This window comes from Heterocephalus glaber, unplaced genomic scaffold (genome assembly GCF_053883595.1).
Source record: "Heterocephalus glaber isolate CG9 unplaced genomic scaffold, H.glaber_assembly_v1.0 deba00001729, whole genome shotgun sequence".
NCBI lineage: Eukaryota > Metazoa > Chordata > Mammalia > Rodentia > Bathyergidae > Heterocephalus > Heterocephalus glaber.
In genome coordinates this window covers 1,556,491-1,844,848 of record NW_028258440.1, presented here as the reverse complement: position 1 = coordinate 1,844,848, position 288,358 = coordinate 1,556,491, and the positions used below count along the sequence as shown (strand labels likewise).

At 40.8% G+C, this 288,358-nt stretch overlaps 1 protein-coding gene and 2 pseudogenes across 1 annotated transcript; 2 read left to right on the top strand and 1 right to left on the bottom strand.

Annotated features, from left to right (window-relative positions):
- The first annotated feature begins 17,051 nt into the window (after positions 1–17,051).
- LOC101703902 (cullin-4B pseudogene) lies at positions 17,052–19,826 on the top strand (annotated as a pseudogene).
- Positions 19,827–52,136: 32,310 nt separating this feature from the next.
- LOC101710874 (dynein light chain Tctex-type 3 pseudogene) lies at positions 52,137–52,488 on the top strand (annotated as a pseudogene).
- A 103,203-nt stretch (positions 52,489–155,691) lies between these two features.
- Gpc4 (glypican 4) lies at positions 155,692–266,139 on the bottom strand. Its single transcript, XM_004860080.4, has 9 exons — positions 265,421–266,139; positions 191,803–191,961; positions 176,467–176,858; positions 165,571–165,736; positions 159,951–160,081; positions 159,711–159,857; positions 158,568–158,704; positions 157,854–158,029; positions 155,692–157,763 (listed from the first exon to the last, which is right to left on the bottom strand). The coding sequence occupies exons 1-9, from the start codon at positions 265,578–265,580 to the stop codon at positions 157,561–157,563; spliced, it is 1,671 nt and encodes a 556-aa protein (XP_004860137.1). The 5' UTR covers positions 265,581–266,139; the 3' UTR covers positions 155,692–157,560.
- Positions 266,140–288,358: the final 22,219 nt, after the last annotated feature.

Genomic DNA, 288,358 nt, shown 5'->3' with positions numbered 1-288,358 from the left:
GCTGCTGGCTACCAAGGCTAGTTCCATATCTGGGCTATTGTGTATTGTGCAACAATAAACTTGGGTATGCAGGTATCCCTGAGTATGCTGACTTTAATTCTCTCATGTGTATACCAAGGATTGGAATAGTTGGATCAAATGGTACTTTTAGTTGTTTTTTTTGGTACCGGGGATCGAACTCGGGTCCTTGCGCTTGCACAGCAGGCACTGAAACCACTGAGCTAAATCCCCGGCCCCGTACTTTTAGTTTTTTGAGGAGCCTCCATATTGTTTTCCATAATGGTTGTGCTAATTTACATTTCCACCAACAGCATAGAAGGGCAAACATTTATCTTTTCTTCCCTACTATACAGTAGAACACTGGAACGTTTTACTCTTATCTCCATGATCAACCTCTCCTTATTTGCTCTATCTCCTCTCCCTGTGACCCTTCCCCAGCCTCTGGTAACCACCATTCTACTCTTACCTTCAGTAAGATCAACATTTATTAGATTCCATATATGAATGGGATCATGCCATACTTGTCTTTGTGTGCCTCACTTACTTCACTTAACATGATAATCTTCAGTTCCATTCATATTGGCACAAATGACAGGACTTCATTCTTTTTTATAGCTAAACAGTATTCCATTGTGTATATGTACCACATTTTCATTATCTGTTCATCAGCTGGGAGACACCTGGGGTTACTCAATTTCTTAGCTACTCTGAGTAGTTCTGCTATCATTGGCATTTTGATTGAGGTTAATTGCATTAAATATATAGATCATTTTGGATAGTATGAGCATCATAACAGTATTAAGTGTTCCAATTCATGAACACAGGGTGTCTTTCCATTTATTTTTGTCTATAATTTCTTTCATCAATTTTTTTGTGGTTGTCAGTATATAAATCTTTCATTTTCTTACATTTATTACTAAATATTTTATTATTTTTGATGCTTTTGTAAGTAGAGTTACTTTCTTAATTTACTTTTCAGATTGTGCATTTCTAGTATATAGAAACACAACTTTTTGCCTCGCCTCCCCTCCATTATTACTTTCCTTTGTATTTGTCTAAATTTTTGTACTGCACATCCTCATTTCTATTTGTGTATATTCTGTAAGTATTTTCTCTGTGGTTACCATGGTGCTACATACAGTGTCCTAAACATATAAAAATTTATTTTGAATTAAAACCCATTTAACCTATATTGGATACAAAACTCTGCTCATATATACTTCTGTCTCCCATATCTTTATATTATTTATATTTCAAATTATATCTTTATAGATTGCGTACCCATTAGCTTATATTTATTATTATTTGTATCATTATCTTTAAAACCATATAGAAAATATGGAGTTACTAACTAAAACTACAACGACACTGCATTTATATTTGCTCGTGCGTTTACCTTTAACAGAAATCCATATATCTTCATATGGCTATGAGTCATTGTCTAGAATTCTTTTTTTTCCACTGGAAGGACTACCTTTAGCATTTCTTGTAGGGCAGGTCTAGTGTTTAAGGACTCTTTTAGCTTTTGTTAATCTGAGAATGTACCCCAACTTGATTTTTTAAAATAATTCATCAACACACCCGTTACATAGGTAAAATCCTGTAGGTTTAACTTCCTGATAGACTTTGTGGCAGATACCAAAGTAGTTCAAGATGTAGTCTTCCCTTTCTTACAAGCCAGGTGAACTGATCAGTAAAAATCCTGCCAAGGTACTTCATTTTTCTTTGTCCTTTGAGTGAGCTCTTTAGAAAAATTTCGTCAGACCTAGGTTCACAAGGTCTTACGGCCGGAAAGGACCTTAGACATTTCCACAAAGATATCATTTTTAAAAGTCAAGTATCTATTATTTTCCCTCCTTTTAAAAATATTGCCTTAAGAGAACCCTGAACATTAAACTTACACCAAAGTAGGCATCCTCATTCAAGTGTTTAAAAATATTCTAAATATATGGGGTTCTTGGTTTTTTGCCCATGATCTTGTCTTTTAGTATAGAAGTTTAGGATAAGGGACACTTCTAATTATAATTTCTCACTGAAAAGAGCCTCCCCAATTCACTTCAATAATAAGGTAGTTACCTGGGGCAGACAGCCTGGGGATTTCACAAAAGGCTGAAAATGTGCATAGCTGATAATTAAAGTCCTCGTCCATCTGACCTAAATCTTTCTTTGGCTTTTGTGAGATTTTTTTTCTTGTACAAGTAAAATCATATTTTAACAATCTTCATAAGACACAAAAATTGCTAGGTTTATCCTAATCCATAAAAAGGAAACCTTCAGTTGCAAAGTGTTAGAGAAGAGCCAACTATTGGTGAATTTTTTTTTACATGAAGCAAATGTTCATTATTGTACTTTCTTTGAAAATAATAGAAGTTGGGGGCATGCTGAGGAAGTTGTATAGTGAAGACATGTTTTGGCTATTCCATAGCAAAAGTATACACAGTTGGCTTTCTTCTATACAGCTCTATAGGAAGCCCTTGACATCTCCAAATATCACTGTAGTATGTGATTTTCCTCATAAAACCTCTGTGTCCTGCAAAAGTCATTACCTTCTTAGCCTCTTGTCACCTATGCTCATTTTCATTACCAGCACTAAGTAGTAGGTTTCTTTTGTTACACTGGGTTGGGGGACAGATATGTTTTGGCTTCATAGGCGTTCCTACTCTGAGCTGTAGCAGCCGAGTGATTGTTTACACGAGTGTAGGTAAATAAATGGGTGTCTCACTCTGCACATCAGCCTGAAAGGAACTGAAGTCCAAATTTATGCCTCTGCAAAACTGCAAATCACTACATGGCATGAACGTCCTGGATTTCTCCTAAATATAGAACATGCAACTGTTAAGTCTGTAAGCGCCAAAGGCACATTATATTTGAAAACCTTTCATTGTTTTGAGGATATATGTTTTGGGTAGTTTTAGGGGAAAAAGCTGTTTTAGTGAAGGCACTTGATTTGGAAATTAGATACATGTTGGATAAGACTATGTTCCAAAGTGTAAAGCCAATAGATTTTGGCTTTAGTCAAAAGGCAGTAAGAATGAGTAGTGACAGCTTTGAAATCAGTGTTGTCAGAAATTGTAGATGGCTTTCGTGTGTATTGGTTGAGTTCTGTGTTTCTATTTATTAATTTAGTTAGTTAGTTAGGTTTCTTGATACAGGGCCTCACTGTGTAGTCCAGGCTGGCCTTGAACTCCCAGCAATCCTCCTGCCTCAGCCTCACAAGTGCTGGGACAACAGGTGTGTGCTATCATGTCCAACAAGTTCTGTCTTTTACAAAGGGCCCAAACTACATATTTCTGATTTTGGTTTTAACTTTGGGCCCCTAATGTCTCTAAAACTCTGTCATCATTCTTACTGGTTTTAATATAATTGTGCGTAATTGGGGCCAGGGATTTAGCTCAGTGGTTTCGCCGCCTGCTGCGCAAGCCCAAGGACCTGAGTTCGATTTCCGTACCAAAATATATATATATATATATATATATATATATATATATATATATATATAAATTGTGCGTAAGATGATTCTTCCCACACCCTGACCTCTCAGTTTCTTGTTCTTTTCACCAGTGATCTTGTCCTCCATGCTTCTTTAATCCCTGATTCCAGTATCTCACTGCCAACACTCTCCAATAGAAACTCCATTTCTGGTCTCCTACTCCAGGCACCATCTCCCAACTCTCCAGCTCACTTATGCTCCATCAATCCTTCAACCTCATGAGACCTGTAAGTTTATCTTTTCACTGACTCACTCCTCAAATCTTCACACCCTCGTGGCATTAAATTCTACCATCCATCATAAAGCCATTTGCTGTTTACATACTTAAGTCCTTTCTCTCCATTTTCTTCTGTTGGAAGGAAAGAAGGAAGGAGGGAATAATGGAGGGAGGGAGGGAAGATGGATGAGTAAGGGAGGGGCAACTGGCAAAGCTGCAACCTGGTTAAACCCACCTGTTCACCAGCACTGGACCTGCATCTGTGCTGCCCAGGATAACCAGAGAGATACCAACTTCTGCCTACTGCTGTGTTTCAGTTCCAAGACCAGAAGCCTCTAGGGGACCTGGGGTGCTTCCTACATCATGCTATCTTCCTCTGGGCCAGTTACCTTCCCATACTCCTCCATGAAGATTTCACACTTTCCCTGTTTTACTACTAGTCTCCCTTACTGTTGTCACTCTGTGGTGGTAATTAATGGTCTTGCTTCCTCTTCCACTGAGGAAATAACTGCAGTCAAGTCAGAAGAAAACTTCTCCATGCTACCGCAACTAAATCTGTAACACTATCTAGACCTGTACCGTACTCTCCACTTTCTCTCCTGTTACTATAGATGAACTGTCTTCCTACCTAAAGTCATTCCTGTAAGCTAACATGCTGAGGCACGGGATTCCCTTCCATCTCTATGCCACATGACCAGGGCAGAAATTCTAGCACTTGTCTCTTGAGTCATTATTTTTCCTTCTCCACTTGATTGTTTTCATGAGTATATAATAAAATTCATGTTTCTTCTCTCTAAAATACCAAGTGATAGTGGAGTGAATGATAGCATGAAACAAGGGACAGATACAACGTCAAAACATACTTTAAAAAATTGCACAATTCAAATGGAAGAAATGTAAGTTAAATTAAGACAATGAGACTGCCCCGCGTGCAGAGAAGCAGAGCTGCCCTCAGCACAGAGGAGGTGAAACTTCCAGGCCACCGTACCACTGCGCAGGGTGCAGAGGAGCAGAGCTGCCCCCAGAACAGAGGAGGTGAACCTTCTGGGCCGCCCCAAGTGCAGAGGAGCAGAGCTGCCCCCAGCACAGAGGAGGTGAACCTTCCCGGGTGCCATACCACTGCCCCAAGTACAGAGGAGCAAAGCTGCCCCCAGCACAGAGGAGGTGAAAATTCCAGGCCGTCATGCCACCGCCCCAAGCAATAAGGAGGTGAGCCTGGCAGGCACCAGCAGCACACATCCCGCCCACTTAAAAGGAGAAGACACATAAACAAGTCTTAAAACCAGACTTCCAGATCACCTAAAGCAACCTCAAAGAGAAGTGAGATGGAACAATCTGATACTCAACCTCCTGGACTCCCTGAACTGGAAAACAAAAGAGGATTTGGAAAAAATGAATCAGAAATAATTTCTCAGATATAATCAGAGATTATGCCCATAGTGCAAGGCATGATTAATAAATCTAGAGAGAACACATAAAAAATAGAGGAGCTGAGGAACATATGGATTCCCAACATAGGAAACAAATGGAATCCATAAGAGTTGCAAACAGATATCCAGAGGATTAAAAACTCCATTGAAGGTTTACACAGCAGAATGAGCCAATGTGTGAACAGAATTTCAGACATAGAAGATAAGATTGCAATTAGTGACCAGGAAAAGAAAAATTTCTTTAAAATAGTAAGGGATCACGAGAAATCAATGTAGAATTTTCTAGACAATGTAAAGAAGAATAACATACGACTGATTGGAGTCAATGAAGAAACAGGAGAGAGTGCAGATGACATTAAAAAAACTCTTCACAGAAGTAATGGCAGAAAACTTCCCAAGCAGGGGAAAAGAACTTAACATACAGATAAGTGAGGCATATAGGACTCCAAATAGCCTTGATCAAAAAAATCTACACATAGGCATATAATTGTTAAGATTCCAGAAACCCAACAGAAGGACAAAATTCTACAAGCAGTTAGAGAAAAGAAACAAATCACATAGAAAGGAAAGCCCATCAGAATCACAGCAGACTTCTCAACACAAACCCTCAAGGCAAGAAGAACTTGGAGTGATGTATTTCAAGCCCTAAAAGAAAACAGCCTCCAACCCAGATTGATGTACCCTGCAAAACTAGCTTTCAAAGTGATGGAAAAATAAGATACTTTCATGACAAAGAACACTTTAGGAACTTCATGAATAACAAACCAGCACTCCAAAAAATTTTGGGCAATATGCTAGGAAAAGACAACAAGGATCACAACCCCAGGAAGCCCCACCACAATGAATCCGTCTGGCACAACAAGAAATTAAATGCAAAGGGGGAGAATCCAACAAAAAGAAAAAGTCATGACAAGGATAAGTCAATACATATCAGTTACAACTATCAATGTTAATGGTCTCATTTCACCAATCAAAAGAAATAGACTGGCAGAATGGGTCAAGAAGCAAGATCCAACAATATGCTGCATACAACATACACATTTAATTCAAAATGAAACTCATAGACTGAAAGTTAAAGGGTGGAAAACAATACTCCATGTGACAGGAACCTGAAAAAAAGCAGGAGTAGCTTTCCTCGTTGCAGATGAGGTGGATTTCAAACCAACACTGAATAAGAGAGACGAAGAAGGACACTACATCCTTGTAAAGGGAACAATCCAAAAGGAAGAGATGACAATCATAAATATCTATGCACCAAACACTAGTGCACCCAACTATATAAAACAAATACTAACGGACAGGAGAAGTCATATATGCACTAATACAATTGTAGTGGGGGACCTCAACACCCCACTGTCAGATCAACTAGACTAAAAATAAGTAATGAAATACTAGAACTCAATAGAACTCTTGAACAAATGAACTTAACAGATGTTTACAGAGTCTTCCACCCCACAAAATCAGAATGCACATTCTTCTCAGCTGCACATGGGTCATTCTCCAAAATACACCACCTACTCACACATAGAACATGTTTAAGTAAGTGCAAAGGAATTGAAGTTATCCCCTGTATATTATCAGACCATAGTGCAATGAAATTGGAGATCCATAGCAAAAGAAACTCAAAAAATTTGATAAACACATGGAAATTGAACAACACACTTCTGAATAATCAATGGGTCACAGAGGAAATTAAAGAAGAAATCAGACAGTTCCTTCAATTAAATGACAATGACAATACAACATATCAGAATCTATGGGACACAATGAAAGCAGTCTTACGAGGGAAATTCATAGCAGTGAATACTCGTATTAGGAAAACAGAACGAGCCCAATTAAACAACCTGATGCTGCACCTCAAGCTTCTAGAAAAAGAAGAGCAGGACAACCCCAAAGCTCATACAAGGGAGGAAATTATAAAGATCAGAGGAGAAATCAATGCAATGGAGACTAAGAGAACGATACAAAAAATCAATGAAGCCAAGAGTCGGTTCTTCGAAAGAATCAACAAAATTGACAAACCTTTAGCCAACCTTATCAGAAAAAGGAAAGAAAAGGCCCAAATCCATGCAATGAGGAATGAAAAGGGTGAAATGACAACAGACCCAGCAGAAATCCAGAGGATCATCAATACCTACTTCCAGAACCTATACACCTATAAGATGGACAACACAGAAGAAATGGACAGATTCCTAGATATATATGAATTACCAAAGTTGAACGAAGAAGACCTAAAAATTCTGAACAACCCAATATCAACCAATGAAATTGAAAAAGTAATTAAAAACTTATCAAGTAAGAAAAGCCCGGGCCCTGATGGCTTCACTGCTGAATTCTACAAGACATTTAGAGAGGAACTGCTGCCACTACTGTTTAAACTCTTCAACAAAATTGAAAGGGAAGCAATACTCCCAAATTCATTCCTGGAAGCAAGCATCACCTTGATCCCCAAAGCAGAGAAAGACCCAACTGAAAAAGAGAACTATAGGCCAATCTCACTAATGAACATAGATGCAAAAGTCCTTAATAAGATACTGGCAAATAGAATGCAGAAGATCCTCAAGAAGATCATACAGCCTGACCAAGTGGGATTCATTCCAGGGATGCAGGGATGGTTCAACATATGCAAATCAATCAATGTAATACACTATATCAAGAGCCAAGGATAAAAAACATATGACCATCTCAATAGATGCAGAGAAAGCATTTGACAAAATCCAAAATGTATTTATGATAAAAATCCTACAAAAAATTGGAATCAGTGGTCTCTATCTCAATCTGATAAAAGCTATCTATGAAAAACCAACAGCCAATATCATGCTAAATGGTCGAAAACTGAAATTCTTCACACTACAATCAGGAACAAGACAAGGATGTCCACTATCACCACTCCTGTTTCATATAGTCTTGGAAACATTAGCCACAGCAATTAGAAAAGAGAAAGAAATAAAAGGAATAAAGATAGGAAATGAAGAAGTCAAATTGTCATTATTTGCAGATGACATTTTACTCTCTGTGAAAGACGCCAAGAACTCCACCAAAAGTCTTCTAGACTTGATAACCAAATTCAGTAAAGTAGCTGGTTACAAGGTCAACACACAAAAATCAATAGCTTTCTTCTACACGAACAACAGACTCACTGAGAGAAATAGGGAAACAATTTCTTTCACAATAGCATCCAAAAAACTGAAATACCTAGGAATCAACCTAACAAAAAAAATCAAATAACTCTTCTCTGAAAACTATAGCACTCTGAAAAGAGAGATTGAAGAGGATATCAGAACATGGAAAGACATCCCTTGCTCTGGGGTAGGGAGAATCAACATAGTGAAAATAGCCATACTTCCAAAACTGCTATATAGATTCAATGCAATCCCAATTGAAATCCCAGCAGCATACTTCACGGACCTTGAGAAAACAATCCAAAACTTCATTTGGAACATGAACAGCCCCAGAATAGCAAAAGACATGGCAGAGGGTATCACAACCCTCACCTTGAAACTATAATGTAAAGCTACTGTGATAAAAGCAGCATGGTACTGGCAAAGAAACAGACCTGAAGACCAGTGGAATAGATTAGAAGATGCAGAAACAACTCCAGACACACTCAGCCACCTCATCTTCAACAAAGGAGCCAAACACCCTCACTGGAGGAAAGATAGCCTCTTTAATAAATGGTGCTGGAAAAATTGGGTTTCAAAAATTAAAACTAGACCTATATCTCTCACCATGCACTAAACTAAAATCGAAATGGATGAAAGATCTTTAGATGAAACATCTAAATATTAAAACAGAAACGCTGAACTGGCTGGAACACAGATTAGGTAGAACGCTTGAAGACATTGATGTAGGAAAAGATTTTATGAACAAAACCTCAGTTCCCCACGAACTAGCACAAACAATCAACAAGTGGGATCTCTTCTTATTAAAAAGCTTCTGCACAGCAAGAAAAACCACCGGCAGTGTGAAGAGACAACCCACAATGTGGGAAAAAATCTTCACTTGCTCTTCCTCAGACGAAGGTCTACTAACTCGAATGTATAAAGAACTTAAAAAGATCAGACCTCCCAAATTTAAAGACCCAATCCAAAAATGGGCATCTGAAATGAACAGACATTTCTCAAAGAAGTAGAAATTACAAATAAACATGTGAAAAAATGTTTAACATCACTGTTCATTCAAGAAATGCAAATGAAAACAACACTGAGATTCCACCTCACTCTAGAAAGAGTGGCTGCTCTCATGAAAACCAGTAACAAATGCTGGTGGGGCTGTGAGGAAAGAGGAACCCTGCTCCACTGCTGGTGGGAGTGTAGACTGGTGCAAGCACTGTGGAAATCAGTATGGAGATACCTCAAAGAACTAGGCTTAGAGGTCCCAGTTGATCCAGCTCTTCCCCTGCTGAGTATCTTCCCCAAAGAATTAAAAGAATCATACCACAGTGATATATGTACATCCATGTTTATAGCAGCATGTTTGTAATAGCTAAAACTTGGAAACACCCCAATTGCCCATCAACTGGAGACTGGATAAAGAAAATGTGGCTTTTAAAAATAAAATGGAGTACTACTCAGCCATCAAAAATAAGAAATTAGAGACATTTATAGCTAAATGGATACACCTTAAGATGATACTCTTACATGAAATAAATAGGATACACATGTGTAAATACCAAATATTTTTTCTAGTGTGAGAAACTGAAAGTGTAAATAAGGACTAAAAGTTATAATAGATAATGTGAAATAGGAAAAAAAGTGGCAAAGGGGAAGGGGGTGGGGGAGGGGGAGGGGAAACGAAAGAAGGGAATGGAATTAATATGCTAAAATGAAAAAATGGAAACAAAGTCTTTGTAAAGAGGGAGGGATGGAGGGGTTGAAGGGAGGGCAGTGGAATGGGGAAAATATAGGAACCAACAGATATTATGTAAGGGTGGAAATTTCCAATGATGAATGTCATTATATTGTATACCTAAAATGTACCAATAAAATTAATTTTAAAAGTTAAGACAGTGCAAATGCAGAGAAGAAAATAGAGAGTCAGAACACATTCCAGTGACTGAATTGATAGAGCTCAAGTTTCCGTTATATGGGAGTAGCATTGGAGTTGAAGGAGGAAAAGATATAAGGGCACTAAGATGACCCTGCCTGGGTAAAATGCAGATATGAATGTCCTCAACTAAGAAATAAGGTAAATGAGGTGGGTTTGGGCTTGTATGAGTTTGAAAAACTGTCATAATAAAGTACCACAACCTGCCTGTCTTAACCAAAATTTACTTTCTCACCGTTTTGGAAGATAGAAGATGAAGATGTCGGCAGGATTCATTTTTCCTGAGGTCTCTCCCCAGATGCCTTTGGTCGCTATCTTCTCTCATATTTTCACATGGTCTTCCCTCCATTCAAGTCGGTGTCTTGACATCTTCTTCTTAGGAGGACACCAGCCATATTCGATTAGGCCCCATCCCAATGTCCTCTTTTTAATTTAATTGCCTCTATAATGACCCCATAGAGTCACATTCTGAGGTACTAGGAGTTAGAATTTGGTGACTGGGGTTGGGGGGTACAATTCAACCATAACAGGCCATATACTGGGTGAGGTGTTCGTGGAGCTTCCAGCAGAAACATCTGATAGTTAGTGGGCCAGCACTGAAGTTGGGAATCTTCCCTCAAATAAAGAATGAAGGAGGGTATCCATGGAAAGACTATCAAGAAGAAAAGAAAAGGGCCAAGAATTGACCCTCCTGGAATATTTCGTTGGTTGACATTGAGAGAAAAAACACCAGGACGTAAAAAATTTAATAGGCTGGCAGAGGCCAACTAGTAGAATAAGGAGTAGCCTTAACTTCTAGAAGTGAGTAACAGCACATTTCAATAGCCTCCACTTCAGCACCTGACCTTGCCATCTCCCAACCCCTGCTATATCCGTCTCAACTAGTAAATGCTGGCAGCACTACTTTTTTCCTTCTCTTTCAGTACCACTGCACCACATTGCTAAGTAGGGCTAGACCCTGAATTGCTTTAATTCGATTTTAAAGTGAATCATGCAGTTAAATGAGAAACTTACAAGGTGCCGTTTGAGCAACACCAGTAGATAAATGTTCATGACCCGCACATATATACCTACACATATACTGGTTACAGTTCCCCCCACTTAGTTCCCTGAGGGGCTTCGAAAGGTGGACAGTCTTTGGTAACTGCAGGCACTGACAGACAACTCTTTTTCTCCAGTGAGTCCAAAGCAGGACCCAGCTGAAGAGCACAGGGGCAGAAAATGTTTTCAAACTCAAAATTATGCTAGCTCCATTTAATAAATATGTATCCAGCATGGTTGTGCCTTGTGATAATTTTACCTGGACTGCCACTCAGTGGCCATTTGGGGAAATACTTAGAAGAAAGCTGACACCTCTGTCGACTCCAGTGTTTTTAGGGAAGGCTAAATATGAATGTTGGAACTGTATTCTACATTTTTTGTTGCTGTAAACATGGTGAAATCCATGTTAGTGTAAGTACCTTTTAAGCAGGAACAGTTTTCAAGGATAAGATCTTACAATAGTCTGACTCACTGGTCTATTTATTTAAAATTCTCATCCTGGATCTTTTCCAGAGGTTGTGAGGAACTTGAAAGACTTACCTGTAAGCATTTTCTCTCTCAAGATCCTCCCACAGTCATGTTCAGTCAGTTCACTTGTGTGTGCCTCCCTGCCTCTTTCTTGGGGACAACTTTTGATGATGTGCTTTCTGTGCTCCTACTATCCCACCTGTAATCTCACATTCAGCTTTTTCTAAATGTGGGATGTAAGGGTAGGTATAGGGTACATTCAAATCAGGTGTAAGCCATAATAAAGGGAGAAACAGTTAACAGATGAAACAATTCTAAAAAGATAACTTTAATGAAAATCTCTTAATTTTTTAACTTCATAGGAAATTTTAAAGCAAGTTTGTAAACTCTATTGCAAAAAAAGAAAAAAGCTTTGCAAGTACAATTTGTTGTTGACAGTGGAAAAATATTGGTGTTTCTTTTATTGCAAGAGTTTCCTAAAAGTCTTTACAACCAGCGTCCGTGATTTTATTACTTCCAGTGGCTTCTTGTCTCAAAGTAAAAGCCAGATATCTTACTATACATTTTACAAGGTTCTTCATGGTCTGACCTACTGTTACCGCTCTGATCTCTTTTCCCTCTACCACCCTCCCCAGCCTGTTCTAGCCATACTGACTGGCCAGCCTCCTCCCTTGTCTCAAGTGTTACCTTCTCAGGAAGGCCTTTTTTGACCACTTCAATCTCAGCCCTTATGGCACCTTCCCGCTTTGTCTCCAGAGAACTCTGTATAATACCACATATTTTTCTCATTTCTTTATTATCTATCTCCTTACAAATAGAAATTAAGCTTCAAGAGGGGGAAGATTTTTTGTCTATTTTTTATAAAACTAGCCTTAGTGTCTAGAATAGCATATAGCACATAGTACATACTCAATAAATACTGAAAACATTTTATTTTTAAAAAACACATTTTCTTTTTTTTCCATTTAGTGTATTGGTACATTTGAGGCATACAATACAGTTACATTCATCATTGGGATCTTGTACCTTTACATGATGTATCTTGGTTCTTATTTTTTTCCCCATTCCCCCGTGCTCTCTTCACCCCCTCCACCCTTCCCTATTTACAAAGACTTTGTTTCCATGTTTTTCCTTTTCTCGTATTTTTTTTCCCCTTCTTTCCTTTCCCCTTCACATTTTCTTCATCTAGTCTGCAGTTGATGGGCACTTGGGCTGCATCCAAGCTTTCGCTATTACAAACTGTGCCGCTATGAACATGGGTACACATACATCGCTGTGGTATGATTCTTTTAGTTCTTTTGGGAAGATACCCAGCAGGGGAATAGCTGGGTCAAATGGGACCTCTAGTCCTAGTTCTTTGAGGTATCTCCATACTGATTTCCACAGTGGTTGAATACATGACTGAGTGAGTGAATATGGATGCAAATGAAGTTAAGAGAAATGCAAATCTGTTTTATTTGTCTAAGGGACATTTTCTTCTCTTTTTGCGTTAAAATAAATAATGGTCTGATCTCAATAACCTGATGAATCGTTACCAGTCCTTTTCTGGTGAACTCCTTGTAACCTTTGACCCCAAGTCTGAGACATTCTCCTGGACCTCCCCCTGCCCCGAGATTAATCACTTCATCCTTGATTCCACAAAATATACATCTTGGCATCATGATTTTCTGTTCTATCACTATAATAATGATAATAACAACCATTTTATAATTACTAGCAGTGGTAGTATTGATTTACATGTGAGGCCCTCTAGAATAGAAGCTGTCTTACTTACCTCTACAGCCTCCAAACCTACTGCAATGCCTGGCACACGTGAGGTGCTTAATTTTCAGTAAATGAATGAATGAACCATTAAATAAATGAATTCATGAATCAATAAACAAAAGATGAAACCTTGTTGGTGCAACATTCCTGTCCACACTAAACAGCTTCTTACATATTCCAAAGGGCTACCACTCTCGTTACTGCCTCTTTAAAGTGGCAAAGACCAATTTCCTGGACCACCCACTGTACTGGTTTATTACATCCTGTTATCAGTAGCAAATGTGCAATAATGGTTTTTCCCACCTTGGTCACACTCGCCAACATCTCAGGGCAGTTAGACCTCTCCCCATACCCTGAGAGCATTTGTCTACCTGTTCTGGATGGACTCCTACACTGGGCAGTTTGCCCGTCAGCTGAAGCCCAAGACCCTTTCTCCACTCTGGGCCCCAATGCCATCCTTTCCCCCCAGAGACTGGTGTTAAAAACCCTGAGCAAACTCAGTATCCAGGACAACAATGTGGACCTGATCCTGGCCACACCCCCCTTCAGCCGCCTGGGGAAGTTGTATAGCACCATGGTGCGCTTCCTCAGTGACCGAAAGAACCCAGTATGCCGGGAGATGGCGGTGGTACTGCTAGCCAACCTGGCACAGGGGGACAGCCTGGCAGCCCATGCCATCGCAGTGCAGAAGGGCAGCATTGGCAACCTCCTGGGCTTCCTCGAGGACAGTCTTGCTGCCACACAGTGCCAGCAGAGTCAGGGCAGCCTCCTCCACATGCAGAACCCACCCTTTGAGGCAAGTAGTGTGGACATGATGTGGCGGGCTGCCCGTGCACTGCCTGCCTTGGCCAAGGTGGACGAAAACCACTCAGAGTTCACTCTGTATGAGTCACGGCTGTTGGACATCTCCGTGTCACCGTTGATGAACTCTTTGGTTTCGCAAGTCATTTGTGATGTACTGTTTTTAATTGGGCAGTCATGACAGCTGCGGGACATCTCCCCCCGTGTGTGTGTGCGTGTGTGGAGAACTTAGAAACTGACTGTTGCCCTTTATTTATGCAAAACCACCTCAGAATCCAGTTTACCCTGTGCTGTCCAGCTTCTCCCTTGGGAAAAAAGTCTCTCCTGTTTCTCTTCCTCCTCCTTCCCCCTCCCCCTCACACCTTTCTGTTCCTGTCCTTACCTTACTTCCCTCAGGACCCCACTCTATTTGAAAAGATAAATCTCTGCCTAAATAGAAGACTTTTTTACTTTAACCAAAGTTACTGTTGTTTACAGTGCGTTTGGGGAAAAAATAAAAATAAAAATGGCTTTCCGGATCCTTGCATCAATGGGATGCCACATTTCATAACTGTTTTTAATGGTTAAAAAAAAAAAGGAAAAAAATACAAAAAAAACCCTGAAGGACAAAAAGGTGACTGCTGAACTGTGTGTGGTTTATTGTTGTACATTCACAATCTTGCAGGAGCCAAGAAGTTCGCAGTTGTGAGCAGACCCTGTTCACTGGAGAGGCCTGTGCAGTAGAGTGTAGACCCTTTCATGTACTGTACTGTACACCTGATACTGTAAACATACTGTAATAATAATGTCTCACCTGGAAATGAGAGAAGACGCTGGGTCAGCAGCAAGCTGTAGTTTTTAAAATGTTTTTAGTTAAACGTTGAGGAGAAAAAAAAAGACTTTTCCCCCAAAGTGTCATGTGTGAACCTACAACACTCTGACCTCTTTCTCTCCTCCTTGATTGTATGACTAACCCTGAGATCACCTCTTAGAACTGGTTTTAACCTTTAGCTGCAGCGGCTATGCTGCCACGTGTGTATATATATATGATGTTGTACATTGCACATACCCTTGGAGCCCCACAGTTTGGTCCCCCCCCAGCTACCCCTTTATAGTATGACGAGTTAACAAGTTGGTGACCTGCACAAAGCGAGACACAGCTATTTAATCTCTTGCCAGACATCGCCCCTCTTGGTGTGATGCTGTAAAGGTCTCTGTAAAAAGTCCTGGCTGTCTCAGCAGCCAATCAACTTATAGTTTTTTTTTTTCTGGATTTTTGTTTCATTTTTTTTTCTTTCTAATCAAGGTGTGAAAAAGTTCTGGGTTCAGTTGAAGTTCCTGATGAAGAAACACAATTAAGATTTTTTTCAGTGATAAAATCTGCACATTTGTATTTCAACAATGTAGCTAAAACTTGATGTAAATTCCTCCTTTTTTTCCTTTTTTGGCTTAATGAATATCATTTATTCAGTATGAAATCTTTATACTATATGTTCCACGTGTTAAGAATAAATGTACATTAAATCTTGGTAATGAAAAAAAAAAAAAAAGAATGGTTTTTCCAGTAGCGAGGATGGCTTAAAAGCAGCAACCGGTAATTTAGCTGCTTAGAATATAGTTTAAAAAGAGTCCAAATTCATGGACTGTTTTCATGTAGGCCAGTTCACTTACCTCTGTAGTCTGCCCATTAGAATGCATCACTAACTAATCAGGTGACTTGTCGATGTGAACTAACTGCTACAAGTGCCTGTCACATATGAACCTTGGAGAAGTGGGTGAAGCTTGTAGATAAATTGTCTGTTCAATTGACAGCCTGTCAGGAGTTTCATCATGGAATTGGGCACCAAGACCCCCATACTAGATCTCCTTACTCCCTGAAACTACTGTGTAAAAAGAAAGCTATCTAAGATAACCATGGTGCTGAGCATCCTTTGAAGCCTGCTGTGGTTGAGAGGAGTGCTCTCCAAAGATCTCTATATAAAGGCTTGGTCCTCAGTGGAGGCAGATGGGAGGACCTTTAATAAGTGAGGTCTACTGGGCGAACTGTAGGTCATTAAAAATGTGACCTTGACGGCTGGGGATTTAGCTCAGTGGTGCCACGTCTGTCTCGAAAGCGTGAGGTCCTGAGTTTGATCCCCGGTACCAGAAAAAAGCAAAAAAAGGGGGAAAAAAAGTATGACCTTGAAGGGAATAGTACACCTCTGATGATCATCCTCTGCTTCCTGGCTTGAGATGTGAGCACTCACTCTTCTATATGCCCTTGCCATGATATACCATCCTCACTAGACATCCAAGCACATGGGGATCCTTGATCTCGGACCGGAAGCTCCAGAACCATGCCTGAGCAGATAGAAATCTCTCCTTACTTTATGAGTAGCCTGTGTCAGGTATTTCACTACCGTGACACAAAGCTAACTAACTGGAGACATTCTCAGCACAGAGGACTGCTGTGCTCAACTGCCCACAGTCAGAGGGTTGCCCCCAGCTATGCAGCAGCTTCTTTTGAACAAAACCATCAATGGTCTCTCTCAGCCACTTGACCTGCCTTGCAAATGATAGTCTTTCTCCTGCTACTTTAAGATGGAAGAGATATTAAGCACACACCTGCAAGCCCGGCATTCTGGGGGACGGAGGAAGGAGAGTCACAAGTTGGAGCTCAGCCTGGTCAAGTTAGTGACTTAGTGTGACTTTGTCTCAGAATGAAAATAAAGGCCTGGAGATGTAGCTCAGTGTGAAAGCCCTGGGTTCAATCCTCAGTACCAAAAAAAAAAAAAAAAGTAAATATGCTGCTAATGTACTAGAACCTCTCACAGATATGAAGAGTAATATGCCAAAGTTGAATTTGACTGAAACATGGAGGCAAGTTAAAAGGTTTGGAGCAGCCTTCAATAATCATGTCCAAGTCCCAGTCACTTCTGGTTTTTCTTCCCCCAATCCCTCAGCTGCTGCTGCTGCCGCTGCTGCCGCTGCTGCTGCTGCTGCTCCTCAAGAGATCAGATCTGCCACTGATGCTAATACCAGCACCACTCCGCCCACCTCTGCCAAGAAGAGAAAGTTAAACAGCAGCAGCAGTAGCGGCAGTAACAGTAGTAACGAGAGAAGACTTTGATCCCACCTCTTCCACTCCTTTACAACCCAGGGATTCGGCTTCCCCTTCAACCTCGTCCTTCTGCCTGGGGGTTTCCGTGGCTGCTTCCAGCCACGTACCAATACAGAAGAAGCTGCGTTTTGAAGACACGTTTGATGTGAAGATGGCTGAGGAATCATCCTCCTCCTCCTCATCATCATCACCAACTGCTGCAACATCTCAGCAGCAGCAACTTAAAAATAAGAGTATATTAGTCTCTTCTGTGACTTCGGTGCATCATGCAAACGGCCTAGCCAAATCTTCTACCACCGCCTCTAGCTTTGCTAACAGCAAGCCTGGTTCTGCTAAGAAGTTAGTGATCAAGAACTTTAAAGATAAACCTAAGTTACCAGAAAACTACACAGATGAAACATGGCAGAAACTGAAAGAAGCAGTGGAAGCTATTCAGAGTAGTACTTCAATTAAGTACAATTTAGAAGAGCTCTACCAGGCTGTAGAAAATCTCTGTTCTTACAAGATTTCTGCGAACTTGTATAAACAACTGAGACAGATTTGTAAAGATCATATCAAAGCACAGATTCACCAATTCAGAGAGGGTTCATTGGATAGTGTTCTTTTTCTAAACAAGATTGATAGATGCTGGCAAAACCATTGTAGGCAAATGATCATGATCAAAAGCATTTTTTTGTTTTTGGATAGAACTTACGTTCTTCAGAATTCATTGCTACCCTCCATTTGGGACATGGGACTGGGGTTATTTAGGGCTCATATTATAAGTGATCAGACAGTCCAGAATAAGACAATTGATGGCATCCTTCTCTTGACTGAGAGGGAAAGGAATGGTGAAGCATTTGATAGAAGTTTACTCCGAAGTCTTTTAAGCAAGCTTTCTGATTTGCAAATTTATCAAGATTCCTTTGAACAACGATTTTTGGAAGAAACTAACTGGCTCTATGCAGCTGAAGGCCAAAAGTTAATGCAAGAAAGAGAGGTTCCTGAATATCTTCATCATGTTAACAAACGTCTAGATGAAGAAGCAGACAGACTTATTACTTACTTAGATCAGACTACCCAGAAATCATTAATTGCTCCTGTAGAAAAACAACTTCTAGATGAACATTTAACAGCAATTCTTCAAAAAGGTTTAAATAACCTCCTTGATGAGAACTGAATTCAAGATTTATCTCTCCTGTATCAGTTTTTCAGCAGAGTTCGAGGTGGAGTTCAGGTTCTCTTGCAACAGTGGATTGAATACATAAAGGCATTTGGGAGCACTGTTGTTATTAATCCCGAAAAAGATAAGACTATGGTTCAAGAATTGCTAGATTTTAAAGATAAAGTTGACCCTATAATTGATATCTGCTTTCTGAAGAATGAAAAAATTATCAACGCTATGAAAGAAGCGTTTGAAACATTCATTAACAAAAGACCAAATAAACCTGCTGAACTTATAGCTAAGTATGTAGATTCAAAACTTCGTGCAGGCAACAAAGAAGCTACAGATGAAGAACTTGAGAAAATGTTGGATAAAATTATGATCATATTTAGATTTATCTATGGCAAGGATGTTTTTGAGGCCTGTATAAGAAAGATTTAGCCAAGCACTTGTTAGTTGGGAAGAGTGCATCTGTAGATGCTGAAAAGTCAATGTTGTCCAAACTTAAACATGAATGTGGAACTTTCACCAGCAAACCTGAAGGAATGTTTAAAGACATGGAAATTTCTAAAGACATCATGATTCAGTTCAAACAGTATATGCAGAATCAGAATGTACCTGGGAATACTGAATTAACTGTGAATATCCTGACAATGGGTTATGGGCCAACATACGTGCCTATGGAAGTTCATTTGCCACCAGAGATGGTAATACTTCAGGAAATTTTCAAAACATTTTATCTAGGCAAACATAGTGGCAGGAAACTTCAGTGGCAATCAACCCTAGAACACTGTGTGCTAAAAGCAGAATTTAAAGAGGGTAAAAAAGAACTCCAGGTCTCTCTTTTTCAAACACTGGTGCTGCTTATGTTCAATGAGGGAGAGGAGTTCAGTTTAGAAGAGATTAAGCAAGCTACTGGAATAGTGGATGGAGAGTTAAGGAGAACATTGCAGTCATTAGCCTGTGGCAAAGCTAGAGTTCTGGCAAAAAATCCAAAGGGCAAAGATATTGAAGATGGTGACAAATTCATTTGTAATGATGATTTCAAACACAAACTTTTCAGGATAAAGATCAATCAAATCCAGATGAAAGAAACAGTTGAAGAACAAGCAAGCACTACAGAAAGAGTATTTCAAGATAGACAGTATCAAATTGATGCTGCAATTGTTCGAATTACAAAAATGAGAAAGGCACTTAGCCACAATCTTCTTGTTTGAGAAGTATATAACCAGTTAAAATTTCCAGTAAAGCTTGCTGATCTTAAGAAGAGAATAGAATCCTTAATTGACCGGGACTACATGGAAAGAGATAAATAAAATCCAAACCAATATAATTACATCGCATAGAATGTTGGCCTTGAAGCATTTGGTATCATATGCACTAGCCAGTGGATAAACTAACCTGTTGATTCTTTATTATTTGACTTCTTTTTTACTACTGATGACCAAATGAAGCAGTATAATGGAAATAGTTTAGTGGACTTTTTCTCAGTGGTTAACATGCCCATTTTAAAGAGTAATACTTACCCTTAAAAAGAATGTTGTCGAACTCTTTGCATGTTATTTAGTATGATGTGCAGAAACTCTTAAGAAAGTACTGGTCCTCATGATTTCACTTTGGAACTGGGAAAGAGGTTCCCACGACTATTAAAGTGGGGGAGTTCTTATACATCATTACTTATGAAGCAGAAAATTTACTTGCTTAAAATGTCATTTGAAGATACTTAAAACTGCATGCAAACTTTATTTACTGTACAGAGTTCTGGATGTATTTATCAAATAGAGAAACCACCCTGGACTTGGTTGTTCACCTGTTTTGTGATTTTCCTTTGGAAGAACAATGAGTTGTCATAGCTATTGATATTTTATTAGGCAATGTTCTCTTATACTGAAAGGGATGTTCTTAAAAAAATTATTTGGAAACAAATTTTCAGTTAGGGTAACAGTTGCTGTGTAATATTTTATATATTCACATCCTAAAATTTTGCATTTGTGAATATGGGATGTGTGTATATGGCTTAGCCCCAAGTTTACTGTGCAGATTAACAGGTACTTATAAAACTAGCTAAAATAGAAAACTTACTGATCATTTGTGCTAAGCATTGTACATGGTAAAAGAAAATCCAACTCTTCGTATTAAATACTAGTACAGTGTGATAATTGCAAGAGAGACCAAAATCAACATGTTTTAAAATTATTACAGGAGCAAAAGTACATCAACTATTTTTCAACATGCTTTAGATTTTAAGTGTTGTTTGGACAGTTCTAGCTTTAACTTGGACCAATATAGATTGTTAGCATTCCTTTTTTCTCTACCAAAGTTTTCTTTTGGAAGCATCACAAATCTTCTTTGTTGATAAATGAGCCTTTACTATCATTCTTGTTCTAATTCTCTAAAACCCTAGATATAAAGGTCTTCCCTCATTTTCTCCACATAGTTCCTTTTGAGGAGTTTTAAGTTCTGTATTTCTTTCAAAATTGCTTGAAGTTAGGAGTTCTCGTAGCCACTGGACATCTACTTTTCAGGGAACTGTTCTGTGATTGTTCATAAGTAGAAAATTTCAAAAGTATTGTTCTTCACATCAATATTGTGAGCAGAAGGCTTAATCAGGAGTGAGTTTTTCTTTGCCTTCTTGTTTCTTTTTCCTTGAAGGGATTTGATACTGTAGGAAATGCAGAAACTTTTGGTTTATTTTTTAAAAATTAGAACTTCTTTAATGCTTCTTGCAACCTCATATTTCCTTGCTTATTTAGAGCCATTTAAGAAGAATGCCTTGGTCCTGATCTTCAACTGAGGAGACTTGGGACTCTCCTGTCCCTTATTGATTGTTTTCTTGAGTTCTCAAAGGCCTGTGGCCAGCCCTATCTATCGATCTGTTTATCTATCTTAAAGTCGCCTGTTTCTCTCTAATTGCATCAACTTGCACACTGATGTCTAACTATATAGTATTTAGAACTCTTTTCGAATTCTTTTTGAACAGTCATTGCCTATAATTTCTCAGCTTTTCCTTGGTTTCCTTATTAGGAGCTCCTCTGGCAAGGAAATGCAGCTAGCTTGTCCTCTCTCCATAATGGACCATCTACGTCAGTATTCTAACTGTTCCCTGATGGTCTCTGACATCTGCAGACTATTACGCCAGACTCAGTAGTTACTTTTAAGCAATTTTTAGGTGAAGTTGGTCCTATTAGGAAGAGACTCTTGATGTCAGCTTCCTTATCCTCAAAGCGGGTTCCTTCCCTTGAAGTTTTTAAATCTTTGAAAACTTGATACTGTTTCAGCTGAAAAATTAGCAAGATTATTAAATAAGTTAAGGGGAGCTATTTAAGATGCTGAAGAGTAGTTACAAACTACATTGGATAATTGTGACTTTCAGTTCTGTATCAGTTTAATTTTTGTGCTCTTTTCCCTGTGTACATGGTGGTTCTATTTTTCTTCAATAAAACTTTTATTTAAAAAAGAAAAAAAATAATCATGTCCAAGGGACTAGTCTAGCTCCAGCAGGAGATCATATACCTACCCCTCACTGAGAGGAAAATGAACCCCGTACCAACTACAACTGGCAAGGGATATAAAACAGATTGAGTCTGAAAATGAAAATCACTCCCTCAAAGTAAAAAGCACTCTGATACCAGTAGCAAATGATTCCTAGCTATCTTTAGGCTAACCAGCAGCAATGTGAATTAATAAAATGGTGTGTTATCTCCCCAGCTTGTAACATGGCCATCTCATGGTGCCTAAGGTCAATGAAGCTCTGTCAGACCACAAGAGCTAGAAAATTAGCAAGATGTGAATTCTTAGAGGAAAGCAAAAAGCAGATCTAGTTCCTTGTGGTATCAGTTTATAGGATCCAACAAAAGAGCCCAGTAGAATGTGGGGGTGGAGAGATGGACAAGAGTTAAGCTTATGTAGAACTGTGCCAAAACATGTTGGGTTTGTTTCAAGGCACGTGAGTGAATAACAACTGGAGCCTATGACATCAGGGACTTAGTCCAAGCGAGAATAGACAACCCTGTAACAATATATACTAATTAAGTTCAACTTGGTGAGATTTCATCCCCATGTGAATTCATTCATATTGTCTTGTTATTGATTTGTGGCCAGAGTTAAGTAGAGTTCTCTTTACAGCTAGCACATTTTCAAGTGCCACCCACAAATAGGAAAACATGCAAATGTGATGTCTTCTAAAGTGCTGCAGTTCCACAGTAGAATTCTCTATGCCCGGTAAAGATGACAACATGGACTTTGTGAATCTATGGAAACGTGTATACGAAGTAATGTTAAGTGAAACAGTGTGTACACATTGATTGCAGCTGTACAAGAACCCAGTCTGTACATCAGCCAAGATCCTGAGTGAACATCAAATGACACAAATAGAATCAAATATCCACTAGGTTGAACAGTGGGGTTTTGGGGGGTTTTTTTGCAGAAGAGTTGTTTATGATCACAATAAAAATAAATGAAAAGGGTAAAAATCATTGCTGTGGTTCCAAGCCAGTGTAGTAGTGAAGCACATACTGAAATCTGAATCCATCAACTCCAAAAAGGGAATAAACAGTAGAGGGATGACATAGTGACACAGGTCCTTTTGTTAAAGGACCTGCTGCAAACCACAATACCGAAGCCCTGATTGGCCAAAGCAGAATTTTAATGCTACTGTAGATTAGCTGGGTATTTTTGAGCATGCGCGTTCTGTTTTAACGGTACTTTTTTCCTTCCAGTCAAGGAGGATTGTTTACTTTACATATGCCTGTACTTCAAATCACGTGTGGATATTCCATTTTGCAAACAGACCTCAGGTGGAATTATGATTGTTTGAGAAGTGTTAAACCCAAACTCCAAGGCCCTGTCTTTGTCTCAAGAGAGGGAAATTGAGGCCTTGCCAGACAGGTAGGATACCAGGGAGACTGCAACAATAATGCAAATGCCACCTACCTAGACGTGCACCAGTGGAGTGCCGGCAATGAAATCCAAGCCATTGCTCTGCTTCTCATGCTGCTGAGACACGCCTGTCCTATTACCACATAGCTTGGGCAAACAGATGGCTGTACATGTGCAGGAGCCATGTCACAATTGCTTATCCATTTTACTGTTGCTTTCCCTGCCTTGTGACCACTTCGTTTTTATGCACCTTTATCAGAGGAAGAAAAGTTAGAGAGGAAGTGCTGTTCTCATGCCTGGATTGCAGCTCTCTGGCCCCTACTTGCAACAGTAGCAGCAACTAGGGGAGCCCTGGACTGTTTGCCTGGGTTGGTTAGCAATAAGTAAGTTCTGTGTGGTTTTTCAAGGATGGGTGTTAATAGATTCTTCAAGCATTCTGTCTGAAGGTAGGAATTTGTTAAATGGAGAGTTTTGGATGGTGTGGGCCAGTCATGTCAAATCTGTATGCCCCTTTCCTTGTTTGTGGCTTAGATCATCTGTGCATTTTTCTGGGGTAGTGGGGATTGAACCCCAGGCTTTCATGCTGAGATACATCCCCAGCCCATTAATTAATTAATTAATTTATTTATTTATTTATTCATTCATTCATTCATTCATTCATTATTTTGAAACAGTATCTTGCTAAGTTGCCCAGGCTGGCCTTGAACTTGTGATCTTCCTGCTTCAGTCTCCTGGAGTATTGAGATTACAGATGTGCACCATGCCCAGCTGTGCCATTTATTTTCTTCCCACTTTCTGTAATACTCCATGGTTGCCGTGTGCTGCATTAATGAGAAGAAGTAACATACACACCAATAATAAACAAAGACTCTCTCAGAATCAATTCATAGCAAGTGTTAAGGACACACCTCATAGGCTACTAAGAAATTCTATGGAAGAACTGGTGTCTTCCTAGAGTAGCATTTATAGCCTTTTTAAAGTTATAGGATAAACCAGATGTACCATTCTCTGAATGGCACCTTCAGTGATGGTACCAGCAATGAAGGCCTAGAGGACAGAATTGGGATTTCTGGCATCTTTAGAAGGAAAAAGGAGACAAATGTAATATCTTTGCTGGGGCCATGGATTATGGCTTTACACAACAATGTTCACAGAAATAAAACTCCTCTCTGTTGACCAATCAACAGAAGCCCCATCTGGAGAGGCTCTTGCCATACTGCCTGCAGCTGAGCCCCTGGCAATGCTGGACTCTCATGCTCAGTCTGCTTGAATTTGACTGTGAGGGAGGAAGCAGGGGCCACCACCACACTTTACTTTATAGCCTGTGAAGTCAGTGAGTGATTGACCTGCACTAATCCAAAGACAGAAATGAAAACCAAAAACGGAACCACATAGCTTCTTGCAATGAATGTTGATACACTGGTCATTGAAATCTGTGAAACAGGTGACAAAGTGATGGATCCAGTCCAAGGGGACAATGGAAGGAGAAATTGCCTGGAATAATTACCTCTCTGTCATCATGGTTCCAGACTGTTGGGGATGCCAGATATTTACCCTGGCACAGCTGTTGACTTCAAAGTGACAATCCTTTGTTCTATTTTGATGACACGTAGGCAAACCCAGGGATTCCAGGCAGACCTTTGCAAAGGCTATCTGGTTGGAGACTTCCAGAAGGAGACATCAGCACTAAAGATTTCACATAGGCAGTGCAGTATAGGGCTATTGTTTATTGAGCAGTTTTCTATGTGCCAAGCTGGCAGAGGAGATGTTACATTCAAAATAGGTAAGTAAGAAGAGTTTAATGAAATGACTGTTTTCAAAGGTATGAACAAGTTTAGGGTAACCAACAAGGGATAATGAACCTAACATGAGTGGGAAACTGTTACCATCCCTAAGCTGAGGGGAAATAAAGAACTGGGGCTTAGGTCATCTGTTCTTAAAACAAGCTCTGGATGGCTGAAGTAGAGAGATGCAGTCCATCTGTAGCTATCAAGCAAGGAGAAAGCTAAGTGACTGAATATCTGACCTCACTCTCCTGATCCCAGATCTTCTGCTATGCCCTAATTGGCCAAGCCAAGCCAACCAGAAGCCAGAGTGCATGGGAGCCCACTGATGCAATCCATTAAGATCACAGAACTGGGGCTCGTGGAGACAATCCAGCACACCCCCATTTTGTAGGTAAACCAAATCGGGAAAAATAACTTGCCCAGCAAGGAATTGGTGGAGCGGGGAGTAGAACGTCTGACTAGAGAGCCCATCCTCCATAAGCCTATCAGAGTCTTCATTTCTGGGCCTGTGTGCTAGTCAGTTTTTCTGTTATAGCTTATCACCACAGACTGGGTAATTTATAAATAGCAAAGGTTCATTTGGCTTCCGAGTCCAAATGACTTAAACAACTGAAGTGATAAATATTATCTGGACAAAAAAGCAGAAAACACAAAATGGGAAGTTGGAGTCTTAGTAAAAAGATCTTTATATCAATTACAATCTTTCCTCACCCTACTTGACTTCAGCTCTCAGCACCAAAAAGGAAAAGAAAGGGAAAACAAAACAAAACAAGTACACATACACACAGGAACGTGGGAAAACAAGGCAATAAAAGATCCTCAAGGTCTCCCAACTCTCCCAAGAAAGATATAGGGGTCACCAATAGATAGGAAAGCAAACACCAGGTAGGAGAGCTTTACAAATTGATTAAAGAAGAGTTAAAGAAACTTGATGAATTCAAAGAGGTTATGACCCAAAAGTTTATGGAAATATACAAAGTGACCAGTGTGGATTTAGGGGAAAACAAAACCTTGGAAGAGATGACCAAACTGGTTCAAAATATAAATAACAGATTTACAAAGGTATGGAAATCTCAAAAAAAGGTATCAAACAGAAATCACAGATATAAAAAATTGTATAGAATTCACAAATTGCAGAAATGACTAATATGAAGACAGGGTTTCTGAAATCAAGAAGAAAATGGTAAATTATGATGAATTACTCAAATAAGCCATAAAACAATAAGAAAACAAAATATTAATCCAACAACTACTAGACAACGCTAATGAGACCAACCTAAGGCTAACTGGAGTTAGAGAGAAACTAGAAAAGAATTTTAAGAGCTGTCAGAGAAAAGCAAAAAACCACATAAATGTAAATCCATTAAAATTACAGTAGACTTCTCAACACAAACTTTAAAGGTCAGAAGAGCTTGGAGTGAAGTATTTCATTACTTAAAAGCAAACAACTTCCAACATAGACTAACATATCTGGCAACTTTATTTCAAAATAGATGAAGAAGTAAGGATATTTCATGAAAAAGAACAACTCGGGAGATTTATGAATACCAAACCAGCACTCCAGAAAATACTTGAGACTATCATAGACAGATATGATGAAGCTAACAAAGCCAAAAATCCAAATGGAATAAATACATCAAACAAGATGAATAGATAAACAAAAAAGGACAAGAAACACAAATGAGCCATCAACAGAGAAAGAGCACTATAATAGGAATTAATCAACATCTCTTAGTAATAATTCTCAATGTTAATGGCCTTAAATCCTCAGTTAAAAGACACAAGTTGGCAGACTGGATCAAAAACCAGAATTCAATGGTCTGTTGCACTCAATAAACTTACCTAATCCAAAAAGATATTCGTAGACTAAAAATCAGAGGATAAAAAACAATATTTCATGGACCAGGACCCTGAAAAAAAGCAAGGATAGCAATTTCATCCTAAGACAAAGTAAATTTCAAGCTAAAACATGTCAGAAGAGAAAAAGTAAGTCACTACATCCTAGTTAAGGGAACACCTAAACAAGAAGAGATAACATTTACAAATATATATGCACCAAATACTGGAGCACCTAACTTCATAAAAAAGTACTGCTGGACATAAAAGATCAAATAAACATTAACACAATCATAGTGATCTCAATACCCCACTTTCACAAAGATAGATAAACTAAACAAAAATCAATAAAGAAATATCAGAGCTGAACCACACCCTTGAACATATGGATGTAATAAACATGTACAGTGTTCTACTCTACTACAACAAAATACACATTTTTCTCAGCAGCACATGGAACTTTCTCCAAAACAGACCACATACCAATCCACAAAGCCTGATAAAATAAATACAAAATAATTGAAATCATCCCGTGTATACCAGCAGACTACTGTGCAATGAAACTAGAAATAAATCACAGAGGAGACCACAGGAAATTTACAAACACCTGGAAACTTAATAACATACTCCTGAATAATCAGTGGGTCACAGAAGAAATCAAGGAAGAAATTAAACAATTTCTGGAAGCAAATGACAATGCCAGTACAACACACAAGAACCTATGAGACACAATAAAAACAGTCCTATGAGGGAAGTTTATTGCAATCAATGCTCACATTAGAAAAACAAAGTGAGATCAAATCAATAACCTAATGAGGTAACTCAAGATACTTGAAAAACAACAACAATGCGAGGCCAAACGGTAATTAAGGAGGAAAATCATAAAGATCAGAGTGGAAATTAATGAAATTGAGACTAAAAATGCAAAGAATCAATAAATCAAAGAACTGGTTCTTTGAAAGAATAAATAGATAAACCTTTAGCCAAACTTACCAAAAGAAACAGAGAGAAGATTCACATCAATAAACTTAGATATGAAGAATAGGTGAAATCACACCAGACATATTTGAATTCCAGAAGACGTTAGTAACTACTATGAAAAACTATATTCCAATGAATTGGAAAATCTTGAAGAAACGGACAGATTCCTAAACTCATAAGAATTAGCAAAACTAAACCAAAATGATATAAAAATTTTGAACAATCTAATAGCAAGCAATGAAATTGAGGTAGTAATTTTTTAAAACCTACCAACTAGAAAAAGCCCAAGATATGATGGATTCATAGCTCAATTCTACAAAACTTTTGAGATCATTATATCACCAATACTCCTCAAACTCCTAAATTAAAAGAGAAGGAGTGCTTCCAAACTCATTTCTAAGACCCAACTGAAAAAGAAACCGCAGGCCAATCTTCTTAATAAACACAGATGCAAAAATCCTCAACAAGATATTGGCATATAGAATGCAACACATCATCTAAAGAATCATACATCATGACCAAGCAGGTTTCATCCCAGAGTTGCAAAAATAGTTCAGCCTACACAAAACAATAAATGTAATACACCACATAAACAAAAGCAAGGACAAAACCCACATGATCATGTCAATAGATGCAGAAATAGCTTTAGACAAAAATCTAGTGCCCCTTCATGAAAAAAAAACACCTGAAGAAAATAGGTATAGAAGGACCTTACCTGAATCTGATAAAAAGTCATCTATGACAAATGAATGGCCAAAATCATATTAAATAAGGAAAAACTGAAGCTTTCACTCTAAAATCAGGAACAAGACAAGGATGTCCATTATCACCACTCCTGTTCAATATAGTTCTGGAAATATTAGCCAGAGCAATCAGGCAAGAGAAATAAAAGGGATACATATAGGAAAGGAAGAAGACAAATTATCATTATTTGCAGATGACCTGTCCTCTACATAGAAGACCCAAAGAATTCCACCAAGAAGCTCTTAGAATTAATAACCAATTTTAGTAATGTAGCAGGATACAAAATCAACACACAAAAATCAATAGCATTCATGTATACCAATAATGAAATCAATGAGAGGTTATGAGAATAATACCATTCACATTAGTCTCAAGAAAAATTAAATACATGTGAATTAACCTATACCAAGGAAGTGAAAGACCTCTACAAAGAAAACTATGCTAAAACCCTCCAACTTTGAAGCTGAAGAAGGCTGCAGTGGAACAACTTTAACAGGGTTGTGGCACTTCCTTTCCTTTATAAAACATGCTCAGCAAACTGCACCAGTTAACTACAGTTTGGTAAATTGTTATGTTCACAATTATGACATCCGCAATCTTTTATAAAGTAACTAATTTAATAAAATTACTACTGTGAGGACTTAAAAAAAAAAAGAAAGAAAACTATACTATTCCCAAAAAGGGAGATTGAAGAAGGCATCACAAAATGGAAAGATGTTCCCTGTTTCTGGATAGGCACAATCAATATTATCAAAATGGCCACATTCCCAAAACTGATATATAGATGCAATGCAATCCCAATAAAAATACCAACAACATTCCTCACAGAACTAGAAAACACCTAAAATTCATATGGAAGCAGAAGAAACCCAGAATAGCAAAACCAATCTTGGGTAACAAGAGCAAAGCAGGAAGAATTACAATACCTGACTTCAAGTTACACTACAAAGCAATAGTGATAAAATGCCATGGTATTGGCACAAAAACATATGTGGATCAGTGGAATAGAATAGAGGATTCAGAAACATCCCCAAACACATTCAGCTATTTGATTGTCAACAAAGGGATCAAAAACATATGTTGGAGGGGCCCGGGGATTTAGATCAGTGGTGCCGCCACCTGCCTCGGAAGCGCAAGGCCCTGAGTTCAATACCCAGTACCAAAAAAAAACCAAAAACAAAACAAACAAAAAAAACCCCTCTAAAAACATATGTTGGAGGAAAGATAGCCAGTTTTTACCAGCACCATTTGTTAAATAGGCTGTTTATATGCAAAAGATTGAAGCTGGACCCAAGACACTCGCTATGTACTCAATTAAATCAAAATAGATCAAAGATCTAAACATTAAAACAGAAACAGTGAACCTAGAGGAAGACGAAATAGGTAAAACACTTGAAGTTACAGTTATAAGTATAGACTTTCTGAACAGAACTCCAATTGCACAAGAAATGAAAGCAAGAATCAAAAAATCAGATTATATCAAATTAAAAGGTTTCTGTACAGCAAAAGAGACAATCAGCAGAGTAAAGAGAGAAACTACAGAATGTGAAAAAAATTTTTGTCAGCTATTCCTCAGACAGAGGGTTAATATCTAGAATATATAATGAACTCAAAAAATTAGATCATGCAAAATAAAAGACACAATAAAAAGGGGGCAATGAAATGAGTAGACAGTTTTCAGAAGAAGAAGTACAAATGGCCAATAAACTTATATTAAAAAGTTCAACATCTGTGGCTACTAGAGAAATGCAAATTAAAACAATACCAAGATTTCTTTTTACACCAGAAAGAATGGCCATACATATACATACCCATGTTCAGAGCAGCATAATTCATAATAGCTAAATCCCAAAATCAGACTGTACATCCATCAACAGACTAATGGATAAAGAAAATGTGATATCTATGCATAATGGAGTACAACTCAGATATAAAGAAGGACAAATTTGAAACATTTATAGCAAAATGTATATACCTGGAAAATATGATGTTAAATAAAATAAAGTAGACACATAACCCTAAATGTCATATGATATCTCTCATTTGAGTAAGGCAAAGTGCAAATAAAGTGAAAAATAAAGGACTGATTGAAGGAAACGGAGATAGATTTTTGGCAAATGGAAAGGCATCCAAGAGACGAAGGATGGGGAAGGGAAAGGGAAGTAAAAAGATTTATGATGTATCGTGTACATGCACCAAATACCCACAATGAATGTAAACATTATGTGTGGTAAACATGAATTAAAAAGTAATATTAACAATAAGAATGAAATTGGGGAAAGAGAGTTTGGAGACAGAGGTAGGGTAGTGAGTTGGGAGGTAAAGGGCAATAAAAAAGCATTAAGATGTTTTCTGCACATGTACCTATTCCCTAAGATGAATGAAAACCTCATGTACTGCAAACATGTACCAATAAAATAAAAACTTTTAAAATATGTCCATAGGAACACATTTTTCTTTTGCCTCAGCTTCCAATATGGTTTGGAGTGGCACTGTAAGGTACCATACTTAAAAGTTTAATATTTTGTTCCTCATAGATGTTTTGTGTTAATTTTTGCACCTATTAAATAAAAATGTTAGTTTTGTACCCCCCTTAAATTTTGTCCCAGAGGCAAGTGCATCTACATGCAAACAGTGAGTGTTCCACTGGCCTTACCTTAGCCCAGCCCTGACTCCAGGCAGTAGCTTTGAGGCTGGGGAAAGAAAATGCAAAGGGCTATTAAAGTGGCAGTATCTAATGTAAATGGGATTTCTAGCCTCTTGATTTTTAATTTCTGCAAGTCAAGTCATTGAAAGAGATCTTCCAAGTCTATCATTAGCCTATCCCAATCAATAGGAGAAATAAAATATCTCCTAAACTCAGAGACCAATAAAGAGAGTAAGATTTTTTTTTCAGAGTTTCTTGCCCTCTATCAAGTAAATTATTTCCATGTGGGAAAGTTTAAAACAAAATCTATTAGTAAACTAGGGAGATAATCTCTTTCCCTTTTCTTATCTGGTAGGTGTTACCAGGGCCTGGCAGTTCAGAAACCACCTGCTACAACGCCCAAAACAAACAGCACAGCAGGGAGGGAAATTTTAGTCTCCATTCCCACCAGCTCCACCTGGAAACCCTCTAGGAACTAGGTGAGTGGGTTTTTATTATGGTATTTTCAAATGTCCTTATGATGTTTAATTGGATTAAAGAAACAATTGAAATGGAACTAAAAAATCAGAGCATAAAAGAATCTGTTGGTACCTTATCAAAATATGGTGACTTATACACACACAGATGTTCATCATAAAAGTAGAAACAATCGAAGTGCCCCCAAATACAGGAGCAGTGAAGTAGATTATATATCATCTACTGAAAGAACTAATGTGCTGTCATTATAAATGATGGCTGTGAGCACTAGTTAGCACCATAGAAACTTCGGGATCCATAAGGACCACACTTACTCCTCCATTTATAGCAGTCGTCAATATAGTAACTTGATTGCTAAGATCAAGCTTTAATGGCAGACAGATCTGGGTTTCGACCAGGGTCCAATATCTCTCCAGCTGTATGATTTTGATTAAGTCCTTTGACATCTTTGGGCCTTGTCTTCTCATCTGTAACTCAGTCTCCCCACAAACTTTTTGTAAGGATCTTAATAAAGCTTAGTAAGATAATATATGTAAAGTCTTTAGAACAAAGTCTGGCACATTGTAAATACCAGTAATAATGATCATATCCAAGAAGGTCTCCCTTGTGACCAGCACAGAAAAATGGAACTTTAAAGGTTAGACTTTTTTCCCCTTTGGAGACAAGTGGCTTCTTCAAACTTCCTCAGGTCTAGCGCCTAAACACCACCCCTGCCTCTCTTCAGCCCAGGTAAACAGAGGGAATATGCAGATGTTGGCCCCAGGAAATTAAAATCCAGTTTCATTTCCACAGGCAAGGGAGGGAGATGTTGAGGTTCAGAAAACAAGCCTAGATATCTCTATTGTCTCATTTTACTCCCTTTGCCGTAAAAGACCCTAACACACTGTACTTGATGAGAGGATGATATGCGGCAAAAAAGGCCCCATCTTATCTCCTTCAAGCTGGCTTTGGATACATCTTTTTTCTTTCACCTCCTTTGATTTGATCAGAGGCAAGCAAATAAACCTGAGAGTATGGACCTCAATGGCCAGTAACACCCTGATAGAGAATATTGCCTCATAGTACTTATATTTCAACCATGAGAAATCATCCAAGTAGGGCATGGTGGCAAACACCTGTAAAACCAGCTACTCAGGAGGCTGAAGGAGGAGGATCGCAAGTTCAAGGCCAACCTGGACAATTTAGGGAGACCCTGCCTCAAAATTTAAAAATAATAATAAAAATAAAAAGGACTAGGGATGTAGCTCATTATGAAAGCGTTGGGCTCACAGTGAGCTACAGGAAAAGTACCCAAATAAAAAAAAGGAAATTCATGCTTTGGGCTGTTTGTCCTCTCCAGGTAACCTCTTTGGTTATCATCCTCTTTCTCATCATCGTCAGGCTTCATAATCAGTTGAGGTTAGGCTGGGCATGTGGCTCAGTGGTTGAGCACTTGTGTAGCATGTTGTAGGTTTGTTCTAGGTTTGATCCCCCACACCACCAAACAAGAAATCAATGGGGTTGGTGAGCAGTGGTCATTAAATAATGTTCTAGAAATGGTAGGAGAAGATAATAACCCCATCTTTTTCATGCCCTGTGAAACAAAAAATAAAGGAAAGACTTATTTAGTGTTAGTGTGGGGTCATGGAGAGGTAAAAACATAAGACAATCAGTCACCTTTTACTTAGAGTAAGGAGGAGGTAAGAGGGTTCCAGATCTTTCTCTTCATATGTATTAATACTTCTGGGAAAATAAAGGCCGGTAATTACATCTGTGAAAGAGCCACATACTCAAAGCATGAACTCCCTCTCAGATAAGTAGGTGATAAATGGAGGAGCCTTTCTACCTTCTCTTGGCTGGGGACAGCTAACAACAGAAGGCCTATAGTTAAAATTCATGGTTAAGAATGTGGGCTTTGGAATAGGACTGCCTGGATCTCACTCTTTCTGCTGGTTAAAACTTGGAGAAACTTGGACAAGACATTTAATGTCTCTGCCTCCAGATCCTCACCTTTGAGATGAGTGTTATAGCACACAGGGCTTTTGTGAGTATTGAATGAGTTAATAACAGTGTAAGTGGGCCGGGGATTTAGCTCAGTGGTTCTGTCGCCTGCCTCGCAAGCGCAAGGTCCCAAGTTCGTTCCCCGGTACCAAAAACAACAGCAACAACAATAACATTGTAAGTGCCTAACACAGTTCCCAGTACTTAGTAAGTGCTCAATTAATGGTAGCTATTTAGTATTGTTACTAAGGCACACCATTAAATAAAAAAACAATTTGGGGACGGGGGTGTAGAACAAGGTGTGGCACAGAGCACTTGCCTACCATTCACAAGGCTCTGGGTTTGAGCCTTAGCAATACACACACACACACACACACACACACACACACATGCACACGCACAACAATCTTGTTTCATTTGAGAAACAGAAAATGTTTCACTAAGCTGCTTTGAAAATTAAGAGTCGAAATCATAAATGAAATTTGCAAGTGATTAAGTGCTTTCTTCTTTTTTCATTATGTACATATAGGGATAGGGAGAGTAGAGAATTAATATAAACAGCCCAAAGGGAGAGTCAGAAGGACAGAACAAGCCAGGCAGCAAGGAGGGAGAGGGAGGCAGGAGGGGGCCACATGATGGGCATATGCTCGACGTGCAAGTTCCTATCACTTGCTGCTTCCCTGAACTCGTGCTTTCAGAGGAAGTTGTCATCACCCTTTAAGATACATTGCCTTTGTGGCTCTTAAAAAGCAGTTTTCTGCCTTTTCTTAGACCTCACTTTTTATTTCTGGCATAAAATTAATTTTCATGAAAGAATGTAGGTTTTACAGCTGCACATAAGTGAAGGGATGACTTTAAGTTTAGACATGTGCTTTGGAAGGCGAAAAAAAGTCAGCAAGTTGACTATCTCCATCTGGAAATCCTTTGGCCATTTGGAAGCTGTCAGAATAACTCCACTCTGTTCTTTGAGGCTTCCCCTGATTACACTTCAACAGTGTTCAGAAAGTTACACTTATAGCAGTATGGTCACTTGGTTATTTTTCCCCTGGGAGCAAAGGCACAGGTAGTAGGCTACAGTTTCCTATTCTCTTCCTCAGAACCTGAAACCAGAACATTTCAAAACAACAGCCACCCCCAGATACGAAAAGAGGTAGACATTTAGTGCTTTCTTCCTGTTTGAGTAGTGTGGTTTAAATCTAAAATGTCCTATATAAAAGCTCGTGTGTACAGAAGTGGAACTTTTGAAAGGTGATTGGATCATGAAGGTGCTATACTCATCAGTGAATTAATCCATTGATAAGTTTTTAGCTGAATGTGCTGTTACTAGGTGGGCCCTTGTCAGAAAAGTTGTGTCACTGGGAGTGTGACCTGGAAGGGTGTATTACTGTCCTCTCAATCTCTCTCTCTTTGTCTCTCAATGCCATGGCTTAGCAGCTTTGCTCTGCCAGGCCCTTCCACCATGCTGTTTCTGTCTTAAAGCCAGTTGATCGTGGACTAAGCCCACTAAACCTGTGAGCCTAAATAAACTGCCCTTCCTTCAACTAGCAGGTATTAGGTATTTTGCCCCAGTGACAAGAGATGACTAATATAGAATATTGGTAATGAACAAGTGGGTTTGTTGCTGTTTGTACCTTATCATGTGGTTTAAAAGCCTTTGGAAATGGTCTGCTAGAGGAATTCAAAAAAGTTTGGAGATAACAACTGGAGAAGCCTTAGAATGCTCTAGGCTCTGCTTAGAGGATAGGATATGTAGACAGTAAAGGCCAGGCTCAGAAGGTTTCAAATGGAAATGTTGACAATATCGGAAAACAGACTAGAGGCCATGAAAGTTTCATTCTGGCAAAGAACTTCATTCTGCCATGTTCTATGATTTTTATATGAGGCTAAATTTAAAGATGGCAGACTAGTTATTCTAGAGAAAATTTCAATACAATCCAGTGTTCAAGTTGTGGCATAGGCACTGCTGGCTGCTTTTAGCCAGACTGACAGTGAGAATGAGGAGCAAAAACTAACCAACCAACCAACAAACAAAACACAGATAAACAATTTTAAATTTTTAGTTTAGTCAAAAAGGAATTACATGTAAAGTTGGGGCCAAGGAGAGAGTGTTTGGTAAAAACACTAATGCCATTAAGAAGAAGCCAAGTACTTTTCACCAGGACAATAGGTAAGATGTCTTGAAGACATTTCAGAAATTGGCCAGACCCCACCCATCACAGGCACAAGGGTGTAAAAGTGTAAATTCATTTAGAACACTTTGCTTTAAAAAGATATCCTTCTCTTGAGAAATGTAAATGTATTGTATACCTAAAATGTACCAATAAAATAATTTTTTAAAAAAAGATGTCCTTCTCGCTCGGGGCCGCCTAAAATAGTGTTTCCCCATGTTCAGCCATCCTGGCACTCAGAGACTGCTGCAGTCAAGAACCTAGGAGGTGGTGGCTGCTGCTTGAGCTTGATCATCTATGTGGTGCTAGTTGTTCAGACATACAAAATGCAAGAGTTGAGGGCTCATTGAGGTTTCCTCCCAGATTTCAGAGGAACACCTGAGAGGCTAGGTAGTGACTGAAATCAAATGTATAGTGGAGACCCCAAAATGTTAGCAATGCTAGGAATATAGAATATCACCAAATAAAGCTACAGGCAGTGAGCAGAATTAGCTCAAACAGAGGCCATGTGAGCTGCAACTGGCAGTGCCACCTAAGACCTTTGGGCCTCACATCTTGCCACAGCCTGCCTCAGGTGCTGGACTAGTAGCTACAGGATCTAATGTTTGCCCTCCTGGGTTTCAGTCTTACTTTGCATTTCTTTTTATCCCATTAATTCTCCTTTGTAAAATGAAAGCATTTACCCGTTGTATGTTAAAAGTATTTAATTTTCTTTTGATTTTTATAAGGGCTCACGGCTAAAAATTTGTCTTGAGTCTCAGAGGAAATTTTCAACTTGAAATCTTGAACAAGGCTAAAACTGTTAACACTTTTGTAACTCTTAGAGATGGAATAAATATACTCTGAATAATGAGGTGGACATGAACTTTTATGGGGCCAGGGGCAGAATGTTATGGTTTGGATCTAAATTGTCCTTCCAAAACCTCAGGAGTTCAGAGGTGGGGCTTTTGGAAGGTGATTAAAGCACAAGAGTGCTATATTCATAAGTGGATTAACCCATTGATGAGTTCATAGCTGAATGTACTGTTAGGTGGTGAGGGCTGATTGAAAGAGTAGGGTCACTGGGGCCATGAACTGAAAGGGTGTATTCTTGTCCTGGGCTTTTTAATTTTCTCGGTTTTTTGGTTGCCAAGGGTTTAGTACCTTTCCTTTACTATGTATAGCTGAGATCCCAAAATGTTGGAGATGCCAGGAATGTAAAATGTCTGCCAAAGCAAGCTACAGGCAATGAGCAGTGAGCATGATGTTTCTGTCTTGAGGCCAGCCAACCATGCATGGACTGAAACCCTGAGCCAAAATACACCTCTCCTCATTTAAGTTACAAGTGTCAGGTATTTTGTCCCAGTGACAAAAAAAAAAAATTACTAATACATTAAGCTTTGGAATCTGTGCTGGGTAGGAGTAGGGTAGAATTGGATGGGCTTGGGTGCTGCATTGCTAGTCTTTTTCCAAGCTTATTCTGCTAGAACAGGGGCAGCGAGGACTTTGGGTTTTTATGAAACTTTCAAATTCTTTAACATGATGTTTGATGGTCTAGCTTAGGGGCTGACCAACATTTTCTGGAAAGGGCCAGCTATAACTATTTAGGTTTGCAGGCCACACAGCCTCAATAATTAATCAGATCCAGTGTTATATTGCACAAGTAACAGTAGACAATATGTAAATGAATGAGAGTGATTATATTCCAATACAACTTTATTTATGGACACTGAAATTTTAATTTTACTTGTCAAGTATCACTGAGTTTTATTCTTTTGATTTTCTCAACTGTTTAAAAGTGTAAACCCTATTCTCAGCTTTACAAATTAGTTGTACAAAGAGAGATGGTGGGCCAGATTGGATCCACAGGCCATGGTTTGTTGAGCCTTGGTTTAGCTACAAGAATTAAAATCTGGGCTGTGAAAGGAATTGAGGCACAGTGGAGAGTGATATTACTAAGATCCCAGACCCCCAACTCTATGTGAAGAAACTCTTCCTCTAGGGCCATTTCACTGTATAAAAAAGAGTCCCCAACCCCTCACCAGATAACCTGAATTCCTCAGTGCCTTACTATGTCGGATAGTAATTGCTGTCAAAGCAGTATCAAACTTGCCTTGCAATTCTGATTCCCAACTCTATTTTTGGAGGTTAATGAATTTGGAGAATGAATGAGGTAAGTTCCATCATCAAATAAATTAGGCATTTATACACTAAGAACTCACTGAATGGAACTGGTAGAATTTGAACCAATTTAAAGAACTAATCAATGGGAAAATACCCTCAAAGCAGCAGCAACTAACATTTAAAGATACATATAACTTTCCAATAAGATATATTTCAGCACAGACATCAGATGTCTCAGTGATCCTCTGCTGGTAAGTGTGTCAGATCCCCTTACAACCTTCAAAGACCCCAAGTTATGAATCATGCACTAAGTCAAACCCTCTCATCTAATATAGGAGGAACCAAAGCTCATTAACCAGTACCATATTCACAAGGTCACACACCTTGCTCAAGGAAAGGGTCACAAACACTTGTGCTAAGGTTGTAAATAACAAGAAAGATCAAAGGCTACTATTCCTAGCCGCAGGGGCTGTGAAAGTGGAAAACAGTGTGCCCAGATGGACAAGGAATTCTCCCTGGTTAGCAGAGTTACCCAATTTCCACAAGGGATTGGAATTGGGGTGGTGTCAAGTAGAGGATGAGGTAGGCTAGTAAAAACTGACAGGTACAAGTCATCCTTCTAGAAGTGTATTAAGAGTGCTTACTCTGAGCCAGGAAGAGTATTAAATGTGCCCTTTTTTCCTAGTGGGCAAAAAAGCCCTTAGCTACCTCAGCAAGACTAACCTCAGCAGCAAGGCAAAGGACAGGGTCCATTCAAGGTATGACAGCCAAGGTGGCCTTGGAAATAGAAGCCTCAGCTTCCTGATGTCTACAGGTGGTCAGGGCTGCATCTTGGAGATTTGGACTGGAGTGCCCCTTTCATTCCTATTATGATCAATACCCACACCATTGTACTCCATCACCCTACCCTGCCCCTTCCTTTCCTGCTATTATGGCCTAGAGAGGCAAAAGTATGTGTCTGACAATTTCCAAGACTATGGACATGCAGTTATAAATAACAGTACTATTCGTGCTTTAAATCATCTATGGAAACATGAGAGTTTCAGGCAGTATCCTATAGTGACTAAGAGCATAATAGGTTCTGGAAACTCAGATTCTAGAACCAAACTTTCTGAGCTTGCATCCCATTTCTACTATCCCCTAGCTATACAACTTTGAGCAGGTTCCTTGACCTCTGTGTTTTATACCCTCATCCATAAAATGAGAGTATTGCTAGTAGCTATCTCATAGGATGGTAAGGATTAAACATGTTGTTATGTGTAATGCATATAGTGTGAGCGAGTAGGAGAGAATTGTTATTAACCTCACTGTCGTGTTTTGAGTTAGACTAAACCAGAAAGCAGCCAAGACAGTTACAAAGGGTTCTTGTGTGAAGATGAGTGTGCAGAGTGGGGAGGTGGTATGGGAGGGACAAAGAAGAAAGGAAGAAAACTTAAAGGTCATGGACGAGGGAGGAAGAGGAAAATGTGGGGAGAAGACAGGGACAGTGCCAGGGGAGGGGCAAGAGAGAGGCAGAGACTCCAACAGCAAACACTGGCCAGTGGGAAAGAAGTGGATTCTTCTAACTGCACACCACAAGCACACACAGAGGTGGTTGCTGTTACCCAGGTAAAATAGTGACGTCAACAAAGGCTGCACTGATTGACCGAAGTGTGTCTCAGACACTGTACTGCTGCCTTATATGTTAGCTTAATGTGGATTGAAACATTATGAGAATTTCATCACAATCATTTTCTCAGATGAGGAAAATTATCCTTAGGGAGATTAGGAGCACATCAAAGGTCACTCATCTAGTAAGAGGTACAGTGGACCCTTGATTTATGAACTCAATTCATTCGAGAGGGCTGGTTGTAACTCAAGCTGGTCAATTGAAGGCTCAGGCTCCTCTACGCAGCCTTCAAAGTCTCTCTCCTGTATACAGGCAGTGTCCTTAGAGAGACATTGGCCCAGGATTTCTCAGTTAACCCCACACAGGAAGGGATGTTGTAACGTTCCTTCCTGAAATCTCTCAGAGTTAAATTTGTATCTGAGACCATTTGGAAGTACAAGTGTCAGCATTTGGGTCACAACTCAAGGCTTTTATTGTAAGTTAAAACTAAAATTCTGGTCATAACCCAAGTTGTTCATTTATCAGTCCAGTCATAATTCAAAGTTCCACTGCACAGAGAACCCTGCATCCAAACTCAGGTTTGCCTAAGTCCAAAGCCCATGTTCCAGACGTATTTTATACCTGGCCCTCCACAAAGAATTATCTGAAGCTGAGCATGGTGACATTTGGTAGGCTGAGGCAAGAGCATTACAAGTTTGAGCCCAGCCTAGGCAACTTAGTGACTTAGCAAGACCCTGTCTGAAAAAATAATGCCTGGGGATGTAGCTCAGTGGTAAAATGTCCCTGGGTTCAATTCCCAGTAATGCCAGCAACAACAACAAAAGGAATCAGAGTATCTCAGTGGCCAAGTGCGTGCTCAGTATGTGGAAGGCTCTGGGTTTGATTGCCAGCACCAAAAGAAAAAGAGAGTTAACTGTATTTGAAATCTGTACATCATCTCATACTGGATTATATCCAGAGATGCTCTGCTAATTCCTGTAGGACAGTAGTCTAATGCACATCGTAAATGTTCAGAATATTTCTAGCTATACCTCTAGTTTTTAAGGGTTTCCCTGAGAAGACAGTTAAACTAGATCAAACCAAGACACCAGCTGGTGTAGACTGCAAATAGCTTCAAATTCTTGGCGTCTTCATGAAGAGCTCACTGCCAAGGAAAATCTCCTGGAGAAAGGACAGCAAAGGGCGAATAGAACATGGGCTGTGACCTGCTGAAAGCATTTCCTGTAGGAAGGGGAAAATGAACCTGAGTAGACACATGACAGCTCCCATCGTGAAGGCTCACAGATCTCTACAAGGGGCTCTTAAATGTGATCAACCTCTTGATTTTCCAGGTGAATATGAATGCCCCAGAAGGTGAAGTTATAACCAGGAATGAGCGGGAGGGCTGGGAGTAGCTGCTAAGTTTCCTGACCCAGGAAGCAGTCTCCTTCTCTGCCCTGACAGCCTCCATTCCTTCAGATTGTTTGGGTTGAGAGGAATTCCTTTCCTGATTTGCCCAAATAAAATACAAATGCTGAGATGGAAGGCAACGTACTCCCCCACCCCCATGTAGGTGCTTTCTAGCTGATGAGCTGAGCCCCAGCCCACAGCAAAAGGATTTGCCCCGAGTTTCTAATTAAGAAATTATGGGAAGAAAAAAATGTGCACACATTTAAAATTCAAGTTGCAGCTTTAGGGAAAAGTAGGAATTGTCTGGGGCTTTGCAAGAGGAATGTTTATCCTCTTGTTTTTCCATACCTTTCTCCTCTTTCTCCCTTTCCCTCTCCTCAGCTCCCTTCCCCACAGGATTTCTCTTGGCGGCAGAGACCTGGGTGGAGCCTCCTTCCTCAAGGCCCTGTGTGTTCCTATGTTGGCAGAGTCCAGAAGGGCCTCCTCTAACACTAGGCTGTATTTCAGACCCAGACCGGGCCAGCAATTCACATGGCTCAGGCTTCTCCTGGATCCAGTCAGGTCTAGGAGGTCTTTAGATCACCGATCTAAAGTGAATCCCTAAATCCAAGAAAGACCTTTGCCCTAACAAGATTTAAGAATGATTTGAAAGGTATCCTTCAAATTTCCTCCTTGGTTTGGCTGGAGAGTCACATGTGAGCTGTTCCAACATAAACATCCATTGGAACAAAATACTTCCTCACTTTTCTGTTCTGTTCTTGCTACATTGCATCTCGTAAGCACAATTTAATCACATTGCTGGGAGCTGCAATTATTTTGGCATCTCCCAGAAGCTCCTGAGAGATAATTGTAAATAATGGCTTACTCTCTTCCCCAAACAAGAAGGCAATTGATTCATACAACCAACTGCTGAAGGCTGGGCTGGGGAACTCCTGTTTGGTTCCACAGGGATGCACTCATGGATCTGGCGGAGAGAATGGAAAACTCCACAGTGGAGGTTGGAATGGTCACTTTGAAGCCATATGTTTCTTCAGGCCGACCCCTAATTTTAATTTGCCTTTGAATGCAGTCAGTTCTCGCTCTAAAATTCTCTTTCTCATGATTTCGCTCTCTCACTTATCAATAGCAGGATGTTTCTGGCTGCCCAGGGTCTCTGAGAGATAGTTTTCATATGTGAGATACAACAAATTAAAAATGATCCTGGGAGGCCAGCTAGCTGGCAGTTTACAAAATAGATTTAAAAAGGATGATCTTGGGTGACTTTTCTAAACACATTAATGTTAAACTTGACATTTGTTTAGGAGCCTCTCTGACTCCATTAAAAGCTATCTTCTCTGCTCAGCTTTCTTTGGTTCTGGGCCTGGGAAAGAGGGATTAGGAGATTCTCCCCTCCTTTTAGATACTCTAATTCTCTGGAACTGCATTTACAGTGTAGAGCTGTGATTGGTGGAGATTAACCACAAACAGGTGAGGCTTTGAGAGTTTTCCTGCTTGTCTGAATTCTGATCTAAGGCAGGGCAGACTGTTTGGATTTCATTCAAACACAGCCTCAGCCTAAAGTATCACTGTGTATACTGAAGGGAATAGACAGACAGAAAGGGTGGCTGTTCTTGCCAAAATGTTGGAGAGGTGCATTCTAGGTGGGCAGTAGAGAGCCCAAGACACGTGGTCAAAAGCTGGAAGTGGGGCCGGGGATTTAGCTCAGTGGTTCCACTGCCTGCCTCGCAAGCACAAGGTCCCAAGTTCGATCCCCGGTACCAAAAAAAAAAAAAGCTGGAAGTGATTCAGAAACCCCTCTTTCCAGAGAGGGAAATTCTTGGGCTGTTCTGTGAGGTTCCCAACACCAGGTCCCTCTCTTCCAGGGACAATGAGACCCATCCCTCTTCCCTGAAAGTCCCCCCGTTGGAGACTGAGCGGTAAGGCTGTCTCCTCTACCTCTTCAAAAGGTGATTCTACTGGGTAGGCTGCCACTTGAAAACGTCACCCCCTCAATTTTGAGTGAATCTTTAGGTGCTTTCTCCTAAGGCAGGAGAGAGAGCACAGAAGCACGTAACTGATATTAAAAGGTGAAGGGACAGGAAAGAGTGGAAGGGGTTCCAGGAGGGGAACAGCAAAGGTCAACTCTGTCTGCTTCCTGATTCAGCCTCAGGTGTTCCCTGGCAGAGTAATGGCCCCCAAAGCGCCCAGTCTTAGGAAACAGGATGGAACCCAGGCAGGGCAGCTACCTTTGTTACTCAGGAACTAGCCCAGGGGAGCACCGCTCCTTCCCAGAAGTATCCCTATTTCCTTTCTCCTCTCCACTAGCTGTGAGGCAGGTATATTTTTCCTTATGTACATGAGATAGCATACATAAGTCAGTGGTGTCTTTCTTTTGAACTTCACCCTTTCTTCACCTTTGGAAGTTGCACATTTGTTTTCCACCTCTGGGCACACTCCCCTCCTCCTCAGCAAGCACATTCAAGGAAGGGAAGAGAAGCCTCTCTTTCCCATGAGTGATGGGCTCCTTCTGTGGATGAGCAGCTGGTGGGTCAGAAAGGCAGCCCTGGCCATGAGCTCAAGCAAGGAGGAACAGCTTCAGCTGCTGTCCCCCAGCTAGAGGGCCACTTGTCCCCTGCTTCTGCCAGCACCATGGTAGGTGCTCCTAGACCCAGGGCCCACTGAGGGCCTCAAGCCAACCTTGCTATGAAGAACAACTCCTACAAAGGCCTAGGGAGCACCTACTAAGACCCAGGGTTCCAGGAATCTGAGCCTTAAGTGCAGCTACTGACATGCCTGTGGAGGAGCTTTCTACCAATGCCAAGGGAAGCAGGTCCAGGATGGCTGGGGGAAATGTGGATTGGGCAGGTACCAGTCCTCTGTGCATTCCCAGCCCACCCTTCCTCCCAAAGCAACCAATGCTTTGCTTCTGTGGTCAGAAAGGAAAGGGATCTGTGAAATGCATATGGAAGAACTGGCAGCTTAATTGGAACTGGTACTAGGGTGATGTGTTTTTAAAGATGGTAATGCTTAACACAAGAATGCTCAGATTAAATCATTAGCATCAGTAATGAGTAGGCAGCAATATTTGGGGAGGGGAAGACTTTTCTGGTGCCCCTCAAAGTACAGCAGGCAAGTAATTGCCATTCTGGAAGACCAGTCTTGGTACTACCCACTTCATATGTCTACTTTTTGGCTCCCACCCTCAAGCTTGAGCCACAGAAAAGAGCTGAAATTTCCCTCTGAGATGCCCCTCTTGAACCTCTTCCCTTGGGAACACACAATTATGGATCTCACTGCAAAACCACAATACTGGATACTCATTCTGTGTCCCCAGAAAACGTTCTGCCTAAACCCACAATTGGATTGCTCATTGAAAGCTATATTTTCTCTGGGAAGTGAAAGATGTTGTGCCAAAGTTGCTCTCTCAAAGTTTCTGAAAACAACAAGGCATTGTTTGGTACCACCAGCATTCAGGCTTAGGACAATTACATAACGAATCAGCACCATTATGAGGTTGTCTCTCATTATGACTTATGTTGCATCATTGTTTCCAAGTCTCTTAATCATCCAGAAAGCTTTTATATCTAGGGATTACCACGTTAATTGAAGGGGAAAAATCCAGGAATTCAGTAAAACCTCTATGGCCCTAAACTACCACACCTTTCATGATTTTTCTAGTTATGTAAATTATCATTGGTTTTGTGACTTTGTTTTAATGGTAGTGACAGTGAGAGATGAGGAAGGAAGTGATCGCTTCATCTTCTAGCAATCCTAATGCTAGAAGTGTTGAATTTGACAAAATCTGGCTTCAAATCCTGTTGCCTACATATCAAATACATTTTAAGATTAGTGACATTGAGCTGCCCAAAGGAAAAAAAAATTTAAATATATAAAGGATACTTCCAAAGCTTGTCCCTCATGCTCTAGATAGGAAAAAATCATAAGGGAAAATCAATGCAACACTAAGTGAATTGGAGCTATTACCATAAGATTTCTTTTGGAAAGCAATATATTTTAAGTTCTAGAAAAACTAAAGCAAATTGTTAACAAAATCCCATGGGGACTTTCACATTTTAACTTCATTTAATTCTCACAGCAATTCGGTGATATTTGGCTCATATTCAGCAGATTAAAAAAAAGACCCTGAGGAGTAGAGGGCAGAGAGGATTTGGGCAAGGTCACATGTCTAGTAATGGTGGAACTAGAGCTTGGATGGATCCAGACTTTAAATGCAGCATTTTTTTCATCAAGTCATGCTGGCAATGTATGTAGAAAAAGCATGTATGGGCTGGATTTTCATATAAAAAAGAAACATCACAGAATGACTTTTTTCATTTTGAGACAGGAAGATGCAAAGTTGCTGAGTTGCCCAGGCTGGACTTGAACTTGTGATCCTCCTGCCTCAGCCTTAATGCTGGGATTATAGGCATGAGCCACCAGGCCCGATTATGACATGCTTTTTCAAAAATACAACATCGTATTTCCCACAAGGGACTTACTTTTTAAAAAGACATATACTGGGCCGGGGATGTAGTTAGTGGTGCCATGCCTGCCTTGCAAGCACAAGGTCCTGAGTTCTATCCCCGTACCAGAAAAAAAAAAAAGAAAGAAAGACATACAGTCTTTCTCAAATTTAAGATCTGGCTTAAAATTTATTATAATTCATACAACTGCAAGTACAAAACTATTCCTAAAATATAAGACAAAATAGATTTTACAGCAAAATAATAGATTAAACAAAGAAACCATGGAATATATTAACAAAACCTAATAATCCAAACAAGTTATGTCCCCAATACAGAGCAACAACATACATTTAAGATTAAAAGTGACAAAAATACCAGAAGAAAGAGGCAAATTTAATTTAATTGGAGATATTAATATTTGAGATAAGATAGTTCAAATAGCATATTATTTAGAATGATGCTAGCTACTACAATAAAAATAAATCCCAATATTTCAGTGGCTTAACAGGTAGGACATTTCTCACTGACTTAATATTAGAATATGGACCGTGGATTTAGCTCAGTGGCACCATGCCCACCTTGCCTGGTAGAAAAAAAAAAATTAGAATGTGAGTGTTCCTGGTTTGTGGTTAGCTTTCTTTCCTTCAATAATGAAGAGAACCAGGTTCCTTCCATTCTGTTTTTGTATCATTCTCATATTACCCCAGAGTCCTCTGCTGTCAGCTATCAGAAGGGGAAAGAAAATTTTGAGAAGCCCCTTCACTTCTTAAAAGCTCCAACCAAGAAACGACATAGACTATGCCAGCTCTCATTCCACTAGAGAGAATGTAATCACACTTGAATGCAAAGAGGGCTGGGAAATTTAGTCCCCAGTTTTGCGGTCACCTCCAGGGAATAATTTTACATGCTGCAACAGGGAGCAAGATTGTTTTTGATAGGGCAGAGAGCCACACTGGCCATGGAGGTGCCAGAAAAATTAAGCAAAGTCAACCATTACAGAAAATAAGTTAGCATTTGTCCCTGAGTGTATTGCAAGGCTGAAGGACAGATGCAACCAGGACCTGAGATGGCCTAACGTCCAAGTAGTTAAGGGAGCAGCCAAAGTTGTCAGAAGGAAGAAATGACTCATCATTAATGTCAAAAGGTCATTCAAAGGCATAACAGAACAACAAATTCAGTGTCTAGGAGAGTAAAAACAAACACAAGGAACAACTCACTAGAGTCTAGATCCAAAAGTGTGATGTGACTATGATTGTACAGTGGTTCGTACTGTATGCTGTAAATCAGCTAAGTTTTGTAGGTCTTGATTTAAAAAAAAGAGAGAGAGAGCTGGGCGCGTTAGTGCATGCGTGTGAACCCAGCTACATGGGAGGCTGGGGCATGATGATGGCAAGTTACAGACTGGCCTGGTCAACTTCTCGACTTAGAGCTTGTTGCAAAACAGAAGCTTAGAAAACGAAGGTACTCCCTGAGGAACTCCGTTCAAGCAGTGGCACCTGGTGAAGGGAGTGGGCTGGGGTGGCTTTGTGAAGAAGCCTTGCTGGGCTGGACAGCATTGCCACATGGGGAAAGCTTCATGTTCGGTCAATGGAAGACACTTTATTTTTGATTAATACAGAAATGTCACAAAACCAGTCCTATATAGAAAATGCAAAAATGTGTTTTGTAAATATAAAAAATGTACATAGCACATTCTGACTACAGGGAAGTAATAGTAAAAGTATGTACCGGGCCGGGGATTTAGCTCAGTGGTTCCGCCGCCTGCCTTGCAAGCACAAGGTCCTGAGTTCCATCTCTAGTATCAAAAAAAAAAAAAAAGTATGTACCAAGGGCTGGGGTGTAGCTCAGCGGTGGTAGACTGTGATCACTCACAGTCTTCATGCACAGCACACCAAGCATGTGTGAGGCATCCTGCGTTCAATTCCCAGCAGAGAGAGAGAGAGAGAGAGAGAGAGAGAGAGAGAAAGAGAGAGAAAGAGAGAATGTGAGAATGAATATGGAATTACACAATAAGTAACAATGTAGAATTTTTAACACTCTCTTACGTATCTCCCAGGTCAGGAAAGAAATGCAGAAAAAAGTAATGGAATATAGAATATTTTAAAATGAAAATATAAATATAGCTTCTTATAATATATGGAATGCTCCCAACACAGTACTTTAAAGAGAACTAAGAACTAATTTCTATAAATGCCTGTATTTATAAGTAAAAAAGAAAGAGCAAGAAAACATAACAAAATGAATCTCTAAATTCCTTTAAAGGTAAATAAAGCAGCTCCTAAAATACAGCAATAGGGAAAACAAATAAAAATAAGACAAAATGGGAAAGATAAAAAGCATTTGGCAAACCAACCAATAGTTTCCTTGAAAAAATAGCAGAATTAACTACTATTGCCCAAATGATTTACAAAAGAGAAATAAACACAACACAATAGTTTATAGACAATAAAAGAGATTTAATAATGAATAGGAGAGAAATCCAAAACCCTTGGGATTATGTGCCCCTCTTTGCTGTTCCTATAGCACTCTGTGTATATCTCCATTAAAACATTTATTATGCTGTACTTTAATTACATGTTTATTTGTCTGTCTCCTTGTATTAGCCAGACTCCTGGCAGGAAACAGATGGCACACCCTGAAAGGCTTTACTGATGAGAACCTAATAAAGGGGCTATTTGCAATAATGTGCACAGAGTCAAGGGAACCAACAAGGGATGCTGCAGCATCCTAGAGCTAGCAATAGCAGCAAGTCCCTACCATCCCTCACCCAAAGGGGCAAGCAATAGCAATAGTGTCCTGGCACATGGCAAGAATTGGATCTGCAAGGGAGAGGCTGCCTGACTGGAGCTATGGCAATAGGTAGACAAATGAAGGCAGCACTGAAACACGGCCTGGAAGACAGGGAGCCACGGAAATAAATACATATGCTCACCTCTTGTATGTCCCTACCTCTCATTTCCTGCCATTCCTCTCAGAGATGGAGTTCTACCTGAGTCCAGAAGGCAGGAGAGCCTTGGTGACTGAGTACACAGAGGTCAGCTTCCCAGAGCCTAGAGCAGGACAGTGCTGGGCAGAGAATGGACTGGTGTAAGGTAAAGGAGGACACAGAGACTAACTGGTGCAGCTACATTCAGGAAACAGTCCATGGGAAAAACTGTGTCTTATTGGTTTTTGTGTCCCCAGCACCCAGGGATAAAGACTTGGTAACTATTAGCTATTTGTTGAGTGAATAAATGATTGAATGGAGTGAGTAATCATTCTTGGCTACATACTAATGAAAATGATAACCCAGTAGCTATGAATGAGGACCTACATAAACATACAATGCCAACTATGACATAGGAAAATAACACATATAGTCATAGTCTATTCCTAGAGGAAACCATACAAAAAAGAGTATTAAAATAATATAAAAAGAGGCACTTGTCTCTCCTGATTGACTAGAGAGTTTTTTCCAAGAAATAATTTTTCTATTAAACAATCTGTTCAAAATTATGGAAGGTGTCCTACCAAACTTGTCTGATGAGGCAAATTTAGGTTTTATTTAACCATGAAGAAATTAAAAAAAGAAAGAAAATTAAAGGTTTGTTTTATGAATTCAAACACAAAATGTTCTTTTTTATTAGTAAATGTTTGCAGTACCTAATGAACACATTTATCATGGTACATGTACATGAGACATCTTAGTCCTTTTTACTTCTCTTTCCCTTCTCCTCTCTCCCCTCTCCCCCAATCCCTGGTTGCCTTTTCATCTCCACAAAGTCTACATCCCTCTTTCCTATCTTCTATGTTTTCAGACACACATAATTCTAAAAAGTACCGTAACAAAAAACAGTATGAACAATTTGACCTAACGGCTGTGGCCTGGCAGAAGGTCTCCTTTGGATATAAAAATATTATAATGCTAGAAACATTTGTAACACAAGATAGCATATTACTGTACAAAATACAAAAATCATATCAATTCAGACTTCCAACAAATATGTATGGAGGGCATATACCAAGTGCTGTTCCAGACCTTGGGGACAGAACCAGGAACTGGACAGGCAAAGAGCCCAGTTGTCTTTGAACTTTCATGCTCATGGGGGAGGGAGAGAAGAAAGCCAACAATGAACTCAAATAGTTTCACATGGTGACAAGTGCTCAGAGGAAAATGAGATAGGAGAGATGACAGAATATGACCAGATGTGGAGGGTCATATTTGATAAGATTCCCAAGGAAAGCCTCTCTGGGGATGTGAACTGAGGCTTCAATTCATATTTCAAAGGCTGGTGAAAAAATATTTCTTAAATACAAAACTTCCACTTATTAAACAAAATTTAAAAATCATGGGAGGTTTTCTTTCTTAACAGGAGCATTATGCATGCCTAAAATCAAGGGCCAGAGGCTCTGGAGATGCTCTATTAAGAGCATAAATATGACAACGATGTCTTTTTTGTCAGTCTTAATTAATTTTGTAATAAAATGAGATTGAAGAAAAAGAAATGAGTTATAAATAAGTGAAAGGAAGAAATAAAAATATCACACTCTCAAATGACAGAATTATTTAAGGAAGATGTCTAAGACATCAACACAAAATTCATTAAAATAATAAATATATTCAGCAAAGCAACATAATAGAAAATAAATGACAAAAGTGTTTACACTACTAATCAGAGTGACACAAAGCTAGACAACATAATGAAAAAGGAGGTTCACAATAATGACAAAATATTAAATACTCTATTATTCACTTAATTTGAGAGGATAAAGATATATTGGAAGAAAATTATAAAATACCAATGGGAGAAGGAAGACATGAATAAATGATGCTATTTACCAAGAAGAAATAATGCTGGAGAGACCAAGTATCATAAAGATATCTAGGTTTGCATGTAAATTTAATGCTGTACAAATAAAAAGCCTTTAAGAAAAGTTTTACAGAATATGACAGGTTGCTAGGAAAATTCTTCAGAAGGTATGCAGTGATTATAGATTCACCCTTTAAGATTTTTAAACAAATTAAAAGTTTAAAAGTTCAAAACTATATTATAGTTTTTAAATCCTCAAAGACATATTAGTATTCCTGAATAGATTTGATTATTTAATAAATAAACATACAACAAATCACAAACTATAGAGTAATCAAAAAAGAAATCACTGCCTAAATAATGGACTTTGGTATGGGTAAAATTAACTAAGATCTATAGATTGAAGTATACAATACAATAAATTCCATATGATTCAAAGCCTTAAATATATTAGCAAATATCAGGAAATGCACTAACATTTTTACCCCAGCTGCAAAATAGCGGAACCATTCTGCTATCAAGTAAATAGAAGTGATGATTTATCACATCTAAATATATGCTTTTGTAATGACATAAAAAGAAAATAAATGTTTTAAAGTTGCAAGATGGAAAAGAAAACATGAAAACATAAATAGTGAGATTATACTATTGAAATGTGTTTAGAATTGAGAAAAAGATGCAAAATCAGCATCTAGATACCATTAGAAAAGTGGCCAAAAGAGATGGGCAGCTTACACTTAAGGACTACAGTTATTCTACAGAAAAATAAACTGTTATCCTAGCAGTTACAGAGCAGAAATTACAACCAATGTAAAGCATCATCACACACCTGTTACAGCCCAAATGGTGGAATCCCCCCTAAATTCATATGTTTAGACCCAACACCTAAGGTGATAACATTAAGAGATGGGGCCTTTGGGGGAATGGTTGTGTCACAGTGGTTCTGTTTTCATGAATGGGATTAGTGACTTGATGAAAAAGGCTGAAAGTTGCCACTTTGGCTCCTTCTTCCATGTAAGGACACAGGAAGAAGGTGCCATGTTTGAAGCAGAGAGCAAGCTCTCACTACCAAATCTTCTGATGCCTTAATCTTGACTCTCCAGCCTCCACAGCTGTGAGCGATAAATTTCTATTGTTTGTGAGTAACCCACACTAAGATATTTTGTTATGGCATCCTAAAAAGACAACATCTTATTAACTACAGGAGAAAAGGTTAAAATGATAAAACCAGATGTTTGTGAAACCATAGGGAATTACATACACTGGCACATTGCCAGTGGAACTATAAGTTAATTTATGTTTTCAGCAAGAGCAGTCTCCCAGTATTTGACATACTTTCTGATTAAGTTTGATTTGGAGAAGAGACATTATAGAAATAACTTTGGGCAGAAATAAGAAGTAAAGATGATTGTAGCATTATTTTTAATAATTTTGAAAAATCAGAAACATACAAAATTTCCTACTGAAATAGAGAAATAGCTAAGTAAAGTATGGTACAATACCATGATGCATTTCATTTTTGCTATTCAAAATAAGTGAATAGGTTTACTCATATGAGGAAAACTCACCAAGCTTTATTCATCTAATTTGTGTTATTTTCTGTACTATATATGTTATAGTTAAAGATTATTGTTTAAAATGACAAACATACAAGCAAGGTTCATACAGTACATAAAATGTACATGAAATATTAAATGAAAAAGTTTAACACAAGCTAGTAAGAACTCGCTTATTACAACTATAAAAATAAGCATATGTGTAAGCACTGACAAGGACTGGGATGAATTGTGACGATAAGACATTTCCGGGTGTTGGCGCCACCATGGAGGAGTACCACTACCACTGCAATGAGGTTGGCTTCAGTGCGGGTGAGGCCCGTGATATTGTCCTCAAGAGTGTGTGGATGGGGTCTTGGAGGTGAGGGCTACAATCAGAACAGTATCAACCAGTGGACTGCAAACCTAGTGGAACAGTTGCTCACACATTTGATTAAGTTGGGGAAAGCTTACAAGTGCACTGTGACCTGTGCAGGGGTCCAGCGGAGTGCATGTGGGTTTCACACAGCCAGCTCATGTTTTTGGGTTACCACATCTGATGGAACCTGTACTGTAAGATGGGAGAACCAAACCATGAACTGCACTGTCAATGTTTTTGCCATTTCAATTGTCCTGTGACAATCTAAAAATACTGGGCTAAAGCCATTAATTTAAGAATGTGTATCCTTTCCAAAAAGAGTAATACTTACTTATTACAAGGGCACAATATGCTTCACAGCTATCAACTAAACCTATTATAAGCAAGTAATTTCATAGTATGTTAGCAGATTATCTCATATTCTATACAGCATCATTAAAATAGGAAAAATTGAATATTAGCAAAAAATAAATGGAGAAATATGGCATGACATAAAAATATAATCTTATATTTACAGAAGCTTTTCACTAACCTTATTATGTACCTAAGGAGATGGGAAAAGCCATTCAGAAAATAAAATTATCTTTCAGCTAGAGAACTTACCAGGGATAAATATATGACCAAAAAAGCTAAAAGGAAAAATGTGGAGAAATGATAAGAATTAGCTAACACATCTTAGGTTTTTTGCTTTATTTCTTCTCCTTAGTATAATGTTTAGTGCAAAGGGATTTTGTTCTTTTTTATATTACTAATGTTGTAATAGGAACTATGATTAACCTGTTGATTTTTTCTGAGAACTAATAAATGCATTTTTTAAAAAATCAATTTCTCACATTTATACTTGAATTTGAATTAAATCTGATAACCTAAAATTCCTGGTTAAGCAAAATTAGTTATGCCATATGATGAACAGTACATGATTCATACAACTGCCTTACAATCCAGTCATCCATGTGGAACAAACATTGAGTCCCTGTATGAACATATTTCTCTGTTAGACATTCCAGTTATCAATGTGTCATTTAAATACAAGTTCCTTTCACAGCTGTTCAGTTGGAAAACTAGCATTTATGTTTGGGGAAGGAAAAAAAGATTGTTTATAAGAGAGGAGAAGAGTCTGGCTGTCCACAGAGAAGTCAGCAAAATGAAAAGCACTTATTGGCTGACAGAATTATAAACATGATTTTAAGAGTCGTACCTAGCAAGTTAAAAATGCATAAAATATGCAACTCTTAGTTAAAGTCCTTATTAGTAGTCTTAAATATACAAGTAGTAAATTTTATTATTGTTTTGGTTACCAACACTTGTAAATAATTTTAAAAACTTATAAGGGCTATAAATTGAATGGAGTAAACCCTAAATTATAAGTATACAATCAATAGCACGTTATCTAATATCTCAGGGCTTAAGAACTGTAGTTAAATTTATTAAGAAAAAAAGATAGAAATTAGGGTACACAGTTGGCCACCAAATGCGAAGTCAATCTGCTCTTTAACCTTGAAAACAAAATCAATCATACATATTATCATTAACAATACAGTAGAGACTGGAATCATGACATTCAAATTTGAAGAAAAGAAAAGCTTAATATTAGTATTGAAAATATCAAGGCAGTATTCTTGTAGGAATGCTGCGTGTGTCCTTGTAACAATAATTGTTCAACATTTAAGAAAACGATTAAGAAAATAAAAGGATAGCGTTTAATACAGTGCTCTGTGTTTTGAGTCCATCAAAAATTCTCAGTCATTACCTTTATGTTATCTTATGCCGCTGGCTTTTGTGCCCCCAGAGTTTATAATAGTGACCAACATTTTTTTAAAAGACATTTATGTTCATTTCTCTTTTTAAATACCAGTCTTATTGAGATATAATTTACATATCATAAAGCTCACCTTTCTAATGTGTATAATTCCAGGACTTTCAGTACATTCAAAAGTTTGTGCACCGTCTAATTTTAGATTTTCATCATCCCAAAGAGAACCCCCATTACCCATTAAGCAGTCACTCCTATTCCTCTTTCCAACCAGCCCTAGCAAACACTACCCTAATTTCTCTCTCTATGGATTTGCCTAGTCTGGACAGTTCATACAGACCGAATAATATATTACATGGTCTTTTTAAAAGACAGTATAAGATTTTTAAGGTTCATCCATGCTACAGGAAGTATCAGTAGTTCATTCTTTTCTATGATTAATAATACTGCATCACAAGGATAGAACACGTTTTGTTTATCCACTCTCCAGCTGATGAACATTGAGCTTGTTTCCATTTTTTAACTATCATAAATAATGTCTCGATAATTCATATATGAGTTTTGGGTGAATACGTGTTTTCATTTCTCTGAGGTAGACATAGGAGTGGAATTGCTGAGTTCTGTGGTAACATTGTGTTTAATCATGTGAGAAACTGCTAGGCTGCCAAGTAGTTGCACCATTTTACATTCCCAGGAGCAATGTAGAAGGGCTTCAGTATCTCCCCACCCTCAACAACTCTTATTTGCTTCTATTATTGTTGTTAAAGCAATTTTAATAGGAGTGAAGTGGTATCTTATTGTGGTTTTGACTTGCATTTCTCTAATGGCTGGTGACTCAGAGCATCTTTTCAGGTGCCTGTTGGCTATTTACATATCTTCCCTGGAGATATGTCCCCTCAGATCCTTTGCCCAAGCAGTAATTGGGTTAGTTGCTTTTTATTGTTGCATAGAAAGAGTCCTTTATATACTCCAGATGCAGGATCATTATCAGATATGTGATTTGCAAATATTTTCTCTGGTTATGTGGGGTATCGTGTTACTTTCTTGATTTCCTTTTTTTTCTTTTTTTGGTACCAGGGATCGAACTCAGGTCCTTGCGCTTGCGCAGCAGGCAGCGAAACCACTAAGCTAAATCCCCGGCCCCTCGTGTTACTTTCTTGATTGTGTCCTTTACAGCATGAAGATTTGTTGAAGCCCAATTTATTGACATTAATTTCTTTCAATGTAGTTGTCTGCATCCTAATTAAACAAACATTGGTTTATGCAAAACATTTACAAGGGGATAATTACTGGTGGGGATAGGGAAGATAAGCCTAGAAAGTGTGTCCTGTATATTGTATCAAAGGTCATGCCTGAGCCACAAGTGTGTTTCTACTCTCAAGAGGAATCTTTTATTTCATCAATTCATTCAACAAACATGCCCTGATAACTACTAATGTTAAGTATTTTGCCAAAACTTGGGCTACACAAAATGAAAGAAGACAGTTCCTGCCTTCAAAGAGCTGACAAAGTAGGAGGGGAAGTATGATGTGTAACCCCATAGTTGCAACATTGGATATCATGATGAGAACGATGTAAGAGACTTAAGGAAGCATTCAAATTATGGAGAACACATGTGGTTGGGGGTTTGTCATAAATGCTACTTTGGCTGAAGACATTTTAAACCATGGGGAAAAAAAGCAACCACCAAATCAAAAAGAAAACCATAGCCCTGAATAAACAATAATTAAAAGAATCCTGAAATTGGGGTGTGGGGGTGTTCCTAGATGCTCTGACTAAATTCTAACAATGCAGGATGGATTTTTTTTCTGAAATATACACCCTCCTTTCTGAACAGTATATCTGAATTGGTACAGATAGTTATATATTATTATACTCTTTGCTAATGAAAAATAGCCAATCCTTTTAAAAAGATTTTTTCTTTATTATAAAATTAAGTTTACCCCTGGTACCGTCTGAATTTTCATACAAAAAGGCTCCCCTTGAATAAGAACTGGTGAACTTCTGAGGCTTGATATTCACACAATAAACAACAGACTCCTGCTGTGTTTCAGGCACTGATAGAGAGACAAATAACCATGTGAATAAGACAGGTGTGCTCTCTGTCTTCTGAGATCAGTCTGCTGGAGGAGACAGAGACATAATGGACGATTGCAATCCTGTATAATAGGAGAAGTACCAGGTATATGTGCACGAACACCTAACCTGAACTAGGGGTTGATTTTAGATACTGCTGAATGTGACATCCAAATGAAGAGGAGTTATCCATTTAAAGGCAAGACCTGGCAGGAAGACACTCCGGGCAAAAAGAAAAGTCTGAATAAATAAGAAAACATGAAGACTTTGTGGAACTGAAGGAGTAGCCACCAGGTGGAGAGGGGAGGAGAGATGAAGCTGGAGCAGAACCAGATCATCAAAGATCTCGTGAGCCATGACAGCGGAGTGACATGATCAGTTTTCTATTTCAGGTTACCTAGCAGCTGTGAGAAGACTGTGAAGAAAGGGCACAAAAAGGAAGCCGAGAAACTTGTTCAACTACTAGATTCTCAGCAAGATAATGCCGTCTTAGGGGAGCAGCAAAGGAAAGAGAGAAGTTAAGAGGTAGAATAAAAAAAACAGGGTGATTAATTGAATGCAGAGAGAGGAGAGAGAGAGAGAGAGAAACTGATGTCTATTAGGGGGCCTCCAATGAGCACTTGGCACAAAGATATTTATGATCTCGTCCCTGTCCTCAATGGACTGTCCATCTAACAGGAAGAACTGCCAGCACCTAGTACTTCTTTGTGTAAATTTTAAAAGCTGTTCCCTCCAGAGGAGGCTTGGGAAGGGGGTTTTCAGTCCCTGTTTTTTCCCTCAGTCTAGCACCATTATTCAGGGCATGACCAGATCAACTCTGTTTGCCAGCCCTTCTAGCAAGGGAGAAAACCAAACCATGAAAATCCAGATTAGGAAAGATCAACACTGCGTGTGCAAGAAGAGAGGAAAGGACTATGGGGTGGAGGTAGAAACTGAACTTGGCCTGAAAGGTGGGGAAGATTTTCACAGGTGGAGATGGAGATGATGATGGGGGAGAAAGTGGAACACTCTAGGCAGAAGGAATAATGTGACGCAAAGGGGAGAGACAAGAAAAACTGAAAGCAAATGAGAAAATAATTGTATTTCAGTTGGCAGCAGCACAGACTACAGAAGTGGATATTTCCAGCTGTTCTGACACTGCAGAAGAAGCCCTCCTTGGACCATGAGAAAAGTTGGCTGGATCGCGCGCGCGCGCACACACACACACACACACACACACACTCCCGCAAGCACACTGCTATGGTTTGGATGTGATTTGTCCCCCGTGGGTTCATGTGTTGGAGACAGTCCTCAGGGTGGCAGGGTGGAGGTGGCTTTTAAGAGATAGAGCCTACTGCAAGGTCACATGGGGCATTGCCATGAATGGATGCAGGTAGTTCTCTTGAGACCACTTGGTTAGTTCTCCTAAAACAGTGATTATAAAAGGAGCAAGCCTGGCCCCCCCCCTCGCTCTGACATCCAGTCTTGCTGATATGATCTCTCCCTCTCATGCATGCTGTGAAGCCATCTCCTGCTAGACCCTCACCAAAGGTGGATTCAGTGGGTTCACCTGGACTTTCAGCCTCCAAAACTATGAGCTAAATAAACTTTATAAACTTGGGGTATTTTGTTATAGTAACAAAGAAGACTAATAAACACACATACTGAAATCACCTCAGCAATTCCCCAGTTTTTCTTTTTCTCTATCCTCCCTTCCAAAGTGCTTCCTAGGAAGGAACATATTGTATTCAGAAAATAACAAAAGGTCCAGTTTGATGGCTAGCCTTAGTATAGTCTTATACTATAGACTAGTAGAAGATAAAATTCAAAATGTCCCAGAGATGGTGTTGGCTAGAAGTTAGGAAGTTAGGAAGTTAGGAAGACACTAGACTCTAGCAGGTAGGGAAATGCTACTCTGAACTTGGTGTTTCAGGATAATTAGAGTGGATTGAAAAATAGAGGGGCAGAAGACGAGGCCAAATTGGTTTTTAAAATTATATAGAAAACTAAAAAAGGAAACTATTTGTAAAAACCTGAGTCAGTTTATAATGTGAAGAAGAAGCTACTGCCAGACAGACCCCAGTCAGACCAGTGAAAACACTTGTACTGTCATAAAGTGTAAATACATTTGTTGATGATAGCTATGAAAAATGTTGCCATGAAAGGTAGAACAAAGGCCCCAAGAGTCACCACTATGTGAGTCAGAGAGAATACCTTTCTTCCAGCCATGTTTTTCTAGTGAAGAGACAATCCAAAACATCCTTTTTCTTGCCTCAATTTCTATTTTTGGAAAATCTACTAAGTGTCCATTGATTTATGTACACTTGCATTAAATCCTCATGAAAACAGCCCCCTATTTTTCAGATAGAAAATAGGGCAGTCTCAGAGACAGGAAGGGCTTTCCTCAGCATCATTCCAACAAGCAAGAGACGGAGCTGGGATTCAAACTTCAAGCTGTCTGACCTCAAAGACCATGTTTATCTTACTACAGAATGATAATTTAAAGCCAAATTAATCAAAAGAACGAGGGAAATTAAAAGTAACTGAATTGAGCCTTTTATGTTGTTCTGCTCAAAGTCACAATTATGCTATGCTCTTTTCAGAGTATGTCAGAAAAATGATTTCTGCAATTGCCTAAGGATTCTATGGTACCAGGGACTGGGGAAGCATTAGGCCCACCCCTCTTGGCAAAATATAAGGAGCCAACTTGCTGTTTCCAACAGCAATAACAGATCACCAAAGAGTTCTTAGATCTAAATTATCTACTAATAGAAGAAAAATAAGATAAAATAAAATATATGTGTATACAGTTCCCATATGTCATGTGTTTTCCCTGTGCTCAGTAATTCAATCACTACTAGACCTATCTCTCCACGCCCATCTATCCACCCACTTCCTCACCCATTTTCCACGTAAGCCAGTTGAGGATTTCTACCACAGTGCAGCAGCTGGAACAATTTGAAAGAGTCATTTGTGAGGAGGGCACAGAGGTACCTAAAAGTGTAGATTATAAAAAAAACCTCTAAACTTTAATTTCACTACCACATTTCCAAATTGATTTTGACATCATTCATGACCTCAGCAGAACGAAACTTTGGCACCCTCAAAAGAGTTCCAAATCAACTGCTTTAGTGTTAAAAACAATTTAAGCAAAAGATTAAACAAAATGATAAAATGTAGACTAGTACACAGGCCTTATCTTCTACCTCAAAAAAGTGAAAAATAATGAAAACATTTTAATGGACAAGCCAATATAATAATAGTAATCTGACCCTCAGAATCTTTCTTTTTGGAAATCCCGTATCTGTTATAGAAAATAAGATCCACCCATCTGGAGCTTACTCTTTCCAGCAGAGCATTGATGATATTTAGAATAATGATCCCTCTTTAGTTCTGTATGCTGCTTTTCAGTTCACAGAACACATTCATATATATACATCACATAAATGCATAACAGTGAGAAGATGAGGAGGAGGAACTGAGGCTCAGAAAGAGTAATTGACATTCCAAAAGTCACATAGTTAGCAAGCAGAACAGTGCTGAAATTCTGCTATTTTGACTTTAGGTCATCTGTCCCTGCAAACCCCCGATGCCTGTGCATCCCCCCACGCCTTTACAGTTGGCCAATGTTTATGGAGCCATGGATGTGGAAGAAAAGAAATAACTCTTAATTATTTTATCATATCTTTAAGCTCATGAGGGGCAGGAACTACATCTCATGCTTCCTGGTATTTTCACAAATTATTAGGCATTTTAAAAATTCATTCCACACTAATATATTTTTCTTTCTTTCTTTCTTTCTTTCTTTCTCTTTCTTTCTTGGTACCAGGGATTGAACTCAAGACCTTGCGCTTTTGAAGCAGGCAGTGGCACTACTGAGCTCAATCCCCAGCCCTCCACAAATATTTCTTGATCAACTACTATTTCCAAGACTGTGTGCTAGGGACTAGGGCAACAGTGATGACCAAGTCACACATAGTGCTATCTTTGTGTAATTTATAATATAATAGAGGAGACAGGTAAACAACTTATTATTTAGCATGGTACCTTGCATGCATTAATAATACTGTTTCTATTTAATGAAGCTATTGGTGTATGTCGGACATTGGGCTAAGCACAAGGTAATAGCTCAGATAATACTCAAACCAACCCTTGGAGGTAGGATCTGTCATGTCACTATTCTGTTTACAGATGAGAAGATTGAAGCATAGAAAGGTTAAGTCAATCGCCTAAGGTCACATGGACAGCAAATGAAGGTAACAAGATTTGAGGATTGGTCTGTGTGACTCAGCCACTGTGGCATGCTGGGCATAATCCTTTACCTTATGTGTTGGGTGAAAAATTACCCTGAACAAAAATGGTGCCTCTGTATTGCTTACTGCAGATTTACTTACTGCAGACCTGAGACAGTCCCACAATAAAAGGGAATTGGCCTAAAGGGTTTACCCCACATCGCAGGGAGGTGACCGTCTCAGTTACTTGTTTGTCACTGGGACACAATACCAAGCACTCACAACTTAAAGGAGGAGGAGTTTGTTTTGGCTCACAGTTTCAGAGGTCTCAGTCCTTGCATGGTCAGCTGGCTCCAAGGCAGAAACATTATGGTGGAAGGGCCAGGGCAGAGGAAAGCTGATCAGTCTGTGGCCGCCAAAAAGCAGAGAGAAGGAAAGAAGTAGAGACAAGCTCTTCTTTTCAGGTATTGCCCCCATTGATCCACCCCTTCTGACCGGGTCCTACCTTCTAGCAGCACATTCAACTACTGAATTCATTAGTGGATGAATCCACTGATGAGTCCACTGCTCCCGTGATCCAATCACCTTTAAACACAGGAGGCTTTTGGAGGACATTCTAAATCTAAACCATAACAGCAACAGCATTATTGAGCTTATATCTGTACAACTGTATCATCCCAACAACTGAAGAAAAACAAATTTCTTCCTTTCTCACCCATACTTGTCTGTCAACAACAGCCTATTACCAAAATCAGGGCTTGAATTTATATTAATGTCATTATGTAAATTTTAACAAATACACTCAGATAGCCAGTATTGTCCCAGGAGATAAATCCTTCAAAAACAGAATGAGTGTCACTTCTTAGTTCTTATTCCATATCCATGGCTCCATAAACATTGGCAAATATTTAACATAAATGTGATTTCTGTTGTATATCACAGTGAAATCAAGACCACTGAAACATGTGCAAAGAAAACAATTCTCAACTTACTTTAATTAACCAGAGACTCATTCTCAGTTGGCTAAGACAAGTGAACCACACACTATTTTCCATATTCAATTCATTTTAAAAGTATCTCAAATTTTCCAATGAAAAATGACTATTTGGAAGGAAGTAAAAGTCACACTAAAACCAGGGGGGAAACATGATGTCTTTTTTTTGAAATTTCCCCTTATTCTACAGTAAAAAATACTATCTTAGTTACTTTTCTCTCATTGCTGAGACAAAATACCTGACACCCAAAGTTAAAGTGGGAAAGGTTTATTTAGCTCACAGTTTGTAGAGAGGTTTCAGTCTATAACCAGCTGACAGCAAGGCAAGGTGGCTTGGCAGAGAGGCATCGCAGAGGAGAAACAGTTCATGACATACAGAAGACAGCAAAAGCAAGCAAGAGATGACCACAGCTCTTTCTATCTCTTATATCTTATACAGGCTGCTTAGGGCAGGTAACTCACACCTTTAATCCTAATGTCCTCGATCCTAGCATGGCACCATGAATCAATTCCAGTATCATACACTCTAGATCCAGCCACCTTTGAAAAAGCCCCACTTATGACCACATGAGGCTATGGGGGGACATCTAGACACAAGCCATAACATTCCACCCCTGGCCCCCCATGCACATCTCTTTATGCAAAAGGTATTTAGTCCAACTCTTAAGAGTTGCCAATGTCCTAACAGTTTCAGCATTGCTGAAAAGTCCAAGTTCAAAGTCTCCTCTGAGATTTAAGGCAAACTCTTATCTACAAGCCCTTGTACAAATGAAAAGAAAGTTCAACACTTCCAACATTCAATGGCACAAGATAGACATTTTCATTCCAAAAGATACAAATAGGGGAATACAAAGGAATGGGTCCAAAGCAAGTCCAAAATCCAACAGGGCAAACATTAAATCCTATAGTTCCATTTCCAGCATCCAGGATAATCTGTAGCATGTTGTGAACTCCAAAGGCCTTGGGTGGCTCTGCCCCTACGCACTTCTGCTGGTTGTAACTCCCATTGGTTCTTTCTGTGGCTGGCTTTGCTCATTCCTTGCAGCTGTCCTTGGACGATCCATGTTCCTGGCTTCTCCAACCTTCTAGGGTCTCCACTGCACCTTTGGCTTCACATTCACAGCTTCACACACTGCCCTCTCAGGAGCATACTTCCTGGCTTCCCAGGCCTCCTTCTAAAATTTGGGTGAAGCCTTCCTGACTCCACAACTCTTACATTCTGCATACACCTAAAACCAGCACCATGTGGATGATGCCAAGGTCTGCTGCCAGCTGGAGCAGTAGCCAGGCTTCCTTCTCTCTTGGCTGTAGGGGTCAAGTGCCTATGAACCAAATCCCAAGGGACAACTGCCCTAGGTGGCCACCATTCTGGAACATGGTGCTCTGGGGCTCTCTTCTCAAAGCAAAGCCTTTCACCTTTGCAACTCTGAAGCTGCAGAGGCTCGAGTCCTGTTGGTTCCTGTGATGTCTTCAGGCCATCTTTTCTATTGTCTTCTTCTGAAATACTTGGTTTTTTCCTGCTGGTCTTTCAGCAACCAATTTCTCCTCTGTTCCATCTTTGCAGAACACAACTTTACTGGAGCTTCCTTTCTGGCCAAACTTACTACATTTTAAATCATTCTTCTGGGCTCTTTGCTCTTGATTCTCAACATACAGTAGCCATACCACCACCTCAACATTAGACTGCCTTGAAAATTTTTTACCAGATTGCTTAGTCTGCCGCCTGTTATCTCAGACTCAAGCAGAGTCTGTGAACATGAGCAAAATGTAGACATACTTTCTGCCAAGACACAACATACATCATCTGGAGTCCAATAGCCAATGCAGTTCGTCTTCCCAGCAGAAACCTCCTGAGCCTGGTCTTTACTGGCAGAATTTCTATTAGCATTTTGGTCTTCTGAGCTCTGACCATAATCTCCCATCAAGTATAGCCTAAGACATTCCAGCTCTACTTTTTCATCTATCATCTCAAAACCTTTCTTAACACCTCTCTTTCCCACAAGCCTGCTCCAGAATTTCCTAAACCACATGATCGGGTATAGTCACAGCAATGACCACACTTCCCTGGTACCAAATTGTGTGTTAGTTACATTTTTTGTTGCTGAGACAAAATACCTAACACCCAAAGTTAAAGGAGGAAAGGTTTATCTAGCTCACAGTTTGTAGAGTCCATTATCATCTAGCTCCAAGGTAGAGTGCCATAGCAGACAGGCACTGCAGAGGAGAAACAGTTCATAGAGGGCAGAAGGTAGCAAAGCAAGCAAGGGACCTTAGCAGCTTCTTTCTGCCCTATTTATTGTATCCAGGTTACCGAGATTAGGGCAATGGCAAACCAATCAGTGCACTGATTCAGTAATCACCTGCCCTTAATCCTTTCAGCGTCACACACTCTAGACTCAGTCACCTCTGAAAAAGTTCCACCTATGACTATATGAGGCTTTGAGGGGACATCTAAACACAAGCCAAAACAGATACAATAATACTAAAGATCATTTTTCAAAAAGAAAAATAAGCTCTTGAACCTGATCCCACAGTTTTAATGAAACTCTGTGTGAGTGCATGTGCTCGCGTGCGTGCATGTATGTGTGTGTGTGTATGTGTGTATGTGTGGTTCTTTTAGCTCTATCCATATGTAATCATGTTCTCCATAATTGTACTCATAGTGATCAGACAATGTGGTATTTTCTTTTTACCACTTGACATCATACCATAAGTATTTTTGATGTTGTTTATGTAGTCTCCTCAATTCCAATTTAATTTTTTTCATTGGTTGCTTTAATATTCCACGGAACAGGGGAACCATATTTTATTTAACCATTCCCTTGTTGGTAAACATGTTAGTTGTTCTGTATTGTAAGTGATAGACATCTCATTTATGGAAGGATTGTTTTCTCTGCTTTGGATATTTTCTTGTGATAAATTCCCTGATGTGGAGTAACTGGGTGAAAGTATATGAAATTTTTCATAGGTATAGAACTAAATTGATTGTTATGGGGCAGATCTCTCACTTATCCCTCAAGATCCAGTTCAAAGTTGCCCTCCCTCTACTTTTTCTCCTTGTATTCCAAGCATAGTCAATTTCTCCCTAGTGGAAGAATGGAAGAATTCTACCTTACTTTTTCCTGACTTAGGGCATTCACAGTGTAATATTAGTCAACACTGCTGACTAATTTAAGCCATGACTTCCTTGTTTGTAAAATAGGGACAGGATAATCATATTTAACTGGTGGGGCTGTTGTAAGAATTAAATGAGATAATGTATATAATATCCTTAGCCTGGTGCCTGTGATATAGTCAGTGCTTGAAAAAATGGAAACCATTATTATCATCACATTATATTGTAATCATGATTACCTTTCTACTTGACTGTGAATACTTGAAGAGCTGGATCCTGTTTTGGTCATCTTTGTGTCCCCAGCACATAGCACAGGGCCTGTCACACAAAAGGCATTCAGCTAAAACACTTCTTGAACGGATGGATAAATGAATGAGTGAATGAAATGAATCGAGTTGAAAAAATTTACACTATCACCAGCACTACTTGAAAATACCTTTTTTGCACAAACCCAACAGCACTGAATATTTATGCTTCACATATACAAACAAAAGTAAGTTTAGTTTTCAACATACCTAAGGCTATCTCACTCAACTAATGTGAAAGATAAATAATACTTGGGGAAAAGTATCGATTTTTACTCTACAAGAAAATATAGAGAATGCAGTGTAGCGACTAGCCACGTGTGGCTATTTAAATTTAAATTTTGCTTTTTAATAAGGGCTAGGGGTATAGTTCAGTGGTAGAATACTTATCTAGCATGCATGAGGCCCTGGGTTCAATACGCAACACCACAAGAAAAAGAAATGTAATAATAATAAAATAAAATTAAGTTTGAAGTTCAGTTTCTCAGCCTCATTAGCACAAACAAGTAAGTGTTCAGTGACTGTTCAATAAGTCCCATATGCCTAATGGCTAACACACTGAATAATGCAAAATGTTCTATTAGATAATGCTTGTCTGTCATCCAAAAGTAATTTTCTGTTTGATTTTGAAAAACATTTTATGACTAAACTACCGAAAAACTTACTTGAAAAGTTACATTTGATTTGGAATAATTTAAAATCAATTACTATCCCCTGAACATTTACCAGCTGTAAAGTGGCAAGAGTTGGTCATGGAGATTGAGAAGTAGTCAAGAAAAGTCAGAATGACATTGAAATCTGCCATACAGTTTCTCAAAAACTTAAACCTACTATTACCATATGACTCGGCAGTTCTGCTCTCAGATGTATACCCAAAAGAATTGAAAACAGCTACTTCAACAAATGTATGTATGCACATATTCATAAACAGTACTGCTTCCAATAGCCAGAAGGTAGAAATGGCCCAAATGTCCATCCTTAGATGCATGGATAAAGAGAACTGTATCCATTATTTTTGGTTTTGGGTTTTTTTGGGGGGGGTACCAGGGATTGAACTCAGGACCTTGCGCTTGTAAGGCAGGCAGCGGAACCACTGAGCTAAATCCCTGGCCCCTGAGAACTGTAGTATAACCATACAATGGAAGATTATTTCGCCATAAAAAGAAATAAGGTGCTGAGGTATGCTACAATTTGTATAACCTTCAAAGCATGCTGAGTGGAAGAAGTCAGACACCAAAGGGCACATGTTATATGACTCCATTTATATGAAATATCCAGAACAGAAAAATCTATAGAGAAGACTGGTGGTTACCAGGGATTGGAGAAGGAAGAGATCAAGAAAAAGGGAGTTATTGCTTATGGGATATAGGGTTTCCTTTGAAAGTGATGAAATTATTTTGGAACTAAATGTAGGTAGTACTTGCACAATATCGTGAATGTACTAAAAGCTATTGAATTATTCATTTTAAAATGATTAATTTTACATTATGTGAATTTCATCTCAATGAACAGAAATTGTTGCAGATGTTCCACGAAGTGAAAATGGCACAGATAAATGGTACTATTATTCCAAGTATATAATGGGCAGCAGTTTTTTTCCCCACTGGGATTTTGTAGAGCAGGAAAATTGCAGGTGGGGAAAGCAGTTCTTGGAGGAAGAAACATAGACCTCTCTGGATAGACTGTGGAGATGAACACGCCCCAGGGATATAGCCCAAGGCTCTGTATGAGGCTGGGCTGAGCTCCACCCATGGAATTGAGGAAGCCTATCTCTACTTTCTGTCCTCTCTCTCTGTCTTCCTGTATCCAGCTCCCTTCAGACACATGTTCTGTGAATTTTCTGGAATGAACTGTGTCCAGTACAAGTAGAATGGGAGCAGTGATTGGGAAAGAAATTAACAGGAACTTTCTGCTAAGGATCAGCTTTTAGCCAAGGAAGTCTGATGATGGGACTGAACCTGGGGGATTAGAGAGAACTTTTCTCACCCTGGATTCCTGGTCCTGGGACCATTAGAATTTTGGATTAGAAGGAAATATTGAGATACTCTCATTCTCAGTTTGAACCCTGTAGGATCCAGATACCTCAGTTTCATTGCTTTAATTTGGTTCCCCAGAGTATTTTGTTTTATTTTTTTACTAGCAGTGCACTGGCCAGGCACTCATAGAGCTTTGAAGTTACCTCTAGCTCTGATGGTGATTTCCTGAGGAACACTGGCAGGCCTTTTCCCCTGTTGTGGCCTCCGTTTCCTCATCTGCAAAAACATCAGTCTAAAAGACCTAGTTTTCAAGATACACTGGTTTTCAGGATAAGCACGTGGTTTTCAAGAGGTTAGTTTTCAGCGTAAATGAAACATTTAGTATAAATTTGTAGAAGCTAAACTATTTTGTTCTTTTCTCCAAGTAACTACCTAAAAAATTGAAAAGGCTGAATAGAACATATGGCCATAGAGACTTTCTCAGAAGAAAGCTTTCTATATGATTGAGGCACTTCCTTAATGCTCCTATGGTTTTCTCCCTAAAGGAGATAACTATATTCCTGCAAAGTAATTCTGTCTGTCCCTTTAGACCGAAATATGTTACTTCATCAACAGGTGGAGGGGCTCAGTTGTTCTCCAAGCAGTGGCTCAGTTTGCACTAAGCAGTCCAGACTTTCCTGTTCAGCCTCCTCTGTGACCAACATGACCCTCACTGATGAAAGACACCTCAACCTCCAATTTGTGGGATCAACAGGAAGCATCCTTCAGCTTAAAACCAGAACCACTGATGGCAGGGAGAAAACACAGAACTGTGAGAATGAGCTCTTTTACTCTGGCTAGAAAGGAAAAGATGATTACACGCTCCCACGCTGCTGGGGGGAAATAAGACGGCTGCTGCCACATGGAGACTAACAAGGAGCTAGTAGGGCCAGAAGGCAGCTGAAATTCTGGTAAACATAGACCAGTTCTCTGGGAATACAAATAAATTATGGAAGCTCAGAAAAATATCAACTCCGGAAGGCTGTTTTGAGCATTGCTTATATTCTCTGAAAAGTACAGTGTTTCCTTTTTCTTCTCCCCTGAATGTAGAAAGAGATACTTTTTAATAATCAGACTGTTTCAGCTGTATCTAAAGGAATCCCTTGGAGAAGTGCTCTGTCCATACTAGGGCGGACCATAAAAGGAGAATGTGTGGGTCCTGAACATCACAACAGTCCAGATGGAAGTAGGACACCCTCAAGGGAAAGAACCAAAGAGGGTAGAGTTAACCCACGGGAACAGCTTTCCTTCGTTTCCTAGCAAGCCTGTTTCAGTCTGTTCTGCCCACTAAAACACTGGAGGGCTCTGTGCTGTGTTCTAATAAAATCTCCCTGCTGTCTTTCAGGGCCTTCCTGCCTTCTCTAACTATAAAATCTTCTATGAAGCCAAGGAAGGCATTATCTTCCTATATGGAGTCGAGTCAGACTTCTGGGGGTAAACCGATCTATCTTTCCAATCTTCGTTCATGAACATGGGTATATTTCTTTAAAGAAATATTCTTTGCCTTTGAATAATTCTGCCCTAATTCAAGCATTTCAGACTTGCCCCCAGTTGAAGTTTTTTCTTCCTGTCCACCAACCCCCCAAGAAAACATATTCCCAGGCCTTGCCATCATGTAAACCTGTAATCTTTTATGCCACTATCCATACTGGTTTATAAAACAGAGGTATGCAACACATTGGAAAGAAAAATGGCACCTGTCAAATACCAAACCCTATGAAATGCCTGTGCAATTTCACTTTTCACCTAGTAAATATCCAATTATTTTCCAGAATAGCTCTTTCCAGAATTCAAATCTGTTTCCATTAATATTAAAAGTTTAGAGGTCTGGGAGAACAGGAAGGGGCTGATTAAAAGCAGACGGGGTTCATTATCTGGTTAATCACAGTCCAGTATTTCCCACCCCCATTTACCGCTACCCCCAACACAGTGTTCTGCCTGAGAAAATGTCACACAAAAATTCAGCAAATAAAAGCTTATCCTGTGACACCTCAAGGGTGGAGCTCTGATTTAGAGGGTTTGGGATTGGTATCATTATAAAAGAAATTTATTTTAGACCATTTCTGTTAGGAAAGAAAGCATCTTCCAAAGTTTTGCCTCTCATTCTGTTGCACAGAATACATACCCAGTATGCTTGTTAATATTCAGCCTCTGCTTGAATATTAATCATATAATATTAAGAGTCGGAAGTGCCCCCTTGGAGATCCCTTGCTTTTTTAGTAGATGGAGAAACAGACTGAGATGGCGGAAGAGGTTTGCTGAAATTGCACCTCCAGTTAGTGGCAGAGCTGGGACCAAGACACACATCATTGCAGGCATTGCTGATGTGTGGGAAAAGTGTGGAAAGGGCCTGAATTGAATGAATTGTAGTCATTTCTCAATCCACTACATCTCCATGGGCCACATGTTAATGGCTCATCTTTTATTGCTCCCCTGAGAACTGTCTCAGGCACAGCCAAAATGGGTATTTTAATGCAAAGCACATTGGGAGGCCAGGAGGCAGAAGGAGGTGGCGTCTCAGGGCACTGGCTACACTTGGTTGGGAAGGCTTTGCTTCAGACCTTGGGACACTGCTCATTCAGATGCTCAAGGCGTCTGGGCCAGGAGAAGCCAGGCAAAAGCTTGAACACCAGCTATGGCAGCATTCACCACCCCGCCCCCAAGTCCAAGCCTAACAAGCAAAGCAAGTAAAGTTATGTGACATGCACCTGGAGGGGTGAGTCATGGCCCTCTGAGGCTCCTCAGAAATCTTTTAGGAATCGAGTCTTCCAAAATGAGATGGCTATATAGCAAAGCTTAGTGAAAAAGTAAGGCACTTATTTTCAACATGATTTGAAAATGTATTCTTTTTCTTTTTGCAGTACCAGGGATCGAACTCAGGACCTTGCACTTACAAGGCAGGCACGGTGCCACTGAGCTAAATCCCCAGCCCTTGAAAACATATTTTAAAAAGGGACACAAGGGGAACTAGCTTAAGAACAATAATCAGCCAGTGCCCATCCTATACAGTACACTGATGACGTTGGTAGTATCTCTCCTCCTCCCAGAACTACTCAAAACCATCTCCTAGGCCCTTCACGCACTGCTGGTGAGAATGTAAATCAGCACAGCCACTGTGGAAAACAGCACAGGTCTCCTCAAAAGGCTTAATATAGAATTACCATGTGACCTAGCAATTATACTGTTAGATAAACCGTCTTGGTGAGTTTTCTGATTGCTGAGACAAAATAGCTAACAGTCACAACTTGAAGGGGTGGTTGGTCTTGGCTCACAGTTTCAGTGGATTCAGTCCATGGTCAGCTGGCCCTTGGGTTCTTTCCCTTGAGGGTCTCCTACTTCCACGTTCTGCTGTCCAAGGCACAAAAGGCATGGCAGAATGGCATGGTGGAGAAAAGCTGATCAACACAGGGTGGCCAGGAGGCAGAGAGAAAAGGGAAGAGCTGATGATGAGAATATATCCTTCCAAGTCACACCCCTAGTGACCTGTCCCTTCTAACCAGGCCTCACTTCTGAACATGAGACTTTTGGGGGATGTTTTAAATCTAAAACCAAAACAATTCTCAAGAGAATTGAAAGCAGAGACTTGAACAAATATTTGCACATTCATGTCCACTGCAACATTATTTAAAATGGCCAAAAAATGGAAACAACACAACTTCTTGGTCATTACATAAACAGTTGTTTATCCCTACAATGGAACATTATTCATGCTTAAAAAGGAATGAAGTAGGGCCAGGGATTTAGCTCAGTGGTTCCGCTGCCTGCCTCATAAGCGCAAGGTCCCGAGTTTGATCCCTTGTACCAGGGGAAAAAAAAGGAATGAAGTACTGATACATGCTACAATGGGTATGATACTTAGAAACATAAGGCCAAGTAAAAGAAGTCAGTCACAAAAGATGATATATTGTACGATCTCATTTACATTAAATACCCAGAATTAGCTAATCCATGGAAACAAAAAAGCAGATTAGCAGTTGTCAGGAGTTGGGGGACTGGGGAACAGGGAATAACTGACAATAGGTACAAAGTCTCCTTTTGGAGTGATAGGCAAGTTCTGGAATTACATAGTGACAATGGTGACACACACTGCAAATACACTTACCACCGCTGAATTGTGCACTTTAAAATGGTTTAAAAGGTAAATTTTGTATTATGTGTATTTTACAAAAAAAATTTCCACATATCCATCTCCTAGAAATTTGAGCTGCAGGTATCTTGTGTTAGTCATATTTTTGTTGCTCTGACCAAATACCTGAGGAAAAACAACTTAAAGGAAAACAAGTATTTTGGCTCATGGTTCTAGAAATTTCAGTCCATGCTTAGCTGGTTCTATTGCTTTCAGGCTCAGGCTAGGCCGAAACATCATAACAGAAGGGCCTAACACAGAAAAGCTGCTTATCTCAGGGGTGCAAGGAAACAGAGAGAGAGAGAGAGAGAGAGAGAGAGAGAGAGAGAGAGAGAGAGAGAGAGAGAGGAAGGCACTGGGGCCCAGATATAGTTCCTAGGGTCATGCCCCATGATCCACTCCTTTCAGCTAGTCCCCACGTCCTGTCTCCATCACTTCCCAATGATGCCATCAAATTAGGCATCCATCATGGATTAATCCATTGATGAAGTTGGAGCCCTTGTGATTTAGTCACCTCCCATCAGCAACCAGGCCTTTAACACAATGAGCCCTTGCCAGGGGCGAGGGGTATTATCATATCCAAGCCATGACAGGCCTATAGCGGTATCTAAGGCAATGGCTCTCCACCCTGTGCCTCTCACTTGGGCACCTTTTAAAAGCAAGAACCCAGGATTTCTGATTTTACAATCATTAGTACTGAAGGCTCAGATTGTAGCCATAGTCCTACTCAGATTCTCAGGTAAACACTAACATTCGGATGTCAGCCTAGGTACATAAAAGCATATGAAAGGGTGCCTTTTTCTGCCTGTCCTTGCTCACTCTTTTAATTTTTAAAAACTGTAATGAGATACATCACACCCACACATACCTATATAATTTATAATTTTAACATATATATAATTTAATGGCATTAAATTTACACATACTGCTGTACAATCATTACCACCATTCATCCACTGAACATTGTTTAGAAACTATGCACCCATTAAACCATAATTTCCCATTTCCCTGAGAGCCACCATTCATTCTACTTTCTGACTCTATGGATTTGGCAAATCTATGGACTCTAATGAGTGGAATCATACTTTGCCGTCTTTTTGTGACTGACTTATTTTACTTAACATAGCTTTCAGCTTTCTGTGCTATAGCACGTATGCAAGTCTCCCTTTCTCTCTCTACTGGGGACAGAACCCTGGGCCTTTGCACTGAGCTACATCCCTTATATCCCCAGATTTTCTTTTCTTTTCTTTCTTTTTTTTGACAGGGTCTCTCTAATTCACTAAGTTGCTTAGGTTGGGCTCACATTTAAAATCCTCCTGCCTCAGCCTCCCACAGTGCTGTGATTACAAACATGTGCCACCAGGCTTGGCTTCTCCTTTTTTTTTTTTTTGGTACTGGGGATCGAACTTGGGACCTTGCACTTGCGAGGCAGGTGCCAGAACAACTGAGCTAAATCCCCGGCCCCCTCTCATTCCTTTTTAAGGGTGAATAATATTTCATTGTATTGTATTGTATACCATATTTTCCTTATCCATTCACCACTGATGGACACTTGGGTTGCTTCTGCCGTCCGGTGATTATGAATAATGCTGCTGTGTACATGGAAAACAGTCTCTGTTTTCAATTACTTTGGGCATATACCCAGGAGTGCAATTGTAAGATCATATATTCATTCTATTGTAAACATTTTGAGGAACCATCAACTATTTCAGAATGGCTGTACCAGTTCATTCCTACTACCAATGTACAAGTTTTCCAAGTTCCTCACACCTTGCCAACATTTGTTATTTTCTGTTTATTTATTTATTTATTTATTTATTTAACAATAGTCATCCTAGTGTGTGTGGAGTAGCACCTCATTGTGAATAACTGTCTGCCCTCTCCTATGGGTCTCATGGTCTTACTTTCACACTAATAATGCTAGTATCTTTTCCTTTTGGAATTATCACCAGACAAGTCAACATATGATTGGAAAGATGATCCTCATGAGATTGTGCTTGAAGAAGGCAACTGCCCCTACTGCCCTAGCCACGTATTTGTACAACCTTCCCCTGTTAATGAGACAATCATGTTAATGACTCCCTATCTAGAATCTGACCCAGTTTTGGCCCATCACACTGCTGTGTCTTCATAAGTTCCCCTACTGCTCTCTCCTACTACTTGGAGAGTAACTATCTATCTTGCTTCTAGCCAGCAAATGGTTGCTGGGCAGACTCACCTTGACTGCCAATTGGGAGCCTCCAGCCATCCTAAGGGGGCAAATGAAATGCAGGTGTGTAGGCCTCCTTAGATCCATCTATCACTTCTTCTCAGCCATTGTCCCACAGGAATGGTTGGATCTGGGCTCCTGCAAGGATTCTTTGTTCGTCTTTTGGCCAAGAGACTTCCTGTGAAAGTCATTTTCATCCCTTCACCCAAACAGCTGTGTGAAAGCTTCTTGAGGAGATGGAGTAGAGATGGGGGAAAAGATATAACAATGTATAGTATTATTTGTTGGCCTATGGGACAATCAGTAGACTACGGCCACAACCTACACTTCGCTTGGGATGCTACACATATTGCCAATGTGAAGGAATGGGAGAGGAAACAGGAAAAAGCCCAGAAATAGCAGAAGCCCAATGTCAATCTCTCTTCTTCCCACCCATGCTCTAAATCCTGCTTCATTCATTAAAGGTGCTATTAACCTTGCTACACATGGTTTCCCTGGTCAGGACCACTTCTCTACTCCACACCAACTTCCTCTGGCCATGAGCCCATATGCACACACATACATGTGTCGCATTCTTGAGCACACAGAGGTGCTATTTTAGCTCAGAATGCCATAACAAAATACCAAAGACTTACACACAGAAATTTATTTTCTCACAGTTCTAGAGACTGGGAAGTCCAAGATCAAATTTCCAGTAGGGTTGGTTTCTGGTTAGAGCTCACTTCCTAGCTTGCAGAAGGCAATCTTCTTGCTGTGTCTTTATATAGAAGGATGGGGACAGTTTCTCTTCCTCTTTTTTAAAGCTACATCCTATTGTATTTGGGACTCATACTTATGTTGTCTTTTAACCTTAATTATCTCCTAAAAGAGACTTTCTCCCGATATAGTCACATTGTTGTTGAGTACTTCAAGATAGATATTTTGAACAGGAGAAAGTACAACTGACATAAAAAAACTGTTCACAGAAGTAATAGTAGAAAATTTCCCAGACAGAGGTAGAGAATTAGACGTACAGATAAGTGAGGCATATAGAACTCGAACCAGCCATGACCAAAAAATATCTACACCTAGACATATAATAGTCAAGATCCCAGAAACCCAACAGAAGAACAAAATTCTACAGATAATTAGAGAAAAGAAACAAATCACCTACAAAGGAAAGCCCATCAGAATCATGGCAGATTTCTCAACACAAACCCTCAAATCAAGGAGAGCCTGGAGTGAAGTATTTCAAGCCCTAAAAGAAAATAACTTCCAAACTAGACTGTTGTATCTGGCAAAATTATCTTTCAGAATAGATGGGGAAATTAGATACTTCCATGACAAAGTACACCTGAGAAATTTCGTGAACACCAAACCAGCACTCCAAACAATGTTAAGCAATATCCTAGAAAAAGACAATGAAGGTCACAACTCCATGAGGCCCAGCAGAGAGAAGGCACCATGCAAGGTAAGATACTAAAGCAAAAGGGGGGAAAATAAGAAATAAAAGAGCCAACAAGAGTAAAACATCATGACAAGGATGAGTCAATATCTGTCAATTATAACTGTCAATGTTAATGGCCTCAATTCACCAATCAAAAGAAACAGACTGGATTAAGAAGCAAAACCCAGCAATATGCTGTATACAAGAAACACACCTAACTCAAAAGGAAATCCATGGACTGAAAGTAAAAGGATGGCAAAAAGTTCTACATATGACAGGAACCCAGAAAAAAGCAGGCGTAGCAATCTTATTTGCAGACAAAGTAAAATTTGAAACCAAAACTAATTAAGAGAGACAAAGATGGTCACTACATCCTTGTGAAAGGAACAATCCAAGAGGAAGAGATGACAATCCTAAATATATATGCACCAAATACAAATGCCCCCAACTATACAAAACAAATATTAATGGACATGAAAAATCAAATAAGCACTAACACAATTGTAGTGGGGGACCTCAACACCCTTCTATCACAAATAGACAGATCAACTAGAAAAAAATTAACAATCAATTTCTAGAACTGAACCAAGCTATCGAACAACTGGACTTAATAGATGTTTACAGAGTGTTCCACCCCACAAAATCAGAATACACATTCTTTTCAGCTGCACACAGGTCATTCTCAAAAATAGATCATGTGCTAGCTCATAGGACATATCTAAGTAAATCCAAAAGAATTGAAGTTATCCCTTGTACATTATCAGACCATAGTGCAATACAATTGGAGATCAATAACACAAGAAACCGCAAAACTTCCACAAACACATGGAAATTGAACAACACCCTCCTGAACAAACAATGGGTGACAGAGGAAATAAAAGAAGAAATTAGACAGTTTCTACAAGTAAATGATAATGCCAGTACAACATACAGGAATCTGTGGGACACAATGAAAGCAGTTCTGTGCCCAAAATTCATAGCACTGAATGTCCATATTAGGACAACATAGAGAATTCAGTTAAATAACCTAATGCAGAACCTCAAGCTCCTAGAAAAAGAAGAGCATAACAAACCCAAAGCTCGTACAAGAAAGGAAATTATAAAGATCCGAGCAGAAATCAATGCAATGGAGACTAAGAGAATGATACAAAAAAATCAATGAATCAAACAGTTGGTTTTTTTAAAGAATAAATAAAATCAATAAACCTTTAGCCAACCTTGTCAAAAAAAGGAAAGGAAAGGCTCAAATCCATGCAATTAAGAATGAAAAAGGGGAAGCCACAACAAATCCAGCAGAAATCCAGAGAATCATCAATACCTACTTTGAGAACCTGTACTCTAATAAAATTGAAAACACAGAAGAAATGAACAGATTCCAAGATACGTACGAATTGCCAAAATTAAATGAAGAAGATATAGAAATTCTAAACACCCCAATTAAAATGAGTGAAATTGAAAATGTAATAAAAAATTTAACAACAAAGAACAGCCCAGGTCCTGATGGCTTCACTACTGAATTCTACAAGACATTTAAAGAAGAACTATCACCATTACTCTTTAAACTCATCAAGGAAATTGAAAGGGAAGCAAGGCTTCCAAATTCATTCCTGGAACCAAGTGTGACTTTGATTCCAAAACCAGGGAAAGACCCAATCCAAAAAGAGAACTACAGGCCAATCTCCCTAATGAACATAGATGCAAAAAATCCTCAACAAGGTACTGGCAAACATAATACAGAGTGTCATCATGAAGATCATACACCCTGACCAAGCCAAATTTATCCCAGGGATGCAAGGATGGTTCAACATTCGTAAATCAATAAATGTAATACACTATATTAACAGAGTCAAGGACAAACACCACATGATCATCTCAATAGATACAGAAACAGCATTTGACAAAATCCAACACCCATTCATGATAAAAATGCTACATAAAATTGGAATAGAAGGCCTTTATCTCAACCTGATTAAGGCTATCTATGAAAAACCAACAGCCAACATCATACTAACTGGTCAAAAACTGAAAACTTTCACACTAAAATCAAGAACAAGACAAGGATGCCCACTATCACCACTCCTGTTCAATAGAGTTCTGGAAACATTAGCCACAGCAATTAGAATAGAGAAAGAAATAAAAGGAATAAAGATAGGAAAGGAAGAAGTTAAACTGTCATTATTTGCTGATGATATGATACTTTACATAAAAGACCCAAAAAAACTCAGTCAAAAGTCTTCTAGACCTAATTGACAGATTCAATAGAGTAGCTGGATACAAGGACAACACTCAAAAAACAAGGACAACACTCAAAAAACAATAGCCTTCTTATATGCAAATAGAAGATCCATTGAGAGAGAAATTCCAGAAATAACTCCTTTTACAATAGCATCTAAAAAAATGAAATGTCTAGGAATCAACCTAACAAAGGAAGCAAAAGACCTCTACACTGAAAACTACAGCACTCTGAAAAAGGAGATTGAAGAGGATATAAGAAAATGGAAAGATATCCCTTGTACCTGGGTAGGAAGAACCAATATAGTGAAAATGGCCATACTTCCAAAACTACTATATAGATTCAATGCAATGTCAATTGAAATTCCAACAATATACTTCACAGAACTAGAGAAAACAATCCAAAAATTCATTTGGAAGCAGAAGAAACCTAGAATAGCAAAAGCATTTCTAGGCAACAGAGACATGGCTGGGGGTATCACATTCCCCAACTTGAAACTGTACTACAAAGCTACTGTGATAAAAACAGCATGGTACTGGCAAAGAAACAGACCCGAGGATCAATGGACTAGATTAGAAGATGCAGAAACAACTTCAGACATACTCAGCCACCTCATCTTTGACAAAGGAGCCAACCACCCTCAATGGAGGAAAGATAGCCTATTTAATAAATGGTGTTGGAAAAACTAGATTTCAACCTGTCAGAGATTAAAACTAGACCCATACCTATCATGGCACACTAAACTAAGATCGAAGTGGATTAAAGAGCTAAATATTAAGACAGAAACAGTAAACTTGCTGGAAGATAAGTTAGGTAGAACTCTTGATGACATTGGCAGAGGAAAGGACTTTATGAACAAATCTTCAGTAGCACGAGAGCTAGCACAAAGAATCAACAACTGGGATCTCATCTTATTAAAAAGCTTCTGCACTGCAAGAGAAACTACCAACAGAGCTAAGAGACAACCTACAATGTGGGAAGAAATATTTAGCAGCTGTAGCTCAGACAAAGGTCTACTATTGAGAATATATAAAGAACTGAAAAAAATCAGACCTCCCAAATTCAAAGACCCAATTCAAAAATGGGCATCTGAAATGAACAGACATTTCTCAGACAAAGAAGTAAAAACAGCAAGTAAATATATGAAAAAATGTTCAACATCACTGGTCATTCGAGAGATGCAGATGAAAACAACACTGAGATTCCACCTCACCCCACAAAGAATGGCTGCTATCAAGAAATCAACCAATAACAAACGCTTGCAGGGGTGTGGGGAGAAAGGAACCCTTCTCCATTGTTGGTGGGAAAGTAGATTGGTGCAACCACTGTGGAAATCAGTATGTTGATACCTCAAAGAACTAGGACTAGAGGTCCCATTTGACCCAGCTATTCCCCTACTGGGAATCTTCCCCAAAGAATTAAAAGACTCATACCACAGTGATATATGTGCACCTATGTTTATAGCGGCACAGTTTGTAATAGCTAAAGCTTGGAAACAGCCCAAGTGCCCATCAACTGGAAACTGGATAAAGAAGATGTGGTTTTTTTATTAAATGAAGTACTACTCAGCCATAAAGAATGAGAAACTAGAGACATTTTTAGCTAAATGGATGCATATTGAGGCCATACTCTTAAGTAAAATAAATAGGACACACATGTAAATACCAAATAGTTTCTGTAGTGTGAGAAATTGAAAGTGTAAATAAGGATGAAAATGGTTAAAATGAATAATTAATAATCTGAAATAAGAAAAGGTCCAAGGGTTTGAGGATTGTGGGAGGGGAAGGGGAAAGGGAAGAAGGGAAAGGAAAAATTATGAGAAAAAAAAATGGAATCAAACTCTGTGTAAATAGGGAAGGGCCGGGGGGGTGAAGGGTGCACAGGTAATGGGAGAAAAAATAACTAAGATACATCATGTTCTGGTACAAACACCCAATGATAAATGTAAATGTATTTTATACCTAAAATGTACCAATAAATATATTTTTTTAAAAAATATAGGTATTTAGCAGGAAGAGGGAAACATAATTCAGTTCACAGCATTTGTTAAAGTTAACCAGAACCTGACAGTAAAGAGGTTTAAAATGTTTTTATTTAGAAACGATTGCAATGGGGAAAAAGACATCTCAGTACAGAGTTGGGCTGACTTCTGAATACAGGAGACATGGGTATTTATAGCCAAGAAGCAGAATAGAGTAGTCAGCGGATGAAAAATTACTAAGAAAAGACAAGAAAAGTAGGGGGATTCTTGGTATACCAATTTAGCTGGATTTGAGAGGGTGGTGCTAGGGATAAAATCCAGGGTCTCAAATACTCTAGGCAAGTTCTCTACCATTGAGCTACACCCCTAGCCCTTAGCAGGATTCTTGCTAAAGGCAGGCCATGGTGATGCGATATCAATAGTAGGAGATGGTTGTTAAACAGACTTAGCATGATTCTGCTTAAACTGAGCTCAGCAAGGCTGGAAACAGACAGCAAAGATGAAGACTTATGAAAAAGAAGACTCAGAGGGCTTGTGTAAAGTTTAATAAAGAGAGAGTCTTAACTGCTTGGACCCATGCATTAAATCCATGTCTTTCTCATATGCAAAATGCATTCATCCCATCCTAACAATCCCAAAGCCTTGACTCATTACAGTATCAGCTCTAAAGCCTAAAGGGCAAAATTTCACTTAAATATTATCTAAATCAAGTATGTGTGGGGCTTGAGTCATGACTCATCTTGAGGCTAAATTCCTTTCCAGCTATGAACCTGTGAAAGTAGACAAGTTATGTGTTTTCAAAATACAATGGCATTGCAAGCATAAAGATTCCGATTCCAAATGGGAAAAATCAAAAGGAAAGAAAAGAAGTAATGGGTCCCAAGCAAGTCCAAAAACTAACAAGGCAAAATCCATTAGATCTTAAATCTCAAGCATAATGTTCTTTAGCTTAATATTGTGACCTCCAGGCTGATGTGGACGACAGCATCACCCTGTGGTTCTGTGAGAATCCTGGCCCTTCAACTGTCTGCAAAGGTCTTGCCCACACAACTCTCTTTAAGGGCTGCCCTGCCCTTGAGGCACTGAGTAGTCATCTTGTTCCTGAGACTGGATTGTTCACAGTCCTATTCTTTGGAACCAAGGAAGAAGCAGTCTTTCAACCTGGGCCTGAATGTCAGCCCCATTATCTCTGAATTGTCTTCTTGAAGAAGAGTGCATGTTGCAGCTGCACAGCTCTATGGTCTTCTCCTGAGATTCCAAGAACTCTGAAAGTCTTCTTTCATTCCACCCAGCGTTCTCTGTCCTTTTTAGTTCAAACTGGCAGTGTCTCTGTGGTATAAACTCACTTCTATTCTTGCTTTCTGCTGAGATGGCTGATTAAACCATGAATCTCACCCACAATCCTTTTACTAAATGGTTGTTTAGCTATGGTCTTAATGTCCTCTTTAGAATAAGCTTGCAATTTTTGCAGTATGGGTAGACTATGAATTTTCCAACCTTTAAGTTCCTATCTTTTTTTCTTAACAATTCCTTCTTCATTTCTGTATTCTTGCATTTTACTCTTAAATAATCTGGAGAAACCAAATCAATCCCCCATTACTTTTCCCAAGACATCTCTTCAGCTCTGTATCCAGTTTCATCACTTGTGAGTTCTATTTTCCCACAAAATACCAGAATACATTTCTGCCAAATTCTTTGCCATTTGATAAAAAAGATCACCTTTCTTCCAGGGTCTAATAACATATTTGTCATTTCTGGCTAATTTGACCATATTTCTACCATGTACCTTAAAACTCCAGTCTCTACCCATTACCCAGTTCTAAAGTCATTTCTACATTTGGGGTAACTTTTCACAGTAGTGCTTCATTTCTCAGTACCTAAATATTAGTCGGCTTGGGCTGCTATATCACAACATCATAAACTGGTGGCTTCCATGCCAGACATTGATTTTCTCACAGTTCTGGAGGCTGGACAGTCCAAGGCCAAGGTTGTAGCAAGATTTGCTTTTTGGTGAAGGCCTTTTTCCTGTTTTTCAGATGAATTCCTTCTCACTGATTGAGAGAGAGAGAGAGAGAAAGAGAGAGAGAGAGAGAGAGAGACAGAGACAGAGACAGAGACAGAGATCTTCTTATAAGAATATAATGCTGTAAGATTAGGGCTCCACCCTTACAAACTCATTTAATCTTGAATAGTTCCTAAAGACCCTACTCCAAATATGGTCACATTAGGGGTTATGGATTCAGCATGTGAATTTTGAGAGCATGCAATTCAGCCCATAGAGCATGTTGATTTGGCTTCTCCCTCAGTCCCTTGTAGTGGCTGCAGACAGGTAGACTCCACTGTACTTATTAAACACTATCAGAATATCTCAGAGACTGCTTGGCACACAAGACCCCAATGGACCCAAAATGGTTACTGACATATAAGCATCACCATGCTTATTGTGTCTCATGGAGTCGCTCTAGCAAGTGAGGGGTCCTGGGCAAGAATATAAACAGAGGTTTTTATACCATATGCCAAATGATTAAAAATTAGAAGTGAAGACAATAAACTGTCATATAAAATGTTCTATTTCCTATTTTGAGAAGTAAGTTTTAGAAAAGCAAAATCAATAAAAATGTGTAAAGTAATGGTTTAATGCTATGAAAAGTTAGCACAATAACAAAGATAACTAAATTTAATTATGATTGTGCATGTCTGTGTGTTCTTTTGATGGCACAGCAATATTGAATGTGTAATCACATAAAAACATACATAATTCAGGAGTTACCTTGTACTTATACTATAGAATTTATTTTTTGTCTTCTTTCCAGCAAAATCAGTTTGTGTTCTATGTTGCTCTAGTCAATATTTTTCATAAACTTGTGGAAATGTTGATTATGATCTAAAGCAAAGATCAGAAAATTTTCCCTGTTTACAGAGAATGAGGGTTCTGGGCCAAAGTACCACCACTCCCAGCACAGAGGAGGTGAGCCATGTGGTCGCCAGCAGCACCCCCGCATGTTGAAATGAGAAGACACTTAAACAAGCTTCAAAACCAGACTTCCAGATCACCTACAGCAACCCCAACGGGAAATGAGATGGAACACTGATACTAAACAGCCTGGACTCCCTGAATTGGCAACAAAAGAGTATCTGGAAAAAATGAAATCAGAAATAATTTCTCAAATAACAGCAGAGATGGTGCCCATAGTGCAAGACATGATTAATAAATCTAGACAGGAGCTAAGGAACATGATGAAATCCCAACGTAGGAAACAAATGGAATCCATAAAACAGATTTGCAAAAGATTAAAAACTCCATTTCTATGAAGCAGAATGAGCCAATGTGAGGATAGAATTTCAGATATAGAAGACAAGATTGCAATTAGTGACCAGGAAAAGAAAAATTCCTTCAAAATTGTAAGGAACCATGAGAAATCAATCCAGCAGGAGCTAGACAATGCAAAGAAAATAACATAAGACTGAACAGAGTTGATGAAGAAACAGTACAGAGTGCAGATGACATAAAAAAAAACTTCACAGAAGTGATGGCAGAAAATTTCCCAAGCAGGGGAAAAAAACTTGACATACACAAAAGTGAGGCATATAGGTCTCCAAATAGCCTTGATCAAAAAAATCTACACATAGGCATATAATTGTTAAAATACCAGGAACCCAACAGAAGAAAAAATTCTACAAGCAGTTAGAGAAAAGAAACAAATCACATACAAAGGAAAGCCCATCAGAATCACAGCAGAGTTCTCAGTGCAAACCCTCAAGGCAAGAAGAGCTTAGAGTGACGTATTCCAAGCTCTAAAGGAAAACAGCTTCCAACCCAGATTGATGTACCCTGCAAAACTATCTTTCAAAATTGATGGGGAAGTAAGATACTTTCATGACAAAGAGTACCTTAGGAACTTCATGAATACCAAACCAGCACTCCAAAAACTTTTAGACAATACCCTAGGAAAAGACAGCAAGGATCACGACCCCAGGAAGCTCAGCAAAATGAATCCATCCAGCAGGACAAGAAATTAAGCACAAAGGGGAGAATCCAACAAAAAGAAAAAGTCATGACAAGAATAAGTCAATAGGTATCAGTTATAACCATCAATGATAATGATCTCAACTCACCAATCAAAACATATAGACTGACAGAATGGGTCAACAAGCAAGATCCAACAATATGCTGCATACAAGAAACACACTTAATTCAAAAAGAAACTCATAGACTGAAAGTTAAAGTGTGGTAAACAATACTTCATGTGATAGGAACACGAAAACAGGAGTAGCTATCCTTTTCACAGATCAAGTGGATTTTAAACCAACACTCATTAAGAGAAAAAAAGAAGAACACTACATCCTTGTAAAGGGAACAATCCTAGTTGAAGAGATGACAATCATAAACATATATGCACCAAACATTAGTGCAGCCAACTACATAAAACAAATACTAACAGACATTGAAAATGAAATAAGCACTAATACAATAGTAGTGGGGGACCTCAATACCCCACTGTCACAAATAGATCAACTAGACAAAAAACAAGCAATGCATTATTAAAACTGAATCAAACTCTTGAACAAATGAAGTTAACAGGTGTTTACAGGGTGTTCCACCCCACAGAATCAGAGTACACATTCTTTTCAGGTGCATATGGGTAATTCTCCAAAATAGACCACATACTTGCTCATAGAACATATTTAAGTAAGTGCAAAGGAATTGAAGTTATCCACTATATATTACCAGACCATAGTGTGATGAAATTGGACATCAATATCAAAAGAAATTGTAAAAATTTCTTAAACACATGGAAATTGAAAAACACACTTCTGAATAACCAGTGGGTCACAGAGAAAATTAAAGAAGAAATCAGACAGTTCCTTCAATTAAATGACAATACCAATACAACATATCAGAATCTATGGGACACAATGAAAGCAGTCCTACGAGAGAAATTCATAGCAGGGAATACTCATAGTAGGAAAACAGAGCAGGCCCAATTAAACAACCTGATGCTGAAACTCAAGCTTCTAGGAAAAGGAGAGCAGGACAGACCCAAAGCTCATACAATGCAGGAAATTATAAAGATCAGAGAAAAAATCAATGCAGTGGAGACTAAGAGAACAATAGAAAAAATTAATGAAGCCAAGAGTTGGTTCTTCGAAAGAATCAACAAAATTGACAAATTCTTAGCCAACCTTATCAGAAAAAGGAAAGAAAAGGCCCAAATCCATGCAATTAGGAATGAAAAGGGTGAAATTACAACAGACCCCACAGAAATCCAGAGGATCATCACTACCTACTTCCAGAACCTATACGCTAATAAGATGAAAAACACAGAAGAAATGGACGGATTCCTCGATACATATGAATTACCAAAGTTGAATGAAGACCTAAAAATTCTATACAACCCACTATCAATCAATGAAATTGAAAATGTAATTAAAAACTTACCAACTAAGAAAAGCCCAGGTCCTTCACTGCTGAATTCTACAAGACATTTAGACAGGAACTACTGCCACTACTGTTTAAACTGTTCAATGAAATTGAAAGGGAAGCAATACTCCCAAATTCATTCCTGGAAACAAGCATCACCTTGATTCCCAAAGCAGAGAAAGACCCAACTGGAAAAGAGACCTATAGGCCAATCTCACTAATGAACATAGATGCAAAAATCCTTAATAAGATAATGGCAAACCGAATGCAGAAGATCATCAAGATCATACACCCTGACCAAGTGGGATTCATCCCAGGGATGCAGGGATGGTTCAATATACGAAAATCAATCAGTGTAATACACTCTTATCAATAGAGCCAAGGACAAAAACCATATGATTATCTCCATAGATGCAGAAAAAGCATTTGACAAAATCCAACATGCATTTATGATAACAAAAAAACCTACAAAAAATTGGAATAGATGGTCTCTACCTCAAACTGATAGAAGCCATCTATGAAAAACCAACAGCCAATATCATACTAAATGGTCAAAAACTGAAATCCTTCACACTAAAATCAGGAACAAGACAAAGATGTCCACTATCACCACTCTTGTTCAATATAGTTCTGGAAACATTAGCCATGACGATTAGAGAAGAGAAAGAAAAAAAAGGAATAAAGATAGGAAATGAAGAAGTCAAATTGTCCTTATTTGCAGATGACATGATACTCTATATAGAAGACCCCAAGAACTCCACCCAAAGTCTTCTAGACTTAATAAGTAAATTCAGTCAAGTAGCTGGTTACAAGGTCAACACACAAAAATCAACAGCTTTCCTCTACACCAATGACAGACTCACTGAGAGACAAATAGGGCAAATAATTCCTTTCACAATAGCATCTGAAAAACTGAAATACCTAGGAATCATCCTAACGAAAGAAATCAAAGACCTGTTCTCTGAAAACTTTGGCACTCGGAAAAGAGAGATTGAAGATGATATCAGAAAATGGACAGACATTCCCTGCTCCTGGGTAGGAAGGATTAATATAGGAAAAATGGCCATACTTCCAAAACTGCTATATAGATTTAATGCAATTCCAATTGAGATCCCAGTAGAATACTTCATGGACCTTGAGAAAACAATGCACAAATTCATTTGGAACAAGAAGAGACCCAGAATAGCAGAAGCAATTCTAGGTAACAGAGACATGGCAGGGGGTATCACAATCCCCAACCTGCAACTCTACTACAAAACTACTGTGATAAAAACAGCATGGTACTGGCAAAGAAACAGACTTGAGGACCAGTGGAACAGATTAGAAGATGCAGAAACAATTCCAGACACTCCCAGCCATCTCATCTTCGATAAAGGTGCCAAACACCCTCACTGGAGGAAAGATAGCCTCTTTAATAAATGGTGCTGGAAAAATTGGGCTTCAACTTGCCAAAGATTAAAACTAGACCTGTATCTCTCACCATGCACTAAACTAAAATCAAAATGGATTAAAGATCTAAATATTAAAATAGAAACTCTGAACCAGTTGGAACAGAGGTTAGGTAGAACCCTTGAAGACATCGGTGTAGGAAAAGATTTTATGAACAAAACCTCACTTGCCCGTGAACTAGCACAAACAATCAACAAGTGGGATCTCTTCTTATTAAAAATCTTCTGCACAGCTAGAGAAACCACCAGCAGTGTGAAGAGACAACCCACAATGTGGGAAAAAATCTTCACCTGCTCTTCCTCAGACAAAGGTCTACTATCTCGAATCTATAAAGAACTTAAAAAGATCAGACCTCCCAAATTTAAAGACCCAATCCAAAAATGGGCATCTGAAATGAACAGACATTTCTCAGACAAAGAAATAGAAATAGCAAATAAACATATGAAAAAAATGTTCAACATCACTGGTCATTTGAGAGATGCAAATGCAAACAAAGATGAGATTCCACCTCACCCCAGAAAGAATGGCTGCTATCATGAAATCAACCAATAACAAATGCTGGTGGGGCTCTGTTGAAAGAGGAACACTGCTCCACTGCTGGTGGGAGTGTAGACTGGTGCAACCACTCTGGAAATCAATATGGAGATACTTCAAAGAACTAGGACTGGAAGTCCCATTTGACCCAGCTATTCCCCTGCTGGGTATCTTCCCCAAAGAATTAAAAGAATCATACCACAGTGATATATGTGCACCCATGTTCATAGCAGCACAGTTTGTGATAGCTAAAACTTGGAAACAGCCCAAATGCCCTTCAATTGGAGACTGGATAAATCCAATGTGTTTTTTTTTTAATAGAATGGAGTACTACTCAGCCTTAAAAAATTAGAAACTAGAGACATTTATAGCTAAATGGATGCACATTGAGGCAATAGTCTTAAGTGAAATAAACAGGACACACATGTGTAAATACCAAATAGTTTCTCTAGTGTGAGAAACTGAAAGTGCAAATAAGGACTAAAAGGTATAATAGATAATGTGAAATAGGAAGAAAAAGGGGCAACGGGGAAGGGGAAGTGGGAGAGGTAGGGGAAAGGAAAGAAGGTAATGGAATTAATATGAGAAAAGGAAAAATTGGATACAAAGTCTTTCTAAATAGGGAGGGATGGAGGGGTTGAAGGGAGGGCAAGAGAAGGGGGAAAAAGTAAGAACCAAGAGAGAGTATGTAAAGGTGCAAATTTCCAATGATGAGTGTCATAATATTGTATACCTAAAGTGTACCAATAAAATTTTACAAAGAAAGTTTTCCCTGTTAAGAGCTAGATAGTAAAAATGTGAGCCTTTGCAGTCCATATAGTCTCTGTTTCAACTGTTCATCTCTGTCATTGTAGCACAAAAGCTGTGATGGACAATATCTAAACAAGTGGGTATAGCTGTGTTCCAATAAAACTTTATTTATAAAAACAGCCTACTTGGGGGCTATAACTTACTAACTCCCAAACTAAATGATTAAAATAGAAAATGCAGAGTGACATCAGCAAGATGGTGGACTAGCAAATCACAGCCCTCCTTGCCCCAGAAAACAATGATTTAACAACTACCCATCAATGAAAATTGCTCCAGAAAAGATCTAGATTACAATAAAGGATTTGCAGCAACCCTGGAGATCAAAATTAACCTGAGGATGACCACATAGAAAAACATAGGAAGCATTATACCTGTGTTGTCACAACTCTCAACATGGCACAATTAATTGCAAAGAGAGATCTTCTCAGCTGTAACCCATTGCCTGATGTGGAGAAGAGCAAAAGACTCCAGCATCCCTTGTCCAGGACCCACTACAAATACCCGCAGATTTTGCCTCCAAGGATCTCTGCAGTCTTTACTGATGCTGATCCATGTTTAGTGAGCTACCAGGAGTCCATGTTGCTATATCCCGTCAGAGCAGGAACCACCACTAAACCTCACCCTTCACCCTACAACCTTCGTACCTCTTTGCAAGAGTCCATGCTCTGAACCCAGGGTTGTCAACAGTGCATACTTGCTTGTGTTCTAACCTTATAAAAATGTTTTAAGGGACTCCTTCAATTCAAACAAATTCACACAAACAGGAAGACGAAAGCATATAAAACATTAATCTTGCTAGCAAATGAAAGCATATAGACAAATACAGAATAACAACACTGTAATGGTATCATGTGAGTTATTTTGATTAAGTTAAAAGGTAAAAGTCAGTTAATGGATACACAATACATAAAGAGCAAATGCTGACCTAAGAACACAGTGTGTGTGTCGAGGGGGGCAGTAAGCAGATATGTAGAGTTTTTATATGAATTGAAGTTGTCATCAACAAGAAATGTTATGCAAGCTCAGGACTAATCATAAAAGAAAAACCTATAATAGATACATAAAAGTTGAAGAGAAAAGGATCATAGTAAATCACAACAAAAAGTCATCAAGTTGCAAAAGAAGATGGCAAAAGGAAAAGGACAAAACAATTGCAAAACAAGCAGAAAATGGCAATATTAAGTCCTTACCTATCAATGACTACTTTAAATGTAAATGGATGAAACTCTCCAATCAAAATGAGATAGAATCAGAGAAGTCTAACACCCTCACCAAGGATTTTTTTTTTGTACTTCTTTGTGCCTCTTTTAGATATGGGTTGTTTTTGAAGCTGGCTGGAATTGCCCCAGTTGGTAGGAGAGCATGGCCAGCTTGGCTATGAGCCACCACATGTGGCACGGGTGGAGATTGAATTCAGGGCCATATTGCCTGCAATGCTGGATGCCAGCCATAGCCACTAATACGATGATTTGAAAAGTTGCAGTGGATGCTAGCATCTACCCATTGGAAACCATGGAACTGCTTCTGCTGCTGTTGCTACTGAACCCAGCAAGCTATGGCTCTTGGGGCTTGCCAAAGGATTTTCCCACAACCTACTGGCAGTGAGCACCTCCACTATGTCATAGCAGCCAAGTGCAGATGGGCCCAATGCACGTGTGCAGATTGCCATGTCGAGTGTCAAGAGCAAATAGGTGGCGTGCCAGTGCAGAAGTTCTCCAGTCATGTATACGTGCTGGCTCCATCTCCACAAGCCTTCTCTCTTGCCTATATAGGCTTCACTCTTCACATCCTCAGAGGGCCAGTCTGGGAATCTATTCTGCATACTGATTCCTTTGTACTCAAGCATAAGCCCCAATAGTGCCTCTTTTGGCTGGTATTGCTTTACCTTTTCAGAATGTCTATCTGAATTGAGCAAAAGAACCCTTGCCTGACTGGTAGCAAAAAGACATACAGTTGCTGAATGAAAAAAAGAAAAAGACTCTGCAAAACTGTTTATAAGATAATCACCATAATTTAAAGATATATTTGGGCTGAAAGCAAAGGTGTGGAAAAAGATTCTGTGCAAATGGTGATGAGGAGAAAGCAAAGGTGCCTATACTTAGACAAAAATAAACTTTAAGTGAAAAACTGTCTCCGGAGACAATATGCTGTGATAATATAGTGAATTCAATAGGAAGATACAACATCATACATACATAAACACCTAATATCAGAGGAACTAAATATATAGAGCATATACGGACAGATGGGGAGAGAAAAATATCAACAAAATAATAGTAGAGACTTCCATACACCATTTACAATAATAGATAGAACATCCAGGCAGAAAATACATAAACAACTGACTTGAATAACATTGCAGATCAAATGGATCTAACAGAAAAATACAGAACTTTTCATACAGCAGCAGCAGAATATATATCCTTCTCAAGCACTCATAGAATATTCTCCAGGAAAGATCACATGTCACCTCATAAAAAAGTCTTAACAAATTGAAGAAGATTGAAATAATTCCAAGTTATCTTTTCCAACAACAATGGAATGAAACAAGAAATAAATAACAACTAAAAACCAGAAAAATTCACAAATGCAAGGATACTAAACAAAACAATCTCAAACAACAATTGAGTCAAAGAAGAAATCAAAGGGAATTTAAAAAAGTATCTTGAGACAAATAAAAGTGAGTATGCAACATAATCTTATGGGATGCAGCAAAGGCAGTAGTAAGAGTGAAGTTTGTAACAATAAATACCTACATTAAGAAGGAAGAAAGAAAAAAAAGAAAGAAGAAAGATCTCAAATAAACAGCCTAAATTTATACTTGAAAGAACTAGAAGAAAAACACAAAGTTACAAGAAGGAAGGAAATAACAAAGATTATAGCAGAAATAAACCAAATAGAGAACAGAAAAACAATAGAAAAAAACAACAAAAATAATTTCTTTTGAAAAGATGAGCAAAATCAACAAGCCTTTAGCTATCCTAAGAAAAAAGAGATGATTCAAATAAATAAAATCCTAAATTAAATAGGAAACATTATGATGGATACCTCAGAAATGAAAAGGATCATAAAGGATGATAGAAAATAATATGCCAACAAATTAAATAATCCATAGAAAATGGATAAATTCTTAGGAACATGTAATGTACTAAAATGGAATTAAAAAGAAATAGCAAGCTTGAGTGGACCAATAACAAATAAAGAGATCAAATCCGTAATTGAAAACCTTCCAAGAAAAAAAAAGCCCAAGACCAGATGGCTTCAAAGTTAAATTCTACCAAATAGTCAAAAAGAATTTGCTACCAATCCTTCCTAAAATTTTGCAAAAAGTACAAGAGGGAACCACTTCTAAGCTCATTTTATGAGGGTACCTCACTCTGATACCAGAGCCAAAGATACCACAAGTAAAGAAAACTATAGGCCAATATTCTTGGTGAACACAGATGAAAAGTCCTCCATAAAGTACCAGCAAATTGGACTCAATAACACAGTAAAGAGATTATACACAATGATTAAATGGGATGAAGGACACTGGGATACAAGCATGCACAAATACACAGATATACACAAATCAATCAACATAGTATACTAATTAACAAAATGAAACGAAAACCACATGATTACATTCATTAGATAAAGAAAAACCATTTGACAATGTTCAAAACCTATTCATATTAAAACTCTCAACTAAACAGGTACAGAAGGAACACAATAAAAGCCATATATGAAAATCCCACAGCTGACGTAGTAATCGATGGGGAAAATGAAGGCTTTTCCTTTATGATCCAGTATAAGGCAAGGATACCCACTCTTTTCACCTCTATTCATGTAATTCCCAGCCAGAGCAACTAGACAAGAAGAAGAAGGAAGTCATTCAGTTATAAAAGAAAAAATAGGATTATAGACTTAAACACAGATTTGAAACTGTAAAACTACTACAACAAAACATAGGTTCTCTTTTTTAAATTAATTTTATTGATACACTTTTGATATATGTAATGGTCATATTCATCATAGGGAATTTGTACCTGTACAAAATATATCTTGATTCTTCTTTGTTCCCATCCCTCTCGCCTCCCATCAACCCTTCTTCCCCTCCTTCAAAACATAGCTTCTTAAAATAAGAACCAAGATGCATTATGTAAAGGTACAACTCCCAATGAGAAATGTAATTGTGTTGTATACCTAAAATGTACCAATAAAAGAATTTAACAAAACATATCTTCTTGCCATTGATCTGATAATTTGATATAACACCAAAAGCACAGATTTCAAAAGGAAAATGGACAAACAGTACTACAGCAAACTAAAAGTTTTCTGAATAGCAAAGAAAATATCAACAAAGTGAAAAGACAGTCTATAAAAATGGGAGAAAATATTTACAAAACATATATCTGATAGTGCTAAAATATAAAATATATGAGGAACTCATACAACTTAAGGGCAAAATGACAACCCAATTTTTAAAAATGGGCAATGGACCTGAATAGATATTTCTCAAAAGAAAACATAAAAACTGCTAACAGATACGTAAAGAAATGCCTAACATCATTAATCACCAAGCAAGTGCAAACCAACACCACAGTGAGCTCACACTTGTCAGAATGACTATTGAAAAAAAAAAAAGATAAGTGCTACTTAGGGTATGAAGAAAAGGGAGCCCTGGAATGCTGTTGTTGGGAAAGTAGATTGGTTACAGTCATTATGGAAAACAGTGTGAAAGTTTTTCAAAAGTTAAAATTGGATCTACCATATGTCCATCAATCTCATTTCTGAGTACATATGTACCAAAACAACAAAAAAAAACTAAACAAACAAACAAAAACAAGACTCCATGAAGTTAGGATTTGGAAAGATCTTGCACTCCATGTTCACTACAGTATTTTCACAATAGCCAAAATATGGAAAATTTAAATGGCTATTGACAGATGAACGGAAAAAGAAATGTGATATGTATATATATCTCACTCGCCCCACACACAAGCAAACAATGGAATATAATTCAGGCTTAAAAAGAGAGAACTCTTGCCATTTGTGAGAACATGAGTGAACCTGGACAGTATTATGTTAAATGAAGTGAGGCAGACACAAAAGGACAAATACTACATAACACTGTTTATGAGGAATAAAAAAAATCATACAGAAGCAGATAAAATGATGGTTGCCTGGGACTTGGGGATGGAAATGGGGACATGTTAGTCAAGGGGTACAAAGTTTCACTTATGCAAGATGAAGATCTTTTGGAGATCTAGTATACAGCAATATGAACATAATTAACCATACTGTATTATATATTTGAAATTTGCTAAGAGGATAGATCTTAAGTGTTCTCAATACACACACACACACACACACACACACACACATACACACATACACACAATGTAAATAATATCTTTTAAAATAATATAATAACCGGGCCGGGATTTAGCCCAGTGGTTCCACCACCTGCCTCGCAAGTGCAAGGTCCCAAGTTCGATCACTGGTACCAAAAAAAAAAAAATAATGATAATAATAATATAATAACCATTAAAATAAATTAAATGTTATTTTATTAAGTGCATAAAATTTAAAGATTTTATCAAAAATAAATGTGAAAATTAAGATTATTTTTATTTTCGAGTTAATTTTATTTTTTAAATATTCAAAATGAAAAGCAAAATATAAATGATAAATGATAAAGATCAAATTTTAAAACCAAAATTATTTTAGTAGAGTTGTTACTTGATTCACTCTTCTTGTCTTCTTTTTTTTTTTATTTTCTGGTACCAGGGATCGAACTTGGGACCTTGCACTTGCGAAGCAGGCAGTGGAACCACTGAGCTAAATCCTCTGCCCTTTTTTTTTTTTTTTCCTGGTACTGGGGATTAAACCCAGGGCCTTCACATTGAGCTGAGATACATCCCCAGCACTATCTATCTATCGATCTATCTATTGATGGATCGATCTATTGATCTATTTATTTATTTTTGAGACAGTGTCTCCTTAAGTCACTAAGTTGCCCAGGCCAGGCTCAAAACTGGATCCTCCTGCCTCAGTTTTCCAGAGTCCTGGGATTACAGGAGTGGGCCACAACACGTGGCCATTTGATTCAATCTTGCTATATATGTTTATAGACATGAGACAATTTGCCATTCTAGCATTCTACATCTACTGGAATCATGCTCCTCCCACAATAGTCTGACATATTTTTGGTTGTTGGTATAGAAAATGGGCCAAGATACATGAAATAATGTTTCCCTGGAATGTAATTAGAGTTTGTCATAGGAATAGGTGCTTCAGGGCCGGGGAATTAGCTCAGTGGCACCATGCCTGCCTCGCAAGCTCAAAGTCCTGAGTTCGATCCCTGGTACCAGAAAAAAAAAATAGAATAGGTATTTGGAAGTATGAGTCCCCAGTGACTGAACCACCCACTGTTCATTCATTTATTGATTCATTCTTCAATTCATTCATGCATCTTGTTTTTGAGATAACAGCAATATACTAGAACTGATCATTCATTTGTCTTGTTTTTGAGATAACAGCAATATACTAGAACTGATCATAAGCCTTGTGAAAACCTGAGGCATTTCTTCCCAACTGTGCATTCAGCGACATCACACTGGTTGCTTGAAATTAGCCATGATGGGACTCTTTACATCATGAAATTCAGTGAATGGTACAAATCGAAGCTTTTTCTTTTTTGCTTCAGAGGACCATATGTTAAACATTTGCTGTCACGTCAGTGGTTAGATGAGACCCTTTAAAGGGTGAGGCTCAGGAAAGAGGTCCTTCTTGTCCAGGTATAAGAGTAAAAATGGCCTTATCAGGAATGGCTGAATACTTTGTGGAACTGAATGCAAAATAAAAAGCTGGGGTCACTTATTCAAAATTTTCAGAATTTTAGGGTGGTGATATTGGAGCCTTAGAACTAATGGTGGGCTCTTCTGAGTGTGAGGGCCTTTGCGACTGCATAGGTCTTATTCTGCTGAAGCCATCCCTGGACCCATTCAGTGCTTTGGAAAGTGCAGGCTGATACATGGGTCCTCCCAAAAGATCCTGGTTTCCATGAGTTCGTTATCCTTGGTGGGTAAAGCTTTCCAGCCCTTGCTGACACCCGCTCTGTCCTCAGAACCTACTGAAAAATTTAGGAATCTGCCCCAGGCTCAGGAAAGTGCAGATGCATCCAACGTTTCTACAGAGTAAAACCACCTTGGAGTACCTAGGGATAGGAGAGGACAAATTTAGGAAGAAACTTTCCTTAGCCCTCTGACTCACAGGAGAGTCATACGTCTTAGTCAAATGAAAGATGCAGCTTGGCCTAGTGGAACAGAATGTGGCCTGGCAAGCAGAAAAATCGAAAACTCTTGCTGTGTCTTGGAAAAAGTTGTCACATCTCTCCGTGCCCAGTATCTTCACCTAGAAATACGTGTTGAGGTACACACATGCACAATAAAGATCCACCCTTTTGTTTGCACAAAAAGCGTAAGCATGATTTAGTTATCAATTCAGCTTTTGTTTGGCTTAATACCTGCCATGGTCAATTTCTCTTCAGAGAAATTTTAAGACTTTTCAAGAATCCACAGGGTTCAGAGAATGCAACTTGTGAAAACAAAACCCTTCTGGCCTTTCAGAACTTGAGAGAGGGCTAAAGAAGGGTCTGCTGGATGCTTCACCTCCCAGACCTCTTGGCCCAAGCCCCTGTATGTGGTATTGTTTGGTAAGATTCCTGAGGTCCTCTTGGGGATATCAGGTAACAGTCCCGAGAGCCCAGGAGTTTCTGGGATTGGCAGCAGGGAAGGGGGTATAAAATTTGATGCTAAAGAAAATAACTTTTTTTCTGGAGAAGCAGAGACATGATGAGAGCTGTCTTCAACCATCTGAAGAGCCCTTCTATAGAAGCACAAACTTGATCTTTGTGAATCCAGAGGAAAGAATTAGGAATAGCAGACAGAAATTATACTAATGCTGATTTCAGGTCATTTAAGCAAGTCCTTGCTAATGACAAAAGGGAGTTTAATAAAGAAAGAGAATGTTTAGGCAGTAGTACAGGTAGTATTCAACCAGAGCTCATGTATCTCTCTGCTTAGAGGCTAACAGATGGACATCTGGGATAGATGATCTTTCTTCTTCTTCTTCTTCTTCTTCTTCTTCTTCTTCTTCTTCTTCTTCTTCTTCTTCTTCTCCTCCTCCTCCTCCTCCTCCTCCTCCTCCTCCTCCTCCTCCTCCTCCTTCTCCTTCTTTCTCCTTCTGGATCGAACTCAGGACCTTGTGCTTGCAAGGCAGGCGATGGAACCACTGAGCTAAATCCCCAGCCCTCTTCTTCTTTTTTTTTCTTTTGTGGTACTGGGGATTGAACCCAGGGCCTTTGCACTGACGTCTATCCTCAGCCCTTTAAAAAATTTTTCCAATTTATTTTGAGACAGGGTCTCACTAAGTCACCAAGTTGTCCAAGCTGGCCTTGAACATACCCTCAGCTGCCTAGGGTTCTGGGATTAGAGGCAAATGCCACCATGCCCAGCTAGATGATCTTTCTTATGCCATAGGAGTCTGTGAACACATTGGACATCATCATATTTAAGTAAGACCAGCCTCATAGGGCCTCGACTCTTTTAACAAAATTTTAAAATCTGATTATTGCAATGCAAGCCATTTGAGATCATGTGATTGTCTTTCCTTCAGCAAGCTCAAAACACTTCATGCATCTCTTTTCTCTCATCAGACACTGGAGACAAGGCACCAGTGTCCACTGATTCTGAAACAAAGCCCCCCAAAAATGTGACTTCCGGGAGGTCATAGTGAATTTGTGGGGTAATTTGAAGCAGAACACTGGTTTCCTGACTTAAGCCCAACCCCAGTGACAGCCCACATAGTCCAAAACATGCTCCAGTGCTCTGGGATAGAAGAGGCTCACTTGACGAATTTGGAAATAATCTCACTGTGTTGAGATGAGTAGAAAACAGAATGTGAACTTCCCAAGTTCAAAGTCTTATTTCCTACTGGGAAAATGAGACATCTGGTTCATAGTTAAATAAAATGGATCCTAAGGGATCTCTGATAGTGAATTGCTTTTCTAAATCTGCCTTTTAGTAATTTAAACATACATGCTTTGGAAACATATGGATTGAATGTACAAAAACCTGGGGATGCTGTTGGATTAGTGAACAATTAGGGAATCTTGGAATAATGAGGCAGAAGGGTTTTTCAAAAGGTTGGCAGTCTATTCTGTCTTCCCCTTTGCCTAATTGTTTTACCTCCATCAAGCAAGAAGTGTGTGGTGAAAGCCTGCTGTGTTCTCAGCACCTGTTAGCAAAAAGTAGGCCAGGAGTAAGTAGGGTTTCAGCAAGACAGTCATTTTATTCTGAAGAAGAGAAAATCCTGTGATTTAACCCTGGTCTGGTGACATGCAACTAAAGGAATGTCAAGGGGCCAGATCATTAACAGTGGACCCTGTGGGAAATGGAGCAACTTAGCATTGTGCACACTAATACCCAAAGAGCCTGCTGCTGATTGAATTTGTGTGTGTGTGAGTGTGTGTGTGTGTGTGTGTGTGTGTGTGTGTGTGGCACTGGGGATTGGAGCTAGGGCCATCGCACTGAGCTATATCCCCAGCCCTTTGCAATTTTTTTAAATTATGAGAGCATCTCCTAAGTTGCCCAGACTGGGCTCAAACGCTTGATCCTCCTGCCTCAGCCTCCCAGAGTGCTAGGATTACAGGCGCGGGTCGCTAGGCCTGGTTTGAATTTTCTGATTACTCTTTTGTGGGTAATCCATTTTGCATTAAAGCCATCTGAAATAAAGATGTGCATTCCAGTCCTTGGAAGTATTGAATCATTCTCTCTGAGCATGCTTGTGTGCTTGTGTATGTGTTTATGCTTTGGTTGTTTACTCATCGATGAAAGTTGATAAACACAGCCCTTTACTGACCACAGGTTTTCAGGCTTGTGGCCAGATTGTCAGTCTTAGTGTCAGCTCACTTGGAAAGAGACTCATGAAGATCCAAATCCAGCCTTCCCCTTGTATCCCTGGCTGAGCAGAAGCAGGCTGGGGAAGAATCAAATACTTCTACATCTCAGAAGGGCAGAATTCAGACTGGTTTTGAAATCTCAGGAGGACTGAAAGGGATTTCAATAAGAAAATTTGACTAGAAGTACTTTAAAGAGCTACTGTCATTTCTGAAATACAGTCCAGCAATTGGGAAGCATGAGCACAGATTTCAAAAGGCATTGATAAAATGTAAACTTGAAATACCACTGTATGTTTTACTTCAAAGAACAGATATAGACCATGGGCTGAGTATTATTTTTCTTCAACTTGGATAACAGAAGACAGAAATTTTAAAACTCAAAGAATAGTTTTCAGGAAAATTAAAAATAAATATTTTAAGTATTTCTAATGGAATATTGTATAGATATTTTAAAAGAATGAAATCTGAGCAAAAATATATATTGAAATTCTTTGAAATATTTTTGCACTGAAGTCAGAAATTATTTCAGAATACCATTTTGAGTGACATATAATTCAAACATAGCAAAATACATTAATGAGAATGTTCATAGCAGCACTATTCATAAAATTTCCAAACTGAAAGCAATGCCAATGCCCATCAAGGATAAGGTAGAAAACTAGACTATTTAAAATAAAGGTTTAATAACATGAAATGCTACATGGCAGTGAAAAAAATGAGGCACAGCTACATATAACAACATGAATGGATTTCACAGACATGTTGTTGAGTAAAAGACATAAGACACAAAAATACGCCTTCTATGATTCCATTTATGTGAATTTCAAAAAGTGGCAGCATGAATCTTTGGTGATAGAGACCAGAATCAAGGTTTCCTTTAAACTAGGGGTGTGGACTGGGGCTGGAGCATTCTGGAATCAACAATTCATAGAGCTGCAGGGTGGGATTTGATCACTTGACTGAATGTAAGTTTTACCTGAATAAACAAACAATTGAACCTTAAAAATTTAAAGGAACAAGAGACATGTACTTGCTGTCTCCTTCTCTGGCTCCATTTCCCCCATTTTTCCATTCCTCAGATCCATCTTTTGTACTTCATCCTTTTCTGGGTTCTGGGTTTCAACCTGGAGAGCAGGGAGAGAGGCCAGTGCTGCAGAGTGTGCTGTGCACCTGCGTGTTCGCGTCAACAGACGCTGATTTCCTGGTGTACAGGGGACATAATGAAGCATCCTATCCCTAGTGGCTGGTAGATACCTGGCCCCACACTCTAGAAACCTCACTCTGCGCCCCCCCACACCCCCGCCTTTCCACTACAACAGCAGGAATCCACTGGACCAAAGGAAACTGCCCAACTAGAGACCATGCCCTTCCTTCTAGTCCAGACTCTGGTTACTCTAGGCCTGGGAAGTCCCTGCCCCAGGGCTTGGTGCCTGCTTCCAGGGCCTGTGAAGACCTCTGGAACTGGTCCGTCCACCCATGGAGGACATACAGCCCTTGGACAGGGGAGCACCATGTCTACCTGCATGTATGTAAGGTCTTCATGGTCCAGGATGGAGTTGGGACGGAAGAGAAAGGAGTCAGGAGGTCATGTGTGGGGTAAAAGCTGAGGAATCCAAGCATTTCAAACTCAGACCTGGGCTTCCAACTCACTATGAAGATATGCTTCATTTGTCAAGGTAGGAGGACAGAACATACTTTATTAAACAGCATTTGCTTAATTTATAACTCATCAATCTTTAGACATATGACAGTTTGGTCTCCCTTTGTCCTTTTTGCCTTGTCTGGCATATAGTAGCTACTCAGTACGCAAGAAACTGACTGCATACCACAAGTTCTCATTTCAGACTTGCCTTTCTGTCTCTGCATCTAAATGTGATTTCATTAATTGGTCCCATCCATTTATTACAGAGCAATTAGTAGCCCTGGTATGGCACACCAAAAATGACTAAATGTTCAGTTAGTCAACCTAACCTACATATCCCCACTACCACCTCTGAGAGGCACACAAATACCCATGGTGACAAAAGTTTTGCTGCATATTCTGCCAGTCAGCTTCAGGGACTGTTGTGGCCTAGGACTGGGTTTCCTGTTTTGTTCTGTTGTTGCTTCTGTTTTTTGCAAGGCTAGGGATAAAGCATAGGGCCTCTCAAATACTAGCCAAGTGCTCTACCAGTGAACTACATCTCAGCCCTCCCAGCCCCACCTTATGATCCTTTATGAAATCTGTCAGCTCAAGTAAACACTAATGCTTTTTATTCTTTTACTTGCATCGAAGGGCTGTAAACAGCTGGTTTCTGAGTGCAGACCCTCTAGCCTCTGAGCAAGGTAGGCGCTCCCAGGCTCCTGATTGTTACTTCTGGGTGTGAAGCACATGTCGAGAATGTGTAATTTAATATACATTTTAGGAGGTGACGAGAGACATGTGTTGTCAGAGAGGAGAAGACATTCACCATAGAGGACCTGAAGATGCACTGACAGAATGAACAGATAGGTACTGTACAAGGTGAATGACAGAAAGCAGATGAGCTTGAATAAAGCGGAGGGTCACGTGATGACATCTGTCTGGTTCTCAGGCACCTCACCCAGAACATAGTACATAGTAGGTACACAATAAATAGGAATTGAATGAAAAAATTAAATGAGGAGGTCCCGAGTCACGCGGAAGATGCCGAATCATCCCACTGCACACAGGCAGGTCTCTGCACGCCCTACCGAGGTCCCAAGTCACATGGAACACCCCGCTGCAGACAGGGAGCCACCTGGTTCCACACTACAAAGACGCAGAGGACACCAGACCACCAGACCAAGGTACTGAGTACCGCTGTTCCCGGCCCAGAGGTAGGGGCTTCTGAGCTCCCGTCCCACTGCTCCTGGTCCAGAGGAAGGGGCTTCCCAGTCACCATCCCTCCCACTGCTCCCAGCCCAGAGGAAAGGGCTTTTAGATCACCTTCTGTCCCGCTGCTTCTGGCCCAGAGGAAGGGGTTTCCGGGCCATCATCCCTCCCACCGCTCCCGGCCCAGAGGTAGGGGCTTCTGAGCTGCCATCCCACTGCTCCTGGTCCAGAGGAAGGGGCTTCCCGGCCACCATCCCTCCCAGTGCTTCCAGCCCACAGGAAAGGGCTTTTGGGTCACCATCCCTACCACTGCTCCTGGCCCCTGTCCCACCTCACCCAGCTCAGAGGAGGTAATCCGTGCAGGCGCTAACAGCCCCCTGCCTCAGTTGAAATGAGAAAACACGTAAATAAGTCTCAAAACCAGACTTCCAGATCACCTACAGCAACCCCAAAGGGAAATGAGATGGAACACTCTGATACTCAACCACTTGGACCCACTGAACTGGCAACAAAAGGGGATCTGGAAAAAATGAAATCACAAATAATTTCTCAGATAACAGGAGAAATTGTGCCCCTAGTGCAAGACATGATTAATAAATCTAGAGAGGAGCTCAGGAACATGATGGAATCCCAACATAAGAAACAAATGGAATCCATAAAACAGATGAAAATAGATTTCCAGGACATGAACAGCTCCATTGAAAGTCTACACAGCAGAATGAGCCAATGTGAGGACAGAATTTCAGATCTATAAGAAAAGATTGCAATTAGTGACCAGGAAAAGAAAAATTGCTTCAAAATTATAAGGGAACATGAGAAATCAATCCAGCAGCTGCTAGATGATGCAAAAAACAATAACATAAGACTGACTGGGCTCAGTGAAGAAACAGGAGAGAGTGGAGATGGCATAAAAAATCTCTTCACAGAAATAATGGTAGAAAACTTCCCAAGCAGGGGTAAAAGAGCTTGACATACAGATAAGTGAGGCATATAGGACGCCAAATAGCCTTGATCAAAAAAATCTCCACATAGGCATATAATTGTTAAGATTCCAGAAACACAACAGAAGGACAAAGTTCTACAAGCAGTCAGAAAAGAAACAAATCACATACAAAGGAAAGCCCATCAGAATCACAGCAGACTTCTCAACACAAACCATCAAGGCAAGAAGAGCTTGGAGTGACATATTCCAAGCCCTAAAAGAAAACAGCCTCCAACCCAGATTGATGTACCCTGCAAAACTATCTTTCAAAATGGATGGAGAAATAAGATACTTTCATGACAAACAGCACTTAGGAACTTTGTGAATACCAAACCAGCACTCTAAAGAATTTTACACAATATCCTAGGAGCAGACATTGAGGATCACAACCCCAGGAAGCAAAGCAGAATGAACCCATCTGGCATGACAAGAAATTAAATGGAAAGGGGGAGAACCCAACAAAAAGAAAAAGTCATGGCAATGACAAGTCAATACATTTCAGTTATAACCACCAAAGTTAATGGTCTCAATTCACCAATCAAAAGAAATAGACTGGCAGAATGGGTCAAGAAGCAAAATCCAACAATATGCTGCATACAAGAAACACACTTAATTTAAAATGAAACTCATAGACTGGAAGTTGAAGGGTGGAAAACAATACTCCATGTGACAGGAACCTGAAAAAAGCAGGAGTAGCTATCCTTTTTGCAGATCAAGTAGATTTCAAACCAAAACTGATTAAGAGAGATGAAGGACACTACATCCTTGTAAAGGGAAGAATCCAAGAGGAAGAGATGACAATCATAAATATCTATGTACCAAACACTAGTGCACCCAACTATATAAAACAAATATTAACGGACATGAAAAGTCATATATGCACTAAAACAATTGTACTGGGGGAGCTCAACACCCCACTGTCACAAAGAGATAGATCAACTAGACAAAAAATATATAATGAAATACTAGAACTCAATAGAACTCTTGAACAAATGAACTTAACAGATGTTTGCAGAGTCTTCCACCCCACAAAATCAGAATGCACATTCTTCTCAGCTGCACATGGGTCATTCTCCAAAATACACCACATACTCACACATAGAACATGTTTAAGTGAGTGCAAAGGAAGTGAAGTTATCCCCTGTATGTTATCAGACCATAGTGCAATGAAATTGGAGATCCATAGCAAAAGAAACTCAAAAAATTTCATAAACACGTGGAAATTGAACAACACATTTCTGAATAACCAATGGGTCACAGAGGAAATTAAAGAAGAAATCAGACAGTTCCTTCAATTGAATGACAATGACAATACAACATATCAGAATCTATGGGACACAATGAAAGCAGTCTTACGAGGGAAATTCACAGCAGTGAATACTCATATTAGGAAAACAGAAGGAGCCCAATTAAACAACCTGATGCTGCACCTCAAGCTTCTAGAAAAAGAAGAGCAGGACAACACCAAAGCTCATAAAAGGGAGGAAATTATAAAGATCAGAGGAGAAATCAATGCAATGGAGACTAAGAGAATGATACAAAAAAATCGATGAAGCCAAGAGTTGGATCTTCAAAAGAATCAACAAAATTGACAAACCTTTAGCCAACCTTGTCAGAAAAAGGAAAGAAAAGGCCCAAATCCATGCAATTAGGAATGAAAAGGGTGAAATGACAACAGACCCAGCAGAAATCCAGAGGATCATCAATACCTACTTCCAGAACCTATACGCCAATAAGATGGACAACACAGAAGAAATGGACAGATTCCTAGATACATATGAATTACCAAAGTTGAACGAAGAAGACCTAAACATTCTGAACAACCCAATATCAACCAATGAAATTGAAAGTGTAATTAAAAACTTATCAAGTAAGAAAAGCCCGGGCCCTGATGTCTTCACTGCTGAATTCTACAAGACATTTAGAGAGGAACTGCTGCCATTACTGTTTAAACTCTTCAATGAAATTGAAAGGGAAGCAATACTCCCAAATTCATTCCTGGAAACAAGCATCACCTTGATTCCCAAAGCAGAGAAAGACCCAACTGAAAAAGAGACCTATAGGCCAATCTCACTAATGAACATAGATGCAAAAATCCTTAATAAGTTAATGGCAAACCGAATGCAGAAGATCATCAAGAAGATCATACACCCTGATCAAGTGGGATTCATCCCAGGGATGCAGGGATGGTTCAATATACGCAAATCAATCAGTGTAATACACTCTTATCAATAGAGCCAAGGACAAAAACCATATGATTATCTCCATAGATGCAGAAAAAGCATTTGACAAAATCCAGCATGCATTTATGATAAAAAAAAAAACCCTACAAAAATTGGAATAGATGGTCTCTACCTCAAACTGATAGAAGCCATCTATGAAAAGCCAACAGCCAATATCATACTAAATGGTCAAAAACTGAAATCCTTCACACTAAAATCAAGAACAAGTCAAGGATGTCCACTATCACCACTCTTGTTCAATATAGTTCTGGAAACATTAGCCATGGCAATTAGAAAAGAGAAAGAAAAAAAGGAATAAAGATAGGAAATGAAGAAGTCAAATTGTCCTTATTTGCAGATGACATGATACTCTATATAGAAGACCCCAAGAACTCCACCCAAAGTCTTCTAGACTTAATAACTAAATTCAGTCAAGTAGCTGGTTACAAGGTCAACACACAAAAATCAATAGCTTTCCTCTACACCAATGACAGACTCACTGAGAGAGAAATAGGGCAAATAATTCCTTTCACAATAGCATCCGAAAAACTGAAATACCTAGGAACATCCTAACGAAAGAAATCAAAGACCTCTTCTCTGAAAACTATGGCACTCGGAAAAGAGAGATTGAAGATGATATCAGAAAATGGACAGACATCCCCTGCTCCTGGGTAGGAAGGATTAATATAGGGAAATGGCCATACTTCCAAAACTGCTATATAGATTTAATGCTATTCCAATTGAGATCCCAGTAGCATACTTCATGGACCTTGAGAAAACAATGCACAAATTCATTTGGAACAAGAAGAGACCCAGAATAGCAGAAGCAATTCTAGGTAACAGAGACATGGCAGGGGGTATCACAGTCCCCAACCTGCAACTCTACTACAAAGCTACTGTGATAAAAACAGCATGGTACTGGCAAAGAAACAGACTTGAGGACCAGTGGAACAGATTAGAAGATGCAGAAACAACACCAGACACTCCCAGCCATCTCATCTTCAATAAAGGAGCCAAACACCCTCACTGGAGGAAAGATAGCCTCTTTAATAAATGGTGCTGGAAAAATTGGGCTTCAGCTTACCAAAGATTAAAACTAGACCTGGGGTGGGGATTTAGCTCAGTGGTTCTGCCACCTGCCTTGCAAACGCGAGGACCAGAGTTCAATCCCCGGTACCAAAAAAAAAAAAAAAACCTAGACCTGTATCTCTCACCATGCACTAAACTAAAATCAAAATGGATTAAAGATCTAAATATTAAAATAGAAACTCTGAACCAGTAGGAACAGAGGTTAGGTAGAACCCTTGAAGACATCGGTGTAGGAAAAGATTTTATGAACAAAACCTCAGTTGCCTGTGAACTAGCACAAACAATCAACAAGTGGGATCTCTTCTTATTAAAAGGCTTCTGCACAGCAAGAGAAACCACCAGCAATGTGAAGAGACAACCCACAATGTGGGAAAAAATCTTCACCTGCTCTTCCTCAGACAAAGGTCTGCTATCTCGAATCTATAAAGAACTTAAAAAGATCAGATCTCCCAAATTTCAAGACCCAATCCAAAAATGGGCATCTGAAATGAACAGACATTTCTCAGACAAAGAAGTAGAAATAGCAAATAAATCCATGAAAAAATGTTCAACATCACTGGTCATTTGAGAGATGCAAATGAAAACAATGCTGAGATTTCACTTCACTCCAGAAAGAATGGCTGCTATCATGAAATCAACCAATAACAAATGCTGGTGGGGCTGTGGGGAAGAGGAACCCTGCTCCACTGCTGGTGGGAGTGTAGACTGATTCAACCACTGTGGAAATCAGTATGGAGATACCTCAAAGAACTAGGACTGGAAGTCCCATTTGACCCCACTATTCCACTGCTGGGGTCTTCCCCAAAGAATTAGATGAATCATACCACAGTGATATATGTGTACCCATGTTCATAGCAGCACAGTTTGTAATAGCTAAAACTTGGAAACAGCCCAAATTCCCATCAACTGGAGACTGGATAAAGAAACTGTGGTTTTTTAATAAAATGGAGTACTACTCAGCCATAAAAATGAGAAATTAGAGACATTTACGGCTAAGTGGGTGCACACTGAGGCCATACTCTTAAGTGAAATAAATAGGACACACATGAATATATACTGAATAGTTTCTCTGGTGTAAGAAACTGAAAGTGTAAATAAGGACTAAAATGTGTAATAGGTAATGTGAAATAGGAAGAAAAGGGCCAAAGGGGAAGGAAGTGGGAGGGCTAGGGGAAAGCATAGAAGGGAATGGCATTAATATGAGAAAATGGAAAAATAGGAACAAAATCTTTGTAAATAGGGAGGACTGGATGGGTTTGAAGGGAGGGCTGGGCAAGGGTGAAAAATAAGAACCAAGACAGACCATGTAAAGGTGCAAATTTCCAATGATGAATGTCATTATATTGTGTACCTAAAATGTACCAATGATTAGAATGAATAATCGATAATGCAAAATAGGAAGAAAAGGTCCAAAGGGGTAGGGGTAGTGGGAGGGGCCGGGGAAAGGAAAGAAGGGAAAGGAAAAATGCTGAGAAATGGAAAAAATGGAAATAAAGTCTTTGTAAATAGGGAAGGGTGGAGGGGGTGAAGGGAGGGCTAGGAATGGGGAAAAAATAAGAACCAAGATGCATCCTGTAAAGGTACAATTCCCAATGAGAAATGTAATTGTGTTGTATACCTACAATGTACCAATAAAAGAATTTAATAAAAAAAGAAAGAAAAACTTAAATGAATCACTTAGTAAGGCAGGGTGTGCAGTTGTGAAGAAGAGATTGGCTGAGGTATTTACATTTGATGCTACAGGCAAGAGGGAGCCATTGAAAGTTCTTGAGCAGAAGAATGCCTTAGTGAACAAAGTGTTTAAGATTTGTCTGTCATAAAGAAGAAGTTAGAGACAAGGAAGTCAGCAATAGCAGGCTTTCCTGACTCACTGTGCTTTCCCAAGTGTTGTGGATCACTTCTATGGTTTTCATCAAGTAACATCCCAAAGCTACAGGAAAAAGGTGATTATGAGTCATCATTGAGTTTTCCTTGTATTCAATTTTGCATTAGCTCCTCACAGCAGTGCCTGGATCTGGGGACAAGTGCTATCTACTTCACAGCAGGTTTGCCATGACTGAGTCATAGACCTGAATACTCTGGAGGCCAAGAGCTGTCGGTCAAAGTAAGCAAACACATTATATGGAATGGCATTTATGTCTCATCACAAGGGACATTTTCTCTGAATCACCGAATTCACTTCGGAGCCAGTATCTTTTGTATCAGTCATTGGATTTCTGAAGATACAACATTCCCCCAGGACCAATTTGCAGACACACAACAAATTCCAATAGGAATAGTCCATCAATGCTTTAAATTGTCAAGAGCTCCCCACCCAATTTACCTGAGCTAATAGAATTGGCACATATTCCAGTGTTTGCACTGGAGCACGCACACTACTCAACCAAAAGAAGGAGATGCAAACAGATGTGTATTGTGGCAGCTCAGCAAAGCCCACACATGGTCCAGAACAGAAACAATGTGGCCTGTGGCCTCCTAGCTCAGAGACCAAGTTAATAAGAACAGCTACCACTTACTAAGCACTTCCCAGATGCTGGGCCCCATGAGGTTCCATGTACCTGGTGTCTAGCCCCATTTTCACAGCCCCCTGGGAGGTGGGGGCTTCTAGCATCTGACCCTGCAGAAAAGGGGATGAAGACATTAAGTAATTCAGAAAGATTAGGATTAGGCCACAGACCCCAAATCTTACCTACCGCGAGACTCAGGCAAGTCACTTGGCATCGGTTTCCCCATCCAAAGAATGTGGAAATAATGGTACCTGCCTCATAGATTTGTTGGAAAGATCAGACTAGCAGACTGCCTAACACCATGTAAGCATTAATAAATGCTAGCTTTTCAGCTTTATTGAGGTACTTGGCAAATAAAAATTTTATATATTTAAGGCTATATACATATATATATACATATACATATATGTCACCACATTAATTAAAATATCCATTACCTCACATAGTCACTATTTTTTTCTTTTTGTGGCAAGAACAATTAAATTGCACCCTCTTAGCAAGTGTCAAGTATACAACACAATATTGTTAACTATAGGCATCATGCCAAATGTCAGGTCTCTATAAGTCACTCATCTAGCTTGACTGAAACTTTACACCCACGAACCACAACTCTCTATTTCCCACCACCCCTTAGCCCCTGGGAACCACTATTATATTACAGTCTCTGCCTCTAGGAGTTTGACTATTTCAGATTCCACAGATTTGTCTTTCAGTGTCTGGTTTATTTCTCAGCATATGTGCCGGGTTCATCCATTTTGTCACAAATGGCAGAATTTCTTTCATTTTTAAGGCCGAGTAATATTCTATTACACGTGCATGTATGTGCACCAGATTTCCTTTGTCCACTCATCCACTGACCAAATTATTCTCCAATAGGCTTTATGGCTTCTGCCTTCGAGTCATCAGCAGATCCTGGCACCCTCGCTCAGATTGGGTGGTAACAAAGCAGTGGGCACAAATACTAACAGTGCCAATACAGATGAGCTACCTCTATTTTCTGGACTTTTTAATTCTGGGCACCATCCCAAGAACCTGGATTTCCAAAAGTATCTTCTGAAAAGGAAAAAGGAAAATAAGAAAGAACAAGGCAGGAAACTAACAAAACGGCTTCAGTTAACATAAATAAAGAACAAAAGTCAGAATCCTGTCCATTCTGTGTATGTTGATGTAATTAAAGGCAAAGATTCAAACTCAGTCCAAGAGACTGGATTGCAGCACTTTGTGTGGGCAAATGGCCAGAGCTGAGCTCACCACACACAGCTACCACGCCCACCAAAGTTGGAAGCCAACAAGAGTAACCACTTCATTGAGCCAAGCATAATCATTCAGCCTAGGTGTTTGGGCCTTTGCAGGTATTTTTCTGCCCAAACTTGAAAAAAAAAATCCCCTAGTTCCTACTGCCTTGGAGGCCAACTCAACGTAGCAACTTGGAATCATCTGCATAAACTAGAAGCACATCAGCGTTGAGATCATTTGCTACCATAGGCCCAGCTTCTCTGGAAATCAGAGGTATTATTATTTTGCTAATTAGATTTCACTTACTGTATGGAATGCCCAAACATTTAGGATTTAGAGAAGGAAGTATCAAACATTATGACAACTCCAGTCCATGAACGATGAACCATAACAGCAGAGAGGTGGTGCTGGCTAGAAAGACTGATGTAGCATACAATTTTTCTCAGGAGTGATCATCTCTAAGGGGCTGGCAGTTTGCTCATTGCTGCTTCATCCTTCCTTTCTGCATCTGCACGTATTTCAAGGCCAAACCTGAGGCCCCCTGCTTCCAGGAAGCTCCCTTGACCAACTGTTATAGTCTTCCTTATTTGAACTCACCTAACATGCCATTGTTCACTACAGTGAGCTGTTTCTGCTGCAATTGTGTGAGACTAATATTAACACTAGTCACTACCGTATTTTCTTAGCTGAGCATGAATCCATGGCTTCTCACCCTATTTAGCCCTGAAAATTGAGGATTGTATAATTTTAAAATATATAGTTTATCCCAAATATTTTCAAATAGATTTCAAGATATCTGGGCACATTGTCTTAGAATTATTTGTATCTTTCACAGAATTTAACAGTTATACCTAAAGAAAGTCATAAATTCTTATTGACTGGAGAATCAATAAAGGTTATGAGTCATTATTTGTTGTTTAGATTTAGACTCTCTCCCCAAAATTTTATGTATTCAAAAGTGGGGCTTTTTAGAAGGTGATTTGATCATAGGGGCGCTATACTCATCAGTGATTTCATCCATTGATGAGTTCATAGCTAAATGAGTTGTTGGGAGGTGGGGCCTGGTTGAAAGAGGTGGGTCACTAGGGGCGTGACCTGCAAGGGTGTATTCTTCTCCTTTGTTCTTTCTCTCTTTCTACTTCCTGGCTACCATGGGGTGAGCAGCTTTCCTCTACCAGGCCCTTCTATTGTACCATTTCTGTCTTAGAGCCTGCCAACTCTACATGTACCGAACCCTCTGAAGCCACGAGCCACATAAACTTCTTTTTTAAATTGTGAATGTCAGCTATTTTTTCCTAGAGATGGGAAAGTGACTAACAGTCATTGACCCATAAACATCAAATACACGAATTGGGGCCCTTAGTCTTATACCAAGAGCCAAAGGAAGGCTTCTGCCCTTTCTAGGGTACTCAAGACTAAACACACACAGCATGGATTGACATGGTCCAAATGTCTGTGGCACCAGAGAGGAACAGTGGCCAAGCGACTGAAGAATCTGAGAAGATCCTAGACTTGAGTTAGCATTCTCCATGACTTTCACTACTTAGGACTTTCAAATAAACATACAAATATTAACGTGCATGTGTCCCTTTATATGATTAGTAAAGCTTCCTTGTTATTCCTCAAACACATTAAGAATTCTCCTGCCTCTGGGTCTTTGCACATGCTCTTCCCTGTATTGCAAAGCTCTTCCTTCTAGTACTCCTATTACTCACTCTAAATTTATTGCAGTTTGACGTCGCTGCTCAACAGATATTCCCTATGTGAGGCCTTCCCTGACCACTCAGAACTCCACCTCCAAAACTCTCCATCCACCCCCCTGCATGTATTTTTCCTTAGATCTTTTTGCCACTTGACTTAAAACTTGACTGGTTTGTTTATTGCTTCTTTTCCTCCTTTAGAATGTAAGCTCCATATGGTGGAAAGTGGTACATTCTCTGTCTCATTTACTATTTTCCCAGTGCTAAACACAGTTCCTGGCATGTAATACTCAATAAATATTTTCAGAGTGACTGAATGGTATGAGAATTTAGTTGTAAAAGGTTTGACCCTTGAGATCCTTAGTACTGCTCCTTGAATGCATTTAAAACATGTAAAATTCTTTTCTAATTATTTCTGACAGTGATGACCCTCCTCATTCATTCATTTATCTCACTGGTAAAAATAGAAAGTACTAGGATATAGTGAGATAATATGCTAAAACTTTACTGTGTTCTGGGCATTATTACAAGAATTTTAGACAGGGCATTTTATTTCATCTCTAGCAAGAACCCTATAAGGGAATACTTTTAAAATTCCTATTTTTCCCTTTCCTTTTTTCCCCCCAACACACATATCATGTACAGGTAAAAATTCCTTATGACAAATGTTATCAATATGTATATCTAAAATGTGCCAATATAGAATAGTTTTAATAATAAAATGAAACTCATATTTTATAAATAAGGAAATTAAGGCTCCTAGAAGTTAAGCAACTTATCCAAATTGATAAGTCTGACTGTTTGATTATTCACTATTCGTGGTGTGGGGGAAAAGTGATTGTACAGCCACTGAAGAATTTGAAAACAAACTTGGTCAACACCAAGGCAACCCAAGGCAGCACCCTCTTTGCTTCCAGCAGCAAACCCAAACAACACAGCAATCACCCTTTCTAGTCATCTGTATACAATCGCTCCCTTCTGAGAAGTTCATTCCTTCTATCTGTGCCTAGGGAAGTCTCTCTCCCTCTTTCAAGGCCCCAGCATATTTTGCCTCTTCTCTGAAGCCTTCCCTAATGTCCTGCTCTCTCGTGCCTAATTGATACAGCCGATAGAGGTGATCATATCAGATGGGGGAACACGAGGAGGCCACGCATTTCTTAAGTGGCAAAAGTAAGATTACAGCCCTCATCTAACTGCAGAATCCATGTTTTTTTCCATGTAAACATTAAATTATTGCCTCACATCAAGGCCTGTGTACTCCACTTTCGTATCAGCTGAGTCTCCAGAATTGGAAGTAAAGTACATGAAGAATGTACAACTACCTAATGATCACATGCAATTAGGAGATTCACATGAAGTCTCTTATGACTAAGGCTCTTCCCCACTCTATCCCTTTCCCTTTATCTTACAGTAACTCAGTAGCAGCAATACTCATATATTTCTCCTCAAGTTCAGAGAAAACAGAAGGTTGGGCAAAAAAATGATGCTGTCCATGTAGGCGCTGTGGGAGGCCCTTGGTGTAGCTCTGGATGCAGCTTATGCCAACTCTGGGGCATACTCAGAAATCCTGGGGACCATAACCTCCAACATATGTCCTGGCAGGAGAGGGAGCTGTGTGAGAGAAAAAGGCCGTTATGAATTAAACAATAAAAGAAGCTTGGGGAACATGCAAACCCCAGGGTCTGATTCTCTAGCCAGGGTTCTCAATGTGCGCTTCACGGACCACCAGGCTCAGGATTGCCTAGGGAGCTTATTAAAAGTATAAAATCTGGGCCGGGGATTTAGCTCAGTGGTTCCACCGCCTGCCTCGCAAGCTAAGGGCCTGAGTTCGATCCCCGATACCAAAAAAAAAAAAGTATAAAATCTCAGGCCCCAAATCAATATTCACATGCTTCCCCAGCTGATTTCAGCATGCACTAAAGTTAGAGACTCATGGCCTTTATCAGCCTCAATTGCTTAAAGCAGTGGACACATCAAAATCACTGTGGGAGCTCAGAAAAAAACATAAGACTCCTGAAATTGCGACTCGGGTAGTCTCAAGAGGCCTGAACACTTGAGAATTTTGTTTCCCAGGTGATTTTAATGTTCAGCCATAGTTGTACACTACTGTCTTAGAAGAAAGCCACCCATCCCTCTCCATCCAAGACTGTTTTATATGTATCTGCATCTAGATACAAATTTAATTTGTAAAGTTTTTCTACTGGACCTGAAATGTAAGGTAGCATCTTCTGGGCAGATGTGGTATCCATGGTGAGTGACCATGGCTCGCCCAAGAGAGATACAGGGTGGTCTGACTAGTCACCTGGGGAAAATGATCGTGTCTCGTCATCGTTCAGTTGCTCAGTCTCCCTCAGAGATCTAGGCCACAGCCACTTCCCTAGCACGGATGAACTGGCATTGTCCACTATGGCATTTATCCCACTGAAGTTTTATCCTTTCTGTTGGGCTCATTTGCAGCTGTCTTAAGATCTGGAGATTGGAATAAAGGTGAAGACCCAAAAAGCTGACTTTTGTTTTTCTATTCACTGCCCTGACCACAAAGAAACAAGGTTTGCCCAGAGTAGTCCCCAAGTTCACAGCTTCGGCTACCTAAAAATCTTCAGAGCCATTTATGTGCCTCATCTGTGTTTGATGAATAACCATCCATCCTCCTGTGACTGGGATAGCTGCTTGTTGTTGTAGGTAAGCAATTGTATAAATTACCTCTCATCCAAGTCACAAAATATGTTTGCCAAAATGATTTCTTTTCGAATTGTAAAAGTGGAAATCGAGTGCACAGAGAGAAATTGAGTTTGCTCCGAGGGGCTATGAGTGCACCATTAAGAAAGCCTTGAAAAGAGATTAGCAATCCATCTGGTATGCTTGCACATCATTTAGTGCCATTTTGGGGCATTTCTGAAGCAATGACAGTCATGGTGGGGAGGAAGAGGAGGAGGTTTCACTGGCCATTAAAACAGTATACCAAGACGCTGTGGTTATCAGGGCACACAGCTGGGGAGTGCTCCACCAGCTCTGACCTCAGTTCAGGGAGAATTGCAAAAGCTCCAAAGCTTAATAAAAATCAATGCTTGGATTCCAATGCCAAGGGATTCGTTAAAGCATCGTCATAAGCTGCAGGCCAAGTTCTCTGAGCAAAACAACTCTGTATCCTTGGATATAAACTCATTCATTCTCTCTCTCTCTCTCTCTCTTTCTCTCTCTCTCTCTCTCAACCCTTGACTAATAGATGAACTTATACCTCTGATCCATCATTTTGTAAGCCAATCTGGGAAAATCTTTGCTAAATAGGGCATACCTAAAGTTAAGTTTTTGCCAAAAATTCCCATTCTTTAGCAGTCTTAAAACAAAGATATATAATCAGGACATTGTGTACAAATCATGCTTTAATATAGTCAGTTACATGTATGTAAAATAGTTGTTCTTTAGTAGACAGTCTGTTTTCTTCTATGGCATTTGCTTTTACTGTTATAAGAAACTTATGCTCTCCATAGTACACAAGTATGTAGCCAAGTGGACTACACTTTCATCCATCTCATCATGAAAGTGAGGAAGTGTGTTTATCCTGTCTGAACACCTTGTCTCAAAAGTTGAAAGCTTGGCCACTGGGACTATTTGCCAAATGACAGAGAATAGTCAAAGATCATGCAGAATAAATCAAAGCAAAGATGCATAATGAAAACGCATACCCCTTAGCAGCAAAAGCATGCTCTGAGCAAAACAAGGAGCTAAGACGCAGAGATATGCCACACTACTGAGAAATATAGAATGTGTTTAGTTGGTTCCTAATTCAGAGTTCCTCTGCCTTGCCTTGTTTTCTGTTTGCTCAGAATTGGAAAGTTATCATTAGGTTTTGGAGACTCCACAACAATATGTGAAGTCTACGAGGGAAGGGAGTTCTGTCTTCTGTGTTCACTGGCATGTCTCCTTTGTATAGGTAAGGGCCTGGCATACAGTAGATGTTCAATAAATACTTCCTGTTCTTCTTACCTGAAAAGCAATCTGAGTTAAAAACCCAGGTGACTGCTTTGAGCATTTACTCAGCTATTCCTAATGCCGTGAGAAAGGAACAAGATTCTTCCAATTCTGTGTCCCCTGGCCTTCGCCCCACTGACTTTATGAGTTTTGAGTCAGGGCTCCATGATCCACTCCAGGGTTGGCAACCATGAGGAGGAGGTATGGAAGGGGAGGCATTGTCTAGGGCAGGACTGTCAGTGAGATAGCAGGTAGGAAGAAAGGACATTCTGCATCTGAGAGGACTTCAGAAACCTGGCAGGCACAATGCATTCAGCCTTACCAAAGGGCAACCCAAGTGGGCTGATGCACAAGAGCAGTCTTATGACCCATCTCTGGCCACCAGGACAAGAGCTTCTCAGTTCCCACAGACATGGAACAATTTGGAAACTCTAGGCAGGTTCCACATGATACTGAATACCAGAATCAAAATCTCTGGAGTCTACCCAAAAAGAAGCTACTTGACCAACTGGGCCAAACATAGTCATTCAGTTTCATGTAGTTAGATCAGTCTATGTCTTAGTTACTTTCTCGTTGCTGGGACAAAATGGAAACGTTTGCTCTAGCTCACAGCTTGGAGCGGTTTCAGTCCGTAGTCAGCTGGCTCCAAGGCAGAATGGCAAGGCAGAGGGGCCTGGCAGAGAAGAAACTGTCCATGGCAGGGCAGGCAAAAAGCAGCCAGAAGTGAGCCTCCCTTTACCTTTTATTCTGTTCAGGCTACAAGCCTATTGGTTGGTGTCACCCACACTCAGGCTGGACTGTTCCATTAACTAAGATAAACCATTCAGTGGACTAATTTAGTTATCACACACCCTCAATCCATATTCATACACCCTAGATCCAGTCACTTCTGAATAGCCTCACCTATGAGTGCATGAGGCTTTGGGGGGACCTGTAGATGTAAGCCAGAACAGTCTGGATGCTGAAGAAGATTCTTTTCTCAAGAATATTGCCTGCTAAGAACAGCCTAGTCATTTGTTGAGTAGAAATGAATATTTTTTTAGACAGGGTCTTGCTGCATTTTTCAGGCTGGCCTTGAACTCACCAGGTAGCTTAGGTTGTACTCAAACTTGTGGTTGTCCTCCTGCCTCAGCCTCCTGAGTGCTGGAATTACAAGTGTGCAACATCATGCTTGGCATACAAGTGAATTTGATTTACATAAGAGCATAAGATTGAGTTAGAAATGATTTCTATAAACTAAAAAATTTATTGTAAAGATAGTGAAGCAATAACAAAATAACAAATTTGGGAGCTGAGAAAGTATCCATAATTCTGCGACCTTAAAAAGTTTCTTTTTTATATTTTTCTATCTCTCAACTCTTACGTGGATTGATACTCTCATTATACTGTATATACATATTCTCTTTAATTTTTTAAAACATTATGTCTTACTAGCATGGTTTAGATCTAACATGTCCCCAGAAGACTCATGCGTATGGAGGTGGGGGCGTTTGGAAGGTGCCTGGATCATCACTGAATTCATCCACTGATGGAGATGGTATTTTTGAGAGGTGATGGAAACTTAGGAAGTAGGGCCTAGTTGAAAGGAGTGGGTCATGGAGAAGTGACCTTGGGGACTTCATCTGGTCCCTCGCCTTTTCCTCTCTGCCTCTCTTGCTCTTTTAGCTTGCTGGATGCCATGAGGTGGGCAGATTTTGTCTGCCATGCCCTTCTAGTGTGATGTCTCCACCTTGCTACTATAGGCCTAAAAGCAATGGAGCCAGCTGACCACGGACTGAAACCTCTGAAACTGTGAGCCCAAATAAACCTTTTCTCCTTTAAGCTGTTTATGTCAGGTATTTGGCCACAGTGTCAAACAGCAGACTAATACATTCACCTAAGCGATACATATTCATAATAAAAAATTAATATAGACAAGCAAAAAGAACATTAAAATGGCCTATAATTCTTTTAATCAGGGCTAACAACTGGTAAAATTTTGGTTAGCCACTCTTAGCACTTTGGTACATACTTCCCAAATACGTGATACAGACACAGATATAGATATAAAAATATTTTATACATACACATACATATGCAAATGCATGCAGACCCCAAAGATCCTATTTAAGAAACTCACTTAATGATTGCTTATGAACATGTTTCTGTATCAATAAGATGACTTCCTACAACCTTTCCCAGACTTATAACTCTAGAATCATTGTTTTACATTCTGATCCTCAAAGATGTTGCGTTAAATATGCATTCATTAACCTAGTCATGCTCCATTACCCATTGCGTCCCCTCCACTGTGCTAGATATCATGGGGAAGTACATACTTATCTACCATTTATTAAAACTGCCTAGTACATACCAGGGATTGTGTCACTGGAACACTGCAAATATTCTCTTGTGACAACCACATGAAATAGGTACCATTGTTTCTGTTAGATGAAGAAACAGGGAACCTGAGGCATTTAAGCTGTTCCCACAGCTAAAAAGTAGAGGGGTTCCAAGGTGCAGATATATCTGTCTAACTTTCAAGCCCACCCTTGTCTCTGAGGGACTAGTTTGAGAGCTGACTTGTGGCAGTTCTGATGATTAGAGAATGGGCTGGAGCAGAGTGAGCAAGGACTGAAAGACCAACAAAGAATCTCAACTTGTTACATATAACCCCAAGTGCCATGAGCCATGAGAAATGGAAGAAATCCCTACTGGCTGGAGTAGTCACAAAAAACTCCATGGAAAGATAAGAGTCAAAGACAGATCTTGAAAGATAAGCAGGAAAAGTACTCTGTATGGGTTGGGGTAGCAGCAATGTCAAAGGCTGGGTAGGGGAGACTTAACACTGACAGACTCAGCCTAGAAACCAGACTGGCCTCATGAGAGGAAAAGGTTTCCCTGGCAAAAAGTGTGGCTGAATAGAGACCACTGCCTGCGTGTATGTTCCTGCGCGGTGTCAATAAGAGTCACTCATACTCTGACAATACTTGAGAAGCCAAGATATGTAGAACATTCTGTTTCCATATGGTTAGTCAGTTATGAATTCCAGAACTTGGAAACCTTGCAACCTTTGGAAAGAACTAGACTGCATATTAAGGGATTAAAGTTTGAAATGTCATTTTCCATTTCTGTCCAAATGAAGTTGAGACATATTTGATGAAAAAAATTAAGCTTTCCATGACTAGCTCCTCACATGGTATCTGAATGATTTGGATTACTAGTTTACTTGATGGTAACCACTAAATGCTAAGATGGAAATCATCTTCAATCACATGATTTTCAGCATCAAAGACAAAAACTGGTTTTCAGAGGTAAGCGCAATGCTTAAATTTTTTCTTCTGATTAGCTTTGATAATTCTATCACTTTACATAGCAGTCTTCCCCTCAAGTTCCACCTATCATTCCTGTCTTACTGGCTCCTTAGAGTAACTTTCTTTTAAACACCCTCTTTGATGGACTATACCCATTCTGAAATTAGGGTCCATCCATGGAGACAAACCACTTTCCTGAATTCTGTACACAGGTGCAGACTATTTTAGAACATTTTTGTCTAGGTGATACAAAATGCTGCTTTTGTCACATTTTTAAACTTTTCAACCAATTATTTTGATAACAAGTAGATCCAGTTTGAAGATAAGCTATCATACTTGTATTTGTTCACTTCAACTATCCAACAGTGGCAAATGGTTCAAAGGTCATCAATATGGGTTTGATTTTAAAATTCCCTGTTGAAACCAGAGCAAACACAATGTTGCACTAGGCTCTTTCTGTATTGTTTAGCTTGGATGTAGGGGAGAGAGGCTCTTGGGAAGGTAGGTTGCAACGGTCTTCAAAGAAAACTTTGAAAACTGCCACTTCCCCAGTTCTCTTTTAGCATCCAAATTCTGCTGCTGATCAGAGTTGGCACTCAATAATAAAGGGGAAGATAGAAGGAATGTGAACCCTTGGACACGCGAAGGACAGGGGGGTTGGTCTGAGAGATTCACAAGGTGATCCATGTTGAGGATTACTTTGGCCAAATGGCTTGGACTGCTATTAGTCTTTGCTGTCTTCAGATGCTCAGTAGTGAGTCATCTGCTGGAATATGATTAATCCTGTTCTGTAGGAATAAACAGTACCAAGACTCCACCCAGATCTCATATAACATGCTGGCCCTGGAGCTCAGCATGCTCTCTCTTCCTGTACTAATTTCTGAGACTCACAGCATTCTACCAAGTCTGAATAATTATGAAGCTCAGCTCCTGAGGAAGAATGGAAATGTTACCATGCAAAACTCAATCTTCGAGACCATATACTGTCCTCCAACCCAAATCTTTCCATTTCACGTAAGCAATACTCTCAGAAGCCCACTTTTCTTATCACCTTGACAAGGATGGTTCTATCATCTAGGAGTTAAAAGATCTGAAATTGAATTCTGACTCTCAGTAGCTGTTAGACTCTAGTGGAAGGAGCCATTTCAGTTGTCTGGGCCTCTGTTTTCTCATCTACACTGTGGGTATCTACATAACTGTCCTGCCTATCTGCCACTCATCTGTGCGTTATCAAATTAAATAATATACATAATGGTTCTTGGAAACCCCACTTTATAACAAATGCAAGAGATTAAGATTCCTTTGGTTTTGTAGGGCATATTAGAGTTTTAGGTACAAATTTCTAATACAAAAATAATACTTTAAAAATGCACTGTGAAAATTTAGAAATTTGGGCAGCAACTTTGGGCACAAAATTGTCATCTGTGCTCCCACTAGCTCATTTGTGATAAACCAATAAAAAGGAGACTTTTTACTTTAGGAGCTTCCAAACGCCCACCCCGGCAGATGGGCCCCAGCTGTGAGTGACAATGGGACCCTTGAAGCAATGCCAAAAGCTTACCACCCAGATGTTCTGTGTATCTGTTTCACGTTTAGAAAACTCCTAAACTTTTCAGAAACTACCTAAGACACTTTAAGATGTTATTTACTCATGGCAGTGACACAGGAAACAAGCTCAAATCAAAGGGAAAATATGCCTTTTTTGCTGAAGATCTTGAGTAGAGCTTGGCAACTTCTCTGAAGATAGAATCAGACAACCTAACTTGTTGTCTTTGATGCTGAAAATCCATGTGATTGGAGGTGATTTCAGTCTTAGCATTTAGTGGCTCCCATCAAGTAAACTGGTGATCTGAGTGAAGAGAGCAGGGGCAACACAGATCTGGACAGAGACAAGGGTCACTAGGAAGGGCCTCACGATAATATCCCACATATCCTGTCATTTCAAGATCCATGTGAACTATTAAGTGTATCTTTCCTTTAGAATGCAATCCATCTTTGGGAGGATATGGTCTATAGGCACTCACTCCATAGTATAAATGTCTTTAGTTAATCTTAGTGGTGATCTGCTATCTGAGATCTATTACAATATGAGAATGAAATTTTTGATGGAGAAGTACCTTTAGAGTTTAGTATACTAAAGAAGAGCCACCAGGGAGAAGGATCAAAGGACAAAAATGGAGGACGAAGGATGATTAAAGACACTTGATAGGGTATCAGCTGTCCTTGTGGGCCAGGGCAAATAATAAAAGCCTCAACGGCTGGTATGCAAGCTGTGGATAGCCAATGCCTAATCTAGACAAATGATGCTGGGACTGAAGACTAATTTGAAATCAAGAAAGAAGGAGTGGGAAGGGTGGAAGGAACACTACACGAATGATGGTAAGCTAAGCTATGAGGGCCTCAGAACAGCCTTCATTTACTCTGAGCCACAGGCATAGCACAAAATTGAGTCAGTTTGGCTTTGAGTTCACTGAGCCACGGTGAACAGTCATCAGCAGAGCAACACTTCAGCCTTTGACAAAGGCAGCACAAGTGTACCAGGGGAAATGAAGTCTCTAGATTTTTTCTGTAAGGAAGTAGAGAAATAATGGAAGCTTTATAGGAGTCTCAACAGATGGATATCATTTTGAGCAAATTCCATAGGGAAAAACCCACATTTGTGGATCAAGAAAATAAAATGGAGTAATGGATGGTAAGGGGATAGTTGGACCCATAGGTATATGATAAAATAAGTATAGTCATACATCTGTGGCAAAATCTAGATAATATTATATGGATATTTACTATAAAAATATTTCAGGGTCACGGTTTCTTTAAATTTTTCATAATAGAATGTTGAGCAAGAAGGAGAATCTCTCTCAGAACAGATCTACATTTGCAAAATTGATCATCAAGGTTGTGGTAATTTTTATAGAAAAGGATTTTGCTGATTAATTTTTAAACAAGTCCATTGCTTTGGAGGAGTGCAGTATTTTAATTAAGTGGATAGTACTCTTGTTGAAATTGTATTAGCAGACTCTTCAATTCCAGAGAGAGAAGGAACATAAAATATGTAGAGATGTTCAAAATTTCAGTGAAAATGTAACCAGGTTTAATACTTTTTAATACAATGTCCCAAAGAAAACCCTCACAATAAAACAATATTCTTACTTTAAAATGCCTGTTCAATTCTGCTTAAATGTGTGTATGTCTTAAACTCTGTTTAGTTAACATGTTTTCTTTCACCAAAAGTGGACTGTTACAAATCTGAGTTAAAGTGGGTCAAAAAGAGATTATGTGTGCAGAATTTCCTTTGTGAGGGACCAAAAGCAAACCCACAAAACTTAGGTGAGGTGACCCCTTCTAAACATGGGGTGAGAGGGTGATCATTTAGGGTCACACTGCTGGGAGCAGTCTGCATAATTGGCCTGCCCTGCTCCTGTTGGTTGTGCTGAAGTTCAGAAGATGAAAGAAGTGCAGTCTGGGTCTCCCCTCTCCTACTTTCAATGATAAGCTACTGCTCAGGCATGGCCTACCAAGAGCCCTTCCATTTGCTCTGCTCCTCCATACAACCCTGAGAGGTGGAGTGGCTGTTATTCCTATTCACAAATGTGGACACAGAGGCTCAGGAAGAAGCTGAGAGTAGAGGTTAGGGCTGAGCCCCAAACTCGCATTGTCTGACATCTTATCCCTACCTCTATGGAGATTGGAGCTGTGTGGCTTGGTGACTTACTTCCGGTCCTCTGACTAGACATGAGATGTTGAGCTAGTCTCGCACTGACTTCAGCTGTGCCAAGACAACATTCTTTTCCATAACTGAAGCTTTTCAGAGTACCAACTTCTCTGACTCTTATTCTTAGAAATTACACTTGGAAGATATAATTATACTCACTTTAAGTGGCAGTAACCTTTACCTCTCCTTTCCCGGCCTGTTGCCTGTCATACAGGGACAGGGCCATGGGATAGCTATAGGGATGGGAACTTTGTGTGTATTGGATCTGTTAACTAGGAGAAGGCAGAAGAAAGATCCTCAAAGAGGCCTTGCTCTAAAAATCAGTACCTGGTAGGCCGAAAATATCTTGGTGGGATAGAGCTCTGCTTTTTCCTACAATATTCACTAAGCAAAGGAAAGGATATGGCATTGTCAGAAGTGATTCATTCGTTGAATTGCAGCTAGGACACCTGCTCCCTAGGCTCTCATGCTGGGCATTATGGGAAAGATACCCACTCTTCTTTCTAGCCCTGAACACAGGGAGGCAAATATGTTGGGAATGTCAAAATAGTATGGAAAATCCTGCCTTTTAATCCAAAGGGATGTTTGGAGAAGACTGATCAGAGCCTGCTTTGTTCCCCCCGCACCCACCCACCCCCTTGGCTATTTTATTAAGGAAAAGAAGCAGGAGGAATTGTCTGTCAGGATTTCTCAAATGAAAAACATGTCCACACTGACAGAAATAGACTGTTTCCTATTAAGGAATCTGGTCATGGTAACAATTATATTTTTAAATTTATCATCATGTTTATAAAATGATACTCCAGAAGAGATTATATGGGAAGATTTTGTGAACTAATTCCTGCAGCCTGGCTGAGTGCTAGAATAAGCGACATTAGCCATATTGCTAACATTTTCTGTTCAACTGTGATGGGGAGATTTTCAATTGCTGTAAATAGCAAAAGAGTCATCCCCTACTTTCCAATTTGTGATATTAGTGTTTTCTGTTTATTAAGTTTTCCATGCCACCTAGTGTTTATCTGAAGAAATACCAGATTCGTAAGAAGTCCACCGGATCCTGTGCAGGATTTGAGTTCAGGTGCTAGCTCAAACTCTATGACATCCTGATTGGTGAAAAGTTTGCAATAATCCTCATGATTTCACAATCAAACAATAACACATATGACTAAATTTTGCTTCCTGAAGAAAACTTTGGCTTTTTTTCCCCTAGGATACCCTAGCATCAGAGAATTCCAAGATGCCCCTGGTAGAAGGGACTTTCCAGACCATTCATCTGCACCCTAACTCAGGCTCTTTGTAGTTTTTTTTCTTGTAAAGTATCCTAAATACATGGTAGGAAAGCTAGGAGGGGTCTGAAAACCATCTGGAATCTCTGCTTGCATCAGGGTGGCTGCAACATGTGTCAAGTAGTAGGCAGAGAAAGCCCAAGGAAGATGAAGCCTGCTTTGGCTGGGGCACGTTCTGGCCCAGCAGCAGAATCCAGGTCTTGCAGCTCACAGAGATCTAACTGGAAGGACTCAATTGAATTCTTCCTCCTCCTTCCTATCCGCCTCCAAAAACAACAAACCCTTACAAACAATGCCCATGATGTTGGCAACAACAAAGCTGTCCTTTTCCAAATCTGCCTTCTATCATTTGCCTTCAGTAATAACCAAGGCCTTCAAATGCTACCAAAAGCTGAGTGAGGGTTGGAGAGGGTATGGGGGTGGGACTAGAGCCGTAGGAACGAAGTCCAGGTTTCCAAAGGGACCCTGGCAATCCCAAAGCAGCCCTTTTTCTGAGTTTACAGAAAACAGAAGTTGTCATAATTCTGGCAAACACACGCCTTGTGTTTTATACAACAGTCCCAATTTCAAATAGTTTCCTTTGTCGTTCATGTAAGCATGCTCAGCTTGGTTCTTGATTTTTTTTTTTTTTTTTTAGTTTGGTGCTTGGAAAATAGGGGCTAAGTTCTCAAGGTACAATCCCATTTCTGCCACCCTTTGGCAAACTTACCCACTTACTATTGTCACTTGCCACAGGGCCTAAAGGGCCATAGGTTGCTGATAGCGTCAAATTTTGAGAAGTCCACATGGACAGTCAGCCCTTGACCTACACATTTGGGCTATCTCTAAAGCACATTCGCTTAAGGCTAGCAAACATAAGGTGGATCTTAATTTTGTTTTGTTTTGCTTGTTTGTTTGTTCATGTGTTTGTCTGTCTGTTAATTTGGGGAATCAACAAATCTTACTGCAACAGACAAAATGCCATTAGCATGAACTCACTGAAAGCCATCTGTAGTGAGAGAGAGCCAGTCATCACACCAGGCCCCACAGGATATTACCAGGAGGTGGGAGCTACATATGACAAACTCCACAGGCTCTGGATTGCTTGTCAGTTCTACAGAGAAAGGCCAACATTTCTGCTGGCCACACAACATAGTGGATTCCTTAATTGGAACCCTTTACCATAACATGGAGAACTCAGGTCCTACCTAATCCTCGGTTTTGCTAGAGACACAGAACATGGGGGACTTCAAGCCAGCGAAAGGGGAGATGGTGCTGGCCAAGTAGGAGAAAAGACAAAGGAAGTGGGGAAGCAATGTGGAGGGGAGGAGGGATCCAGAAGCTAAGCAGGGAGGGGGAGAGGGCATTAAATACTCTAATTTCTTTGAGCTCCCTCTTCTCTCTCATTCTCCTTTCTCTGCTTAGGAACCTCTCTCTTATCCTTCCTGCTCTATCACCCACTAGCATCCCTCCACCTGTGAATCTATCCATCTCTTTTTCTTTCTTTCATCTGGCAGCTCTAGCCCTTATTGCCCTGGATTTCAAGGGCCCCTGCCTCCGCTCAGCCTCACCTTTATGGTGGCCATCATGCCCTCAGACAGCAGGGCCTTGCCCAAAGAGAGCTTGCTCTGGCAAATACAGGTAGCTTCGCAAGACCAAATCTTCTCAGTCATGGTGGCAACTTGAAGAAGCAAATCGTGTGGCTCCACAACCAGGGATTTTGGCATCCTCTTCTCAATTTCACGGTGTAGGCTCCATGGTCTACGTGGAATGCAGGTCCTCTGCCATTAGCTGTCTGCTCTGGACCAAGTGACATCAAAATAAAAAGCAGAACACTCCAAAGTGCTGTTCTTAGAAAAAGTGAGATAGCACTTTATATCTGTTAGAATGGCTATTACCAAAATATCAAAAGATAACAAGTATTGGCGAGGATGTAGAGAAATAGGAACCCTTATACTCTGTTGGTGGAAATGTAAAACAGCACAGCTACTATGGAAAACATCATGGAGGTTCTTTGAAAAATTAAAAATACAACTACCATAAGAGCCAGCAATCCCACTTCTGGGTGCAGAATTTTAAATGTCTAAAAGAATTCGAAACAGGATCTCAAAGAGATATCTGGATACCCATATTCATTGCAGCATTATTCACAATAGCTAAGAGGTAAAGCAACCCAAATGTCCATTGACAGGCAAATGGATAGAGAAAATGTAGTATATACATACAATGAAATATTATTCAGCTTTAAAGGAGAAGAAAATTCTTCCATATACAATAGCCTGGATGAACCTAGGGGACATCATGCTAAGAAAAAGAAGCGACTCACAAAACAAGACAAATAATGTGGGTTTCCACTTATATGAGATATTTAAATTATCAGAATTACAGAAACAGAAAGGAAAATTGTGGTTACAAAGAGCTGGGTGGAAGGATGCGGGGAATTGACATTTAATAAGCATACAGTTTCAGTTTTGCCAGATGAAAAAATTCTAGAGATCAGTTGCCCATCAATATGAATACTTAACACTACTGAACTGTACACTGAAAAAATTGTTAAGATAGTAAATGTAATAGCCTGGGATCATAACTATAATTAAAAATTAAATAAAAATTCAAAACAAAGAAATAGGATTTGGAGAGATGTGGAGGAAACTAGGATAACGTAGTCAAAAAAGAAAAATGTTTTTTTCTTTCTTCTTTATAAACAATGAAACTATTCTTGGGTATTATTTGTATAACTGAAATTATTGTTAGGAGCTTTAGAAAAAAATCGCAAGGGCTCCTTCCCTCAGGGCTTTAAGAGTCTAGTCAAAGAGTCACAAACTCAAAGGATGCTGGGACAGTGTGGTGGGTGCTGGGTGAGATGTCAGCCCCAGGTGCCGTGGAGATGGGGGAGGGGCGGCCTGCTCCTTCTGGGACTCCAGGACTGGACTCATAGGAGGGGTGTCCCTAGGGTGGCAGACTTCCAAAGACAGGTAGGTATTCGTTTGGAGGAAGGCCTGTCTAGGGCCGGGAGACCACACCAGTCAAAACCTTCCACTTTATTTCCAGAGGCTCAGCTGCAATATATTCAAAACACACTTAGCTCAAATAATACCATGAAATATGAGGGGGGAAGAAGTCTTTTAAAGACCCCTTTGAAAACAGTTGATAAAATAACTAAACTAAACGTCAAGGACTACTAAAGCCCTAAAGCTTATTATATGCATACACAAAGTGATCTAAAACAGAGGTGGGGTGCGCTAGACCCCACAAGCTGATTCCAAGGTTATTTCCATACAGTTGTTCGGCAGAGCCTAGCAAAACGACTGCACAGAACTCCTTGGAGGATCCACTGCATGAGTCAGAATGATTTTTAATCAGCATAGTTTAAAAGTCAGCATATACATCTGCAGTGCTTGAGGGGCATTGAGATGTTTGTTCTCTTTAATTCTTCCAGTTTACACTATTAATTTGCTCTGCCAACCATTTATTCAGAGTTAGAGCAGAAGAAGTCGTAAGTCAACCCTTGTCTGAAATTCACATGGGTGGGGCTGAAATGAGGGGTCTACTATGCAGTCCAGGTATTTATCTAAGTCAACTTTTTATTAACCCCATAAATGGAGGAGGAGGAGGCTTCGTAGAAAGCGCCAAAAGCACTTTGCTTTTTATGCAGGAAAGCCATCATAGACTGTTCCTTTTCACTATCCTAGTTGCCTTTCATATTTTTCCCCCTTTAGATAAAACAAGAAAGCCAGTTTGCAGTCCAGGGCTCCTTGTGGGCTAGAAGGACAGATGAAAACTGCCCAAGCACAAGGCCTATCATTCCCAAGGGACTCCATTGAGCCACCTCTCCTCACAGGAATCCTGGGAGCGTCTCTTCCCCCCACATCTCCAGGGCTGACAAGGGAATGGCAGACCCCAGAACAGGGCCGTTGCCAAGAACAGGTCTTCAGAGAATGAAGGCAGGGACAGCACCTCCGCTTTAGTTTTAGGACCTGCCAAGCAGATGTAGCATCTTAGTTCAGGAAGTGTTGAACACTAGGGTTAAAAGCATGGTCTTTGAAGCCCTTTAGCTGGGATTTGGATCTTACCTCTGTTACTTGCCTTTTTTATGACTTTGGACAAGTCACTTAATGTCTCTAGGCCTCAGTTTTCTCATCTATAAAATGGGTGTGATGGTATTTGTGAGGATTAAATGAGATCACATGTACAAAATATGTAGGGTAATTTTAAAACTCTCAGTGGATGTTGGGAGATCCCAATCATTTCTTCCATTAGGTCAGCTTAGCATCTCCAAGCCTCCCCAAGTGGCTGCTATTGTGGCCATAGGGACATTCGGCGTATGGTGTTGTTATTGTATATGCCCTTCTCACAACAGTGGGAGCATTTTGAGGGTAGGGCTAAGTCATTTGTGGTTATATCCCTATTACCTAGTATAGTACCTAGCCAAAAAGAAAACATTGGAAGCCCAGTGGAAGCCTATGAATTAGTCTCTTTTGAAGTTTAATTCTGAGCTTGGCCGTGGCCCAACCAGGGTCCCAATGGCTCATTTCTGAGGTCAGTCACCGAGTCTCATTGTCAGGGTTGTCTGTGAGTGGTGGGGAGGATCAGGAGAGCACCACTAGAGGCCCATAGGATGTCTCCACCACTTTTGCCAAGCACTTAAGAGTACCGGAAAAAATACCTAAAAAGTTACAGCTGATGGGACTCCCATTTTCCTTTAAGGTGCTTGAGAAATGGGTGATGTAGAGAATCCTGTGCAGTGACTGAACCTTTACATGGCAAAGGAAACTTTGCAGGCCTGATTAAATGAAAGATGCTGACTCAGGGAGCTGTTGCAAGTGGACCTAATGTCATCACTGGGGTCCTTAAAGGAAGGAAAATAAGAAGATCAGAGCCAGAGAAAGAGACGTGATGACAGAAGTAGAGGTCAGAGGGAGGGAGATGAGAAGATGCTGCACCCAGATGGGTGGCAGCACTGCCCGTGCTTTAATTTTGCAACTTTTGATCTCTGGAATTGTTAGGATCATAAATCTGGGTTAATTACCTTACGGTAATTTGTTACAGCAACAATAGGAAACTAATAAAATAGGTATTATTCAAGTGGGTAGGAATGTCCTCTAATAGGCCTTGTCCATTTCTTTCCTTTAAAAAAAAGCGAATGGATCATTTCCATGATTTTACTCCTCCAAATCGAAATCTCAAGGGTGGTGGGTTGCAGGCACATATTGTAGTCAATAGGAAATATCGGATCTCTCTTCTTTAGTTTGGAACTCAGGACCATCTTTCTGCATTCCAGATGTGTTTACTTTCCCTCAGTCCCTCCTGCGCATATTCATAAAAGGCATGAAACATGACATCACTGTTCATGCTCTGCCTCAAAATCATTCAATGGTTCCCCAATGGTTTCCCATCAGAAAGAAAGTTCTCAGCATTCCATTCAAACATCAGGCCCTAATTACTTTTCTAGACTCACCTTTCATTCTTTCAAGCCTCCCCACACTTTATATTCCCATTCGCGTCAGGCTTCATGCTCTCTCCTGCTCCTGCTTTGGGTGACCATGTCCCCCACCTCCCCAGTTGCTTAGGCTGTCCCTCCTTCCCCTTCTTCCTGCATGAAGCTGAGACCTTGGCTCTGTCAGTAGTGTGCCAGTACCTCCCCAGAGCCCATTGTACATTCTTCCTTATAAGATGTCTATACATGTGCCTGTCACCCCAGAACAGAGGCACAATGAGGTCAGGAATGACATTCTCAATTTCTTGATAATATATGATATTATCTCAATAATAGCAATATTATTAATCTATTCACCTTCCACTGCTACCATCTCCCCTGTGCACGAGAGTGCATACAGACACACACACAGAGCCATACACACAGTAGTGAATAAATGCTGAAAAAAATGAATGTGGATTGAGGTCAAACATGACAGAGCTTTGTGGGGACAAGTATCTATATATCACAAATGTCCTTTTCACTCTACTAAGGAGACAGGTGATAGGCACCGAGATTAGAGTTTGGGGAAGTCTGGGTTCAAAGTGATCTAAGGCATACGAGCTGTGTGATTTTAGGCAAGGTACTGAACATCTATGTGCTACAGATTCCTCACTTGTAAAATGGGAAGAATAATACCTCCTTAATGAGTGTGGTTATTGTAATGAGATCATATGTTCAAAGCCCTTATAACGGTCACTGGTACAAAATAAGCACTATATATGTCAGCTACAACGTTTATTAATGTTATTCTAATAGGTAAGCTGTGTCAGTGTGGGCTTGGTCTCCTCACTGCACCACAATAACAGCCCATACCTCTCAGGATTATCTTTAGGGCTACCCTTCATTCTGACAGGTGAGAAAGAGATTTGAGGGTAAAATGTTTATCGACGCTAAAGCATTAGACAGATATTAAGCCATCCCAATCCTGTTTTGATTGTACTTTACCATTTATCTCCCACCAGCACCCACCCTCCCCCATCACCAAAATTCGATCCCCTGAAGTTAATGAAAATTAATACCGATGATGAAAATTTCCAAATCCAAACCATAATTTTCTAAATAGCATCAGTTTCTAAATATTTTCCTTATACTGTACATACATCATGGTGAACTTATCCATGTGAGAATACCCATTTCGAGGACGGCTTCGGGGTTTGTCTTGTTATTATTGTTATTTTACATCAGATTTGACATCAGACTCAAAATTGAGACAGGGTGGGAACTTTGTCAAGTTCAAGTCATCTCTGCAGCTCTGCTGCTTTGCCTTGTTTTTAATGAGCTGGCGTCCTCCTTTTGACACAGGCTGAAGTGAACTTGGATCTGACCCTTAGTCCTGAAACAATATGTCGTACCTTTGTTGAAGCCCAGAGACTTTTTCTGTGCAAAGGCCTGTGTGTCTTAACAAATGGCATTCTGCACATTTTCTCAGCGGAGGCTCCAGCCTCAGCAGGATTCCACTGCATTCTTGGCAGCCAGCCTCCTCTCCTTTGGCAGGGGGTCAGCCTGGGGCCACTGGGGTCAAGGAACCTCCACAGGCTGCCCCAGCCTCTGAAGAGGACAATGTGAGCCTACACCACAGTATTTCCTGCTTCAGCAGCCAGGGCTTGTGTGTACGTGTGACTGCCCAGCGAGCAGGGCTCCCAGCCTGCCGAGAAGGAGGCTCCAGGCTGTGCTGGAGGCACTGAAAAGGGAGCCACCCAGACAGTCTCATTTTCATTCCTGTCTGAAGGGGGGGTTCCTGCAAGAAGAGGCTGCTAGGGTTGCCCTTCCCTGGGAAGTTCTTGCAGGCAGCCCATGCCAGGGCCAGGCAGCGAGTAGGCATCACTGTCCCATGGTCCTGAAGACAGTGGACCTCCTTGTAAGGGTATGACAGCCATCAAAAGGCCTTGGCAGGAAGGAAATAGTACAGACAGTACTTAGGTTTGGGTAGAGAAGCTATGGGTGACTTTTCTTGTCTTCCTTATATTCCCTGTATTTTCTCATTTGGATTAATAATGCCCATGCATTGCTCTTGTAAGAGCATTTAACAACCTCACACTTCCGGGTTGCTTCCCATTGCTACAGCCTAGATAGGTAAAATTTCCCACAGTTAAAACTTGGGTTAAGGCTTTTAGGTCCAGAAGGCCTTTGAAAAAAATGCACAACTGTGTGTGGAGTGGTCTGGGGTGTGGAAGGGAATTGGGGGTGGTCTCCCACATGAACCCATTTGCACTCGTCCATTTCTGACCAGGGATTAGTTTGTCTGGTTTGTCCAAGGGGTGATCAGAAAATATGGTGAATATTTAAATTAAAAATAAATTTACTGTAGTAAAAGACATATTGTGAAGAACAATGGGATAAGTACATTCAAAGCGAGGGAGTATTCTGAGTATATTCTGGGGGATAATGGCAACATGTCTTAGAAGGCCCTTAAATTTTTTATTTAAACATTTCACAGTAAATTTTGATCATCCAATGTTGATCGAATGTTTACAGCAATTTCTGTCAAATAAAAACATTAAGGTATGTCCTTATCCACCTTACACACCAGATCTGGTACCTTGTGACTTCTGGCTCTTCTTCAAAGTCAAAATGACCACGAAAGGGAAATGTTTAGAATCGATTCAGGACATCAAGGTAGCCACAAGAGCACAACTAAAGACACTCATGAAAGAGGACTTTTCTAGAACTGCTTCAGAAAGTACCAAGAACAATGGGATAAGTGTATTCAAAGCAAGGCAGAGTATTTTGAGGCAGATTAATGGCAACGTGTCTTTTACTGTAATAAATTTTGAAAATTTAAACATTCGTTATATTTTTAGATCATACCTCCTAAGTCTGGGAGGCTGAGTCCTGGTGCGACAGGCCACAGGAGAGAACATTTTGGTTGTGTGGTGCTGGGAGAGTGCTTCTGGAGAGGATGTGGAAGGTAAATGGCAATACACCTTAGTAAATAGTACATGTGTCCACCTGCATGTCAGTCTGCCTGCCTGCCTGTCTCTCAAATAAGAGAATGCTCACACCATGAAGGAAGGAAAGGGTAAAGGACTGAGTTAAGAATCCGGAGTTTGGTGTGGAGAAGTTTAGGAAGGCAGAACAGAAAAGCATAACCTCAGGGCCAGGCTTTATTTCCTCATTTGTAAAATGGGCAGGTGAAGACAACCCTGTCCAATATAATGGCCACTGGGCACATGGGAATATTGAGCACTTAAACTGTGGCTGGTCTGACTTGAAATGTGCACCAAGTGTAAAATACACACCAGGTTTCAGAGACATAGCACCAAAAAAGTATTTTAAAAGTTCATTAATAATTATTAAAATGTTGGTTACATGTTGAAATGATAACATTTGGCATCTATTGGGTTAAAGAAACTATGTCACTAAAGTTAAGTTCACCTGTTTGTCTTTTTTTTTTCCTTTTTAATGTGGCAATTCAAAAATTTAAATTACACATGTGGCATGCATTGCATTTCTGTTGGATAGCGCTGAGTTCCACAATCACTTGAGAACTTCTTAAATTTCCCCGTTGAACTATCACTAAAAGCTCCTGCCAGTACCGTGGAAAGGGAGCAGAAAAAGCTGGTTCAAAATATAATCTGAAGCTGCCTGCTATAGACGTGGGGTTTCTTTGAAATGTCATGTTTTCAGTTTTAAAATGCTTATGTACTTCGTTAATATAAAAATAACAGGTCTAAAATTTTTTTTAAAGTTCTCCCCTGGCCTCGATTGTCTAACTCCAATCTTTACGTAAGAAGTCAATGTTTCTCCTGTGCTTTCTAGCCCTGCTCCACCCCCAACACAGCATTAGGGAGACCTGAGGGTCTATGGACCCCAGTTTGGGAAGCACAGCCATGATTGCTAAAAAGGCTCCCCTGTCTTGCAGTTTCTAAAGGAGGCTCCTGAGTTCCTAATTGCCACATGTCCGCTATTGTCCTGAGCGTCTCACTTTTGCTCTCTCCTACCCCTTAAAGTTTCCAAGGCCCTGGGACTGGAGTGGACCAAGCAGAAAGATCCGAGACAGCGTTTCTCTGGCTTTTGTAGCCCCACAGAGATGTGCACACAGGTGCCCCATAAATACTCGCTGTCTTGAATAGTTCAGTAACAAGAACTGAGGGCCCAGCCCTCCTCTTGGAGTCAGGCCGTGCCTCCTGCTGCTACTAGCAATGTGAAAAGGTCTTTCAAAATGGTCCTGCTTTGAAAATTAAGTAGGAGAGAAAGTGGTCTCCAATCCTTTGGGGGAGGATGGACAGGGCAGAAACCAAATGATAAATCCACAAATGAGGTAAGAATTCAATCTGGAATGAGTACAGTTCAGATCATAACATGGCACCTCATCACCATAGTAGAAGGGAACCCTTATTGAAGTTGCATCCCAGTCAGTAGGGTCAGTCACTTGCTGGGCAAAATCCACATTTTCTCTCTGAGAATCCTGTGTGAGCTCCCCAGAGAACCTGGTCAGCTTATAGTGACACCATTCCCCACTTTAATGTTAACTAAGGGCCCTTGAACCTTAAAGATGTCAACAACATCCAGCCCTGGGCCACCAGCAAGGCTACCTACAGCCTCCCCCGAGGGATCTCACAGCACATTCTTAAGCAACTCCTCTGAAGTTACAAATATTTTTTGTGTGTGTGACATGGTGACCAGTCTTCAATAAGCCTCCACCTCCACGGGGGGTGCAATGAAACCACCATCTCCAAGGTATGGCCTGGCACCCTCAAGGCATCTGCTCAAATCACTGAGCCCTTCTCCTCCTCCTCCTCCTCCTCCAGCTCCAGGCTGTCAGTAGAACGACCTAGAGCTGGGAGCTGATGCAAGACAGGCAGGGTGGGTAAGTTGTTTCCCTGAATAGGAAAACCAGCCCTCTGAGGTCCTCACTCTTCTCTGGAAGTTCTTTGGAAGGGAGGCACAGGGAGCTGCTCCTCTGTACAGTTACCTCAAGGCTCAGATGAGGATACCCCTGTGTGCAGACTCTCTGGGTCAGAACAAACCCACTCAGCCTTTCAGAACGCCTAGAAACTCCTAAGGGACTTTCCCTGGCTTAATGAGCTTCAGCCAGCAAACCTCGCCCCCTGGCAGGTGAGAGATTAATGTCTACTCAGCAGGCTCCCTGGGAGATAAACAAATGGAAATGCTTTCGGGTCAATGTTGCTCCTTTCTGGTTAACAGAAAGGAAACAGAGCTGCCAAGAGAACCTGACTGGCATCTGTGCGGAGTGATTGGACATAGGCATCTTACTTTCTCCCATAACAGGAAGTGTCAGAATTCCCATGGACGTAGCTGAGCTCAGCTTGCTCAAATTTCTGGGAAATGAAGTGCTTCAGCTGTAATCCCAGGACATGCAAAGTGAAAAGGGTTTTGCTCGAAGCAGTTCCTTTGCTGCCCATGTGAAGAAATGGAATCTCAAAAAAGGAGCAGCAATCATTTGCCTATCTCACAGCAAAGTAGTATACAATCCAAGGGAGAGTCCAGCTCTTCCAACACAGCAAGCACTTTAGAGCACTTACTGTGTGCCTCACACTGTTCCTGGCGCTGGGGATACAAAAACAAGTAAAGCAGACATGGTCTCTGCTCTCTTGAAGCTTCCCATCTATTTTTTGCAGCTTTGTAATGGAGCATACACTATTTCCAATCAAGCCTAGCAGAATATTTGGGGGCCAATTTACACCAGCAGGTGGAGACTAAAATTAGTTCTACTGCCCTGTGGCTGGGGTCAGACCCTGAGCACAAGTATGCTTATCCAGCTGCACCCTTCCCCTTCAGCTTCTCACCATTAATCAACAAATACTTGCTGAGCTACTTCTCTGTGTGTGTCAAGTATCATCCTGGGCACTGGGGCCACTATCATGAATAAGGCAGAAGTGGGTCCCTCCCCTCTGGAGTTTATAATCCAAGTCTCTCTCTCTCTCTCTCTCTCTCTCTCTCTCTCTCTCTCTCTCTCTCTCTCTCTCTCTCTCTCTCTCTCCTGAATATGGTACACAGAATTTCTTGGACTTTATTACTCATTATGGAAATATACATCCATAATCTAGACACTTCTTACCACAGCGCCCAAAGGCTCACCTACTGTAACAGTGGTTTTGCAGATTAGGCAAAACCATCAATCTGCCCTGGATGTTCATTTTAAGATTTTATGGAGGAAATTATGAAACAAGAGGAATTTATGCAGCATAATTTTTTCCTTCTTCCAAACAGGGGAATAGACCCTGTCACCATCTCTGTCCCATTCAAATAGCTGGAGGGTTGGGCTTTTTCCCCAGTGCGGTGGCCTAGCCATTTGTGACCAGTCCCCAGGCCCACAGCCTGCATGGCTCTCATAGAGCAAAGGGCCTGGCTGTGCATCTGCAGGGGAGCAGTTCCTTTGGGAGGCAAAACCCCAAATTGCAGCTAGCAAGATTCTCTGCCCACTCAAAAACCATTAATCAGGGCTAGGGATTTAGCTCAGTGGCACTGTGCCTGCCTCCCAAGCACAAGGTCCTGAGTTCAATGCCTGGCACCAAACCAAACAAACATTAACCAACTACAGTCTGTTAGCCATTAGGAGAGGGGCTGTCCCTCTCATAGTACACCTGACATGGGTCGCTACCATAACCAACTGAAATGAAATAAGTCAAAGAGGTGGCTGACTGTAGAGAACAGGTGATCTTTTAATTCCTTATTTTGGGTCCCGAGCATGCTTAGAACTTCATGCAAGGTCAAAGCAACAGCCCACACAAAAGTTGGCTAAACATGTAAGAGGTGGAAAATGTTGATGGTGGCAACTAAATATAAATGCACATATGGGTGGATTCCGGAAACTGCAAAGCAGGGAGCCTGACACTGAGCCCCAGCAAATTCTGGACCATGTTATCAAACAGGTGGCTTTTGCATTTTTAGAAAAGAATGTGGAGCCTGCCCACTATTGGACTTGAAAAGGTTAAAGAGGAAACCTCTGAGCAACTAAGGTCAAGGAGAGCTGTTGGTGGGAAGGAGGAAGAGCCGTAATGCTCTTGCTTCTGTAACAGCACCTGGAGGGGTTTGTTTTTGTTTTTGTTTTTGTTTTTTGGTACTAGGGATCGAACTCGGGACCTTGCACTTGTGAGGCAGTTGGTGGCACCACTGAGCTAAATCCCCGGCCCTGGAGGGGTTTTTAATTGAAGATGTCATGAAAAGGATGAAAAGTCCTGAACATGACTGAATTTACAGCTAGGATTGCATTTTGCAACAGTAAACTTGAAAAAAATGCAAATGACAACCTAGGATAGTTTATAGTGAGTTGCTGATGCTGACTTCTGTTAAATTAAAATGGACATGAGGCCTGAAGAAGCCTTGAACAGACAAAAGTCAATTAGGGTTCATAAGTGACCTTAACCGTGCTTACATTGCAAGCATAAGTGAAATTTTAACTAGAGCTATTTTTTTCTTGCTTTCTTTCTTTCAGTACTGGGGATTGAACGTAGGGCCTCTTCACTGAGCTACATCCCTAGCCCTTTTTTATTTTTTATTTTGAGACAGGGTCTCACCAAGTTCCTAAGTTGCTCAGGCTGGACTCAAACTTGCAGTCCTCTTGAGTGCTAGATTCCAGGCATATGCCTCCATGCCCAGCTTGAGCTACTTCTTGCAAAAATGGAAAACAAAAACAAACAAAACTGAAGCTAGCTGGAAGTAGTTAACAAACTTAAAATTATGTAACTATGTATTCTTCAATGGAATAAGCCAAATAAGGCAACTGCTATGGCTGGACCCAAGTATTTCCTTTGCCCTATTGTCCTATGAAGGTCTTCCCTATGTGTTCTCTTGGTGAAGCTCCCTAAATACTTCCAGTTTGGAGCCGCCCAATTCTTACATCCTTGCTTGCTGAGATAAACTCTTAAAATTTGTATGTGTCTCAGTTTACTTTTGAACACTTCTAATCCCTTCCTCACTTACAGAGCCATGATGCCCCCTTCTCCAGATTTCTGGTCCAAGAAGTACACTTCTTTGCTTGCGAGCTCGAAGTTCTGCAGATCTGTGTGTTCTAAACTATATTATCTTCTATGATTCTCATTAGAAAAGAAAGATGGAACTTGGGCTGGACGCTAACCTTGAAGAAGGTGCGCACTGGCAGAACAACACTGTACTTGGGGAATTGATTAATGGCACCTTCGCCTGGAGCATAGAGTAGGACATTCCAGAACCTGTGCTGATGAAAACTATTTCTCAAGACATGATACAAGCAAAGATGGTCTTCAAATCTACTCATGACCCAAATGAAGAAGGCTACTCTTTTTGTCCTCTTCGTACCGTTTGTCCAGTTCTGTACACGTAAATTCCAGCGACTCCTATCCCAAACTCTCAACCTGAGACATTGGAATATCAAGAGCTAGAAGAACTGACCTGCTCACATTCCTGCTGTGAAGGGGAGCCCTTGCCGCTTGATGATCCCTGGCACTTATCTGCTTGATCTCTACTCCAAAGAAAGAAAGGAGCTTACACTTCTATAGCCCCTCTGTTCTCACTCCAAGGAAACCCCAGGAGAAAACAATACCGTAGAGGTATCCATTTCATTCAAAGATCCTGGGAAAATGAAATTCTCCAGAGAGCTCATTTTATGTTTAAAGCTGGACATATCAGACTCACTTTAGGTCTGAAGGAAGTCAGTGTAACAAACTACAATTTGAACACGAATGTTAGCATTCTTGCTGCAATTATTTATTCAATAACAGGGCATTGCTCTCAGGAGATTCTTTAGGTCAATTCTGTTATTGACAAATCCAGTACAGAGGAGGTGGGCAAAGGAGGGCAAAGTAGCTGTAAATGCAAAATTCTGGCTTCTCTCAAATGGTCTCACAGTCAGCTGCCTTCCAGGCAAAATGCCCTAGGTTTACAAAATTTGAGTGTAGCATACTGCTTTTGTTTTAGAAGATACTTCAAGGACTTTGATAAATCTCCTGGAAGCTTTGGCCTCTTCTGCACTTATTAAAGAACATTCAAGCAACTAGTTCACTCTGAGTTTGGAAAACAGTCCCTGAGCAGGGCCCATCCAATTCAAAGAGCTTTGCTCCCTCCTTGGTTGTAGCCCTGCAACCTGCTTGATTAAATAGGACACATACTTTTAGTAATTTCAGTTATTTGGTCTAGGTCTAGGAAATTGCATGGACTAAGGACACATGGATGTGCTCATCTGTCCCTCTTGCCTGTCTGTTCTTTCCTGGAAGTCCTTATTAACAGGTGCTTATGTTTTTATTTCCGCATTTTATCAGCAGCTTATTTGTCATGGCACGAAGGAGGCATTTGGTACAAGATTTTTGTATGTACTAGGAAAGTTGTGCCTTAAAATATTCTGCCTGGAAAATATTTTCTATGTCCAAGAAGATGAGGTTGGCCTCAGTTTAAATTCTAACTTACAATTGGGAAGGAAAAACCCAGTTTATCCTCTTCTAGAATCAGAAAACCTAATAAACTTGATTAAGGCAAAACTTCATTTCTCTTTTCAAAGTCTTAGGGCAAAAAATTTGGAATACATCTACTGTGCTTGAACCTAGTATTTTTGCTACCCTTTTCCCTTTACTCTTTATTTCTCAAAATTTTCACCTACATATATGACAAATTCCTCCTGAATTTAAAAATGAATGATTAAGGGACACACACACACACACACACACACACACACACAGAATGGCTAATTATATGGAGATTTCTTTTCTTTTTCTTTTTTTGGTACCAGGGATCCAACTCAGGACCTTGCACTTGCCAGGCAGGCACAGCGTGGAGATTTCATTTTTTAAAAATATTTTAAAATCTCAAGTGGTCTCATTAACTCATTTCTTAGGTTACTTCCGTGAGTTCAGGCTAGAGCAGGCAAAGCCAGAGTATGTTTTTACCCACACATAAGGAAATCTTCTCAAAGGGTATATGAAGCGCCTCCCTGTTCATTTTTCTGTCCTGCAGTCACACGTAATATAGACTGTCCTTGGACCTCTGATTTTGCCTGAGCAAGGAGGTGTCCTCCAGGTACCAGTTGTGTTGGCTTCACAGGAGAGCCAACTGAACAATTCAGGACAGTGATCAAAAGGGCCTGCTGGCCAGTCACTGATGAGGAGCAGGACTTTCCAATTGAGAGAAAGTGGCTAAAGAATGGTCCCCTGGGGGACATTGTGAAGCGCACCTTTATAGGATCCAAGTGCAAAAATCAAGTGCAGAATGCAGCAAACAGAAACATGAGCGTGAGTCCCCTGCCAGAGCAAAATGGAATTTAAAGCAATTACCCAACTAACTCAGCAACAAAATTAAAAAGACCAATTCAGCTTCGTGAGTATTTAAGACCCCCAAATGGTCATAAACTAAATGGCTTCCAACCTCAGATCCCCTTGGCTACACAGCTATGCGGTCCAACTCCAGGCTCAGACCCACATACTGCAGAAAAGCAGAAGGGCTATCGCACATTGTTAGAAAGCCATGCAGAGTTTGCCCAATTTTTACATGAAACAAAATGATGGTGACAAACTGCCTGGTTTTGTTACTTAAATCAGAGAATTGCCTAGCTCATTGCTGGACACCCAGCACACACCCACCTGTAAATTCCTCAGGATTTGTATATATCAATGGTTCTGTATTTGCTGCATTCCAGTAAGCATTTGAGACCAATAACTATGTAAAATCTTGCAGGTATTTTCCCCAGTTATGCCATTAATCCCAACATACAGCCAAATGTGGCCCAACATACTGGAACATCTCATGGTAATTTTATTTTCTTCATTTTATTCACAGCCCTTTAATATAAGCCACATTAAAAATCCTTAACAAAGCTGAGTGTGGTGCACATGCCTGAAGTTCCAGCTACTCTGGGAGGCTGAGGCAGGCTTGAGCCCAGGATTTTGGGGCCAGCTTGGGCAAGAGAGTTTGATGTGATCTCAGGGGGAAAAAAGTGATGATAACAGAAAGATCTATTCTTAAGGCTTCTAGCTACTCTCCAAATTTGTATAATTAATATCATCCTCTAAGTGGTCTTAAAATCACTGAAATTTATAAACAGTAAGGATTTTATTTTATTTTTATTTATTTATTTTTGGTACTGGAGATCGAACTCAGGATCTTCTGCTTGCCAGGCAGGCGTGGCACCACTGAACTACATCCCTGGCCCCTTAGTAGGGATTTTAGAAATCATATTTTAACACCCAATCATTACCTAAAAGTAGCAGTTTCCTTGCTTTAAATGCAGCTTCTGAAGCAGAATGTGGTGGTTGAAGCTGCACCCTCCTTCCAACCTGTCTGAGCCCTGCCTCATACCCGTAGGACCAGTACATCAACTGTTCCAACCCACAAAATCTCTTAAGTCCTGCACTGACCAGCTGTAACCAATGTACAATGAAGAGTGTTGTTTTTTTAAAAAATAACAAGAACAGTAAAATATTAAAAATTAAGTTACTTAGGTTAGTAGAGGGTATTGTAGGTTACTGGGCATATCAATAGAAAACATTTTCTTTATAAATAGCATCCTCTAACATATCACTTTCTGTTGTGTTTTTTTTTTTCCAGAGACAAGGTCTCACTGTGGAGTTCAGGTTGCCCTTGAATACACTATGTAGCCCAGGCTGGCCTTAAACTGGTGGCGATCCTCCTGCCTCAGCCTCCTGAGTACTGGGATTACAGGCTTGCATATCATACATGGCTTTGGCTTAATGTTTTGTTTTGTTTTGTTTTGTTTTGTTTTGTTTTGTTTTGTTTTTTGGTACCGGGGATCGAACTCTGGACCTTGTGCTTGTGAGGTAGCTTAATTTTTGACTGCACTTGAAAATCATCCTCAGAGCAAAAGAGAGGAAATAGTTTGCAGAGAAAAGATAAAGAAGATGTATTTTAAAAGATAACTCTCTCTTTCTCTCTCTCATGGAAGGGATAAATGCAGTAAGAAATTAACAAATATATTAAATCTACTTTTACTCCTATTGAACAACAGCAAGCTTTTAGAGAACAGTCTAAAAAAATCCTACTTTATACCACTTGCTGGGGGAAAACACCCAACACTCGCAACTTAAAGGAGGAGGTGTTTTATTTTGGCTCATGGTTTCAGAGTGTCCAGTCCATCCATGATTGATTGGCTCCAAGGCAGAAATGTTTTGGTGGAAGGGCATGGCAGAAGAAAGCTTCTCACTTCATAGTAGCCAGGAAGCAGAGAAAGAGAAGGAGCCAGGAACAAGAATCTACCCTTCCAGATCACACCCCCAGTGACCTACCTCCTCCTTCCAGGCCCCACCTCCTTAATAGCACATTCAGCTATGAACTCATCATGGATTGATTAATGAGATGGTGAGTATAGTGCCCCCACGATCCAATCACTTCCCAAAAGCCCCACCTCTGAACACATGAGATTTTGGGGGGATATTGTAGGTCTAAACTATAACAGCATGTACGACCCTGCTTTATCTCTTCCATGTGCCTCAATGGTGCCTGGCATATAGTTGGGGCTTTGAGTAATTTCTGCAGCTGCTTAATCACGTGCCCCCATGGAGCTTGGGGCACATATGTTGACAGGAGAGTTGAGCTTCCTGCTGTTCATAAAGCAGGCCCCATTCCCTTTCTTTTTTTTTTTTGGTACTGGGGATTGAACTCGGGTCCTTGCGCTTGTGCAGCAGGCGGCGAAACCACTGAGCTAAATCCCCGGCCCCGCATTCCCTTTCTTGCTCTTCACCACTAGGCAGGGTCTGCAGCTCCACACCAGCCCCATTCCCTGGTGACCCTCAGGAAGCCCCCTCCAGAATGGAGGCTCAAGTAGGCCTATCCTTAATGGGGAGCCAAGCCCACAGCAGGGCTGAAGCTTTAGAGCCAGAAAAGCACTGTGGGCCTCAAGACGGTCCATTTTAGAGGGCAAGCAAAAGCCCAAACAACACTTGTTTTCAATATGAGTTTCTCCATTCCCAAACACACATTTTTGCTTAGGCCTCAATTTAGGCTGGTTGTTGAAGCAGCCTTCAGTTCCTCACCAGCTCAGCCCTCTCCAGAGCAGGATCTGCCTGTGTAACCAGCTTGCCTGGCCCATGGTGCGCGGTTGGCCCCACTCATAGTGCCCTCAGTCCTGAATGCTCACTCAGCTTATCTGCTCTGCAAACAGCCACCTGGCATGTCTGGTCATGTCACCAGACTCTTCCCTATTATTAACATAGTGAATGGGAGGAGCCATGCTTTGCCTCAGGGGAAGAGCCAAAAGACAGACAAATGGAAACCCTTGCCCTCTTGGCAAGTCACAGCAATGTTCTGGAGACCGTCTTGGTGGCACATTCTCTTGAGGTTGTGAGACAGTCCTGTGGCTGGTTTTTTTTTGGAGCTGAACAGTGATTTGGGCAACTTGGAAGCATCCTTCTCTTCCTCTTCAACTCTATTCAAATCCCCAAATGGCGATTGCTTCAGCTTAGAGTTTTGCACCCGGTTAAAATGCAGATCCTCCCCAAGGGAAAGCAGACTGCCAGGGCTCCTGGGCCTGTGGACTGGAAAAGAGGTTGGAGAGTGAAGCCCCCTGGGGCAAACCTGGCTTTCCTCACATCTTCCCAGAGCTGACCCTGGATTTCACACAAATCTCAAGATTCTGGGGAAAGTGAGACTTCTCCTGGCAGCCTGATTACATTGTTATTCAAAGAGGAGTTCCCAGACCAATAGTGAGAAATGAATGCTTAGACCTCTCCCCAAATCTACTGAGCTAGATCTGCATTTTTAAAAGATTCCTAGATTAAAATTTGAGATTTCATTGTACAGTGGACTCAGAGAGATGGTGGTTCAAACTCTGGATCTAAAGGCTAGGGATACAGCTCAGTGGAAGAACCACAGTATGTGCTTAGCATGCACAAGGCCCTGAGTACTATCCCCAGCACCACCACTGGCAAACATAACCATCACTGGCACAAGACACTCTGGATCTACTGCTTTGTCTATGATCTTGAGAAAGTATTAAATTTTATGAGCCTTGGTTTCATCATGTGGAGCATAGAGATGATATTCTCTGTCTAATAGGATTGTTATAAAAATTAAGTGATTGCGTCCATTAGTGTTTAGTGCAGTGGCTCATACATGGTAAGTAGAGACTAAGAGGCAGCGATTATTACTCAGCTGCTGGTTCATAACCACATTCCCTTCCTTTTTCTCCTCCTCAGGATGAAAATGGCAGGGGAAGTCTACTCACAAGTCAAACCTAAATCTTTAATGGGAAATGTAAATCCAGATGAAAATATCAACTCAAAGCACACTTCTTATCCTTTTCACTCTATGCTAACTTGAAAGGTGTTTTTTCAAATCTGAGTTTCAGAATCTGTAGGTTGGAGATCCTGCAGATTTTGGTATGATTAGTTTAGTCATCCCAGCAATGACTGCCAGAGAAGTATGTCATGGGTGACAAGATGACAGAGCCTAACCTTTAAGGAAGCTAGATAACAGCTAATGATGTGACTTATCACGAAGCTAATGGGGCTTCCTGTCACAGCTTCACATCAACCACTATGAGTCTATACAATCAGGAGATTGATGTCTTTGACAAAAGAGCAGAACTGGCACCTCCAAGGAGTGCTGGCTGCTTCCAGGAAGCCACAGGCTCCATGGGAGGCCAGTGACTGGCTGCAACCATATGGCCACACTTATGTGACTTGAAGTGAAGCAACATTTAAAGAAAAACAAGTTCTTCTCAGCCTTAGGCAGGTCCCCCCCCCCCCCATAGCTATAACTCCTTGTTCTGGTACAGATAAAATTGACAACTGTATCCTATAAACAAAGTTTGTATCATCTTGTTCTCACAAGATTCACAAGGCTCTGTCTTCTTTCAAGGCTAAATTACAAAACTGTCTGCCCTTGGCCTATTATATGCAAACTCACTTGCTACACTAGAAAGACCAGTCCCTTTGACCAAATGTATAAAACTGGAACCTTTCCTTTGTTCTCCACTCAGTCTTTTGGACAGGAGTCTAACTGAGTTAAGGTACACCTAATAAAGTCCTCCTAATTCCCATTGGTCTCTTCTGTCTCTTGGAATTCTGCAACAGAAGTACTGCCTTGAGACCAGCATTAGGAACCCATTTCTGTGACACATGAGAAAGTCCTTCCCCTTCTTTCACAGCCACATCTCATTTCTCAACCAAATCACCCATGTTGAGGCTGAGGGAGCCCTATTGGGAACTTGGACCCCTGGCACTTAGACAACATGTGAAAAAATTTGGTGGGTGGCAGATTCCTTTGACCTGTGCTCTAGACTTGGTCTCTATTAACTTCTGGCTGTTTAAAAAATTTCATCCATGCCTACAGGCTGGAGATGTGCCCAAGGTGGGGGCAACTCCAAATATGTGCAGGGCAGGAGGGCATTCCCCATGGAGATATAGGAGGTGATCCAAAAAGACACCATGGAGAAAGTGAAAGGAGAAAAAAGGCCAAGGATGAGTACTATCAGGATGTGGGAGCAGTTCTCTGAAGAGAGATACAATGGCTATGTCAAGTTCTCAGCCACTGCCAGAAGGGTATGAATCTGCATCAGCCGTATTTTGAGAAAGCCAAAACCAAATCCAAAGGCCACACCTGAACATCAGGCAGGCAGGCAGGCCCAAAACAGGGGAGTGGAGAGGAAGAGGAGTGTACTTCAAGGAGAGTTGCTTCAGAGTTTATTGTAGAGAAGGGCCAGGCATCAGGAAGGTGATGAGGTATATGATGTAATGATCAATGGTCTATGACACAATGATGGGGCATTATGATAGCCACATCAGTATAGATGCGTTTAATGTTGAAATCAAAAGTAATATCACTTTCATTTGCTGACTTCATTTCCTTTAGATACATGCTCAAGAGTGATATATAGCTAGAGCATATGGTAGATCTATTTTTAGTTTTTTGAGGAACCTCTGTATGATTTCCCATGTTAAGCAAAATTAGCCAGACACAGAAAGATGAGTATCACACAGTGTCTCTCCTATGCAGAAATTAACAGAAAAGATAACCTGAAAATAGAGACCATATTATTAGGGAAGGTGAGGGAGAGGAGAGAAAGGAGAGGGTAAAGGCTAACAGGGAGGGTGGAATACAAAGCATAATATATACATTTGTGGAAATGTCACAGTGAGACTCATCAATATGAACAACTATTATTATGAGTGAAAAATTAGTATAAAAATAAATTTTTTAAAAGTAGCAGCTGAGTGTGGTGGCACACACCAATAATTTCAGCACTTGGGAGGCTGAGGCAGGAGAATTGCAAGTTTGAGCCAAGCCTGGGCAACTTAGCAAGACTCTGTCTCAAAATTCTAAAATATAGGGCTGGGGATATAGCTCAGGGTTCACCACCAGCCTGGCAAATGTGAGGTCCTGAGTTCAATCCCTGGTACTAAAAAATAAAAATAGAATATAAAAAGGGCTGGGGTGTAGCTCAGCGTGAATGCCCTGGGTTTAATCCCCAATGTGAAAATAAATAAATGAATAAATAAATAAATGCTACTATCTTTGAATGACAGAAGCTGCACTGCCAATGCAGGTACCCTGAAGGGCACACTTCCTAGCTGGAAATAAAGTCTTTCCACAGCAACATGCTAAGATTTGAAAGTAATTGACTAGAATCCAGGACCCTGGTGAGTCTGGCCTCCTCCCTAAGGTCTGGTCAGGAAGTGGTGATTCATGTAGTTGGGGAACAGAGTCACTGGAGCATAAGTTGTTCCCTGATGCCTATCATAAACTCCCACCCCACCCCCCACCCCCCAGACACTGCCTCCAAATGCTATACAGCACTCATTGTTACCAAGCCCCCGAATGGTCATGGCCATCGTGGGAGCCATTGTTATTCTCCATTCATCTGGATCCGCATGAACACACCAAATGCACCATCTGGGTCTTGCTGTGTGGTGGCAGCAGGGAAGCATTACTTTGCTCCCACAGGGACAACCACAAGCTAGATTTCTCCAATCTAAGTGGGGAGAGAACAACATGGGACTCACTTCCAGTGACTACTTTTAAAGCTAATTCGGCAAGGCATTTTCTTAAAATATTTCCCCTGCAAAATGTTAGTTATTAGGTTATGCTGTGGTCTATTGTCTTGTTAAAATTCAAAGTATTCAAGAGCTGGGGGTGTAGCTCAGGGGTAGAGTGGTTACCTAGCATACACAAGGCTTTGTTCTACCCCTAGTACCATACACACATATAAAATTTAAAGCATTCAAGCAAACAAACAAAAAATCCAAAGATCTTGATGCAGATGAGCCATTTCTTTCCCAGAATTATTTGGCTGTTTATTTTTTTAAAGTGTCTCTTAGCAGTAAATATGAATCTGCAGGGAAATTTTTTTAGAAACTTCCAGAAATGTCCATTTCTACTGGAAGGGCTGACAGCAACTTCAAGGCTCTGCCATATAAGAACTGAGCAAATGGTACATGTGTACACATTTTGGAATTTGTAGAAACTCCTTTCTAATATTTAGAGGTGCTAAAAGATAGAATACCATCATAAGTAGTGAGACCCTTATCAGTGAAGGTGTTTAAGCACTTGTTGGGCAACCACTTGGGGCAGGACTACTGGGAGGAAAATCAATCATCAAGGAATCAAGATTGACGTGGATGACCTTTAAAGGATCATGGGAATTAGTCGAACCATCTAAAAGTGATATAATGATTTCTACATAGCTTTATACAGGCAGCCTCTGGCTTATAATAATTCAATTTATGACTTTCCAACTTCATGGTGGTGCAAAAGCTATACTCATATAGAAACCATACCTCAAATTAATTTACATCTTTTCCCTTTCTAGGAGTATGAGGTATAATTCTTTCCCGTGCCTTTTTTATTAGCGTATGTTGGTAAGGCAGAATAGTGATTGGAGCGTACAATTCTTTTTTGTGGTGCTGAGCAGTGTCACAAAATTGCAGTTCCCTCTTAGCCCCAAGATCACAAAGGAAAACAACTGACATTCTACAGCACACTGTGTTGCTACCATGTTTCATCAAAAATAAGACGTAGCTGGAAACTAATCAGCCTTGAAAACTAGAGATCGAAAATGCCAGCCCTTGGGCCAGGGATTTAGCTCAGTGGTGCCGCTGCTTGCCTCACAAGTGGAAGGTCCTGAGTTTGATCCCTGGTACCAGAAAAAAAAAAATCCCAGCCCCAGTCAGCATATCCTTGCTTTATGGAGGCAAGCCCATTTGAGGCACCAAGAGGTGAGGGGATGTCTGCTGGAAGAGGGTACTTCCTGGGAAAAATTTCTCGGCCCTTCAAAAGAGACCTGAGGAAAATAATCTCATATTGCTACCAATGGAAAGTGATGTGTGAAGATGTGTTATCGCAAGATTACAGTCATCTTGCAGCCATGAAGAAAGTTATCCAACACACTGAAATTGGCAGTGTTGAAAGCTGGAAAGAATCTTGACCCTTTGATGGTTAACCATCTCTGGCATTTCTCTACATTATGCCTTGTTTTTTGTTAAATGAGATGATAAAACCCTCATTGTTTAAGTCATATAGAGTTGGATTCATCATTTGCAGCCAAGATCATCTTATCTAATATGACAGTCTTTTTTTTTTTTTCTAGTACTAGGGATCGAACCTAGGGCTTTTGAACTGAGCTACGTCACCAGCCCTTTTTATTTTATGAAGCAGGCTCTCACTAAGTTGCTAAGTTGTCCACACTGGGATGGAACTTACTATTCTCCTGCTTCAGCCTGTTAGATTGCTGAGATCATAGGTGGACACTACCATACCTAGGTTAACATGATGGTCTTGGATATGATCTCATGGTGACACCAGTCTTTTAACCCACAGGCTCTGAGCCAGAAGTTATAGAAAGAATGGACAATGGAACTTCTCAAAATCACCCTTTTCTTCCTGCACTGGTCTATAAACCACCCCTAACTTGGTCTTTACATGAGTTTCCTTTGTGGAGTGATCATGCTCAGTGACTCCTTGATCTCGTATAAAATGAGACCCTTCACACTTGCCTGGCCTTTTCCAGATCTTGGGGTTTGGTAGACAGAATTTAGGATCCATTTAGAAATACTCCCAAAAGTATGTCAGGATGCTTGCAATCTAAGGCAATTTGTCTGATTCCTTTCTTCCCAACATTCTCTGGAGGCGTCCTGACTGCCCAGCAGGGCTACAGTCCTGCATGAAAGGCCAGAGCCCAATTTCCTGTGGTTAGGCCAGTGATTCTCAAAGTATAGTCTCTCGACTAGCAGCAGCACCTAGGAACTTGGTAGACATGCAAATTCTCAGGCCTGCCCCATACTCACTGTATCAGTCTCTGGTGTGGGGCCCAGCAATCTTAGGCTTTCAAGCCCTGTAGGGGATTTTGACGCATACTCAAGTTGGAGAACCAACCACTGCCCTGGACTTCAGCTGCAGTGATAACTGCTAAGTGGGGGTGGAGGCTTCCCATGCTCTAACTGTATTATTTTGCACTGTGAGGATCCCAATCTCCTCTGTAATTATGCTTTAATTGTGATAATTCGGCCTCTCTCGCTAGAAATGAACTCCACCAGAACAGACACCAACTCTGTCTCCTTCATTTCTGCACTCTTGGTGCCTAGCACAATGCCTAGCACACTGTAAGAACTCCGCTAGTGCCCGTGGAACTCGGGAAAAAGGGCCCCTACATAAATTGCTATGTGCCATATTTTGCTCCTAATTCACAAATTCCTAAGGTAATTATCTTGTTAAGAGCTTCCAATTGTACAATATATTTTCTCTCTGAACTGGGTATAACTGATAGTTGACTTTCAGATTTTCACAACCACAACTCAGCAATGAAGACAACTTCAAATTATTCCACAATGCGACTGCCATCAGATAATCATTCTGCTAAGATGGCATGGATGGGGCTGGGGATTTAGCTCAGTGGTGCCGCCGCCTGCCTCGCAAGTGCAAGGTCCAGAGTTTGATCCCCAGTACCAAAAAAAAAAAAAAAAGACGTCATGGATGGACATGTCCCGAAGGTTGTTTTATTTGTTTTCACCAAAGCATCTTGACTGTGCAGAACACTAAGAAGGCCTTTTGTTAGCTCCATCCCATCCCTTCTTTCTGTCAAGACTGGAAGCAGAGGAGATGTTGTGCCTTTGCTATGTGACCAGGAAAGGACTTTAATTTGCAAAGAGGAGAGCACGTCCCCAGGAATTCAAGTCTGGCAGGAAATAGGCAGAGACGGGCAAATGAGAGGTGTTCACCGACATGTTCTGCCTGCATCTTAGGAAACAGGCCTACTGTGTGGGATTCCTATCCCCTAGTTGCACTGATAGAAAAGACTAGAAGATCTGGGTTAGGGATGGAAGAAGGTGAAGGGCAGGATAAAGGGACCACTGTAAGTTTCTCCTGTTTGAAATGTCTAAATCAAACTATGTCATTTTTGGAGATTTACTTTTTTCTTTCCAGGAAGAACCAGGCTTCACGCTCCTGTCTGCTCATTTTCTATAAAATCTCAGCCATAAAGATTTGATCTGAATGCAGCTTTCCTTGTATCAGTGGGCAATGGCAGGTGGACAGTGACACAGTCTTTGCAGGCTCCATCCTAAGAGATGTTAGCTCCATCCTAATCATCAACAGTGCAGAGTCCCGAGAAAGGCCGTCGAGAGTACACACAGGACTGTGGACTGTCTTGGAGTCCTCCTTCCTGCTCCGGTTTCAAGCCATGCCCACTGCAGAAGGTGGGGCTTCGTGGCCAGGGCTCAGAAATGCAGTCATCCCTCATCCAAGGGCCTAAGCAGCCATTGGTGAGCAAGGCTCTTTAAAATAGCCACTGCTCTGGGCAAAGGCTCCTGGCACCCTGGCTCCACAAAGGGCAATCCTTACCTTGGAGCAAGCACCATTGTCATTTTTGGCTCCCCAAAGTACTGCTAGGTGCATGTTCCCATTATTCCTTGTATGAACTCTGCAGCAGACAGGGGCAGGATCATCCTCACTGAAGGGAGGCCAGAAAGAAGCCAAGCAGCTGCTTTGCAGTTTTCCAACAATGACCTAGGGCAGTGGTGGCGAACCTATGGCATGAATGCCACTGCGGGCTGTTTATATCATTGGAAGCCCTAAAGGTCCCCATCACTGATCTACGGTAACCAAGTGGAAACCTGACATAAGCCAACTGGGGCAGGGACAGGGGAGCAGAGAGAGCTCCCCTCCCACTCCCTGGCCAGAGTGGCTCCTCCTTAACTCGATTTGTCTTAGCCTACTCATCCCACAAGCTGGCTGCCTACTGCCTGAAGAGCTTTCCTGACTCCTGTGTGAGGCCAGAGCACACAGGCTGGCCTTAGGTATCTGGGGTCTCGGAAATGCCTCTGGGGCAAAGCTGCTGGGGGGGTGGGGGTATTACAAGCAGTGCTTCAGTATTGGCTGGCCGGAAATCAAAAGTGTGACAGCAATCAAGTCATAGAACTACATCCACAAAGATCTCTCTGGTGTTACCCTTTTATAGCCATGGCATCCTTTCTTCGCTTTCCCATCCCTAATCCCTGACAAGCAGTAATATTTTCTGCATCTGTAAACTGTTACTACTTCAGGAATTTTACAGAAATGGATTCATGATTATGTGGCCATTTTTCATTCAGCATTATTCCCCTATTGTCCTTTCAGGTTGTGTATCAATAGTTCATTCCCTTTTCATTGCTGATTAATGTGCCATAGTAATATGCAGTTTATTTAACTATTCACCTATTGAAAAATATCTAGATGGTTCAGTTTGAGGTGAAGCAACCTGAGGGAAAGTAAAGCAACAATGAAAACTCAAAAAAAAAAAAAGCGAGAAGTGTGATGACAGGTGAAAAGTACCACTTGGGTTGAACTGGTTTGTCTTCACCAGAAAGTGCCAAATTGGGATTGTTCTGGGAAGCCTAGATGTACGCGGACGAAAGGGCATTGAGACCCTCATGTTACAGGGTACAGTTTGGAGCACTTTGTCAGGCCCAAGGACTACTCCATGGAATCCGTGCCACATACTCTGGCCTAGCTCATCTTTCACTAGCACCTTGTGTATCACGCTATGTCCTGCTCGAGGACTCGCAGTACAGTCTGCTCACTTGAACTTTCTTTTATCAGTACACATTTACAGTACCTAATGAACACATTCATCATGACACATCAGAATTCTTTTTACAGCGCTCCACATCTCTTGGTCCCCTTCCTATTTGCAAAAGATCTATCTCCATTCCCTATTGTCATTCTTTTATTGTGCTTTTAAATTCATTTACACTTTGGGTTTCTCATGTAAGAGAAACCATATGATATTTAAGCCTTTGTATCTTATTGATTTCAGTTCACATTATGGATTTATGGTGCATACATTTTCCTACAAATGGCTCAAATTTATTTCTTTATAGCAGAGCAGTACACTATTGTAAATACACACATGAAGAAAACCTACATTACACCTCCAACAGAGGATTACTATCTAGAATTTATAAAGAACACAGAAAAAATAGACCTCACTTGAATTTTAAATGGCCTTGCCTGGCTTTTGAAGGCATCAGACCCATCCCGTCCTTCTGCCACAGAACAGGAGTTCTGTGCTAGCAAACACACCACCTCTTGATTCGGAGACACACTTCCTTTCTGCCTCCTCACCACCCACACCCATGCCACTACCATCCCAGGCAACATTGAGTCCCTCCTCCCTGCCTTCTCTCCTGCGATTCCAAAGCAGTCAATGCTTTATTGGCTGCGTGAGGCCACCAGCAGCACCCCATGAATATGAAGAACGAATGGTGGTGGGTCCTGGCCACAAGAAGCACCTATGATGCACGGTGAGGAAAGGGAGCTGAGCCCCGCACGTTCAGTTCCCTCTCCTCTCCTTGCTTATTCCAGTTCTTCCTTCCATCAAGGCCAGCTTGAGCCTTGCCTCCCCCCGCAAACCATCCTGGCTATTTCAATGCACACTGCCCTCCCTTGACCCCCAGTCCATCTAAGAATATATGCACTCCCCTAGAGTGTTTCTTGGGCAGATTTGTCTTCCCAGTGGGCTTCCTAGGGGCAGAGACCCTATCTTACATCTTCTGGCTTGCCCTCCTCTGCAGAGACCAGGGATGGGCATGCCATAAACCATATTGTGGGTTTGGAAGCCCACATATCCAGAGCCAGACCTCTGCTAACCCTAGACTTCATCTTTGGAGTCTGTTTCAATGTGACAAAGACCTTCTAATTCTTTGGACATGAATTATTCTCCAAAGTGCAACTTAGTGGACCAGCTATGCCAGGTGGGTCACAATAGGGGTCCTGACATGCATACATGCAAGCTGATGGCCCAAGGACCAAGGCGAAGTCAAGTGATGAATGCTAGTCCCTGACAGCCACCTCAGATGCCGCCTCCCTCTTGCATACCACACAAAGTCACCGCTGGACTCCAGGCATTCTGATCATCATCAGTCTACATCATTAGTTTCACCCATCACCTAAGTCACCACTTGTCTTGGTTACTTTTCTCTTCTTGTTGTGACAAAGTACCTGACACCCAAAGTTAAAGGGGAAAGGTTTATTTAGCTCACAGTCTATAGAGGTTTCAGTCCATAGCTGGCTGGCTCCAAGGTAGGGTGGCGTGGCAGAGGGGCATCAGGTGATGGCCTCGGAACACAGTGAAGGTAACAAAAGAGAGCTTAACAGCATCTTTCTGTCCCTTTTATCCCATCCAGACTACCAGGATTAGGGTGGGGCCAAACCATTCCCTCCAGTGTAGTTGTTTAATGATCACATGCTCTTAGTCCCAGCGTCACACATGCCAGATTCAGCCACTCTGAAAGACTGTATGAGGTTTTGGGGAGACATCTAGACACAAGCCATAACACCACTCATTGAGTAAAAGCAGAACTCTTTATTCAAAATGGACGGTTTACTCACTTAAGGCGGCAACTGGTCTTCAGTTCTAGGAATTTTCCCAACCCATAGCCCTGACTCCATGGGTTTGAGATACTTTGCCTCACAGGTGGGTGTCTAATACTAGAATTCAGAGTGCCCCTTTCCCATGTTGTTCACCAGCTACTTCCTGATGGGAATGCTGGGAGGGGTTCGGGAAATGGCAAGTCAAGATCTTGTGTCCTGAAAGCATGTGTTTTATCTGTAAATGTCTCTTCTACTGTGCACGTTAAGGTCAGCCCAGCAGGAGAAATCTGTTGGGTAGACTCCCCACCTAGAGCAGCACCTGGTTACATGTTCTTTGTGTAGGTGTAGTTTTTAAGATGCAATCTTGTTGAGGGCTCTTTAAGCAACCCAGATTATGTGCATTGGGCCCTACTTAACCTGAGATGTGTTTGCCTCCAGAGGCCCAGCTGATTAAGCAGGTGTGAATTTTCCCTACGTAAACCATGGCACTTTTCTCAGCAGACTGTATTTGCTTAAGTGTTCAGTGACTTGAGCCTTCCCAGCACTGCAGATGCCAGGGCACACCCAGAACCCCATTCCCCAGGGCCATATTCCAGCTGTCCTAGAGAAAGGGGAAAAGGATCACTTGAATTAGTGTCGGTTTTTCAAGAACTGGCATGTACACAGAGGTGCTATGCAGCCCCATGCCTGATGACCGGAGCTCTTTCAGTTTTGAGGCTGAAGGGGCAAGGAGCTGTGCAAAGTCAGAAATGCTCTTCGTAGCCAGGATGTGTCTCCTGGTGGCCCTTATGTCCTTCATCTACACTTAGGTCAGCCAAGTCAACCAGGGCCTTCCATGGCCATTAAGCAGATCCTCGGGGCATCTCTGTAGGGGGCAAGCGTGATAGGCCTTGTCCCTTTCTAACGATTGAGACACATGGGATGAGACAGAAGGGATCATAGAAGAAAAAGTGTTTAAATGAACAGGCTGATGTTCCCAATCGGGTCCATGTACATCTTATCTGTGTGCCACCCTTGAGCAAGTTACCTAGCTTCTTTGTGAGCTTTGCAGTCATCTGTAAGATGGAGCGATGTCTACTCTGCAGGACTGTATGAGATCATCAGCATGGCTCAGCCCTAGTGCTGGACACACAGTTCTTCCCAAAGCATTTCTCAGTCAGGATATTTCTAGTGAATAAACAGCAAATAACTTTTTTTTCCTTTTCACAGTAAAATATCTAAATGAGTGTTCACTGATGCTGCCAGGACTTACTGCCAAGTATTCAGAATGGAAACAGGGTAAAAATCATTTTTCTTTCCATTTTAAAAGCAAGGCGAGGGCAAGGGGTGCTGAAGACCCCTAAAGACAAATGCACCGAAAGAGGGTCCGGAATCCTATCACTTGTGTTCAGAAAATCATCCACTGACTGTGATTATGTCTTTGTGGCCAACCTGGCACCAAAATGCTTCTGTGTAGCAAGTCACCATGAACAGCAGGTTATAGTCAGCTTTAGGTTATCTGTGCTGATGCAGAAAAGCAAAATCCCAGGCAGTGGTAAATCTCAGAAATTCTATTTGGGCTCTGGAATGCATTTTATGTGTGTGTAATTTTTTTCCTTGGCAGACTTACCTTCCTAATTATGTTTCCCTTAGGCTATTATTAAAATTACTCTCCATTCCCCAACCATACACCACTGACAGCCTGGGGAAGGCAGCCTGTAAGTAACAAGGTAAGGTCTACCTGGAATTAAGTGATAAAAAATATACAAATGCATGTACGTGTGTAGGCCTGCATGTGTACATGCACGCACACATGTGCACACACACACACACACACACACACACAGAATCTTCTAATACTAGCATGGAAGAGACCTAAGAATTAAGAATAACCTGGAGAGGCAAGAAAGTTGGTACAAAAACTTCCCCAGAGACCAGACAATGAGATTATAAAATATAAAATCCTTCCTGTGTCATCACACACGTGCCTTTATCTTGTGAATGCTTATTATTTTTCATCAGCTTTTACCTGGCAGGACTGATGCACAGAGAGAATTTTCTTTTCAACAAACGTGTGCTTTCCCCCCAGTATTCCTACCAGTTATTTAAAAAATGTAAAAAGTAGCCAGGCATGATGGCATGCGTCTATAGTCACTGCTACTTGGGAAGCTGAAGCAGGAGGATTACTTGACCCTAGTTCAAGGCCAGCCTGAGCAATAGAGACCGCATCTTGAAAAAAAAATGGGAGGATGTCAAAAGTAGGATGAAATATGCATTTAATTCCATATATGGACACTCATGCTGAGAAATGGATTTCTGTAGATTTTACTAATAATAAACTCGGAAGTCTCTTCAAACACTGATCCATACAAGTTCAACTTTACTTGAGAACAACCTGAAACAATTATTTGCATAGTCAAATAACTCACTGACCACTGGACCGATAAGTTCACACACTAACCCGAATCTAGTTACACATTTTACTAATACCTCATCTCTACCCTGTATGGTGGTTGAGGCTGCTTCAAACATCTGGGCTTGAGAAAACGTTGAGTACTTCATGCTAAGAGAGTACATGTATATTCCAGGGCAGAAGAACTCCTTGGATCCATTCCCAACCATGACCAGGGATACAATATGCTGTGTTCACAAGTCTTCCCAACTGCTTTCGTCAGTGTCTTCACCAGCAATGATACGAAAACAAAACTACCATGATTGAAGCCTAACACAAATGGCGAGCAGCCTAATTGTGCACTCTGCGATTGCAGTGCCATAAAGCCAGGCGGCTCCTCATTCTAATCGGTGTTTGTTTCTTGAAGAACCTAGATTAACACTGGGCTAAAATGAAGTAAAAATCAAATTGTAGAAGCACTGAGAAGCCATGTCTTTAGAATGAGAATCCTAAACTTACAGATCTTTATTTTTGGCATCTCCTATCCGTATAGTTTTAAGCTAACCCAAAGAAATAAGATATTATACAGCTTAAAATATTACCTTCATATAAAAAGGAAATAATTCTATTGGTATTTGCTTATAAAGTGGTACCTTGGTTCACGAATCTTTTGTTTGCAAACAGTTTGGTTTGCAAACAGAAGCTTTTGGCAAAATATTTTAATTTGCAAACTGCATCGGGTGACAAACATGACTGCGGCCATCTTTTCCAGAATCTTATAACTAATTAAGTTTGTGAACTAAGGTACCACTATATATGCAAAAACAAACTTTGAAAGAAGATAAATATAAGCAACTAATAAATTTACTTGGGGTAAATAAGTGGGCAGATGGATGCAGGAATGGGAGACAAACTCACTACCTTTATATATGTTTGGGGTTTTGTGTGGATAGGTTCTTACTGTTCCCCAGGCTGGCCTCAAATTCAGAATCATCCTGCCTCAGCCTCCCAAGAAGCTGGATTACATGACTAGCTTATATTTTGATTTTCAAATCCTTTCAATATATTATTTTGTTAAAAATTAAAGTAGCCAAGTAAATATTATACGCTATTTGCCTTTACTGATGGACCTGAATTCCTCTTGCCTCATGTCATCTTTCAGATATTTTTCACAGCTATAAAGAAGATTTTTAGAAAATTTAGGAGTAAGGGCTGGGGATTTAGCTCAGTGGCACCTCACCTGCCTGGCAAGTGCAAGGTCCTGAGTTCAATCCCCCGTACCAAAAAAAAAAAAAGAAAAAAGAAAATTTAGGAGTTAAAAATTAGAAAAACTGAAATTGTAAAGTGCATCATAGAATGCAGAGTTGAATGTTTTTCTCATTAAGTTCTAAGTTGAAAGAGTTTTGTGGGTGCTTTTCTGTTATGCCAAAAAAGGGTATAAAGTTGTATTTTCTTAACAGGAAGATCACACACACTGCTTTGAACTTGTTACTCGTTAGTTATGTAAATAAACATTCTACTAACACAAAGGGGAAGGAAGTTTGTGTAGCACCTGATACATATATCTTAATTTTGGTTCTGTAATCACAAATGACAATTTTTACTTCATGTAAACTGTTAAGAGTGTTTCTAACACTCTAAAGTTTAAAAGGACAAGTCATTTCTTTGCAGTTCTTTTTCCTTTATCAAAATAGTAAGTGCTAACTACCATTTTTTAAATGAAACATTACTCCAAGAGTCAAATTTTTTTCTTAAGATACAGAGCAGGTGAAGCGTTTGAAAAATAATAATTTATAAATGACTGTAAAACACAACCCCTTCAGGTGCTATTCAGAAAAGTTAGGGCTTCTCCTAACAACACTTTTGCTCTACCTCATTCCCCAAACTCATAAGGTTTTTAAATATTCAACTTGCCTTTATTCTTTTTGGGGGGGGGGGGTGAAGGTGAGCCCACCAGCTGGTTAAGAGCCAAGAGTATCCAGTCAGACCTGAATGGGAAAATCTATGATTTGTTTATTTCATAGTTCACGTTCAAAAGCAAGAGACAATTTAAATAATAAAAGGGTAACAGGAAAAAATGCAACAAAAGAAAACAAATGAGTTAGCGTTCAGAAGAACCTTCAAGAATATTTAATTCGGAAAATGTTATTGGTTTAGAGAACTTGACTGAAAGAAAACAGCTGGGCAAAATTCAAGGTTTTAAATTAAAAACAATCTAACAAGGTCTATGGGGATAACTCTTTGAGCCATATTTTGGAGACCAGATTCATTTCTACCAAGTAAAAGTAATAGCAGTCTAAGCTAAAAAGGAAATTCCTCACAACTGAGGTAGTTACTAAGCATCAGCGCATTTTCCAAGCTCTCACAAAGCAGCTTAGCTATTTACAACCTATTTTTCCTCATACAGAAATGGAGTGCCTTTTCAATTTTATGTCTTATTTGTTTTAAAAAAACACTCATACACACCAGCCAGAATATGCCTATTTTATTAACATCATGCTTTAATAAATAACTGGCTACTTCTAATAAAATTAAGCCTCTGTTTACAACAGCCCCCAATATTTTATTTTGACCATTCTGCAGAATTTGGTGTAACAAGTTGAATGAAACGTAGACCCTGTGCTACCAAGTAATTATGTTTCAATATAAAAATAGAGAATCACTCTTACAACTGAAGATTGAACAAAAACACAACCTCTGTGGGTTTTCAGTTCTGTAGAATTGATTGGGTTCTAAATGGTTGTTTAGAGCAGGAAGAGACGTGCAGAATTTTCATCCTCTCTGAAGACTACTGGGAACCCCTTTTAAAGTGATCTGTTACATTCTCATAGTTTTCTGAGCTGTCATTTGGTAAGGACACAATGAAAGGGATCCTAAAGGGGCAAGACAGTTGTCAGTCTTTGGCCTGGGACAACAGATATGGCCTTTGCCAGCTCACCCACGTGGCTAAGGGTGAGTGCTAAGATGTGGTCTTCTCGGCTCTACCTACTCCCATCCCTCCCCCGCTAGAAAATAACACATGAGAAAATCTGGACACCTAGTTCTCCCCCCAGGGGGCTCCTTGGCTGGTAGTAGCATCCAGCTGCAAACCACTACAAGTCCTTTGCTTTACTGATCAAAGCGGGCCGGGCAAGAAGAAGACTCGAATTAAGACACCTCATAATCTCTTAAAACAATGTTGGGATCCAAAACAAATGCACATACACATGCACAGACTAAAACTTTGCTTGAGTGTTGACAGCTATTTCCTGAGCCCAGGCTGTGCCCCAATTCTAGCTAGCTCCCAGACAGTTTCGCTTAGGTGACTGGATTTGAGATCCGGATCACCGTGACAAGGCAGACCAAATCAGGCTGTTGGTCACTTCTTGCTGCCATTGGGATAAAACTTTCAAGAGGGTCAGTGTGGACCTGAAAACTGGAATACAGTGGCTTACTGACTTGCCTGGTTAAAAACAAAACAAAGCAAAACCCTCTCTCACCCAAGTGTGAACATGTGATAACCCTGGGACACCCTGAATGCCTTTTATCTTTCAAAGGAAACTATATCAAGAACCATTCTCTATATGGGTAACACTTTAACTATAAATGAGTTCAAGAAATGGACCTATACGGGACCTTAGCTTGTGTAATTCAACTCAACCAAAATGGGCAGTCTGCAGTCTCTTCCAACCACCAGCTCTAAATGAAGTCTAACCTTCTTCATGTATTGATGCTCGACTACAATCTGACAAGTGGCTCAGAAGCCCGTCTATGCCTTCACATTCTGTCCTAACTTAATAATAATAAAAAACCCAAATCACCTCTACTTTTCTCCAGATAAGGCAGCTAAAATAACAGGGATAAATGGCAATTTTTCTGCTTGTTGGACTTCTTTTAATAGGATAACATGATAAATAAAACCTGCTTCTGTACAGCTATTTAATATTTCAGAAATACGTACATGTTACATGCCAAGAAAGGACCCTGGTTTTCTTGTAAGAAACAAGCTGAAAGCATAATTGGAAAAAAAAACCCCACAAACAAAATGAGAAAAATACAAACAACAATAGAGTGATAAAATCACAAATGCACAACTAACTACAGCTCTGTACCTACACTGTTAGCCACGTTTAACAAGATTCTGGAATAGCAGGAACCAACTTAACGTCTAGGTCCCTTCTGCCCCCAAAAACTGAATAAAAAAGCAAAGTCAGCATTTTTAAACCAGTGGCCACATAGTTAAAACTGTACATTGTTGTCCATTCATTTAAAAAGCAAAGTCACTAGGATGGTATAAAAGTGATAACCGGTGCCTTTTAACTTTCTGATGGATGAGCACTTTTTCTCAAAAGTTTGAGAATTAGCTCCACTCTCTCTGCATAACCAGGAACAAGACGCAGAAGACAGCAAGGAAGTAGGGCTGTGCAGCAGCACGGGGGCCAGCACTGTCGGCTTTGTCATTGGCACTCTTCCCAGCGTGGTCAGTGGCGTTGTACTCGAACTCCGAGGGGCACTGCTGGTACTCACACCCACTTCCGCTTCCTTCTCCACTACTTTCATCACCTATGTTTAAGAAATGGAACATTTTATTTCACTTGTTCTCATCATAAGACAAACAAGAATGACTCATGCTTCAAGACTGCAAGGGCTTACTGATATCAAAGAAGTCCACATCATTCCCATTATAAGCATTCTTCATTTTACTGGTCATAACCCGAAGAGCCATGATTTGACGAAGGATCAGTATATCTGGTTTGTCAGTGTCAACCTGGACCTCAGGGTTATTGCCCTGGTTGGCTAATCCATTTCCTGTTACTGCAAACAGGTACCTGAAGTGAGAAATGACCAGGAAAGCAAACGATGATCAATAAAACAAAAGGTAATGAAGAAAAAAAAAAATCAAGATTTCTGCTAGATTCTAGTATTTCTACTAAGCACAATTAAATGGTAGTTCTTTAATTCACAATAAACTCTAATTTCTCCTCTTCCTGGGTATTTGTCTTATTTCTCCAATTTGACCGTGACCTTCTTGAAAACTATCCCTTTTGTGGAGGTTGGTGCCTCAGTAAAGCACCTTGAGAATGGGTACGTATCCAGGTCACAGAGTGGGTAAGGAGGGGAGTGTGGGCCATCAAGACAGACAACGAGACCCTGTGAGAATTATGCCTTATGAGGCCAAGGCTTATGTGGCCCTTTACCTCAGAAGGGTAACTGCACACTGCTTGCAAAGCCTGTTCCCCCAGAACATCTAGAAGCCTTACCATCACCTATTGTGACGTGCTTCCTGAGGCCCTGACTGACCCTCTCTCTAGGTCACTCAGGCACCTAGGCAGGGACAGACTGCGCATGCACTGAAAGGCAGCTAACCTGCTCTTGCCCTTCCCATTCCAGCAGTCATCCTCGTTGCCATTCCCCGCAGCCATCCTTTCGTCATTGCAAACGTTGCTAGGGAGTGAGGACCAGAACTTCTTGGCCTGTTTCAGCTTCTCCTTGACATCAGTAACCTAATTAAGAAAAATTAAAAAGACCTCTGTAAAACAACACAAAGTAGGGCCGGGGATTTAGCTCAGTGGTTCCGCCGCCAGCCTTGCAAGCGCAAGGTCCCAAGTTGGATCCCCAGTACCAAAAACAAACAAACAAACAAAACCTATGCATGTGCCTTTTGATCATCTCTGAATATCTCTAGAGGGATATGCAACTCATTTTCAACTGTAGTCAAGAAAAAAAATATGCAGATCAAATTTATACTGAGGAGTACGGAATCACTCAAAGGAAGTAATAGTTGAAACTCTGAAGGAGTTGACTAGATCCTCTCTTTGTCTGACTGTCTCTGATTCATTCTCTCTCTCTCTCTCTCATAACTACCATCTGAGGCCTACCAGGCCTTGCAGACACAAAGATTCGACATAGTCTCTTCACACAAGGCTTTTAGAGTCCGGATCAAGCTTACGTATTATCCACTCTGGGAAACTTCCCTGTTAGTGCTCTTCCTTCCCACCCACTCGTACTCCTCAGGCTCCCTTGCCCTGTGTGCCCTCCTATTACTGTATTAAAAATTCTCTTAGACTTATACAGCACATTGCTGTGTAGTACACAATCTGACTACATTCTAGTACTCTTCTTCCATCCTAGCATTTATCATTCACCACCTTATGTTAGGAAGCCTATACCATCTGCTTCTTCCCCTTTGTTAGGGCCTTTTGTGAACAAGGGCCCATCTTATTCCTCTGAGCCTCCCTAACTACAGGCACATAGTAGACACCTAGTAAACACCGAGAAACTATGAAGGAAAGTTATGAGATGAGACTTACTGCATCCATTTCCTTGACTGTATAGGAACTTTCTGAATTAGAAATGAGAGAAGTACATTTACTACTGAGATACAATTTGCTTGAAAAGTTACACCTGAAAGACACACACACTTGTAAGCTTTCCAACTAAAACTTCATTTTGAGCAAATATTTTCAGCTATTTGTCATTAAACACGATCATTTCTGTCAAAGCGCTCACCAGTCGGTCCAAACTCGTGCCAGCTGCTGTGGTTGGGCGCTCCTCAGGATGGTATGGTCGGAAGCGAGCACTGAATGCACTTTCAGAGATGGAACGGGAAATGCGTCCAGCCGGGAAGGGTTTCGGGGGGCCACATCCCTGGAAAACCTGTATTGGAATAAGCATGGTTGGATTAGGAAATCACAGGGCAAGTTGATTGGGCTGTGCCAGCTCTCCTTTCCACTATCCCGCCTTCATTACCTTCTGGGAGACTTGCACACTGTTCTCTTGCATATTCATAATCGCATCAGAAATCTTCACATCGATGGGATCCATGACCGACTCAATGTTGAAAGGACCCTCTAGCCTCTCTGCCACCATCAGCATGGCATCTAATATGAGGTTCAAGGAAGAACAATAGAGCATGAAAAGTAAATCATTAGTTCAGCCTTGGGTAATTAATCAGTCTTATTTTACTGCCTTTAGTTCCTGTTGGGGTGGGGGAAAGGGTTAGGGATCATAATTAATTCATGTTTTGCTATTTATTCCCATGACAACAAACTGCACTCAGTCAGCTCTCTACAGTGTTGAAATGGCCAGGCTAACAATTCTTACTACAGCAATGAAACCCAATCAGGAATTTCCCACTATCGTGATTATTCCTTCCTTCTCTTGTCGGAAGCTGTTGCTGTAAAGTTCTGGTCTAGCACCCAGGTGAGAAACCTATGGCTGGAGGCAAAATAACACATCATTTCTCCCAGAGACTTCCACACAATCTATTCTTTTTGTTTAATGTTCCATTTGCAAGAGGCAAAACCATGGAGAAGTTAAAATCCTCGTACACCAATTCTATTCTTTCATTTATTTTTATCAAACCTTTCAGATCCTTGAATATACATTTGGAAAATACAAATGAAGGTGTTCTAGGAATGTTAATGGCTTTTCAAATACTGATGGTTTGAATAATGCAATTTTGTGTTAAGATAAACTTCCACTTCAAACATAAGGGCTTCAATTTTATTTTGCAGTAAAACATATATCTCCTTGTATTCCAGTAAAAAGACAATGTAAGACAGTACATACAAATTGTGTGCTTACAGTGTATATCTTCCCAAATGACCCACAAGTCACTTCTGGACTTTGGAGGACCCTGGCATTTTCCAAGCACTGAATCCCTTTAGATCTAAAATGTTACCCACACAGCTCATGTGTTTAGAGGATGGGGCTTTTGGGAGGTGATTGGAATGCAAGGGTTCTAACATCATCAGCAGATTAACCCATTAATGAGATCATAACTGGATGGCATTATGATGCAAGGTGGTAAAAAACTTAGGAGGTAGAGACTCGGTGAAAGGAGTGAAGGAGTCATAACCTTGGAGACTATATCTTGCCCTGGCCCCTTCTTCTTTGGCTGTTTCCTGGCTGCAACAAGATGAGCAGCTTTCTCTACTACACTCTTCTACCATGATGCTTCTCCCTTGCCATGGGCCTAAAAGCAATGGAGCCAGCTGACTATAGACTGAAACCTCTGAAACCAGAAGCCAAAATAAATCTTTCCTCTTTTAACTTTACTTTCACAGGTATTGTGTTACAGCAACAAAAAGAGAACACTGTCCCTTAAACAAAGGGATGTTTGCTTTCCATGCATGTTTGTTGGGATTATGAGGGTAGTTTTGCCTGTTGTGCAAAATTAGAAGGAATTGGAAATGAAACCCTCAAAGGAAAAAAAGGCTGCTTCATTAGTGACAAACAGTGACTTTTTAAACTTGTTTTTCTTTCCCCTTTATACTCTAGTGCTTAATGCATGTCAAGAAAGAGAGGCCCCATTATCTCCGCCCATGTTCTTGTAGTCCAAGGTCTGATACTAGACAGCAGTGCTACTTTCCAGAAGACCGTGTGTTCATCTCAACTGCAGCCCCTAGCTGAGCTTCCATCTAAGCTTTCTAGTGGAAAGGAGGTTAAGTATCAACATATCAATGAAACCAAATTTGGTCATCAACCTTTCACCTTCAGCCTAGAACAAATACTACACAACATTTTAAAGCATGGGTCCATTTCTCTAAACTATGATTCTGATGTCACACACATCATACACATTACCATGAAATACAATTTTTTTAAACTTTCTTATTCCATTGTGGTAAGCACCAATGAAGTGACGCTTCTAACCTCTAAGTAAAAGCTGACAGCATGAATATACCATTGTGCTAGAGGAGAGAAAAAAATGCTTTTGATGTGCCAGTAAAAGGAAACTTTTGTAAACAAGTGGAGCACAACTTAAATGTGTTCATCAGTGTCAAAGCATCAGGGCTGCCACGTAGAGAATGTACATTCCTTCGCAAGCCAAGAAGAAATCGCTTGCTCCAAATAAAAATATTATGAATAGACAGATAATAAACATCCAAAATGCAGAGGTTTAAATAAGAAAACACAGTGCATTTTGTAACTACTTATTCCTCTAGTGGTGAGGAAAGGGCAGATCACGAATGTGTTTGTGAAAGACTGAAAGGAAACATAAACCCCAATTCTTCTGGCTGTTTGGTGTCTTTGTAAACTCTGAGGCCAGCCGGCCATACACAAGGGCCTGGGAATGGAGAGTGAAGCTGGGCCTTTGTTGGGGCCGGTGCCATGGCGTTGTGTGTTGTGCGGCTGAAGAATGTGACTAAGGATGCATTCTGCCGGCAGCCCACAAGCCCACAAGCTGGGAGCCAAAGCTGCCTCTAAGCCCTGTGTGAAGTCATGATTGGCTATCAACTGACTCTTCTGTAGCAGCAACCAGCCCTAATAAGTCCCAAGAGAAACCCAAAGAAGGTTGGTTTGGTGTTTTGGCTTTCTTCTCATCGATATGGCCCACAGGTGTCTTATCTGCAGGATATCCAACTGGCTCCTGCCAGGAACTGGCTGGTTCTCTGACAGCAATCCCAATACTAAGTTCCCATCAGCAGCAACATGTGGCATTAATTGCCTGTGAGTCAAACAAGCATAAATATAGGTACAGCATGTGATGGAGAACAAGCTGCCCCTAAGAACAGCTTAAGATTCTCCAGAAACCGACTTTTTTGGGTATGTATATGTGGTGTCTTGAACTAAAGATTATAAAAGTGAGTCCCAAGGTGTTTCAATGATTTGGATCCATCCCCCAAAATAGATGATAAGACTTACACATTTACTAAAGGGTCACAATTCATGGCAATATGCAGATGCAAGGACAGGGAGGACATGGCAGGGAGAAGGCAGACTTGGAAAATCTATCCTTAGTTTCCCAAAGGGTCTAGTCCAATGGCAGGGTTGCAGAGCTCAGGATATTGGCACTGAGCACCCCCTCCCCAGACCCCTGCAACAAAGAACCCCCTCCTCACTAGAAAAAGCAATTCCTTTTGCATTGTGCCTTCAATAATCAGAAACCCACACCTTCAGCCTCCTGACATGACTGGAAGAACAAAAGGCAGTTTCCTGACTTAACCCCAAGATCTGATTTAAAGAAGGGGCAAAAAAAAGCTCTTGACCATTCATTAACTGCAGTAAAGGGAAAGACAAATTCCTTGCAGAGAAGGGAAAAAAAGACAAGGAGTAAGAAAGAATTTACAGCAGAGGCATGTAAATTGGGACTGAATTCTATAACCACAGAGCAGATTAATTAAATCTTTGTGAAAAATTCAAGAAAAAGCACTGGAGATTAACAATGTCTATTACTCCTGGCCTTTTAGATCAGCTTATTAGAAATAAAGACAAGTGCACCCATTAAAAATAAAATTTAGATACAATTTTATGCCTCATCTCTCTCAAAAAGTATCATTTAAAATAATTCGGGAAATTGATTAAAAAATCCTATCAATTTGCACTTGGGTTTGATTTTGTTTCCTCAAAGATAACACATGTGATTTAAAAAATATACTACAAAAAATAAATAAATAAATAATAAAAAATATACTACAAAAATAGCAACAGCAACTTAAAGTCTCCCTGTTTTAGAGTAACTGGTTGAAAACATTAAGCAAACCAGAGTATGGTTCTGATTTGACATGGATCCATAAATTCTAGGAAAAATATGTAGAATTTATACTGGGGCTGGGGATGTAGCTCAGTGGCAGATTGATTGTTTCACAAGGTTCCATCCTCTACACTGGAAAAAAACCCTATTTTAATACAAGATTATGAGGATTTCAGTGATAGTTGCTGCTGGATGTGTTAGAAGTAGCAACATAATGTAAGAGAAACGGCACTCTGCACTTTGAATGTCTACATAGGAAAGTCAGCAAAGCTGGGTCACTGCTACTATATACCTTTTGTACTGAATGGCGATTTCTACTCCTTTGCCTGGAGAAACAATTCATTATATTGAAAAGGAAATTGTAAATTTGACATTTGGGTGCGGGGACAAGGGCGGGAAGGGGGGACATTGACTTTAGATCTAGAAATGCCATGGGCATTTATTTCCTGAGAAATATTTTGAAGCAACAACTCCTCCCCTGGCTTCACTCTGGGCGTGACATTCCGTTTGTCCCTGTGTGTCTTTGCAGGTCTCATGCCTTCCTTTTCATGGGCTTCTGCTTTTCTGTGTGCAAAAGATTATTTTCAGGTCTTCCAGCTTTGAGCTATTTAGTCTACAATTGTCCTGAAGTGCTTAATATTCACATCTTTTTTTTTTTTCCTGCATCAGTGTTCTCAAGCATCTGTTGGCACCAATTTATTGATGCACTTTCAGAGTTAATATGGTAATTAGCTCTCATGCAGTCTAAAAAGCACCCCCCTCCCAAGCCGGCAAATTGCATGCATGTTCCCATGATGTGGACACGTAAGTGAAAAATAGGTGCCTATAAAGACACTCAACTTCTGCAATTATGCAAATGTGACTGGGGGTGGAGAAATGAGAGTTTGTTTTTTGTGAGCTGTTAGTATTTGTGTGAGGTCCACTAATGCTCAGCATTAGAGGTTTAACACCGGTCACTATGCTTTAGGACTAATATGAGCACTAAGTAGGCATTGAGGGAGTTAGCTGATGACTAGATGTTTAAATTATGCTTAATTTGCCTTTCCAAATCATAATTAACCCAGTGCTATCTGGATTATAGTTTCCTTGGTAGAAAATATATGCAGAAATCCTTATTTCTCAAATTATCAGGTCAAAAGTCCTTCCATTCTCTGCACAGCAGCCTACTATTGTTAGATCTCTTAGAAGCAAAACCCTTGAATTTCCACAATCAGATTTCTCCTGATCCAAAGAACAAATGATATCTGAAAAGTCTGCATACAGAATTTATTTTTTTTTCCAGCACTGGGATTTGAACCCAGGGCCTTCACACTGATTTACATCCCAGACCTTTTTTACTTTCATTTTTTTTTAAAGATAGGGTCTCACCTAAGTCACTGAATGGTCCAGGATTGGCTCAAACTTGCCATCCTCCTACCTTAGCGTCCCAGATTGCAGGTGTACTGACAGAACTTTATAAGCCATCCTGACAGCTCCATGAGGGCTGTACTCCACCACTGACATGAATACAAAGCTATGATACATAACATCAAAAAGGCACTTTCTCATTATTTTAATTTGGGGGGGGTACCTGGGCTCGAACTCAGGACCTTGCACTTGTGAGGCAAGCGGCGGAACCACTGAGCTAAATCCCCGGCCCTACTTTCTCATTATTGAAAGTTGGTAGTCACAGTACCTTATGACTTCAGAAATGCTACCATTAGTTCAAGGGAACATTTACTTGTAGTAATAATTTCACTATCTTCAAAGCATTGCACACAGCATAACTAGGATTCTGGTAAACACTAACACTAGAACAAAGACAAATTTCATAGTTGGCAACTACATTCTTTATAGCAGAAGTAGAGCCATCTCAAGCAACACAAATACAAGTTGCCATCACTTGCTCACCTATGAAATTGTTCCACTCGAAATCGAGATCCCCCTGGCTGGCCAAACAGCCTCTCATGATGTTGGAGCAGTAGTTGTAACATGGCTTCACTGTCACGAGACCCCGGCAGTGGGAACAGTAGATCATCTTCAACAAGGCGCGGGTACACTGGGCTGTGGGGTTTACCTAACGTGCGAGAAGGAAAAAGACAGCAGGAGTAGAGCTAAAATAGACCCAGAAATGATAAATCTCTATCCAGTTGCCACTGAAAGCTTGGTGGTAAACTTCATTTAAATTACAACAGACAGATAACAACTAGCAGGCCCAGCAGGCCTCCAGCAGAGGTGAACAGATGGAGATCAGATAAACAGAAGATATTTGCTGGAGAGAAGGAGACAATGGAGGTGGGTCAGAACATCACATAACCTTAACCACTTACCAGTCCAATTATTTAAATACAGGATGATCGAAAACTGCATATTTTTGTTAAATTTTTATCAGATTCTCCCCCCCCAGCCATTTTTAATTGCTCAATTACTTCAGAGTCCTTTTATAAATAAGCCTCTGGGATCAGCCACGAGACCTTGTAGTGGGGGCTATTTCCACCTGCCTACAACCAACACACGGCCTGCTCCGCCCTCGAGATCACTGCACTCGTCTTTGCCAGACTGGAACACAGGCGCATCTCCCTGTCAAACACACTGACCACAGAACTGCCCTTGAAACCTGATTCCCAACCCCAACCAAGGCTTAAAACGGTACTTGTGTGTACTCTGTTCTGTGCCAAGAGTGTGTAGGAGGCAAAATGAATGTAGAGCAGCATATGAGCAACTTGGAACTTGAGAGTACATGAAGGCCTTCAGGGTTTTGGGAACACTGGAGCATAGAGTACTCGGGAAACACTTGATGAAAGACGAAAGCACTGAGGTGTCTGTTAAATTTTGAAGATGGGATTGGACTTAAGTGGAGAAGGAAAGGGAGATCATCCCAGGTAGCAATGATGAAAGGAACAAAAGCTGTGAGACACTGCCCTGGGCAGAGCATGGCATTTCAGCATGGGGTCAAGGAACCTGGGGAATTCCCCAGGTTGGGGTACATGGTCAAAATGCAGAGGGACGGATCAAGCAGAAACTGCAATGCCATTCGGCAGCCCACATGCGGCTACTAAAATTTGTGAGGGAGGGAAACTGCAAGGATGAACACAGTAGTGAAGTCAGATTGGGCTAGCCACCTCTGCAGAGAAACAGGTCTTCGTTTCATCCTTCTCATTCCAGGTGAGCAGCTGTTTTGGGCATTCCTCAGTCATTTCTATCAATGCTTAGAAAGGCTCATGGCTAGGGATCACATGATGGCAGCTAACTCAAAGTCCCTGTCTTACTTTCTCTGACCTTCTCTCCCCTTGTAGAGTCTGTATCAGAGGACTGGTGCATTCATCCCTATCAATATCAACCAGCTCTATAAGCAGGCTTTCAGAAGCAAAGACCACCTCAGGGAACAGAAGCTGGGATGAGGAGCAGACAGCAATGCACTTCACCTATTCTAGCATGTGACTTTGGACACCACTTATCAGCAGTGTCCTCTGGAGTAGGAACACGGGGTTAGTACTGTCAGGAGAAAAACTTAACATTGTCAGAGTCCTATCTGGTGTGCACACACCCCTCCCTCTCTTTTCCCAAACAGAACTCCAGCCTACAAGGGGAAAGCAGGCAACAACAAGATGGTAATTGTATACCCTAAAGGCAACGTTCCCTACAAAGAATTAGGATTTTTCCACAGTTTTAACCAGTCCCAAATGTTTTCCTAGGCATTAAATTAGTCCTTTTAACTATGTATTAATGTACAGTAAAATCTTGGCTAACCAATATCCTTGAGGAATGGCCCTCTGGATAACTAGATTTTCTCGATAGCTAAAAGTTCATTCCTTTAAAGTCACAGATTGTTAAGACTCTTACACTCATCCACTTCTCATTTTCCAGATGAGCAAACAGGCCTCCAGAAGGGAAGTGGCCTGAGAATCGCAGGATCATAGAAGTTTTAAGAGTTGGGAGGGGCCTTAGAGATCACGGAGTGCTGCTCTCATATTTAAGAGATAAGAAAATTGAGGCCAAAGAGATTAAGCAACTTGCTGAGAGTCACCCTGCTACATTTGATTCCAGTACTGCACCTTATCAAACATTTGTGACAAAAAGATTTCCCAGATGTATCACATTTCCCTGCCTTCTTAAGCAGAAGATAGGAAACTCTATCCTTAGGCGTGGGCTATTTTAGTTGGGTTCCGCATTGGTGAGACTGTTAAACAGCTGGATTTTAGAGAGGTAAAGAGTTATGTAAACGACGATGAAAAAAATCAGAGTAGCACTTGATGTTGTTGAATATCATGCTTCAGAACAGACAATGCCCTAGTAAGAAGAAAAATAAAAACTACAGTGTCAACAAACGGTTGGGCTGGGGATTTAGCTCAGTGGTTCCCGTGCCTGCCTCGCAAGTACAAGGTCCCGAGTTGGATCCCCAGTACCAAAAGAACAAAACAAAAAACAGTTATCAAGCACCTATTATGTGCCAGGAATTATTCTGGAGTATATTTGTGTTAGGTAGCAAGGCAGGAAAGATTTTCTGTTTTAGGATACAGAATCTATTCTACAAAACACAAAGAAATCCCAAAGTGGGATGAGTCTTTAGGAAATGAGCAAAAATTTTAAGTTCAAGATAGTTATATTCAAAAAACATTTATCCAAGAGGTTCTCTTGCATTCTCTTCTTTTGAAAATAACTCTAGAAAGCAGTGAGCTCCATTCTTAGTTCAACTGTGAGTCAAATCATTTATCCAGTAGATCTGATGGAGGCTCAAGTTCTAAAATCAGAGACCAAATGAAATGACACAGTAGAATTTTTATTAAAGAAGATTATGAAGCTGGGTTTGGCAGAGCTTTTCCATTTCATTCTTTGGCTAAGTACTGGCTCATGCTCTGCATGTGATTTGTTGAGTAACTACTTAAAATGATCACAAGGAACTTGACTATAACATGCTATGGGAACTCTAAATAATGCCAGAACTGAAAAGAAAGATGGCGAAGTTATAAGAGAACTGGGACAAGCAAGGGCATATAAAATACCAGAGTTAGAGAAAAATGTTACCGGGGTTAGAGAAAAATGTCTTTTGTCTCACAACCGCAATCAGACCACCTTGCACTAGTTCACACAAAGGGAATTTCAAAACCTGGGAAGCAAAACCCTTGTGTGCGATGAGGCCCTCCTATAAAGGGAAGGATTTTAAAATAGTCATGAGACCTACAGGAACAGGAATAGCCTGCAAGGCCTCATTCCCCCCCCCCCGGCCCCCCGTGTGTCAGTAATACCAGCATTCCAGGCCTAGGAGTCCCACCCTCACTGACCTGACCAAGCTCAGGATGGTGGACACCAAGTGTCAAAGATCAGCTCTACCTTCTGACTCTGCAAGCCCATCCCTATCTCCCAGAGAAGAAGCCAAACGGTTGTTCTCTTTTCGAACCTCCAGTGGCTTCTTATTCAGAGGAATGTAGGTTGGTGAAAGAGCCAGTGGTGTGCCAACCATTACAGGGAAGAAAGTTCCACACAAGGGCATAAAGTGATGCAATTTTAACTCACATGTGTGATTTCTATCCAAAGTCCAAGGTCTCCCTGATCCAGTGGTGGTGCTTGCTGTCTGTCACACAGTGATATGCCACACATTTCTGAGTGTTCCTCTACAAGTTCCCAATTATCTCTCCATACTCTCATAAGCAAATGTAGCAGTGTTAAAAGCAAATTTTTTTTTTGGTACCGCAGATCCAACTCAGGTCCTTGCACTTGCGAGGCAGGCGGTGGAACCACTGAGCTAAATCCCCAGCCCAACAAGCAAATTTAACAGTGGACCAAAGTCATACTTTGTTCTGGGAGTTTATTTTGAATAGAATTTCAAGTTCATTCACATTCTATTCCCTGTAACAATCCAAATCAATTTCTTCCATTGAGTCCCCCAGAAAGTATTTACTGAAATAGATTTGACCCTGGAGGACCAAAGACCAAGTAGTAGGTCATACCACAGAGGGACTGACAAAAAATGCTCACTACACTGCAGGGTCTTCCTTTTTATCTTCCATAGTAAAATATGCCACTTAAAATGCTATATTTGATTATTACTTTGGAGCACAGCTCTTGATTAACATTTGATATGTCTTTCTTTTACTTTGAAGGGTCTGTTGGGCCTAGATGCCAGTGACTTCCAGAATCCTTGGCACTGGGGTAATAATGGGTGTGGGAGGTTTATAACTGCCTTTTAAAACAAATCACATTTTTCAGCTATCTTATAGAGATTTAATAATTCCTTCTCAAAATCACATGATGAAAGAACAGAAAAAGGAAATCTATATTTGTCCCCCTTCCCCCTTCGAACAACAACAAAAAAGTTTAACGTTCTCAAAAAGAATATGACTTTAGCTTTCATGGATTTCCGGTTATAAGGGTCTTGATGTTAATTTTTTTTTTTTTTTTTTTTTGGTACCGGGGATTGAACTCAGGTCCTTGCGCTTGCGCAGCAGGCGGCGAAACCACTGAGCTAAATCGCCGGCCGGGTCTTGATGTTAAGATTCAAGAGAAAAGGGCTGGGGAGTTAACTCAGTGGTGCCACCGCCTGCCTCACAAGGTGCAAGGTCCTGAGTTTGATCCCCAGTACCAAAAAGAAAAAAAAAATCAAGAGAAAAGCTTCTGCTTTATGACAAGAGTTACTATTGATAGTTTTATATTGGATTTTATTGATTTACATGATACATTTATAGAGTACTTAGGGTCAGGTTCTGTTCCACAAACCATAACACGTATTAATCATTTAAGGCTCAAAATAATCCTAAGAGGCAAGCATTGTCATCTTATTGCACACATGAAGCAGAGGGAGGCCCGAAGAGGTTAAGAGACTCACACCAGGTCTTCTAGTAAATGGTGATGCCAAAATGTGAACCTAAGCAGTTTGGTTCCAGAGGATGGGCATTTGGCATCTTTGGGAGGGCAGTGCTGGGGATTGAACCTGGGACCTTGCACATGATGGGCAAGGGCTGTACTGCTGAGCTATGCCCCAGACCCCTTGATGTGTATCTGAACAGCTTGAGTCACAGACTTTAGGACGCTTGAGGGTAGCACATGGGTAGGTCGGTCCTTCTCTATAGTTCCCAGGCCTGGTATTCTCTCCACACACCGTGAACACTCGGCTATGGGACTGTGTGCTTCTTAGTGACAATGTGATGTTTTTAAAGCTTAATGACTCAATAAATCAGTTTTTACATTGGTGGGTAATTTAGGACACATTCTACATAGAGCAATACTCACTGGACACTTGGATGGGGAGGACATATTGTTTAGTAAAACAATGATTTACTGAATATGAGTGCCCTATCTTTAGAACTGCTTACAGTGCTACAAGGGTGTGAAAAATATAAAATTATAGTGTATTTCTCACTAGTCCCTCCTCCAAGAGAATCTAAAGGCTCAAGAAAACACTCTGGACATGGAGTGAAAGGTTCCTTTGGACAAAAGTAAACTGGAAAACAATGCCTATTTTACCATAGTTCTAAAATTTTGGGGGGAAACATGTGTAGCTACACATAGGAGAGATAATCCCTACTAATGAGCAAGATATAACTTATATAAGAAGAAAAAGGGTTGGACATTATGTAAGAAGAGTTTATTGACTTTTAGAATGTGTTACAATAGGAACCTCATCAGGACTGAAAGCTTCTGTATTAAGCCAAATACCAAAACCAATCTGAGTTATTGACTCAAATATCAAAATTAATCTGAGTTATTGAACCACAATGATAATATATTAATACCAAATTCTAAGTCCTATAAATTCCTTAAAGATTGAGCAAGGTCTCTCAAAACCTTAGGTAATTCTGGGAGGTGCCATAGAATATGAGATTTTCAGGGTATGCTCCATGGCAAAAGTCAGTGGGCCAAGAATCTCATTTCCGGGCCGGAGATTTAGCTCAGTGGTTCCGGCACCTGCCTTGCAAATGCAAGGTCTTGAGTTTGATCCCTGGTACCAAAAGAAAATTTAAAAAAAGAATCTCATTTCCTTGTTCGCTTATTAAAACTCTTAAAAACACTCACTGTGGGCTGGGGCTGGGCTCAGTGGTAGACTGCTTGCCTAACGTTGTGCAAGACCTTGAGTTCCACCCCCAGCACCACAAAAAACCCAAAAGCACCTCATCCTTGCCTCCCTGCAGATACACTTTTAACATGACATCTGAATGTCATATCTGCTAGAAAAACCCTCTGCAGAGAAGTCTCTTTCCAAGGACTCTTAACACAGACTGAGCCTTTCTACTAAATAACCTGTGTTTTGCAAACACCACATTAAAAACTACTGTAAGAAGCCTGAAAAAATAGAACATGCTGGAGCAGAACTCTTCATGCAGGCTGGATTTCATTTCAGTAATTCAGAATGAGCCTTAAGCCACATTACACAGTGATGGCAGTTAACATGCTGCACTGAAGTTAGAAACACATTTTCTTTTTGTTTATTCCAGCTCTTAACATACATTCATTGCAGCATTCTATTTTTTGCACAGTCAATGGTACCAAACAAACAGAACAGGTCTAGATTTTATCTGCTGCTTGGTAACAGAAGCACCCAATAAAAATAACAGGAAATATTTCCCAAAATTATGGTAAGAGAACGAGATAGGGAACCCACACTTGCCATGGGATGTGGAGTTTATTCAGCAATTTCCTAATTAGCTTTGAATTCAATGCACACACACAAAGTAATGAGGATGAGAAGTTCCTAATGTTTTATCTGATAATAGAATTTTAAGAGTGTAACAAAATGCACGGGATAAACTAGGATTCATTCAGGAGTATTTGTGGATTGTTGTAAATAGAACTGAAGCTGCCTAAATACTCGAGAGCATGTGTTGTTTTTGTCTGGAATGCTAGACTCAGTTGCAACCTTTAAGTTTCAGCATCACTGCATTAACCCCCTTGAGATGAGCTCTATTTCTGTTTCGCGCTTGTGTGATCTCCATTTCTTCAGCCCTGACACCTCTCGTACACTGACTCTCCCTATCCCAGCCACAGCTTGGGTCCTACCTTTCTTCTTCCAGTTCTAGTCCTGAGGATTTTGAGTGAAAAGTAATATTAAGAGCTGAATTAAGGTCTACACAGGGGTTCTTAAAAGCTTTTCATATTGATCTTTTAAAAAAATTTTGTATTTATATGTATTCCCAGGTACTCGAGGCTGAGGTAGGAGGATTTCAAGTTCAAGACCAACCTGGCCAAATTATTAGCAAGAACCTGTTTAAAAATAATAAATAGGAGTGGAAGTGTAGCTCAGTGGTAGAGCATGCACAAGGAGTATGAATACATATACATAGGAAATTATTTTGGGAAATAGAAACACTTTAGTATTTTTATAGGTTTGGGGCACTGTAAACAGAGAAAAATGGAAGAGAACAGTGGAGAGCGATCCTAAGGCAGGACAGTCATTTAGACATCTCAATGGCAAGGCACCAATTTCTAATTATAGCCCCTGTATTTGGGGTGGGGGTGTAGATGCAGTCCCATTATGTCAGTGTTAATGGAAACCATGAGAGTGCAACTCTCTTTAGCACAGGAGCTATTAATTTTCATGGCGCATGTAACCACTAGTGCATTTCTGAAAGACCACAACAGACTTCACCCTTCCAGGCAGAACTGCTGTTACAAGCAGGTAAATAAGAAATGTATCATGAACCATGACAGATAAAGATGAAATAAGTAATCCAAAGATGTGCAGCACCAGGGTATTCTTGAACCATCTGTTACTAATTAAGCAGACTTTCTCAAGTTTGAATTGTAAAGCTCAATGGAGTGAACTGCAATCGCTGGATGTTTGGGCCCAGAAAAACAAAATCAAGACAAGTCTACTTCAACTAAGCAGTACCTTTCTTTCTCTTCAAGTAAGTTAAGCCTGCTGGTGCTAAGAGCCTTTCAAAGGCATAGTGGTGACCAAACCATTGCTCAGCTTAAAACTGCAACTCCTTTGTTGAAAAAGTAAACTGGAAAAGCAGGGTATCCACTCATAGAGACAAAGTGAGACTATCTCTAAGTTAAATATGCAATTAATATCCCCAGTCCAGGATTCTTGTCATATTTGACTATAAAAGCCATCTTGGAGGTAAGTGGGTAAAGCAGGTCTCTAAATCCATTCCCTACTCTGAGAAATCTTTTTTCAGGCTCGGAGCAATTAATTTTATTGGGCAGCAAAGACCCCGTTCATTTCTTGAGTTGTTCCTAGTTTCACCTGGAAACTGCACTTGGGTTTAGGATTAGTATGGAAAAAAAATATTGCTTGGGTACCCAAACTTAATTATAATTATAAATTAATCACACAAATTTTTCAAATTGTTCAGTTTCAAATATGTTTTGGGGAGCCAGGTCAATTATTGCCTTCTCCATACCACTATACCCCTAATTTTTTTTTACCAGGTAATGATACTCCAAAAATTAATGTAATAAATAACTTCTCAAGTCTGCAAATAAGTTTGGCATGCTACTACTTAGAAACATTCCACAGGTGGAAGACTGTATACGATTCTGTGCTGGCACCTTCAGGAACTTATGTGATGCCTGTGAGTCTTATTATTATTATGTAATTTAGATAATCTAATCTGACTTAGTTGAAGGGTTTGAATTTAAGTCAGTCCTTAAGTCTAGAAGAAGCTCAACAGTGAAGCCAAAACAGTATTTTTTCAAAAGTTTGCAATTACAAATACTTCAAGTAGCCATAAAACATTATTTTCCACTAAAAAACTGACAAGTAACCATTACCCTATGTAAATCAAGCCAGATAGCTTGCATTCACTATAGTCCCATTAAAAACAAGACAAATCTCTCTTAGGCAGATATGAGAATGTAATAAATGATAGAACAGGGATCAATCTCAAGGGTTATACTCAGAAAATAACCTTCCTCCTTCCTAAAAATTCAACTGGAACTCAAAGGAAAAGGGAGAAGTTTAACGTAAAGAAACCACTTCTCGAGTGCCTGCTTTCTACTCTCCCTCTCTCTCCAGCACGAGTGTACACACACGTGTACATTTATACACAGATATTCAACCACACCGCAGCACCTTTCTATCTTCTCAGTTTGGGATGAACACAAGGACTTGTTAAAAGAGGACAAATACGTCAGGTGAACAACAATGCAAATAACTTTGATCTGGATCAACTGTGCACTGTTGTAGGACCTCTGACACAAGTTTTTCCAACATTAATAAAGGTTGATGGGGTTGGCAGAAGTGCCGCTATCAGATTATTCTTTTAACAATCATCTCCTTACTTATCCGCACCCCAGCCTTATATTCCGCAACAAATATTTGCAATTTATAATGGGAAAAACTCCAAAGAAAAAAGAGTGGGTAAACAAAAACATACTGGAAGGAAATGTTTCCTGACGGTTTACAGCCTGGAGATGAGCGCGAGCAAGGTACTATAATGAACTCAACCAATCAACTAACCTTCTACCGTCATTCAAGTCTAGTATGAAAAATCCTATAGGTTCCTATCCTTCACAGTACTAATCTTTAGAATCTTTTTCTTCACTCTGTTAAATGTAAGTAAGTCTCCTCTCTTCTGAGGGTGACAACACATCCTGGGCAGTCCTGGCTGCTTATTAACAATTAGTAACACCTGTTGTCTAGGTATCATTGTTAATAAGCACCTCCTGGTTTAGACAGTTAGTGTCCCAGTTTGGACAATAAATTATATGGTCTTCCTAACTGTAGATGAACTCTCTGACAAGCAGTCAGGTGGCTATTTTAATGTTTGTAGTGCTGTCCAGTTTTTATGTTGCTTATTCCTCCAGGCCTCAAAAGAACCAAATGGCTTAAGCAGAAGCTATCTTTGTGTACCTAGGCTTTTTAGCAATGGACTACAATTTGGCTTTTCCTTTGAGGGCCTAGTGGTAGGTGCACTAGAACCACTCTTGTAAAGATAGATTTGGCCCAGTATATCTGCATCTTCCCTGATATTAGGCCATGAAAGGGTAGTGGTGGGAGGGCCTTCAAAATTTTCAGAGCCTTGGAGTATACCTCAGTGGTAGAGCACTTGCTCAGCATGCATGAAACTGTGGGTTCCATCCCCAGCACCACACACACACACACACAAAATGTTTACAAACACATTAAGTGGCGCATAGTGGGAAGGAGCATTTTCCCCTTTGAAATCTTGCTCAAAATCCTACTGCAAAAAGCCAAGGAATGCACAGCTTCTCTGGTAGAACCAGGAGGTAAAGGGACAGATGCACAGTTTCACCCACTGGGAGACAGAGGACCTCTTTCTTCCTTGTCCCTCCTCACTGAGACCAATGAAATACCTTCTAAGCTGGATCCAAGGAACACGGTCTGAAAAATACTGATCTAGTTCGATTCATTTAATTTCCAAATGAAGAAACTGAGGTTCACTTCATCAGCTCCTGTTCATATATTATAATTGTGTTTTCTGAACTGGTAATCCTATAAAACAAAGTCATGGCTAAGAGCAGTGTGTGGGGGAGAGGAGGGGGTAAGGAGGAGGAGGGAGGGAGGGAAAGAGGGACAAAGACAGAGAGAAGAATAAAAGCTAAAAGGACAGTGGAGGTTATTAATACTCAGATTCCCGAGGGAACAGATATCCCACTTCTAAGAATGACTACCAGGGAAATCACAGGAAACAACAGTAACATATGAAAATGTTTGTCATAGTGTTGTTTAGTAACTCTAAAAGGCAAATGTCTAAGGACTAAGTCTAAGAGCAGAGAGGGGAAAGACAAAAAGAAAAGATTGTTACTGAGCCAACAGATTCTAGTGATTTACTTTCGTCCCTTCCCTCAACTTTCTTTTAAAATGAAACAAAACAAACAAAAACAGAGAATGGAAACAGCACTTACCACAGAGACTTTGCTCACTACATCTCTTGCAACAGCCAAGCCTTGAGCAAAAGTACGGGCTGCTACAAAGGCGCGGGTAACCTGCAGCTTCAGTTTCCGAGGGACGTCGCCGAAAGGCTTCAGCTGCTCGGTATACTTGCTCACGCATTCCAGATACTCATCTGTAAAGTGGTACTGGGAGTTCACCAGGCGGAACATCCGCTCCAGAAGGCGAGCCCAGAAGTCATTAAGCATTTCTTCCAGGTTCACATTTCCCACCACATAGTAGCGCTTCAACTCTACGAAGAGATCTTTGAACAGCTCTGAATTTTGCATGTATAAGCGGCCATATGTTTTCACAAACATATCATTCAGGGATTTCTCTGCATTCTCTAGAAGTTCTTTGAAGAATTCTAAAAAACAAAAAAAGAAGAAAGTGAAAAAATAAAAGAAGGGATTTTAGGAATTAACTTTTTCAGATACGTTTGAAAATTTTTAAAAATCAAGAAATTAAATTGGAAAACATGTTTGCAAAGAATGAATTTCTTGGGAAACGTGGCATCTCACATCATTTGTCAATGAAAACAAAACTATGTTTCAAAGTCACTTACATATGGATCTGTATCTAAGAGGGGAAAAATAAAATCTCAACCAACAACTTCTCAGGAGTTAGTACAACACACATACACATTCATTTTCTTTGATTCATTCATTCTCTCTCCCAAAGACTGGATAAAAATGAGCATGTGAGGTCTAAACTGTTTCCCAGAACAGTTTACTGCAAGCATCTAAATCCAGTCGAATCATGCCGCCTAATTGTAACCCAAGGCCAGAGCAGGTGTGTTCAAAAGTTGTTGTTTGACTTGGGCATGCGTGCTTTTTTTTTTTTTTTCCTCCTTCATACTTATCTGCATGGCATGCTTGGAAAATGCTTGAGGTCACAAAACATAATGTAACACCCCCAGAAGCAAGCACATAGAGTCTCTAAAAATAAGTTCTTGAGTGTTTCTCTGGGACTTTAGCATCAATTGGAAGTATCCAAGTTAATCTTGGATTCCTAAGGGATTCATATAGTAACAGCACAAGCCTCTTTTCACTGTTCTTTCTGAGAGGGGACAGTGAGAATGTGCATAGGTAATGAACTCAACTATACCGTAGCATTGGTATATTTGTAAGATGGCATGAAAAAAATAACTGTAAAATATAAATGGCAGTATCTAGTCCTTTCAGATCTGTATTTTGGCCATCACGTAGCCATGGCCTAAGTGTCAAACATTTTAATCTCTTAAGTAAATGCCAATTCAGTTTTTTCCTGAAGCTTTTCACAGGAAGTTCAATGAAAAGAGGAACTAAGAGTATCTGTGTCACTAATCATTCTTAAAGCATCTCTTGCCTAGTATAAATACCCCAGGATATCAAGTTTATAAGCAGGAAATATAATAAATACCAGAACATAATACAAGGGCCATATCAAATAAGAAACGGGTCCCAAGAGAACATGGAACAGAAAGAAAATATGACACCTACTTCAAAGGCAGAACATTGGCGCGCTTATCAAAACGCAATTGTGCCGCAAAAATGTTTCCTTCTCATGCTGGGTAGAGGAATCAGAGGCTGACAACTAACTCCAAATTGTTTTCCAAAAACCTGGATGGAGTAAACTAAAGCTTTCTGGAAGGAAATGGACATGTAGGACTTTCCTTACATGCCAGGAGATTCTGGACTGGTTCCTCTCAAGGCCCTCAGTAGCATTTTTCTCGAAGCTCTCTCCCCTTGAGAGGGCAGAAAGTGGACAAAGGACCAATAAAATATACATGAGGGGATTTCTCAGACAAGCTCTCACGATCACAGATGCTGAAAAGGCCCACAGTGGCCATCTGCAGGCTGGAGAGCCAGGGAATCCAGAGGCTGCTCACTCCAAGAAGCCAAAAGCCTCGAATGGGAGGGAGGCCAAAGATGCAGCCCCAGTCCAAGCCCCAGGCCTGAAAGTCCCCTGGAGAGCTCCCAATGCAAGTTTCTATTCAAACCCTAAAGAACTAGAGTCTGATGACCACAGGCAAAAGCAGAAGGGATTGCACCAGTTCCAGAAAGTTCAAGCATGATTATCAGCAAGAGCTAATAATCCCCTTCTTCCCTGTTTCTGGTCCATTCAGGCCCCAGCCTGTTGGGTGGTGCTTCTAGCCTTCTGGACGTTTTTCCCCACTCAGCTCACTGGAAACACCTTCACAGACACAGCCAGTTCTCTAGGCATTCCTCAATCCAGTCAAGTGAACCACTCAAACTATCGCAGGAACCACATGACAACCATATGAGAAATGATGCGTGGAAAGGCCTTTTGTTCTCTGCCAGATCCCCTGAGTAGCTCTCAAAGTGCAGGTCAGGGACCAACATTGCCTCAGGAGTACTAGGCACTTGTTAGAAACAGTTTTGGGCCCCAGCCAGACTCACTACATCAGAAACCCTGAGGGTAGGTCCAGACACGTGTGGTTCTGCTATACCTTCTATACCTTCGAGCTGAAGAGCAAACTGATTTGGCTAATGACATGTCTCACATTTCACCTCTCACTAGCGATTACCAGCAGCTAAGAGGCTGTAAAGAATGAAGCATTTGAGACGGGGAAGGGTCTTTCCAATGAAGTAGATTTTTAAAAATTGTTGTTGCATTCCTAGGTGTGATTCTTTTGTGTGTGTGTGTGTGTGTATGTGTGTGTGTTACTGCAGAGAGAACCCAGGGCCTTCACACAAAGCTCTGTCTCCCCGTCCTTTTTTTAGCTTTTATTTTGAGACAGAGTCTCATTAAGTTACTAAATTGCCTATGCTGGGCTGGACCTTGTGATCCTCCTGCCTCAGGCTCCCAAAGTGTTAGGATTACAGGTGTGTGCCACCAACCCTGGCTTAAGCGTACTTCTTTTATGTGTCCTAGGGATAATTTTTCTTATGTGGAACTTTCTCAATTAAGTGTTAATTAAGGTAGATGATTAAATGCATGCAGCGTTTTTCTAGAATTCAAAGTTGGGGCACTCAGGACAAGAAGCAACCTTAAATATCCCCTGATCTATGTCTCATACTGTGCTCGAATTGCTAGCATTCTTGCTAAGTGGTGCTTGCTGACTTGGGGGCATAAAGACACACGTGGGTTCGGTCATACTGTCCAGTGTGCCGCACGCATACCATTTACATATTGGAAAAATAAAACCAGGTCATCGAGAATAATTCACAAGTCCTCTGTCAACCCAATGCTATTAACGTTTCATGATCTCAAAGAGCAAATTCCAACAGCAACCTCAGGCTCTTCCCTCTATTAGATTATTATACTGCTCATAAAATTGTTACACATCCAAAAAAGCTAGGGGTTAAGAATTATTTGACTTGTGCTTTAATACTCATTTTCTAAGTAATTCTTAATACTTACTTGAATTTTTTAATGAATGGCCCTAGAATCATGGGTTTTTCTTGGGAGGGGGCGCAGTGTGACACATCAAGCTTAGTTCTAATTTAAAATTTCTAAAAATGTCATGGTTCATCTTTTAGGCTTCAAAGTGCTACAAAGCCAAATGAACACTAAGACACTGAACAATCTATGGCAAAAGTAAAACATTCTTTAAGTTCTTCCTTCAGGTCAGGAGTTTAACAGTTGCTTTAGCTTCATATAATGTAGCTACTCATCATATAAGAGAAATAATCTAATGGAAAGAAGGCTGAGATGCTCTCTTCCAACATCATCATGGGGCTTTACAATGGTTCCCATGACTCACATTCCGTCTAGGAAAATTTTAGTGTGTATGTTAGTTTGTATTTTAAGGGATCAGCTTGGTCCTATATACATACTAAATCCTGATACATTTCATCATTCAGAAAATTTCCCCTCCTTCACATTTTAAAAGAATCTTTAATGTGGTCATATAAATTGCAAATATAGAGACCATTTGAATGGGCATCTTGTTAATGCTTGAGAAGTTCTATAAAACTGATATAACAAGTTAAAACCTCACAATTTAATCTCTCCAAATGGCTATGCAATTTGACAAGTATGTACTGAGTGGCTATTATTGGGCTCAAATCAAAATCCACAGTTTAACCATGCATCTTAATCTTTCTTCTGCCCAATCAGACTCTAATGAAAATTTCTAGAAAGACTAATTTTCCCCATTCAATTCACCTTTACTATACCACTACTTCTCACAAGTGGTTTTATGAATGCATCAGATATTTTTAAAGGATCTATAAAACTCTTAAGCCTTTATTTCATATGGCGAGTTCTTGAATATTCATCTATTTCATGGGGCTGGGGGGTCCTCAACAGAACAAAAAATGACAGGCTCCAAAAGATCCAAACTAATTTCTCCTTAGATCTATTTTCATTGCTCCTGTTAAATGGGAAGATTCTATGCTTTTTGCCTTGAAGGAGACCTTCTAAGGATGGTAGACATAATTTAAATTCTAAAATCCATACCAATTAGGTACAATAAAACCATAGCATAGTAATTTCCTATCAGGGAGAAATGAACAAAAAATCACTTTTGCATCTATTTTTTCCTATTAAACTAGCAGTTCTCAAATGTTCTTGGATAATTTTTTCATATCCTACTCCACCCTTTCCTTCCCATGACATTTATTTCTACAGTGAAGAATGGTGCACAAATTAGACTGTCAGGTCCTGGTCCAAAGCCACCAATGGCAACTTCATTAATTGCTGCGGTGCTCAACTCCATTTTTCCTCAGAACTCAGAAGCACGGTCGGATCCTAACTACTGAAGAAGAGTTGTCTAGGCTGAGCCACCTAGCAATCATCCTTCATAATCATTATGCCTGAAGCCAATTATAATATGTGTGGTGGCTATGAGAACCAGACAAGAGTAGTGTAACCGAGTTCCACACCGAACAGAATCTGAGTTAATTGGAAGTTAGAGCTCCCTTACAGCAATTGCTTGTATTTATGAAAAAGAAATGCTGCTCAGGGAGTCTGTTTTAAGTGAAGGTATTGGTATCTGAAAGAAATCAGAAAGGAGGTGGTTGACAAGCGTTTGAAATATGGTGTCTGTGATCAGGGTTTAGTTCTCCTTCAATTTTCTGTTTGGAGGCATAAGTATATGCATGTCCTAAGGATCAAGCAGCTGCTTCTCCTTGAGCTCGTGAATGGTCACTTAACACAGGGATAGGAAAAACAAGGGCCAGAACGTGCTACTAATCCAGAGCTGCATGACAGTGGGAAAAACACAAGACTCTTCCTTAGTGGCTGTATGACCATGGCCAGGAAAAAGCCCTAACTTCTCTGAGTCTCTTTTGCCCCATCCACAAAATTGGGCTATTTTCTCTCATCTCCTGTGGATATTACTTGGCACAAAGTAGATGCTCAATACACAGACACTATTAGTAATACAAGAAGAGGTATTATTACTGTTCTCCTTCAACTTTCTATATATGAACAATCATTTTTGAAACTCCTTTTAAGATTGTTTTTTTACCTTTCCTAGTGGAGTAAAAAGTAATCCATCTGGGGGAACATAAATGAAGCCAAAGCTGCTGGAAGTCTGCTAAGAAGACCCAAGGCCTTATAAAACTGGGAGCTGTTTATCCAAAGGGAAATGCTTAATGGCTCTACCTTGCAAGGTTGTGAAATGTCCCAGACATCTGTGATTGTGAGAGCAACTACAGAGTGAAAAACAAGGAACAGAGAAACCTCAACGCTGGCAAGACAGTTTATGTTACATTAAAACAAAGAATACCATATACACCACACACACATATAAAAATTAATAATCAACAGGTCAGTCCTCATTCCTCCCATGTATTTCACTTGCATATTACCTTGTTTACCAGAAGTTAACTTAGCACAAGCGTTGAGCTAGGGGATTACATTTTCTGACTTTAAAATGTGATTATTCTAGTGTAAGTGGTGCTGATTTAACATGGGAAAAACTCAGAGTGAAAAGGCAAAATTTTTCCATATGAAAGTTTTCTATGTAAATATCCTGTCTTTTAAAAAAGAAGGAGAACATCATGTACTTTTGGAACGTCTATTGCCAGCCACTTGTCTTGCATCAAATAAACATTCAAAATTCCTGAAAAAGGTCAAAAGACCTTCAGTTGTGCTATTAAATGACATTAGTTACTTCTTTATAAACAATGGACTGGCCATTGATTAATGAGCTAGAATGCATTCTAGAATTAACCCATGACCTTAAGAGACTAGAAGCCCTTTCCATTCAATCCATTTGCTTGGTGCTATAAATTACCACAGTGTATTTACATTATTAGGAAGCTGTCTTTTACATATAAGGATTAATTTCCCCACCACTATACATGCTGTATTTCACAGTGTTGGTGTGGCATGCAAACATTAAGTTACCACATCAATAAAATTCCGGAAAAAAGAAGCCTCTTTGTAAATGCTACAAAAATCATACTTTTCTAACTGTTAAAACTTAAGGAGTTATAGGAGATCAAGTATTTAATGAGGAATAGTTAACACAGACATCTACAAATGTAAAGGGTAGAAGGAGCATCAGCAAGTATTTTACCAACAACTGCATCTTTGGTTTAGAACTATCTCCTCTGTTTTGCTTTTTTGGTAAAGTCTATGGAAGTTTTTAATGGCCACTTTCCTCTATCATAGCATAATCTCACTCTTCAAGAGTGCCTGATAGGCCACGGTGTACCAAAAGGTCACATACTCAACCAATGTTTATCAGTGGAAAGCAAATTAATAGACTGCTTCTAGGTTGACAGGCCAATTGCCAGCTGCAGCCCTCATTAGGAGCTGTTAGCATATCAAAGAGTACTAGGGGATCCTGCCAAAGTAGGATCAGCCCTTTCTTCCCAAGGTTAATTTTATTAGTTGAAATGCATTTTGAATGCTGAGGCTCCTAGGGAAAAAATGCAACGTTTATCTCTCACAGCCCATGTCTTTGGCTAATGCGGCCAGTGACACAGGCTCAGCACTGTATACTCACGACTTTTGCTGGGCATTGTTCCATCTATGAAGGGCACCCCCAGCACCAGCGAGCCAACTGGCTTTAGCACACCCATATTTCTCTGCATTCAGAAGTGCCTAGACAAGGCTGAGGGCAACTATGAGTAAGCTGAAGCAGCCACTGCAAGGGTCCCAAATGCTAACGTCTGCGTGGATGGGTATAGAACTGCCATATGGTTTCATATACACATCTCATAATAGAGTCTATCTGTTCATGATCTCTTGCCAGAGAAAAATCAGGCTGGGCATGGTGGTGCTCATCTGTAACCTCAGTACTGTGGGAGGCTGAGGCATTAGGATCACAAGTTCAAGTCCAGCCTAGGCAGCTTAGCCACTTAGTAAGATCCTATCTCAACATAAAATAAGTTTTTATACTTTTTTTTTTGGTACCGGGGATCGAACTTGGGACCTTCTGCTTGTGAAGCAGGTGGCGAAACCACTGAGCTAAATCCCCAGCCTAAAATAAGTTTTTAAAAAGGTTGGGGATACAGCTCAATCCAAAGTCCTGGGTTCAGCCCCCAGTACCATGGGGTGGGAAAAAAAGTAAAGGAAAAAGAAAAGCAGAAAAGAAAAATCAGGACACAGAATTGCATTTTGAGTATTATTCCAACTTGTGTACATGTATTATCTATGAACAAAATAATCAGGTATACACAATGATGATGGTGGGGTGTTAAGGATCAAGGCTAATTTTTTTCAAAATATGTTTCATGATTCTGTTAAGTTTTTCAGTGATGTTTTAAAACATTTTTTGGCACATAATATTTTCAACATATTTATGAGGTACATTGTGATCTTTTGGTTCATGTATATATTAGGTAGTGATCAACACAGGATAATTAGCATATCCATCACTTCAAAATTTATCACTATTTAGATCCCAGTTATGAGTGAGATCACGTAGTGTATGACTGACTTATGTCACTTAACACAATGTCCTCCGGGTTGATTCAAGTGACAGGATTTCATTGTTTTGTAGCTGAATAATATTCCATGTTGTATATACACATTTTCTTTATCCATTCTTCTACTGATGGACACTTAGGTTGATACCACATCCTGCCTACTGTGAGCAGTGTAGTGATAAACACCGGAGTGTAGGTGTCTTTGACATGTTTATCTTATTTCCTTTGGATATACACGCCCAGCAGTGAAACTGCTGGATCTTATGGTACTGCAGTTTTATTTTCAGATTTTTTTGAGAATCCTCCATATTGTTTTCCATAATGGCTGTGCTGACTTCCATTCCACCAACAGTGCACAAGGTTTCGTTCTTCTTTCTCTTTAGCAATATTGTAAAACCAGAAATATTCCTTCATGCCTTTGATTCAAAAGTAACTTTATTTCCCTTTCAGTTTAATCATTGGAGACTTTGATATATTTTTTTAAATTTTCCGAATTGTCTATAGCAGTGATGGTGAACCTATGACAACCTGCTGCAGCGGGCTGTTTGTATCATTGAAAGCTCTAAAAGGTTCGCCATCCCTGGTCTATAGTGAGGATTATAATACTTAATAAAATAAAACATTATTTTTTAAATGCCACCAAAGCAGTTCCTACATTTTTCATCAAGAGAAATAGAGTATTTTTTTCTAAAAAGTATTCATCATTGTAGCAATTTAAAATATATGAAAAGTATGAAGATGATATAAATCAGACATAATTCCATTATTGAAAGAGGGTAACAATGGCTTATTGGATTTCCTTCCTATCTTTTTCCTATGAAAATATGTCACATAGTTGCCATCATTCTATATTATTTACACTCTGTTCTCATGTAGCATTATATGGTTAGCCTATCATATATGATGAAAAACTCTTCAGAAATATTTTTAATGACTACATATTATGACACCATGAGAATAGGACATAATGTAATCACTGTGGGGCACAGGCTTATTTCTAATTTGTCACTACTGTAAATAATGCTGTAATGAACATCCTATTAGCATGCTACATAAATCTTCATGTAGGTCTTTCTTCCCTTGGGACACATCCCTGGAAGTAAAGTATTACTAAATCAAAGAGTCTGAATGTATTCAAAACTTCTGATACACTGCCAAGTTCATCACCTGGAAAGGTATGCCCATAGACTACTCTGGCTGTTTGTCATATTGATCACAAGAGTTCCCATTGCTTTGCTAATTCTTGGAAGAAGAAGGTGCTAAAGATAGGGGCAATGAACAAAAAAGAGCTGAAGTGTGACTGGCTTAGGAATCCTCTCTATCAGTTGAAGGCAGTGCAAGATCAAATAAGTCCTTTTTTTTTGGCCTGGACAAACACACAGAAGATGGTAGACAGTGATGAACAAGGACATTCCAAACTCGCAGGCCTAAAGAGCAACAGAGTCAATAAAAGCAGTTCTACAGCAGCTCTTCTGAGTGTTTACTTGCCTCCAAACAGATCAGCTGCCTCCTGCTGTTGTCATGCCTTCTGAAGAAGTCGAAGCTAATTGCAGAGGGCCAGAGCAGAAAGCGCTCTGGGCTCCACAGAAGCTGCACAAGTACGTTCAATCCGATGAGATGGCCAGTGCTAGAGCCACAATTTGTTACACTTCAGATAATCACTCAAAAGGCGGAAAATCTTCTGTCAATAGAAAAATGTGTGTGTTTTTTCTGAGCTCTTGATTTGATTACAGTAAGCTGGCAGAGGCTCATTCTCATCAAGTTTCATAGAGAGATTATAAAAGAGCTAGCAAAACTACCCTGTTTTTTAGTCTCTTGCATAGAATTGTAAAGAAAGAATAGCAGTGCTTTCCAACTAAATCAAAGATCATTAGCATGATCCGGGAGGAGCACTGCATTTGCAAAAAGGCCAGACAGCCTCCTGTCTTTCTCTATATATTTTTGCAACTATTCAGTCTGTGAATTGTTGCCCACTGCACTGTAACAAAGGTTTTAAAAAGCAACAAATTTAAGTCTTAATGAATGAAATGAAGCGAGAATTAAAAACTAATCCATGTTGGGCCGGGGATTTAGCTCAGTGGTTCTGCTGCCTGCCTTGCAAGCGCAAGGAACCGAGTTTGATCCCCGGTGCCAAAAAAAAAACAAAAAAAAAACCCAATCCATGTTATGCTACGCATTTCTATGACACTCTTTCTTTGAGGATGTTTTACATGTTTTTCAGCTAAATTCCTCCCAGGTGGTCCTTAGTAATTATAGCTGTGCAAAGGATAATAATAAATCATGTAGTTAAAAATAGTTCAGGCTGAGATGGAGAAAATGTCAAAAATTTCAGTTTAACTGATGGCCACGAACCTTAGTTGGATGTATCTGTCTTTTAAGATGAGTGGACAGTTCGCCGCTGCCGAGCTCATTACTTTCATGGGCCTATGAATTCAAATGCCTTCGACTCACTGAACATCCACACTGGTTTTCCTACTGGCTTAATTTATGGCCAATATGAACTACACAAAAATTCAGTGATTAAATTACAGATCTGGCTAAGTCTGAAGAATGCTTCATCTCCTGCCTCTGTGAAATGATAGGAAACAAGAGAGCTTGAGGGCTTAAGAAAAGGGTACCATTCTCGTTTACATGGCTCATGTAGATAGATGGGGCACACAATTATTTCCTTTATGTGTGTTTTAAGCTAATTCAGAAAATTTCTACTATTATTCAAGTTAACAAGCAGCAGGCTCATGGGCGGGTTTTCAAAGACCTGGTAAAAGTAGCTGAGGGTTAAGAAATGATAGGGAAAAATAGAGGGTACCATACAGATGGCTAATTAACATCTTGTAAGACCTTTCACTACAGCAGCTGGTCTAGTCACATGTTTAAAAGATTCACAGAATTTTTAGAATTGAAAGGGTTTTTAGAGAGCCTCTAACTCAACCCCCTCATTTTTTGGACAGGAAAACTGAGACCCAGTTAACTGCCCAGGTCACAGAGGGTTCGCTGCAAACCCAGAATGACAATTCACTGTGCTCTGCTTCCCATCCAAAGTTACTAAATTTACTCCCCAAACAACAAATTAACAGTTTTCCAATAGATTAGCATCAGACAATATCTCTATTTTCTTAACATTTCTTTTAACATATAAAGTATCTAGCAAATAGTTTGATTTGGGGAGTTGTTTAGCAGTATTCCATCATAGCTGCTACATCATTTTTATTATGCAATTCAGAGACATATTTAACATAGTAGCTCTAATCATCTCAGCCTATGTGGGTTTTTTATTTAACCATCCTTCTTTTAAAAACAATTAGTCTCTTACAATATGCCAGACATTTTGGGGTGGGTCTTTATGCTGTGTTCCCAAAACATGGATTATTCCCTACTTCTACTATTTCCATTCCCTTTGACAAGCCAATTCTTCTCCAACCCCTAAGAACAGAGTGACTGATTAGCATATTCTTGAGACAATTAATTCAGCTATGTTAATTAGCTGTTGTACTATCAAAAACATTCCCAGAACTGGCCAAGAGGGGGAGCAGCTAGCTGTCACTATCAAGTTCTGGTTCTATGTCTCCAGCCTAGGAACATCCTAAGTTAAACAGTGGGTAAAAAGAGATTACAGTATAGAAAAACATAGATGCCAGCCTTTAAACTCAGAGGTACACATTTAAAACAGAAAACCTGAGATTTTGCTGAGGGTAGGGGGAATGCTGCCAAGGGAAATGTCTTCTTTATACTTCACCCAGGTCTGAACATATACTACAAACATATTGGTTTATAATTTAGAAACTGAATTACAGACTGTACAGCCCTGGGGATGTGAAAATAATAGAAAATTTAAAGCACAGAGCCAAAAAAGGACCTAGAGATAAAGGAACTAGAGAAGGGATGCATTTCTTAAATCTAATGACTCCAAAACTCCCAGAGCTGGCACTGGAACCCTGACGTGGTGTCAATCAAGAAGGAATGATCGGGCCGGGGATTTAGCTCAGTGGTTCCGCTGCCTGCCCTGCAAGCACAAAGACCCAAGTTTGATCCCTGGTACTGCAAAAAAAAAAAAAAAAAAAAGAAGGAATGATGGAAAACTGGGAGAATGAGTGCATTTCTGGCAACAGAAGGCTAACACTCTACAAGGTCCTAAACTTTTATTGAGAGGTTTACAGAAGTAATTGTTCCTGTCTTACAAAGAAATGATACCTCACACGTAGAAAGTTTTGATGATACACAAAGTTACATGGACTCAGGGTCAAAACTTTGAATTAAGCTTGAAGATGGCCATACAAGCACCTGTGAAGTACCTTGACCCAGTATGTTTCCGTGTGTCCTTTTGCTAGTTCTTCATTATGTGTCCCCAGCTGTCTTTGTGCAACTTCGTTGCTCTATCTTGGTTCTTCAGCCGCCCTCTTATTACTTGGCCCAACTTCCTCTTTTCCATTCAGATCAAAGACTCAAGGTTTGCCCTCTATAATAACTTAGACAATTCTTCAACCAAAGAACCCACCCCTAGATTTCTGAGAGTCAAGATACCCCTAGAGTACTTTACTCAACATCTCTGGATCTTTAGGCCTTGAGAAGTACTGCAGGTCTTAATAGCCGGCTTTAAAAATCAAGCAGTGAACCAATGCAGCACCTATGAGAGGATTATGGTTGGCAGGGGGCCAGTCAACTGAGCTTTTACTGTTAACTCATATAATCTCATCATTTTTTCAGAAAACCCAATTTAGAACTGGGCATGGTAGCATACATTTATAAACCCAGCTACTTGAGAGGCTGAGGAAGGAGAATAACAAGTTTAAGACCAACCCTGGCCAACTTAGACCCTGCATCAAAACAAAAAATAAAAAAGGGCTGGAAATATAGCTTGGTAGTATAGTGCCCGTGGCTTCAATCCCTAATGTCACAAAAACAAAGCAACAACAACAACAATAACAACAAACAAAAACAACCTAACTTAGAGAAAACATGCAAAGTATTCCAGCTTCCTTCTGATCTCCAGACCGGACACATTTCAGTTACTACCCCTTCAAAGAAAATGAATCAATGTTCATTAACTGTGTCTCTGCCATTACTTTTATTTGAAGACAGAAGAAACAAACGAGTTTCATAATCATTTTTCATAAGTTTTGAAACGGAGAAAGGCACAATTTTAATATATTTATTGAATGTGATGTCTGGTAAGGGGCAACAGAAACTATTTCTCTGTCCTTTCTGACAAACATGTTAACATTTATTGATAAAGAGTCTCTGTAAGACTTTCTAAAAACACAATACATTGGAATCATAGGAATAGTACAATAAAACTATGAGGAGCAAACAGCTACATCAGCAGGCCCATGGGCAATGACTGTGGGCTTCACTCCAGAAAGAGTTGCAACTAATAAAAATGAAGTGGCCTGGAGAAAGGTGATCTTAGACCCTGGAAACAGCTTCATCTCCACTATACCATGCTGTTAAAAAGGAGAGCCATTTCTAAAGAACATGATTTTTGTTTCCTTCTAAATTCCATCATGAAGCCCCCATGTGGTAATTTCTAAATATCAGCATCTAAATGTTTTCAAAGATGACTATCTAATTAAGTTTTCTCTCCAAAATAAGTTATTACCTTGAAAGAGAAATGTCATAATCAAGAGAATATCTTTCTTTTAAATAGTAATAACAATAACTTAGGGATCAAGAGAGACAGAAGTGGTCTAATAATGTATTTTGCTAATAAAACCCATTTATATATGATATTAACGTATTGTTAAATACTCATTATAAATGCAGTATATATGTAGGGAGTTTCAGTTAGTAAGGACAGAGAGTGTGACGGTAAGCTGGACTGTCAACTTGATTGGCTTGAGAGCGACCTAGGGGATTAGTAAAGCACACTTGTTAAGTGTGTCTGGGTGGCTCTCGATGGCAAGACTTTGGGTACTATGTCTATCCGATCCCGGGCTCCTTCCTTCTCTGCTACACTTCCCTGTGTTCTGCTTGCCAGCCACCATGAAGTAATCAGCTCTGCTCCACCATGTCTCTTTGCTACGTTCTGTCTCACCTCAGACCCACAGCAATGGACTGAGACTTCTACAACCTGAGTCACACAACCATTTCCTCCTCTAAGTTATGGGTGTCAGGTAGTTTGTCCCCATGATGGGAAAACTGACTGATACACATTTATATAAAGTTATTCCCACCCACTCAGGGAAAGATAGGATTAATACCAAACATATATTTGCACAAAAAGTGTTTGCAACAATGGAAATGGTCAACGATACATAGTAAGATGTACAAAAAGTATTTTAGTTCAACTACATTATGAATTAAATATACTGTCACGGTCTACCCTGGAAACCTAACTGACACTTATTAAGTCAGCTGGAAGTTTCAAATAACAAATCTCAAAGCCAAAATTTGAAATACAACCTGTTCTATAGCTGGGGACTGCCTTATCAGCTATATCAAATCTAATTTAGTCTAACTTCTCACCATGGTAACGAGCCCTTTGCAGAAATACTCAAAGACATTTTACATCTAGAAAATTTGCCTTGTACTTCTTCACCACACATAATGTCAGGATAAGCATGCTTCAAAGGTACTATGTAATTAGAACAGCCTTTAAAACAGGCACAAAAGGAAATCATGCCTATTAAAATTAAATCTACTTCACAACAATCTTCATACTGAGTGAACAGCACCAGAGAAAAGAATCCTGAGGTGTTTTTGGTCCTCATATTCTATCTTTGAAAGTCTGTTGTCCGTAATGCTGCTTCAAATAGCGTTGAAGTGTCTCTCATTTGGCTCATACCGGCTATTTCTTCACTATTAAAGGAAAGTGTGCACGTGAGAAGCCATGTCCGGCACAGATGAGAATGTATTCCGTGACAGTGCTCCACAAGACCACACCAGACCTCAGATAAGAGCAAGGCTGGGGAGAGAGCCTAAGTTAATAAAGACTACAGTATGGTAGCCACTTCTGGGTTGCTACCACATGGTCACCCAAGAGCTAAGCTTTAATCTATTCTGTGTTCTGCAGTTTCTAGGGATTCTGGTTGTCTTTGAGGATCCATTTTGAAATTCAATTTGAAGTCTAGCATCTGCAGAATCTTTACGGCTATTTGGACTAAGACAATTTTCAGATGCCTGTTTTTTTATTAATAAGTCCCTTTTATTCTCATATGCCCTGCCGAAGCGAGCATAGTAAGTCCTTGTTTTTTTAAGTGACTTGCATCAATAACACTACATTATGTTCATCCAAGAAAATAAATGAAAGTATTTAAATTAAACCAACCTATGTTTTGGCTCCCTAAGACCATAATGCCTACGCTTACAAATTCCAGAACATCTAAAAGGACTCTAGCAATAAAGCTGCAGGGCTAACTTACTGCTGGTAGCCAACAAAAAGACTATCTTGGGAGAAAGCTTAAGCACTAAGGGAACAGAGAAGCTCTGAAAAAGCAATCATACAAATTCAACTGTCAGCTCTTAAATGTGACTTGAATAACATACCATCAAACTTCTTATAACGGGAAGCGAAGACGGCTTGCAAATGATTGCACTGTTCAGTGACCACATTTTTGAAATCATCTTTACTTTGCAGGCTGTACTTCTCCTCCATCTCTTCAGAGCAGCAGGTATAACCCTGGGGACAGATCTTCAAATGATCACCTGGAAGATAAAAGGTGGGACAGTCAATCTCTGTCATCATCCATCAAGCACAAGAGGCAACGGTTTGATTTAGGTGCACACACTCTGCTTCTTTCCAGTTTGGGAGGGCTCTGCACAGGCCCAGTCATTCGGTGTACTGAAAGAGCTTCATGATGTCTACAATCATTTATTCCCTTCTTATAACAATAATAAAACCCGCTCCAAAAGACAAAAGAACCTGCCCATCACGGAGACGGCTAAACTCCAGGAAAAAAATTAGTGTGGCCAATAAATAGCATTCAGTATCAACTCAAGTCTCTTTTATAAATTTTCTGAGATTTTAGGATAAACACTGATAAGTCATGCAAACAAGACACAGTTTTAGAAGGGTATGCTCCAAGAGACTACACGTTCTTAAAGAAAAATGATTTATAAAATATGTGATAACAATAAAAAAAGCTGCGCAAATACATGAGTTAAACTGGGAGGAAGCAAAGGGATTTGTACATTTCAAGGGGTTGTCAGCACAGAGAAGACCTGAAGAGTTCATACTGTATAATCTGAGCCTATGATAAATCACAAAGAGGTGACAGGAGACAATCTTCAATTTTAAGATTTTCTGTCTACCATCTCCCATGCAGATGCCAGAGACCGTATCTACCTTATGATTCTGTGCAATACAGCCACTCATCCCAACAGCGTCTAATGGATTCTAAGAAATTTAATCTTCATATAGTGGTGTAGCCCTAAGAGAAAAGGGAAATGTCAAAGACATTCCTCCTCCACGGCAGCCCAACCCATGAAGTAGCTCCCTCCCTCACACTCACTACAGTCTTCAAGGGCAGGGGTTTAGAGGTGTTCTTTATTCCTCTGTTAAGAGGACAAAAATTGTGCTTTGAAGAGACAATGTCTCTCTCCTCACAATTACCAAGAAATGTATTGCTCAGAAATAAGCCCTACTAGGTACTATCCCTCTAGTCATTTCAATACTAATTAGTATGGTATCATTTTGTACATACATTTGCAAAGATTAGATTTCATTGCTCCTTGTGCTAATGCTGTCCATATTCTGTGCAAGGCAAAGGGGGTCAGAAAAAAACCTCAAGATTTCAGGAATGTGAATTGGATGCACAGTGGTGGGTACCTGTGGCTGAGGCAAGAAGGTTGCGTGATTCCAAGAAGTTTGAGGCCACTTGGGTAACACAGTGTGACCCTGACTGAGAAATCTCAAGAATGAGTATATGGGAGACATGGGAACCTGCCAGTGGTAAATGTGTTCAATAAACAAAGGTCTAGAGAAGGAAATGCAAGTCTTCCTAACAATACTCGCCATGGAAACAAGGTGGACCATGAGCTGCCTACAGCTGCTGCTTGGCTTTGTGTGCTTACAGCCTAACATAGATACCAAAGGAGCTTTGGGGCAGAGTATTTCACATCAAGTTGAACTGACAACTTAACTATAACTAGATTATCAGCTGTACATATGTAAATAATTCCATAACCATGTATGTATGTGCCAGATTATTCTTCCTTCTCGCTAAGTAAAAAATAGGGAGAATGTTATTGCTAGAAACAGGGGACATACACTACTAAAAGACAATCCTCAATTAACTTTCCCATTCAGAAACTGCCTTCTTTTGGCATTTCTGAAAATCCTGGTCAATAGATAATTTTACCATGAACCCTCAAGAAAAAGATTTTTAAAAAGGATCACATAATAGAGTTTAGAGCTGTGAGGTTGCAGACTATCTCAAATCTCATTAGTGAAAGCAGTGTTGCTAAGGCTCAGTTTTATGGAAACACCTTTGCTACAACTAAAACCAAAAGTCCCTTCTTAATTGCTTAACAAATTCACAGCAAGCTTTTAGTACTAGGGCACATAATAATAATAATAATATTATTATTATTATTATTATTATTTGGTCCTGGGGATTGAACTCAGGACCTTGCACTTGTCAGGCAGATGCCGCGACACTGAGCTACATCCCCCGCCCTAGGACACATAATTAACAAGAAGATACTCCATTGTCTCCTGAGTTCAGGGTTGAGGGTTTCCTCCATTACAGTCATAACATGTTCCTTTCAACCTGGACCACTGGTGATACATGCATGACTGTCCCATGCCGCCCAATGGCAGTCATGGACGTACCGTCGGTGGTTTAGAGCCACCTGGAAGACATACAAATTATAGCCCGAGCCGGGGATTTAGCCCAGTGGTTCTGTCACCTGTCTCGGAAGTGCAAGGACCCGAATTCGATCTCCGGTACCAAAAAAAAAACAACAACAAATTATAGCCCCGCCATGACTATGCTAACACATAAAACAGTGTGAAGGACTCCAAGTGTACAGTGCTGTAACCGCATTAAATAATACACATTACACTCATAGGTGCCACATGAGAAGTTAACTGGAATACTCAAGATAAGAATTTAATATACATAGGGCAACTGAAGTGAATTATTTCACAATAAGGGAGCAGACACTTTTAAAGATTGTGACAGGCTAAATTTATCATAGGGCAGGTTGCTTTTTAAGCCTCTACAAAGACTCCATTGTGATATACACTGAATTTCCAAAGCAAACAATTCACAAGTTTGGAAAAATATCTATGTTCACCTAATCTTAACAAGGTTTGTATGCATAATAAAGGGTCATTTATTAGATGCTATCAAAATAGACTTCTAATTTTTTTTTTGAGACAAAGTCTTGCTAATGTAGCCAAGGCTGGCCTTGAACTGACAATCCTCCTGTCCCAGTCTCCCAACTGCTGGGATTACAGGTGTGCACCTCCATGCCTGGCTCAAAACAGGTTTCTAAATTCAAAGAAAAAGACCGTTTTCCTCATCCTCAATGTGCATGTGTGTGAGAGCAAACATATCCTGAAACCAGAAAAATATTAAGAAACAGCAGGAAAGAATCATTTTCTCCATTGAAGAAGGTGCTAGATGTTGAGAGGTTTAAACTTACCCACAGGAATTTTACACTGAGGACACACCCTTCAAAAACGGCTAACAGCAATAAAAGTCTTACTGCTAACCTGCTGAAAGTAGACAGCACAGTTTACACTGGCACTCATAAAAGGCCCAGTGTGGCTCACGCACTCCACCCATCTGCAATTCACCAAGGCCCTCAGCAGCACCGTATGGGGACTTGCTTATACTTGAACCTGGAATACGTCTTTGTTTTGACAATACCTAATAAAGAAGAAAATAGTGTACTTTCATCTTAGAGTAAAGATCTTTCCAGGAAGACTCAGTTTAGTGGTGAAAAGCTACAGGGTAGATACTTGGCTAATGTTTCTGCTGGCAAAGGCATCTTCCTCTCAGTGCGAAGCTCTTACTCCAACATTCTACTTTGTGCTGCATCGCCTTAAACATACCATTTACTCTGTCTGTATTTATAAAAACTATTACTTGAAAATGCAATTTGGCATTTTTGCCACAAGCCCTGAGACACATGCAGTCCATGACACTTCTGAATTTAAGCCCAAGATATACTTAGGCTACTGGGGGTTCAGTGACATAACTAGTTAAGGGTGATGAGAACTACAAGGAGAAAAATATGGAAGAGTCCTGGTGCATTTAAAATGAAATCACAGCTCTATGTTCTGTAAGAATCTCTGAGAACTTGGGAAACTAAAATTTGTTTTAAAATTGAATATTTTGGGTTAGGTACAGCACTTGGCTAGCATGCATGAGGCCCTGGGTTTCATCTACAGCACTGCAAAGATGTTTTTTAATTAAGAAGCTTGAGTATTTCTTTAAGCACCAAAAATGGTTTATTCTGAAACCATGGCATACATATTATTAGAAAGGCATTCCGTGTTACGCGTTTGGGATTGCTTCTAAAATGCTGTGTATGATTTTTCTTTCTGGAGATATCCTTTCTAAGCCTGGAAATCTATATACTTTTCATTTAAGAAAGATGTCACCATCTTTCCTTTAGGCTAAGAGACTTGAACACAGGGACAGCTCCATGGATATGGGCCAGGTAGATCACCACTATGACGTAGCACAGAGCACGCACACTTTCTTAAAAGGTCCCTAGATGATTCTAATATGCACTCTACATTAAGAATTACTGCTGGACAGACTTCTGGATTTGAGCCACAGAAGAGCTGAGAACAGGTTCTCCCGTGAGTGATGCAGCTCAGTGAACCATAGGTTATGATCTACAGCTGTCATTTGTCTGTCCTGTTTGCCTACCTGCTTCCATCACCCGGATATATAGTTTCCCTTCAAGCTTGCCTGTCTGTTTTCCACTCTCTTTTTATTCATACTGTTCTTTCTCACCCCACCCTGTCTCTTTAACTGTGCATAATATGAAACTTGGGGGCTTCTAAAAAAATTGTTGTACTTGTTGAGAGCTCCTTGTCCTTAATTTAAAAAGCAGGTGAACTGAATGCTTTATGGTTTTCTAAGGAAGCACCTAAATTAAGTTGCTTTTTGTACATGGCCCTCGATTAGTTTTTTTTCTTTGCGGGTCAGTGGCCCTCAATAGAAAAAGGTCCCTCAGCCCTGTTCTAGGCGGCTTGGATGGTATTCAATGAAGCGTGCTTTTAAAGCTTAACTCTATGGCATTAAAAAAAAAATCACTCAAAAGGGCCAAACTTTTTTGAATTGCACCAGCTCTGTGTAATTTCTCCTTAGTCTTAATAGCAATGGCTTAGTTTTCAAAGGTGAACAAAGACAATCACAATAAATTACTACTCAATCCTGCAGTGTGAGTATTGGTTCCTTCTCTTGATTTTTTGAAGCACTTCAAATCAATGGTTTAAAGAAGAAGGCATTGTATACGTGGAATCTATCCCAACCCGTAACGAGGCTCTAGAGCGAACAATCTGCAGAAGTGGGCTTTCTCACTTTAGCCCATTTGCTTCCCTCAGCAAAGGCTGGTTCTGATGCACAAATAGGATGCAGCTAATGTTCATTTGTTTTCAGCTGTTTGTAACTCTGCTTCCCATAGAAAATGGTATAAATGGTAGTTAGGTTCTCAGGCTAGCCCTCAGCTTACTGACTACTAGCCTGACTTATTTTCAACTCTATCCACCATTTTCTGTGTTTCTCTCAGACAATTCATTTTCAAGTCCAACTAGGCACCAAGAAAATATCTCTTTAGTCTTCACACTTTTGGAGTGTGAAGGGTGATGTGGTGATAAGAGGAAGACTTATAGTTGCCACTAAGGCATTAGCTTTCTGTACCAGAGGACACAAAGCAAATCTCTAGGGATTACTCTTCCGGTATCCCAAGTGGTGAAAACAGACAGAACTCATTTGAAGACACAGGCAGAGAACCCAGGCTTGCCCTCATCAGTGTGATTTGTAAAGCAGACATTCTCTGTATCCAGATAGCTTTTACCAATAAAGCAACCAAAGGCCTCTGGGAAATAAAAGAAATGTAAACTGTACCCTAATGGCTGCAGTGAGGCATCTGAGAACAGACTGGAAACACTGTGATTTGCAAATGTAAATGACTTAAGATTTTGCACTAGCCTGTCTTAAAGAAATTCTGAGTGCTTCACTTGGGTTAGGAAGGAAGCTTAGCTCTTGATGAAGGAAAAGAACCTCTCATATTCAGATCAGCTACTGAAGTTCTAGATGAAGACACATTTCTGACAACATGTAGTAGGTGGCAGAGGGGGTCAGGAGAACAGCAACTTCTTTCAGGGTATTTCAGGGTGACTTCCAATTGGAGGTGGAAATACGGAGAAAAGAACACACCAAGTAGGAACTGAGTGGCATGTATACGTGGATGGATGGCAACCAAGCACAAACATTTAAAGGTCCATAAAAAGCAAAGCCTTGGGGCTTGAGGTGTGTGGTAGCTTGCTTGCTCAGCATACACAAGACCCTGGCTTCCACCCCTATCACCAAAAAATGAAAACTAAAACATAAATAAATAAAAAAGCAAATCCTTGGGCACCTAAGGAGACAAGACCATGAAACATAATATGGTGTCCTGGATAGGATCCTAGAACAGAATGCTATCAGGGAAACAAACAAAAAAATTCACACAAAAACTTGTATGTAAATGTTCACAGCTGCATTAGTAATAGCCAAATTTCTATCTACAGATGACTGTATAAACAAAATGTACATATACAGAATATTACTCAGTCATAAGAAGGAATTATGTTCTGATACATGTTACAGCATGGCTGAATCTCAAAGAACACTGCTAAGTAGAAGGAGCCAGTCATGAAAGTCCACATTGTAGAATCCCATTTATATAAAAGTCTAGCATAAGCAAATCTAGAGACAAAAAGATTAGTGGTGCTGAAGATGAAGGAGAAAAGGGTGGGAGGAAAGTGGCTAAAGTTTTGGGGGTTTCTTTCTGGGGTGATGTCCTAAAACTAATTTTGTTGATGGAGGTACAACTCTGAATATGTCAAAACTCACACCATAAATGAGTGAATTACTTATTTGAACTATATCTCAATAAAACAGTTTTAAAATCAAAAGAATCAGGATAAAGTATGGAATTTAGTTAATAATAATGCACCCATGTACCACACAGATGTCATATGTTAATAATAGAGATTATAAGGGGTAGATGTAGCAGACTCTCTGCATTGTCTTCTCAACTTTTATAAATCTACACCTCTTCTAATATAAAAAGTTCATTTTTTAAAAATTAAGTCTTGGCTTTCAAAGTAAAAAGGATAAATACATGTGGCTGGAGAGGGGGAAACTTTCATCATATTTCAAAAATATAAATACTTGATGTAATTCTAATATCAGGGAGCTACATTAAGCTATTATTTGCTGGGGCAATTTTCATAATCCCTCAATTGCTACTTTACCCTTTTGCCAATTTTTATTTGTTCTGAAAGTAAAACAATTCCTTGCCGATGGTCCAACGCATTACCAAAAGTTTCTGTTAATTTCTTAGGTCTAAATTTACATGGCCACAAAGTGATCTAAAATACAGGTTCCTATATAACTCTGGCCCCTCCAAGCTACCTAAGAACCCCATGAGGAACATACAATGCCCTGCTTGATGAGAACAAAGAAAGAAAATTTCTAAAGGTTTTTAATAATCCCAGGGTGTAGAGAAACATATAAATTAATCTATCCTCCTCCTTCCAAAAAGGAGTGAAATTACTGCATATAATGCGCTATGAGCACTGACAGCCTGAAGTAGTTTGACCTAAACCTTAATAATAAAGCACATAAATTACAGTTATTGTGCAGATGTATGATTTGAGATCACCTACCAATCAGTAGAAGAAATACAGCTAGTTAGCATTTTGTAAAACCTTGCCAAAATATAGCTCTGGAGGGTTTAAGACTGCCAATTATTTTTAGGTCCACTAATCCTACAAGGTAGGATAGAAAGGGCCAATCAGAAACACATACACTTCAAAAATCAGTTTTATTATATTTTTCTAAGCATAATGTATAAGCATAGTTAGAAGAGTTAGGGCTTTTACTTTAAAATGCCATACTTCATTTCAATGAGCTTCTAACAGCTTTAAACTATACTTCAGATAGAAATCAAACAGGGCTTCTTATTCCTTCTTAAATGATAAGCAAATTATGAACCAAAGGCAATATCTGACATCTTCAATCCATGCTTTAACTGCACTGAAGGTTTACTAAGTGAGGGCCCCCACAGCAAACAAAGTGAATGGCCTGAAATGGATTTCACTCACCTTTTGTTACTATCACTTCTGAGCAGCCAAGGCAACTGCATCTAATTTGCACACTTACAACCACTACCTTTTGGACTCAACAATACTACTAGTTGGGCCGAGGATTTAGTTCAGTGGTTCCGCTGCCTGTCTCGCACGCGGAAAGACCCGAGTTCAATCCCCGGTACAAAAAAAAAAAAAAAAAGACTACTACTAGTGAATAACCCAAAACTCCTCAACAATTCTCAGGCTCTGGTAGGTACTTCCTAAATAATTGGTACTAATGAAAAGGGTCAGAAAAATTTGGGTGGTCCTAGGAGGATGGCTAAGGGTGGGCAGGAAAAGCTCTTTTCTGTCAGTGATTCAGGTGCACATAACTTGGTAGCATCAATTGAGAGTTTCACTCAAATGCTAATTTACAGCCAGGTGTGGTGGCACAGGCCTATAATCCTAGCACTCTAGGAGGCTGGCAGAAGGATCACAACTTCAAGCCCAGCCTGGGCAACTTAGCAACTTAGTGAGACTCTGTCTCGAAATTTAAAATTTAAAAAAGGGGCTGGGGAGGATGTAGCTTAGTGTGAAAGCCCTGGGTTCAATTCCCCAGGACAAAACGCCCTTATTATTTTTACTGGACTCATAATTTAGCCTCTATAGATTTCAGAATCACAGACAAGATCTGAAGGGGCCACATGTGAATTTCAAGGCCTTTGAGAGGGACAAAAATTTGTTACAGGAGTGCGTATGAAATTAAGGTTTCCACAACTCTCCTTAAAATCTTGTTTTCTTGTAAATTTTTCCTTCCTCCTCCTATCCCAATCTCTGAGGTTTTCTTTCTACAGGGAGGGAGAGATGAAGGACAGACGGTACAGAGAGTGAGACTCCCAAGGATGGCCCTGTCACAGCAACTACATCTAAAAGGGGCCTTAGAGAGGAAACACCACTGGCTAGGTTATTTTTTTCCTATGCTACCCAAGAGGACCTCTGGAACTTGTGCCCATAAACCACAGATCACAATCCCTGGTAGATGAAGCCCTTGGCAGGGCTACTTCTGAGACAGCTCATCTGACCAGGCTGGGTGGGTCAAGGGGATGGGGGAGGGGCACTGGCTGTCCGCAACTTGCCCTTTCTCTGCATCCCCAGTGACTGAAGCAGTGGGCAGTTTCCAGGGTGAGCCCAGAAGACCTCTGAGAAAGCAGAAAGTGAAAGAAGGAAGTGTCCTCAGGAAAACGTTGTAGACACTCCTTTCCCTTTGCCCCAGGGGGCTGAACGACTTCAAACTGCAAGCGATTTTCCCTACTATTTCCAAACAGCCTGTAAAGAAGCCCCAGAAGCACCATTCTCGGATAGCCTGACACAGCCATTAGGTTTCACAGCAAGACAAGAAAGGGTCAGCAACTACATTTGGGCAAGTGTAGGAGAAAATGCAATGTGCCGATGGGGAAGTTCACAGGTATCAGATGCTTGCTCTAACAGAATTATTAATGTCTTTCATTTGATATACATATCATGGGTTGTGTGGGTCCTGACAAATTTTAATAGTGAAGTTGTTTCTTTTTTAGTAATTGGCTTCAGCTTGGTTAACAGGGAAGACTGTATGCCCTCTTTACCCTCTCTCTCTCCCTCTCTTTTTCTGGTGCTGTGGATGGAACCCAGGGCCTCAGGTGTGTCAGGCAAGTGCTCTCCAGAGAGCCACATGCCAGCCCCCAACTTCTCCTAAGCCCCTCTTTCACAACATATATAAAATTATTTTCCCAAAATACAGTGAAAAGAAGTTTTCAACAAAGCTACTGTCTAGAAAAAAATATACCAGACAAATAATATAATCATCCATCATGAATTCTCCAAAGGATATTTTTTCCAAATGGCTATCTAAAAAGTTTTTACACTGGAGGATAGAGCAAAGTCAGCTTCCTACATAAAGAGAAATGGTTCTGTAACATTACCTAGAGATCATGCTTTAAAATTCTACCCAGGCATCAATGAAATGGAAGAGAAAGAAACATTTACATTTTCAATGTTTGTGCTTGCTTATATCCCTTAAAACCCATTTCCACAAAATTCTTGGTAAAAATCACAGTAAGTTATAGCTTATTCTAGCACAGATAAACAGTGAAGGACTCTTAATTAGTCCCAATTCCCATGGACGCAAATATGAGCCATAGTTAAATGGGGATTAGTCTTCTAACTTGAGAGGAAAAGTCTTGTGAACCTTAGCATGACAGGATAAGGACAGCAAACCTTCTTCACATTCCCTCTAGTTCTGCAAAGCTAAATTTCCTGAACCTTCCCAACCGGCCACGGAAAACTTTTAGGCAGCATGTCATGTAGTAGCATGAACCATGCCATTTTCCTTTTGCCCAAAAATGTCCTCCTCACTATCACCTAGCACCTGGGCCTCCACTCTTGGGTCACATACTCTCAACTTTATTTCATAATGGGCTGTTCACTATGGAAAATTTTCTTGACAAAATAAGAGATTTCAAAGTACACTTCCTCTTCCATGTGTTTTCCTGGAGTTTTAAGTAAAACTCACTCAGAGAACTACCTATTTATCCATTACCCTTTACTGCCCTCCTCAAAGCCCAACATGAGATTTGATGGAACAATCTCAGAATTCTGTAATAATCTTGGGTTTCATTGGCTTAGTATGAAACCCAAAGAAAAGCTTTTTGAAAAGTCATTTGATCACATGTATTGATATACCTCTGTCTACATATGCATTAGCCCTTTGAAAAGCACAAAGCCATTAGCAAAACACATTAGAGAAATGAGGGTGCTTTTCTTAGAAGATTGCGTTAAAGTCTTTAGTGTTCTTACAGGTGTTACCAGCTTGCCTTTATCAGTGAGGCATTCTAGGCTTGATTGGGATTTATCAATCAGCTTCTTGACACCATTCGATTCCCCAATCTCACCTTAGAGAACATTTTCTTTAGGATCAGATCTATTGATGTGTTTATCAAAATCAGAAAATCTAGTATATTTACCACTTCTTGATCTAGTTACTTCAAGTAGTCCACCCAGAGAGCGGATCTGGAAATAGAACTTTGCCCTCACATTCTTCCCAAGTCTAAGTCAAAGAACTGATTCATTTCTCCCAAACTAACCTTTGACCTGATTTGGCTATACAAAAACACTGTCAGTGCTTAATGCAGTATTTATCAAGTGCCGCTTATGTGCTAGATGCCATCCATCCATGGAGAAAGTGCAGAGGGCTTGGTCTCCACCCCTCTTGAAAATTACAAGATGAACAGACATGAATTTTACTGCTGTTCTATAGGATTTGCCCTCTCCTCTTACTCCATAATCTCAATTCTGCTAGACCTGTGAGGTCTTCTGATCTTATCTTGGAACTAGCTTATAAGACCGGAGGAGATATAATTCTACATTTAGCAAATCCATTCAACCCACAGCTCTCACTTTGGAACTTCAACAGATTGGACAAAGTGGGAGAGAGTCATGCAACCAAATATAATCTATACATTGACAGATATATTCTGTCCATTTTTGGTATCACCCATAACTACAAAAGACATTAATTAGTGTAGACTGAGAGCACAATCATTTCTCATACAAATACTATTTCATTTATTTGGCTTAACAAATCAGAGGTCACTAAATATTTAAATTAATTTTTTAAAACCCACACCATGTTAAGGCTTTGATTTTAAAGACCTTAATCTGATTGCTTAAGGATAATCTTGTCTAAACTCGTATCTGGATAGTCAATAAATCATTGGAGTAGCTCCATTCAAATTTTCAACTGAAATCTCATCAGAAGAGCTTCTATGCCCTCAAGTGACTGACACACCAAATAGCAAAGGAACTGAGCTATCACCTGGTCCCTCTCTGCCATACTAGGAATAAGCCCTGTTTTTTTCTGGGCTCTTTACAAACTCTCATTAAAAGATGCCTTAAGTCAAATGCAATGTATCCATTAGCCAATTCACTAGCTGGGCTGCCATGGCAGCCACCTACCATCTACCTCTGGTTTCTTAAGTATCACAAAAAGGGGAAAATAAAGGCAGATCTTGGGGGTGGGGGGCTGAGAGACCATTCTAATTTGAGCCTTTGAGAAGAACTGAAGGTTGCCTCCACAAGGTTGACAACAGTCTCCATAGATAGGTGTTATCCATCATATGACCTAGGGGAGATACAGAAATCTGTATGTACTGCAGAAATCTGGCCAATAGATAAACTTGAGACCTGATGCTCACAACTTAAATGAGTATCAGACAGTTTTCTATGGCCTAGAATATACAGGTGAGTAGATACTGATGCCACTAATGCAATATCCAGCTTGCCCTCCATAACTCTTTGAGGTCTTAGGCCAACTACTCACTCATAAAACAATGAATTTAGTCAATCATCTGATTCCAAAGAAGACCAAATTATTCCTCCATTCCTAAAAGTGGCCCAAGGTCAAGGGCTATCAAGTACTTTAGGTTGAGCATCAACAATGGAAGGTAGGTGGACTAGGCCTGCAGCCATTAAAAGGTAGGAGTGAGAAAGAATGGAAAGAAATAGGGCAAGGGAAAGGGAAAGAAAAGGAGATGGTATCTGACTCAGGGTCCAGTAGTGGGAGGGTCTCCTACAACCTATATAAGTGGTGATGGGGCACCAGGGTGTCAGCTTCCAGGGTAACTCCCAACAAGCAGAGTGACATGTTTTTCTCCCCAGTTTCCATTACACAGAGCTTGCAGATGGCACACAGCATTACTACTGCAATTATTGACTATAATTATCATGAAGAGGCTTTGATGTGATAACAAAAATGATTAAAATGGCCCTTAAGAGAAGAAAGGCAATAAATACAGCCTCATTTGGAAAATTCAAGGACGCAATTTTGTACCAGTACTTTCTGTCAGAAAAGAATAAGTCACTTTCATATATTTGTTTTTGGCTCTTCTCCTTGAAGATGTTTTATCCTATGCAGAAAACATAACAATATGCAGTTCAAGATATATTTTAAGAGCAAATTTAAAGGCACTTCAAAGGAAAATAAAAAATAAAGTAACCTACTCCTTGCAGACATATGCATGTTTACACAAGCTCCTAGTTTTTCCTGAACCATAGTAACCAACAAGAGACAATTTTTTTGAACTGCCTTCAAGGATGAGAACAAATGACACTGACACGTGAGTTAAATGTCGGTTTTGTTTTAAAGATAATACTTGCCAGCACTGTGCTTATCTGTTTGAATTAGTAAACGGAATAGTGTACTTTCAAAAGTATCAGTAACTAGACATATGGAAGAATAGAATAGCTTACTTTGTTCATTATCTTTCATAGGATAATAAACTGTGCCAGGTCACATTTTATTTCTTTAATCTACTTAATCTTATGTATTGACTCAACTCAAGACAACATAATCCCAAATTTTATGCAGTGCTACAGAAGCACATAGATTTAACCATATTCTGGAATCTGTTTCAATGTGGGGGAAAGGAGATCATTTCAAAAGCAGAAGCAAAACGAAATGTCCAGCATTATAAGGCCTAACTTTTGCAAACGAACTGCCTAAACTGAGTTTAACCAGGTTATCTGGAAAACATGTCTATGTTTTTGCTCAGGAATATTTCTATTTTTAATACATGACAATGAACACAGCCCAAAATAAGGATCAACTAGCTGCTATGGTTTGGAAATGGTCTGAGTTTGTCCAACCAGGATTCACGTATTTGGAGGCTTGGGAAGCAGAGTTCAGGTGACTCTAGTGGGAGGTCATGAGGGGTGTGCCCCTGGGAGAACTGTGGGACCCCTGGCCTTCCTTTTTTGAGATGTGATCTCTTCCTCCAGTACATGCTTCCAACCTTGTAATGCTACCTGCCATAAAGTCCTCACCAGAGTCGAGAGGATGCCAGAACCATGTCCTTGAATCTCCAAAACTGTGAGCTAAATGAAGCTCTTTTCTTATAAAGTTAGCCTGCCTCGTGTATTTCATTGTAAAAATGAAAACTGAACTCATGTGCTGGCCTAACCCAAATATTCTACTAGGTGAAATTCAATCATGTGGAATGACTACTAGAATTAAATGAGCTTAGAAGAAAAGATAGTTCAATACCAAGTTTCACAAACATACGCTGAACTGGAAGAGTTAAGTTTAAGGCACCAAATCTAAGGTTCCACCTAGCCTAATGACTGGCAGGTAAGGATGAGAGGTGTAGTGTTATAAAATGGTATTGTTCTCCACTAGGTATCTTCCCAAAGGAGTTAAAAGACATCATACCACAGTGATGTATATATACCCATGTATCTATCCACAGATGAATGGATAAAGCATATGTGGTATTTATATAAAAAATGGAGTACTACTCTGCCATAAAGATAAATTTGAGTGATTTGTAGGAAAATGAATGCATCTTGAGACCTTAAGTGAAATAAATCAGACACACAAGCTTAAATATTACATAACTTCTCTTATATGAGAAACCCAACGTATAAAGAATTTTTTAAGAAAAGACAATAGGACACAGGGAGATAGATATTTTAGAAATGGGAAGGGGATCTATAGATGAAAGGAGGAAGGGAGTGGGGGAAGGAAAGGGCAATAAAAAGAATTAAGATATGTTAAGTACATGTACTTACTCCCTAAGATGAATGTAAATACTACATACTGCAAATATGCACAATATAATTTAAAAATAGCATAATATTTTGCGAGTATATTTAGATCAAGTCATGGCTTTTGGAGTCAGCAGCACATAAACATAGTAAGTGGTTCTTGGGCATTATTAACATACAAGCTTTAGGCAAAACACGGCATTGTTTCATTATGTGATGAAACCTTGTAATTCTCTACAATTTTTGGCTACTAAGATAACAGAACTTATGTCAGGAACTATGACAAAAAAGACTTATGTTTTTTAAAAAAATAGTCAAACAGGACTGGGAAGTGTTTGGTATGCACAAGGCTCGGGGTTCCATCCCCAGCACCCTGCCCCCAAGTCAAGATGCATTTGGCTTATTGGTTAAGACTCTTCTAACAGCATTGACCCATTAATAGCGCTGGTCTAGCATATATAACCCAAACTTTTTCTTGTCCTGCCAGAGAATAGCAACTCGGGAAAGGTCAGGCTCTTAAAGAATCAAGAGCTTTAGCTCAATTAGCCTGACCAAGGAAGGATCCTCAATCAGTAGTTCAGTACAAAACAAATAAAGTCCTAACAAGCAGGAAATTCAAGAAAAAGAACAGAAAAGTTTGTCTGGAACACAATTTGTTATCTAACTGCATATAGTATAGTTATTAGAAAAAGGCAGGAAATAAGCTGTAATTCTTCTGATTGGATGCTTTTCTTTATCTTTGAGCCAGGGAGGTGCCATGTTAACACAGAAAACATAAAGGCTTCAGGGTTAAACAGGCCTGAGTTTGGGCTTTGTTTTGTGAAACTCTGGGCCAGTCTCTTAGCTTCTATGAGACTATTCCATCTTCTGTAAAATGGGGACAAGAATAGAACCTACTTTAAAGACCTGTTGGAAGCATTAAATGTATAGAGTGCTTCCATCAATAGTAGCCATGGGCTGGAGGGGTGTGATTTAATGGTAGAGCACTTGCCTATCATGTGCAAGGCCTTGAGTTTAATCCCTGGCACTGCAAAAACAATAGTAACTACTATTATGCAACTGACATTAGAAGATGCTACATATTTCTCTGAGAACAGATCTTTTTATGCATCAGAGTTCAACTATCTTTAAGCTGTGCAAGAGTGGTTTTGGCTTTTTATTACTGTGATAAACATTATCACCACTATTATTATTAGTTTTAGGAAGCATTTATTTCTAGAAATTACAGGCCTCATAAACTGTCCCTTGGTAAAAATTCAGGCTGCAGGAATGCTCTGGGATTATAGGTGAGAGAATCTTTAGTTTTATTTTATTTTATTTTTTTTATTTTTGGTACCGGGGATTGAACTCAGGTCTTTGAGAATCTTTAGTTTTAAAGCAGCTGTTATGTGCTTTAAGATTAAATGAGAAAAAATATTGAAAGATGATTCTTAGGAATTCATCATTCATTTAGGTCAAACAGATCAAATTTTAGCCATTTCATATAATATTGACTTAATATTGGGGGGGATCAATTTTGCATTAATATCCAAATATCTGTACACATAAACCACGATTTGTGTGTGTCCTAGAATTCTTTTGCTTATGAATAAAATTCAAGCTGAAATAAAGACACTTCTATTTGCTTACCTAAATATGCATCTGACCTTTCCTAAAAATTCTGGATACCCAGAGTATATGCTGTATCTGTTGTATGGTCCTGACAAACGATCAGTTTCTTCCTAAATAGTCAATCATTTTGTTCAAAGAACACTCTACTCTGTGAAATAAGGGCAGATGATTCAGAAATTTAGACTGTCTGAGGATAAATGTATGTCAAATAAAAACTAAAAAAATAAAAAGAAAGAAAAGAAAAATCTACCCTGAGATGAAGGGAGTTTGTTCCCTATCACATCAAAAGAAGGGAGAACAAAGATGGAAATGACAGCTCCCTGCACAACTGTGATGCATTTAAGTGCTGATTGTTTTTTGATGTTGCTGATGAGAGTAGATCGACCTCAGAGTGTCTGTCAGTTTATCACCTGATCACCTCTTTATACTCTCTTTATGTCTTAAATATTTCTGCCAAATACCAGTTCCTCTCCTCAGTTTTAGACTGGTACCAGAGATTTCTCTCCATTATTCTCTCATATTTGGGCATAAGATTCACAGAGATGAATGAGGAAAAAAATACATCTGCATAATGCTCACCGGCCAAGATGTGCAGGCAAGATTTGGAGAGATGAAAATGACTGTTTCCTGAACAAGTGTTTCTAGAACTTGGTGGGTAGGGGAGGCTAGCAGGAAAGAACGAGGGACAGGTGCCCTAGGAGACACCCTGGCCTTGGTCCTGAGTAGCATACAGGATTTAGGGCACCAAGGCACTGAGGATAAAACAAGTTTGTAATGACAACTGCAGCACTGTTAAATTTAACATGATGGGAGAGGAAAGAAAAAAATGCAAAGTCCATTACACAATTTTTCCCTTATTTGCGTAAGACGCTGTGACAAAGAGTTCAAAAAGTAAACAACACTTCAGATTCCTGGAGACTGGTTTAAAAGATGAGGAAAAAGTACCCACTGTTACTGAGAATAAGTGTTCCTAGCTAAGTACTTAGGTTTTGCGGGAAGGGGCTGGACAGAGAAGCGAACCTGGAGGGCAAGTTGAAAGACTGAATAGTAGGTTAAGGTATCCTTGATGAAACAAAAAGTGACTCTGGGCTGGGAATAAAGAAAATCTCAGAAGCCATAGCAAGTTAAACACAAAACAAAATCAACTCAGAAGCAACTTGTAAGACACTGCAAAGCCCAAAGTAAGGAAGGCTCTTTTGCTGTATCAAAGGGAGGAAGCCATTTAGAGGAACCACTTGATCACAGTCCCAGGGCTAAGAAGGAGACGGTCCAGAGACTGAATGAATTCCTTGTCTTGTAAGGAGATCCACATTCCCAAACTAGAACACTGAACTCGGCAAGTCAGAGGTACTAGAACAAATAGTGGTAAACATGATTCTCTGCATCCAATCAACAAACCAGGAGCAGATAAATCACTGGGACCAGATGGTACCCACCAGCAAGTTCTAAAGTAACTCAAGGGTGAAAGTGTTTTGGCCAACATATGTAGGACTTCTTTACAAACAGTCACTGTGCCCAAGAGGCTGGTGCTTGTCAATGTGATTCTTATTCCTAAGAAAGGTTCTACAAAAGACTGGAAAGTAGAAACCAGTAAGACTCATTTCCATATCAAGCAGGCTGGCCAACTTTATAATAAAGCTAAAATCACTGCACATTTACAAAAATAAGCCTATAAGAGAGAAGGGAAACCAAATATATTGGAAAAGGAGAAAAATCAGATTTAATAAGCCAGAGCTACTGGAGTGGACATACAAGAAGGGCACCCTGAAAATAGAATTTATGAAGGGTTCTAAAAACACAACAGAAAGCATTATCATGTACCTGTGCTTTATGTATTGTAATTGAATTTTTAAAAGGTATAAAAGATAAGGAAAATTCAAAAGTTAATAAACAGATCAGGGCAATGATGAGTTACTTTAAAGAAGGTAGGCAAGACAAATGGAAATAAATTAAGGTTCAGTGTGAAAAGGTATAAATATTATTTCTTTAAATCAAGTCCATGAGGAAACTTTTGTTTATATCTGCTCCTGATATATTAAGCTTACTCAGTAAACAACCCTAGAAATACACCAATAGCTCACTTATGCCTTGCTTCAAATGTTGAGACAAGTCAATAAGCAAAGGAAGCCCTGGTCTAACCCCCCACCCCCACTCCCCAAAATGAGGTGGACGAGAGAACAACAAATAAAAAAGAAACATTCTGCCCCGCAAGCGAGAAGACCCAAGTTCAATCCCCGGTACCAAAAAAAAAAAAAATTCAATTTGTAAAATTCCCTGTGGAACTTTGAAGCCACCCTCTGAGATACAGCCTTTTATTTTGCACAGAAATACTCCAGTTGCATGTTTAACCAACTCTGCCATCTGATTTCCAGGCATTCAGTTCTGCCCTGGCTTAAAAAGGGACAAAGAGTGAACCCAAACCAATGACAGCAGAAGTGACAGCTGAAAAGGAAGCCAGAAGCAACAGTGGCAGAACAGTCTGGGGCCATTTAGCTTAGGGGTGAATAGTTCCTCCTACTTCAAAGAACCCTAAGGCCATTGCTACATTAGAGAGGCATTTATTATAAGATTTTCATAATGATGACCTTTGGTCTTTAACTGATTGGGGTTTTTATCCATCTGTTTAATAAGGCAGAGGAATAAATATTTTAGAAATATTTTCATTGAACTATTTAAAACAATTTTAAAAGACAGTTTGATATGTAAAAAGGACAATTAGCTGGAAAAATCTCTTACTCAAAATATTTGCTTTCCAGATGAAGCAATATAACTAAGACATTATTTTATAACCACCAGCAAAAGATCATCAGTTGGTTGGTACAGGTTGCAACTTAAGAACATCACAAAAGTTCTAGATGTTTTCAGGGGTATTTATTATGGAAAATTCATTTGTTTGGTATACATTCATCATAACCTCTGACGTGTTCCAAAAGCGAATATTCATTTTTCTTTCACCTAAGTGTGGTGTCCTTGCCAGAGAGCTAACACCAGAGCTCTGGCTCATGTAGCAAGGCCACTATTCCAAAGGGCATCAAACAGCTCAGCTGGTTCATATTATCAAAAATATTAATCCCAGAAGACATAGAAGAAAAGACTTAAGCCTAAAAATAAGGCTTCCTTCTTAGAACGGGCTTGTTTATTTCTTCAAACACATAGTTTCCCAATTGGGAAGAGATTCTGCTAAATACACTTCACACCATTCTTTATTTCTCTCAAGACAACTTGGACTCAGTGAAGGAAACAGATCTAAAACATCCAAGAAGCAAACAAAAATATGATGCTTGAGTAGAGCCAACTATCAGACCACATGCCTTAAAACAAGCCACTACACACAACAGAACACCACCATTGCTAGTATTTGTCCTAAAATGTATTAAGTGTTCCAGGGAAGTGAAAGAGAACAAAACCTGGGTAACAATCTGAGACCAAAATAACAAAGTTTTCTGGAAAACAAAACTGCACAAATTATGTCATTCATTTTCCTATAACTTGCATTGCCCCGATGCCAAAGTTGCTTTTCTTTCACGAAAGAGAAAAACTGATAGGTAAGGCAGAATTCTGACTAAGGAGAAGAACCCCAAACAAATGAAATACAATAATGGCAACAAAGACCTTAAAGAATATGGACAGAGAAGGGAAGGAAAGACAGAGAAGGGCAAAATTAGTGGGTCACTCTTTTTCATTCTAAAAATGACAATGTACTAGATGTCACATCCCATATCTGTACCCTACATGTAAACATAAACACAATACAAAAGTTTTACACTTGACAGAACAAATCAAGAGTGGTTTTACAATTGTAAATGGCCCTGATTTGGAGATTGTATTTGGATACACGAACCCTTCGTTGCTCCCCATCTCAAAGCATTTTATAAATGGACCTGTGTGTGGTCATAGATGGCACTCAGCACTGATATTTGGAGATCATTTTTTTAGAACAATGCCTCTTAACATTTCCTACTTCTTACCAGGATCAGACACTAAAAGCTCCAGAGTACGTCTTGCTAAAGAAGGGATAAAAAGCTTACAATACCGCCAACATTTCTGGAAGTAACAAACATCCTCTGTCAGGGCTGCGCTGAAAACAGCCCTCTATGATGGCGCATAGTATTTATTTCATGAAAATCTACACAATGATAACTTTTCAGGGAAACCTTGTAAACTCCTTGTTTCCACTCCGAGTGATGAATGAGTGCTGCTGTGGTCCTAGAAAAGGTTCCTGTGCCCCTCCCCTTCAGCTCCCAACCAGAACCTAGTGGTCTCTCACAACAAAGGGCAGGTAGCTCCGATCAGGAGAGCCAGGCTAGTGGCAGGCCAGGGGCCAGCAGTGTTCTTTCGGAAAGAACGAGTATCGGCCATGGTTTGCTATATGGGCACAGAGCTGGGAATGCCAAGGGGGGCCTGTTTAACTTGTCAATAGCCTTCCTGGTTCAGTAACAGGAATTAACCACACGCACATATCCTTGCCCAATAGTCTGAGGAATCATTTTTATTTGTTTTGAAAGATACAGTTCCTTTTTCTCTCACCCTTCCCTAAACACTCTGAATCCTTTTGTTAAGAAATGGGTATAAAGTTGTTCCCATGCTTCACCTCCCAATACCACCCTTCATTCCCTGGGGTGGAAAATAAGGTTGCATGAAAGTCAACAATCACTTTGCTATGAAGGTTTCCAACCACTAAGACATGGAAGGAACTTAAGATCTTGAGAGGTGATTGGCTTAGTTTATAAAAAAAGGACATAAAGGCCCTGCGGGTATAGGTAGTCACCCAAGGTTGCACAACGGAAATATATATATTTGGTCAGGATGACAATGCCAGTCTCTTGTGGCCCAGCTTGTGATTTTTCCACCCCTCATCAGCCCTTACACCAGCCACCGGAGCACTGCAAATCAGGGGTTTCGGAGCACAAAGTGCTTCTGGACATGATGCTTGCTCCCCGCCTTTGCCCCCCCCCAACTTTTCAAATTAAATTTTAATTTATATACTGTGGAATTCATCCACCTCAAGTGCACAGTTCAGTGAGGTAATGCTACAGGGCTACACAAACATCACCACCATCTGATCCCAGAAAAGAAATTCCATACTATTAGCAGTCATTCCCACCCCCTCCCCACCATATATACATACATCATAAATAGGCAAGCACTAATTTATTTTCTGTCTCTATGAATTTGCTTATTCTGGAAATTTAATATAAAAAGAATTACACATATTATAGTCTTTCTTAACTGGCTTTTTCCAAAAGCATTAATGCTTTTAAGGTTTAAGTTGTAGCATGTATCGGTCCTTCCTTCCTCTTTATGCTTGTATAATATTCTACTGCACAGATATACCACATTTTGCTTATCCATTTATCAGCTGATATATGATTAGGCTCTTTCTACCTTTTGACAACTGTGAATAGAACTGCTATGAATGTTTACTATGTTATTTTTAATCTGATTCTGGATACAAAATAAAAGAAACCTCTTTTAGAACACTACAATCTTAAAGTCTCCAAAGTCAGAATGAGTACCATCAAGAAAAGGTTCCAAACCCTTCTCCATTGCTGGTGGGAGTGCAGACTGGTGCAACCATTGTGGAAATCAGTATGGAGATACCTCAAAGAACTAGGACTGGAAGTCCCATTTGACCCAGCTATTCCCCTGCTGTGTATCTTCCCCAAAGAATTAAAAGAATCATACCACAGCGATATATGTGCACCCATGTTTCTATAGTGGCACAGTTTGGAATAGCTAAAGCTTGGAAACAGCCCAAGTGCCCGTCAACTGGATAAAGAAGAAGTGGTTTATTTATAAAATAGAGTACTACTCAGCCATAAAGAATGAGAAACTAGAGACATTTCTAGCTAAAGGGATGCATATTGATACTCTTAAGTGAAATAAATAGGACATGCATGTGTAAATACCAAATAGTTTCTCTAGTGTGAGAAACTGAAAGTGTAAATAAGGATTAAAATGATTAAAACGAATAATTGATAATTTGAAATAGGAAGAAAAGTTCCAAAGGGGTAGGGGAAGTGGGAGGGGCACGGGAAACGAATGAAGGGAAAGGAAAAATTATGAGAAAAAAAAAATGGAATCAAAGTCTTTGTAAATAGGGAAGGGTGGAGGGGTGATGGACAGGGAATGGGAGAAAACATAAGAAGATTCATCATGTACAGGTACAAGCACCTAATGATGAATGTAAACGTATTGTATACCTAAAATGTACTGATGAAAGAATTTAAGCAAAAAAAACAAAAAAAGGGGTTCCAAAAGGAAGGGAAGGGGAAGGGAAAGGAAGGAGTTCCATCTCTCTTGGGTACACACCTAGAAGTAGATTGCTAGGTCATATGAGCCCAAAAGTCTATTTTGAGTTTTTTGAGGAACTGACATCTATAGACATCTTGGAGTGAAGGATTCTATTTGGATCAGAAACCTAACACAATTTATTGGTCACTTCAAGCTGATGTCTGTCTACTACTCAGGCCACCAGGAACAACAATGGCATTTAAATTGGGAGGGATGGCCAAAACAAAATAAGCTCCAAAAAAGGGTTCTAATCCCTCAAATAAGAAAACACACTTAAATTTAGCCACTTCTTCCTGTTTTCAACCTAAAACGTTGTAAAAGTGGAATGAAATTGTAAATAAGAATCAGATAACCCTCCCTCTTTAATAACTTTCATGTGAATTACATCCTTCAAAAACGGTGAAGGGAACACATAATCAACTCTCAGGATCAGAACACAACAAATTATACCAAAGATATCTAGACACGAGTGCTGCTGAAGCTCTAAGAATACCCACTGTTCCGAACACAGTTCAACAATGTGCTTCCGGGTAACTAAGAAATTGAAGACAGCCTCAGTCTATATCAAGACATTCTACTAATACAGTGAGCACAAATGTTATCAACTTATTTTGGGAGCCTGACATGGGTGGGTAAAATGTCTTTGTCAAAAGATGGTGGGAGGTAGCAATTGGCCTTCCTGGGGAAAGTCACAGAACTTGCTGATTTTTTTTCACTCTGAAAACTCTTTTTATTCATTACTCAGGCTGCTGGGCAGAGCATTTTCCCTGATCACAGCTGTGGTATTTTAGTCACAAAGCCAAGTAACTTTTTTTTCCTTTTACAACTCCCCAAATTTCTTTTCCTTAACATTTTATTTCAATTGCAGTTTCAGTGGCTGCCTGTGGACACACCCTGTGGTTTTCACCTAATTTTTAAAACTTCATCTTTTTATCACAATTTCATCAACCTTTCACCACGACCACCCTTGCTTTTCCCATTATCTCCACCCACTTTCTTTTCTTTCTCTAGTCACTCAACAAACATTTATTGTTTGAATGAAATACACAGGCACAGTGCCAGATGCTGAGGGTAAAAATAAACACACTTAGCCGGGCATGGTGGTGCAACCTTGTAATTCAAGCACTCTGGGAGGCTGGAGCAGGAGTATCACAAGTTTGAACCTAGCCAGGGCAACTTAGCAAGAACTTGTCTCAAAAAAAAATGCACACACACACATGCGGCCAGGAATGCAGTCAGATGCAAAGGCCCTGAGTTTAATCTCCAGTATTGCCCAAAAAATTAAAAAAATAAAAAATTGGGCCAGGGATTTAGCTTAGTGGTTCCGCTGCCTGCCCTGAAAGCTCAGGGACCCAAGTTCTATCCCTGGTACCAATAAATAAATAAATAAATAAGAACACAATGTGTTCTCAAGGAGCTCAGAGTCTAGTGTGACTCATTCCACCTTCCCACTCCTGTCTCACTTATGACAACATTGTGCCAAGTCTCTGAGTGAGGACTACCTGTTTGAGGACCTGTTGAGCTTGAGATATGGTTATCTTGACCGTACTTGCCCCAGCAGTCCTTCTAATAGTTCTATCATGCATTAATTATTTGATTTTTATTCTAACGTTGGATACAACATTGATAGGGAAGTCTCTCTGGGACATTAACATCTGAGGAAATCGCCATCCACCCTAAATAAATGATAGAATGAGTTAATTTTCAAAGGTTTTCCAAACCTATTGACTGTTTTGCAGGGAGAGGGATAAAAAGGAAACAAGCCTATTTGAAAACTGGCAAACATGTACTATTTTCTGCATTACTCATCTTTCCTAAGTAGTTGCAGCTGTCTTGCACTTTTCTCTGCAAAAAGATGAACAGTGTCCTATACTGGATGCTAGGTTAGGGGGCATACTTTTCAGTTAATAAGATCAGAAATGGCAAATGGCTGGATAATGAAATGTTAGGAGGCAATCTCTCGGGAGCTGGGCCAAAAGGACACAATTCTATGGCAGGGCATTCATCAACCCTCCGCGTGTGCACACACTATCAGAGCAGCCTTCTCAAGTCCTTATCAGCTTCATGCACTTTAGAGGTCAAGAAGTATGTAATGAAGGGCAGGAGTCAGGTATGCACCGAGATGATTCAAGTATAAAAGCATTTCAGATCATTAATATCAGGTTCTGAGACCAAAGTTCCAAGTGTTGTCATTACATCAAATCACATATGTTTTCAATGGTTCGGCCTATTGGTTCTCAGCTTGTGGCTAATAGAGATGTTTCCAAAAGTCTATGGATTTATAGGTCTGCCAAGTACTTTTTGCACACTCAATACTGTCTCACTAAGCTGGCTGTGGTGGCTCAAACCTGTAACCTCAGAGTTCTGGGAGGCTGAGGCTGGAGGATTGCAAAGTGGAGGCCAAACTGGGCAATTTAGTGACTTAGCAAAACCCTCTCTCAAAATAAAAAAGGGTGGAACTCAGTGTAGGGCTCTGGGTTCAGTTCCTTCCCCAGCACAAAGAAGGGAAGGGGAGTACAGTGGAGTGGAGTGGAGGACAGGGCAGGGCAGGGCAGGGCAGGGCAGGGGAGGGGAGGGGAGGGGAGGGCAGGGAAGGACAGGGTGAAGCGAGGAAGAAATAAAGGAACGAGAAGAGATGACCCAAGATGAGACTCTTGCTGATCAGAATACACTACAGCTGGAGACAAAAAGGTTGATGCCCTGCAGTCATCTCTAAGCACTACAATGCATGAGATATTCATAGAACAGAAACCACACTAGCAGTTCATGAGGCAGGTAAAGCCCAATGAGCTGATGCACTTACGAAAAATTATGAAAAGTGAGTTAGACTGGGATGGTGAACCTTTCTCACTTATGTACTCAGCAAATGGTCACCACAGATGACACCAAACTAAATACACAGACGGAGCCAAAAAGGAGTGTACTGTTGCATAGTATCACTTAAAGAGCCCCGGCAAAGATCAGAAACCTTAAGTTGAGTCTGCCAAAGAGTTGTTGGGTATATGTCAATTTCTGAGTCCTAACGATCTTATCAGTAAAAATGACTTCTGAGTTTCAACATTCCTAGGAGCACCAACATTCTGTTTTCATGATTCTGTTTCTAAGGGGCACACAGGAGCCTCTCTCGGGAGAGCAGAGCTGATAAACATCAGCCTCCACGTGAGCTCCTAGACTGGGTGCTCCTCCAGAGCCCAAGGGCTGATTTTATTCACCTGAGCATCTCCAAGCCACGTCATATGGTTGAACTGCTCTCAACTAAGTATATATCAAATGGACGTGAGGGCTGGATAGGACCTATAGAGCAATGGTTGATTCATTTCTCGGTCAACTGAAATCTTCAGAGGTTCTTAGAAAGACCTTCTAATCCTTTCTGATTCCTTCTGCACTGAATATTCTCTTCACTAACTCTGCCTCTCCAAGTGCAACGATGGTTTCTATATTTTGCATTTAGTAGGAGGCCCAATAGTTTAGCTAGATTTCTGTAGATTATGAGGCTTCCTCTGTGTCTACCGCTGCAGGGTTGTCCCTGCTGTACACTGCACTCTATGGATGGCAGAAGCTGGGAACCAGCAGTTTTTAGTCCATAATGTCTGCAGGGCTGAAGGCCTGCCGAGGCCAATGAGGGACATTTGTACAGACAAACTGGACCCCACTGGCCATGGTTTTTGGTTTAGAAGCTGTTATGGCTTGTGCCTGGATATCCCCTCAAAGCCTCATGTGGTCATAGGTGGGGATTTTTTAGAGGTGGCTGGATCTAGAGTGTGTGATACATGTTGCAATGCTAGGATTAAGGGTGTGAGTTACCTGCCCTAAGTAGCTTGGATAGAATATAAGGGAAAGAAAGAGCTGTGGTCAACCCTTGTTGCTTTGCTCCTTCTGCCCGCCATGAACTATTTTCTCCGTGATGCACCTCTGCCATGCCACCCTGCCTTGGAGCCAGCCGATTATGGACTGAAACCTCTACAAACTGTGACCCAAATATACCTTTCCTCCTCTAACTTGGGGTGGCAGATATTTTTTCTCAGCAACAAGAAAAGTAACTAAGACAGAAGCCAATTTAACCTCATGCCACCAACAAACAGATCATGATTTCTGTTCTATCAAAGGGTAAAGGACTGAGGAACAGTAATGAATTAAAGCAAAAGATTCTTTCCATACCAAATTAACCTGCACTCAGCACGGGCCTAGAAGGACAGAAGTCAGTCCACAGGACCAACTTCATAAATTGTATCCAAACAAACCACTTACCTCTTAGAAGTCTCAGTTTCCCCATCAAACTAAATTATAAGATAACTTTCATCTCTAATGTACTCTTTTATTTTCAGTCAGGATCCTGATATGTTCCCCAGGTTGGCCCTGAACTCCTGCACTCAAGCAGTCCTCCTGCCTCAGCCTTGAAACAGCTGGGACTACAGACACATATCACTATGCCCAGCTTCCAGCTTTGATGTACTGTGATCTCTTTTTGTAGTTTGTCATTTAAAAGAATCCAGCGCTACACAGGAAATCACTTGTAATTACTTAAGGAAATGAAATCTTAACTAAGCGTTCAAATAAAAGGTAACGTTGTTACAACTAAGAGAACCTGCTCATAACTACTGTAAAGGTCCACACTCAGCCCTCCCCACCCCTGGACCATGAACAACAAGGGTATGCTTGGACGGTCTGGAAATGTCTAGGCAGGAAATGCATACTTCATAAGCAAGGTACTTTCCATACCCTGAGGATCCATAGCTCCATTCTTGCTACTTGCTCTGTTCTCTTCTCTATCACTGTCATTCTGAAGCAGATGGCTTAAGAAGCATTTACCAACCGCTGCAAGTCAGTCCATTTATCTTAACTATCTTGACCACTAGTCCCCAAATAGCTAAATTTTACTATGCTCAGCCAGGGCTGGACGAGGTCCCCATCCTGGCCTGACTCAAAGCTTGCCTAGAGGGCCCTGCCACTCAAGGCTCCAGTTTAAAACATTGCCCTGGAAAGGAAGCTGACCCACCCTGCTGCCCCTGGAACTAAAAATAACCATGAAGGCCTGTGGCCAGGTGGGAGGAGCAACTGTCCAAGCCTTCTTACCTCCCACTAGACTTAGGTTGCACATTCTTGCCAAAGAACTCTCTCCACATTCTGAATCTCACAATGCCAGGGTAAGGGCTAGAGATGAAGGTGCTTATTATAAAGCCCTCCATGACCACTCTTATTTTATCAAGACAAGAGGAGCAAGTGAATACATCTCCAGGAAGCAAGCAATTCACTTCTTTAGTCCCAGGAGAGGATTCCCCATGGCCTTGTTAAGCCTCAGAAAGCAGAAAAGGGACCTAAGGCACAGAGGGATTTAAGTGACTTATCCAAGGTCATCCAGCCCAGCCTAGGAATCAGTCTCATAGTTCCAAGTCCACTAAACCACATGCTTTAATTGTAAACACATAAATCTGATTCCAAAACACCTATTCTCCACTACTTGGACATTTCTGCATAGCCCCGGTATTATGGTATTCCCCAGGCTGATGATCTTTGATCACTAGACACAAAACCATAACTCACACTTTACCCTATAGCGCTAGTAACCAGTTTTAAAAAACAAAATGCACTGCTAAAATAGAAAAGAGTGCTTCTTTGCTGTTTTTGTGGTTCCCTGGGAAGAGATTCACAAAGAATAAAAGATCTGCTTTATCGGTTGTATCAAAAACAAAGATATCGACAGGCCCTGGAGGAAAGCAGTTATGTATTCTGCATTCAGCTTTCATGTAGAAACAACCTATGGAGGGACGTAGATATTTGGGTGTGGGCCGGGCCTCTTATTGCATCTCTATGTGCTGCCAGAGAGCAGTGACAAGTGATATTCATAATGATGGCCCCAAGATGCCGTCAAAATCAGACTTAATTCTGTTTATGTGATTCTTTTATAGACAGTGGGGTATGGGTCAACATGCATTACCCAAAATACGCAGGGCCAGAAATGTTTCAAATTTCAGACTCTTTTTATCAGATTTTAGAATATTTGAATATACTTAATGAGATGGGTATGAAAGCCAAGTCTAAACACAAAATCTATTTGTTTCACATATATCTTATACAAGAGCTGATAAAAAACTAGTGTTTAAGTTTTTAAAAATTATTACAGTAGGGCCAGGGATTTAGCTCAGTGGTTTCACCGCCTGCCGCAAGGACTCGAGTTCGATGCCCGGTACCAAAAAAATATATATATTACAGTAAAACACACACTGCCAGGGCCGGGGATTTAGCTCCGTGGTTCCAGTGCCTGCCTCGCAAGCGCAAGGTCCTGAGTTCGATCCCCAGTACCAAAAAAAAAAGGACACACTGCCATTAATTCTGCTCAAAATACCTCCCCAACACTTACCCAATAGTTCTTGCCACTTTCTGAAGCAGTTCTGGAAGCCCTCCTTCGTGTCTTTACAAAGTGTGATCAAAAATGAAGTGAATGCCACTACTTAGTGCCATCCAACAGAAAGGCAGGCTCATAAAAACATTACAGTGTGTTTTCATCTACCTTATTCACTGGATCTGGCTCTTTCCCAAAGTCAAAATGACCATGAAAGGTGTCTTAGTTACTTTTCTTATAGCTGAGACAAAATACCAACACCCACAAGTTAAGGAAGCAAAGGTTTATTTAGCTTACAGTTTGTAGAGGGTTCAGTTCAGAGTTGGCTGGCTCCAAGGCAGGGTGACATGGCAGAAGAGAAACAGTTCATGGTGAGCAGAAGGCAGCAAAGTAGTGAAGAAGCAAAGCAGCAAGCAGCAGCAAAGGACAAGCAAAGCAGCAAGTAGCAGCAAGTGACAAGCAGCGACCCTCTTTCTGTCCCTTATATCTTATCCAGACTACCCACCCTTAGGATGGTTAACACTCACACCCAGGGTGGGGCACCCTTAATCTTAGCATCATATCATGAATCAATCCCAGCATCACATCCTTGATCTCAGGAACATACCCTAGATCCAGCCACCTCCTAAAAGTCCCACCTACGACTGCATGAGGCTTTTGGGGGACATCTACACACAAGCCCTAACAAAAGGTAACCATTTTGAACTGATTCAGGACAGCACGGCAACCACAACAGCACAATTAAAGACATTCATGAAAGAAGACTTCCAGACTGCTTCAGAAAGTGACAAAACAATGGGAGTTTTTTGAGGAACAATAATGGCAATGTGTTCTTTACCAAAATAAATTTTATAAAAATTTAAACGTTCACCCTGTTTTTCCATCACACCTTATATACATAGCCTGAAGGTGACTTTATACAGTATGCTTATGTTGCCTATGTGTTGACTGTGTTCTGTCACGTAAGGTCAGATATAGTTTTCTACTTGGTGACACCACGTTGGCAGTCAAAAAAAGTTTCAGATTTTGGAGAATTTTGGATTTTCAGATTAAGGATGCTCAATCTGTACATGTCTTTCTAACCCCTGCATTCCAACCATATGTACAACCTACTAAACCAGGAGATAAGACTTGATCATACCTATGTCAAACTGTATCTAGCAAAGAATTAAAGTTCTCTTAACCTTTTTACAAAGCAAAACTTTTTTTTTTTTTGGCAGTACTGGGAATTGAATCCAGGGCCTTTGCACTGAGTTACATCCCCAGCCCCCCTTTTTAAAAAATTCTTTTGACACAGGGTCTAGCCTAATCACCAAACTGCCTAGGCTGGGCTGGAGCTTGTGGTCCTCCTCCCTCAGCCTCCCAGGGTACTACAATTAGAGACATACACTATCACCTCCAGCTCAAAGCAAAACTATTTTAAATTATTTTAATTGTCAAGTTTTTTTCTGGGAGTACACCTTTCCTGTCCTTAAGGTGACCACCAGTTATAGTCTAAATCAGAAAACACTAGAATGAAAGGAGGCGTTAGTAGCAGTAATACTAAGTATGAACCTCGAGTATGGTGAGTAGACCAGTACAATGAGCCCCTCCCTAACCCATAATCCTTTTCCCCCCAGTACTGGGGATTGAACTCAGGGCCTCATGTATGTTAGACAAATGTTCTATAACTAAGCCATGTCCCTAGCCCTTTTAAAATTATCTGTGTGCTGATACTCTTTACAGCAAAGGGGTAAAAAAATACACACCTATTAAACTCCTATGCCATCTCTCTTCCAACTGTGAATCATTTTGAAACAGTTCTGGAGATGGACTGCACGTGTTTTGTTTTGCTTTGCTTTTTCCTGGGCACCATTATGAAGACCCAATTTGATCTTGATTATCTGGATAGCCAATCTAGACTCTTCACTAAGGATGCAGGACTCCCAGAAAAGACACCCTGGAGGTTGTAACATATTTCGAGTACATGGCTCTCTACTGTGGTTTCCATTATTCCAAATGTCCACACTGACTGTACAACTCCTTATCCTCCACCCCCAAATCTAAAGGAATGTTTTGAATTTATAAGAGCTTTGATGAGTGGGGGACGTAGCTCAGTGGTAAGAGTGTGTGCCTAGCATGCACCAGGCCCTGGGCTCCCATCCCCAGCACCGTTTCCCAAACTAGTACTGCTAATAAAATTAACCCATGTTTTGTACTGTTATGACTTAGATGAAGATGTTGTTGGTTCCTTTTCACTCTCAAAGAGTTTTAAGAGCATGGTAATTTTACTGTCTTAGAAAATAGGCAAAAATTACTTCAATATAATATTGGGTAAAAGACATTATTTTCATTCATATGGTTTCATTGTTTTCATATAGTCAAGTGTAGATTCTACCCTAAATATAGTAATTGTGGTAGATGTCATAAATTACTGTCCCTCACAAAGTGCAAAAACCAAAAAACTTTTATGTTCTCCTGAAAATTAAATAATTGCACATAAAATCATTCCTTAATGCCCTCCAAAGTGAGGCACATAATTAATTTTAATCATTGCTAGTGCTATATGTTTGCTTTAAATCCTTGTTACTGCATTCCTTCATGCAATCAAGTGCCCTTTAAAAACTAGTATATCAGTTACATTTGCCTCCTCTGAGAGAGGCCATGACCTTTTATACCCTGTGGGGCTTTTGACCCTAGTTCCTGTTTTTCTTATATTTCTGTTAAGTTACAGTTCTCACAGAGCCATTTTTGCTTAAATGAGATAACTAGAATCTGTCTTAAATGATATTGAACTTTTTCACATTAGACAATGTAAGCTAAGCAAAGACACATAATATAGTATTACTATGCATTGAGTAAGAGTGATGTGAAAACCCTAGTCAAGAATGTCAAAATGTTTTTAAAATACTTCACTGGAATGGTGAATTATAATGTAGCCATTCAATCCATGGGACTATTCTCTTCAAAACAAATTTAAAGTGAATTAAACACCACAGTATTTACAAAGCTTTCTTTCTGGGATAATCCTTTCTGCACATGATATGATCATTTAAATGAGGATTCTTGAACAAAAAGTAACCAGTTAAGGGCACAATACTGAGCATTTAATTATTCTAAGGGATTGCAGGGAGCAAGAGGTCCAGAATTAAGGGTTTAAATAAATCATTTTTATCAGAGAATTGTTTAGTGACCTATGAAATATTGAACCAAAGAATCTGGAGTTAAGCATTCACAGACCAGCTGTGACTAATATTACTATTAACAACCCACCATTCAAGAGGCAGATCAAAATAATTAACACTCAACTTGATAAAAAAAGAACTCTCTAAATCATTCCCATATGATTGCTTCTAGAATAAGCAAGTTATGTCAACTGGTTGATTACGTAGTTAAAAATGAAAGTTGACAAGGTAGACTGAGTTTAGGTGGGAGGTCATCGCTCTCAAACCAGTACATATGAAAATAAAATTTCAAAGTCAAGTGTCTTCTTACCAAATGCTTTAAAACAAAAACAGAAGAGCTCCTTGAAACCCACCCACACTGTTCCAAAAATAAGTTTTTGCGTTGAGAACAGAAGATATGCAATCTGAGGTTTTGGTTCAAGTCAAAAGCAACAGCAGCAAAATCTGTCCCCCAAATTTTCTGGTAAAGTCAACAATCTGTTTTGTCTTTTACTGTTAACCTAAAACAAAACATGGCTGGAGGGGAGGGGAAGGGGAGCTATTTTGCAAGGGTTGGTTAAGAGTTCCCGGGTTATTTGATGGATAAAAAGTAATTTTCTAGAGACCCATTTGAAATAAGCAAACAAGGACACTTGAAGTACTGGAAAACCTCATCATTTTGGCTAATTTGCATCAACTGATACTTCCTATACCCAAAGTTCTTGTGGCTGTTTGTTTGTTTGGGGGACTGGAGCTTATTTTTTCATACCTTCACTGTCCCAGTGGGAGAGTTCCATCATTTCTACTTTTCAACCTGGATCACATTTCCAGGCTTACAAAAGCGATGCTTGAAATGCTCCAGTTGTAAGAAGCCTTTTTTCTCTTTCCTTGCATGTTCTTCAGCCTCTAGCAGCCACTTGCAGATTTAACTAATTTCCCTTCCAAGGATTAAATGACCACCCGCTCAATAACTATTTGAGGACCTACTTTTACATTCAGAAAAAAATCCATAGAGCTGCTAACCTAGAAAGAGATGTTCTTTTAAGACTGTAGCTCTTAGTTGGGGTGGGGGTGGGGGTGAGTGCAAAGCAAAAAGGAAGTTTCAATTACTTTGTGAAGCGAAGCAGAAAAATTAAGTGAGATCCAAGCAAACTTTATTAGCTATGACAAGCAATCCTTAACGCTTTTGTTTCATGAGTGCTCTGAAACCTTTGCTAAAATATTTGAAAATTTCCTCAAACTATGGCATCCCAATTTAGTCACTCTGTGGCTTTGAATATGTGTATACATGCATATGAGATTAGTCTTTAAGCAAATTCCCATTCAGTATGTTTTATGAGCATAATTAGGAAATTAAGAAAAGTCCTAAGCTTCTTCCTGTTCAAGTATAAATGTAATTGGAAACCATGGCAACGTTTAAAACTGTTAACTAAAAACTGACTTTAATTCTTGACTTTCAGGGCTAGGACTTCTTGCCTCATTGCCTCAGTAGTTCTTTCAGAGTTTGTCATGACCAGTGGAACAAACAAGACAGAGTTAACCACAAATTGCTCAAAAGCAATTCAGTTACATTCTTAGGGTAGTTCTTTGAATCCTAGTGTTCATTATTTTAGATTACTTAGGTTTTAGGACCTAAAACCTCACATACACATGCTATATGACTCCCAACTTTTTTACTTAACTGAAATCACTGTTGTCTTTTGAGAGAAATTAGCAGATCTCCTTTCTCTGGCCCCAGTGCTAAAACATGGCTCAGGTTTTGTAATCTAAACAAACTCATCAAATAAAAGCCTGCAGCCATTATTTCTAAACATAAATAAAGCCATCTTTAAACTTGAAATTTGTCCTTAATGGGTATACCATTTCTTTGACAGAAAAAAATAGAGTGGAATTCTTTTTCCAAACTGGTTAATATAAACATAACAAACCTTAGGCCATTATACCAGTTATGATGTTTTTCCCGTAGGCAGAGACAATTTACTCACCCAACAGAAAGTGATGTCCCAAGATAAGCAATTCACTTTCCAGGACATTCTAAAAGTCACTCTAAATTTGAGTCAAGGGCTGCAGGTGATTTCATAAAAACCAGTGCTGCCATGATCCAAAAGGAGTGCATTCATTCCATCAACACGCAGCCTAAACACCGAGCTGCACCCTCCACACCCTGGGTTAGCAGCCTCTGGTTCAGTAAGAACATCCACTTACTTGCTTCCTTCAGAATTCTTGCAGTGTCTTACATTTTCTGGGAATGATTAAAAATCAATTGAGACACACGGCATAAAGGAGAATGCTCGCCCCCTTCTCATCTCCTCCCTCCAAGAAGTAAATTCTAGCAGTTTTCCTAAATGCCAAAATACAGTGAAAGATTTTTTACTCCTTCAACTCATTTTAGAGAAAAACAGCTGTGTTGTTCATTTGCTGATAAAGAAACCACTCTTCCTTCACCTTTCCCAAGAAAGACTGCATTATTTAAACACTGCTTTTAGACAGCTGTTTAAAGACAGGTACTTTGCATCTCCTAAAATATTCCCATGACCCTGTCTTTTACAACCTACTTAAGCTTCTTCTCAAGAAACAAGGATCCTATTTCCACAAAAATCGGTTTTTACTTAAAGGTCACAGACACTCAGATATGTTACTTATTTTCTTAACAAGGAGTTTGTCTTCTGTGCCATTAAAAACATTAATAAGGAGGCTGGAGTTCTAGCTCAGTGGTAGAGCCATGTGCTTAGCATGTGCAAGGCCCTGGGCTTGATCCTCACCATCACACACATACAAAAAAAATTTCAATAAGAATAGTGAATGCAATTTTTAAGAAAGGCTTGACTCCTAAATGGTTCCTGAGGGTGGGCACAGGCAGTGAAAATCCAAACTAAGCTGGAGCCAGCTTTCACTGATGGAGTTCACATGTTTATTGCACATGAGCCCTCACGTCCGTAGCAGGAAGTAGGGACAGTGCTCTTGGAGAGACAGTCATGCCACCCCCAAACTGAAGAGCCCCTTCAAATACCCTCCCTTTTCTTATCAATTCCTTTCCCACTCACCCACCATCAGCTCTTAAAAAGGTCCAACTGCCTTGATGTTGATGCCTGAAAGTCAAATGAAATGACAATTCTCCACTTCCCACCCTGTGACTCAGAGGTTAAGCTCAACTAATACTCATAATTGCCGAACTGGAAGTTTTGCAAAGCCCTTTGATAAGGTCTCTGGTACAAATTAGAAGCATTTTAGGAGTTTGCTTAAGAGCAAGCACATGTCTTAGGAACTGCTGCACTTCCTGCTTATCACTTTTTGAAAGTTGCTGGGATACCCTAAATAGCAAGCTTTGAAAGTTCAAAGCAATTTTCAATATTCTGCTCCTTAGTGTGTGGCTTTTAATGTTCCATTGTTGAGCAACATTAAAGCTGAATGACCCTACTGGTTTCACTTTTGAATTTCTGCTGATACCAGAGGGATGTGAACATGTGCTATGCCTCAAAATGCTCTGAACTCTTTGAGTATCCCCATTAACACTTTACTGACACTTTCACAACTTCTACAGGCACACCATTAGGGCAATCAAAGGGATTTGAGATAGAATCTCTCTACTTGCACTTATTTTCTGACTGCACAACAGGAGTATACTGGATTCTGAGTACAAATACTCATCTTACCAAATACTCATCTTCAGATAAAGAATTAAAGAACTGGGCCGGGGATTTAGCTCAGTGGTTTCGCTGCCTGCTGCGCAAGAGCAAGGACCCAAGTTTGATCCCCGGTACCAAAAAACAACAACAACAAAAAGAATTAAAGAACTACAGCTGGCTGTGTAGCACAGTGGTAAAGCATATGCTTAGCATAAAAACACACATGCACAGAGAACTAAAGAGAATCAAAGCAGCTACTCAGAATATTGTTTTGTATAGCACTGAAATGAAGGAATAATTAAAAATATGTTCTCTAAACATTCTTTCCCCCTGAAATATAAAAGTATGCTACCTTCTCCTGGATAGGATGGACTTTATAAGTCCTTTTTATAGGAAGCAAAAGTAGGAAGAAAAAAAGCATCCATCTTGCTTCAATATACAAATTGGGACACACCTAAAATTTATTCTGAGATCACCTTTGTCATTTTTTATTTTATTTTTTGGTACCGGGAATCGAACTTGGGTCCTTGTGCTTGCGTAGCAGGCAGTGAAACCACTGAGCTAAATCCCCGGCTTTGTCATTTTTTAAAATGACTCTATAGCCAGGGATTTAGCTCAGTGGTTCCGCCACCTGCCTAGCAAGGTCCTGAGTTCTATCCCTGATACAAAAAAAAAAAAAATCACTACAGTTGGATATTAACACACACGTATATATAAGCATAAATGAGCTCAATTAGTTTACAATGAGTGGGGTGTCAGAAGGATAGGGTAATTGGGCCAGGAATGTAGCTCACTGGTACAGTTCTTGCCAACCATGCATGAAGCCTCAGTACTAAAAAAAAGGCAGTGTAATTTAGTGTTCATTAATTTTAGTGCATAAATTCACTTATTCAATAGAGACTGAGGTCCGTGGGACGGCCAGGCATTTAGAAAATCCCTGCCCCAAGGAAGTTTCCAGTCTTTCGTCTCTCCAGGGCTGACTTGCAAAGGTAGACAATCATCCCCTAGAATAGGAATGAAAGTACAGAGTAAACCTATCAACCAACTGTACTGGACTCTTGAGGATAACAGGTAAAAATCAAGGAGGCCACTGTCCAACCGGGCCATCAGAACATTGATCTGTGGAGACAGCCAGGAATGGTGGCACACACCTGTAATCCCAGCATTTGGAAGGCTGAGGCAGGAGGATCACTATAGGTTCAAGGCCAGCCTGGAGTACATAGTGAGTTTCAAGCCAGTCTGAAGTATGTATCAAGACCCTGTCTCAAAAAAAGAAAAGAAAAGAAAAAAGAACATCAGTCTGCCTCTGCCGGGAGAAAGCAGATGAGTGGTTGCCTAGGGCTAAAAAGAAGAGGAGGACAAAGGGAGTGACAAAAATGTTCCAAAATAGACTGTGGTGGTGATTGCATGATTCTGAATATAATAAAATCCACCAATTGTGCATTTTAGCAAGGTGAATTTTACAGCATATGAGTTGCAACTCAATAAAGCTGGGGAAAAGACACCAACCTGTGAGACTGCTGTGGCACCAAGTGTCTAGCATCACAGGGAAGGGCTTCAGAAACCAAGACAAAACCCTCCCATAGATGCCAAAGGAATACAACAAACCCTGCTCTGTATACAAAGGGTAATTTGCTTGTCCCTAGAATATCGCATGCTACTCTAAAATTCACCAACACTATCAAAGAAAATTCTAGAGAAGGGCAGCAGAAACGAAAGGACAGGAGAAACACACTAAGGGTGGAAGATATGTGAGGAAGAAAAGGGAACTGCAAATTCAAAAGGACAGGGCTGGGGTGAACCAAGAGCTTCTTTAACTATAGAAACTTGGGGCAAAAGTAACTCACAGCCTGTTACACATGTTGAGAGGAAACGGGGCCTGGTGAGCCAATGTAACTCTATGACCTTGAGAACAAATCAGTGACCCTTCTTGGGCTTCCACTTCCCCATCTTCAAACGTGATGTGATTCTCAATTACATTTGAATCCTCTCTGATTAATCAAGTGGACCCCTTAAAGAACCAGAAACTTCTCATAGGAGGGCTATCATATTCCCTTTTGAGATCACAATACAGAAATTTACTAAGAAAGTCATTCAGTAGGTGTGTGGATGATATTTAAATGGACTAGTACTTCACATGTGGCATCTAAACTCTCCGAATATCCATAGGGTTCTGAAACTTTGGCAAAACCTATGCAGATACCCTTGTGGTTTAAGTTGGAGAAACCCCCTGGGAACCTTCAGATTTGTTATGAAATTGTTGTAGTCTATTATGAGACTGTGTATTTTTTGCTGCCTAGTTGGGCAATATAGGCTAAAACATGTAATATAAACACTTCTACTTCCACATACTGCATAATAAAGCTTCTTCAAAGCTTCTGACCATTTCAGACCTCAATTTGTAAATATCATCTATCATGCATGACAAAGTATCCCACAGGATTAATACAATTATTGAAATTCTGCCAACATTTATGTATCGTGAGATTACAGAAACTGAACTATGCACCCCCAGTATGTGTATATGTAGTAGTCTACAGATTTTTGATTTGTTAATGTGTTCTCAGGGAAATAATTCTAATAGAAGCAGTTCACAGTGAAGTTCTCCCCCCAAGTACCAAAAGAAACACCACAAGATATTTTGTAGCTTTACACCAGACAGTTTACAGAAAAATGCAAAAATTTGCCTATCTATGGTAATACAATGAAATTCTCAAAAATAATTTATTCATAATTGTAGGATAAAGGGTATTTTTTAAAGGTTAAAAACCACTGACATAAAAATTAAAAAGAAAATTTAACAGAAACCATTTTGTAAGTAAGGCAATTTCCATTTCTTAATGTTCAACTGGAGAAGCTACAAATAGCACATTTTGTTAAATGGACCACTTGTATTTGGGAACACCATGGCCTTTGGCTGTTTAGCAAGCTGGTTCTCAGGCTATGCTCAGAAAAGCCAAGTCCCCTTCTTTCCTTTTCTTTCCAGCTACTGAAAAGCAAACCTTTCTCTCTCTCTTTTTTTTTAAGAATGAGAAATGCTAACCCAGAAAAGCAAGCAATGGTTTGAACTAGAGCAACTATTAAAAGCAACCATCTAGATTTGAACTTTCCTTCATATTGTCCATTTCAGCAGTCCTTAAAATATTTTATTGGTCCAGATACAGATCTAATCCCCTCCATAGCTGCAGAATCACAAAAGTACACTAGGGGATTATGCAGTAGGGTTTGCAACAGTAAAAACTCGCTTAGGAAGGGAGAGAAGAATGTAACTTGAAATCAGATGGAAAGAAACAGACCCTCTTCAAGTTTCCCAGCTCAGCTTTGAGAGCTGTCCTATAGCCAAGTCTCCCCGGGGTTCTCCTAATCCTCAGCGGCCACTGAAGAGAGCCAGGATGAAACTTCTTCTGAACAAAGAGAACTGAAAAGGGCCAAGTCTCAAAGTCACAGGCTCCCAGCTCGCCACTGGCTGAAAGCCAAGAGGAGCCTGTGTGCTCAGGCCAGCGGCCCTGTAGCTGATGGACAGACAGTGGGCTGAGAAGGGCAGGGAGGGGGAACAGAACCCACCCAGGCTCTCTATTACCCAGAAAATAACCCCAGGGCCAGAGGGTTGCTCTCTCTGCTTCCCCGCGCCCCGTCCTCGCCAGTGGAATTTCACACTCACTGAAATCTTCCTACCTGACAGCATTGGCCAGGTGTGTGTGCACATATGTGTGTGCTCATGTGCACACAGACTTTCAGCTGACATAAGCATTCCCACCTCCATAATGGAGTCCAACACAAACATCCCTGTAGATGCAGGCATTAATGTTGAAGATTCCCTGGGTGACAAATGACTTAACATGCTGGTAGCTCAGGGTTTACACAGCTGTACAACACAATCGGTCCATGCACTGCACAGGGTTCCTGAAAGGAGGCACAGAAATGGCAGTAATGCACTCTGAAAATAAACCGTGACCCATGTTGCCTGGGCACTTTACACACTTGGTTTACAGCACCACCCACTTGTGAGCCTGTTGTCTGGAAGTATCTTTTGGTCCCTTCAGGTGTTTGCTTTGGGCTGTCTGCTCAAGGACCTAGGGGTAGGAGAGTCGCTTTGTCTTCCCTTACTTACATAAGCACCTACCTTCTAGTTCCTCAAGCCCCTGGAGATGGGAGGCATTAGGAAAAGAGAGAGGAAAACACATCCAAAGAAGCTAATCTGCACCAGGGCTCCACCAACAGTGGGATCATGACCTCCAAAGGAACCGGAGAGACTCTCAAGGGGTCAGAGGCCCTGGAGTCCACAGCTCAAGACCTCCCCCAACATCTGCTGTCAGTGAGGACAGAGCAAGCTTTTTAATACAATTTCCTCTCCCACATCAGCACCAATATTCTTTTTCTAGCCTTAAGGTGTAGCCAACCACCCTTCCCATATGACCTCATCTCTGGATGTGTTTTCCTCTCTTTCCCTAATGCCTCCCATCTCCAGGGGCTTGAGGAACCAGAGGTAGGTGCTTCTGCAAGTAAAGAAACGAGCAGCTTCCCAAGGGAAATGGAGGAGAAAGCTGGGACAGGATGGAAGGCAGTTTTCTAAGAGGCACAAATCTGTGAGTGAAAGAGAACAAAATACTGAGCTGCTCTGCTGCCCAGTTGCTCTCAGGTTGAAGGCTTTGTAGGGTTCAAATCATACACTGACTGACCTTGCGCAAGTGAAATAGCGGGTTGTGAGTCGTTTTGTAAGGTTTTGTGAGGGTTAAAGGATATAATCCATGAAAATCACAGTGCTGGCACATAGGACATGCACGAAAAAGAGAAACATCAGTGAGCAAAGACTCAAGAACCACTGTTCACATTCTTTAAAGAGTTACTATCTCCTATTCTCAGAAACAGCAATGTTTCTGTAAACTTATTCAGGGGTCCTAAATAGCAAAGGATAGAGCAATCTAAACACCCATGAAAACTGGACTGCTTCAACCTGCAGTTGGGGAAGCCTAAACTGTCTTTCTAAAAATCTTTTAAAGCATCAGATACTAACTCCAAGGTCCCACTGCTAAACCATCACAGCAGTGGACCAGAGATTTAGCTCAGTGGTTTCATCGCCTGCTGCGCAAGCGCAAGGACCCGAGTTCGATCCCCAGTACCAAAAAAAAAAAAAAAAAAAAAAAAAAAACCATCACAGCAGTCCAATAAACCTAATGCAGCTCTTGGATGGCAAGAAGTTGCAAGGCTAAGGATCCATCCCACCCAACCTACAGAAAAAATCTAAAGCTTTCCAAGAATAATAAAGCCGCTCTGAACACAAAGCATCTTTGGTGATGGGGGACATAGGAAATGATATACATAGAGTAGAGCATTTTCATTTTGAGAAGAAGCCCTCTTTCCAAACTAAAAATAATCTTATAAAAAAATGAAAATAAGGTATTTATTTCCCAGAACAGAAGGGCAGCATTTTGTTGCTGTTGAAGCGCTTGTATATATATTTATATGCAATGTGAATTTCATATCTATTTTTGAAAACACAATTCCTTTCTAAGGTGTTATTTTCCCTTTGAAAAGATGTCTTTGACATGACTGAATGCTTCCCCAGCAAGAGATGGTTTCTGTAATCCACAAGGGGCAAAGTGCACAGAAAGCCAATGCAGACAACTGAATACAGTCCTTCTAAGACCCATGCCGGAGATCAGAAAGAAAGCCAGCTTCCAACATGTTTTTAATTACTTTTTGATGACAGTCCATTTGGGGGTTCAATTATCTAGCCACCCCTAGTTAGACTGGCTCAACAGAAGCCTTCTGCAACACAGCACTGGCCAATGCTGTATCCACAACCAGCAATTCTGAATAAGCAATAGTTCTTAACAACCCAACACACCTTCCTTAATATAAAACCAGAAGTCCACTCCTTGCATGCTAACGGGCCCTCCCGAGCAGCAGAAGAGACCCAGGGTATAGGGACAGACAGGTGATAAAAGAACCTTGAGGTCAGTGGGCCCTAAATACGAGCACCTCTGAGCAGCTTGTACAAATGAGGTCATATGTTTTGTTTTTGTATTTTTGGTACCGGGGATCGAACTCTGGACCTTGCACCTGCAAGGCAGGTGCCAGAACCGCTGAGCTAAATCCCTGGCCCACAAAAGGTCATATGTAAGCAGCTACCTGCTAGGAGGATGAAAGGAACATATGCTCAAGAATGCGACCAAAGATATTAATTACAGTTCATTATGCTGTAACATTTATTTGGAAAATGTGAATTTCCTTCAATGCGATTGATATATTGGGAACAATTTGGGCATAATGCAAATTTCACGTTTGCTTATGCATGATTTTGTCTGAGAGAAACACGAGATGAATGCAAAAAACTGCAACCAGCTGTACTAAGCCATGCAGGAATACACAAAACACACACATCAAACATCCATCAGCTCCCTTATTCACTGTGCAGTATGAGCCACCCCTGTCTCAGTGTCACATCTATCCATGTGATTTCAGATAACCCTTCTTCCATTGCCGCACAATGACTCGCCAGCAGCCACACTTCCAACGCCCATGTCCACAGCAAACTTCTAGTGTTTTCAGGATAAGGTGCTAGTTATTGTAGTATTTACATTTTTCTTAACCATTTAGCAGGTCCCACAGTGTGCACTTGTCATTTTTAAGTTCCTTATCTTTTTTATGTGTCAATGGCAAAGACTTTTAGTATTGTGCCCTAACCTCAATTTTCCCCAAGCTCTATGTTTTTACTGTACAATTTTGCATAGGATATGATTGGGGGGGGGGAGGCTGCTGAGGTTGCAAATTAAGCCTAAGGCCTGCCACTGAGCTTCATCTCAATCCCAAGTTTTCAGCAATAAACATGTACTATGGCAGAACTGACTGCACTTGCCTGCAAAGTTTGTATATTTAGTAGGTTAACTGGCAGATGTACTCTTGGTTGGTCGTTCTAACTTTTTACATACCCTTTCACAAGAATCATATTAATGAAAATTATTCAGTAATCCCAAGGGAACATATACCAGGCACAATCTGACTTAAATCCTACATGTCTAAGTGGAATATATAACAAAAATCAAAACATCAGCCAGGCATGGTGATGCATAGAGACAATCCTAGCAGTATGGAGAGGCTGATGTAGGAGAATTGCAATTTCAAGCCTAGTGTGGGCAACTTAGTGAGACCCTGTCTCAAAATGAAAAATAAAGAAGGGCTGGGGATGTAGCTATGTGCAAAGGCCCTGGGCTCCTGGGTTCAATCCCCAGTACCAAAAAAAAAGTCTAGTTACCAGTTTCTTTGTTTTTGGTATCAGGAATCGAACTCAGGGCCTCATGCTTGCCAGGCAAGCACTGAACGGCTGAGCTACATCCCTGCCTCTAGTTACCAGTTAGTAAAATTAACCATTTCTAATAGGATGAAAACATTTTTTCACTAAGAAAATGAACAAAACATGTCAATCGTCACAAAACAAACAGAAAAGCCCAAGCATACACCTCACCAAAGAAACACAGATGGCATAGAGACGCATGAAAAGTTGTTTGATATCATGTCATTAAGGAATTACAAGTTAATACAACAATGAGATACCACTACACACCTATTAAAATAATCCAAATCTAAAATATGTCAATACAACATCCTGAGAAGGATATGGAGCAACAAGATCCCTCATTGCTGGTGGGAATGAAAAATGGTATAGCCACTTCTGAAGAATTTGGTAGTTTCTTCCAAAACTAAGCATAGTCTTAGAATACAATCCAGCAATCATGCTCCTTGGTATTTACCCAAAAAGCTCGAAAAGCTTAGAAGTAATCAAGATGTCCTTCAATAGGAAAATGGCTACACAAACTGTGGTACATATAGACAATGGAATATTACTGGACAATCAAAAGAAATGAGCAAGCAGGGCATGGTGGTACAGACCTATAATCTCAGCACTCAGTGAGACTGAAGCAGGTGGATAGCAAGTTTTAGCCCAGCCTGGGCAACTTATCAAATTAGCAAGAACCTATCTCAAAATAAAAACAGAAAAAAGGTCTGGAGACACAGTTAAGTGGTAACACAGTGATACTGGGTTTAATCCCCAGTACCTTAAAAAAAACAAAGAAGAAAAAAAAGAAATGTGCTACCAAGCCATGACAAGACATGGGTGAACCTTAACTGCACACTATTAAGTAAAAGAAACCAATCTGCAAAGACTACATACTATATGATTCCAACAATATGACATTCTGGAAAGGGTCAAACTATAGAATCAGTAAAAAGACCAGTGCCTATGAGGGTGAAGGGAGGAATGAATAGGCAGAGCATACAAGAATTCTAAAGCACTGAAAATAATTTGGATGATATTGTAATGGTAGACAGGGAGACACATATCATGTGTTTGTCCCGATCCTTAAATTTACACCACCAAGAAGGAACTCTCATAGGCTTTGGGTAATGATAATGTGAATGTAACAAAACCGTGCAGGACACTGACAGCTGAGGAGGCTGTTCATATGTATAGGGTAAAGGATTTATGCAAACTCTCTGTACTTTTGGCTCAATTTCACTGTGAACCTAAAACTACTCTAAAAAGTAAAGTCTATGAAAAATATTAAGAGTAACTCTTAAATCAAAGTTCAAAAGCCTTTTCAAAATCACTTATGCTTATTATTGTAACAAGGCAACATGAGAATTTTCTTCACAGAACTGAAAATGAACAGAGAAGTGCACTTTAATGTGTTTAAATGAACTAGACAATCCCCACTACCCAGAGCTCATGGCCATGCACAAGATAAAAATGTAAAAGACTTAACTAATTCTGACAATTCTGACTCCTTTGTAAAAAGGAGACGTATACTCTGTTTTTTCTTTCTTCCTAGAAGGAATAGTGCTATTGATTTTTCAAAAGTTAATAAAGTCTCAACGACCTCTGTCAAACAAGGCTACATCTTTCAGCTGAAGACAGAAGAGGGGCCATACTCTGTTGCTAAAATCTGAACTCAATTAGTCATTTCTTTAAAAACAAAAAAAAGGTAGGGAGTATTCCCGAAGATCTCAAAGTTCTAACTTTGAAAGAGGAAAGAGATGGGAGATGAGGAACTTTAGAGTTGCTATAAATGTCTGGGTCTTCAGTTTCAAAGGTTATATAAGGATGCACAATTACCTGAGCAGGAGTGAGAGTCCCAGCCAAAAGCAGACTCTGGGCATTGACCTTGGTTCATGGAAAGCCTTTCAGTGAAGCATTTCTGGAAGGCTCCAGGCCTTGGGCTATAGAACTGCAGGTATAAGCACAGACCTTAAAGAGTCAGGCAACTCCTCCAAGGCCATCATCAAAGACCTCAAGAGTAAACAAGAATCCCAAGAAGCTACCATCACAGATCTTAAACCTTGGGCCCACCTATTCTTGCATGCCCCCTCCAAATCTCTTACTGGCCAATATTCCCCTTTGTAACCTGCCACCAGTTCCCACCAAAACCGCAAGCACATGAGCTAGTTGTCAAGCTGCACTTGGCTGAAAAACTGAGGCCCTCTTTGCTTCCCTGTTGGGAAATACTGCCAGTTAGGTCGCACACACTCCATATATACCAGAAGCCCGCTGGGATTCTCACAGGCCTCAAGTCAGAGCCAGAAGAGCCAAGGTAAAACTCACAATGAACACACATCTGCTTGCAGAAAAATATGAAAATGCATATCAATACAGGCAATCGATGCCTCCATGAATCTGAGATAAGCTTCTTACCCTTTCCCTGCACTTTTCCAGCTGTGGGTGAATAAAATAGGTGTATGTATATATGCAGCACTGCTTCTGTTTTACGGGAAGGAATCTTTTATATCTTGCAGTAGAACATTGAGTTCAAGCATTCAGTGTTGCCTAAGGTTGCAAACCGTGGCCTGAGGTTGAAAACAAGGTGACCTGCAGTGACATTTTTGAGTCATATACTCAAGGCAATGTTTATGGCTATGAGGTGTCAGGTAGGGAGAAATGAGAAAGAACTATGAAAGTGTCTGTCACCTAGATAGTCTTAGAAGAAACATAAAAAATACCAGGAAATTCAGGTGTTTAAATAGCAGAAACTATTGAAACAGCTGGAAAATGTGTGGTTATTTATTTGAGGTACTGGGGAATGAACCTGGAGCCTTTGCACTGAGCTACATCCCCAGCTCTTTTTACATTTATTTTGAGACAGGGTCTGCACTAAGTCATTAAGTTGACCAGGCTTAGCTTGGACTTGCAATCCTCCTGCCTCAGCCTCCCACCGTGCTAGGAGTATAGGCCTGTGCCACCATGACTAGCCAGCAAATTTGGTTTTACTTTTTACTGGAAAGTATTTATAATCAGAACAGGAATAACTGAAATAATAACAGCAATGCTTCACCTTCTTAGGTGTTTAAAGTATCTCCGCGTGTATTATCATCTTTTTTTGTCTTCACCATTAACCCTTGAAGGCATTATCCTCCTTTACAGTTACAGAAATGAAAATTCAATTTCTGATCAGAAAAATGAAGATAGGGGCTGAGCTCATGGAACTTAGATATACAGTGTGTGCCTTGTATGTTCGAGGCTCTGGGTTCAATATCCAACAAGAAAAAAAGAAAAACAAAATTAAGATACAAATATTCATCTCTCCAAGATGTTTATAAAGCTGGTAGAAAATTTATCAAAAAAAAAAGGATTTACAAAGTTCCTAGCTCTGACCTTAACCAAGAAACAGGCATTCCAGTAGTAGTTAAAACCTGGAACACACATTCCAGTACTAGTTAAAATGCTGGTCATCTAACTGTTGAACTCTTTCTGCTGTCAAGTCACCATACCAACAATGAGGCAGCCAAAACTGAGGTTCAATTTGTGAGTGTATTACACATGTGTATTATTAGGCTAGTGATAAAATGAAAGTATATTCCCCCAAATACTCATTCGGCAGGGTGTCTTAGTTACTTTCTCATTGCTTAGACACAATATCTGACACCCACAAGTTACAGGAGGAAAGGTTTATTTTGGCTCAGTTTATAGAGGTTTTAGTCTAGTCTGGTGGCTCCAAGGCAGGCAGCATGGGAGAGGGGCACTGCAGAGGAAAAAGTGCTCACAGCATGGCAGGCAGGAAGCAGAGAGGGATCAAGGGAGGAAGAGAGATATGTACCCTTCCAGGCCACACCCTCACTGACCTAACTCTTTCCACCAGGCATCAGCTCCCAACATCACACCCAGCTATACACCCAGCTATAAACGAGTATCACATACCCATGTCCAGTCACCTCCCAAAAGCCCCACCTATGAGAGCATGAAGCTTTAGATATAAACTATTAATATTCCACTCCTGGCTCTCAAAAGACTCATGCATATCATTTTATGCAAAATGCATTTAGTCCATCTCTAAGAGTCGCCAAAATCCTAACGGTTTTAGCATTGGTGAAAAGCCCAACTACCAAGTCTCCTCTGAGATTTAAGGCAAATTCTTAACTGTCAGCCCCTCTCCAAAAGGAATTCCAACATACATTCCAAAAGGTAGAAATAGGAGGATAGAAAGAAATGGGACCAAGACCAAAATCCAGCAAGGCAAACATTAAATCCCACCAGGCCTGATGGCACACGCCTGTAATCCCAGCACTCAAGAGGCTGAGGCAAGAGGATCTCCGTGAATTCAAGGCCAGCATGGACTACACAGTGAGTTCAAGTCCAGCCTGAACTACATAAGGAGACCCTGTCTCAAAAATAAAAAACATTAAATCCCATAGTTCCATGACCAGCAGTCAAAGAGTGAACTCCGGGGCCAGGAATTCAGCTCAGTGGTGCCACCGCCTGCCTTACAAGCCAAAAGTCCTGAGTTCAATCCCGGATACCAAAAAAAAGAGTGAACTCCAAAGGGCTCCACCCCTATGACACTGCCAGTGGTTGTAGCCTTCAAGCCTTCTCCCTTGGGCCAGCTTTGCTCACACCTTGCAGCTTTTCTCGGGTGATCCACATTCTGTTTCTGGCTTCTCTAACCTTCTGGGGTCCCCACTGAACATTCAGCTTCACATGCAGAGCTTCACACACTATCCCCCTCTGGGGCACACTGCCTGGCCTCCCAGGCCTTGTGACGTCTGGGTGGAAGCCTTCCTGACCCCACAATTCTTACATCTAACATGAATACTGTGTGTGACAGACACCAAGGTCTATTGCCACCTGGAACAGTAGCTGAGCCTTTTTACGTCTTGCTAGTGGTTACAGAAGCCCGAGTGCCTGGATGGCTGAGCATGGTGAGCTGAATTCTGGGCAATCAATTCCCATTCCCTAGCCATTCTGGAGCACAGTACCCTGGGGCTCTCTTCTCAAAGCAAAGTCTTTCACCTTTGCTATTTTGAGCCTGCAAAGAGAGGTATCCCACTGTTTCTTGTGATGCCCTCAGACCATCTTTTCTATTGTCCTATTCCAAATTACTTAGCTTTTTAATATTAATCTCTTCAGTAACCAAGTTCTCCTTTACTCCACCTTTGCAGGCCCCAACTTTACCAGAGCTTCCTTCCTGGCCAAACTCAAAACGTTTAAAAAGTCATTCTGCTGGGCTCTTTGCTCTTGATTCTCAAGGTAGAGCTGGCTAAAATCCCAAACAGTAGCCATGCTACCACCTCGATATTAGACTACCCTGAAATTTCTCCTGTCAGACTACTCAATCTGCTGCCCTTAATCTTAGTCTCCTGCAAAGTCTCAGGGCATGAATAAAAGGCAGACAAATTTTCCGCCAGAGTATAACACACATGGTCTGCAGTCTAACTGCCAATGGAGTCCTTCTATCCAACTGAAACCTCTGGAGCCTGGCCTTTCCTGGCTGCATTTCAGTCAACATTCTGAGCTCTGACCACAATCTCCCATCAAGCTAGGCTTACACGATTCTAGGGCTGCTTCTTCAGCAGGCATCACCAAACCTTTCCAAACTCTTCCCACAAGTCAGTTCCAAAGGCTTCTGAACTACACGGTCAGGTAGCTTCACAAGAATGACCCCACTTCTCTGATATGATAATCTGTCTAAGTTACTTTTTTGTGGCAGGGACAACATACCCAACACTCACAAGTTAAAGGAAGAGAGATTTATTTTAGCTCACAATTTGCAGAGGTTTCAGTCCATCGTCAGCTGACTCCAAGGCAGGGTGGCATGGCAGAGGAAAAATAGTTCATGGCATGGTAGGCAGGAAGCAGAGCAGGATCAAAGGAGCATGAGGGAGATATATTCTTCTAAGCCACACCCAGTGACCCACCTCTTCCCACCAGGCTTCACCTCCCAACATCACAGCAACCATAAACCCATCAGTGGTCTAATCTGGTACCACACACCCATGATCCAGCCACCTCCCAAAAGCCCATGAGTACATGAGACTTTGGAGAGAAATCCAAATATAAACCATACTATGGGGCGAGGACTGGGATTTACGCTCTGCTGAGAATGCTGATACTTTTGTATGTGGCAGCTTTCTGACATGGAGTCCTTAGTGGGAGGGGGCCTCTTAAATAATGGTAACCACACTGGAGTCCATTTAATCCTTTTTTTTCAAACTCTAAGCAGTTTTTTCAGATTGTTCTACAAGGGACACAAACGAAACAGAAAAGTGTTTAAACAAAGAATACATATTTGCTTGTTTAAATTAAAATTACTCTAGGCACATTATCAAGAAACTTTACCTGGAAAGTAACTGGGCAAAGTGCAAGGGTTCTTAATTTTAAACACACACTGTCTCAGAGAGAATGAAAGGGACACGGTTTTATTCCCTTTCAAAGAACAGCAATAAAGACCCTGATGATCCTGTATTACATGCGATATGCAGCTCCTAATGACATTAATGGAAATGAGAAGCAGGTGCATATTCTCTGAGACTAAAGAACAACCTGAGAGGTGGCTATTAAGTCAGAGATCTATTCAGATCTGCCCTCGCCTCCCTTGTTTTAAGGACCAGCTCAATAACTGGCAGTGCTGTTAAAGCACTAATAGTCCTAATTCCCTCTGACACACTTGAAGTAAAAGTATCTATTCTCTGAATACAAAGGACTCCCACCCCACCCCCAGCATCTAGTCCATTTAAGTTTGTTTTCGAGACTAGTGCCAATTTTATGCAGAATTAGATTTTTGAAAAAATAACCCACATGTTAATCCACCTGGTGCTTTTGGACTCCAAGCTAATCCCCGGGCCCATTACAGACCAGGTTCCCGTCTTAATATATGAAGGAAGGGGCAGCCAAAAATCTCTAGTCCCTCTCTCTGAGGGTTAAATCTGGGGACTTCATGCCACCCAGCATGTTGGTGTCACTAGAAGCCAGAGTTTCGACTACATAAAGGAGGAATAGATGCATGGCCAGTGAGCCGGCTGTTTAAAATCTGTACCGACTTTTCATCTTCTGTACCCTAGCAGGCTTCTGTTCTCACATATGTCCACAAAAATCTTACTCGACCATAGCACATCAGCCTTGATTCACAAGAGCAAAGTAGCTTTAAGGGTGAAGGCCAACAGTTATCCTTGGGGTGGGCTCAGAGGCTCTACTTTGGTTTCCAGTATTTCCTATTATTGTAGGGATGCTGCATGAAAGACAGCAGTGGGTTTCAATTACAGGCTACAGATATTTGTCCTGAAGCATTTTGTAGTGATATTAATTCCTTCTTATTTATAGCTGTCTGCCACAATGGAAACAGAACTGGAAATAGTTCTGGTGAATAAATGTTCATTTAAAAAAAAAAAAAGGAAAGGAAATGAAGAAAGAAAAAGAAAAATATACAGAGGGATAAATGAGATGTCCACCTTGTTAGTGAACTACAGCTTATGGGTTTAAAATATTATACTCAGATTCTTTCCTGAAAGGTTTAGGAATAATTACAGAGCATTTAAAGGACAGACATTGCCAGATAATCCTAATAAGTCTGTATTTTGTACTACAGGCAGGGTTTCCTGTAAATGAGAGCTGCATTTAATTTTATAATCATACTTCAAAATGTTTGATTATTAATCACATAGCACATCAAGACTGTGAGGTAGTAGCTTCTGATTTTCCTAACTCTAGTGCAGCACTGATACATAAGAGTGCAAATGTTTGAATTGCATTCCCTCCCAAGGAACATCCCCAGGGTCTAACATGGATCATTATTTAGCCCCAGTATAAATCATCCCCTACCTACCTATATTCATTTCATGTCAGACCAAGGCTCAAGAACTAGATGATCAGAAATGATTTTCCTCAACAACTCTCATATGGTCTAAAAAAGCCTTATTCTAGCCCGGCACGGTGGCGCATGCCTCTAATCCCAGCACTCTGAGTCAGGAGGATTTTAAATTCAAGCCCAGGCCGAGCAATTTAGTTACTTAATGAAACTTTATTTGAAAATTTAAAAAAAAATAAACTCAAAGGGCTGGAGATGTAGCTCAGTGCAAAGGTCCTGAGTTCAACCCCCTGTGCAAAACACAAAACAAAAGCCCAAAACCAAAGACCAAAAACAAAACACTAAAAAGCCTTATTCCTTCTGGGACAAGTCACCCACTGGACTATTGTATGTTACAGACAATATCAAATCTTTTTAACAGATACATAGGTTGTTGCTAAAGCAACTCTGACCGTGATCAGATAGGTAGTAGGCTGGAATGTGCACTTACCCAGCATAAATGGACAGAAATCCTTACTTTTAAGGCTTCGCAAAGAAGAGACCTTTCCCATACCTTCCAGTGACTGGTCTTACCCTCTGTGTTTTTAGTCCACTTGATGTAGAGGGAAGAACATGCTTCAAAGCCTAACATACACACTGTTGTTAGATCAAAGCACTATGACAAAGATGACACTTTGGTCCCAGAAGTGCACTCCTCTCTTTTAATGGGAAAAAAAGAATTTTTCAATTTTTTCAAGTTAATAAACATTCACTGAGCCCCTGTACTATATGCAAGGCATGATGGGGGATTATAAAGCTGAGCAAAACATGAAGCCTGACTTCAAGGAGCTTATATCCTTGTAGACTGTAGAATTAATAAAACCAATAGCCAATTTTAATATAAGATTAATGTATTTCCTTGAGGGCTAGGACTATGCCTGTCTTGCTCAGTTTTATAGCTCTAGTAACTGATACTTATCTGGACACACAGAAGATGTTTAATGCTTACAAAATAAAAGAATGAACAGTTCACTACTCTAATGTCCATTCATTCACTCATTTATTCATTAACAGCAAAATGCTATGGGGCAGATTTCCAATCATGAGTATCTGAGAAAACTCACACAAAGGTCTATTAAAGAGCAGAACTTTTAATTGGCAGAAACAGAGAGAAGCAAATTTAGGCAGAAGGAAGAACTTGTGAGTAAAAGCCCCGGAGGAGGGTGGGCAGTCTCAGCTGTTCTAAGAGAATGAGTAGTCTAGTTTGGCTACAGGTAAAGTAAAGGGAGTGAGACTAGGAGGAGGAAGGATTGGAAAAGTAGAAAGGAGAGGGTGGAACAGAGCTAAGAGACAACCCACAATGTGGGAAAAAATTGTTACCAGCTGTTCCTCAGACAAAGCTCTACTATCTAGAATATATAAAGAACTCAAAACAATCAGACCCCCCCTCAAATATAAAAACCCAATTCAAAAATGGGCATCTGAAATAAACAGACATTTCTCAAACAAGTAAAAGAAGCAAATAAATATATGAAAAGATGTTCAATATCACTGGTCATTCGAGAGATGCAGATGAAAACAACACTGAGATTCCACCTCACCCCACAAAGAATGGCTGCTATCAAGAAATCAACCAATCGGGCCAGGGATTTAGCTCAGTGGTTCCGGCGCCTGCCTCACAAGTGCAAGGTCTCAAGTTCGATCCCCGGTAACAAAAAAAAAAAAAAAAAAAAAAAAAAACCCAAGAAATCAAGCAATAACAAATGCTGGCGGAGTTGTGGGGAAAAAGGAACCCTTCTCCATTGTTGGTGGGAGTGCAGACTGGTGCAATCACTGTGGAAATCAGTATGGAGAGACCTCTAACAACTAGGACTAGAGTCCCATCTGACCCAGCTATTCCCCTGCTGGGTATCTTCCCCAAAGAATTAAAAGAATCATACCACGGTAATATATGCTCACCCATGTTTATAGCGGCACAGTTTGTAACAGCTAAAACTTAGAAGCAGCCCAACTGCCCATCAACTGGAGACTAGATAAAGAAGATGTGGTTTTTCTATAAAATGGAGTACTACTCAGCCATAAAGAATGACAAATTAGACATTTATAGCTAAATGGATGCATATTGAGGCCATACTCTTAAGTGAAATAAATAGGACACACTTGTGTAAATACCGAAGTTTCTTTGGTGTGAGAAACTGAAAGTGTAAATAAGGATCAAAATGTATAATTGATAATGTGAAATAGGAAGAAAAGGTCCAAAGGGGTAGGGGAAGCGGGAGAGGTAGGAGACAGGAAAGAAGGGAAAAGAAAAAATATGAGAAAAGGAAAAATGGAAATAAAGTCTTTGTAAATAGGGAAGGGTGGAAGGGGTGAAGGGAGGGCAGGGGAAGGGGGAAAAAATAAGAACCAAGATTCACCACGTAAAGGTATAAGATCCCAATGATGAATGTAATTTTACTGTATACCTAAAATGTACCAAAAAACTAAATAAAAAAAAAAAAAGAAAGAAGGGGGCAGCCCAGTCTCTATCCTAAACGATTCCGTTGTGGCCACAAAATACACATAAGACCAGCACCACAGACTGGTACATACTGCTACTGGCCTATTGGCCTGAAAGACCGAGCACAGTGATTGTTACTGGAGTTGAAGTTCATCCAGGAGCAACTAAAAGCAAATTTAGAATAAGAGAGTTTATTTGGATGTTAATGTCCTGACGTCTAACTTTCTGAAAAAAACAATACCTAGGTTCAAATTGGCACTCTGTAACTAGGCACTGAGACCAGGGGAATAGGGTCTCCATGGCCTTTCCAAAGTTCGTTTGCAGGCACCCGGCCAGACAAGCAGAGAAGCACACTGGCTGTGGCACCGAACTTTAAGCAGAGAAGCACACCCAAGCAAGCCTGCTCCTGTCAGAGCTACAATCGACCTGACTCTGGCTTTCTCAGAAAGCTCCAGTGCCTAGCTCTTCACTTCATACTGCTTTGTTCTGATCTTTTGCACACCAAAGCCTCTTCTGACATAAATGCATTACCTATTAGCCCCCTTACCAGTCTAAGTGCTTCCTTGCCTCCTCTCAACCATCTATTTTTCTTAATGAATTATCAGATTAACTATACTAACATCCAGCTTAGTATGACAAACAGGGACAGAGCAACACATTATCTATGTGGAACCTAAAAATAAGCCCCTAAAGGCTCTCATCAACCAACATCCTGGCTAGAGTTGTAGGAGAGGCCCTCCCCTCACCACTTAGGTACACTTACTTGGCACAGAGTTTTGATGAGCTTAATGCTAGGGTTCCAAAGACCACAAGGGAAGGGGCCGAGAAGGAGGGACTGGAGTTGCTAAAAGCCAGCTTGCTAACAGCAATACAGAATGACAGCTGACAGCAGGGAAGGAGACAAAAACCATTCAGAAAGCTCAGTTACCCAGAACTGCTCATTTCAAGGGTTTTTTTGTTTTGTTTTTTGGTATCGGGGATCGAACTCAGGACCTTGCGCTTGTGAGGCAGGCAGCGGAACCACTGAGCTAAATCCCCAACCCCTCATTTCAAGGTTTTATTGTACTCAAGAATACATATGCAATGAGGAAAAGGCTTTCCTCATACTGCTCTTATATTTCCAGATCAACTTGTCAGCTCTCAACAGACTTGTGAGACAAAGAATATCATAGCTGGAAAGGATCTTCATGAAAACTGAGTTTAATGTCCTCGTTTCACGAACACCAGGAATAAGGCCCTTACATGATGACAAGTTGCATGCCCATCGTCTAGCAGGACAGTGGCTAGGCAGGGACCAGCACCACCATCTTCCTGACTTCCATCCCAAGGCCCTTTCACCTGTCTGGCAGTGATATGTTCACGTGCTTATGTTATGGATTGTGTCCACTTAAGAGACCATAAAAAAATGGCCTAGTCTAATGTGAGTACTAAAATTTGGTTAACATCAAATTGAAAGTATCTTAGAACTTTCTGTATAGATCAGCAAAGAGAAAAGCTATGTATACTGCCATGTTTCCAGAAACCCATCCCTAATATAATTTTATTATCATGGTTATCGTTACCCTCTGCATTCACCTCCCGAGTGAGGCACCTTCCCTCATATGACAGCTTTTTAAATTACGGTGAATTCCAAAAGCACCATCCCTTTGTGACAGAGCACTTTCTCTGCCTCAGCAGATGGCCCTCTTTCCAAGCAGTCTTTGTTACAACACTTCCAGTACAAAAAAGCCATGTGGACTGCTTTCTGCTCTCTCTTTCCACCCTTTCTGATCACTTCCTTTCCTCCCTAGAGGCCACTTGTAAAGCCAAGACTAGGACAGAATGAGAAAAGAGGGTCTGGAAAAGAACTGCCTGGATCCCAAATCCTTTTAGTTCTATATTGTTGCCTCTTCAATGGTTTCTGCTGGTTAATTCTTGAAATTAATTTGAACCTTACATATTCTTAATTATTTTTTTTCTTGGTACCGGGGATCGAACTCGGGTCCTTGCGCTTGTGAGGCAGGCAGTGGAACCACTGAGCTAAATCCCCGGCCCCCATATTCTTAATTATTAACAGCCTTCAATTTGTTAAATGCACTGCAGTCAACAATAACCCCCCGAAATTGTTTCATAAACAAACGGAGGGGGGGGCCGAGGATTTAGCTCAGTGGTTATGCCACCTGCCCTGCAAGTACAAGGACCGGAGTTCGATCCCAGGTACCAAAACAAAACAAAAAAAACAAACAAAAAACGGAGGGGGCATGACAACCAGAAAGGCAAATCTCTCCAACTTTTCTGCAAACCACCTGGAATATTACTGTATAATTCTGTGTTGTGCACATCAAGTAAGACATAAACTGAACTCAGCAGACAGGTGAAAGTATAGATTCGGGGGCAGGGTGGAATGATGAGTGAGGAGAGTGGTACAGGAGAAAAAACCTTAAAGGGATACATACTAGAAGTGACAATCTATGGAAGATACCAACAACCAAAGGTTAAAAGAGGTGGTAAATTGTATTCATCTGCAGTAAAGTGAAGCATTAGCTCACCCAGTAGGCAGTCAGCAGAGAGCGTCATTGGCAGTGGTGGTATAAACTAAGGAAAACACAGATAATGCAAAGCAAACTGCTGGGAGAGACCCCTAAACACCAATGTCTCTGGGACCACCCTGGCCTGGACTCTGCAGCTTATCCACTGCTATAGATAAGACCACCAAACTTTTGAACGATTACCACTCTTGCTCATTATAGGAACTTAATCTCCACAGGTGCATCTTGTATGTCCTAATCCATTTCCGCAGGGAATGCCCTGGCCTACAAGGAAAAGATCCAGAAATGATCCTAAAAAGGGTACAGCTGTCTTCCAACCACAGGCCTTACGGACAAACTCCTCTCTTGTAAGGTCCCAGGTAAGGAAGTGGAGAGCAGGAAAAAAGATCATCACTCCCTGTTTGTCAGACAGAAAAGCAAAGAAATAGCTAACCTATTTGCTCTCCTTCCACTTATCAGCCCCTCCTCCTTTACCCCACCCTCGAGCACCTCTTTCACCAGCCACCTGTCAAAATAAAGCAAGTCTCCGATCTTTCAAAAACTGACACTGGAAAGAGGCCATTGGACGATTTTTTTCCAGGACCTGTTGAAAGATAAAAGATGAGGCACACAATTTAAAAGGCGAGACTGTACCCTCCCGATCACAAAGCTCAAAGCAAACAAACCCTGGAAGCCAATGACACAGGAAACGCCCTTTGACCAAAGACAGACACTGGGCAGAACAGTTATTTTCAATAAAGAATAGGAAGCTGAATTAAACCATTTCACAACTAACAGTCATAGAATCATTTCATTGTCAAAAAATGGAAGAGGAGGGGGAAGGGAAAGTTATGATGAGCCTCTCCTTTAAGAAACAATGGCAGTGCTTTCTAGGAAATTCTGTTCAGATGACAAATGCTTTAGGAAGGGTTTTGTTTGGGTTTTCTCCTGTTTTGTTTTTACAAGTGAGACACAGACATGTGGGAAACCATCCACCAATCAAAGGACAGAAGAATCACAAGAACAGGCCCCGCCCATTCAAACAACTCACTGTACTGGCCTGTGGGTTTTATATTCCCCCCCTGCCCCCGACCCAATGCTTGTTTGGCTGTTTCTGGGAACACAGCTTCATTAGGTTTTTAGAAACCAAAGTAGATACAGGTTCCCAGCAACAGCTCAAAGAGGGTAAATGTGGGAAATACTGGGGAAAAAACCAAAAATACCTGAACTCTTTGAGCTAACTCCCTGGGTTAAACTTCAAATTTCCTTCCCATCACCTTCCTGGCACACCTGTAAGAGAAGCCCTTTGTGTATGCCTAGACTAGGCTTTAGGCACAAGGGACGCTTCCTCCTTTGACACTTTCTGAAAGTAAAAAAAAAGAAGTTCATAACAAAATCGATCTTAAGGAACTCATTCAATAGAAGCCTAATATATAAAAATGAAGATGCCTATTGCTGTGTTCTGATATAAAACCAAACTCAGGGCTGGGAATACAGTTCAGTGGTAGAGCACAGAGTGCTTGCCTAGCATGAATAAGCCCTAGATTGCATGCTCAGTGTCCACACACACACACTCTCTCTCTCTCTCAAGAAATAACCTAACCATCTATATATGGTTCATATAATAGACTATGGACTTAAGGGAATATTATTCAGCCATTTGAAATTTTTGCATAGAATGACAGGAGCATTTTATAATTTTATGTTTAAAAGAGCAGCTATATCAAGTCATGCACACAGCAATTTAAACCAAATGCATGTGAATAGGATCAGACTATGATATGCAAAGGACAAAGAAGTGACACTCTACTATTGTTGTATCTCATCTCTTCACCTGGAAAGCATTCGACCCGTTACCATAAACCATACTTGCTGGAGGCCAAATGACACTGTTACAAGTCCTGAGAGCAGAATTATTCATCAGGGCAGAGAGGAAAAAAGGGCTGGAGAAGATGCTACCTGGGTCCTCCAAATCATTTCACTCCTAAGATCGCAAGGCAAAGAATGGAGATGTAGCTCACTGCCACAGTGCTCGCCTAGCATTCATGAGGTCCTGGGTTCCATCTCCAACACTGCAAAAGTTTATTTTTTTAAGACAAAAAGAAAGATCTCAAGTGGTTTCAGCACACAGTTCTCACTTTCCCAGTTTCTTGTATTGCACGTGGCAGTATTTGCAGTTATTATAGTGTTGGTAGCTACTTACAAGATGGACTCACACAAAGGACACATTCACCACTAAAGATATTAAGAGTTTTATTGTTTAGAGCCTACAGCCCCAAGACAACACCATGGACCTAAAAGACTGACTGAATTTCTCAAAATTTCTTTCTTTGGGCTTTAAGGAAGATCAGTGGAAGAAATGGTCACATAAAATCACATTGAGAATTATCCTGTTTAATGTCTTTTATGAAAGAACCTACCATAATAGATTCTTTCTAGATCTAGCAACACCAAGAAAATATCTTGCCTGAAGTAGTGTTAGGTTTCTTTCTTCTTTTGTACCGGGGCTTGAACTCGGGACCTTGTGCTTTCGAGGCAGGCATCGGCACCACTGAGCTAAATCTCTGGTCCTGTTATGTTTCTTTTTATCAGATAAGGGGAAAAATGCATAATCAGTTGGGTGTCCTGCTTTACTTCAGCTATCTTGAAGCCAACAGCTCAATCACTGTAATAGCCTTGGTTTTAAATTTTTTTGTTCCATTTAATATTTACTCCAAAGCGAGCGTGGTAGCACATGCCTGTAATCCCAGCATTTGAGAGGAGGATCACCTCAAGTTCGAGGCCAGCCTGGGAAATGTAGTGGGTTCAAGGCCAGCCTGAACTACATAGCGAGACCGTGTCTCAAAAAAACATTTACTTGGGCCAGGGATTTAGCTCAGTGGTTCTGGCACCTGCCTCGCAAGCGCAAGGTCCCGAGTTCGATCCCCGGTACCAAAAACAAAAACAAAACAAAACATTTACTCCATTCTCCCTCTTTATTTTTTCTGTACATTACATGGGTTAACCCACATAATGTGTTCAAAATAGGTCTAGAGTAAGTGCTCAGGAAATACTATTATTAAATAACTGCTATAAAAATAATAACAATTATCACTGTAGGAATACAACTGAATATGGATAGAATACGTAGGTAGGATTTATAATTAAATTTTTTAGTTTTGGAAGAAAATGATACCATTTTAAGTTGCAAGCCCTGCCAGATTTTTTAAAAATTAAAGACATATGGTTCAAGAATCAGTTACCAGTTCCTTTTAAAACTGCACCCCTGATATTTGAGAGACTAACAGATTTCCATTTGTAAAGCAATTAGAGGGCTGATGAAATCATGTTAGTCTCTTCTTGTTCTTTTTTCAAATGGGAAAAATGATCAATATTGACTGATTAAAAGAAAACAAATATTAGGAACGGAAAAGAAAAAAATATGAGATGAGAAGGCCCAGGTCAAGGTTATAACCAAATTGTTTATAAAGGAATATGAGCTCAAAGTCAACGGCTTGGGCAGACAGAATCCAGTACAAGTCAGAGAACTAAGTTTGTGACATTTGAAGAAATCGCCAACATTTTACATTTACTAGAAGTAAAACGCCCTGTATCTTAATTAAATTAGTGATCAAAGTCTTCCTTCATTTCAAAGCATGACTATCACAATTGAAATATTTCAAGAAGAAATAGTCCGTTCAAAACTACCTGTAGGTCAGGCAAAACTTTCTTCAACAAGAGCACACACTATTACATACAATAGTATATAAAATCCAATGTTTAACATAACTCTGCTTGCACATCTAGCGACTGTCGGAAATGGCGAAAAATTCCTTTATGATCAATTAAGAAAAACACTTAAAGCTTGGGGCAATTTATATTTGGCAAAATGTAGGATCTAAATCTACATTTCTTAAATGTCACCCTGGGAACCCATAAAGCACAGGCATAACATTCAAGCATATAGCACAGACTCAAAGATGAAATTATAACTGTGCCAAATACAATCATTTCCCTTTATTCTTAGTGATCAGTTTGCATTCCTTACATTAAAAACATTCTCATTTTTTTAGCTGTTTTTCCTTTGTGCAAAATAAGAGGATACAACAGCTGCTGAGACTTCAAGAAGAAAAACAAATATCCTGTCCCAACAGTAGAGCTGCCATTAGTCTCTCAGGTTAATATGGTCAATTACAGAAATGTCTTCCATAAATTTGACTAATAGGAAGGAATATAGACTGACTTATACAGTGTTTTTAAAGAAATACATACTTACCACTTCAAATACAAAACGAACCCAGGAAGTATTGACAACTAAAACTCTAATAAAGGGCGCTATCCTTGTAATGAACACAATGGTTTCAATTCAAATTTAAACATCTCCTAATATCATATTTACACCACTCATTTGTTTAGCAAACCATTTTATCACACCCCCAACAAAGATATTAAACACGCTCTTCCCCCAGAATTTCACTGTATTTTACTTCATTCTTGAGCTTTGAAGCAACCAAGAAAAACCTCAAGACTCCAAGAAAAAAACTAAGAGGCCAGGTGTGGTGGCACACACCTGTAATCTGAGGAGTGCTCAGGAAGACTGGCCCAAGTTCCAGGGCAGGGCAGTGGCTGACAGTAATCTCTCAGCTACTCTGGAGGCTGAAACAGGAAAATTCTGGAGCTAGGGATTTAGCGCAGTGGTGCTGGCTGCCTGCCTAGCAAGCGCAAGGTTCCAAGTTCCATCCCCGGTACCAAAAAAACCCAAAAAAACCCAGGAAAATTCCAAGTTCAAGACCAGCTTGTGCAATTCAGGAATACCCTGTCTCAAAATAAAACAAAAAGCTCTGGTGATGTGGTTTGGCACTCCCTGGTTTCAATCCCCAGTATGACAAAAATAAACTAGATTAAAAAGTAAATGCAGATACAATAAATCCCTTCCCCCAAGCTTATAGCACAGTTTAAATAGGAAAGGACTTCTCTATCAGGAATTCATACAGTTTAGACCATATGTATTGTTTCCTAGCCCACAGATCTTTTGAATGATTTGAGAAACACAATACCTCTACTCTCAATCAGGCAACTTATCCTTATAGTAACAGCAAGTCTACAGTATTATAAATAGGATCTACAACAATCATATTTAAATTTGTATTTTAAACAGGGCATATGTTAATCTTCATAATGAAAGATTTTGCCCTTACGCATATAATTTACTACTATGAAGTCAAGATACTATATTAAATGTAGAGCCTGAGGATTCAGCCTTTGTCACTAAGATTTAATGCAATGACCCTTCAGGACAGGAAGGAGTCTGGATGAGCACAGGCCCCAAAATACTCCCTCATAGACCAGAAAAACCGCAAATACTAGGATCTCAAGGCAACTCCTGTACTACTAGGTAAAACTTCGAGGCAAGTGAGCTGGTGTCTGTACATACTCCAGCCTCAGAGTTTCGCATGAGGACTTGGAATTTCTGAACAATCTAACAGAGAACTGCTTTATCTACAATATTCATTTAAAGTTCTGAAAAACAGGGCTGGGGTGTAGCTCAGAGGTAAAGTGCATGCTTAGCATGTATGAGGCCCTGGGTTCAAACCCCAGCCCAGAAAACAAAAGGGAAAAAAGGAAAAACTAACATTCTGAAAAACAGTCTCTCTTGCAATGAATGGGGACTTCTGTCCTCGGAGTAGCACCCGCAGGCGGCAGGGAATGTTTCTTCACATCCTGTTATGATGGTAAGTGCTACAACACTATCACTTGAGGAACATTTGTTTACAATCCTAATCTCCCAGGCCAGCCTTTGCACTAGCCCCTCAAGGACGGGGGAGGGGGTCAGGGTCCTCCTCCAGGCAACCTGCAACACTGGGACACCATTAATAAAAACTTGTGGAAGGAAGGAATCCTGTTACTAAAGGACAGGAACATTCCATCCATATTTTGCTGACCCAGAGTTTTACTGTAACAAGCATTACTGGGTCAGAGGGCATCATTTTGAGGCACTCATTTTGCAAATGACCAGTATTTCTATGGTCTTTATGAGAATGAAGCGGACACTGCCCCTTTCACAAAAAGCTGACAATAGGAGACAATCATACAAAGGGACCTAAGAGTTAACTCGGCATTTTCTGGTGGCCACGTAAGCCCAATCTCTACAGCAACAGCCAGAATATATGACCAGAAAAAGTGCTCCTTGTAAGCCTTAGTTACAGACTCGTCTTCGCTGCCCTGCTCCCACAAAAACAGTACTCCAGATTTGCCTCAGGATCCACTGCCAGAAATGTGAACTCTGGCCATTCATATGGGGTAGGGGGCTTGTGATACTATAACCAGCACAATTCCCACCATTCCTGGGAAATAAGAAGAGCCTCATGGGCCTGAAGGTTCCAGAAAACAGTGCTTTGCCCTGGCCCCCCTTTCTCCCACCTCACACCCAATTCTAAGGGCTTCTCCCTGTCAGCAGTTATCCCAACTGTCACTAAACACTGATGCGCAGAATAACTGAGTCAGTATCTGTCTCACCACTACTCTTTGAGCTGTGGGTGAGGCAGAGAATGAGTCTTCTCGTTCCACTGCTTTACCTCAGTGTGGCCAATGAATAGGCACTCAATATTTAGTGAATGAATCTTCAGCCTAGGCACCCCCTTCTACAGATCATTCTCTTAAGTCCTAAAGAATCAACTATGCCTTCTGCAAGCTTTTTCCAAAGAGCACCTTATTTGCAAAGACTACTTTTTCATGCACTCAACAAATATTTTTCAGTGCTAGGCAATGTGCTAGACATTAAGTATAGGGCAGTGAATAAAAAAGGAAAAGTCCGTACCCTAAGGCTGGTTTGGTGGTTAAGTGCAAAGAAAGCAGAGAGGGAAAGGGGCAAAATGTGTGTTGGGGGTGGGGGTCCTGTTTTAAATAGAGATCAAGAAAGGCTTCTCTATTAAAGCGACAGGTAATCAAACCCTGAAACTCGTGAGGGAGCCAGCAGCAGGGTATCTGAGGCACTGAGAATAAGAACTGTAAAAGCTGGGGGTGTGTAGCTCAATGGTAGCATTCATGAGGACCTGGGCTTAATCCCCAGCACTACAAAAAGAAGTCCACCCTCACTATGCCCAGTGTGCTGAGGGAAAAAAAGACAACATAGCTAGATCTGGGAGGGGATGGCAACAGAAAAGAGGGAGCTCAACTTTTCACTTGGGGTAGCATGGTGAGCCACTGCAGCCTTCTGAACAGAGCAGTGATAGGATCTGACTTAGGTTTCTAGGCCATGATGGCACTGGCTGCTGTACTGAGAGCACAAGGAGGAGAGCCAGAGAGCCAGACCAGGGAGATTGGCTGGGGGACAACTGAAATGAGCCAAGCAAGAGGTGACAGGCCCTGGGATCAGGATGATAGCTGAGATGGTAAAAAGAGGACAGACTCTGGATACATCTTGAAAGCATGGACCAAAGGTGGAGATTGAAAGACGGTCTGAGCCAAAACATATCTTATCCAGTCATTTAAGTCTTTGTTCAGATTGCAAGAAAACTGATTCAGTCCCTTATTTTGGAAGGTTGCTATTTCTTCCTTTGCCCACAAATCTGAAGGAAACAAGGATGTTATCTACGATTGCCACACTGCTTAATGATCAACTGACCTCCCACCAGAAAAGCTTCCCAGAATGCATCCAGGCCCATCAGACCTTTAGGGGCAGAAAAAAAGAGTTCATTCCAAACTAGGGGTAAACAACAAGGCAGAACATTAACCAACCAGCCAGCTGGGGGCATTTAGTTCAAATTCAGATTAAAGTGAACTCATTTCACTCTTCTCTTCCAAAAAAAAAATTCCTCAAACACACGGAACTAATCCTCAACATTGCCTCTTGGCATCCTGGTGAGGGACTGATGCTTAAGGACTATTTTTAAAGGTACACTGGTGGAAAGTTGAGTTGTTTTGCTTTAAAAAAAAAAAAAAAGCACGGGAAAATATTCTATAATTAAGGCAATTTTGACAGCAGTAGATAATAATTTGACTATAAATTGTAAAGAATGTAATGATTGCTTATTCTGGCAACAAAAAAACAGGACTTTCTGTGAAGTGACTGCCAAGAAAAATGATACTCCCACTCAGACTGGACCATTGCAAGTAGTAACTGCTAACCACATGCTTCACTCTGTAGTTTGCAAAGACACAGCACTGTTTTCATCTCTAACCAAACACCAGACTGAAAACTCAATGGAGACAAATATGTAGTAGAATACAAACAATAACTGAAAGAAAAAAAAAAACTATCCCAGAGCTTCATGCTTGCTGGGATGCTGACATTGAAGGGTTTGGTGACGGAAAGCTGTGTAGTCCAAAAGAAACCACTTCCAGCCGGCTCCCGTAGACAGAAGCTGAACATTTCAGAACACAGCCAGGCTTGAAGAGGCTTGCAAAAGACAAACAGACAAAGTGGCTGTGAGAGATGCAAAGAAGGGTCAGGAAAAAGGAGAGACCAGGGCCTGACCCAAGACCCAAGACCCAAGACCCAAGAGCCAAAACCCAAGACGGGAGCCAAGGAAGCTGAGATTCTAAAAGCGCCTCTGCAGGCACAGCGGAGTTTCTGCTTATGTCTGAAACAATGTGAGACGTCTAGGAGAGTTAAAACAAACCACATGAAACCCTGAGCTCCCATTCCCAAATGAGCCATGGAGCAGCATCATATTCTAGGTTAAGGAGAACAAAAAGAGACTTTCCTTTTCCCTTTTATATTTAGGCATCTAGGTCGAGTTGTATTTAAAATTTAAAATAAATAGCTTAAACTAATTAAATTAAAAATGTATTGTCTTAGTCTGGACTGCTGTAAGAAAATACTACAGACTGGGTGGCTTACTAATAACAGAAACGGATTTCTCATGTTCTGGAAGCTGGGAACTCCAAGATTAAGGTGGCAGCAGATTCAGTGTTTGGTGAGGGCCCATTTCCTAGTTCCCAAGTCCTTGTCTTTTCACTGTAATTTCACCTGGTGGAAGGGGCAAGGGATCCCTCTGGGACTTTTTTTTTTGGCAGTACTGCAGATCAAACTCAGGGGCCCCCAGTCCTATTTATTTTGACATGGTCTAGCTGAGTTGCCCAGGCTGGACTCAAACTCACAATCTTCCTACCTCAGCTCCTGAGGAGCTGGTATTACAGGGGGCGCAGCCATGCCCAGCTCTTGGACCTCTTTTGTAAGGGTGTCAAGCCCACTCCTAAGGGCTCCCCTCCCAATACCACTGGCACCTTATTTCAACACATAAACTTGGAGGGATACTAATTTTCAGACTACTGCAGGGATGAATAGAAATATCTATTTGTAGAATGAATACAAAAGACAACAATCATTCTTGAACTTGGTTTTGAACCACGAAAGACCTGTCACCTGCCTTGCAGTGTGACAGGAATTAGGCATACATGGTCTCTTGGAGCAGATAGGAACAGGGGAAAGGGGCTTCTTAAAGGCTCAGATACCAACATGGTCAGAGACTAGCCTTAACTTCTAATGTTTCTTTTATGATTACACATTTACTTAGTTTGGTAAATGTTTAAAAAGTAAACCCATATGCAAATATTTAAACATGTCACCCCTAACTAAGAACCAAACCAACCCTCTCTTGCCTTTTGTGGCTTCAGGTTAGAATGTCAATTTCCCAAGCTGAGCACAGCACCTCACTTAGATGTTCTAGAGGGCTTAAAAGAGGACCAAAATCATAAACCAAAAGCCCTCAAGTGAATAAGCCACTAAATTAATAACATACAGTCTTTAACCTATTTTTTGCAAGGTACTAGAGATGGAACCCAGGGCCTTGTGCACACTAGGCAAGCACTCTACCACTGAGTTACATTCTCAGCCCTTTAATATTTTTTAATAAAAAGAAAAGGTGACACTTAGAAGGAAAACATATTGATTCAACACTGTTAGAAAATTGGATGCTCTAAATAGGTAAAAGTGTAAGTCGTACTTTTTGTAGAACTGAGGATGGAACCCAGGGCTCTCTGCATGCTAGGCCAACACTCTGCAACTGAGATACAACCCTGGGTTTTCATTGTTGCTGTTACTGTTTGAGACAGGGTCTTACTAAATTGCCCAGGCTGGCCTGGAACTTGCAATCCTCCTGCCTCAGTCTGAGTAGCTGGGATTACAGGTACGTAAATACCAACTGTGCCCAGCCAACTTGCCCCCTTTGTAACAGCAGTTTTCACATTTTGGTATTTCCAGTGGATCACTTTCTAAAATATACCTTCTGAACTTTTAAATCAGAATATACCAAACATGATTTTTATTGGTGCATACATTAGTGATGAAAACTAAGATTGATTTCAGCATATTGGTACATGGATATAACATACAGTATTTTGACTATACTGCCCTGCCTTCAAGGGTTACACAGGTGCCTCTGATCATTAGCCCCCTCCTAAAAGCCCTCAACTGGCCGTGATCAGGAAGTTCTGGGTGGACTGTGTTTAGCTTCTCAACACCCCGCCCCGTCACAGTCCTCTTTCATTTCTCCCAGGTGCAAAGTCTTACCTGCCTCTGAAACTATCCCTTCCTGTGACCCCTCTGTTGCTCAACCAGCACCACCTGCTACTTCTAATCAGCCATGGAAAGGAAACCAGATAACCAAAGCACTTTATCTTCCTCTCGCCTCTAAGCCCTATCTTCCCAATTTGAATGTAAACTCAAAAGCTTGATTCCTGTTTTACACCTCTTGTAATCCCCAGCACCTAGCCTGCTGCTCTCTTTAATGACTGCTGATGATAAATTTCTAGGGCTTTTTCTCCAAGAAGGCATAGGCTTTATGACAGCTGTTTCCATCATTTAGCTTTTCCACTTACTTCCACATTCCCAGCTGTGTTCTGGATGGTTGTGCCGGGCAGAAGCCTAGGGATTTACTGTACTTCTATTTCTTGATAAGATACTTGAAGAGAATAAACACATGGCAAAGAGGACATTAAAGTAAAGGATAAAGAGATTTTTTTTTACTTTACCAATAAAGAGAGAGGGAAGAAATATCACCTAGCACACTGACACTTAATCAATAAATGACAGCAAGGCTGGATTCCTTTCTAATTCACTCCAAAATACTCTCAATGTCCTTGTCTTATGTCTCTACCCGCAGCAAAGCATCACTAGCTGCAGTTTATATCTTGATTTAAAAGTATCTTTCTCCAAGTTTAACAGATCTTCTCCTAAATCCAAGTTAGCCAAAATTAAAAGAAGCATGCATGAGGTCTAAATTGAAGCCCTCCCACCCGGGCCAACACTTTATGATGAACTTCATCAGGAAGTTCACAATTGCAGAATCTCAGAAATGGAAAGGACCTCAGATATCATCTTGGGCAGTGATTTTCAACTGTTGCAAATCATTATAACTACTGGGGAGCTTTTAAAAGACTATGGCCTAGCCCCGCCCCCAGAAGGTATGACTTTATTGGTCTGGGGTGGTACCCAGGCATTAGTATAATTTAGAAATCTACCGAAGAGGTTCTGATGTGTGGCCAGGGCTGAGAAGCACTGATCTCATCCCCCATTCTAAAACCCTTCCACTTTCAAAGAAAGAACCACCTCATCAAAGGTATCAGACAACTAATTTATCTCAGAGCTAGGCTAGAACTACTCATTCCAAGAAAGCAAGTTCTCTTCCTGCAGCCTACTTTATCTAGGGCAGTGGAGTGTGTCTGCCTCAATTATTTTTCTATCTTCAAGAACTCAATATATACTAAGATCCCTACCTATCCCAAATTAAATGTGGTTTCTAAATATTCTTTGCCTTGGAATCGCACTGCATAACTTTTTTAAAAATATGTATATATATAGTTTTCTTGTATCCACTATTTTTGGGGGGGATTTTTGGTGAAGGAGATAGACCCCAGGGTTTCATGCACCCTAAGCATGAGCTCTACTACTGAGCTACAACCACACTCTTTTATCACAAATGCTGGAAGGAATCAGGCATGGTTTCCCCTTAAAGCAGCCATATTGCTTTTCCTCTGATAGGTTGGACTCAGCCCACCCTCTTCACCACCACCACGACATGAAGCCTCTTTCAAATCCCTCACCAGGTTCACCTCCAATTCCCTTGGTTAGTACCTGCCTTACCACACCTACTTGACTTCCCTTTTTTGGCTTAAACTCTCCATTTTGTGAAAGATGTCTTTTCCCCGAAGCAGCCTCTTTTACTCTGCCAGTTAGTCATGCCGGGTTTTTTTTTTTTCTTTCCCCAAGCAGCTGGTCTTTTTGATGTCTGGCACACATTTATCTGGGCTTCCAATAAGATGTTTTTACATAGTTTCCAGGCTTCCTGGAGGTTATTGACTTTTTTTTAAACTCTTCCATTCAATTTTTTCCTAATTTCTAACATTTGTTAAGAGTTTCTTTTTCAAAAGTTGAATACCTGGCCGATGGATCTCTTTGATTTTTTTTTCTCTCCAACCAGACTGCTGAATTAAATGCACCAGAACTTAAATATAATATTTCAAATTACCTCCAGGATGGAATTGCTTCATGAATTTTCTGCACACTTTCATGTTCTCTATAGTAAGCAACAGATGTTTAACCAAGTAGAGTTGAAAATGCTGGTTACCTGTTTGTATTTTAGTATGTCTGTTTATTTATACAAAGTATGCTGATACCCTTAAGACTGTGTTCTTCTTTTGGTAAAAACAATAAATTTAAGTTTTTCCCTTTTTTCAGTGAAAAGGTAACTGATGTGTACTGAACAAGCTCTACACTCTGAATCTAAGGTGGTAAATTACTCTTCTAAATTGCTCTAATCACAACCATCTCAACTGTTTGGTAAAGTACATTTCCAAGTGTAAAGAAAGATAGAATTCTGAATCTTTCTGAAAAATTCCTACAGTACTCACTTGCTAATGAAGTACTGTCCAAGCTATACCAACATATTACAGAGATTTTCCATAAATTTGTTTCACTTCCAAGAGTTTAGACCCAGAAATTCCTGGGACATCAACAGACCATTGGATCACATTATCATGGAGGCAGTGTAATCCCTATACCATCACCAGTATCAGGACACAGAATGTGATAGAATTGTCTAGTCATCCCCTCACTTAAGTTTAACAAGGCTACAATGAGCTACCACACCTGGTACTGGTGCGCAGAGAAACACCCTAGTCACCATCTCTGCCCTTAGGTTGCTTCTAGTTGATGAAAGAAGACACACTTGTTCCTTCACACACAGCTAACTAGGCAGGGCTGTGTAAAGTCCTACATCTGGTTCAAGCAAGGAATTAGGAGGAGGAAGGCACAGAAGCCTGGGGAGTGCAGACCCTAGGCAATGAAAGGATTAATTTCAGATTCTTGAAGCCAGTGAAGATCAAAGCATCAAGGTAAGGAAATTAAGCTGACACCATCCAATGGAACAAGAAGGCAACAGACAAGAGGCAAGGAGACCAACTAAGAACTATTTAAAACAGCCTAACATCTTCCCACCTTTATCTCTCACCTCACCAACCCTTAACCCCAAGTGCCACTAGTTATCTTCCTAAAGCAACTTGACTAATGACACCACCCTCCTTAGAAACCCTCACTGGGTCCCTGTGGTGCAGGAAATACAATTTCTGTTCTTTCTACTATTAACACTATCCATCTATGTCTGGGTTTGACAGTTTGCCTGAAGATGGGTCTGGATCCTCTCTACTACAGTGTGAGGATAGTGTTCTTACAACCTTTTAACTACCTATGGTAGACAGTTGAAGGTCATTGCCTAAATGATCACTCTAAAACCTCTATGGGAGTAGAGAAAGTACTTTCTTGTCCTACCACCTATCCTACAGGGCACAGATTATACTCTGGGTCAAATAAGACCTGGGTTCCAATCCCACCTCTGCCAATCACTAGCTGTAAAACTATGAACATATTTTTTAATCCCTTTGAATCTCAGTTTCCTCATCTGTAAAATGGAGATGATGATAATTCTGACTTCATATGGCAATCATGGCCTTTAAATGAGACAACCATGCTAAGTCCTTTGTATGAGGACAGGTCCAGAGAAAGTGCTCTAAATAGGCTACTAGTTCTTCTCCTAAGACCAAAATGCACTTTTTGGTAAAAATATGCAGAAACAAGCCTCACTGCTAAGGCAGTTAATGTTATTGGGGAGCCAAAAAGACTCAGTTCCAACTGGCTCAAATTAACACTGATGTTGTTTCCTTTGTGCAGGTGACAAAAAAACTTCCTTTTTCATTCCTGTCTAGTCTCCAGGTAATCCTGAAATTGCATGCAACCCGACGTGAATCAAATAAAAAAGGAAAATAGTAATTATGCTGAATCAAACATTTTATATTTGTATGTTCTAACTAGAGATTGAGCTGCATAAGCCAGAACTTTCACTAAGCTCTTTTTAAAGCACATCCAGGAGACAGTTCCTCTAACACTTGGGACAGTTTCTAACATGACAGGCCTTGTAGCACAATGAGACCCACTCAAGTGAAACACAGAGCCCAAGTGGTTCAAATGGCATAGGAAATAATAAGCTTATGGCAAAACCTAAGGTAGCTAAAGTGAGGAAAGGGAGATACAAACCTAAAGATACATGCTGTACATCTTACACAACAATTAACTCAACATCAGAAAGGAAATACTGCAACCTTCACAAAACACATACACACTTTCTCCATAGTGTGAGTCCCAGAATCCTCTGGGGAACAGATGTGTGCATATGCAGGTGAGCACACGCCACAGGTGCACTGCTCATGAACATAAGTGGGAACAGAAAACAAAAACTCCAAAATCACAACTATGATACACAGCTCTCCTTACTGTCACTGAATGTCACAGTGAAAGGGACTTTTGGCAAGCTCAAGAACATTATTTTTTGGTACTGGGAATTGAACTCAGGGCCTCACACTTGCCAGGCAAGCTCTGTGCTGCTGAGCTACATCCCGGCCCCTCAAGAACATTTCTAACCAAGTGTCTCACTTTTAAAAGCAATTTCAGCAAAGATCAGTAATAAAATGGCGATTGCTGCATATCTTTTATTCTGTCTTTATGAAGGCAAAATGAAGATGGTTAGACTTTTGGACTTATCATTAGTATTATTTTAACTAAAGAACTAGCATTATTTAGTACTTTAGTCCCAAATCCCCCCTCAGCCTCTTTGTGTGTTATATGTGCACCGAGGATTAAACCCAGGGTCTCACACATGTTAAGTGCAAGCTTTACCACTGAGCTTCACCCCCAGCCCCTACTTTTCCTCATCTGAATCACTCACATGGTACTTATCACACCCTGTGGCATATTCCAATTTCATGTGTACATGGCTGATCTCCCTACCAGGAAAAGTCCTCGTAGCAGAGGCCCCTCCTGGTGCCTCCATGATGCTGACCACAGAATACTGCACATAGTAGGCACTTCAAAAAGATCTGGTCATTGAGAGCTGGAAGGAAAAAACTACCCTTTGTATTAAAATTCCTTTTGATCATGGCATGTGGACTACTCATCATTTGAAAAGTACAGGAGTCAAGCCAATAGACAATGCAGGACCTCAGGTAGAAGACCCGTCAGGACAATGTACTCCCTGCCACCCTTCAGAGCACATCAGATTATACTAATATGATCTAAGACTGAGACTCCTTCAGAATGTGGACTACTCCCTAAGTTTGGCCAAACCTTTAGAAGGCAAGTGCAAGGCCATCAAGAATAAAACTTTAAACGTGGACTAAGCCTGGGGCCAATGAGCTAGGCACTATATTGTTACTGCCTAGAAAATAAAATTCCTGCATGTTTTGTACTGAAAAAGCCAAAATCTCCCTCCCTAGGAAAAGTGCCTGGCAATTAATTCATTAAGACATAGGCTGAATACAAGTCACTATAACTGAGTATCCCTCCCCAAAGTGACCGAAATTATCTGAGTGTAGCCCAGAGATGAGGCTAATGTATGCATCTGGAGAGGCAGTATAAGGTATTTACTTGGGTCTGTGTTGTGACAGTGTCCTAGACTCAAATGAATGCCTCTAACACTCCACATTTTTGAGCCATTCAGTCATGCATTTTTGTTATTGTTGAAAGTGGTGCGAAATTGCACTGCATGAGCTGAAGTCCTTGGTGGTCTTCCAAGGATTCCAACTAAAAAGGCACTTCCTTTGTTCCTCAGGAGAATGCAGTCCAGTAGGTCATTCAAAAGGGGAAATAAAAGCAGCAGCCCAGGGAGGGAGATGAAGGACAAGACAAAAAGAATAAAATGTTTTGGGTGTGAGCACATTAGCTTCCATTTCCTGCGGCTGGTCACTAATAACTCCCTATCTTGGGAGGGGGGGTGTCCAGATAGACATTTACGAAAAAGTATCCCTCAGGTGTTTTCCAGGGATGGTGACAATCAAAGGGAACACCTAGCACATGGAGTCCCTAAGCAGCTTCCTTTGCCCTGAGATGCAGGCTGGAGGAAACGTCCTGCCATTTCTAGAGACTTCACAGAACAAAGTTGGAGAAACTGGGGGGTGGGAGGTAGGGGGTGGGCAGGGCAATTTCACAGCCCACTCCCTGAATGCCTCCAGTCCATCTCAAAGGCACATATTGTTTTGCATGTGATGAAAACTTGTCACTTTCCCATAAGAGTATAGCTGCATCTATCCCTTCCAAACGTGGGAATGACAACTGTAACCTTCATGTCAATCACCTCTGCACCCGGGCCCAAACTGCAGGGCACAAGGACCTGAGGTCTGACCTGTAGAGCCCCCAAGCTTTCAGTGGCTGCTGGTTCCACCACTGGCTGGCTCACTTTTTCTGGCCAGGAGGGCGGAAGAGGGAAAAGAAAGAAGGCTTTTCAGGGCTCTACAACCAATAAAATCGTGAGGCTGTGAGGACATAGTTGAGTTTCCAAAAAGCCAGGCAGCTGAAGGGCAAACAGTCTTTAATCAGTAGTATGCGAGTTATTTGATAACTGCCAAGGTGCAGTGAACGCCCGGGATACTCCAGCAATTTCTTCGATTTTATTTGGACACAGATGCTGGTTACACTCCGACAGTGTCTGACAACTTCCCTCAATTACCTTTGTAATTTATATGTAATTGATGACTGCACTTAATCTCCAAGGTTATTAATAGCCCTAACAAAAAATGACCCCCAAGTCTCCCTAAGCCTTTGGAAGCGCCTGGTTAAAATTACAGTATTTCCTTTGCTGGCTGCTGGCCCCCTGCCTGCCCCACCCCACCCGGGCGACCAGCATGGCGAGGCAAAGGCTGACTTCCATGAAAGGTTCGGAACGGAGGCTCGACTTCCTCACTCCACCGTTAGGTTATGCTGGCCACCAGCCAGCGAGATGCGAGGCTCTTTCTGAGCCCCCAGGGTGAACAGGCTACCTGCTCGGCCTCGGGCCCCAGCGCAATCCGCTGTGCAGCGCGCAACAGTTGGCCACTTCGAACCAGCGAGCGCGATCCGGAGAGGACCCGCCAGGGAACACCGCTGGCCTCGAGGCGAGGGGCGGCAAGCTCTCCGCCTCTCCAGCGCTCGGAGGAGGCGCTGCACAAATACCCGACGCACCCCCAGCGCCAAAATCCGGTGAACTTTTTCAGAGGCTAAACCGTCTTCATTTGCATAACCATCTCCAAACTGAGATTCAGGTTTCCTGTAATCAGTCCTTTCAAAGGTCTGTAATTGAATGTGCAATTAACCCTTAAAATGAGGTGAGAAGAAGCGCGCGCGGGGGGGGGGGGGTACCCCTCTGGTCCAACACCTTCCGGCAAGAGTTCCCAAAAGTCAGGTTTGGGAGGGATGAGGACTGAGGGGAGTCATTTACTTTTTAGAGGCGACTTCTAAAGCCGCTGCAGCTACTAAAACTCCTAACCCGTGTCAGCAGTGGAAGAGGCGGGGAGAAGGGTTTTAAAAGAACATCAATGAAACATCCAGTTCCACGCTGTGAGTTCCCCGGAATCTGCAGGCTCCAGGTTTCTCCCACTCCCACCCCCTCGTCAACCCCAAAACAAAGCGGGGAGCCCAGTCAGGAGTTCAACTCGGAAAAGGCCAGGGAGCCGGTGACACACATTTTCAGGGCCCGAGTACTCAGTGGCTTCCCAGGACCGCGAAGACCGCGGGGGGAGGGGGAAGCAGAGCGCGGGAGTGGCACCGGGCAAAGTGGCGGCGCCCCTGCACTTGCAGTACCCGGGAGCGGCCGGCGCTGGTTCTTTGCCCGTCGCTCCCCCTCACCTACCTGGGGCCAGGGCGAGGGAGATCGTCCTCGACCCTTTCCGCGGGTCGTCGTAACTGCGCCCCCCTCCCTGGGGTTCCTACCTACCGTTGATCTGGTGTAGCGGGGCATCATTCTTGTTGAAGCCTTTGGCCACGTAGAGACGTCGTACTTCTGAACAACTTTTCGACTTGAGCTCGGCAGCCAGCAGCATGGCGCTAACCACGGCCAGGGTGCAAAGAAGCGCGGGCAAGCCGAACCGTGCCATGGTGCGGGCCCAGGCGGACGCGCTCCCACCTTTGGGACGGGATGAGACGGGACGGGAAGCAGCGCTGAGGGAGCGGAGCGGGCGGGCTCGAGGGGCGCGGAGTCGGGGCTCGTGAGTGGGACAGCGAAGGAGCAGGAGTTGGTGGAAGAGAAGGAAGAAGAGAGGACACGGGGCGAGAAGGGGAGCTGGGCCTCGCGTCAGCCAACGGTCCCCGGTGCCAGGCGCCCGGGCCGGGCCGGAGAAGCAGGGCGTGAAGGCGGTGCGCAGCCCGAGGGAGCAGCTGCGCGGGCCGGTGACCGCAGGGCGGCGAACGGGCCGAGCCGGCCGGCCGGCCGGCCGGCGGGGCAAGGGCGCGGGGAAGGTGGCAGGCGCCGCGGGACCGCGGAGGGTGTGGACGTCGTCGGCGGGCACTGCGCGCGGCTCAGGCTGCCCGGCGTCGGTCCGCTCGCCTTTCGGCTCACTCTGCCCTCGGCCGCACGGCTGTGCCCTTCTCAGCTCTGCCGCTGATTGACTGGCCGGCTTGCGCGGCGAGGCTCCACAAACTTGGCCAAGCGGGCGGCACTAGGAGGAGGGGGCGGGCGGCGCGGGGAGCCGGAGACGGGCGGGAGCAAGGAGGGCCGGGCCGTGAGAAAACCTGGAAGCCGGCTTGGATCTGGAGCGGCCAAATCCACTTCCTAGGGGGCCGCACCGGGCGCGCGACACGCCCCGTCCGACTCCTCCCTCCTGCCGTCCTCCTCGGAGGCGGGGAGCCTGCCCACCGCCCCCCAGCCGCAGAGGCAAGGACGGTTTCTCCTGGGCTGGCGTCCCGGAGAGCTGGGCGACCTGGGACTTGCTCCTTAGCCCACGTCTGAGCCTTAGGCCTTCTTCGCAAGGCCACCTGACCGACCGACTTTCCAAAGCCACGCAGAGCTCTCCCGCCAAGATACCTGCCTCCGCGCTGCCACCCCGCCTCCGGAGACGCCCCTAACAGCCCAGCTCCTGGGCAGGGTGAGGAAGGCACCCACACTGCTCCTATTGTTTCCCGGTAGGCACCAGAGGGACTTGGGACTCCGGGCTGGCCCGAGAGCCTCACCTGGCTTCCCCTAGGCTGCTTCGTCAAACACTGCTAATGCAGTACCCACTAGTCCCAGGCCCTGGTAGGCACGCCTTCCCCATTCCACACACGGCCCTCCACCTGGAGGCAGTGGGGAAAGTCTGGGTTGATTGGTTAAACCTGGAAGACCTGGCCCAACCCTGACGTGTGTAGGTAGGAAAACTGAAGCCCCGAGGAAGGAAAGCCACGTGCTAACAGCGTGCACCTAGGGGAGGTGGGTCCAGAACCTGGGACTCTCCATTTCCGGGGTCACAGGGAATATCAGTAGCTCAGGACCTCCAAGCTTCTTGAGACTGGCACCCCTCTGGGACCCAGTCTCAACTTGGCCAGTGTAATATTGGGAATGGGCAAGTCTTCCTACCTTTCAAGCTTTGTCAGATTGCACTGATGACTGTTTTTGAAGCTCCCAGGGCTCCTTTAATGAAGGGAACTGGGCAGATTGGGAACTTGTCATTACTGTTGTTATTGTTACAGTCTGCTTAAAGAGGTTAGGGTGAGAAGTGCCTCAGACACCTCCGGAGTGTGCTGGGAACTGGGCAGATAAAAAGGGCTGGAACTTATTATTTGGCTAGACTCTCAATTCCCATAAAATTACATAGGGTGAAGATAGGAACCATCCTTACAATTATCGCCCTCAGAAGGTTTGTTGAGACTTCCTCCGCTGTTTGTAAACCACGTTGACATGGTTGGCTATGAGGAAGTGCAGAAAGCAGCTTAGCGGTTTTGAATACCTGCTGCATACTTGTCTACGTTGTATTAACGCGTGGAGACCATCAGCATGAGCAAATTGTGACCTCTTACAGCTGAGACTTCCCATTTCTGCGGGTTGACAGAACATTTAACTCTGAAAGGAAGAGAGCATTTTTGTTTCTAAATATGCAAACTCAACTACCCTTGAATTCCCTGCCATTTTCAAGGGCCTTTCAAACGGTCCAGGTTTATTGGTCTTTAACCAATAGCCATGAGGCCCTCAAAACTTCTAGGTCTTAGCCCAGCAGTTTTAACTTTCATTGATGTATTTGCTTAAGATGTTCTTCACTGAGGGAAATATGTAACCAGCATTAATAATAAAATGAAATCTGGTGACCATAAGAAACAAACAATTCTCCCAAAACCATAAGGGCCAAATCACAAAGCTGCTCCTCAGTCCAAGAGGAACTCACACCCCCCAGTTTACTCCTGCTCTTCCCCTTAATGTATTATTAACCAAAATTTGAGCTTTTTCCACCAGAAACTGTAACCTCTGGCTACAAACGGATCTGAACAAGTCTGAACTTTACCATGAGAAGCAGGAACCCCAAGCCCTGCTCAGAGGCGGCTCCAACTTCAAAGCCTCCTTTCATTTAAATACAAACAGGGTGAACAACTGGCAATCTACTAAACAATATCATCCAGAAGGGAAGCTTTTCAAATGGCCTTGGCTCCTCTTCCCCTCCCCCTTCAGCTCTTCCCTTCCAAAGAGGTTCCTCAGTGCAGATGTACCTACTCCTTATAAATTCTCTGGATGCCAAAAAGGAATTGGAGGCTGTATGTTGAATGCAAGATACCGTGACTTCTCAGGCTAGTTAAGTCTCATCTGGCACTTTTTTGGCTTCCTTTATTACGGTAAAAATATAAAATTTACCATTTTAAAGTGTGCAATTCAGTAGCATTTAGTACAATCATAATATACAACCATCACCATATCAACTTTGAGCACATTTGCATAACCCCCAAAAGAAATCATATCCATGAAGCATTCCAAGTCCATTCTCTTCTCCCTCTATCCCCCAGTAACCTACCACCAATCTGCTTCCCATCCCTATGGATTTGCCTGTTCTGGACATTTTGAATAAATGGAACCAGGTGATATGGGGCCTCTGTGTCTGACTTAATTCACTTAGCACAATGTTTCTAAGATCCCCCCATGTGGTAGCATGTACGGTGGTACCTGGGTTCACAAATTCGATTCTCTCCACAATTCTGATCAAAAACTGAGCTGAAAACCAAGTCCTACTCAATGGTTAGGTTCAGTGTTGACCTTATGGGGAAATTTGATTCAGTTCTTGTCCAGTTTGGTTTTCGAGCAAAAAGGTGGAGAAAATTGAGTTTGGGAACCCAGGTGGTACTGTACTTTGTTCCATTTTGTTGCTGAATAACATTCCATTGTACAGATGGTCTACATTTCAGTCATATAGTTCTTTACAATTTGCAAAGTGCTTCCAGGAACACCTTCATACTTTAGAAAAAGTGAAGTGTTTCAGGGGCTGGGATATAGCCCAATGATTGGGCATGTGCTTAGCATGCCTGAGGCCCTGGGTTCAGTCGCTAGCACCCAACGTTCCTTTTAAAAAAAAAAGAAAAATGAGTTTTAAAAAAATAGATAAGCAAATCAAGTCTCAACAAGGTTATATGGCTTGTTTACAGCCACAGTACTCCTGAATGGCTGAACTAAGACTGAAATCTAAGGCCTCTAACTAAATCCCATGAAAACACAGCACTCTGGGTCACATTTAGGGTTAGCAGTAGAAGTACAGCTCCCCAATACCCTGCAGAAGTGTCCTTGCTTGAAATAAATGTGCACTGAGCACATACCATGTATCAGATGTTCCTCAGTCCTAAAGTGAATGAAAATATACAAGCCAAACAGTTCACACTTTCATACACTGTATGTAAAGGCTTAGATAGAATGTACTGGTATGCTTGGTTTTGTTGGTTTTTTTCCAGGTGAGGGGCTTCTGTTGTGATTTGGGAGTAGGAGGTTACATTTGCTTGTGGGCAGAGGGAACAAAGAATGTACTCACATGCTGCTCTGCTCCGTGCCAAGACAGCCCGATGAGTCAGGCCTTCTCTGTCAGCTTTGAGGGTACTTTTTCTGGCCTGCTGGGCAGCTATCCTCATTGCCAAATATGGGGATAAGGAGTAGAAAACGATTTCCTGAGCCAAACTTGGTGGCACACACCTGTAATCACAGCACTTTGAGAAGCTGAGGCAAGAAGATAGCAGGTTCAAGCCCAGCCAGGGCAACTTAGTGATTTAGTGAGAGACCCTGTCTCAGAATAAAAAATAAAAAGATTTGGGGATGTAGTTGTTGAACAAATTCAACATACTTCATGTGGAGGCTCTGAGTTCAATCCTCAGTATCTGCAAAAAAAAAAAAAGATTTCCTCTGTTAGGACATGGACAAGGATAAGTTCTCTATTTTCGCACAAGGACATGTTGTTCACCATCATGCCACGGATTCTTTGTACCCTTACCCTGTTCCTTCTTTCATTCCCCTCCACAGTTCATTTTTTTCCAGTACTTGGGAATTAAAGCCAAGTCTATGTTAGGCAAATATTCTACCACTCAGCTACATCCTGGGCCTGCATTTAAATTTTGTTTTGAGACAGGGTCTGGCTAAGTTGCCTAGGCTGGGCCTGAACATGTGATCCCCCTGCCTCACCCTCCAGTAGCTGTGATTATAGGCATGAGCCACTATGCCATGCTTTGAACAATTCTTTCATATTCATCCCTCCAGACTAAGCTGATACGTCACCTTTTCTGGAAAGTCTTCCTGGATTTCCCCAAGCAAAACTAGTGGTTCCTGCTTCTAGGCCTCCAAAGCAGGATGACTACCACACTTGTTCCTCCACAGAAGCCATACTTTCTTGGAGGGCTCTTGTAGTCTTTATTTTTATTTGCATGCCAATTGCCAGCAAGAGAGCAGGTTCACCAGGCGGACCCTTTCCCAAGGGAATAGAAGGCTTAACTGGTATTTGAAATCTGATTTTTAAAAGTCATCAACTATTTTATTTTTTTATTTTTGGTACCGGAGATTGAACTCTCGGGACCTTGCACTTGAGAGGCAGGCTCTGGAACCACTGAGTTAAATCCCCAGCTGCTACTTTAGAACTCTTAAAAATTTGAGGGACAAACTCAGCATGTGTTCAGCCCAAGTTTCACCTAGTACTAGCTTTCCTGTCTTGCCCCACACCTACCTTTCACGCAACCAAGCAAGCTGCATTTTCTGACCACTTGCTCTGGACAACAGTTGTTTCGGGGCTGGGAATGTAGTCGCTCACAAGGCACTGGGTTAGATCACCAGCACTGAAAAAAACAGTTGTTCTATGAAGACTCCAGAAACTCAAAAGACCAGAGGCCTTTGTGGAACTCACAGCCTACTTGGGGAGTAGGATCTGTGTGTGTATGGAGAAAGACACTAGAAAGACAACGCAAGGCAATGCTTGTTTCTGAGGACAGTACCCCAGTTTGCTCTCTAGTTCATGCTGACTGAGGGGTCTCCACTTAGTCTTGGGAGTGAAATAGCTACAGAAGTAGTGGTTTATTGGCATCCATAGGGGTTGGGTTCCAGGCTCAAGTCCCTTATATAAAATAGCATGAGCTAAGCAGTGAGATGCATACCTATAATTCTAGCTGCCTACTCGAGAAGCAGAGGCAGGAGTATTGCAAGTTCAAGGCTAGCCTGGGCATTTAGTGAGACTGTAGCTCAAAATAAATAGTGAAAAGCTCTGTGGATGTAGCTCAGCACTCCCTGAGCTCAAACCTTAGTTCTGAAAAAAATGCATGATATTTGCATATGACCTACATATATTCTCCTGTATACTTCATTTTTTTCTTTTCAGTGGTGCTAGGGAATGGAATCCAGAGCCTTGAACATGCTAAGCGAGTGCTCTGTCATTCCCAGCCCCTTCCCATATATTTTAAATCATCTTTAGATTACAGTACTTATCTAGATTACTATAGATTGCTAATACAATATAAATGCTGTGTAAATAGTTGTTGTATAAGAATGACAAGAAAAAGGTCTGTACAAGTTCAATGCAGATATAATTTTAAAAACACTTTCACCATGGTTGGTTGAACTTGCAAAGGGAAAAGGTACAGATATGGAAGGCTAACTGTGCCAGCCACCACCAAGGAAGTGATATAATCTGTTCCTGGCCTATTCCAAATTCCATATCTCCTTTCAGTATTTTTTCTCTACTTCTGAAGTTTGTTTATCTCTCTTTCCCCTCAGAGGGTTCACCTAGGTTACAGAATTAACCACCAACTCCGGGTCCCTACCACTACATAGCCCTGTTCTGCCATATTTGCCCCACCCATTCTCTCTTCATTAATCACGGGATCTATTGAGTCCTCCTTTCTTCTCCATGGCCATCAGCCCTAATCCAGGTTTCATTTCCTCTTGTCTGGATTGTAGAGCCAACTACCTCACAAGTCTTCTCTCCAGCCTCTCTCTATCCAGCTAGGAGCAGTCACAAAATTAGTCTTCCTATAGCATCATTTGCAAGAGTCATATGCCTGGGTTAAAAAGTCTTCTGTGAGCCAGGTATGATAGCACACACTGTAATCCCAGCACTCTGGGAGGCTAAGGCAGGAGGATGGCAAGTATAGGCAATTTAGTGACTTACTGAGACCTTACCTCAAAATTAAAAGGATTTGCTGAGTGCAAAGGACCTGGGTTCAATTCCCAGAACTGCCAAAAATCGAGGCGGGGTTTCCATAGAAGGACAATATCACAATAACAATGTGTTCATTGAGTGCTGTGGAGCTTGGGAATTACTTTTTCATGTATTATCTGTGAAGTATATATGTATTATTATCCCTAATTTATGGATGTGGAAATATTCAGAAATTTAAGTTGAAGCCTTCTAAGTGCCAGTTCTATGGCAGTCATTTTTCACTATTGCCTAAGCCCAAAACTTACCCAGGAAAACTTGGAAGACAGTATAAGGCTGGTGGGTAAAGGATTGGAAAAGGTTATGACTTGGAGGCCACTAGATGCCAATCTTGACTGAGTACAGGCTTATGTGGGAGACTATCATGAAATAAGGTGCCAGGTAATGGGGCACATGAGCCTGGGGACACAGTGCCATCCTGATCCTATCTAGACCAAAAATTTCTAAGCAGAGATTGAAGGCTGGAGTGTAGATCAATGGTAGAGCATGTGCTTAGCATTCGTGAAACCCCAGGTTCCATCCTCAGCACCCAAAAACAAAAATCAAAAAATCCTATAAGAGGAGAGTGAGAAGATCAAATTGGTGCTTTAGGAGGAAGGATTTGGAGAGATGAGGAGGCACTAGACGGCCTGATGAGAGGCAAGTAAGGCTATTGCACCCTATTCAACAAAATGGTAAAGGTCCAACATTTCTTCAACTGGGGGTTCGGTCTTAAGAGCAAAAATTTAGAAAATAAAAGGAAAAAAGAGGAAAAACAGTGTCACCCAGGGAAAGAGACCGTGGGTTCAAGCCAAGTGTCAGTTGAATCCTGATTCTGCCATTTACTGTCTGTGTGTCCTTAGATAAGTAATTTACCCTCTCTGAGCCTCCCTTTTCTCATGTTGCACCTACGTGGTGAGATGGGGCCAGAGCTCCATAACAGAGTGCTTGCCTTATGCGTGAGGCCCGGGTGGGGAGCATTCCTCTTGGGCAGGAGCATGCCTGATTCATTCTGATAGACTCCACACCAGGAATTGACTAGAACATACATAAACCTTGAAGTACTTGGAAAGCAGCTACTACACTGCAGGGTACAAAATCATATATTCACTTATCCATTACTCTTTCTTTCATTCAACAGAGTTTATTGAGGATCCGCACTCTTTAAGGCTTTGAAGATGTACTTATGTATATTACAAAATTGCTTCTCATGGAAACTGAAAGTGGGGGCTCAATTTTTGAAAAAAAGCTATGCACGGTGGTAACAACACCCATAATCCTAGTACTCTTAGAGGCCGAGGAAGGAGGATCACAAGTTTGAGCCCTGCCTGGGCAATTTAGTGACTTAACAAGACCCTATCTCAAAATAAAAAATAAGGGGCTGGGGATTTAGCTCAACGGTGCTGCCGCCTGCCTTGCAAGCACAGGGTCCCGAGTTCGATCCCCAGTACCCCAAAAAATAAAAAAATAAAAAATAAATGAAAAAAGGGCTGGGGCTCAGTGTGAAGGCCCTGGGTTTAATACTCAGTACCGCAAATAAATACATCCACACATATGTGTGAACATACATATATACTTAAAAATAAACAGTAGCTACTATTATTGTTGTTATGGTTGTTACAAATTCCACCTACTTCCCAATGTGCTCAGACTCATCCCTTCCAACACTGAAATTCTATTCAGCATGACAGTGTATTGGTCTAATAATTTTTTATTGGGGTACATGAATTGGATTAGTACTGGTCCATAATTAGCATTGACTTATATAAGTTATACCTTCATACAATATGGACCTCTCACCACAGGGTCTTGCTATGTAGTTCACACTGGCCTTGAACTGACTACGTAGCCCAGGTTGGCCTGGAACTCACAACAATCCTCCCGCATCAGCCTCCAGAGTGCTGAGATTACAGGCCTGCGCCACCATGCTGGGTAGAAAGATTGTTTCTTATTATCTCCATTTTCTCAATGAGGTAACTGAGGCCTGAAGAGTACCATGACCATTTTTATGCAGTACCCACACATCTACTGGCATTGATATTTTTCTCATGCCTTATCACTGGGGTAAAGCTTACGTGAAGTATGTAACTTTTATAAAAATTACACCTCATTTCCATGTTCACAGTAGAACAAAGACCTAAAGGGGTATAGAAAGAGGACTGGTTAGTTTTCTTCACACCTAAGCTTTTATTTATAGTCTGATTCATACAGTATTTGTCTATGAGATGGCAAAAGGGTTGCCATAGATATCCATGAGTCTAGCTTGCTGCATGTGATTTGATCCACAACCTTAGTTGTTAAATGTGCATTTCAGTGTAATTGGGAGAGAATTCTTCCTGTTATTTGTCCATTGGACATAAATGGTTCATTCATGGAATGAAAATATTCCTTCATATCCTTTTGATTAAATAAAAACACTCACACTTTAAGTTTGGTGCTTAGATTGTGAAGGCACTTTTGGAACCTTCACTTTTCCAACATATTTATGTCACTCTTCCACATCTCACCTGGCTGCTGAGAAAATGACACAGGCAAAGTGAGACAGGGGAGGAGGTGAGGAACTCAGTAGCAGAGGTGACAGTCTGGAAGGGACTTTGGCCTTCATCTAGGCGAGCCCCTTCAAACTTGATCCTTTTCTGCTTCTCTTTTTCTTTGAAATTTCAAGCCTATGAGAAAGACTGAGAGAGGCAAAACATAGGGTCTAACAAGAGCACTGGCAGTAGTAGTGGTCTTCTATCTTGCTGCCTCTACTTATGATTTCTTCCGAGAAAAAGGGCTCCCAGGTAGCAGGCACATCGTGGCTCAAGATTTTGAGGAATACCTGGTGACACGAGGTACAGCACATTGCATTGTGTATGCGTGTGGTGCTGGCTATGGAAGCCCCGGGGCCTCACGCATGCGAGGCAAGCGCTCTACCACGGAGCTACACCGCAGTCCACACACTGCATTTTGCATTCATTCTCCACCTCCTTTGGAAAAGCAGGCAAGTTATCTGGTGTCAGCCCTGAGGCGCTGAAGGGCACCTCCCCCATCTTTGGCCCTGAACTTTCTGAAACTTGCTCTCCAGGGAGGATCAGGAAACTGAGCTGTGAAATCAAAGCCCAGTTAGAAAGCAACATTGTTGAAATGGACTCGAGAATGTTCTTAATGAAGGGCCAATTAATCCAACAGGTTTTTGGACTTGAAGTTCAAACCTGAAAAGTTGAACTGAACCCCTTTTCTTCTTTTTTTCTTCTCCTCTTGTTTTTCTTCTTTTTGATAGCGCCATCATCCTCAGCCTTTATGTAAAGAGACAATATGCATTTTTAAGAAGACTCAGCAGGGAGCAGGCATTTTTATTCCAAAGAGATACCACGGATAAAAAGAGTTGGAGAGGGGGTCAGACATAGTTTGACATTTGTCATTTTCTAACCACTGATGGGCAATGTCTGCCGAACTGCTGCTGTTACCGCCGCTATAACAATAACACATTCAAATGAGCACAACTGTGCGACCTGGGCGGACATTCCGAGCGAGCGCGGAGCTGAAGGCAGGCTGCGCGCACAGTGCAGTGCGGCCGGCGGTGGGGGTGTCCTTTCCCATTCTCTTCCTGCTGACACACGCGCGCTTCCCTCACCCAAATTGACTATTCATGATCATTCTGACCGGCATTTTCTCAGTGGTTCTCAGAGTGCATGGTGACTTATTCCACCTACTTGGGGTACAGGGAGGAGAAAGCACACAAATTGACAGCAATAAGGAAGGGGTTCTCCCCCACTTCTTCAATTTCACCACCTCTGAGAGAACACTGCTTTTCTCTTCCTTTGACTTCTCAGGGTAAAGGTAAGGAGGCAACTATAAAAACATGTCAAAGCCGGACATGGTGGCTCAATGCTTATAATCCCAGCTACTCAGAAGGCTGAGGCAAGAGTATCATGTTTAAGGCCAGCCTGGGCAATGTAGCAAGACCCTGTTTCAAAATAAAATATCATAAATTTAAAAGGTCTGGGGATGAAGATCAGTGGTAGAGCACCCCTGGGTTCAATTCCTAATAATAATAATGTGAAGAAAATTTCTTTTTATGAGTCAAATTTCCAATTTTAAGTAATCTAGTTTAATTTCTATGACTCCCACCTTTATTCCCTTTAAAGTATGAGTTCATATGAGTCTGCTTCCTCTTTTTTTTTTTTTGATACTGGGGCTGGAACTCCGGTCCTTGCTCTTGCGCAGCAGGTGGCGAAACCACTGAGCTAAATCCCGGCCCCTTGCTTTTGATAAATATGTACAAATTATATGATTTGGATATTTTGCTGTTTCAGTCAATACTTCAGTTACTTTGAAGAAATAAATGCAAGAAAACAATCTGGAGTTCTAGAAATGTTCTATCTTGGGCCGGGGATTTAGCTCAGTGGTTTCGCTGCCTGCTGCGCAAGCTCAAGGACCCGAATTTGATCCCGGGTACCAAAAAAAAAAAAAAAAAAAGAAAGAAATGTTCTATCTTAGGATCCAGGTTACATGGCTATGTATATATGTAAAAATATATTACTTTAGATTTATGTATGTCATTGCATGCATGGTATACCTTAATAGTAAATGGAGGGATACAATAACCATGACTAACACTTTGTGTTTTGAGGCAGGATCTGGTTCATTATCCCAGGCCAGTCTTGAACTTGGGATCTTCAAGCCTTAGCCTCTCAAGCGCTGCCACCACACCCAGATCAATGATGAAGAGTTTTTGAGTAAAAGGATTAGGTGTAGTAATACACACATAATTATAATTGCATAATTTATTAATATTTATTATTTGATGGAAAAATAGGAACAAAATCTTTGTAAATAGGGAGGTACGGAGGGGGTGAAGGGAGGGCTTGGCAACGGTGAAAAATAAGAACCAAGAGAGACTATGTAAAGGTGCAAATCCCAATGATGAATGTCATTATATTGTATACCTAAAATGTACCAATGATTAGAATGAATAATCGATAATGCAAAATAGGAACTAAAGGTCCAAAGGGGTAGGGGTAGTGGGAGGGACAGGGGAAAGGAAAGAAGGGAAAGGAAAAATGATGAGACATGGAAAAAATAGAAATAAAGTCTTTGTAAACAGGGAAGGGTGGAGGGGGTGAAGGGAGGGCTAGGAATGGGGAAAAAATAAGAACCAAGATGCATCCTGTAAAGGTACAAGTTCCCAATGAGAAATGTAAATGTGTTGTATACCTAAAATGTACCAATAAAAGAATTTAAGAAAAAAAATATTCATTATTTGAGTTTTCCAAATTTTACAGGTATATGTGACCATTTAAAACTATATATACATGTGTGGATACATATATATGTATATATGTATATTATATGCATTCTTTCTCTTTGTGTATGTGTGTTACTCAGCATTTCACCCAGGACCTTTGCACTGAGCTATATCCCCAGCCCTTTTTTATTTTGAGACAGGGACTCCCTAACTTGCTAAATTGTCCAGGCTAGCCTTAAACTTGTGATCCTCCTGCCTCAACCTCTCAGAGTACTGAAATTACAGACATGTGCCACCACACCCAGCTTGTTCACAGTCTCTTATTTGTATCATATCTCAACTCAAGTGTCCTTCTTCTGGCATTGTCCTCAAACATTTCCCAAGTAGCTCCTCTCCAAATCCATGGCCTTGGGGCTCTCAGGTGAGTGTGGGTAGGTGCTGGGGATGTTGAGAACATGGGGCTGGGTTATCAGGATTCTGCCAGGCATGCTGAGGAGCCGGGAGAGTAGGAAGAAGGAATGCATTCAAGTCTAGTCTGGGAGGGAGAGCTGGGGGTCAAGGTGAGAAGTGGGCGCCCTACCAGCTACAGAGCTTAGCGTGGAGACCCAGGTAGAAATCGAGGAAGGGGAGAACTTGGCTAGGCACTTGTGAGGAAAGCCTGAGGTGATGGCTACAGATTCTGGTGAGGGACCAAGCCCCTCTTTACTAGTCAGGAGGAGCTGAGCACCTGGTTGTCAGAGTGGCTGTCTAATCAGAGCCAAATCCTGTCAGCTGCTGCTTTTATTTTCATTCTTTTCAAAAATTGAGGGGAAATTTATATAACATAAAGTTAAACATTTTAATGAACAACTCGGGGGCATTTAGTGCATTCACAATGTTGTGCAACCACTACCTCTAATTATAGCAGTTCTAAACCTTTCTCATCACCTTACATGGAAATTTTGTGCCCATGAAGCAATAACTCCTCATTTTGCCATCTTATCAGGCCTTGGCAACCTCTACTCTACTTCCTATCTCTATTCATTTTCCTATTCTGGGTGTTTTGCACAAGTAGAATCATACAGTACAGTCCTTTTCGTATCTGGATTCTTTCATTTAGCACAGTGTTTCAGGGTTCATCCACGTGGTAGCATATATCAGTACTTCGCTCCTTTTTATGGCAGAATAATATTCCATTGTGTTGTATATCACACTTTTGTTGATGCACTTATCTATGGAGAAACATTTGAGTTACTTCTACCTCTTAGTTATTGTGACTAATGCTGTTGTGAACATCTGCACTTATTTTGATACAACTTTCAATTCCTTGGGGGATGGACATACCTTACCATGAGCTGTGTATGGGTATGAAAACAGAAGGTTCCAACTGGGTTTATAATCCCAGCACTTGGGTAGGCTGAGGCAGGAGGACTGCAAGTTTGATCCCAGCTTGGGCAACTTAGCAACCTAGAAAGAACATGTCTCAATAAAAAATAAAAAAGAATGGGCCGGGGATTTAACTCAGTGGTTCCGGCGCCTGCCTTGCAAGCTCAGAGTCCCGAGTTTGATCCCCGGTACCAAAAAAAAAAAAGGATGAAGAAAAAATAAAAAAGAGGCTGGGAATGTAGCTCAGTGAGAAGGCCCTGAGTTCATTTCCCAGTACTGCAAATAAAATAAAACAGACCGTTCTATGGCATTGTTCTCTGTGAAGCAGTCATTGAGTAGTCAGTCTATCTGTGCAGATTTCAGAGAATGACATGGTGAGAACTCTTTGGACTCTGGGTCTAGAGGGTTCTGATTGAGTCCTAACTGCCATTTTTCACTTTCTGATGCCCATTTTTCTCATCTCCGGTATTTGCATATTGGTGTTCCTTCCAGTTCTGACACTTGAGTTCTGCAGTAGACATGAATCTGGCCTTCAAGAAACTTACACTTTTACTGAGCAGAAAAGAAATAGCCCCCAGGGCACAACTGGTGACTCACAGCAGCCAGCAAGTGTGCAATACCAGGAAGTAGTCTTCCAGGCATTTGCGGAAAGAAGTTTTTTTCCGAAGTCTGCCTTCTCCTTGCAACATGAGAAAGCCTTTTCAATGATTTTCCAATTTCTTACTGTAACAGCTGCTGCCGCCACCAGTAATTTAGATGTCTTGGGCATTGCTAAGTCGGTGATATTACCCATAGGGACCGAGGGCAGCAGTAAAAGCCGAAATGGTATAAAGGTTGAATTGCCGAGCTGTCAGGGCTGCCAATTCTGGCTGCATAATACTAGCTCTTTCCTAGGAAATGAGGAGCAGCTGGCCCCCGTCCTCCCTGACCTGGGCAATGGCTGTTTCCTTCCCTAAAGTGAAGGGGCAGCAGCACAAATTGACCCCACCTCTGCCACCCCACACACTCCCACCTGCCTCACAGCCCCTCTGTGCATTTGCTGAAGACACCTTGCACCAGGAACTATCTGCTGCCTCTCCACGAACCACCGTGTCCCCTCTTTGAGTTCCATTTAAACCTTACTTGACAATTGGAAGAATGCGCTGGACAACATGCAGCAGGGACCCATTAAAACATTGCTTTGGTAGATACAAAAATATATTCATTTTCACAGATTTAAATACTTCTCAGCTCTCTCCAAAGGGCTGCATGACAGATGGTTTCAAAGCGAGTCACATTTACAAACAGCAGACAAAAATATTATTTAGTAGATTCTCTATGAGTTCTTCAGAGCCTTCCAGAACCACTCTTTTTCCCCCTACGAGCTCTTTTATTTCTTATTTGCGAAGGCCCAACTAAAAAACCTCTCTATTTCCTAGCAAGATCTCTGTGTATTTCCTGGGTTTCTAGAATATGAGAGCTGAAAGCGGTTCTAGAGCTACGAAGCTGGCACTTGTGTTATTTTTGAAAATGCTACTTGGCCTGAAAATTAGAAATCCTTTAGCTAAATACAAAAAGGAAGCCAAACCTGTAGGAAGTGGGAAAGAAGGGTATAAAAACAGAGTGATCTGAGACAGGAGTTACCACAGGAGTTATGAATCATGTGCATAGTCACTTGGTAAAGTAAATGATGCGTCAATTAAAATCATCAAAATCAGTCTGGGGGTGTACCTCAGTGGTAAATCATATGTGTGGGGTCCTGGGTTCCATCTCTAGTACGGTCAACCCCCCTCCCCCGCAAAAACCCCAAAGTCATCAAAATCACTTCATTGGGTCCAATCCCCAGCGCTTCCTACCAACACACACAACACACAAGCACACGCTCATCAACATCAAGAGTGCCTCCTGGACAACTCCCCTGCTACTGAAGTTTTGAAAAGAGTCACAGTCAAGCACATATCATGAACAGAGAACAAGCCACAGCCCTGGCCTCCAGGAGCATCCACTGTTGGCAGGAACCTAAACATTAACTCCGAAAGGCAGTCAGTGTGTGTCAGAGCCAGATAGCCAGTGGTCCTCATGATCAGAGGAGGGATGAGGTCACAGGGCCTTCTGTGAGTTCCAGCCAGGGGAGATATTCACACCAGAGAGGCCCCACATGAGTAGACGAAGGGCTGAGGACATATCAGATCAACAGAATGCTTTGTTTAGAGGATGAGGGGCCCTTGGGGACAGGTAGAAGGAGGAAAGGGGAGACACTTCAGCTTAGAGGATGATGGGTGCAAATGGTTAGGAAGAACCGAGTGAGCCGAGCCGTGGGTCAGTATCACAGAGCCTGGCTGGAAAGCAGGATGCTTAGCAATGAGCAGGGAGCATGCTTCTTCTGTCAGTGAAGACTACCTTCGTTCCCTTGCTGTTGGCCTGATCCTGGGAGGCAATGGTATTTACACCACCTCTAACACATGTATTGACAAGGCAAGGAGACAGCTTGTTTCTGATGAATAGCACGACTCTGGCTTGTCAGTGAAGCCATCCACAAGGAGTTGGTGCGTTTTCATCTCTCCCAGTGAAATTTTCCTGTTTATTCCTCCCACTCATGTTCTAGAATTTTATTTAAAACACTTTTTGGCCTGCTCTTTAAAATATGCGTGTGCCTCTCTGTGTGAGACTGAGAAACTCAAGTACTCTATTGAGCTTTGAGCTTCTGGAAAGCAGGCCCCACATACATTCCAAGTATTATAATTATGATCCATTATGCATCAGGAGAAGCAATATAGACGGTGCCCTCTTGTTTTGGCTGCACCAGCTTGCATAGCTGCCTCCTGGACAGAATGTCAGCCCAGCCTCAGCTTCCTGTCCTGCCCCTCATCCCAGCAAGTCTGCCTGTCCTGGGCCATGGGGCTCCCTGGGAGCCTGACGAATGCACTGGAAGGGGCATCAGAGAGTCCCAGCTCCAGTCCCCTCCTGCCAGGCAGGTCCAGGACAAGACCCCCTAGGCAGGTGGCTAAGGTGTCAAAAAAGGGAGAAACCAGCAGCCCTCGTGGGCATCAGGCCCAGGGTTGACTCACCCATTTTTTTTTTTTTTGTACCGGGGATCGAACTCGGGTCCTTGCGCTTGCGAGGCAGATGGCAGAACCACTGAGCTAAATCCCCACACCCACCCACCCTGCCAGGAGGGAGGCACTTCCTCAGTTCCCACGGGCAGTTCTCCACGTGTGGCCTGGAGGTCGAGGCTGCAGGTGGCATAGGGATGGAAGAAGAGCACACCTCACCCACACGGAGGCTGAAGCCAGCTGGCACTGCCTCCCTGGGACACGGCATGGCTGCGGGATCAGCACTGAGCTGAGCCTGAACGGTCTCTCAGCTTTTCAGGGAGGTCAGACCCAGGGACTGGCAACCCTTCCAGGCAGTGCAGGGCTGTGGACTCTTCCTCTACCCCACAGGGAGATGAGGAGCAGCTCAGCCATTAGCTGGGGATGGACAGGAGACTGAGGCTTGGATCTTGGAGAACCCACTTGACTCCTGGGCCTGTTACCCAGTCCTCAAGCTCCAAGCATGGCTATCACCTGGAAGGTTGTTAGACAAAATCTCGGCCCCACCCCTGCAGCTACTGCATTACCATCTGCAGTTTATAAGATCCCCCAGGTGGTCTTTATGTGCATTAAGGTCTGAGGAGCACTAGTTAAAAGCAGAATGGAGGGACGAGGATTTAGCTCAGTGGTTCTGGCGCCTGCCTCGCAAGCGCAAGATCCCAAGTTCGATCCCTGGTACCAAAAAAAATAAATAAATAAAATGCAGAATGGAAAGAATCCTCCATTTGCAATGTGAGGACTTGGAGCAGCACTGATGAGTCCCAGCCTAGGCAAGACTGGTGTGTGTGGCTGAAAGTGTTTCCTGCAACCCAGCTCAGCCTTCTCACATACCCAAGAGGTGGGGTTTCCAGCTGACATCCATGAAGGACCTCTGTTTGTAATGAGCATCCATAAAGCAGGGACTGCTTGTATATGTATTTATCTTCTCTACTAGACTGAGGTTAAAAGGCCAGGAATCGTGTTGCATGTGTATGAGTGCATATATAATGAGAGAAAATGGCATATAATTAATGAGTACAGGCTCTGATGTAGGAAGACCTGCCTCTGGGCTCCGCATTCCCACTAACTTAACTCATGAGTTTAGCCAGGCCACGGATCTCTCTGAGCCCATTTCCTTCTCTGTATTCCTGCCACAGTGAAAACCTGCCTCCTAGCATTGTTGGTGGACAAAATGAATCCACATCAAAAATATACCTGGTAAATTAAAGATACTCAATAAATAAGCGACTCCTTCTCTGTGTGTGTGTTGGGGGGAGGTACTGGGGATTGAACCCAGGACCTTTGCAATGAGCTACATCCCCAGTCCTTTTTAATTTTTCTTTTTTGAGACAGGGTCTCACTAAGTTGCCCAGACTAGGCTTAAACTTGCAATCCTTCTGGCTCAGCCTCCCAGAATACTGGGATTACATGTGCTTGACATCACACCCGGATCTGTTTTATTTTTTTTTATCTGTGACAAGGTTGTGCTAAGTCACTAAGCTGCCCAGGCTGCCCTGCAACTTGTGATCCTCCTGCCTCAGCCTTCCAGAGTGCTGGGATTACAGGTGTGCATTACCATGCCTGGCTCAGATCATCGCTGTTATGGAAATTTTTGGCAAGCACAAGAAAGTATAATGAAAAATCCTAAAAATTTGCTATAAAACCACTATTCAAGGAGCACAACATGTTGATCCTACCATTTTGGATTATTTCCTTCCAGATTTGTGTACATATACATAATAATAATTAGCTATTATAAGTATGTATATATACAGACACATAATAATTAGCTATTATAACTGTTGTTTTACACACAAGCTTGATCTCTGCAGAAAATGAGCCAGCTGGGTTTCCTTCCTTGCTGAGTGCTGAGTGTGGGAGTTCTGGAAACCCAGGCCTTGAAACTAGCCAAGCTGAGACATTTCCCTGATTCCAAGACCACCCTCTGTTACTCAAATCTCTGACTGGTGCACGTTGTACAACCAACATACTTTTGAAGACTATGCAGGAGAAGAAAAGGGGATAATTCCTCTCCCCACCCATCATAGAGGGCCATGGCTGACACCCCTTTAAAAAGGTCAGATTGACAAGGAAAAAAGACAGGTTAACAAATTTATTTGATCCGAGTTGTATGTGACACGAGAGGCTAAAGATTGAAGATCCAAAGACTCAAGATGAGCTACCCATTTTTATGCTTGTTTGAAGTGTGGACAGCTGTGTAGAAATGTGATTGGGGATAAAGGTGGGATCCGACGCAATGGAGTGAGTGGGGAAGGCCATTGAGGTCTGTCTGTTCAGATTTTTCCTGGCTTCTCTGAACAGCATTCCTTCCTTGCAGGTGTAGGGCAGGACCCCTTCGGGAATGGGAGTCTTATGATCTACCACCAGACATGGCAGCTCAGGGAATTTCTTTATGACTAGCTCCAAGACAGAAAGGCAAGGACAGGTTAGAGAAATATTTTTAGGTTTTATGGCTGGCTTTGGGAGAAAGGGGTCTAGTTCCTATGACTGCCTTGGGGAAGAGAAACCCTAGCTTGCCTTGGGCAGGGGAGAAAGGGCAGCAGGAGTCAAAGGACACAGATTAGAAAGCAACTGTGCTTCTGAGGCAGCTTAGGAGGCTTTTACTTTGGGGTGTCATTTTCTGAGCCCCAACAACTATAGGCAGAATAGGAGGTGGTAAAATCAGAACACATTTGAATTGGCCACCAGTCAAGCACAGTCTGTATCTCAAATCCACCGCTTATTTTTAAGGAAATAATGAGGAGTTGAAAAGGGGTTAGGAAGCAAATGCCTTAACTCTGGTTTTGTGTGCCACAAACCCTCCAAGCCAGGTGGAATTTCCACTTTAATTGGGAGAGAGAGGAGGCACTTGAAATGGAGCTTGGGACACATTCTTTCATTGATCTAGGGGAGAGAAAAACATATTTAAAAGGCAAACAGAAATCCTCACAATCTCACATCCACTATGCTGGACATGTGTGCCCCTGATCTCTCTGGGCTTTCTCTGGTTGAAGCTTTCATTATCCAGATAAATGCTACTTCTCTTTCTTCACGCAAATCTTGCTCTTGATTTGGAGAGTGCTACATTTGCAGTAAGAAGGCCTGGTTTCAAATCCTCACGTTTGCCACTGGAAATAGCTACGAGGCCTTGGGTGTGACGTTGAACCTCTCTGATCTTTTAGGTTTTACATCTGTACAATGGGGATAAATGGGACAACTTCTCTCCTTGGGTTAGTGTGAGAATTCACTGAGACAGCCCCCACGAGTACTGGGGCACAAGGAAGAGGTGGATAAATGAGAGGCAGACTGGCTCAGGATATAGCTCAGTGGTAGAGTATGTGCTTGGCATGAGGGCAAGGTCCCGGGTTCAATCCTCAACACCACAAAAAAAGAAAAAAAAAGAGGGTAGGGCTCTGGGCTGTAACTCAGCAGTAGAGGGAATTGCCTAGCATGCTCAAGGCCTGGTTCAATCCCAGCACCAGACAGAAAGAGGGAGGCAGTGAGAGAGGAAGGAAGGAGAGGGAGGCAGGGTAGCATGTCCTTTCTCCCTATACCTGACACAGACATCATTTTGCTAACAAATCCAAAATTTGCTTGTCTTTCAGCTCTTCACCAAATCCTTGTGTCTTGTCACCAGTTCAGACTGGGGAGGGTCACCTGAGATTTGGGTAGCCTGAAGAAGAAAGGCAGAGCTGTGGACTGGGCTATACATCTTTATTCTCTGATCCCACTCAGCTGCATGCGCTTGCACGGCAGTCCAACTATATACAGGGGTCTACATAATAGTGGCGATGTGCCAGCATCAGCCTTGGTTATGTCAGTTATTTACACCGAGTCTGTGAGGTGTGCCTGCTCTGGAGTTCTGCTGACTTGGACTTAATGTCCACCGGAAATCACCCTCCCACAGCCTGAACCATAGTGCAGCTATTTTAGGCTTAATTTTTCCCTATACCTTGATGCTGTTTAGATCCCAGTCTGTTTTGCTTACAATTTGTCCAAATGGCTGCTTTCTAGACATGTATTTCTCACATCTACAGCTTGGTCCTCATCAATGGTCTGGGCTCCACCATTTTTTTCCCTGTACAGGGAATCGAACTCAGGACCTTGTGCTTGCCAGGCAGGCATGGCACCACTGAGCTACATCCCCAGCTGGGCTCCACCATTCAGCCCCTCCTAGACCCATGTCCTACTCTGTTCTATCTGTGAAGGACTTACATTCACCTCTTGCACTTTGTCATTTCTCCTTCAATAGTATTGCTGGGACAACCTCACCAGTTTTCTAAACTTCGTTTTTTTTTTTTTTTCCAGGACTGGGGATTGAAACGAAGGCCTTGGCACTAAGCTACATTCTCATCCCCTCCCTTTTTCATTTTTAAGTTTTGAGACAGGTTCTTGTTAAGTTGCTGAGTTCTCTAGGCTGGGCTTGAACCTACGATCCTCCTGTCTCAGCTTCCCAGTTTCCTGGGTTTACATGTGTACAGTTTATCACTACATCTGACTAAACTTCCTTTCTTAGTTTTAATTCCACTCATTTCAACGGGCTTGCTTAAAAAACAACAACAGGGGCCGGGGATTTAGCTCAGTGTTGCCAGCGCCTGCCTGGCAAACGCAAGGCTCTGAGTTCAATCCCCTGTACTGGGGAAAACAACAACAACAACAACAACAACAACAACAAAAATCCCCAGGCTAGGCGTAGTACACACCTGTAAACCCCAGTACTCTGAAGGCTAAGGTAGAAGGATCTTGAGTTCAAGTCTAGCCTGGACCACATAGTAAGACTGTCTCAAACAAGCAAACAAAAGTAACAATAACAAAAAGAAACAGAATAAAACTATTAATCTTATAGTCAGACTCAAGGGGAAAAAAATGTTCTTCTCACTGCAAATCAAAATAGTTACCCTTTCCAGGCATGATGGTACATACCAGTGCTCCCAAATACTAAAAAGCTGAGACAGAAGGATCACTTGAGCCCAGGAGCTGGAGAACAGCCTGAGCAACACAGTGAGACCTTATCTCAAAACAGACCAAACAAACCCAAAAATTGGGCTGGGAGTATAGCTCAGTGATAGAATGTGTCACTTAGCACGTGCGAGGCCCTGGGTTCCATCCTCAATGGTAGAAAAAAAATCTATCTCTCCTGAAAAACCCCCCCTGAATATTAATAAAATGATGATAGCCTGTTCTGGGAAGGTACAATTAAAGGACACTGTCAAGCAGACTGGGGGTGTAGAGCAGACTTAGCTTGAGGCCTTGGATTGATGTTCAGCACTGCAAAAACAAAAACAAACGAACAAACAAACAAACAAGGACACTTTGACCCACTGCAGTTAGAGTTTCAACCCTTTGCAAAACAAGCGTGCTTTATGGAACCATAAACATACACATAGACGTTTAACCCCTCAATTTCAATTTCTGGGAGACAACTTAAAGGAAATAGACATTTTATATATATGATATAGTTTTATTTGTGACAGAATCATTAGGACCAAAAAGAAAATTGTAAAATAAGTGATACTGGATTCACTAGATGTAGTGTTAGTGTGCAGCTACAAAAATAACTGTGAAGTCTCTACATGAAAAGTTTATAATAGGGGGGCCGGGGATTTAGCTCAGTGGTTCCAGTGCCTGCCTCGAAAGCACAAGGACCCGAGTTCAATTCCCGGTACCAAAAAAAAAAAAAAGTTTATAATAGGGGTCAGGGATTTAGCTCAGTGGTGCTGCCGCCTGCCTCGAAAGTGCAAGGTCCCAAGTTCGATCCCCGGTACCACTCACACACACAAAAAGAGTTTATAATAATTGTCAAAGCAAGGTACAAAAAGTGTGGGTGTATCTACATGTTGGGAAATGACTAAAAAATATAACAATATTCTACTAGTGTCTGTGTTTAGGAGGTATAGTTATGAATAGGGAGGGTGTTTACTTTTCAAAGTTTCTGTAATATGGTTATATTCCTGTTGTAAACATGTATATTAGGGCTGAGGAATTGAGCTCAGTGGTTCCGCTGCCTGCCTCGCAAGCGCAAGGTCCCAAATTCAATCCCGGGTACCAGGGAAAAAAAACAACGACACGTATATTATATGTGTTCCTTTCATAAACGTATATCTGAAGTCTCCCTGGAATTAGGGAGTTGTGAAAGGAGTTCCTTTCCCAAAGAAGGGCCATTAAGCAGCAGCAGCACCCTACCCAGCATATGTCAGTCAAGCCTCCCATAAACCAACCCTCAACGCACCCCTCCCCCTTTTTGGAGTGCTGGGGTTGGAATCCAGGGCCTGCACACACTACTCAAGTGCTCTGCCTCTGAGCCGCAGCCCAGGACTGTAGTTGTGAGCCCACTCATTCCCCAAGCCAAAGATAGGAAGGTGGGCAGAGTCTGTGCCCTACCTACTCTACTCGGGGAGCACTTGCTAAATCTTGAGCTCCCAACAAAGCACCTGGAGGCCTGGAAATGAAAGGTAAGAGGAGCTCAGGAATTTCGGGGAGAACAGGCAATCCCTTTCACTCTAAGCTTTGCTCCACTACCACTTTGGGGAAGAGAAGTTCAGGCAGAGTTAGGAAAGAAAAAAATCTGTGTGGCTAAGCTCTTTAAAATATGGTGAACTGGGGCAAATACTTCCCAGGGA

Bases quoted from the DNA above. Each gene is read 5' to 3' on its own strand.
- Gpc4 (XM_004860080.4), bottom strand. From the start codon at position 265,580: ATGGCACGGTTCGGCTTGCCCGCGCTTCTTTGCACCCTGGCCGTGGTT. The intron at 176,859-191,802 runs GTATGTTATTCA...TTTGTTTTTTAG, and splicing joins CCGTTATAAGAAGTTTGATG to AATTCTTCAAAGAACTTCTA. The intron at 165,737-176,466 runs GTAAGTGCTGTT...CTCGCACGTTAG, and splicing joins TAGTGAGCAAAGTCTCTGTG to GTAAACCCCACAGCCCAGTG.